Source organism: Somniosus microcephalus, chromosome 3 (genome assembly GCF_052327205.1).
Source record: "Somniosus microcephalus isolate GS21.2 chromosome 3, FLI_Smic_1.0, whole genome shotgun sequence".
NCBI classification, from domain to species: Eukaryota; Metazoa; Chordata; class Chondrichthyes; order Squaliformes; family Somniosidae; genus Somniosus; species Somniosus microcephalus.
Window position 1 is genome coordinate 80000840 of NC_140989.1, and position 286009 is coordinate 80286848.

General features: G+C 45.5%; 1 protein-coding gene and 1 long non-coding RNA gene across 4 annotated transcripts; both read right to left on the bottom strand.

Moving 5' to 3' along the window:
* Nucleotides 1–69815: 69815 nt before the first annotated feature.
* lpgat1 (lysophosphatidylglycerol acyltransferase 1) lies at nt 69816–221475 on the bottom strand. Of its 3 annotated transcripts, none has more exons than XM_085981274.1 (9): nt 221279–221475; nt 220609–220812; nt 218455–218715; nt 183174–183292; nt 174204–174299; nt 162509–162776; nt 145845–145971; nt 84543–84649; nt 69816–74667 (listed from the first exon to the last, which is right to left on the bottom strand). In XM_085981274.1, exons 3-9 carry the CDS (start codon nt 218690–218692, stop codon nt 74513–74515), a joined length of 1110 nt encoding a protein of 369 aa, XP_085837400.1. In that variant the 5' UTR covers nt 218693–218715; nt 220609–220812; nt 221279–221475; the 3' UTR covers nt 69816–74512. The 3 variants fall into 3 exon arrangements, with proteins under 3 accessions (XP_085837400.1, XP_085837399.1, XP_085837398.1); XM_085981273.1 differs by having other exon boundaries at nt 221267–221475; XM_085981272.1 differs by having other exon boundaries at nt 220609–221475.
* Nucleotides 221476–236145: 14670 nt separating this feature from the next.
* On the bottom strand, nt 236146–246410 carry LOC147121173 (uncharacterized). The gene is made up of 2 exons (XR_015075387.1): nt 246037–246410; nt 236146–236602 (listed from the first exon to the last, which is right to left on the bottom strand). It is a non-coding gene; the product is annotated as an uncharacterized LOC147121173 (long non-coding RNA).
* Nucleotides 246411–286009: the final 39599 nt, after the last annotated feature.

The window sequence follows — 286009 nt, forward strand, 5'->3', positions numbered from 1 at the left end:
AGAAGGACAGCCAGTATGCAGACCATGGCACTTTGGAGCAGGAGGCTGTCCAAAGGGGGGGAGGAGGAGAGGAAGCACAATGTGGTAGTTGTAGGGGATTCTATAATTAGGGGGACAGATAGCATCCTTTAGAAGCAGGATCGAGAGTCCCACGTGATATGTTGCCTACCTGGTGCCACAGTGAGTGACATCTCGAACTGGCTTGAAATGATATTGGAGAGGGAGGGGGAGGATCCAGTTGTTGTTGTCCATGTTGGGACCAACAACATAGGGAAGAGTAGGCAAGAGGTCCTTTTTGGGGAGTACCAGGAACTAGGAGCTAAATTAAAGAACAGGACCTCAAGGGTTATAATCTCTGGATTATTACCTGAGCCACGTGCAAATTGGTGTAGGGATAAGCTGATTAGGGAAGCGAACACGTGGCTAAAGGAGTGGTGTAGGAAAGAAGGGTTCCACTTCATGGGACACTGGCACCAGTATTGTGACAGGAAGGAACCGTATCACTGGGACGGGCTCCACCTGGGACCAGGGTCCTCGCAGAAAGGATAAATAGGGTGGTCACAAGGACTTTAAACTAATAAATGGGGGGGGGGGAGGGCTCAAGTGGAAATTGTAGTAAAAATAATAGTTCAAAAACAAACGAAAGGGAAGAGAGTAGAGTAACAGTCAGAAATTGTGCTTTAGCCACTACATGTAAAGGGAAAACTAAAATATGTAAAGTGATTAAACCAGGTGAGAGAAATAAGAAACAAGTGTGAAAAACATTAGAGCTGAAGGAAAGGCTAGGGTGTGTGGCCCAAATAAGCGTTCTTTAAACAAACGTACTGTGGCGGAGACCACATAGGGACAATAACACAATGCATAACCAATGCTGTTATATGTACCTAAACACAATTCACTATGTATAGCAATGTTGTGATATGTACATGCTGGGTTGGGTTATTGGTGCAGTGTCCCTTTAAGAGCATCGGTAGCGTCATGACGTCGGTTGCGTGATGACGTCATAGCCCCTGCACAGGGCTGAGCCCTTCAGACCTCGTGGAGAGTGATTAAAGTAAGACACGTTTTGTTTTGGCTTAAACAAAAGTCTCTGCCTGTTGTTTTCTACCGATCCCAACAGCACAAAATATAAGGAATAAATTGAATGAACTGCAGGCACAGATTCAAATTGGAGGGCATGACATGGTAGCCATTACTGAAACATGGCTGTAAGACGGTCAGGACTGGGAACTAAATATACCAGGTTATAAGGTCTACAGGAAAGATAGGGAAAATGGCAGAGGGGGAGGAGCAGCCTTAGTGATTAAGGATGAAATCACTTCAATGATAAGAGAGGATATAACGAGAGGTAAGCAGGGAGTGGAGACTTTGAGTAGAATTAAGAAATAGGAAAGGATTTAAGACTGTAGTGGGAGTTGTGTTCAGGCCCCTGGTAGCAGCTGTGAAGTGCTAGATTGTATAAATGCAGAGATTAGACAAGCGCATAGCAAAGGCAGAGTGGTTTAATGGGGGATTTTAACTTTCATATAGATTGGAATAAGCAGTCTAGCACCTGTCAGAAAGGTAGTGAATTTCTTGTGTGTCCGGGATAATTTTCTGCAACAATATATCCTAGAGGCAACAAGGGGGAAAGCCATGTTAGATTTAGTAATGTGTAATGAGCCAGATTTAGTTAACAGCCTAACTGGGCATGAAGATTTATCCAATAACGATCATAACATGATCGAGTTCAACATAGCGTTTGAAAGGGAGAAACACGAACCAGCTACTCAGATTCTAGATTTAGGTACGGCCCAAAGGGATGAGACAGAGACTGTCCACCGTAAACTGGGCAAATCTGTTAATGGGTAAAATGACAGAACATCAGTGGGAAATGTTCAAAAAATAATTTAATGAGATACCGAACCAGTTTATACCCCTGAGGGGCATGAGCTCTACTTGCCAAAAGAAAAGCCATGGATGACTAAAGAGGTAAGAGACAACATAAAAGTAAAAGTAAAAGCATACAAAAATGCAAAAAATAGCACAGATCCTGGTGAATGGGAAAGATGCAAAGAACAGCAAAGGGTCACAAAACAGATAGTAAGAGCTACAAGAAGGGATTATGAAAGGAAACTTGCAAGGGATATCAAAACCAACACAAAATTATTTTACAATTATATTAGGAAGAGAGGGTGGTCAGGAGCAATGTTGGCTCCTTAGAAACTGAAAGTGGTGATATTATCAATGATAATAAGGAAATGGCGGACATGTTGAATAATTACTTTGCATCAGTATTTACAGTAGAGGAAGAGGATAGCATGCCAGAAATCCCAAGGAAACTAAATCAGGGACTCAATAAAATTAATGTAAGTAAAATAACAGTAATAAAGAAAATAATGGCACTAAAGAGTGACAAATCCCCAGGGCCAGATGGTTTCCATCCCAAGGTTTTAAAGGAAGTAGGTGAGTGCATTGCAGATGCCCTAACTATAATATTCCAAAGTTCTCTCGATTCAGGAACCATTCCCTTAGATTGGAAAATTACGCATGTCACTCCGCTATTAAAAAATAGTGAGAGTGAAATCAGGGAATTATAGATCAGTTAGCCTAACATCTGTTGTTGGGAAATTGCTGGAGTCTATAATTAAGGATAGGGTGACTAAACACCTCAAAAATTTTCAGTTGATCAGAGAGAGCTAGCATGGATTTGTGAAAGGTAGGTCATGCCTGACAAACCTGAATGAATTTTTTGAAGAGGTGACTAAAGTAGTGGACAGGGGAATGTCTATGGATGTTATTTATATGGACTTCCAGAAGGCATTTGATAAAGTCCCACATAAGAGACTGTTAACTAAGGTAGAAGCCCACGGAAATGAGGGGAAATTATTGACCTGGTTAGGAAATTGGTTGAGCGTCAGGAGTCAGGCAGTAGGGATAATGGGTAGGTTCTCAAATTGGCAGGAGGTGACTAGTGGTGTCTCGCAGGGATCTGTGTTGGGGCCTCAACTATTCACAGTATTTATTAACGACTTTGATGATGGCATAGAAAGTCATATATCCAAATTTGCCAACGATACAAAGATAGGTGGAATTGTAGGCAGTGTAGATGGAAGCATAACATTACAAAGGGATATCAACAGATTAAGTGAATGGGCAAAACTGTGGCAAATGGATTTCAATGTAGGCAAATGTGAGGTCATCCACTTTGGACTTAAAAAGGATAGAACAGGGTACTTTCTAAATGGTGAAAGGCTAAAAACAGTGGCGGTCCAAAGAGACCTTGGGGGTCCAGTTACATAGATCATTAAAATGTCATGAACGGGCACAGAAAATAATCAAAAAGGTTAATGGGAAGCTGGCCTTTATGTCTAGAGGACTAGAATACAAGGGGGTAGAAGTTATGCTGTAGCTGTACAAAACCCTGGTTAGACCACACCTGGAGTACTGTGAGCAGGTCTGGGCACCACACTGTAGGAAGGATATATTGGCTTTGGAGGGAGTGCAGCATAGGTTTACCAGAATGATAGCGGGACTTCAAGGGTTAAGTTATGAGAAGAGATTACACAAATTAGGGTTGTATTCCCTGTAATTTAGAAGGTTAAGGGGTGATTTGATCGAAGTTTTCAAGGTATTAAGGGTAGGGTAGATAGAGAGAAACTATTTTCACTGGTTGTGGATTCTAGGCCTAGGGAGCATAGTCTAAAAATTGGAGCCAGACCTTTCAGGAGTGAAATTAGGAAACACTTCTACACACAAAGGGTGATAGAAGTTTGGAACTCTCTTCCGCAAACGGCAATTGATGCTAGATCAATTGTTAATTTTAAATCGGAGATTGATAGCTTTCTGTTAACCAAAGGTATTAAGGGATATGAGCCAAAGGCGGGTATATGGAGTTAGGTCGCAGATCAGCCATGATCTCATTGAATGGCAGAGCAGGCTCAAGGGACTGAATGGCCTACTCCTGTTCCTAGGCAAGTGGAGAGTATTTCATCACACTCCTGACTTACAGATGATGGAAAGGCTTTGGGGAGTCAGGAGTTGAGTCACTTGCCGCAGAATACCCAGCCTCTGACCTGCTCTTGTAGCCATAGTGTTTATGTGGCTGGTCCAGTTAAGTTTCTGGTCAATGGTGACCCCTCAGGATGTTAATGGTGGGGTAGAGCTCTTGCCCCTTAGGGGTATAAATTGGTTCTGTATCACATTAAATTCTGGATGAGTGCAGCTCCAACAACACTCAAGAAGCTCGACACCATCCAGGACAAAGCAGCCCGCTTGATTGGCACCCCATCCACCATCTTAAACATTCACTCCCTCCACCACCAGTGCACCGTGTACCATCTACAAGATGCACTGCAGCAACTCGCCAAGGCTTCTTCGGCAACCCCGTGACCTCTACTGCCTAGAAGGACAAGAGCAGCATGCGCATGGGAACGCCATCACTTGAAAGTTCCCCTTCAAGTCGCACACCATCCTGACTTGGAAATAAATCGCTGTTGTTTCATTGTCGCTGGGTCAAAATCCTGGAACTCCCTCCCTAACAGCACTATGGAAGTACCTTCACCACACAGACTGCAGCGGTTCAAGAAGATGGCTCACCATCACCTTCTCAAGGGCTAATGGGGATGGGCAATAAATGCTGGCCTTGTCAGTGACACCCACATCCCAGAAACGAATAAAAAAACTCTAGAAAACTAACAAGATAACAACTCAAAAATACCCTAAATATAGGCCTAAAACATGTAATTGTACTGAAAGTGCCGTGAAGGGCTTGTCGTAACTTAAGCTACAGATACACCCAACATTGCATCACTGGTATGGTAGAAAATTGTGACAAAAATTGCGAAGATTTTCTCTTATTTCTTGCAAACATACAGTGGGCTCTTCTGGATATGTATTGCTAATCTCTTGTCGTTAAATCATATTGGTAAATTGTTTGTTACAGTGATGTGGAGAAACTCTTCTCCCCGTTCATTGAAGCATTCTTGAGCTTCCCCCTCATTCACCGCTTGCCTTGTTGGGTTTTCATTTTTTTAAATCACTTAGGGTTTCTACTATATATTTGTACAGTATAATTATTTAAAATGTTTGAAAATGGTTAGTGTTGGGTGGCAGTATCTGCCTTCACCAAGGAAGAAGATACTGCAAAAGGAGGTAGTAGAGATAATAGATGAGATAAAAATTGATAAAGAGGAGGCACTAGAAAGGTTGTCTGAACTTAAAGTTCATAAGTCACCAGGACCGGATGGGATGCATCCTAGGACACTGAGGGAAGTGAAGGAAGAAATCGCAAAGGTACTGGCCATAATCTTCCAATCCTCCTTAGATACAGGGGTGGTGCCAGAGGACTGGAGAACTGCAAATGTTACACTCTTGTTCAAAAAATGGTGTAAAGAGAAATTACAGGCTAGCCAGTTTAACCTTGGTAGTGGGGAAGTTTTTAGAAACAATAATCAGGGACAAAGTTAACAGTCACTTGGACAAGTGCGGATTAATTAAGGAAAACCAGCACGGATTTGTTAAAGGCAAATTGTGTTTAACTAACTTGATTGAGTTTTTTGCTGAGGGAATGGAGAGGGTTAATGAGGGCAATGTGGTTGACATGGTGTACATGGACTTCCAAAAAGCGTTTGCTAAAGTGCCACGTAATAGGCTTACCAGCAAAGTTGAAGCCCGTGGAGTAAAAGGGACAGTGGCAGCATGGATATGAAATTGGCTAAGTGACAGGAAACAAAGAGTAGCGGTGAACGGTTGTTTTTCGGACTGGAGGAAGGTATACAGTGGTGTTCCCCAGGGGTCACTACTCGGACTACTGCTTTTCTTGATTTATATTAATGACTTGGACTTGGGTGTACAGGGCACTATTTCAAAATTTGCAGATGACACAAAACTTGGAAGTATAGTGAACAGTGAGGAGGATAGTGATAGACTTCAAGAAGACATAGACAGGCTGGTGAAATGGGCGGACATGTGGCAGATGAAATTTAAAGCAGAAAAGTGTGAAGTGATACACTTTGATAGGAAGAATGAGGAGAGGCAATATAAACTAATGGGTACAACCCTAAAGGGGATGCATGAACAGAGAGACCTGGGGGTATATGTGCACAAATCGTTGAAGGTGGCAGGGCAGGTTGAGAAAGCTGCTAAAAAAGCTTACGGGGTACCTGGGCTTCATAAATAGAGGTCTAGAGTACAAAAGCAAGGAAGTTATGATGAACCTTTAGAAAACACTGGTTCAGCCGCAATTGGAGTATTGTGTCCAATTCTGGGCACTGCACTTTAGGAAGGATGTGAAGACCTTAGAGAGGGTGCAGAAAAGATTTACGAGAATGATTCCAGGGATGAGGGACTTCAGTTATGTGGCTAGACTAGAGAAGCTGGGGTTGTTCTCCTTAGAGTAGAGAAGGTTGAGAAGAGATTTGATTCAAAATCATGAGGGGTCTAGACAGAGTAGATAGAGAGAAACTGTTCCCATTGGCAGAAGGGTCGAGAACCAGAGGACACAGATTCAAGGTGATTGGCAAAAGAACCAAAGGGGACATGAGGAAAATCTTTTTTATGCAGCAAGTGGTTAGGATCTGGAATGCACTGCCTGAAAGGATGGTGGAGGCAGATTCAATCGTGGCTTTCAAAAGGGAATTGGATAAGTAACTGAAGGAAAAAAAATTGCAGGGCTACGGGGAAAGGGCGGGGGAGCAGCTGAAGTGCTCTTGCAGAGAGCTGGCACGGGCTTGATGGGCCGAATGGCCTCCTCCTGTGCTGTAACCATTCTATGATTCTATGGTTTCTTAGCTGAGTTCTGGGAAACTGCCGAGAAGAGAGTGTGCAATGACTGGGAGATCTGACGATCAGGAGGGTCTGAGGGCTAGCTGTGGTGGTGAGGGTGTAATGTTGAGTGGATGATGTGAGTAGGTGAGGTTGGCCACATCCTGAGCAGCGCCCAGCCCGATACCATCTGACAGATCTGGGAGTTGTGGCTGGAAAGACCAAGGGGTCGATTTTCAGTGTGCCGTGAGGCGGGCTTTTAGGCGTGCGGGGGGCAAAAATCCTGAATTCGGGGGTCCCGCCTCCGCGTAAGTTTCAAAGGAGGTGGGTACCCACCCCGCACTGCGACCCGCCGACCTGAGGCGGGAAGGGATTAGTGCCAATTAACTGCCTGTTAACAGGTAGTTAACAGGCAGTTTTTAGCCTAATCCCTATTTTGAGGGGTGTCGTGTGGGATTCCCGATGGCTCCAAACCACGCCAGGTTAGAGCAGGCGGGCCGTCGGGTTGAAGGACTTGGAGGGGTCGCGATGTCGGTGTTCAGGTGAGTGATGGGTGCATGAGTGCAAAGGTAAGTGTGTTTGGTGTGTCTAAAGTGTGTAAAGAAGTTTAAATTACCTGTACTTACCTTAACAGCCTTTCTTCCTCTAGGTTTCGGGAGTCCATCACTCAGCCGGCACTGAAAGCAAAATGGCTGCGAGCTGTCAAAAGTGACAGCCTTCAGCTTTCATTGCCGGTGAGAGTTCTAACTGAGTCTGCGTAGAAGAACTCAGGTTAGAAGTCAGACTGTCAGTGTTTGACAGCTTCAAACAGATGTGAAACACTGATATTTCATCTGTCAAGACCTCCTGACAGATGAAATTTCAGTCTGTGACGTCACCTGTTGCCGGGTGGCCCTTAATTGGCCTGCTGAGCCCGCTGGGCGGGCTCAACAAGGTCAATCAAGGGAAAATAGCGTGGATTGGCCGGACTTCGATGTAGGCGGGACTAAAACCCGAAAGTTGTAGTCCCGCCTCCTTCCCGACTGCTGAATGAAAATCGACCCCCAAGTCACTATCAACTCCAGCCAATCACAAGTATATGCAATAAATTATTGCCACACCGTGTGGCCCGGTGGCTCAGCTAGGAGGACTGAATCATTACTCTACCACCGCTCAGTATAATGAATAGGAACATTAAAGCAGGATTAACATTCTTGACGTAAATCATGATGGAAAAATTGTTACAGAATGATATGTTAGAGGAATTAAGTGGGACACTAACAAAAAGTGCATACCAGACACAGGGCTTTTAAGGTATTGTAGATAGATGTAGATGTAACACACAAAATCATTAAACTGCCATTCGAAAAAAGATCTGGTTATTTAGTGTGCCACAGCAAAGTAGGTCATCCCCATGCCACTGAGTTCCCAATTTCTGCTGTGTTGCCATCGGCAGGTGCTTACTAGAGGCAAGTGCACTCCCATCAAAGTATGGGGAAGAAAGAAAATCAAAAGGTCTGTTTTTGTTCAGTGTTTAGCAGTGAGGTCAGAGCATTATGGCAGAAGCCCAATAGTAGCTGACCTGACGAAGGGTTTCGACCTGAAACATTGACTCAATTTCTCTCTCCACGGATGTTGCCTGGCCTGCTGAGTTTTTCCAGCATTTTCTGTTGTTATTTCGGATTTCCAGCATCCGCAGTATTTTGCTATTGCAGCTGACCATCATTTATCTTTAATGTAATTTTAAAATAATGAAGTTTCCCCCCTCCTCCCCCTTCAGTTAACCCAATCCTGCCATGGGTAGTGAGATAAACAACAACAGAGATGACATTGAGTCCAAAGTCTGCCTTGTAGTGAATTGGGATCTGGCTGCAGGCAGTGCCTTATACCCAGCATCAGTGTTCTGAACTTTAAACCAACATGGACCTAGACATCGAGTTCAACAATTTCAGATCATAACCTTGGCCTCTATTACATTTTTATATATTTTTTATCCACACCTTTGGTTTGTGCCTTTTCCCTTTTTTTCCTCTCCCACATGGCAGCTGTCTCTCAATCTGCCAGCGCATTTCATAAGAACATAAGAACATAAGAAATAGGAGCAGGAGTAGGCCAATCGGCCCCTCGAGCCTGCTCCGCCATTCAATAAGATCATGGCTGATCTGATCCTAACCGCCAATCTACTATCACAGAACCATCTCCTGAATCTAACAGAATTAGACACACAAAATAGGAGCAGGATCAGGCTACACGGCCCCTGGGCCCGCTCCGCTACCCGCAGGGCCATGTCTGCTCCGAACCTAGACTCATGTCCAAATTCCTGCCCGCTCCCCGTAACCCTTAATTCCCTTTACTTCTAGGAAACTGTCTATTTCTGTTTTAAATTTATGTAATGATGTAGCTTCTACAGCTTTTTGGGGCAGCATATTCCATGGACCTACCACCCTCTGAGTGAAGTAGTTCCTTCCTCATCTCAGTTTTGAAAGAGCAGCCCCTTATTCTAAGACTATGCCCCCTAGTTCTAGTTTCACCCATCATCGGGAACATCCTCCCCGCATCCACCCGATCCAACCCCTTCACAATCTTATATGTTTCAATAAGATCGCCTCTCATTCTTCTGAACTCCAATGAGCAGAGTCCCAATCTACTCAACCTCTCCTCATATGTCCATCCCCTCATCCCCGGGATTAACCGAGTGAACCTTCTTTGTACTGACTCGAGAGCAAGTATGTCTTTTCTTAAGTATGGACACCAAAACTGTATGCAGTATTCCAGGTGCGGTCTCACCAATACCTTGTACAACTGAAGCAATACCTCCCTATTTTTATATTCTATCCCCCTAGCAATGAAAGCCAACATTCCATTGGCCTCCTTAATCACTTGCTGCACCTGCATACTAACCTTTTGAGTTTCGTGCACCAGGACCCCCAGATCCCTTTGTACTTCAGTACTTTCCAGTTTCTTGCCATTAAGATAATAACTTGCTCTACGATTTTTCCTGCCAATGTGCATAACCTCACACTTTCCAGTATTGTATTCCATCTGCCAAATCTCTGCCCACTTACTTAGCCTGTCTATGTCCCCTTGCAGGTTTTTTATGTCCTCCTCACTCACTACTTTCCCTCCCATCTTAGTATCATCTGCAAACTTTGATATGTTACACTCGGTCTCCTCCTCCAAATCGTTAATATAGATTGTAAAGAGTTGGGGACCCAGCACTGACCCCTGCGGAACACCACTAGTTACTGATTGCCAGTCTGAGAATGAACCATTTATCCCAATTCACTGCCTTCTGTTAGATAGCCAATCCTCTATCCATGCCAGAATATTACCCCCAATCCCGTGATTTTTTATCTTAAGCAATAATCTTTTGTGTGGCACCTTGTCAAATGCCTTTTGGAAGTCTAAATACACTACGTCCACTGGTTCCCCTTTATCCACCCTATATGTTACTTCCTCAAAGAACTCCAGCAAATTTGTCAAACATGACTTCCCCTTCATAAAACCATGCTGACTTTGTCCTATTAAATTATGATTATCCAAATGTCCTGTTACTGTCTCCTTAATAATGGACTCCAAAATTTTACCAACCACAGATGTTAGGCTAACCGATCTATAGTTTCCAGCCTTCTGTCTACTGCCCTTTTTAAATAAGGGTGTTACATTAGCAGTTTTCCAGTCTGCCGGGACCTTTGCTGAGTCCAGGGAGTTTTGGAAAATTATTACTAATGCATCCACAATCCCTACCGCCACTTCCCTCAAGACCCTAGGATGTAAGCCATCAGATCCAGGTGATTTATCTGCCTTGAGTCCCATTATTTTACCGAGTACCACTTCCTTAGTGATTTTGATCGTGTTTATCTCCTCCCCCCCCTATAGCCCCCTGCTTGTCCAGTGTTGGGATATTCTTGGTGTCCTCTACTGTAAAGACTGATACAAAATATTCATTCAGTGTTTTTGCCATCTCCATATTTCCCACCATTAATTTCCCGGTCTCATCCTCTAAGGGACCAACATTTACTTTAGCCACCCTTTTTCTTTTTATATAACTATAAAAACTCTTACTATCTGTTTTTATATTTTTTGCTAATTTACTTTCATAATCTATCTTCCCTTTCTTAATCAATCTTTTTGTTATTTTTTGCTGTCTTTTAAAGTTTTCCCAATCCTCTATCCTCCCACTAGATTTGGCTACCTTATATACCCTTGTTTTTAGTCGAATACTATCCTTAATTTATTTACTTAGCCACGGATGGCTGTCTTCTTTTACACCCTTTTCTTCTCAGTGGAATATATATTTTTTGGAAGTTGTAAAATAACTCCTTAAATGTACACCACTGATCATGTATCGTCTTACCCTTTAATCTATTTTCCCAATCCACTCTACTCAATTCCGCTCTCATACCTTCATAGTCTCCTTTATTCAAGCTTAGCACACTTGTTTGAGATCCAACCTTCTCACCCTCTAATTGAATATGGAATACAACCATGTAATGGTCACTCATTCCAAGGGGATCCTTTACTAGGACATTTTTAATTAATCCTGTCTCGTTACACAGGACCAGATCTAAGGTTGCTTGCCCCCTGGTCGGTTCAGTTACATACTGCTCAAGAAACCCATCCCTAATACACTCAATGAACTCTTCCTCAAGGCTGCTCTGCCCAATTTGATTTGTCCAATTAATATGATAGTTAAAATCCCCCATAATTATAGATGTTCCCTTATTACAAGCCTCAACTATTTCCTGATTGATACTCCGTCCAACAGAGTTGCAACTGTTCGGAGGCCTATAGACTACGCTCACTAGTGTTTTTTTCCCCTTATTATTCCTTATCTCCACCCAAACTGTTTCATTATCCTGATCTTTTGACCCAATATCATTTCTCTGTATTACAGTGATTCCTTCCTTTATTAACATAGCCACCCCACCTCCCCTTCCTTCCTGCCTGTCCTTCCTGATCGTTAAATAACCTGGTATGTTTAATTCCCAGGCATTGTCACCCTGCAGCCATGTTTCTGTAATGGCCACAAGATCATACCCATATGTAGTTATTTGTGCCATTAACTCATCTATTTTGTTACGAATGCTACATGCATTCAGATAGAGAACTTTCAAATATGTTTTGTGACACTTAGTTCCTGCTTTTGCCCTTTTTATTACTTTACCTTTTACTCCATACCTTCTGCCCCTTCCTGACACGCTCTGGTTTTTAATTTCCCCACTGCTACCTAAGTCTATGACCTTCTCTGTTGTCATTTTTATTATTTGCTCTCTAGGAACCTCCCCCCCCCCCCCCCACTAGTTAGTTTAAAACCCTCTCTACAGCCCTAGTTATATGATCTGCCAGGACTCTAGTCCCAGCACTGGCCAAGTGAAGCCTGTCCCAACTGAACAGCTCCCTCCTGCCCCAGTACTGCTGCCAGTGTCCCAGGAAGCAAAACCCATTTCTCCCACACCAGTCTTTGAGCCACGCATTTAACTCTCTAATTTTATTTGTCCTAGCCAAATTCGCTCGTGGCTCAGGTAATAATCCAGAGATTATTACCCTTGAGGTTCTGTTTTTTAATTTGACCCCTAGCTGCTCATACTCCTTTAACAGAACCGGCTTCCTAGTCCTATCTACGTCGTTTGTACCAACATGGACCACGACAACTGGATCCACCCCCTCCCACTGCAAGTTTCTTTCCAGCCCAGAGGAGATGTCCTTAACCCTGGCACCGGGTAGGCAGCACAGCCTTCGGGACTCTCGCTCTCGGCTGCAGAGAACTCTATCTATCCCCCTAATAATACTATCCTCTACCACTACAACATTTCTATTTACTCCCCCCCTCTTGAATGGCCCCCCATTCCACGGTGCTGTGGCCAGGTTGCTCATCCTCCCTGCAGTCCCTGCTCCTGTCCCCACAGGGAGTAAGAACCTCGAACCTGTTGGACAAGAGCAAGGGCTGCGGCTCCTCCAACACTACCTCCTGGATCCCCGTACCTGCCTCACTCGTAGTCACACCGTCCTGTCCCTAACCATGGGCTACATCTGAATTAATTAACTTCATAGGTGTGACCACCTCCTGAAACACAGAGTCCAGGTACTTCTCCCCCTCCCTGATGTGTCGCAGTGTCTGAAGCTCAGACTCCAGCTCATCAACACGGAGCTGCAGTTCCTGTAGCAGCAGACGCTTGTCACAGACATAATCACCGTGAGCCTCAATGGGGTCCACCGGCTCCCACGTCTCGCAACAGTAACACATCACCTGCTCCATTCTATGTAATTAATTAAATTTTTTATTGTTAGTTATGGACACCCTCTGCCCGATTTTAAATGCTAGTATCCCCTTTAATTAATTGGATTTAAATTAAATCAATCCCTCTAATTACACCAGTTAAATGGTTTACCAACAGTCACTCTGCACCAGAAAGGCCTTATTAACTACAACCCACAGAGTTAAAGTTTGAAAAGAGCACCTAAGACCACACTTACCCTATCTCACACTTACCCAAACTCACAGCACTCTCTGCTGACTCGCACTCAGTGCTTGCTCGCACTAGCACTGGTCTTTTAATACTGTTTGTTTGTTTACAGCCAAATGAGTCACCCCTGCTGATTGGTTAGAAAACTGGTTTCCACTACCTGCTGTGCCAGTTTACTCCTACTGCAGTGTAACCTTGTTTTACTCTTCTTAAACCAACAGAATCCCAAATATTTAACTTTTCCCCTTTACTTAAACTGCTTAAGTAATCTTATCAAGAATGATTTAAAGAGAAATAACATGCCGTCCGCATGTCAGCCGTTTGAGAAATCAGCGTTTTCATTTGCTGCTTGATGAGCTCTCGCAGTATCTACAGCCTCTGTTATTCCGAGCTTTTCTTTTCATCTAGAGCCATCTTTTGTCTCTTTACTTGTCCTATTACTATCTCGTCTCGTCTTGAATACCTCTTAATGTCTCTTCACTTCCCTTTTGTTCGTTCATCCCCTCCCCCATTTCCCAGCCCCCAAACTGGCCTTTTAACCTGTTTCATTTCCTGCCTTTTTTCACAGTTCTGATGAAGGGTCATCGACCTGAAACGTTGACTCTATTTATCTCTCCACGGATGTTGCCTGGCCTACAGAACATAAGAAATAGGAGCAGGAGTAGGCCATACGGCCCCTCGGGCTTGCTCCGCCATTCAATAGGATCATGGCTGATCTGAACCTAGACTCACGTCCACTTCCCTGCCCTCTCCCCGTAACCCCTAATTCCCTTATCTGCTAGGAAAATGTCTATCTCCATTTTAAATTTATTTAATGTTGCAGCTTCCGCAGCTCTCTGGGGTAGCAAGTTCCATAGATTTACTACCCTCTGAGTGAAGAAGTTTCTCCTCATCTCAGTTTTGAAAGGGCAGCCCCTTATTCTAAGATTATGCCCCCTAGTTCTAATCTCACCCATCAGTGGAAACATCCTCACCGCATCCACCCGATCAAGCCCCCTCACAATCTTATATGTTTCGATAAGATCGCCTCTCATTCTTCTGAACTCCAATGAGTAGAGTCCTGTTACATTGTTATCGTATCACATCGTTAAATGGAATTACTTTGGTATGGTGTAGTTATATTGCTATGTGGCACACTGTGCATGGGCAGTGCACAGTGCAGCGTCGGACATCTTGTATCACTCTGCACCATGCGGCAGCACAGAAACAAAGCAGAAATACAGCTAGTAAAAGCAGTAACTAAAATGAGCTAAAAGTGTCTGTATTGTGCTATACGAACTGCGAATAAGACGAAAAGTGATTTTATGCGGTGATTGAGAGTGAATCGTACGGGAAACTAAAATGACTGCACTGACTGTGCAAATGCAACCCCTCATGAACTGGGAAGCCAACGATATAGTAGAAGCATTCCGCAAGTTCAAACAGAAATGTGATCTTACATTCAAAAGCTTCCTGAAGGGCGCTACCAACGAGGAAAAGGTTAGTTACATTCTGTTGTGGACAGGAGAAAAAGGTCTAGATTTGTATAATAGCTGGAGTTTGACTGAAGATGAAAATGAAAACCCTGTGACAATTTTTGATAAATTCAGCAACCATCTAGAGCCTAAATCCAATCACCGTATACACAGATACAAATTCCAGAGTCTAAGACAGGAACCCGGTGAAACAGCTGACAATTTCCTAACAAGGCTGAGAAATGAAGCCAGCAAGTGTAAATTTAAGGAAATGGAAGAAAAGCTTGTGGACCAGCTAATATGGGGGTCAGCGCATGTAGAGGTACAAAAAGCCCTGATAGGAAAAGAAAAGCTCGGAATAACAGAGGCTGTAGATACTGCGAGAGCTCATGAAGCAGCAAATGAAAACGCTGATTTCTCAAACGGCTGACATGCGGACAGCTTCTGAGACGGACAACAGAGTGGATGCAGTGAGAGAAAAGTACAACACACAAAGACATACACATGACAACGGGGGAAACGTGCAGAAACTGTGGAAGACCGCACGATTACACAGACAAGAGGAAATGTCCAGCATATGGAACAAGCTGCAATGCATGTGGCAAACTAAACCACTGGGAAAAGAGGTGTAGAACGAAGAAAGAAGGAACATACATCAAAAACAAAGGCGGACAGCAGAACCAGAGAAAGAAACACAATATCCATGCCATGGATGAGCAGGATGATGATGATGATCACGACAATGCACTAAACATCGAAACCATAAAGATACAGCTTCATGAGATGTCCAGAGCGGAAAATACTCCGAGGAGAGAATTGCACACCATCATCCAAATCAAAAAAAAGAACAAAGGTCGGCCCAAAACCATCAACTTAAAGTTGAAGCTGGACACAGGGGCTCAGAGCAACATTCTCCCATTGAGACTGTACCAGCAGATCTTTCCCGAAAACCTGATAGAAGATGGCTACCCGAAAAATGGTTGTTTAAAGGCAAGTAATGTCACGCTGACAGCATATGGGGGGAGTGAGATTAAACAACTCAGAATAACCTTTATCAAAGGGACACATAAAAGAAAGAACATCAACTGCATGTTCTATGTCACCGACACTGAGGGGCCAGCGATCCTGGGATTAAACAGCTGCGAGAAGTTGAGATTGATCTCAGTGCATCACGAGCTGACGGAAACGCCACTGAAGATAGACAGCAACACCCCACTGGAGAACCGCCCACAAATCAAGAGTAAAAAAGACTTGATAGACATGTATCCGGAATGTTTCGATGATACAGTGGGATGTTTCGGAGATTTCCAATCTCCACATCACCATCGATCCAGAGGTAAAGCCCGTTATCCATGCTCCACGAAAAGTACCCATCAAGCTGAAGACAAAGCTTGAAAGAGAGCTAAAGGAGATGGAAGAAAAGGGAGTGATCATAAAGGTCACTGAACCCACAGACTGGGTAAACTCAATTGTGGTACGAGAAAAGCCAAACGGGTGTCTCAGAATATGTTTGGACCCCAAAGATCTAAACCAGGTGATAAAGAGAGACCACTATCCCACCCCAACGCTAGAGGAGATTACGCCATCACTGGCAGGAGCCAAGGTTTTTTCAAAACTAGATGCCAGAAATGGATATTTGAATGTGAAGTTGGATGAGGAATCAACAACACTGACAACATTCAACACACCATTTGGGCGTTACAAATTCCTGCGGCTACCATTCGGGCTAAAGGTCAGTCAAGATATCTTTCAACAGAAAATAGACGAGACATACAGAGGCTGTGAAGGAGCTATAGGAATAGCTGATGATATTCAGATCTATGGAGCAGATGAAAGAGACCATGACATGCACCTACATGAGGCCATGGAGAGTACCAGGAAGGCTGGCATCAAGTTAAATGCAGATAAGTGCATAGTTAAAGTCAAGGAATGCCAATTCTTCGGTATGATTTATACAACAGAAGGAGTCAAGCCAAATCCAGAGAAGATTGCAGCGATTGCTGAAATGAAACCACCCAAAGACAAGAAAGAGCTGAGGAGTTACCTTGGCTTGGTCCAATACATGAGTTCTTTCATCCCACACATGTCAGAACATACAACAAATCTCAGAGAGCTGTTGAAAGAAGACGCCGAATACCAGTGGTCTAAATCACACGAAAGGAATTTCAAACAACTTAAAGAACTGTTGTGCAAAGAAACAAGTCTGTCATATTATGACAGAAGAAAACCAGTCACTCTGCAAGTAGACGCTTCTACCAGAGGACTAGGGGCAGCTCTGGTGCAGGAAGGAAAGCCGATAGCTTTCACATCAAAGGCCTTGACATCAGCCGAGACGAGATATGCCAACATAGAAAGAGAACTATTAGCAGTAGTGTACGGATGCGAGAAATTCCATACATACCTATATGGCAGGCGATTTACAATAGAGAGTGACCATCGTCCACTAGAACAGATCTATAAGAAGAATCTGTGCAAAGCGCCTGCAAGACTGCAAAGACTACTTCTAAGGATCCAAAGCTATGACTTCACGCTTAAATATAAGCCAGAAAAGGAAATGGTGCTAGCAGATGCGTTGTCTCGATTGTCACCATATGAGAAACACGAGGTGGAGGGCCTAACAGTAAAAATCCACCACCTAGTGAATGTTACCCCTACAAAGCTCAGTCAAATCAGAGATGAGACTAGCAAAGATGAGGAGTTGCAACTATTCACACAAGAAGTAATACAGGGGTGGCCGGAGAGAATCCAGCAGGTACAGGCGACAATTTGTCAATACTGGACGATTAAAGACGATATTGCAGTAGAAGACGGTATTCTCCTTGCTGGATCGAGGATCATCGTGCCAAAGACGATGCAGACACAACTTCTCCATCTCATACATGAAGGCCACATGGGAATGGAAAAATGCAAGCTGAGAGCCAGATCAGCTGTATACTGGATAGGCATGTACAAAAATATCAAACAGATGGTCTCTGCATGTGGTATATGCCAGAAATACAGAAATGCACAACAGAAAGAGGAGATGATACCTAGTGAAATACCGTCAAGACCATGGCACACTGTTGGGGCAGATCTCTGCATGTGCAATCAAGAATGGTATCTCATAGTGGCAGATTACTATTCCAAGTTTCCTTTTGTGAGAAGGATGAAAGACTTGAGAGCCACAACTACCACCAGGATTGCAAAGAGCTTGTTTGCTGAACAAGGAATCCCGGAAAAGGTAATCTGTGACAATGGAACCCAGTTCACATCGAGTGAATTCAGAGCTCTGGCAGAAAAGTATGGGTTCAAAATAGTAACCTCATCCCCACATTTCCCAAGGGGACACAGGTTCATCGAAAGACAGATCCAGACTGCCAAGAGAACTCTCATCAAAAGTAGTGAGATGGGGGAAGACCATGACCTTGCCCTCCTATCACTCAGATCAACACCACTGAAAGCAGACATGAAATCACCTGCGGAATTGCTGAATGGGAGGAAGTTTAAGACTACACTACCAGCAAAAATACATCCTCCCCAGGACCAGGAGGACTTCAGACAAAAGCTGGCAGAAGCACAAATCGTAGGAAGCAAACATTACGATAAACATGCAAACACGCTACCAGAATTGCTGAATGGACAATCAGTGCATGTGCAAGACCCGGTGTTGAAAACCTGGAATCCAGCCAAGGTCATTGGAAAAGCTGATACTCCAAGATCCTACTTCGTAGAGACTGAACCTGGTAACCAATACAGACGGAACAGACTCCACATCAGACCTTCACCTGAACTGGATAAGCAGCAGACAACATCAGCTACCACAAGCAGCACAACACAAGAAATAAGCGCTACAAATCAAACAACCACGAGCATGCACACTCCAACTCCAAAGGCGACAGCAACAACAACAACAAGAGCGGCACACACCAAAACACCGCAGAGAGGAATGGTCACCACCAAATCCACAAGATGGAGGGACAACATCCAACCACCTGAGCGATATCGCGAATAAAAAAAAACTCACGATTCTTTGCAGTTGATAATAATAGTTTTGATATAATATTTGTTAATTTAAATTGTTAAATTTCATGTTTTAATTTTTTGAGAAAGAGGGATGTTACATTGTTATATAGTATCACATCGTTAAATGGAATTACTTTGGTATGGAACTACTTTGGTATGGTGTAGTTATATTACTATGTGGCACACTGTGCATGGGCAGTGCACAGTGCAGTGTCGGACATCTTGTATCACTCCGCACCATGCGGCAGCACAGAAACAAAGCAGAAATACAGCTAGTAAAAGCAGTAACTAAAATGAGCTAAAAGTGTCTATTATTTATAGTAAAAGAACACAAGGAGACACAACAGTCCCAACCTACTCAACCTTTCCTCATACGTCAACCCCCTCATCTCTGGAATCAACCGAGTGAACCTTCTCTGAACCGCCTCGAGAGCAAGTATATCTTTTCTTAAATATGGAAACCAAAACTGCACGCAGTATTCCAGGTGTGGCCTCACCAATACCCTGTATAACTGCAGCAAGACTTCCCTGTTTTTATACACCATCCCCCTTGCAATAAAAGCCAAGATTCCATTGGCCTTCCTGATCACCTGCTGCACCTGCATACTAACTTTTTGTCTTTCATGCACCAGGACCCCCAGATCCCTTTGTACTGTAGCACTTTGCAGTTTCTCTCCATTTAGATAATAACTTGCTCTTTGATTTTTTCTGCCAAAGTGCATAACCTCACACTTTCCAACATTATATTGCATCTGCCAAATCTCTGCCCACTCACTTAGCCTGTCTATGTCCTTTTGCAGGTTTTTTATGTCCTCACTCACTGCTTTCCCTCCCATCTTTGTATCGTCGGCAAACTTGGATATGTTGCACTCGGTCCCTTCCTCCAAATCGTTAATATAGATTGTAAAGAGTTGGGGTCCCAGCACTGACCCCTGCGGAACACCACTAGTTACTGATTGCCAGCCCGAGAACGAACCATTTATCCCAACTCTTTGTTTTCTGTTAGATAGCCAATCTTCCACCCATGCCAGTATATTACCCCCAATCCCGTGATTTTTTATCTTGATCAGTAATCTTTTGTGTGGAACCTTGTCAAATGCCTTTTGGAAGTCCAAATACACTACATCCACTGGTTCCCCTTTATCCACCCTGTATGTTACATCCTCAAAGAATTCGAGCAAATTTGTCAAACATGACTTCCCCTTTGTAAAACCATGCTGACTCTGTCCTATTAAATTATGTTTATCCAAATGCTCTGTTACTGTATCCGTAATAATGGACTCCAACATTTTGCCAACCACAGATGTTAGGCTAACTGGTCTATAGTTTCCAGCTTTTTGTCTACTTCCCTTCTTAAATAAGGGTGTTACATTAGCAGTTTTCCAATCTGCCGGGACCTTTCCTGAGTCCAGGGAGTTCTGGAAACTGATCACCAATGCATCCACAATCCCTACCGCCACTTCTCTCAAGATCCTAGGATGTAGGTCATCAGGTCCGGGGGATTTATCCGCCTTAAGTCCCATTATTTTACTGAGTACCATCTCCTTAGTGATTTTAATCGTGTTTAGCTCCTCCCCCCCCCCCCCCCCATTGCCCCCTGTTTGTCCAGTGTTGGGATATTTTTAGTGTCCTCTACTGTAAAAACTGATACAAAATATTTGTTCAGCGTCTTTGCCATCTCCATGTTCCCCACCACTAGTTTCCCAGTCCCATCCTCTAAGGGACCAACATTCACTTTAGCCACCCTTTTTCTTTTTATATAGCTGTATAAACTCTTGCTATCTGTTTTTATATTTTTTGCTAGGTTACTTTCATAATCTATCTTCCCTTTCTTAATTAATCTTTTAGTTATTCTTTGCTGGCTTTTAAATGCTTCCCAATCTTCTATCCTCCCACTAGATTTGGTTACTTTATATGCCCTTGTTTTCAGTCGAATACTATCCTTTATTACTTTACTAAGCCACGGATGGCTGTCTTTTCTTTTACTCCCCTTTTTCCTCAGTGGAATATATTTATCTTGAAAGATGTGAAATATCTCCTTGAATGTAGACCACTGCTCTTGTACCGTCTTACACTTTAATCTGTTTTCCCAGTCCACTTTAGTCAATTCTACTCTCATACTTTCAGTCTCCTTTATTTAAGCTTAGTACGCTGGTTTGAGATCCAACTCTCTCACCCTCAAACTGAATTTGGAATTCAACCATATTATGGTCACTCATTCTAAGGGGATCCTTTACTAGGACATTTTTTATTAATCCTGTCTCATTACACAGGACCAGATCTAAGATTGCCTGCCCCCTGGTTGGTTCAGTTACATACTGCTCAAGGAACCCATCCCTAATACACTCTATGAACTCTTCCTCAATGCTGCCATGCCCAATTTGATTAGTCCAGTCAATATGAAAGTTAAAATCCCCCATGATTATAGCTGTTCCCTTATTACAAGCCCCAACTATTTCCTGATTTATACTCCGACCAACAGAGTTGCAACTGTTAGGAGGCCTATAGACTACGCCCACTAGTGACTTTTTCCCCTTATTATTCTTTTTCTCCACCCAAACTGTTTCACTATCCTGATCCTTTGACCCAATATCATTTCTGACTATTGCAGTGATTCCATCCTTGATTAACATAGCAACCCCACCTCCCTTTCCTTCCTGTCTGTCCTTCCTAATTGTCAAATACCCTTGTATGTTTAGTTCCCATTCATGATTATCTTGCAGCCATGTTTCCATAATGGCCACCAGATCATACCCATGTGTAGTTATTTGCACCGTTAACTCGTCAATTTTGTTACGAATGCTGCGTGCATTCAGATAAAGAACTTTCAAATATGTTTTCTGACAATTTATTCCTGCTTTTACCCCTTTTACTACTTTACCTTTATCATTATACATTCTGTCCCTGACATGCTCTGGTTTTTAATTCCCCCACTGCTACCTTGCTCTATTGCCTTCTCCGCTGTCATTTTTATTTTTTGCTCTCTTCAAACCTCCCCCCAACTAATTAGTTTAAAGCCCTCTCTACAGCCCTAGTTATTCGATTCGCCAGGATTCTAGTCCCAGCACTGGCCAAGTGAAGTCCATCCCAACGGAACAGCTCTCGCCTGTCCCAGTACTGATGCCAGTGTCCCAGGAAGCAAAACCCATTTCTCCCACACCAGTCTTTGAGCCACGCATTTAACTCTCTCATTTTATTTACCCTAGCCAAATTTGCATGTGGCTCAGGTAGTAATCCAGAGATTATTACCCTTGCGGTTCTGCTTTTTAATTTGGCCCCTAGCTGCTCAAACTCCCTCAGCAGAACCTCCTTCCTTGTCCTATCTATGTCGTAGGTACCAACATGGACCACGACAACTGGATCCTCCCCCTCCCACTCCAAGTTTCTCTCCAGCCCAGAGGAGATGTCCTTAACCCTGGCACCGGGCAGGCAACACAGCCTTTGGGACTCTCGCTCTCGGCTGCAAAGAACTCTATCTATCCCCCTAACGATACTATACCCTACCACTACAACATTTCTTTTAACTCCCCCCACTTGAATGGCCCCCCGCTCCACGGTGATGTGGCCAGGTTGCTCATCCTCCCCGCAGTCCCTGTTCTCATCCTCACAGGGAGTAAGAGCCTCAAACCTGTTGGACAAGAGCAAGGGCTGCGGCTCCTCCAACACTACCTCCTGGATCCCCGTACCTGCCTCACTTCTAGTCACACCATCCTGACCCTGGCCACGGACTACATCTGAATTAATTAATCTAATTGGTGTGACTACCTCCTGATACACGGAGTCCAGGTAACTCTCCCCCTCCCTGATGTGTCTCAGTGTTTGAAGCTCGGACTCCAGCTCTTCAACACGGAGCCGAAATTCCTCGAGCAGCCAACACTTACTGCAAATGTGATCACTGTGAGCATCAATGGTGTCCACCAGCTCCCACATATTGCAGCAGCAACACATCACCTGATCTCCCATTCTATGTAATTAATTAAATCTATTAATATTATTTTTAAATACCCTCTGCCCCGATTCTAGATGATGAATATCGCACCTTAGAAACTATAAACCACAGAGTTTAAGCTTAAAAAGAGAGAAATACTTACCAACCAATCACTTACCCGCTTTCTGGTGACGTCACACTTGGATTACTTTTTACCTCTCTCCTTCCCTCTGACTTTGGAGACTGGAGATTGGTAAGCCTTACCTGGGTCTCTGAAGCCTTTTTAAGCTTCCTGCTTGCGCCTCCCGCCGACACCCGCGGTCTGAGGCCTTACCTGGGTCTCTGAAGCCTTTTTAAGCTTCCCGCTCGCGCCTCCCGCCGACATCCGCGGTTTTTCCAGCATTTTCTGTTGTTATTATGGACCTAGACAAGGTTCACACAATTTTATTTAAATGATATAGGAATATTTTTACTTTTCAAATTGAAAATTACGTGGTAACATCATCATAATAGGGAACCTTCTGCCAATGCAATATTGTGCCATTCTGCTCGTCTGAAAATACCACGAGTCTTCCTTTTGGGCTTAGATATCCTCGAAATTACAGAAATCTTATAATTTCTCAAGATGTTCTAGGCCCAGTCATTTCTACTGATTCAAATTTGCAAAAATCTTTTCCTCCCTTCAAATAGGCCTTTGTTCATTTCTTTACTGGTCCGATTCATATTGATCCCCTCTCTCTGGATATTTCAGTTCATGCGTCACATAAGAGGAATTCCCCGCTTCTCTCATTCATGTGGGTGTAAATTATTCATTGCTAATATCATTCTCTCCCTAACTGACCTTTCTCCTGTCTACCTCTGAGAAAAGAGTGATATTGAAAAAAGGAGGTGGGTACAAAGAAGAAGTTGTGCAGATAGAAAAAGACTAAGGGCAATTCCACCGCCCCCACCCCCCCCCCCCCCCCCCCCCCCACCAACTCCCTACCTAGCTCTTCCCTTATACTTCAGAGTACTATTTAAATTTTATTAGTTTAAACTTTGGAACAATAGTATGCAATATAATGTGTCTTGCTTGATATCACGTCCTTTTATTGCATTTATCTTGATTGAGATATGGTAAATGTCATGCAAATAACCTGTTTATCTGTTCTATCTATGATGAGTATGACTTAGATATTTCGGTTCACTGCATTAGTCTGAGCAGGATTTCCCCCCACATGGGGCCGGACTTTGCTAAGAGCGCTCACCATTATTTATGTGCAAATCGAACAGCAACTTTTGGCGACCACAGTTAAGCGCAGAAATCCGGAAGTTGTTGTCCGAGGTGCGACATTCCTCCATAAGAATCCCAAAAACAGCATCTATCCGTCTGACTCTCCATTCAAATACATTGAACACTGTGAAGGTCCTGTACTTACCTTATCGATACGGACTAAATTCGCCAAAAAACGTTAGGGCTTGTCCATTCCAGTCCAAATACCCTTTTAACAGTGTGGTAAGTCTTCATTACTGCCATACAACCTCTCTGGCACTAAAAATTAACTTATACAAGTGGGGAGTCTCATCCCTTCAGCTTTTAATTATTGTTGGAGATTTTAAAAATAAAAAAAATTAAATACATTTTTAAAAACTTTTATTTCTGTCTCTTTTATCTCTCTCAATCTCATCTTTCTTTCCCTCTCCATTTCACTTTCTATAGCTGATTTGATATTGAGTTCACTATTCTAACTGACACTCCCTGGTTCAGACTCTGCGCTGATCATTAACATTCTTCAATCTGATTGGTTAAGGAGATACCCAGTTGCTTTCCCTGTTCACACAGGTCTCAGCAGCCCTGTAGAGTGCGCTGCGCTGTTTGGACATCCCTCTGACAGCAACCTCCCATGTAAAACTCCATAGAAAATCTATCCCCCTTAATGTGGCCCTTATCACCAAATCATACCTTGATCTGTTCCCCAACTCCTCTGGCACATTCCCCTCCTTTGAGCATCTCACCTTGTTCCAACCCCTCACCTCCATTAAAATCCTTGTTCTTCTATCACCCACCCAAGTACAATGTCAAGTTTCTCACTGAGATATCTTCACTGCTTTCGTCCCTCAGCCTCTGCACCAATTGACTTCCCATCCTTGGTGATTTCAACCTCCATCTCAACTCATCATGCCCTCTCTCCTCTGAGTTCACTGCCCTCCTATCCTCCATTAATCTAGCCCTCGATATAGACTCCCCGACCCATATTCATGGCCACCCCCTCGACCTTGCCATCTCATGTGGCCGCTCTACTCCCATCGTGTCAATCACAGATAAGGCCATCTTGGATCCCTTCCTTCTATCCCTCTCCACTCATATCCCCCTTCGCCCTCCCAACCTCACTTCCTTCTGTGTCCACCCCTGGAAAAAACTTCCCCCCAGGTCACTTACAATGGTACTTTCAATTTCATCCTGGAATGCAAAGATAACCTCTGACTTCTCTTCTCCACTACAAACCGTCTTCTGAAATCACTTTCCACTGCCTCCTCTATCCTCACCTCCAATAAATGCGAGGAGCTCATGGACCTCTTTGTCATTAAGATTGAGACCATCTGTTCAGCTGCTTCCCTCCCTTCTCCTAGCCCAACAGCCAAGCTTCCCCTAACTTCCCTGCCCTAGCTCTGATTGCAGTGCTGGAGCTGTGAATGGATACATACTGGAGCATTTGCGATGCTCAGGACATCGTGGATAGCACGTTTAGGGAGTTGGTCACACCGCAGGTAAAGGTTGCACAGGCAGGAAGGGAATGGGTGACCACCAGGCAGAGTAGTAGGCGCAGGCAGGTAGTACAGGGGTCCCCTGTGGCCATCCCCCTTTCAAACAGATATACCACTTTGGATATTGTTGAGGGAGATGGCTTATCAGGGGAAGGCAGCAGTAGCCAACTTCCTGGCACCATGGGTGGTCCTGCTGCACAGGACGGGAGGAAAAAGAGTGGGAGAGCTATAGTGATAGGGGATTCTATTGTAAAGGGAATAGATAGGCATTTCTGCGGCCGCAAACAAGACTCCAGGATGGTATGTTGCCTCCCTGGTGCAAGGATCAAGGATGTCTTGGGGCGGCTGCAGGGCATTTTGGAGGGGGAGGGTGAAAAGCCAGTTGTCATGGTGCATATAGGTACCAACAATATAGGTAAAAAACGGGATGAGGTCCTAAAAGCTGAATATCGGGAGTTAGGAGGTAAATTAAAAAATAGGACCTCAAAGGTAGTAATCTCAGGATTGTTACCCATGCCACGTGCTAGTCAGAGTAGAAATAGAAGGATATTTCAGATGAATACGTGGCGAGAGGAATGGTACAAGGGGGAGGGATTCAAATTCCTGGGACATTGGAACCGGTTCTGGGGGAGGTGGGACCAGTACAAACTGGATGGTTTGCACCTGGGCGGGACCGGAACCGATGTCCTAGGGGAAGTGTTTGCAAGTGCTATTGGGGAGGGTTTAAACTAAAATGGCAGGGGGTTGGGAACCTGTGCAAGGAGACAGAGGAAAGGGAAGCAAGGATAGAAACAAAAGACAGGAAGGAGAAAAGCAAAAGTGGAAGGCAGAGAAATCAATGGTGTAAATCAAACAGGGCCACAGTAAATAAGAATTCTAAAAGGACTAAGAGCGTTAAAAAATCAAGTCTGAAGGCTTTGTGTCTTAATGCAAGGAGCCTTCGTAATAAGGTGGATGAATTAGCTGCGCAAATAGATGTAAACGGATATGATATAATTGGGATTAAGGAGACATGGCTCCAGGGTGACCAAGACTGGGAATTCAACATCCAGGGGTATTCAATATTCAGGAAGGACAGGAAAAAAGGAAAAGGAGGTGGGGTAGCATTGCTGGTTAAAGAGGAGATTAACACAATAGTAAGGAAGGATGATGTGGAATCTGTATGGGCAGAGCTGAGAAATACCATGGGGCAGAAAACGTTAGTGGGAGTTATATACAGACCCCCAAACAGTAATGCTGAGGTTGGGGATGGCATTAAACGGGAAATTAGAGATGCGTGCAATAAGGACACAGCAGTCAGCATGAGTGACTTTAATCTACATATAGATTGGGCTAACCAAATTAGTAACAATATTGTGCAGGGGGAATTCCTAGAGTGTATACAGGATGGTTTCCTGGACCAATATGTCGAGGAACCAACTAGAGATCAGGCCATCTTAGACTGGGTATTATGTAATGAGAAATGATTAATTAGCAATCTTGTTGTGCGAGGCCCCTTGGGGAGAAGCGATCATAATATGATAGAATTCTTCATTAAAATGGAGAGTGAAGTAGTTGACTCAGAGACTAGGGTCCTAAATTTAAATAAAGCAAACTATGATGGTATGAGGCGCGAGTTAGCTAGGATGGATTGGGGAATGTTACTTAAAGGGTTGGCGGTGGATAGGCAATGGCAAACATTTAAAGATCGCATGGATGAACTACAGAATTTGTTCATCCCTGTTTGGCATAAAAATAAAACAAAAAAGGTGACTCAACCGTGGCTAACAAGGGAAATTAGGGATAGCATAAGATCCAAGGAGAGGGCATATAATTTGGCCAGAAAAAGCAGCAAACCTGAGGACTGGGAGCAGTTTACGATTCAGCAAAGGAGGACAAAGGGATTAATTAAGAGGGGGAAAATAGATTGAGAGTAAGCTTGCAGGGAACATAAAAACTGACTGCAAAAGCGTCTATAGATATGTGAAGAGAAAAAGATTGGTGAAGTCAAGCATAGGTCCCTTGCAGGCAGAATCAGGGGAATTTATAATGGGGAACAAAGAAATGGCAGACCAATTAAATACATACTTTGGTTCTGTCTTCACAAAAGAGGACACAAATAACCTCCCAGAGATGTCGGGGAACATAGGGTCTAATGAGAGGGAGGAATTGAATGAAATCAGTATTTGTAGGGAAATGGTGTTAGGGAAATTGATGGGATTAAAGGCTGATAAATCCCCAGGACCTGATAATCTACATCCTAGGGTACTTAAGGAAATGGCCCTAGAAATAGTAGATGCATTGCTGGTCACCTTCCAAAATTCTATAGACTCTGGAACAGTTCCCATGAATTGGAGGATAGCTAATGTAACCCCACTATTTAAAAAGGGTGGTAGAGAAAAAACGGGGAATTATGGACCGGTAAGCCTGACATCGGTAGTGGGGAAAATGCTAGAGTCCATTATAAAAGATGTAATAGCAGAGCACTTGGAAAACAGTGACAGGATCGGACAAAGTCAACATGGATTTACAAAAGGTAAATCATGCTTGACTAATCTACTGGAATGTTTTGAGGATGTAACTTGTAGAATAGATAAGGGAGAACCAGTGGATGTGGTGTATTTGGACTTTCAGAAGGCTTTCGATAAGGTCCCGCATAAGAGATTAGCGTGTAAAGTTAAAGCACATGGGATTGGGGATAAGGTACTGTCTTGGATAGAGAACTGGTTGGCAGACAGGATGCAAAGTGTTGGAATAAACGGGTCTTTTTCCGAGTGGCAGGCAGTGACTAGTGGGGCACCGCAGGGATCGGTGCTAGGATCCCAGCTATTCACAATATATATAAATGATCTAGACAAGGGAACTAGATGTAATATCTCCAAGTTTGCAGATGACAAAGCTGGGTGGGCGTGTGTGCTGTGAGGAGGATGCAGAGAAACTCCAGTACCATTTGGACATGTTGGGTGATTGGGCAGATGTATGGCAAATGCAGTATAATGTGAATAAAGGCGAGGTTATCCACTTCGGTGGCAAAAACAGGAAGACAGATTATTGTCTGAACGGCAATAGATTGGGAAAAGGGGAAGTGCAACGAGACCTGGGTGTCCTTGTACACCAGTCGCTGAAGGTAAGCATGCAGGTGCAGTAGGCGGTTAAGGCGGCAAATGGCATGTTGGCCTTCATAGCGAGAGGATTTGAGTACAGGAACAAGGATGTCTTGCTGCAGTTGTACAGGGCCTTGGTGAGACCACACCTTGAGTATTGTGTGCAGTTTCGGTCGCCTTATCTGAGGAAGGATGTTCTTGCCATGGAGTGCAGCGAAGATTCACCAGATCGATACCTGGGATGGCAGGAATGACGTATGAGGAGAGATTGTGTCGATTAGGCTTATATTCGCTAGAGTTTAGAAGAATGAGAGGGGATCTTATTGAAACTTATAGGGGTCGATTTTAGCTCAGGTGCGGGGAATTGTCGGGTTCCCCGAATTTGGTGTTTCCCACACGAATCTAAATGGGTATGTGAGATTGATGCAATTTTAACTCCATTGGCCAATTGATTTCCAATGTGTGGGAAGCCTTGGCAACTGAGTATTTCCAGTCAGAAAGTCGCAGAATATGACATCATCATTGCTGCTGCTTTTAGGGCCCACAGCAAGCTTTGCTTCTTCTGCAGGCTTCCAAACTTCACCATTGAGATGGCACAGGAGCCTGCAGGAGCAACGGCTAGCGGGAGGGCAAGAGCTGCCGCCAAATTTGATGAGGCTTCACTCCAGGCATTGCTGGATGGTGCTAGGGCCCACAGGGAGGTCCTGTTCCATTCTTCAGGGAGGAAGAGGCCTCCCAGTCAGACCAAGGCTGTGTGGCTACAGGTGGCAGGTCAAGTCAACTCCTTGGGGCTCACACGGCGCACCTGGATGCAGTGCAGGAAAAGATTCCATGACCTTCATCGCACTGGAAAAGTAAGTACTGTATGAAGTTTCCATCGCCCTCAATCTGATCCCCATTGCCTTTCCTCACCAGCACTCAGCTTTAGCAATCTCTTCCTCCACATCCCACTTGACACTCACATCCATGCACCCTTACCCATTCCCTCTCTCTCTATGCTCACATTCACATAACTATTCCACCATGCAGCCCTCACACTCCCTCTCACTCTGATGCTTCGAACACAACTGACAACACACAGGGAGGGCCCTTGGTCTTGCAACCTCACTCCATCTTTGTCTCCTTCTAAGTATCTATGCTATGCAATCTCTGCACTCACTCATTCATTCTCACTCAACCTCCACTTGTCTCCCTCATTGCAGAAAAACAGCGCTCACAACAGGAGAGAGCGAGCCAGGACAGGAGGAGGGCCACCCTCATTAGCCCAGCTCACCCCCTGGGAGGAAGGCGTCCTGGAGATTGTCGGGGCTGACATAAATGCGGAAGTTGGGGAAGGAGAGACAGGTGCATCCCCGTAAGCTGGTGACAGAATAGTTTTCCATCTCTCTCATTGGCATTGCATGAGTCGCTGATAATGATTCTGAAGCTACATCATATGGACTTATGATCATCTGCAAAATGCAGTGTGCATGTAACCTTGGCATCACATCTCTAACTTTTTCCTTGACTCCCCCACAGGACCATCGAGAGCCCCCGTCCCCAGTGTGCAGGAGGAAGAGCCTGAGATGCCAGACTCCTCAGAGGAATCTGCAACCTCTGAGGGCGCAGCGTCAGCAGAAATAAGCGCACCCAGCACCAGTGCAGACACTCACACCTCGGTGGGACTTTCGGGACATAGAGTAGAGTTGTCACCTGGTGTATCACAGCTCACAAGTGAGCATCAGTAGATTGTGGAGACAGGGACAGCAGTGGAGAGTCCTCGTCGGAGGGCGCAGGACTCTGCCAGCTCGGCTCAGCTGCATGTCGACCCTCTGCCGCTGGGTCCATCCGTAAGATCAGAGGTGATGGAACTCCAGGCACAGATGCAGGAGTCTCTGGCAGGTTTTGTCTCTAGGGTCGCTGCGAGTGTGGAGCGAATGGAGGAGTCCATAGCGAACATGAGCAGAGCCTTTGTGGAGTCATTGGAGCATGAACGCATCAACACAGAAAGGATGGCTACCTACGTGGAAATGATTGCTGCCTCCGTGGTAAGGCTGGCTACGGTGGAGGAGAGGAGGGCTACGGCCATGGAGGAGGTTAGTCACCAGGGTATGGAAAACATGGTGAGCGTTCAGAATAGAATGACATCTCTTGATGAGCGATGGGCATCTATTGAACAGAGAAGCCAGACCTTCATGGAAGTCCTTCTGAGTAGGACTGCCATTGCAGATACGGATCCCCATGGCCCCCCTGATGTGCAGCAAGGTGCTCACAAGCCACTTGCAGGCACTGAAGGGGACCTGACCCATGAGAGGGAGGTTGGTGGCAGACCTCAAGGAAGTGGGGGTTCCTCTCCAAGCGCTCACACTTCCATGCCACTGCAGAGCCTTCGGTCAGAGCCCCGCCGGAGTCCACACCCAAGTGAGATAGACGTCTCAATCCCTGCACAGCCACAGGAGCAGCAGACTGCTGACGAGCCCTCACAGGCTCGCCACCCCAGAGGACGCCCGCCAAAGGTATCAAGACAGGAGCAGCAGGAAAGTGAGCAAGGGGCCTCCACATCTGCTGAAGCCACAGGGGAACCACTACGTAGGAGCACGCGTAAGAGGAAAATAAAGCACCAATAGTCACAAGGGTAGTCACTTGGGTGAAATGTTGTGTATTCTGTAAAAATGCCAGCAGTTGTTTGTTTTGCATAAAAATTCTGATGGCAACTTCTGCAGTTGTGGCGTGTGTCATTTCGCGAATGGGGCTGGAGGTCCTCTAATGCCAAGAAGGGAAGGAAAAAAAGGCCTCCCATGCTTCTGGTAGATGCCTCAGTTGAGGAAGCGCTGAGTGAGGCTGGCGAGAGGGGTTTCGCAGGAGGTCACACTGGAGAAGAGTGTGAGGCTCCAACCTTCCACAGTTGTGATTAATGTAATGTCCATGTGTAATTGAGACACGGACTGCAGAAGTTGGTTATAACAGGTGTTTACTGAATGGAGACAAAACTGGAACTACTATACAAAGTTACTACACAGGCTTATATACAGTGGTGGTCACTACTGGTACTGCAGTATACAGGGGCTGCAGAATATAGTTCCTTCTTCAAGGTATATACACTACAATTCCTCCCCTTTTAGCTAAACAGTACATAACATTCGATTAATAATTAAATAACATATTTACAATTACAGTTGCTAAATACATTAGCTGAAGTTAATCAATTATAAATTCAGTCTTTGAGGAGGCTTCCTGATTCTGTCCGGATAACGCCTCTTTGGGGTATCAGGTTCTTCTGGCAAAGTTGATTAGGGATCAACGTCGTTGTTTGGTTCGTCTGCTTCCAATATCACCGATTCTGAGGTAGATGCAATTGTACTTCGGTTTCATCACCAGGTGTATAGGATCGTGGTGTAGATTTGATGTTTTCCAGTGACTCTAGAATCTGGTCAGCATGGCATCTTACAATGCTCTCTCCAACGTCCACGGTATACATTAGAGGTCCTTGCCATGTGCAGATCGTTCCTGGCTGCCATTTCTCTGTGCGGTAGTCCCGGGCCAAAACTGGTTGACCTATCTTGAAACTCCTGGTTGGCCTTTCATTCATATTCTGAAACTGCCTGTTCTCCACATCTCTTCTGACGTTTGGCTTAACCAAATCCAAGCGGCATCTTAGTCTTCGATTGAAGAACATCATGGCTGGAGTTTGGTTGGTAACCGCATGTGTCGCATTCCGGTAGGCAAACAAGAAGTTATCCACCTTGTGTTGTAGGGGTATGTCTTCGTTACACATTGCCTTGATAGCCTTCTTGAATGCTTGAACGAACCTCTCAGCCAATCCATTGGTGGCTGGATGATATGGGGCGGATGTGTAATGCTTAACACCATTGTTCTTTAAGAACCTCCGGAACTCTTCAGACACAAACTGTGGTCCATTGTCGGAGCAAATCTGTTCAGGCAGCCCAATTCTGGCGAATATGGTTTGTAAGACTGTGATAGTTTTTTCTGTAGTGGTTGAGGACATTTTTATTACCTCTGGCCACTTTGAATGTGCATCCACCGCAATTAAAAACATCAAGTCCATAAATGGACCAGCAAAATCAATGTGTACCCTTTGCCATGGAGATGAGGGCCACTCCCATGGATGTAGAGGGGCTTGTGGTGGGGCGTTTTGGACCTTCTGGCATCCTGTACAGCTCTTGGTCATCTCTTCGATTTCTCTATCGATTCCCGGCCACCACACAAACGCTCTGGCTAAGTTCTTCATTTTTACCCCTCCCAGATGACCCTCATGAAGCTCATTGAGCACTCTATCCTTCAATTTGGGTGGAATTACTACTCTGGATCCACACATCAAGGTACCTCTGCACACTGACAGCTGTTCTCTTCTCGGCGAGAATGCTGGCAACAGTGGTTTGCCATGTGCTGGCCATCCCTTCACCGTTAAATCATAGACCCTGGAGAGTGTCGGGTCATTTCGTGTTTCCTTTTCTATGTTTGCATTCGTCACAGGTAGACATTCGAATATGGTCGAGTGGAATATCTCCACAGGATCCACTGCAGGTGCTTCTTCCACCGTCGGCAATGGTAGGCGTGACAATCCATCAGCATACCCATGCTGTTTAGTTCCTTTGTACTCGATGTCATATTGGTGTGCCCCTAGGAAAAGGGACCACCTCTGTAGCCGTTGTGCTGTCATTATCGGGACGCCCTCCTTAGGGTTGAAAATGGAGACAAGAGGTTGATGATCAGTTAGTAGAGTAAATTTCTGTCTGTGCAGGTAGTGATTGAACTTCTTCACCCCCCACACCAGGCTGAGGGCCTCTCTGTCAATCTGGGCGTAGTTACGCTCGGCTGCAGTTAACAAGCGTGACGCAAAAGCTATCGGCCTCTCTGAACCATCAAGGGATTTATGTGACAGTACCACTCCAACGCCGTAGGGAGACGCATCACACGCCAGTCTTATCGGTAGTGATGGGTTGTAGTGAGCCAATACTTCTCTTGAAGTGATCAGGCCTTTACAATTCTGAAAGGCCCGCTTACATTCATCGCTCCATTTCCATGCTACTCCAGTTTGTAGCAGGGTGTTCAGTGGATGCAGAATTGTGGACAAATTCGGCAAAAACTTATGGTAGTAATTCACCAATCCGAAGAATGACCTCAGTTGTGACACATTTTCAGGCGCTGGAGCCTTAACTACCGCTTCAATTTTGTCAGGGGACTTATGTAACCCCTCTTCATCAATCACGTGGCCACAATACGATATTTGTTTCTTAAAAAACTCGCACTTGGGGCGATTGGCTCGTAGCCCATGTTCTCTTAGTCTAGTGAATGTGGTAAACCACTGTTAACTCTGTACAGGTCCGGGCATGTCTCCGCCCCTGGCTCCACCCCTAAGCCTGGGTATAAAGGTGACTCGCCACCCTTCCCCCGGGAGCTCTTAGGATGGATCCACTAGCAGAGGCATGCTCCAGTTCTTAGTCAATAAAAGCCTACTTCGTATAAGTTCAACTCGTAGTCTTTGGTGTTGTTGATAGTGCATCAATTTTATTGACTAAATTTTCGACATGGAGCAAATCTTGAAGCCGGAACGTTTAGACCTGGATCCTCAAGCAGCAGATGCAGCCAATAACTGAACACTGGCTGAGCTGTTTCGAAGCCTTCCTGGAGGCCTCCAGCACTACCGTCACTACAGATGACGCGAAACGGCTTGTCTTGAACTCACGGGTGAGCCACCGAGTCTACTCGATCATCCGAGACGCCACAACTTACGCGGCCGCCATCGCAACGCTAAAGGAACAATACGTGAGGCCTGTTAACGAGGTCTACGCCAGACACCTCCTGGCTACCCGAAAACAGCGCCCCGGGGAATCGGGCGCCGAATATTTACTGGCACTGAGAGTCCTCGGCCGGGCCTGTAATTGCAAAGCGGTGACGGCCAAGGAATGCATGGAAGACCTGATCCGAGACGCCTACGTAGCCGGCATCAGGTCCAACTATACTCGGCAGAGGCTGCTGGAACAGAGGGGGCTCGACCTGCAGAAGACGGTGGCCCTCGCTAACTCGTTAGACGTGGCCCTCCAGAACATGGACACCTACCCCCCTGACCGGATGGCCACGTGGATGTCACGGGAGCAGCCATCTTGGGACCCGGTAAGGCCACAAGCCGCCAGCAGCCCAACTACAGCTGCAATGACCAGAGGCCAGAAATGCTACTTCTGCGGCCAGGCCAAGCACCCCAGACAGCAATGCCCGGCAAAGGACGCGACCTGCTCCAAATGCGGCAAGAAAGGCCACTACGCGAGAGTGTGCAGGGCGAAATCGACCCCCAATTCCAGCAGCGCCGCGTGTGAACCGTGCAGGCCGCCATTTTGGACCCCACCAACCACGTGTGAGCCGTGCGGGCCGCCATTTTGGGCACCACCAGCCGCGGGGGAGCCGCCATCTTGGACACCATTTCGAGACCAGGCTCCCGGCACGGGCGAATATTACAGCGACCCACCGACCTCGACGATGGCCTCCATCACCCTGGACCAATCTAGGCCCCATCAACTAGCCAGGTCCATGATGAACGTAAAGGTAAATGGCCATGCCACAAATTGCCTTTTCGACTGCGGAAGCACGGAGAGCTTCATCCACCCCGACACGGTGCGACGCTACTCCCTATCGGTTATGCCCACACGCCACCAGGTCTTTATGGCCTCAAAGCCCCATACGGCGGACGTCAGCGGCTACTGTGTAGCGACTCTGACAGTGAACGGCGTGGAGTACAGAGATTTTAAATTCCTCGTCCTGCCACAGCTCTGCGCTCCCGTACTGCTAGGATTAGACTTCCAGTGCCATCTGGAGAGCGTCACGATGGCATATGGCGGGCCCCTGCCCCCACTTACAGTCTGCAGCCGGCAGAATTTAAACACGGCGCCGCGCAAAGTATGCAGCCTGTCCACCCTGAAGGTCAAACCCCCCCCGTTGTTCGCTAACCTCGCCAAAGACTGCAAGCCAATTGCTACTAAAAGCAGGCGGTACAGTGCCGGGGATAGGAGCTTTATTAAATCAGAAGTAGAAAGACTCCTGAGGGAAGGGATTATCGAGGGCAGCACCAGCCCATGGCGAGCCCAAGTGGTGGTAGTGAAGACCGGCGAAAAACAGCGCCTGGTTATTGATTACAGCCAGACGATCAATTGATACACGCAATTTGACGCATACCCACTTCCCCGCATATCTGACATGGTCAACCAGATAGCACAATACCGGGTATTCTCGACGATTGATCTGAAGTCGGCATACTACCAGCTCCCCATCAGGCCCGAGGACCGCCAGTACACGGCCTTCGAGGCCGACGGTCGCCTCTACCACTTCCTCCGAGTCCCCTTCGGCGTCACCAACGGGGTCTCGGTCTTCCAAAGGGAGATGGACCGGATGGTTAACCAGAACGCGCTGCAGGCCACCTTCCCCTATCTAGACAACGTCACCATCTGCGGCCATGACCAGCATGACCACGACGCCAACCTAGAAAAATTCCTCCGTACGGCCCAACGGCTGAATCTGACATACAACAGAGAAAAATGTATGTTCCGCACCACGCGCCTCGCTATTCTTGGCTGCGTGGTGGAAAACGGAGTCATCGGCCCTGACCCCGACCGAATGCACCCCCTCCTGGAACTACCCCTCCCCCACTGCCTAAAAGCCCTGAAGAGATGCCTAGGGTTCTTCTCTTACTACGCCCAGTGGGTGCCCAACTATGTGGACAAAGCCCGGCCCCTCATCAAGTCAACCTCCTTCCCCCTGACGGCAGAGGCCCGTGCGGCCTTCACCCTCATAAAAGAGGACATTGCGAAGGCCACAATGCATGCAGTGGATGAGTCCATCCCTTTCCAAGTGGAGAGCGATGCATCCGACTTCGCCCTAGCCGCAACCCTTAACCAGGCGGGGAGACCCGTGGCCTTCTTTTCACGGACCCTCCAGGGCCCCGAAATTCGACACTCCTCAGTCGAGAAGGAGGCCCAGGCGATAGTGGAGGCTGTACGGCACTGGAGGCATTACCTGGCCGGTAAACGTTTCACCCTGCTCACTGACCAACGGTCAGTAGCATTTATGTTTAACAACAGACAAAGGGGGAAAATCAAAAATGATAAGATATTGCGGTGGAGGATCGAGTTATCCACCTACAACTACGATATCTTATATCGGCCTGGGAAACTTAATGAGCCCCCAGACGCCCTATCCCGTGGGACATGTGCCAACGCACAAGTCGATAGGCTACGGACCCTCCACAATGATCTCGGCCACCCGGGGGTCACCAGGTTCTTCCATTTTATTAAAGCTCGCAACCTGCCTTACTCCATCGAGGAGGTCAGGACCATGACCAGGAACTGCCAGGTCTGCGCCGAATGCAAACCGCATTTTTATAGGCCAGACAGGGCACACCTGATTAAAGCCACCCGCCCCTTCGAACATCTCAGCGTCGATTTCAAGGGGCCCCTTCCCTCCTCTGACCGCAACACGTACTTCCTCAATATTATTGACGAGTACTCCCGTTTCCCCTTCACCATCCCCTGCCCGGACATGACCAGCGCCACGGTCATCAGGTGCCTCAATGACCTGTTCGCCATATTTGGCTTCCCCAATTACATCCACAGCGACAGGGGCTCGTCGTTCATGAGCGACGAGCTGCGCCAGTACCTGCTCGAGAAGGGCATAGCCACGAGCAGGACTACCAGCTACAACCCCCGGGGTAACGGACAGGTAGAGAGGGAGAACGCAACGGTGTGGAAGACCGCCATGCTCGTCCTAAAATCCAAGGGCCTCCCAATCTCCCGCTGGCAAGATGTCCTCCCCGATGCGCTCCACTCCATACGATCACTGCTCTGTACTGCCACAAACGCCACCCCTCACGAGAAGATGTTCGTCTTCCCCAGGAAATCCACCTCGGGGACATCACTACCGCCATGGCTGACGTCTCCGGGACCCGTCCTGCTCAGGAAACACGTGAGGAGCCATAAGACGGACCCCCTGGTCAAAAAGGTTCACCTCCTCCACGCCAACCCACAGTACGCCTACGTGGCGTATCCTGACAGGCGGGAGGACACAGTCTCAATTCGAGACCTTGCACTCGTACCACCCGAAACACCATCGATCACCATCCACTACCTCCACCCACCACCACTACCCACGACGCACCACCGGGGTGTCTACCACGAACTGACGACATGCCAGTGCCATCCCTACCCCGAGAGGACGACACGCCAGTGCTCCGTCCCACGCGAGAAGCGGCCGCGGGCAAAGAACCGCCGCAACCGGCACCACGAAGATCATTACGGCAGACAAGACCCCCGGAGAGACTTTCGGATATGAACTTTTGAAACACTTCACCCCGCCGGACTCTTTTTTAAACGAGGGGCGAATGTGGTAAACCACTGTTAACTCTGTACAGGTCCGGGCATGTCTCCGCCCCTGGCTCCACCCCTAAGCCCGGGTATAAAGGTGACTCACCACCCTTCCCCCGGGAGCTCTTTGGATGGATCCACTAGCAGAGGCATGCTCCAGTTCTTAGTCAATAAAAGCTTACTTCGTATAAGTTCAACTCGTAGTCTTTGGTGTTGTTGATAGTGCATCAGTAAGCACCTGCTCTAGGTTGGCAAGGTATTCACTGTCATTTTCGCCTGTCACTAGGATGTCGTCCAAGTAACACCGAGTCCCCGGGATCCCTTGCAGAACTTGTTCCATCGCTCTTTGCCATACAGCCGGAGCTGATGCTACTCCGAATACCAGTCGATTATACTGGTAAAGACCTTTGTGAGTGTTTATCGTGAGATATTTCCTAGAGGATTCTTCAACCTCCATCTGCAAATATGCTTGCGCTAGGTCAATTTTTGTAAAACATTTCCCTCCAGATAGTGAGGCGAAAATATCTTCTATCCTCGGAAGAGGATACTGTACTGTGTGAGGACTGGGTTCACAGTCACCTTGAAGTCCCCACAGATGCGAACCTTCCTTGGCTCCTCAGACTTATTGTTTAACGTTTTCTTCATGACAGGAACGATGGGTGTTGCCCACTCGCTCCAGTCTACCTTAGATAACACGCCTGCATTCTCCAGATTCTCCAGCTCTGCCTCGACGGCTGGGCGAATTGCATACGGTACCGGTCTTGCTTTGAAAAACTTGGGAATTGCATTCTCTTCTATTTTTATCGAGGCGGTTATGCCTTTAAGAGTTCCCAGTCCTTGTTGAAATACCTCTTTAGCGTTAGCTAAGATTTTTGACAATCGTCCAGGTGTGACGTCGTCATCCTTTTTACCAGCCACAGTCAGTGCCTGAATGGAGCGCCAGTCTAAACTTATCTTTCTGATCCATTCACGTCCCAATAACGGTGGTCCACCACCTTGCAGTATGTACAGATACAATTTCTGTATTTCCTTGCCGTTGTATTCGACAGGCACCCTTATTTTCCCTCTGGGGTATACTTTCTGCCCCGTATATGTCTTCAAGACAATGGATGTGTCTTTCAAGGGTATGTGTGAGAATAGCCGCTCGTAGTCTCGTCGATTCATGACGGTCAGTGCTGATCCTGTATCCAATTCCATTTTGACTTGGGACCCTGCTATCGTGAGGGTGACCCAAATGGTTCGGTGATCCTCTTTTGCGATTACGTTGTGTAGTTTGAGACAGCTTAGTCTCTTGTTCCCGGATTCACTATCGCTCTTCTGGTCTTCGGAACTACTGTCCGTCATCTTTTGTACTTTCCTGTACTGTTCCTTAGTAGTCTTTTTGTTGTCGTTAGTCTTCTTCCCGGACCTGCAAACTCGTGCAATGTGTCCCATCTTTCCGCATTGCCTGCATGTTTTGTCCTTGGACCAGCAGTCCTTCTGGTCATGGGTTGTTCTGCCGCAGCGATAACATTTTGCAAATCCCCGTGTCATTTCATGGGTGCCGTATTCCTGTGGCTCTTGCTGTATTTCCGCAGCTCCCCTTGCTGCTGCTTCGTACGATGCTGCCATGCTGAAAGCCTTATCTAGCGTCAGCTCTTTCTCTGAGAGTAACCTCTTCTGGGTTCCTTCACTCAGGAGTCCACAGACAAATTTGTCCCATAGGGTATCTGCCAGTCCTGCTCCGAACTGGCAGTGCTTTGATAGCTTGCGTAGTTCCGTAAGGTAATCAGCATTGCTCTCATCTTTATGCTGATTTCTCTTCTGGAATTTAAATCTTTCTGCTATCAGCAGCGGTGTAGGATTTAGGTGTTCCTGTAGGATATCAACAATTTTGTTAAAACTCTTCGCCATTGATTTGACTGGAGTGATCAGGTTCCGCAATAGGCCGTACGTTCTTGCGCCCATTAAGTTTAGTAGTACCGATGCCTTTTTCTCATCGGCTACTTCATTTGCCTTGCAATATACTTCGACTCTTTCCACATACGTGGTCCAGTCTTCTATTGCATTATTGAAGGCAGTGATATTGCCAGTCTTCGGCATCTTGGAGATCTAAGATGGCGCCTCCCATGCTTTGCCTTCTTCCCCGATTGAACAAAATGGCGCCTCCCGCGCTTTGCCTTCTTCCCCGCTGGATTGAGATGGCGCCTCCTGCGCTTTCTGCCTTTTCCGCTGCTGCCAGCGCTGTTGCTGGCGTTTTTATGCCTTGATGGCGACGCCCTATGGTCTTCACGCACTTCCCCCCACGCTGCTGCCAACGCCGCTCTCCGCGGTCCCCGTGGCAAACTGCAGCTCCTCGCGGCTTTCTGCGCTTCTAATTTCTTTTTCTTTTATTTTAATTACTGTTCCCGTCGTCAGAGCAGACCCTATGGGACACTTCCCTCCCTCTTCTCGGGTCTGTACGCTGCCCGGCTTCGTAGCACCGGCCGCGCCCTGTGTGCTCCACCCTCTCTCTCTCCTCTTCCCGACAACGCTGCTCGGCCCCGTTGAAAAGCCACCCGATCAAGCTCTAGCCCGCCGCAGCCCAGGAAGGATCAGTGTACTACCTGCCACCAGCCCGATTAGCTGGAACACCATAGACTGGATAACCAAGCCCAGCTCTCGACAGCCTCTCCTGCAAGTCTTCGAATTCGATGAATCAGAGGGCGGTTGCCCACGGTCGACGCCCGTCTCTTCTGTTTGTTTTGGGTTTTTTGGGATTTCTTCCTTCTGGCTTCGACCTCTAATAACTTTGCTTCAGGGATGGATCCCCGTGAGGTGGTGCAGAACTGTAGGTAAGTTCGGATCTGTTCGTCGCCAATGTAATATCCGTGTGTAATTGAGACACGGACTGCAGAAGTTGGTTATAACAGGTGTTTACTGAATGGAGACAAAACTGGAACTACTATACAAAGTTACTACACAGGCTTATATACAGGGGTGGTCACTACTGGTACTGCAGTATACAGGGGCTGCAGAATATAGTTCCTTCTTCAAGGTACATACACTGCAGTTAAGTCTGGTAAAAGTTGCCCCAGGCCTGAAACAACAAAGTCCTGCCACCTGCAAATGATGACTGCTCAAATCTCCTCTTTAATGATTGACCTGCAGCTGATAGTCAGCAAGCCAATAGTGTTCACGCCAGGTTTCACAGGCATGATCCCCACCAGGCGTGTTTTATGTGGGAAAAGGGTTAAACAGGCAAGGGCCTATTAAAATGGGATTATAAAGGCCAATCAGTGCTGTTTAAGGGCCCTAAAGACCAGTCCCGCCTGTTGCAGGCCCCTCACACGCCTCAAAGCCCGCCTGACGGCTGAGTTAAAATCAAGCCCATAAAATTCTAACAGGACGAGACAGACTTGATGCAGGTTGGATGTTCCCACTGGCAGGGGAGTCCAGAACCAGGGGTCACAGTCTAAAGATAAGGGGTAAGCCATTTAGGACTGAGATGAGGAATTTCTTCACCCAGAGAGTGGTGAACCTGTGGAATTCTCTGCCACACAGGGCAGTTGAGGCCAATTCATTAAATATATTCAAGAAGGAGTTGGATATATTTCTTGAGGCTAAAGGGATCAAGGGACATGGGGAGAAAGCAGGGACAGGGTACTGAATTTGGATGATCAGCCATGATCTCATTAAATGGCGGAGCGGGCTCGAGGGGCCGAATGGCCTACTCCTGCTCCTATCTTCTATGTTTCTATCTTGCATCTTTCTCTAGTTTCTCTCCTATCTACCTTCATGTCCTCTCTGAGCTCATCTTGTCCATGAGATCCACCTCCTGCTCCCTCAACCCTATTCCCACCAAACTGTTGGCCACCCAATTTCCCTTCCTGGCCCCATGCCAGCTGATATTGTAAACGGTTCTTTCTCCTCTGCTACTGTCCCCCTCCCCTTCAAATCTGCTGTCATCACCCCCTCCTCAAAAAACCCACCTTGACCCCATTGTCCTTGCAAACTACCGCCCCATCTCCAATCTCCCTTTCCTCTCAAGTCCTTGAACGTGTTGTCACCTCCCAAATCCGTGCCCATCTTTCCCGCAACTCCATGTTTGAACTCCTCCAATTAGGTTTCCGCCCCTGCCACAGTACTGAAATGGCTCTCATCAAAGTCACAAATGACATCCTATGTGACTGGTAAACTATCTCTTTCATCCTTCTCAAACTGTCTGCAGCCTTTGACACGGTTGACTACACCATCCTCCTCCAAGGCCTCTCCTCCGTCGTCCAGCTGGGTGGAACTGCCCTCACCTGGTTCCATTCTTAACAATCCAGTCGTAGCCAGAGAATCACCTGCAATGGCTTTTCTTCCCGCTCCCGCATCGTTACCTCTGGAGTCCCTCAAGGGTCTACCCTTGGCCCCCTCCTATTTCTCATCGACATGCTGCCCCTCGGTGACATCATCCAAAAACACAATGTCAGGTTCCACATGTACGCTGATGACACGAGATGAGCTTCGATCACATAGCCACTCCATCACCAAGGCCGCCTACTTCCACCTCTGTAATATTGTCTGTCTCCACCCCTGCCTCAGCTCATCTGCTGCCAAAATCCTCCTCCATGCCTTTGTTACCTCACTTGACTATTTCAATGCTCTCCAGGCTAGCCTCCCATCTTCCACCCTCCATAAACTTGAATTCACCCAAAACTCTGCTGTCCATAGCCTAACTCACACTAAGTCTCATTCACCCATCGCCCCGTGCTAGTTGACCTACATTGGCTCCCGGTCCGACACCCCTCTATTTTAAAATTCTTATCCTTGTTTTCAAATAATATCATGGCCTCGCCCCTCCCCATCACTGTAACCGCCTCCAGCCCTACAACACTCCGAGATCTCTGCATCCTCCAATTTTGGCCTCTTGCACATCCCTGATTTTAATCGCTCCACCATTGGTGGCCGTACCTTCAGCTGCCTGGGCCCTAAGCTCTGGAATTCCCTCCCTAAACCTCTCTGCCTCTCGACTGCTCCTCCTTTAAGACTCTCCTTAAAACCTACCTCTTTGACCAAGTTTAGGTCACCTGTCCTAATATCTCTTTGTGTTTCGGTGTTTGATAACGCTCCTGTGAAGTGCCTTGGGAAGTTTTACTATGTTAAAGGTTCTATATAAATGCAAGTTGTTGTTATAAGAGCAAGTGCCAAAATCCAGCCCATGATGATAATTTGCAGTAAGGAAGGATGAAACGTTGGAATAATTTATACAACCTGCCATTTTATATAATCGGTCTGCCATTTTGTTCTGATTATCCACTACAGTATATTCATTCACCAGCTATGCCTTTTTTCCCCCTTTCCAGTATGTCATCCAAGTTGTCATTCTTCATGCTTGAGACTAAATACTGAGTTGTCAGCTGGCGTAACAGCTGAGTTCAATTCGTTCTTCACATGTCATATACGCACACAGACTCACACGCACACACTCTTGCACTTACTTTCCAGCATTGGATAGCAATTAGGAGTGAGCGCCCTTTCGGACTGTCCCTTCTCTGTTCCTGGGTCACAGACTGTATTGCTCATTATAAAGAGCAGTCTTCAACAAAAAGTATTTGACAATTATTTTTCCTGACAGTGCCTTTTTAGTTGCTTTTGTATTGCTGCTCTTTTTATTCTGATTTCAGGAGATGGGTATCCAGGAGTCTCCTCCTAGCTTCTATACTACTAAATCTGGCTGCCTTATCCTGGTTGTGGATCTGTAGATCCACAAATATCATGGGCCTACAATTCTGCCACTGGGATAAGGGAGCCAGATTTAACAATGTAAATGCCAGAAGTGGATCCTGGATGCTGGTCTCCTGGAATCCAAATTAAAATATTGCCAATAGCAGTTTTTCTTTCACTTCATGTGACTAATTACATAAGTATTGAGGTTCTAACTGGTATTATTAAATGGGATCCCTGCAAATGTAAATATTTGAAGAAGCTCTGTGCCAGAATTGAATTGTTAGCTGTAGCACGCCTGCAATTACAATTTCACCATAAACAATTTGAATTATAATTAATGTCTTTGAATCTGGTTTGCTTGTATTCACATTCTAAGTTCTTTATCATAGATTAAGGTTACACATTCTAAACCTCTAGCCCTGCCACGTCTGACTCCAGAGCAGTCAGCAATGGAAGAAATAGGAGTGAAAGTTATATAATCAAAGAATGAGAGGAATTGCAATCCCTTTTAAACTGATTATGTTGTGTTCATTGTTAAGAGTGAATTACTTGAGCAAAAGTGACACTTTTTAAATCATAAAATTGAATGAGCCTCATTCCAAGTGACTGTGAATTATGAGTAGCACGTTGTACAGAGACAGACATGACATTATCACCACCATATTTACTGCTGAAGGTGAGCAGAGATGACCATAGGAATTATCATTTGAGGATGCAATACACAATTCATTTTTTAAATTAAGAAAGGAAGTTAAGTTGCAGATAAAAATGTGGTTTTGAAAAAAACCTAATTGAATGTGTTATCATTCGTCACAAAGGTATGGTTTAATTAGTTGCTATGGGGAATCAATCCCTTAATCCAGCTAATCCCAACTGTCTGTGGTCAGCTGGAGTGACCTGTTAATATTGGTGGTAAACTTGCAAATCTAAGGAGAGCAAATCTGCCACAAGACTGCCACTGGTGGAGTTAGAGGACACACTATTTAGACCTAAATTCTGTAAGACTTCACTTTTAAACCGGCAGGGATGTGGTCCAGTTTGAGCAGGCTCCAATGTGTCAATGGTGGAAAGGCCAGCATGCAAAGATAGGATAATTGAGACAGCTAGGAGCCACAGTTTTGAGTGGCATATGCAATACCCTTAAACTGCAGACATGCTGTAGGAGATCAGAACCGGTTAAGAGCACGCTTATACTGTACAGAATCAGTTCCAGCTAGCAAGCATGTCATTTATACTTTCAGTCTTTGAATCAAATTCTCCCAGCAATAAGAGAGCTTCAAGTGTGTGTGTCTACATGTTTTGAGAGCATAATTGGGATTGTCTGCTTTCTAAAAACCTTTAAAACTCTGTAAATTTAGAAAGTGCTAAGTTTAAACTTAATTTTACACCACACTGGAAGGTAATTCAGACGGTCTCTCCAAAGGCCGACTCCAGATTTATACTGTCACTTTTGTGTTGCACAATTGGCAGTTTTAACCGTAACCTTACGGATTTGAGAGGATCGGTGTTGAAGGGCTCAGAACATTCAGAGAAAGGACAGCGAGAGATGGGTAGTTAGAAGGATGAAGGGAACAGGTGAGAAGTCTCAGTTAGTTAGAGGAAAACTGAAGTAACTTCCTAAGTATGCAAACAGAAAATAGAGATAGTCAAAAAACTGATGGGGAAAGAAAAGTCGAAAGAGAGGACTGTGAAACGAATAAAACGTCAGTCAGTTTACAAGAAAATAAATAATAGTGCTAGAAAATCATGCAGCGTGTCTTTAAATATAATCTGGCATGCTGGCTTTTCCATCTCCCTGTCTCATAGTTTTGTTTCAAATTAGACACAATTACATATTACAAAAAATCTATTTAACCTTTATTTATGACAGACTTCATGTATACCAGCAAAACAGTAAAAAGACATTGGACTACATTAACTTATAGGATACCGTAGTTACCTTTATCGTGGGAGCACGGCCGACCAATGCCTTTCTTCTCTGGAGGATTCACTGCAGCTCCCACTCTAGGTGAAGACCCTCTCTCTTTATACCTTTTATCACTGTTCACGACACTCGGCATCCTGCTCCAGCAGCAACTTCCCGTTGTCTCCCAGGCTTCACATAAAATTTATTACATGAAGAAAGGATGTCATATTTAAGGAACTGGCTCCCTTTTGCTGAATTAACACCTCGATAGCCTTGCAATTTATATATCAATATAAGCACCAGTTACCCTCCCACACAGCACATTCTCCCAATTGTCATTTAACCATGTGGATCTGTTGACCATAATTCTGCTTACTATTCATTCTTAGATACCTGTCCCCTTCCAAGTCTGCCTATCTCATCCTATGGTGCAATATTTCATTGCGAAGGCATACCCTACTTATTTTTCAAACTTCAACACTCTTGTCACCTCCTAACCACAGACTCCACTTTCTTATTCATTCACTTGCTCAAAACACATCTGTTTAAACCATTTCCTTACATACAACTATAACACAGTAATTAGGCACTGATTAGTTACTTTAAGACATTGTGGCTTAAGGGTCATATTATCATGTATGACAAATAAAAGTTAGAATTTACACTTGTATAAAATAAAGCCTAGCAATGCTAAACCAGGAGATTCCCTAATCAATCAAGTCAGCCACATGATTCTTGCGACTGCCCTGATTAACCCTTTCCATACTGGTCTATTACAGCCTCCACATCTATTGTCTATCAACCATGGTTTGTTTCATTCTGTAAAAGTGGGTCGACAAAGCTGTGTATAAAAAGAAAAAGTATATGGGATCCTAAGTTTTACAAATAGGGGCATGGAGTACAAAGCAAAAAGGTAATGCTAAACCTACACAAACCTTTGGGTAGGCTGCAGCTAGATTATGTCCAGTTTTGAATGCCCTACTTTAGACCATGGAGAGATTACGGAAGATATTTACTAAGATGATACCAGGGATGAGAGGCTTCAATTATGAGGGGAGACGAGTGAAAAGTTTAATAGTTAATCTGATAGAAGGGTTCAAAATATGAGGATGTTTCATAAAATAAATAGAAATGATTTCCACTGGTGGTTGGGTCAGTAACTAGCTGGCATAAATTTAAGATCATCAAATGTACGAAGGAAGAAGTTAGAATAATTTGTTTCAAGAGTTGTTGGGGCATGGAATTGCCCATCAGAAACAATGGTGGAAACAGAATCTGTAACAGCTTTTAAAAGTGAAGTGGATAAATATTTTTAAAAGAAAGAATTAAGAATATGGAGAAGAGCAAGGGAACAGGCTTAAGTGGATAGCTCTTTCAGAGAGTTGGCACAGGGGCAATAGGCTGAATGTCCTCTCTTTTACTGTAAAATTCTATGATTCGATAGGCATCTGACTGAAGTGGATCTTGAACCTTCTGATTCAGAGGTGAGAGTACTACCACTGGGTCAAGCTGGTACTTAATGGGTGAACATCCATATCTTGTACAGACGCCTATCAGCCTTTGTGCTTGCTGCCTGCATTGGAGCATACTGAGATTTTCCGGGCAACGGATGCTGTTGCACTGCAGCACGGTGGGTGCCCACCTTCACATTATCCACCCCTGAAGTTCAGCATAGATCACCAGCAAGAGCAAAAGCAGCTTGGCTTTTACCAGTTGGTCTATTTTCCCAAACTTTTGGAGATGCTCCTAGAAGCCAATTTTACAGGGTTAGCATTGGCATTAGGGTCATGCTGACATCTGTCACATGGCTGTGCTTGTGCTTCTGCTGAAGGACATCATTGCCTGCATTATTTCAGAGGATCTTCCAAATGTTTGATAGATGTGTTTTTTCCAAAAGGAATGTTTTTATAATCTCAAAAGTTGCACATTTTTTCCTCGTTATAAGCAGTTGAAAATGTTAATGCTGCATATGCTGAAAGTGAAGTCATTCTACTGACATTTTCTGTGAATAGCGGTGAACCAGCGCATTTTTTGTGCTTGGTCTCATCCATGTCTGGTCCCCAAGTGGATCTGTATTACCTGTTCAACATATTTTCCTACTTTGACTCGTGGACTGCTACTTATGTCAAGTTGTGATCTGCTTCCTTGCACTCCCCCCTACCTCCCCCAGCTCTGTTGGCTCTTGTTGCTGAGACTCAACATGCCCTCTGACTGAAGTGACAACTACTCCAAGGTACATTCACCAATGGCATAAAGCATCTGTGTTCCCACTGTCAGACATGACCCTTGAAGCTACTTGTGCAGGGTCTGATTTAGCCACAGGCCCCATGTTGTATTTCTGTCACTTAGTTGCTCCTGTGCCTCTGCTGGGAGGCATATCCTCTGTGGTTGCACATTCAACTGCTGGAGGTTAGAAGAGTGCACATCTATGACATTCCCAAATCTCTTCCTGCTAGATGTCTATAGTACATTTTGAGAGCTTGAGTAGATATTTCTCTTGTGCTCAATGCCAAAGGTCACTCCCGTAAGCAAACCCTGCTCTCTGTGAATTAGAGTGCGCAAAGCATTCGCAACAAAATGGATGAATTAATAGCGCAGATGGAAATTAACAGGTTTGATCTAATAGCCATACCCGAGACGTGGTTGCAAAGTGGCCAAGATTGGGAACTAAATATTCCAGGATACATAACTTTTAGAAGGATAGGCAAAATGGAAAAGGAGGAGGGGTAGCCCTGATAATAAAGGATGGAATAAAGACAGTAGAGAGAAAGGATCTTCGCTCCGAAAATCAAGAAGTAAAATCAGTTTGGGTGGAGCTAAGAAACAGCAAGGGACAGAAAATATTGGTGGGAGTTGTTTATAGGCCCCCAAACAGTAGTTGTAATGTAGGGCAAAGTATAAATCAGGAAATTAGAGGTGCTTATAACAAGGGTAATACAGTAATCATGGGGGACTTGTAATCTATATATAGACTGGACGAACCAAATTTGCAGTAATAGTGTGGAGGACGAATTCATGGAATGTATGCAAGATAGTTTTCTAGATCAGTATGTTGAGGAACCAACTAGGGAACAGGCTATTTTAGGTCTAGTATTGTGCAACAAGAAAGTGTTAATTAATAACCTTGTAGTAAAGGGGCCTTTAGGGAAGAGTGACCATAATATGTTAGAATTTTATATTGAGATTGAAAGTGATTTCGTTAAATCCAAAACTAGGGTCTTAAATCTAAACAAAGCAAACTACATAGGTATGAGGAGCAAGTTGTCTAAGGTAGATTGGGAAACTACATTAAAAGGTATGACAGTGGATGGGCAATGGCTAGCATTTAAAGAATTAATACATAATTTACAACAAATACACATTTCTTTAAGGCACAAAAGTCCCACAGGAAAAGTGGTCCAACTGTGGCTAACAAGAGAAGTTAAAGATAGTATTAAATCAAAGGAAGAGGCTTATAATGCTGCCAAAAAGAGTAGTAAGCCTGAGGATTGGGAAGATTTTAGAATGCAGCAAAGGAGGACCAAGAAATTGATAAAGAAAGGGAAAATAGAATGAGAGTAAACTAGCGAGAGACATAAAAACAGACTGTAAAAGCTTCTATAGGTATGTAAAAAGGAAAAGATTAGCGAAAGTAAATGTGGGTCCCTTACAGGCTGAGACAGGAGGAATCATAATGGGGAATAACAAAATCGCAGAGAAATTAAACAAATACTTTGGCCGTGATTTTATCATCGGTGTCGGGAGAGCTGGTTTCCGGGTTCCAGTCACGATCCTGGCTGCAGCCACTCTGTGAAAGGCATTGTCCCTTGATTGGCCTTGTTAAGCCTGCCCTGCGGGCTTCCCAGCCAATTAACAGGAGGCGGGTCTGATGACGTCATTTGATGACGCGTCATCAGCCAGTTTCCTTAAAGTGACCACGGCCACATAGAGGTTGACAGTTGTTCAGTCAGTGTTTGACAGCATTGAGGTGCTGCAAACAATGACGAGCACTGCACAAAGGTGGAAGCTTGCACCCAGGCTCTCAAATGACTCCCTCCATATGCTTATGGAGGGAGTCACAGCACACAGGGAGGTTCTCTTCCCTTCCAAGGGGAGAAGAGACCTCCCCAGGACACCAACACAGCCTGGTTGCACATTGCACAGGAGGGTGAAAGCAGAGATGTCGTCAGGGGTCCCTGGCTGCAGTGGCGCCAGCCTTTCAATGATCTCAGTGGCTCACGACACATTACTGCAAAGCCACACTCAAACTCACCCTGCTGTGCCACTCAACACATCTCCATCACTTTGCCTTCCCTATCCTACTCCTGCACATCCTTACTCACACCAACTTATCTTGCACCTCCACCCAACCCTCTCTATCTACTTTATCACTTCCCCATCTCACGAGCCACCCCTCACACTCACCCTCATCCTACTGTAAGCATACCAACTAACAGCACACAAGGGTAGGTACTTGAGAGGTTTAGCCAATATCCATGTCAAGTTTCTGGTAATGTGTTGTCATAGTGACATCTATTTTTCCAAAACTGCCCCTTATTGGACAGATCTGAGCGCACCTTAAGAAGTGTCTTATGAGTTCCAGTGAATGTTCAGACATAACTTCCCCCCCACCCGGCTATAATGATGAGTGTGCATGGAATGGCTTGGACATTAAAGGGATGCTTCACGGTGCTGGTGTGGGATGGTGTCAACCTGGCGCATCATGTGGCAGCCAGGATTAACAGCATCAAGTGAAGTAAATCTGGCCATGGTGATGCTATCGCTGGTCTCCCGGGCAGCAATGTTGTCAGGGGCTGATGCCCTATGTAGCATCAGGTGATGGCGGAGAAGGTTGGTGTGCCTGGTGATGTTGGTGTTGGGGCTTATCGTGGAAGGATTCAGAGGACCAAGGTCTGATTTTTTTCAAGGGCACCGTTGTTGCTGGAATAGATGGCAGCTGCAGGTGAGATGTCAGAAGCGATCTGTCAATGGTGAGAGAGGTTGTTCCAATGAGGTGGTACTGGACATATGGTTGCCTCAACACTTGCAAGCTAAAGAAATCTCTATATGTATTACAAATGAAGTAACCAACAGTTTTTGCACTCTGAAACTGACCATCTTCAACACGGCATCCTTTACACCACTTCTGCAGCTGTCAGCTTATCAGAAACATCAGACTCAAATCACGCCAGGTTGAGCTGGCGTGTTCCCTGAGCAGCGGGTAACCCATGGGGGAGAACGTAAAATTGGAAGGAAGTTTCAAAATAGTATTAAATTGGCTCTTAAGCCATTTAAAGAGTTGAATTGTACTCCCTGCCGCTTGGTGTTGTGTTAGTTCTCCGCTGACAGACCCGATACCTGGGAGACTCGCTTGAAGGCAGGTTGACAACGAATTTCCTACCAGCTGTCAATCTTTGCAACTTTGGCACTCTGTACGCCGGTAAATTTCCGGCCTGTGTCTGAATTCACGGAAGAAGACACAAAAAACTGCCCGGCAATAATGGACAACCAAGAGTCGAGCGAGAATGAAGAACTGAAAGAAATTAGTATTAGTAAAAAAGTAGTACTGGAGAAATTAATGGGATTGAAAGCCGATAAAGCCCATGGACCTGATGGCCTACATCCTAGGGTTTTGAAAGAATTGGCTATATAGTGGATGCATTGGTTGTCATTTTGCAAAATTCCATAGATTCTAGAACGGTTCCCACGGATTGGAAGGTAGCAAATGTAACCCCACTATTTAAGAAAGGAGGGAGAGAGAAAACGGGAAACCACAGACCTGTTAGCCTGACATCAGCAGTAGGGAAACTGCTAGAATCTATTATTAAGGACCTGGTAACAGGGCACTTAGAAAATAATAATAGGATTGGGCAGAGCCAACACGGATTAAGAAAGGAAAATAGTGTTTGACAAATCTGTTAGTTTTCTGAGGTTGTAACTAGCAGGATAAGGGGGAGCCAGTGGATGTGGTATATTTGGATTTTCAGAAGGCATTCGATAAGGTGCCACACAAAAGGTTATTAAACTAAATTAGGGCTCATGGGATTGGGGGTAATATACTAGCATGGATTCAGGATTGGTTAACGGACAGAAAACAGAGTGTAGGAATAAACGGGTCATTTTCGGGTTGGCAGGCTGTAACTAGTGGGGTACCGCAAGGATCAGTGCTTGGGCCTCAGCTATTCATAATCAATATCAATGATTTGGATGAGGGGACCAAATGTAATATATCCAAGTTTGCTGATGATACAAAGCTGGGGGGGGAATCTAAGTTGTGAGGAGGATGCAAGGAGGTTTCAAGCAGATATAGACAGGCTAAGTAAGTGGGCAAGTACATGGCAAATGGAACATAAAGTGGAGAAATGTGAAGTTATCCACTTTGGTCAGAAAAATAGAAAAGCAGAGTATTTTTTAAATGGTGAGAGATTGGGAAATGTTGGTGTTCAGAGGAACCTGGGTGTCCTTGTACACACATCACTGAAAGTTAACATGCAGGTACAGCAAGCAATTAGGAAAGCAAATGGTATGTTGGCCTTTATTACAAGAGGATTTGAGTATAAGAGTAAAGACATCTTACTGCAATTATATAGGGCCCTGGTGAGACCACACCTGGAGTATTGTATACAGTTTTGGTCTCCTTACCTAAGGAAGGATATACTTGCCATAGAGGGAGTGCAACGAAGGTTCACCAGACTGGTTCCTGGGATGGGGGGGGATTGTCCTATGAGGAGAGATTGAGTAGACTAGGCCTATATTCTCTAGAGTTTAGAAGAATGAGAGGTGATCTCATTGAAACATACAAAATTCTTACAGGGCTTGACAGGGTAGATGCAGGGAGGATGTTTCCCCTGGCTGGGGAGCCTAGAACTAGGGGTCACAGTCTCAGAATAAGGGGTCGGCCATTTAGGACTGAGATGAGGAGAAATTTCTTCACTCAGAGGGTGGTGAATCTTTGAAATTCTCTACCCCAGAGGACTGTGGAGGCTCAGTTGTTGAATATATTCAAGACAGAGATCGATAGATTTTTGAATATTAAGGGAATCAAGGGATATGGGGAAAGTGGAGATGAGGTAGAAGATCAGCCATGATCTTATTGAATGACGGAGCAGGCTTGAAGGGCCAAATGGCCTACTCCTGCTCCTATTTCTTATGCATTTCATCTCTGTAGGTGAAAGTAAACAAACATATGGTGCCTCTGCAGAGAGTAGTTAAGATGTTCCCTTGTTCCTACAAGTCCAGTTTTAATCCTCGTAGCAGCTAACATTGAATCAAAGCAATTTGCGCCAGACGACTTCCATTTGTTCTTATATTGGCTTAGTAAAAAGAAAGTGAGCAGGTTGGGGTGGGGGTATAAAACAGACACTTCCAACAGAAACATAGCTCATCAAAGGAAATCTACTGAAGCTAACTTGTTCCTATGGAAATCATACATCTGCTCATTGCAAATCTAAACTGTTTAATCAGGGATATGGGGATAGGGTGGGAAAGTGGAGATGAGGTGGAAGATCCGCCATGATCTTATTGAATGGTGGAGCAGGCTCGAAGGGCCAAATGGCCTACTCCTGCTCCTAATTCTTATGTTCTTATTATATGCATAATACTTGGTAATGTGGCATTGCCCTTGTTACTGTAAATAGCAGAATGGAATTGACACAAGCACTCCTCCATTATCCTAGACTGCAGCTAGCAGAAAAATAAGCACTCCATCTAGCTTTATGACTCATGCTATAAACTAATCAGTCAAGTTTACTGAAAGTAAATGTTAAGCAGTAGCAGAAAATCAGTACCTTGCAGATTTCACTTGATTATACAATGTTTGAGTTAGAGAATGATAAAAGATGCAATATTTGGTTTAATCTCTTAATAATATCCTGACTACAGAGCTGACTGTTAATCAGACTTCAAAGGATCAGGGACCTCTTCCCATCAGAATTGCTCCGCCACCTATTTTTTTTTTTTTTTTAAATAAACGGTGAAGATTGGACTGGGGCGAAAGAACTGATAAAGGTGTTTTCACACAACCAAATCCAGCTGTCACTCACTAAGATTCGAAAACAAAATAAACTGACACTGACAGATTCAATAAACTGGTAACTTTGGAGATAATTATCAGGAAGTGCTTCTGGTGACATCAACACTAATGGCTTTGCAATTAATAAGTTTTAAAATATTACAGCCAAATTGGTCATTCAGCTCAATGGTTATGGGATCATGCAGTGTGGAAAATGGATGCTGTATTTGCCTACATAACAATGACTGCATTCCAACACTTCCTCAGAGACACGATAAGGTGAGATATAAATGCTGTGGAACTGGTATCTTCACAATGTAATTTCCAGTCACAAATGTGAATGTAATTCGATTCTGTCACATTTCAGGATCTTTGACTATTTGGCTCAGGAGCAAATGTGGGTAAATTTATATTATGATGCCACTAGTAAATTAAATGTAGCTCACAACGGGTTAAATCCACAAAACACACAAGCCATCCTGGAAAGTGTTACGTCCGTGTATAATAAGACACAGACTGCGGAGAACGGTACAACAGGTGTTTACTCAACGTGGCTCACACTGCAACTGATCTGTACAGATTACTACTCAGTGTTATATACAGGTGTGGTCACTGCCAGTACTGCAGTATACATGAGCTGTAAAAAATAGTTCCCTCCTTAAAAGGTATATACATTACAATTCCTCCCCTTTTAGATTAACAGTACCATAACACTCATTTAACAATTAAATATCAAACTAATTACAATTAACACTTTTAACATGCAACATTAGCTGAAAATAGTCTATTTATATATTCAGTCTTTGGGGAGGCTTCCTGATCCTTTCTGGATAGCGCCTTTCCCGAGTGTCTTGCTCTTGGTGCGGAGGCGATTCTGGCCCCCTGTCGTCGGTTGGTTCATCAGCTTCCGATGCTACTGTTTCTGGGGTAGATGCGACCTGTACGTCGGCTTCATCACCAGGTACGTATGGGCGAGGCATGGGGTTGACTTGTTCCTGTGACTCTAGGATCTGGTCAGCATGGCGTCTCACGATGCTCTCCCCAACGTCCACTGTGTACATTAGTGGGCCCTGCCGTGTGCATATCGTTCCTGGCTGCCATTTTTCTGTTCGGTAGTCATGGGCCAAGACTGGTTGCCCTACATTGAAGCTCCTTGTTGGCTTCTCATGGATGTGCTGGAATTGCTTACTCTCAACATCTCTTCGTACGTTTCGTCTGAGCAAATCCAGGCGAGATCTTAACCTTCGGTTAAAGAACATCATGGCTGGGGCCTGGTTGGTGACTGCATATGTCGCATTCCGGTAGGCGAACAGGAAATTGTTCCCCTTGTGCTGCAGCGGAATGTTGTCCTTGTACATAGCCTTTATTGCCTTCTTAAGGGTTTGTACGAACCTCTCAGCCAATCCATTTGTGGCTGGATGATACGGGGCGGATGTGTAATGCCTTACCCCATTCTTTTTCAAGAACCTCCGGAACTCTTTGGACACAAACTGTGGTCCGTTGTCGGAGCAAACTCTGTTCTGGCAAGCCATTCTTGGCAAAAATGGTCCATAGGACTGCAATAGTTTTCTCCGTGGTGGTGGAGGACATTTTGATGACCTCAGGCCATTTCGAGTGCGCATCCACGGCTATTAAAAACATTGAGTCCATGAATGGACCAGCAAAATCAATATGCACCCGTTGCCATGGAGATGAGGGCCACTCCCATGGGTGTAGAGGGGCCTGTTGTGGTGCATTTTGGACTTTCTGGCATCCTGAGCAGCTCTTGGTCAGGTCCTCGATTTGTTTATCGATTCCCAGCCACCACACATAAGCCCTGGCTAGGCTTTTCATTTTTACCCCTCCCAGATGCCCCTCATGAAGCTCATTGAGCACTCTATCCCTTAACTTGGGTGGAATTACCACTCGGGATCCAAACATCAAGGTCCCCCGGCACACTGACAGCTGTTCTCTCCTTGTCGAGAATGCGGGCAACAGTGAGCCGCCATGTGCTGGCCATCCCTTCACCGTCAAATCATATACCCGAGACAGTGCCGGGTCATTTCGGGTTTCCTTTTCGATACAAGCGTTAGTTACCGGTAGGTATTCAACTATAGTCGAATGGAATATTTCGACAGGATCCACTGCTGGTGCTTCCTCCGCAGTAGGCAGGTGTGATAGCCCATCAGCAGTTCCATGCTGTTTCGTGCCCTTATATTCAATCTCATAGTGGTGCGCCCCTAGAAAAAGTGACCATCTTTGTAGTCGTTGTGCAGTCATCACCGGAACGCCCTTCTTCGGATTAAAAATGGAGACAAGAGGCTGGTGATCAGTCAGCAAGGTGAATTTCTGCCCGTGCAGATAGTGATTGAACTTTTTCACTCCCCCCACTAGGCTGAGGGCCTCCCTGTCAATCTGGGTGTAGTTACGCTCGACTGAGGTTAGTGATCATGACGCAAAGGCTATTGGCCTCTCTAGGCCGTCCGAGAATTTGTGCAATAGCACCGCTCCAATGCCATAGGGTGACGCATCACATGCCAACCGAATTGGTAATGCCGGGTTGTAATGTACCAATACCTCTTTCGATGTGATTAGTGTTTTGCTCTTCTGGAAAGCTCATCTACATTCGTCACTCCACTTCCATGGCACCCCAGTTTGCAGTAGGGTGTTCAGTGGGTGTAGTATTGTAGACAAATTTGGCAAGAACTTATGGTAGTAGTTTACCAGCCCGAGGAACGGCCTCAGTTGTGACACATTTTCCAGTGCTGGAGCCTTGACTACTGCCTCAATCTTCTCTGGGGACTTATGTAACCCCTCTTTATCGATAACGTGGCCACAATACGAGATCTGTTTTCTAAAAAACTCGCATTTGGGGCGGTTAGCTCGGAGCCCATATTCCTGCAATCTAGCGAGCACCTGCTCCAGGTTACATAGATACATAGAAGATAGGAGCAGGAGTAGGCCATTCGGCCCTTCGTGCCTGCTCCGCCATTCGATGAGATCATGGCTGATCCTTTAATTCAGTATCCCGTCCCCGCCTTCTCTCCGTAACCCTTAACCCCTTTTGCCCGTAGAAATATATCTAATTCCCTCTTAAATATATTTAATGAGCTGGCGTACACTGCCCTCTGTGGCAATGAGTTCCACAGGTTCACCACTCTCTGAGTGAAGAAATTCCCCCTCATCTCTGTCCTAAATGGTTTAGCCCTTATCCTTAAATTATGTCCTCTAGTTCTGTTCTCACCCGCCAAGGGAAACATTCCTTCTGCATCCAGTCTGTCTAGACCTGTCAGAATTTTATACACTTCTATGAGGTCCCCTCTCAATCTTCTAAACTCCAGTGTGTACATCCCTAAACTACATAGTCTCTCCTCATAGGTCATTCCCGCCATTCCTGGTATCAGCCTGGTGAATCGCCGCTGCACCCCCTCCATGGCAAGAACATCCTTCCTCAGATGAGGCGACCAAAACTGTACACAGTACTCGAGGTGTGGTCTCACCAGTGCCCTGTACAGCTGCAGCAAGGTATCCCTGTTCCTGTATTCTAACCCTTTTGCTATGAAGGCCAGCATACCGTTTGCCTTCTTGACCGCCTGTTGCACCTGCATGCTCGCCTTCAGTGACTGGTGTACAAGAACACCCAGGTCTCTCTGTACTTCCCCCTCTCCCAATCTATTGCCATTTAAATAATAATTTGCCCTCCCGTTCCTGCACCCAAGGTGGATAACTTCGCACTTGTCCACATTATAGTGCATCTGCCATTTATCCGCCCAATCGCCCAGTCTGTCCAAATCGCTCTGGAGCTTCCTGGTCTCTTCCTCTGAGCCCACCCCACCTCCTAGTTTAGTGTCGTCTGCAAATTTGGAAATGCTGCATCCGACTCCCTGATCCAGGTCATTAATGTAAATTGTGAACAGCTGGGGGCCCAGGACAGATCCCTGTGGTACCCCACTTGTTACTGCCTGCCATTCAGAAAATGAGCCGTTTATTCCAACTCTCTGTTTTCTATCTGACAGCCAGTTCCCTATCCACGCCAAAACTTTCCCCTTTATCCCATGAGCCTCAATTTTCCATGCTAATCTTTTATGTGGGACCTTATCGAAGGCCTTTTGGAAGTCCAGGTACACCACATCTACTGGCTCTCCCCCATCTATTCTACCAGTTACTCCCTCAAAAAATTCCAATAGATTAGTCAAGCACGATTTACCCTTTGTAAATCCATGTTGACTCTGTCCTATCCTGTCCCCATTTGCTAAGTGCTCCGCTATTTCATCCTTAATGATGGACTCCAGCATTTTGCCCACAACTGATGTAAGGCTTACAGGTCTGTAATTACCTGCTTTTTCCCTACCCCCCTTTTTGAATAGTGGGGTAACGTTAGCTACCCTCCAATCCATCGGTACTGTTCCCGAGTCTAATGAATTCTGAAAAATCATCCTTAGTGCATCCGCTATCTCTAGGGCCACCTCCTTCAGTACCCTAGGATGCATGTTATCAGGCCCTGGGGATTTGTCCACCTTCAATCCCTTTAGCTTCCTTAACACCATATCCTTAGAGATATTGATTTGCGTCAGTTCCTCCTTTGCCAATGTCCCTATTTTTCCCGATATCCCAGGGAGGTTTTTTGTGTCTTCCTTCGTAAAGACTGACCCAAAGTATGCATTTAGTTGATCTGCCATTTCCTTATTTCCCATTATATATTCCCCCGTATCTGACTGCAATGGACCAACTTTGGTTTTCACCAGTCTTTTCCTTTTGATATACTTATAAAAGCTTTTGGAGTTAGTTTTTATATTTTCCGCCAGCTTGTTTTCGTAAGCTATTTTGCCCCTCTTGATTATGCCCTTTGCCCTCCTTTGCTCTATCTTAAACTGTTCCCAATCTTCCGCTCTGGCGCTTTTTTTGGCTACTTTATACGCCCTATCTTTGGATTTTATGCTGTCTCTAATTTCCCCTGTTATCCACGGTTGAGTCACCTTTTTAGATTTCCTTTTATGCCAGATTGGTATAAACAATTTTTGCAATTTTGTCATTCTATCTTTAAATGTTTGCCATTGTTTATCTACCTCCAGTCCTCCCAGGAACGTTGTCCACTCAGACCTACTCAGTTCCCGTCTCATGGCATCATAATTCCCCTTGTTTAAATTCAGGACCTTAGTCTCTGAGTCAATTTCTTCGCTCTCCATTTCGAGTGATCACTGTCATTTTCGCCCGTGACCAGGATGTCGTCCAAATAACACTGGGTCCCTGGGATCCCTTGCAGGACTTGTTCCATTGCCCTCTGCCAAATAGCCAGAGCTGATGCTACCCCGAATACCAGCCGGTTGTATTGGTAGAGACCTTTATGGGTGTTGATTGTGAGGTATTTTTTTGATGCTTCTTCTACCTCCATTTGCAGATATGCCTGGGCCAGATCAATCTTAGTGAAGCGTTTCCCTCCAGATAGCGAGGCGAAAATATCTTCAATCCGCGGAAGTGGATATTGTACGGTGTGAAGGACCGGGTTGACTGTTACCTTAAAGTCCCCACAGATGCGAACCTTCCTTGGTTACCCAGGCGTGCTGCTCAATGACTTTTTCATCACAGGGATGATGGGTGTAGCCCACTTGCTCCAGTCTGCCTTGGACAGTACACCTGAACGTTCCAGACTCTCCAGCTCTGCTTCGACTGCTGGGCGGATCGCATAAGGTACCGGTCTGGCCTTAAAAAATTTTGGGCTTGCGTTTTCTTCAATTTTAAGCGTCGCTGTCATGCCTTTTAGTGTTCCGAGTCCTTGCTGGAACACTTCTTTCACGTCAGTTAGGATCTTTGACAGTCGCCCAGGTGTGACGTCGTCATCCTTTTTGTCAGCCACAGTCAGTGCCTGTATGGAATGCCAATCCAGTTGTATTTTCCGGATCCATTCACGTCCCAGTAATGGTGGTCCTCCATCTTGCAATACATACAGGTCTAGTTTTGGTGTTTCCTTACCGTTATATATAACGGTCACCCTTATTTTTCCTTTGGGGTAACTTTTTGCCCCGTGTACGTCTTCAAAATAATTTTTGTGTCTCTCAAGGGTATGTGTGAGAATAGCCGCTCATAGTCCCATTGGTTTATGACTGTTAGGGCTGATCCGGTGTCCAATTCCATCTTTACCTGGACTCCTGCTAACTTGAGAGTGACCCAAATGGTTCGGTGATCCTCCGTTGTGATCACATTATGTAGTTTCAGACAACTCAGTTCCCTGCTTTCAGAGTCGTTATCACTCTTTTGTTCGTCTGAACTATTCTCCGTCATCTTATGTACCACCTTGTACTTTCCTTTGGTAGGTTTCTTATTGCTGGTTTTCTTTCCCGACCTGCAGACTCGTGCTATGTGTCCTACTTTTCCACACTGTCTGCACACTTTGTCTTTGAACCAGCAATCATTCTGGTCATGTGTTGTTCTGCCGCAGCGATAGCACTTCTCTGTTCCATATGACATTTCGTTTGTGCCATATTCTTGCGGTCTCTGTTGTATCTCTGCAGCGCCCCGTGCTGCTGCTTCATATGATACACTGGAAAAGGCTTTCAGCATTGCGGTAAGGTCCTTTTCAGATAAAAGCCGTTTCTGGGTTCCTTCACTTTGAAGCGCACACACAAACTTGTCCCTTAAGGTATCTGCCAGTCCCTGCTCCAAACTGGCAGTGTTTCGATAGATTGCGCAGTTCTGTTAAATAATCAGCATTGCTTTCATCCTTATGCTGGTTCCGTTTGTGAAACTTGAATCTTTCTGCTATCAGCAGCGGTGTGGGGTTTAAATGTTCCTTCAGTATCGTTACTGTGGTAAACCACTGTTTGTATTCCACTGTGTACATGCCTGTACATGTCTCGGCTGACTCCTCCGAGTCCAGGTATAAAGGTGACTGCTCCACACTCCCTCTGTATTCTGGACCGGTCGACCACTCGAGGCACACCTTCATTCTCTTGTTAATAAAAGCCTGTTAATTACTCGCTTAATCTCAGTCTTTTGAGTTATTGATAGCGCATCAATTTTATTAACAAGATTTTTATAATGGAGAAGATCCTCACACCAGCATGCCTGGACTTAGATCATCGGGAGGCGGACTCATCCACCAAGTTTACTCACTGGCTTAGGTGTTTTGAAAAATTTCTGATCGCCTCCGCTGAAACGGTCAAATTGGACGAGGACAAACTGGATGTCCTGACCTCCAAAGTGAACCACCGAGTGTACTCGGTCATCCAGGACGCGACCTCGTACGCGGATGCTATCAAGCTCCTCAAGGACCAGTACACGCGCCCAGTGAACGAGGTGTACGCTAGGCACCTCCTGGGGAGTCGTAAACAACAACCTGGGGAATCGACCGAGGAATACCTTCAGGCACTGTCTGTGCTTGGCCGGGCCTGTGGTTGTAAGGATGTAAAGGCCGCTGTGTACACAGAGGAACTTATCCGGGACGCTTTTGTAGCGGGCCACAGGTCCAATTACACCCGACAGCGACTGTTGGAGCAGAGTGACCTCGATCTCAACAAGGCCTCTGAACTCGCACTATCATTGGACGCAGCCTACCGGGGCATGGACGCCTACTCCTCTGCACCGTGGACGCCGTGGGGAACAACAGCCTGGGACACGGTAGGACCGTCTCATAGCGCCGCGCCACCCCAGCCACATCCCAGCAATGGCCCAACTACCGCAGCAGTGTCCCAAGGCCAGACAGCAGTGCCCCACGGCCAGAAATGCTACTTCTGTGGCCAGGCCAAACACCCCAGAGCGCGCTGCCCGGCGAAAAATGCGATCTGCTCGGGCTGCGGGAAGAAAGGACACTACGCCAGCGTCTGCAGGGCCAAAGCCACCCCGAACCCCAGCAGCGCCGCGTGTGGGCCGTGCGGGCCGCCATCTTGGGCCTCCCCAGCCATGTGCGAACCACCGGAACAGCAGCCATTTTGGACGCCTCCAGCCACATGGGGATCATGGACGCCACCATCTTGGACGACAGCCGGGATGCAGCAGGCCCCCAACACCGCCTCATCTGATACCCGCAGCGACACACCGACCCCTACGTTGGCCTCCGTTACGCTGGACCAAGCGAGACCGCACCAGCTGGCCCGGTCCACAATGGACATTAAGGTAAATGGTCACGAAACAATCTGCCTTTTTGACTCTGGGAGCACGGAGAGCTTCATCCACCCTGACACGGTGCGGCGTTGCTCTCTCCCAGTCCTGCCTGCGCACCAGCGGATTTCTATGGCCTCCGAGTCCCAGTCGGCGGACATTGGCGGCTACTGCGTGGTGACACTCGTAGTAGACGGGACTGTGTATGATAATTTTAAACTTCTGGTCCTGCCCCACCTCTGCGCTGCCGTTCTACTGGGGTTAGATTTTCAGTGCCACCTTAAAAGTGTTACGATGGCGTACGGTGGACCCCTCCCCCCACTCACAGTCCGCAGCCAGCAGCTTCCAAATTGCCCACCGCGCACCAGGTGCAACCTCCCCACACTCAGAGTCACCCCCCCCCCACCCCCACTGTTTGCTAACCTCACCCCCGACTGTAAGCCCATCGCCACAAAGAGCAGGCGATACAGTGCCGGGGACAGGGTTTTCATTAAAACCGAAGTGGAGCGGCTCCTGAAGGAGGGGATTATTGAGGGCAGCACCAGCCCCTGGCGAGCCCAGGTTGTGGTCGTTAAGACCGGCGAGAAGCAGCGCCTGGTCATCGACTACAGCCAGACAATAAATCGCTACACCCTGCTGGACGCTTACCCACTCCCCCGTATAGCTGATATGGTCAACCAGATCGCGCAGTACCACGTCTTCTCGACCATTGACCTGAAATCAGCGTACCACCAGCTCCCTATCCGCCCTGAGGACCGCCAGTATACTGCCTTTGAGGCAAACGGCCGCCTCAATCACTTCCTTAGGGTTCCCTTTGGCGTCACCAACGGGGTCTCCGTCTTCCAAAGGGAGATGGACCGGATGGTCGATCAAAATGCGTTGCAGGCCACCTTCCCATATCTGGACAATGTGACCATCTGCGGCCATGACTTGCAGGACCATGACGCAAACCTCGAAAAATTCCTCTGCACCGCCAAACTCCTCAACCTGATGTATAACAAGGAGAAGTGCATATTCCGCACAACCCGCCTCGCCATCCTTGGCTGTGTTGTGGAACACGGAGTCATCGGTCCCGACCGGATGCGTCCCCTTATGGAACTCCCACTGCCCCACTGCCTCAAGGCCCTGAAGAGGTGCCTTGGGTTTTTCTCCTATTACGCCCAGTGGGTCCCCTACTATGCGGACAAGGCCCGTCCGCTGATCAAGTCCACCTCTTTTCCCGTGACGGCAGAGGCCCGCTTAGCCTTCCACCGTATCAAGGAAGACATTGCCAAAGCCACCATGCACGCAGTGGACGAATCCATCCCCTTCCAGGTGGAAAGCGACGCGTCCGACTTTGCCCTGGCCGCTACCCTCAATCAGGCGGGGAGACCCGTGGCCTTCTTTTCACGAACCTTCCAGGGCCCGGAGACCAGACACTCCGCCGTTGAGAAGGAGGCCCAGGCTATTGTGGAGGCTGTGCGTCATTGGAGGCACTACCTGGCCGGAAAACGATTTACCCTGCTCACTGACCAGCGTTCAGTTGCGTTTATGTTTAACAACAAGCAGAGGGGCAAAATCAAAAACGACAAGATCTTGAGGTGGAGAATCGAACTTTCCACCTACAATTACGAGATCTTGTACCGGCCCGGGAAGCTCAATGAACCCCCGGATGCTCTATCGCGTGGCACCTGCGCCAGCGCGCAGATTGATAGACTGCGGGCCCTCCACAATGACCTCTGCCACGCGGGAGTCACCAGGTTCTTCCACTTCATCAAGGCCCGCAACCTGCCTTACTCCATTGAGGAGGTCAGGACCATGACCAGGAACTGCCAAGTCTGCGCTAAGTGCAAACAGCACTTTTATAGACCAGACAGGGCTCACCTGATAAAAGCCACTCGCCCCTTCGAGCGCCTGAGCGTTGATTTTAAAGGGCCTCTCCCCTCCTCCGACCGCAATGTGTACTTCCTCAACATTATTGATGAGTACTCCCGTTTCCCGTTCGCCATCCCCTGCCCGGACATGACCAGTGCCACGGTCATTAAATGTCTGAACGACCTCTTCACCCTGTTCGGTTTCCCCAGCTATATCCATAGCGACCGGGCTCATCGTTTATGAGCGACGAACTCCGTCAGTACCTGCTCGCTAGGGGTATTGCCACAAGCAGGACCACCAGTTACAACCCCCGGGGGAACGGACAGGTGGAAAGAGAGAATGCGAGAGTTTGGAAGGCCGCCCTGCTAGCCTTAAAGTCTAGGGGGCCTTCCGACCTCCCGCTGGCAGGATGTGCTCCCCGATGCGCTCCACTCTATTCGGTCACTGCTCTGCACTGCCACTAACGCCACCCCTCATGAGAAAATGTTTGTCTTCCCAAGGAAGTCCACATCGGGGACATCGCTACCGCCATGGCTGACGTCCCCAGGGCCGGTCCTACTGAGAAGACACGTGAGGACCCATAAAACGGACCTCCTCCACGCCAACCCCCAGTATGCTTACATTGCGTACCCGGACGGGCGGGAGTACACAGTCTCCATACGAGACCTCGCAGCCGCGGGGGCCGCAGTAACCCACTTACCCACCACCCCCCCCCCAACGACCCGATATCCAGCCACAGCAGACGGCAGGCCTGGGCTCTGCGACCCGCTCGACACCTACGAGGACTACACACCAGTGCCCCAGCCTATGCGGGACTCGACGCCGGAAGCTTCACTACCCCTGCCGTCGCCACGTCGATCACAGCAGCAGACAAGACCTCCGGAGAGACTCCAATACACTAACTTTTAATGCACTTCACCCCGCCGGACTCATTTTTAAACAAGGGGTGAATGTGGTAAACCACTGTTTGTATTCCACTGTGTACATGCCTGTACAGGTCTCGGCTGACTCCTCCCACGAGTCCAGGTATAAAGGTGACTGCTCCACAGTCCCTCTGTATTCTGGACCGGTCGACCACTCGAGGCACACCTTCATTCTCTTGTTAATAAAAGCCTGTTAATTACTCGCTTAATCTCAGTCTTTTGAGTTATTGATAGCGCATCAGTTACTATGTCTTCAAAACTCTTTTCCATTGGCTTCGTTGGGGTTACTAGATTTTGTAATAAACCATACGTCTTTGCACCCATTAAATTTAACAATACCGACGCTTTCTTGTCATCTGACACCTCATTTGCCTTGTAGTACACCTCTATTCGTTCAACATATGTAGTCCAATCTTCGACTTCATTGTCAAATGTGGTGAGACTGCCACTCTGGCATTTTGGGTGTGGTTTAAAATGGCATCTCCCGCGCTTTCCTTCCTCCCCCGCTGCTGCCAACGCCGCTCCCGGCGGTTCTCGTGGCAATGGCGGCGCCCTGTAGGTTTCGCGTGCTTCTCCTGCGCTGCTGCCAACGCCGCTCTCGGCGGTCCTCGTGGCAATGGCGGCGCCTCGCGGGTTTCTGCGCGTCTCTCTCTCCGACGCTGCTCGGCCCCTGAACACCAGCTGCACCCTGTGCGCTCTGCCCCCTCTCTCTCTCTCCCCCGTCGCCGCTGCTCGGCCCTTTGCTGTGCCGCTCGGTCGGGCTCTAGCCCGCCGCTGTCCGGGAAGGGTCTGCGCACTACCTGTTGCCAGCCCGTTTCGCTGGACCGCCTCGACTGGAAAGCCAAGCCTGGCTCTCGACAGCCTCCCCCGCAATTCTCGAGTCTCTGCTGGATGACTGGGTGGTTGCCCGTGGTCGACGCCCGGGTCTTTGGCCTTGACCTCCAATCCACTGATCTCCAGGAACAAATCCCCGGGAGGTGATGCAGAGTTGCAGGTAGGTTCGAACCTGCCTCATCGCCAATGTTACGTCCGTGTATAATAAGACACAGACTGCGGAGAACGGTACAACAGGTGTTTACTCAACGTGGCTCACACTGCAACTGATCTGTACAGATTACTACTCAGTGTTATATACAGGTGTGGTCACTGCCGGTACTACAGTATACATGAGTTGTAAAAAATAGTTCCCTCCTTAAAGGTATATACATTACAGAAAGTGTATTTGACCCAGTAGACAAAACTATCTGACAGAAGCCTGCTTGTATTCCATATCAATTTGAAACATTTAATTAATGCATTGTAGTGACATTTACAATGTGTTGGAATAGCCTCACCTCAGCAGGGGATAGTCAGCAGGGTACCCCCACCAAGGCGAGCAGTAGTGGGTTCGACTTGCCAATCCCCAACATGGAGAGCCGGGGGCTTCAGAAGTCACATTTTTGGCTTTCTATTGAACCGAAACACAAGTTAGTCTGCAGCAATTTGGAGCAGAGACACTCATCAGGAGATCTCTCCCTCCCTATGGTTACAGCCAATCAGTACAGTTAATAATGACTTGGAAATGTGAAGCTAGACCTGTATTAGGGACTAAATAAGCATAATGTTATTTTTGATATTGCAAGGAATAGAAAATAATTTAAATTTCACTGAAAACAGTATTCCATTTGTTCAAGTACTACATGTAAAATAAACCAGCTTGTGTATTTACAATTGGCCTTATCTCACTAGCCTGTTCAGTTCACCTTCAGATAGGAGAAATGCACGAGAGCATGAGAGAGATTACAGTATCCCGTACACACAAGGTGTTTCATTGTTGCAGCCCAAGAACACACCATTTGGTAGTAAAGGTAAACTCCTGATCGCAAAGGACACGGGGTCCACTTATGGGAGAGACCAGTGACGCTGAAGCTAAGGGAATACCAGTACAGATCTGAAATTTGTAACATGTCCCAACCAAAGACACGAAGACTGTAGTAAAACAAATTTAGAGCAACCATGAACAGATGTTAAATACGTAAGCTATCTTATTTGAAATGCCATGGATTTCCCCATATATCACAGCTTGTATTCCTTCTTTGAAGGATTCCATGCTGCAGATGACTGGGGTGGCCATTGATGTTGCAACTGGTGTTTGTACCTTGCCAGCAGCATATTTCTTATAAAGCAACCAATAATTTGCATTTATATATTTATAAAAAGCGCCTTTAACAGAGTGTGGGGCCTGGGCTAAAATTTGGGCAGGTTCTACAATAGGCGGGTGCTCTGCTTAGCCAGATTACCAAACGGGCGATGAAGGTGAACATTATCCCCAAGGAAGTGGTTGGAGATGGTCTGTGATCAAGACCATAAGAACATAAGAAATAGGAGCAGGAGTAGGTCCTTCGAGCCTGCTCCACCATTCAATGAGATCATGGCTGATCTTCTGCCTCAATTCCATTCACCGGCCCTATCGCCATATCCCTTGATGCCTTTACTAGTCAGAAATCTATCGGCTTCTGTTTTGAATATACCCAATGACTGAGCCTCTACAGCCCTCGGGTAGAGAATTCCAAAGATTCACCACCCTCTGTGTAAAGAAATTTCTTCTCATCTCGGTCCTGAATAGACTACCCTTTATCCTGAGGCTGTGGCCCCTGGTTCTAGACTCCCCAGCCAAGGAAAACATTCTCCCAGCATCCACCCTATCACGCCCTGTAATAATTTTGTATGCTTCAATGAGATCCCCTCTCATTCTTCTGAATTCAAGAGAATACAGGCCTAGTTTACTCCATCTCTTCTCATACAACAGTCCCGCCATCCCAGGAATCAATCTCGTGAACCTTTGTTGCCATAGCGGGAGTGCAAGTGTATCTTTCCTTAGGTGAGGAGACCAAAATTGTACACAGTACTCCAGGTGTGGTCTCACCAAGGCCCTATATAATTGGAGTAAGACTTCTTTACTCCTGTACTCAAATCCTCTTATAATGAAGGCCAGCAGGCACATTGGGCAGAAAGATCAGCAAGAGAAGAGGATGGTGCAATTGGCATGCTGCTTGTATGGGGGCAGTGACAGGTGCCTTGATGGTCCATTTGGAGAATGCCCAGACTGGCTGTGACCTTACTGAAAGGGGATTCAAGCCTGGACAACAGTAGGAAAGTAGTGATGGATTGGGGTGCGGGAGAAATGAAAGCTTGCATGACTGGGTGACAGGAAGGGGAGGAGACAGGAGACTAGAATCCTAGGGGGACCAAGAGAAAAAAAGATAGACGTGATGGGTTAGTTTCCAGAGCAGCAGCCAAAATGCGCACATGAATGGACAGAGGAAATTCTGGTTACACAGGTATAGCACCGATTAGGAGAGACATATCTTGGGCATAAACAGAGGACAGGGAGGAGTCGTTATGAGAGTGTCCAGTTAAAGTCTGAGGTCCTGTGGTGGGATGAAGTTGATTTGTAGACAGGATAAAGTCAGCTTGGAGAATCGATGAATCAATGTCCAAGGTTAGAGACAGTCGTGGAGAGTGTGTGAATCCAGCTGTTCATGGCACAGAGTATCAGTGGGCATATAGCTGGAGATTATCCGGTGAAGAGGGTGAGGAGGAGTGGAAAGTTGACTACGAGCCAGCAGCGGTTGATCCAGGGATCCAGCGGACTGGCCTAATCAATTCTTTCCATTACCACAGATATGCTGTCAAAATACGATGTTAAATAAGCCTGTGCCAAAATTCAAAAATATTAAACGCTCTAGTTTAAGGACGCCAAGTTGGGACAACCTACTGATGATCTGATGTACTATGCTACTCTGGTTCCCCATCCATCATCTGTGAAGAAAGCAGAACGTACATTTATAGATTCATTAGCACACTTCAATTCACCAGTGCCTTTGAAAGTAATGGATTGCTTAAGTGAGAACATAAAAACTGTTTCTATGTACAGCATTGTGCTATAGAACAAGGGTGACAATTTTCAAGATTTTAGACTATGTCACCACAGGGGATTGTAGTGCAATATATTAAAAATTCTCCTATTAAGCTAAACATAGGTCTCAAAGGGTTAAATTCACAGGCCAGCATTGGCAGGCATAGATAAGGTTTCAGACAGGACATCTGGCTCAGTATTCTGGAGTCAATGAAAGATAGTTTAACATTCCAGTGATTGTTCACTCATTGCTCCTGTAATAATGCTCTTCACTTGAACTCAGCAGGGGTCACTGCCAAATTAGACTGGTAGATTCCATTTGAGGGGTAGGGGTGTTTGATTAACAGATGAGACTGGAGTCAAGCATTTTAAGATACAGAGCTGTGAAAGCAGGAGACAGGCTGGCAAAAGTTCTGCAAAAACGTTGAAAAGACTACAAGGGAGGAGATTCTGCCTTGGTCTATCCAACAGGATGGAGCGGAGTTAATTCACTGAAATGGGGTGGCAGAGTGTTCATTAATTTTATATCATTACGCAAAGTTTTACTGATTGAACTAAGTGAATCTGATCTTAACGGTTGCTCTGTATGTTCACCTTACCGTGAAATAAAGCAACTTAATGATCCATATCAAGTCTCGTGGCGGTAACTCAATCTGCCATTGGAAAAATTAAAGAAATACACGTGCAAAGGACGTGAGTATCCGGTCCAGATCACATGGGGATGCTATTGTTACATCGCCAGATAAGCTATCGTACACGTAAATATAGGACAGTGTTGGTCAACTCGCATAAAGGCAAGATGCTCCGACTGCCTAAACGATTGATGCTACTGAACCAGGGTATCAATGGTAGACATGAATCTGGGATGATTAACCTGTGGCCCTAGGGCCCCATGCAGCCCCAAGCCCATGTAATTCGACAATCAAAGTCCAGGCAACACAAGCCTATTTTTTTTTGTGCTGGTTTATCTGTATTTTATGACCTAGAAATTTCTTAGTGCTGTTGCGTCATTGGTGGATAATTCTTAAATTGGTAAACCAGTATCTGTGAACATCTGCAGTTAGTGGCGGGTGGGAGCGGGGGGAATGATTTCCTACACCATTATGGAATTTAGAGTCAAAAGCTTCCATTTGGCAACCTAATATACTAAAACTCAAAAAAGGCACATTGGACAGTCGCAAAAACATCCTTCAAGAGCCATGTATCTCTGTAATTGTCCAATTGCACACATGAACTTATGTAATACAAAGAAAAGTTAATTTAAAAAAAGGTCTTCTTGTTCATTCCTTATTAATAATCATTGGCCTAAGCAAGTTGAGATGGTCTCCCAGACCATCTCCTTATTTTGCTGTTTACTGAAGTTACATCTGTATCTTTTACCATATAACAAATGTTGGGACTCAATTATAAGATAGGTTAATACATAACCAGACAATGAACTACAACTGTCTTTTGTCCTGAGAAGTAAAAAATTTATTGATTTTGATCAAACTAGCAAGTATGGATATGGCTACATTGATTCATTCTACATTTCTTTCCCCTGAATAGTGGAGCCAGAGAGAAAATAACATTTAAAAATACCAATCTCTGCATTGAAGTGACCGACATTCTGTCACACACACATCACTGTACACAGCAACATGCAACCTGGAAATGAAATTATCTCCCCATTGGTGTAGATAAACAACATGGCAGGCTTGAAAAGAAAAGTTCTCGTCTTTAGAAATGGTGAAGTAGTATTCATATCAGTACATTTTTAATGTATTATTTTATTAATATCCCTTCTGTGCATATTTTAGTATACAATAGTTGTAAAACAATGAACACAATTAGGTACAAAGATTATCAAGAATTTTTGCAATTTGACATCGACAGTAACCTGGTCGAGGACTTGTGTAGCAGTTGAGATTAAAAACATTGTAAACAGCATGTTTTAAAAGAAAATGGCAGGAGTAAAATGCAGACAGATGTCAACTATATTTATGCAGGGCTCATCAAAAACAGCAATATTTAAAATGTATTTGTTTCAGATTTGTAGCATTAACTCTTTTACAAACTTCTCCATTAGACTCTGGAAAACAAACAGATTTGGATTTAGCAAGCCAGCTCAAGAAGTATTCCCATCTGTGGTTTTGAAAGCTTCCTGTTGAATTGCTACATGCCTGGATATGGAGTGCTACTTTAATTCATCCATTAATATGGGACTTTTACATGGATATTTAGTTTCTTCACACAGAGATTAACATTCATAACATGAAATATCTTACAAGAAAAATATTGTGAAACAGCAGCATTACTTCAGCAAAAACAGATATATCCAGAAACATAGATTTCACAGGTTGCTGGGGGGGCGGGTGGCGGGGAGTAAATATTCATCAAGGAAAATGGGAGGCTGTTAAATCCAATACTTTGTTTTTCTCTACCACTTCCCTGACCCCAGTTGAATAAATCTTTACCTCCATGAGTATAAATGTGGAGTAATGGGATGCTCCACAGTTCTGTGGGAGATCAATGTCGCTGTATAAAGTCAAAATTGGAAAAAGCACTTTCATAAATAACACATTAGAAGAACCCATCATCATAAGATACAAGACTAATTTAGTCTTAATTTCTTACAACCCCTCCATAAAAGAAAACATTAACTGGTCTGGCTCATCTCCTAGCTAAACGAGTCTCTGCCCTTCCAATCTCTTTCAGCTATACACCCTACCTCTATATTTTAACCCAGGCCAGATGAGAAAACAGATAGATTGGTGAGTGACTGATATTCAGTCAAATTTGGAAGTTAAGTGTTAACATTTATCTGTGTAGATGGAGATATGTATAATTTTTATTTTAAATGCAGGCTTCCAAATGATTCTTTTCTGAAATACTACTGTCAGATTTGTTTAAATAACAGGTCCCATTACTTTACATTTTAACCCATTTATATACATTTGTGTTGGTTATATATACTTCCAGGTTGCATGTTTTGAGAAACTTTACACAAGAGTTCATATTGAGGCAGTTACAGTCATCCTGGTATAGGTGTTGTGGGGAGGGACAGAGTTACAGTTATGAGTTGCAAGGCACCCAGAAGCTAGGCATGAAGAGGGACTCAAGAGAGCTGCTGCAGTGTGCAAACTGACTCAGGACAGGAACCCCAGCAGTTGAAAAACCTGAAAGATGAGCTCAAAGCCCAAGTGTTCAGCCACGCTATAGAATGTGATATAGATTTTTGTTGGTTTATTTTTGTTCCAGGATTAGCCCAGGGGAGACAACTGTATAGATTTGGGGGTGGGGTGGGAAAGGGCAGAAATGTGTAATCCACTTATAGTAATTCATGTTTACTTAAACCTAAGTTTATTTTTGTTGTTTCAGTGCTTTTAGTTTTAAGTTGAACAGCAGTAGATATAGGATCTGCATTAGCCAGCATAGGATGAGTGCAACTTTGAAGGATGAAGTAAGCTGAGCTGAATGATTGGTGTGCAAGTGATGTGCGATTGGCATACGAAAATTAAAGTAAAAGGGAAGAATAGGCCAGGGGGTGATCTAGGCGAGCTGTCAGGCTGGTTTCTGCCCTCCATAGCCATTGTTTCTATCCATAAGAACTGTACTGTTGTTTTGTGTTACACCAGTCTCGTTGCTGAGAAATAGTCCTGTCTAAGATTATATCTAATTCAACTCCATTAAGGATTCCCATAGTAAATCTTAAAAATGGCAAAAATGTAGTTATATTTATTTCTAAAATAAAACCCATATATGCCAACAATTGGTACACTGCTGATGTATAAAAAAACCAATTTAAACTATTTTTCTATTTCTTAAAGCAGAAATACTGACATTTTAAAGCAATTTCAAGTCATGTAATATTAAATGCAATTCAAAAACAAAAGCTGAATGTGTTGGAGCCTCACAACATATATACAACGACCCAAAATATAAAGAAAATTATTCAGCAAGTTAGACTCCCTGAAATTACTATTTTAACATTTCTGAGTTGACATTCCCAAAATTACAAAAGCAAAAATACAGTACTGCCTTGTGGTATGTAGCAGGTCTCAGCAACTATTTCATCATTACTTGGATATTTGCAGTCTCCTGCTATATAATTGAAAGAAATAAGGATTTCAGACTAGTCAAAGTAACAATTTACACTGAAACTGAAGTACATGAGAAAGTCACTCTTTATAAGGGTCCAATACAGTCAGATCAGACAATTCAGTAATTCAATACTAATGTTGCTTTTTTTCAGTCTTTAAATTTTTTAAATATAACCAAGAGCCAACTGGTGTATGTCAGTGCTTAAACTAAAGGTTTTGAAGTTAAGAGCGGTCTCCTTATGGAGGGCAAGGGGGGGGGGTGGGGGGGGGGGGTGGCTGGAGGAGAGAAAGAGTGATATCACATTTTTCCATTTACAGATTTTTATGCATTTCTGCAAAAAAAGTCAACAGATCACCGTCTGCTGTATGCAGATTCTATAATTTCTCTAATCGTTTAACTATTCTATATCATGCTTAATTGGCTAACTCACCCTTCCTCCCATCCTTTTGTATTTTAAGTTGTTGTAATTTCTGGTTTCAAAGTAAAGCTGTTTGAATAGCTTCCATTCATGGTTCCGAACTCCTGTATTAAATAGTATGCTTCATGATCCATTCTCAGTTACAATCCACCTGCTGACTGGTTACCAAATAGTACTTTGAAATTGCTGGCTGATCAGAATAGGACATTTGTCTCTTGATGGTTGTCACCTCCATGGTATCTATTTCTGCAGTAAAGAATGGAGAGCGCCATCAACTGCTCCACAACCTTTCTGCCAATGCTTAACCAACTGCAGGCACACTTGCTGCAGGGAAAGGGGTAGATATACGAAAACATAGTGCAACAGTCCACCACATATGCTCCCAGCAACATACATGAGCACAGACAGCTCCCAGCTTCCTAAACCACCAAGCCAGGAGGGAGGACTTCTGCATATGCATTTCCTTTATTTTCAATGGGAGGAAAAAAAACACCAATTTAAGATTCTTTTGCCAAAGTTGTACCTCAGATAATTAAAAAAAATTAACATGGTAAACCAGTGTGTCTACCTTAAGTCCCCAAACACGAGGATACATAGTAATGCATTTTCCCTTTTGCCAAGGTGAACCATTTTGCTCATCTCAATGGCCCAAAGAACAATGAAACTGATCTTGAAGTGGGTGGCAGAATCCAGTGTCAGGCAGTGAAATGTTCATCTTAACGTCTAGGCTACCAGCCCATTAATTGAAAATGAAATGCTGAAGTTTAAGAGATAAATCTGGACACAAAGTTTCTTTATCTTTTGAAAATTAAGTCATGACTTCTAAGCATCAACTTGGAACAATCACAAATGTTCCTGCTGAAACTTCTTCAGACTCAACAGATTTGTGGACCAAGATTAAACATGATCTGCATCAATTCACACAATCCATCAGTAACATCTACACAATTCGACTGAACAGTAGAATGTGTACAATAAAAGATGCAGCCAGAATCACTGAGTTTAATAAAGGAGCAGAGTAAAAGTTACTCAGATAACCTGTACTTTCAACTATTTTGTAAACTTTTTTTTGTTGCTGTTTCTAGTCCATTGTGTGAAGTCTTTTATAACAAATAGTTTCAATGCTAGCTGACAGCCTGGCTATTCTGCAACATTAGTGCTGTAATTGTCCTGAACTAACTACAACTAGCAGCTTCTTACTCACTGTAAGATACTACATGATTGGCTGCATCACTGTATTTGGTCATTTCAACTAAACCATACTCAGATTTAATGCATCATACATACTAGAACTAGAACGAAGCATGTTTTTTCAGATTTCCTAACTATTTTACCTGCAACTATTTAAGTGTCAAAGTGACACAATTAATGACCTGTGATCACTAGAATTTTAGATGCTTTAGACCAGTAGCCTTTTAATGAATCACAAAACGAAGTATATTGAATAACTGCTAAGGGAAACAAACACTTCTCACTGCCAATAACATATAAAACAGTGGCAGCTCTGACGAGTTTCTCATCAGGATCATTTTAACATGGGAAAGGTAGGAGATGTGGGCTTCCTCGTGACAGTCTTGTCTGTTGGCAGTTTTGCCTCCTGAAGCAATGGGAAGTGATGGTATGGTTTTTACTGCAATAATTTGAAGTATTCTCCAACGTTTTTTTCTCTCAAAGAGGACATCTGTAGATATGCAGCATAATTAAACAGTGAGGGTGCTTACGGACCACGTAAACATGTCAGAACTCTTAACACCAGGTTGTAGACTTGATGATCTGGATTAATATTTTAAATTTGAGTCTAAAAATCTTGACGAAAAATGACAGGCAACCAATCCATCCTTCTCTTTTTTTTATCATCCTTCAAGAAACATTTACAGTCACACATGGACACTGACACACGTGCTTGGATTCAAGTCCTAATTCAATGTTTTAGTTCTCAAAACTCCTAGAGCCCCAGGCAGTGATACAAATACTGCAGAACGTTATACCACATGTAGCCAGAAAGAAATCCCACTAGTTGTACTAGGAAGAGCCACAATGGGTCAAGGGTCATAGCTCTGGAAGTCGCTGTTGTTTGACCTTTGGGAGGTGGGAAAGCTCCTGCAAAAAAAAAAAAAAATGGTTTTTCAGTTTTCTTAGCATTTGGTAAAAGGAAGCATGTTCTGTTTAATTGTTATCCAACGAATAATCCATGTCAACAAATCAACATTCCTTTCCCCTCTGACTTTTATTCCTTCATCTGAGGGAGTAACATGTCTACTGAGGGCTGCAGGCCTATGGTTATTACTGATGCTACTGTCACAGGTGGACAGGGTGTAAACTTCCTAAGGGCAGGACTGACTTCCTCCCTCTCCTAGATGGAACACACTCCATCATTCAACACTCCATTCAGCAGATCGGCCAAGAGTTAGCAAATCTTACCAACTGGGAACTTGGGTTGGTTGTAGCCACAAATGCTACTAGATCTACCAGACGGCACATAAACAATGCGCTCTCATTAATAAACTTGTACATCACAATAATTGTTCAGGGATATTACCAGAATGTCCACATACAACTTACTGGAACACCAACATGAGGCATTAAGGAGTGGCAAAATGTTGGTTTACATCCATGATTTTCCCCATCTGTCAAATTTGCATTCTTAGCCATGTCACATCGAGAAGAGCAGGGAACAGAACAGATGTTTTCCCAAAGAAGGGGTGGGGGAGGCGAAAGAAACAACACGCAAGGGAAGTAACCAGGTTGGCCTTATACAAAAAAGATTCAATGTAAATGAGAAGATTTCCAGTCCTCTTTGCCTCCTATATTGATTCATATTGGAGTCAGATGTTTTGTGTTACAGTACCACAAAAATAAAAAGGAAATGACAGAGCAACAAAATATAACAAAATGAGCAAGCAATTAGTGTCACAATTACATCACAATTTGTTTACAGATTAATGTAATCCAGAGTATTTTCTCTCTGGAAGACTAATGTAAAAGTCAACTCCCGAGACACTGCATCTCAAGATCACACAGCTTCCACAAACTCCAAAAGATAGTGATGGACAGGGTCCATGAACAGTACATACATTTGTCCTATATGCCACAACCTTCATCAGTTACAAAATATTTTTAAATTACTTAAACAGACATTGCTTAAAATTCCACCCGCCCTTAAATTTTCCTGAAGACAGCAATGCAGCACTTCACCCAAGTGGTCATTGTTCATGTACAAGAACACACACAGTTGGCAGGTGATTTTATCATGGGAGGCACCACAGCTGGCCCCCAATCCCTTCCTCATCCATTATCTATGCATATGCTCTTTCCAGCAGAGATCACTGAAGTTATTTTGATTGTGGGTTTTTTTGGACTGAAAGATTTTTTATTCCTCCTCTGGACCTTATTGCTCAGTACACTTACCCATTGAGCCACAGCTGTTGTCATCTCTATGCTTTCCCAGGAGGCCAGCTGAGCACCACCATAATGAGGTCCATTGTGCCCCCAGAGTCATCATAAAGTATATTATACAAATTCTGAAGGCATGCTTCAGATGCCTGGATTGGTCTGGGGTTTGTCTGCAATATAGGTTGACTAGGTTGCAACGTTCCCTTTGCTCCAGGAGTCCAGTGCAGATGCTGAGTGGACTTTTGAATGAGCCACACAGCCCTTTAAAGGAGCTGCATGGCCCAAAAAAAAAATTACGGGCAATATTGACTAGGTGGTTAAGGATAGTAGTGGTGCTGCATAACTTTGCCATACAAAGAGGTCACCTCATGGAGGCCCTGGAAGAGAAAGGCTCCAAAAGGCAGTAAGGGATCAGGAATACAAGTAGAAGTAGCATGAAATGGATGCAGAGCACAATTGTATTTGACTCCAAGCTGAGCTTACGACCCCATACACTCTCCATCAAAAAGACTGCCTACTTACATCTCCGTAACATTGCCCATCTGCTGTTGAAACACTCATGCCATTCCTTGGTCACCTCCTGACCTGGTCCTCCAACACTTCCAATTTAAAATTCTTATCCTCGTGTTTAAATCCCTATAGCCCCTTGTTGGCTATCCTAAAGAGATGTATGTTGCGCATCTTGGAGAGTTAAGGGTTAACAGTCGAACTTCTTTGTGCCTTAAAGCAACAGGCTTTCCAATATAAACAGGATGACTTTGAAGTGTCTTGAGGAGAAAACATGGCTTATCTTCTGATATGTAAAGTGCTTGTGTAAGGAAATAAGTGTTAGTAACAAAATGTAACTTTAGTTTTAGGGTAATAAAACGGGTAGCGAATCCATTAGCTATAGATAGCAGTTGGTAAAGTTGTTTCTTAAAAGGGTGTGGGGACTGTTATGTCATGAAATCTTATTATGGGGAAGTAGTTTTGAAGTAAACAACTGCAAACTGTTTACATGAATAGTCTGTTTTCAAAGATTTTAGGAATAGATATGTCACAGTCTTACCTCTGACATTTTCCTTTGATGTAGTCAAAATATGGTGTATAAAAGGAGCCTAGTTTTCAGCAGTATCTCAGAGGGCTCGAAAGATACAGAAACCGAAAAGCCACTCTCTCTATACAGTTAAGACTGATCATCTTTACTGTGCATCAATAAAGTCTGTTCCGTATACTCTACTACGAAGTCTCATGCTAACTCAAAATGTGGTGTTGTGAACACCCCTCCCTATCTCTGTAACCTCCTCCAGCCCTATAAACAACCTGCTCCCAAGAACTCTGCATTCCTCCAACTCTGGCCTCTCCCTTCGCCCTCCATTGGTGGCAGTACCTTCAGTGGTCTAGGCCCTATGCTTTGGAATTCCCTCCCTAACCCCTCTGCCTCACCATCTCCCTCTCCTCCTTCAAGATCCCCCCCTTAAAACCCACCTCTTTGACCAAGCTTTAGGTCATCCCTCCTAATATCTCCTTATTTGGCTGGGTGCCTATTTCTGTTTGATTATGCCTCTGTGAAGCACCTTGGTACGCTTTTCTAGGTTATAGGTGCTATATAAAATGAAAGTTGTTGTAGAAAAAGGAAAACTATAAAGGATATGGGGAAATGGCAGAGAAATAGGATTAGAAGAAAAGTCCAGTTGAAGACCAAGCGGTAGCACTGGTTCAGTTGTCAAGTGGCCTCCATCGGGTTTTAACTTCTATGAGTTGACATATTTAGTGCCCTTTGTTTAAAGATACTTGTCAGGATATGTTTGAAACAAGGCTGGTTATGTCCAACGTGATCCACAATGGCCTGGAGTTGCAGGGCAGAACTAATTAAATGTTATCATGTTTTTCAGGAAATTCTAGTGAAAAATTCTGGTTATTAGATTGGCCAAAGTCACCGTGAACATCATTCATCCAGATCAGGTGGGGTTCACCATCACCAATCTCGACAGCACAAGTGACTTACTAACCGCCTGTATTCGGCATGCAACCAGGGCAGTCATGTAGCTAAATTGCCCTTTGATGCAAGTTGAATTATGTGCCAACTTGAAGTCTCTTATTTTGGTCTTGACCATCTCCCTCTCCTCCTTCAAGATGGATATAGCAGTATCTCCCCAGCATTTAGTTTACACTGGGGTACATAATATGGATTCTCTAACATCTTTCCCCCTTGTTCTGGTACAGGAACTATGACTGGGAGGCACTAAGATCTCACACAAATACAGAAGCTATTATCGTGCTGAACAATATGCATGATACTGTACCAGATATCCTGCTTGCTTAACCCATGTACTGCTGAATCCTCTGCATGACAAGCTATGAGATTAACAGGAGCAACTCAAAATGCATGACTCTGAACTACAAGTATAATCGGGTAACAGGGAGGGCGAAGACTGCTAGAATGACTGTTATACAATTTGAAGAAAATGGCAGGGTAGAATCTCAAGTGAGAGAAAACATGACCAGATGGCTTGCCTCGCTGCTGGCATTAGATTGGTTTTGTGCAGATGGCATTGGTTTCCAAGGTCAACTAAATGATTAGCATGTTGCCACTTGCTATTCTGGGGATATGCTTTTCAACAATACAAATTATCTGTTTGCAAAAGCTACAGTTTGAGAACCAAAGGAGAGAAAAAGTTTAGTATTAGCCAATATGGGTTGGGAAACACAACAGTGGCATCGATCAAGTGACAATCTCCCACCACAGCTGCTACTGCAGCTGGAAGTGGCAATATTTATTCCTTCCATCTTTATCCATTTCAGTGCTGTTAGCCTAGATTAAAAACACTCTTATTTACATTCAGACTGAAAGACACATCAACCTAGAAATTGGCCCACTTACCACCACAATCCGGTTGGCGGCCGCCATTCCAGCGCCCTTCTCTGGTACGGGACTCAGCGGCCGCCATTTTGGTGAGGGCCTTAGCGATGTCAATAGCAGCGCTAGCCCTGGAGATGTAAATTAAGAGAGGGTGATGTCAGCCAAGTTCAGCGCTGGGTTCCAAGCTCGCCATGAAAACCCAGTGTTCAGCAGACTGACAGAGACACTGTCAGCACCTCTTAAAAGGGACACACACATCTTCAGGAAGTTTGCATTTAAGCTTTTGGACTGGATTTTTTAAATTTTATTGAAATGGTGGCTTGGTGCAATACATGTTAAAAGTTTTTTTTTTTTTTAAAGTGTGTAGGGAGTGCTGCCGATAATCCTCAGCAGGTCAGGCAACATCCGTGGAGAGAGAAACAGAGTTCACGTCTCAGGTCGAGATGCTGCCGGACCTGCTGAGTATTTCCAGCATTTTATGTTTTTATTTCAGATTTACAGCATCCACTCACAGAGGGAAGAGGAAGAAGAAGGAGGACGCAGAAGAGAAATTAACAACCCAGACTGCCCCTTTTTGGCCGGGATATTCGGGATGAAATCATCCGCCTGGGGTACCAGTGACCACAACCCCAATTCCCATTTCAACATTTGTCCTGCACCTTAACTTCCCTGTGTTACTGACCATCACAGCGTCCTCTTGGCCACAATGCTGAAATAAAAGCCACCACAAAGCAAACTTTTCAATACAACTTTATACATCTATCCATCCAATATAACATCAAGAGATCAACTCATCACCCATATGCATTCTCTTAGTGATTGTCTTGTGTATGCCTTTGTCTATCCTACTGATGTCATGCAGCATGGCTGATGGAAGGCTGCTGACTTTCAGTGGGGGACACTGCAAATGGTCTTGCTGGTCGACCTTGAGGAGCTGGCGGCTGGGAGTGTGAAATCGAGTGACAGTGTTTCTTCTTCACTCTCCTCTCCCTCTTCTTGTTCAATCACTGGCTGGGCAGGCTACATTTCTTCAGCGTGCGAAACATAGAAGATAGGAGGAGGAGTAGGCCATTCGGCCCCTCGAGCCTGCTCCGCCATTCAATGAGATCATGGCTGATCATCCAAATTCAGTACCCTGTCCCTGCCTTCTCCCCATATCCCTTGATCCCTTTAGCCTTAAGAAATATATCCAACTCCTTCTGGTATATATTTAATGAATTGGCCTCCACTGCCTTCTGTGGTAGGGAATTCCACAGGTTCACCACTCTCTGGGTGAAGAAATTCCTCCTCATCTCTGTCCTAAATGGCTTACCCCTTATCCTTAGACTGTGACCCCTGGTTCTGGACTTCCCGGCCATTGGGAACATCCTTCCTGCATCCAGTCTGTCCAGTCCTGTTAGAATTTTATAAGTTTCAATGAGATCCCCTCTCATTCTTCTAAACTCCAGCGAGTATAAGCCCAATTGACCCAATCTCTCCTCATACGTCATTCCTGCCATCCCAGGTATCAGTCTGGTGAATCTTCGCTGCACTCCCTCCATGGCAAGAACATCCTTCCTCAGATAAGGCGGCCAAAACTGCACACAATACTCAAGGTGTGGTCTCACCGAGGCCCTGTACAACTGCAGCAAGATATCCTTGTTCTTGTACTCGAACCCTCTCGCTACGAAGGCCAACATACCATTTGCCTTCTTAACCGCTTGCTGCACCTGCATGCTTACCTTCAGCGACTGGTGCACAAGGACACCCAGGTCTCGTTGCACTTCCCCTTCTCCCAATCTATTGCCGTTCAGATAATAATCTGCCTTCCTGTTTTTGCCACCAAAGTGGATAACCTCGCATTTATCCACATTATACTGCATCTGCCATGCTTCTGCCCAATCACCCAACCTGTCCAAATCATACTGGAGTTTCTCGGCATCCTCCTCACAGCACACACGCCCACCCAGCTTTGTGTCGTCTGCAAACTTGGAGATATTACATCTAGTTCCCTCGTCTAGATCGTTCTTTATCCAAGTCAGTACCTTGGCCCCCAATCCCATGTGCTTTAACTTTACATGCTACTCTCAAATGCGGGACCTTATCGAAAGCCTTCTGAAAGTCCAAATACACCACATCCACTGGTTCTCCCTTATCTATTCTACCAGTTACATCCTCAAAAAATTCCAGTAGATTAGTCAAGCAAGATTTACCTTTTGTAAATCCATGTTGACTTTGTCCGATCCTGTCACTGTTTTCCAAGTGCTCTGCTATTACATCTTTTATAATGGACTCTAGCATTTTCCCCACTACCGATGTCAGGCTTACCGGTCTATAATTCCCCGTTTTCTCTCTACCACCTTTTTTGAATAGTGGGGTAACATTAGCTACCCTCCAATCCATGGGAACTGTTCCAGAGTCTATCGAATTTTGGAAGATGATCAGCAAAGCATCAACTATTTCTAGGGCCACTTCCTTAAGTACCCTAGGACGTAGATTATCAGGCCCTGGGGATTTATCGGCCTTCAATCCCGTCCATTTCCCTAACGCCATTTCCCTACAAGTACTGATTTCTTTCAGTTCCTCTCTCTCATTAGACCCTATGTTCCCCGACATCTCTGGGAGGTTATTTGTGTCCTCCTCTGTGAAGACAGAACCAAAGTATGTATTTAATTGGTCTGCCATTTCTTTGTTCCCCATTATAAATTCCCCTGATTCTGACTGCAAGGGACCTACGCTTGACTTCACCAATCTTTTTCTCTTCACATATCTATAAAAGCATTTAGTCAGTTTTTAATGTTCCCTGCAAGCTTACTCTCATACTCTATTTTCCCCCTCTTAATTAATCCCTTTGTCCTCCTTTGCTGAATCCTAAACTGCTCCCAATCCTCAGGTTTACTGCTTTTTCTGGCCAATTTATATGTCCTCTCCTTGGATCTTATGCTATCCCTAATTTCCCTTGTTAGCCACGGTTGAGTCACCTTTTTTGTTTTATTTTTATGCCAAACAGGGATGAACAAATTCTGTAGTTCATCCATGCGATCTTTGAATGTTTGCCATTGCCTATCCACCGTCAACCCTTTGAGTAACATTCCCCAATGAAATGACGAAGGCACAAGGGTGGAGTTGTAGTGAGGGGAGGGCGGGAAAGCAAGAGGTGCATGCAAGGAGGAGGATAACGTATGAGGATACCAGTATCTCGTATCCTTTCAACTCCGCCGCTGGCCAAGGGCTCAGCCATGACCTTGCCAAGAATGGCCAGCACCGTCTCCTCCAAGGGGGAGAGGTGAAGCTAGGAATGGGAGGTGTGCATTGAGAAGTGTGTGAGGCTTTTGAAGATGCATTCACTGACCTTGATCACTGGTCTGAGGTCATGAAGCTTCTTTGGGCACTGGAGCCAGGTGGTGGGGGCAACATTGCTGGCAGTGACGGCGTTGGTGAAGTGGTCCCACATCATTCTTTCTGGAGGACCTCTCTTGCAGTGTTGACCCCTTGTACAAAGCTGGAGTACTGCGTGGGTGACCCTTCTCTGGCTTGCTGAGCAATTTGTGTTAGTGCTGAAGCACTTTTCCCATTTTATTTTAGGTGCGGAAGGGAATTCTGCTTTAAGAACTGAAAACGCCCATTTGGGAATTCTTTTTAATGTTAATTTTTTTTCAGAAGGCAGTTGAGCTGTAAGGGCTAAAAACTACATATTTTTACATTTTTCTTTTTTATTTCAGAACGCATTGCCCTTTTAAGAAAACGACAATGCATTGCCCTTTTAAGAATCCCACAATGCTGTGTGAAATCACAGCCTCGCTTTCAGAGGCTGTTCTACTAGCAACGTCACTTGGGCACACCACATTGGAGCATCCTGACAGGACCGTCACCAGGACGGCATTCCACGATGAGTTAGCGCTGGGCTAATGATAATTAAACCTCAGCGACAATTTCTCAGTCCTGCCAGTGCCACCCTTTTCGGTGGCCATTAACCCCCGGCCTCGGTGGCCACGAATTTCTAGGCCTTTATTTCAGAAATGTGATTGAGTAAAATTTTGATTCAATCTTCAATAGCCTCACTGCATCAGGCAGTGGTTAGCTTTACCAGAATAAAGAGTAGTTACAAAGAATAAAGACTTATGAAGAGGTCAGCCTTAAGGGGATTTGCCCAGATATGGAATTTTTATGAACATTTATTAATAAAGTTAATTTTTTACAGTGTGGTGGATTCACATACTCAGCAAGATATTTTGAATGGTTCCTTCAAGACTGCACAAATAAGTGTAGCCTTTCTTCTAGGTCTCCTTCTTCTAGGTCTAAGGCACTTGCAGTCTGAGAATATTCCCAAAATCTCCTTCCACAAGTAAATATTTCATTCGAGTAAGAATTGCAGAATGCTGCAGCACAAAAACAGGACATTCAGCCCTTCAAGTCTGTGCTGCTGTTTTTCTCCATGGGCCATCTAGTCTAATCAAGTCTCCATGCATTTTAATATTACTCTTTTTCAAGTAACTGTTTAATTCTCTTAAATTTATAGACTACTTCAACCAGATTGCGACAGCAAATTCTAAATATTAACCATCTGTGTAAAATAAATAATTCTAAACGCCCCCTTTAATTTTTTATGATTATTTTAAATTTGTGCCCTCATTACTATTTCGCTCTTGGCCTTGGGATTTGTAACTCACTTTGACCTGTGTCGGAAACTTCTACTCAATTATAGTATCCAATCCTCTAGTGGTTTTATTGTAAGAAAAGTACTTTGGATGACTTTCACATTTCAATAAATTGGTCTTGGCTTCAATAATCAGACAATACTGGTAGATAAATAAAATTCCAGCCAGAGGATGAACCAACATCATGACAAGAGATGGAAGTTCCTTCTCACTCTTTGCAAGCCTTCAAAAGAATTACATTTACAAATACGAGATGACGCACAAGACTTTTCCACAATGCAAAAACAGTTATGAAAGTGTTAGTTTCACTAGAATTTAGTCTGCAGCCACTGTGTTGCTAGATGCCATCCATAGTCAAGGGGTAGAATCCGATTCAATTATCACAAAAGCCAAAATTCTCAGGAACTAGCCATAAAAATAATCAAATGGAGCACGCAGAATGGGAATTTTGCTCGTTTAAAAAGGCTTTTTGTTCGAGTAGGACTAAAGATGTATTCAAAACAATTTGAAAAGTAGAATTATTTGAAACTTTCGTATTTAAAGTAGTGCTGAAGTTACAAATTCCAAATTGGAAGCTGTCGGCTAACTTCCTTCTCGCAAATAACAGCAACTCAGGTAACAGTATTCAGTGGGCAGCTGAACCCTCCAGGCCAAGAAGCTCCCAGGTGGAGTGGATCAGTCTGTTGTAGATGTCCTTTAATGTGGATAAGTACAGTGTTTGGGTCTGGTCAACTCCAGACAATGTATGCAATGCAATGGTGTTTGCTAAAGGTTACAGGACCTGGGAGTCATAGCTTGTAGACTTTGATTTATCAGCAGTGTGCCAAGACAAATAGGGCTTTGGGTTGTATTGCTAGGACAAAACAATATAAAAGTAGTAACACTACACTTAGACTGTACAAGGCCTTTGTACAGCCACATTTGGAGTTTTGTGTCCAGTTCTAATTCCCACACAAGGGATATCATGGCATTGGAAGAGGGCAACTAAATTAATACCCAGTCTTGGGACTCTCAGTTACAAGGAGAGTCTCGGTTACCATGCCTCAGAAAAAAATGTCAGATTTAAGCCTTTTTCACATCCGGAGCAGCTAAGCAGAACTCACCTGTTTCATAAAAATGTGCCAAGAGTTCCTCTTTTTCTACAAACCGCTGGTAGAGCCATCTGGTGAGTGCCTCAGTCTCTATAGGAACGTCCTTAATGGGATAGATCCTGCAGGACAAAAACAAGGAAAGTACTCTTTAGCTAATCAGAGGCAAACTTAGTGCTAGAGGATATTCGTTTTATTACTGCAATTTTTTAAAACCTAAAAATTTTATTCCCCCTGTGCAGTAGACAATTGACAGGTTCCCAGAATATTTGTGCCACATAAATGCCAGGCCATGACTTTCTCAAATAAGATAAAGCCCAACCACTTCCCACTGACCTGACCCCAATCATGCCCCCACCATCAACATCCTGGTTGGGTGGGGGTGGGGTGGTCACCCAGTTAAGCTTCTGGTCAGTGATCAGCCAAATCAACATCAAGGCCCCAAAAGCAGGGTACTCTGCGCCAAGTTGTTTGCCTGATCCCTCAAAGCCTCGCCGCCATCTACTAGGCTCAAGTTAGGAGTATGATGGAATACTGACCACTTGCTCAGTTAAGGTGTAGACGCAACACCACTCGAAGAGCTCAGTGTTCTGCTTGATGAACCAGACTCGATATCTAACTGCTTCATTACCAGTGCACTGTGGCAACAGCACTTCCCAGCCTTTACCACAAAGAAGAACAAGAGCCGCAAACGTCATGGGAACAGCATCACCTCCAAGTCACACGCCATCCAGACTTAGACATACATCGCTGTTCCTTCATCATCATTGGGTCAAAATCCTGGAATTACCGACCCGACACTATTGTTATAGCACTGTCCCTACAAGGACTGCAGCGATTCAAGAGGAAAGCCAACGCAACCGTCCCAAGAATAAACGAGGAATATCCAGAGTATTTGCAAATTTTAGTTTCACTGTTGCAAGGTATTGATTTATCATCTAATAAAGGAAATCAAATAACATGTCCTGCTCAAGGTTTTTATTTTTTTAATGGAGGTTTGGGGGGAGGAAGAAAGTTGAATTAATATAGCGCCTTTTACAACTCAGGATGTCCCAAAACACTTCACAACCAATGAAGTGCTTTTGAAGTGTAGTCACTGTTGTAATGTAAGGAAGCACAGCAGCTAGTTCGCACACAGCAAGGCCCTCCAAACAGCAATGAGACAAATAACCAGATAATCTTTTTTGGTGGTGTTGGTTGAGGAATAAATGTTGGCAACAACACCGGGAGAACCCTCCTCTCCTGCTCTTCTTTAAATAGTGCCATGGGACCTTTTACGTCCACCTGAGGGGGCAGACAGGGCCTTGGCTTGATGTTCCATTTGAAAAATGGCACTTCCAACAGTGCAAAATTCCCTCAGTACTACATCGAAGTGTCAGCCTGGATTAAGTGCTCAAAAGTCCTGGAATGGGGCTTGAACCCACAACCTTCCAACTCAGATGACACTTGGAAGGAAAGAAATTCTAGGGTAAATACTCTTTTTTATGGAAATTAATACTGACTGCAAATTTCTTCAACATTTTTTAAAATAACAATTTTATCATCAGTATGGTGATTGTCGAGTAGTGTCTCGCAATGACTAGGCTGTTTTGGTGATGTTAATTATGCAGATGTCCTAGCTGCCTCAGATTGGCGCCGTTCCAAACAGTAGGGTGGTGATTACAACGATTTGTATTTATGTAGTGCCTTTAATGAAGAGAAAACATCCCAAGGCCCTTCACAGAAGCTCAAGTCAAACAAAGATCAGCACTGAGCTGAAGGAAGAGATATTAGGAGGGGTGATCAAAAGCTTGGTTTTAAGGAGGGTCTTAAGGGGGAGTGGGAGCTGGAAATGCGGCGAAGTTTAGGGAGGGAATTCCTGAGCTTAGGGCTTAGATGGCTGAAGGCACGGCTGCCAATGGTGTGGTGAAAGGAGTGGCACTGCACAAGAGGCTAGAGTCGGAGAAATGGAGAGTTCCAGGCAAGTTTATAGAGCTGGAGGAGGATGCATATATAGGGAGGGGTAAGACTATGAAGGGATTTCATTCTGAGGATAAGAATTTTAAATTGGAGTCAATGTAGATCAGCGAGCACAAGGGTGATTGGCGAGCAGGACTTGGTGCAGGATAGGACATAGGCAGCAGAGATTTGGATGAGCTGAAGTTTATCAAAGGTGAAGAATGGGAGACCAACCAGGAGAGTATTGGAATAGTTGAGTCTGGAGGCGACAAGGGTTTCTGCAATAGTTAGGCTGAGATGGGGGTGGTGATGCAATATGGGCCCGGAATTTGCAGTGGGTAGCAACAACAAACAAACAGTGTTTGCTGTTATTACCCCTTTGAAACTGACTGCAACTTCAGGCGAATCCTAACACGGAAATCCTGAAGTTGGGGTCAGTCATTCACTGCTCTGACACTGGCTGCGCTGTGGTGTTCCCCCCACCCATAGCCGGCAATCAGTGTAATCAGGGAAATCAGTAAAACTGACGAAAACTTGGGGTTTTCTGCTGTTAAATACACTATTAAAAGTTAGACCTTGTTGGATTAGGTGTAATTGGAGTTTAAACAAATGTTATGGCCATGAAAAACTAATTTTAATTTTGTGGAGTGTCACATTTCTCCATTATAATAAAAATTACAAATTTTAAGAAACTTAAAAAAAAGATTTTTTAAAAGTTTGTTCATATTTATTTCAGGTTTACCTTTTCCCCATGTGAGAGCCCCAATCTTTGTTTTGCTCTCTAACATTTTTAAAAAGTCAGAATAAAAGTAGCTCCTTCACTTCCTGCTTCCCTGGCTGTGAGAATTCTGCACTGTGATTGGTTGCTTAGACAGCTTGTTGACGTCACAACAGCTGTGATTCCCACTACACTGATCTCCATTGCACGTTGAGAAAGACAAACTTCTCACCACGGAGATCGTGAGAACTTTGTGGGCAGCTTTTTTCGGGGCCAGCGGCGAACACCTTTGCTCCGCCGCTGGCTGCAAATTCCAGGCCAAAATGGAGGTGGAAGTAGGCGGTTGTTGTGATGGAGAGGATATGGGATAGGAAGCTCAGCTCGGGGTCAAATATGCCACAGAGAGGTCGAGAATGATGAAGAGGGATAGTACACCAACGTCAGAGTCACAGAGGATGTCATTTGTGACTTTGGTTAGGACCATTTCAGTGCTTTAGAATGGTCAGAGAACCACTTGACCTCTGGAAACCACACTACTGGCAGAGGATGGAGATTTACCAGCCACAGAAAGATTTCCTGGGTCAGGTACCATCAGGCTGGTTTGAACTTGTGTCTGTGTACAACGTAACACTCAAGATACTTTTTAACTGAAGTCACCAGAGATGGAAGAAGACCCAACTCCAGGGTCTCCATAACTGCAATAAAATAGATGTTATCAAAGAAAACAAATTCTATTATTTTCTTCTATTATTCCCTAGACTTTTCTGTCCCTTTAATAGAAATGTCTATCAAAGTCTCTGCTTCCCCACAGACTGTACTCTTCAAAACCAGTTAAACAAGAATGTGTGGAGACAGATACAGTAGAAGATTGTGAAGGTTAATTAAATTATTAATCACCCACTTAAAAAATAGTCTCCAGTTGCCGATGACCCTTAATTTCAGTTCATATTGTTCTGGTTACAGTAGGAAATGAACATACACAGTTCTTTGGTGTAACGAGAAAAGCTCATCCTTTGAGCAGCTGCAATGGTATGAGTCATTCTGAACTCATCAGTCTGGACTGTGATGTGGCTGCACAAAGTCCATTTTGTGAATACTTTATTCATAACCAACTGTTTCTTTAACCACAAAACTGCATGCTGCAAGTACAAAACTAGATTCTCTCTTAAATATATGCAAGTTATAATGCCAAACAGTAAAACCTGCTGAGTAGGCTAAAGGTATTTAACTCAAGCTTCACAAAAATCTCATCATTTGCTGTCGAGTGAGCCTTTTGCAGCAAATTCAGGAACCAATCCCTGCACTCTTGCGATGACAAACCCGCTAAGATCGCTTCCTACCCTTGTATTATAAGTCCTAATATATGAAGCTGCAGACCTCGTCATTCCTTCAGCGTACCCTCTAAACGGAATGCAATTTATCCATGAAGATCTCATACATGTTCAGCATTTCAGTGAATGTTAAGGCATTGAAACTCCAATTGAACGTTGAGCTCCTGTTGGGGAAATCACAGGTACAGAAGCCGACATTCCATTAGCATGCTGTTACACTAGGCCGCAGAATAATTTGTTTTGCAATTGCAGAGACAATAAAAAAAGGGACGTAGTGCTAGGAGCAAGATATTGGAGAATATTTTAGATACAAGTTGATTGCAATCTGGAGTAGTCCTTCAAGCGCTTGTGTGCTAATATGATATTGATTGTTGTTGTGGGACATATACAGAGGTCATAATGATTTTGAGACATTTAAACAGATCCAAACTGGCAGGCAGTTAGGTTGCAAACATGGCTAAGTGTTTGCTACACAAACTAAAATGAGGAATTATAAACAATGCAATACTCAAAAACAACATGGACGGAATTTCGAGCTCGGCACGATGTTGAGCTCTTTTTCCGCCGCCTTCGTCTCCGTGCCCACTTCTCTGGCCAGGAGTCTTCCCCCCGCACGACTGACCCTTTCTCCCGCTTGCAGAATTCCCGTTCTACCTGGGCCCCTCCCCCTCTATATCTTTTCATCGCTAACTGCTGCCGTGACATCGGCCGTCTCCATTTCTCGGCTCCCCTCACTCACTCCAACCTACCTCCCTCTGAACTTGCAGCACTCCATTCTCTTAGATCCAACCCCGACAAGGGTGGTGCTGTTGTTGTTTGGCAAACTGACCTCTACCAAGTGGAAGCTGAACGCCAACTCTCCGACACCTCCTCCTACCTCCAGCTGGACCATGACCCCACTACCGAACATCAAACCACCGTTTCCAAGACTGTCACTGACCTCATCTCCTCTGGAGATCTTCCCCCCGCGGCCACCAACCTCATAGTTCCCCAACCCCGCACAGCCCGCTTCGACCTCCTTCCCAAGATCCACAAACAGGACTGCCCTGGTAGACCCATCGTTTCAGCCTGTTCTTGCCCCACGGAACTTATCTCTTCCTATCTTAACTCTATCTTTTCTCCCCTTGTCCAGTCTCTTCCCACCTACATCCGCGACTCTTCGGACGCCCTCCGCCACTTTAACAGTTTCCAGTTTCCTGGCCCCAACCGCTTCCTTTTCACCATGGACGTACAATCCCGCTACACCTCCATCCCCCACCAGGATGGCCTGAGGGCGCTCCGCTTCTTCCTTGAACAGAGGCCCGACTAGTCCCCATCCGCCACCACCCTCCTCCGCCTGGCTGAACTTGTTCTCACATTGAACAACTTCTCCTTTAACTTCACTCATTTCCTCCAAATCAAAGGTGTTGCTATGGGTACCCGCATGGGTCCTAGCTATGCCTGCCTTTTCGTGGGATATGTGGAACACTCTTTGTTCCAGTCCTACTCAGGTCCCCTCCCTCACCTCTTTTTCCGATACATTGATGACTGTATTGGTGCCGTTTCCTGCTCTCGCCCCGAACTAGACAATTTAATTCACTTTTAGGGTTGCAAAGGGGTGGAAAGTTTCCGGTAAATTTCCGGAAATTTTCCACGGGAAGTTTAGCTTGGGAATTTTGCCCAAAAAAGCATATGCTAGCATAATATTGTTTTTTTTGTACTTTTCTTTTTTTTCCCCCCACAGGTCCTCTCTTAAAATTACTAACAGAGATGGAATCTTAATTATTAAGGAATTTCTTAATCAATATATGTTTATCTTCTTACTTGGCTTGTTTTAATAATTAAAAGTTTTGTGTGTGACTGTGAACAAATGTGTCCTGATTGGTTGGATGAGTGGATGAGCGATTAGCTCCCTCTATTTGTAATATTTGCATATCGAATTGTGATTGGCCTGCAGGCATCTGTAAGACTGCTATAGTTTTTTTAAGATCCAGGTTAGGGGTCCTGAGGGAAGTCATTTTGTTTTCTGCTGATGTTGTGATGATGCAGTAAGTAAATCAGACTTTATACCAAATAAACCAGTTACTTGTTGAACTCTGTTGTCCTTCAATTTAAAATATACAAAATAATACACTATTGGTGATGTAGCGTCGTGTGTGTACAGGTCATGCTTCCATCACATGGAGCATCAGCAAAAATGTACTCACCCTGTTGCAATTGTGCTGATCGACCGCAGTTCGACACAGAGATGAATGCCCTTTATTTCTCTGCATAGAACAATGCCACGTTTACCGTCGGATGTGTGGAAGCATTTTACCCCAGGCATTAAAGATGGAGAGACTGTGTACATGTGCAAACACTGCAGAAAACCATATGTAAAGAATGCCACAAAGATGCAGCAGCATTTATCCAAATGCAACAACTTCACTCAAAGCTCACAGCAGTCAGCCCAGAGTTCCTCTGCTTCCATTCAAGAAGATGATGGTTCTCATTCAGCATCAGGCTCCTTATCATCAGCAACTCCTGGCCCACTTGGAAGGTTCTTTGATACAATGGATAACCATAGCCAGAAGAATGCAGATGAGTGCCTTGCTCGAGCTGTATATGCAACAGGCTCACCCCTCATGCTCACAGCCAATGTGTACTGGAAGATATTTTTCAATGTTATTCGCCCTGCATACTGTCCTCCCACCAGACATGCTTTGTCTACTTATTTGCTGGAGGCTGAGTATAACAGAGTCCAAGGAAAGCTCAAAGAAACGATAGCGATGGCAGACTGTGGTGCAGTTATCTCAGATGGGTGGTCAAATGTACGAGGGGAGGGCATCATAAAATACATTGTCTCCACTCCTCTCCCAGTGTTCTTCAAGAGCACAGACACGAAGGACACCAGACACATACATTGCTGATGAGCTGAAAGCGGTCATCAACGATCTTGGATCACAAAAGGTCTTTGCAGTAGTTACTGACAATGCTGCGAATATGAAGGCTGCTTGGGCTCAAGTGGAGGAGGCCTACCCTCATATTAAGTCTATTGGGTGCGCAGCTCATGGGCTTAACCTGCTCCTCAAGGACATCATGGGTTTGAGAACCATGGAAACACTGTACAAGAGAGCCAAGAAAGTTGTTAAGTATGTCAGGGGAAAACAGGTAGTTGCAGCAACCTACAACTCCAAGCAAATGACAAAGAACAAGAACACCACACTGAAGCTGCCCAACAACACTAGATGGGGTGGTGTTGTCATAATGTACAACAGCCTTCTGGAGGGTAAGGAGTCGCTGCAAGAAATGGCAATATCCCAGTCTGGGGATATGGAAACCACCATCAAGAAAATACTGCTGGATGATGTGTTTTGGGAGAGAGTGGTTAGCAGCCTTAAACTACTCTCACCAGTAGCATCTGCAATTGCTCAGATTGAAGGAGATGACGCTGTCTTGTCAGATGTTCTCAGGCTTTTTACTGATTTAAAAGAACAAATCAGCATTGCCCTACCCACATCCCTGCTGCTCAAAGCAGAGGAGAAGGCAATTGTTCAATTCATACAGACGCGTCAAGAATTGTGTGTCAAGCCGATTCATGCTGCAGCATACATGCTGGACCCAAAGCATGTTGGGAGACCAATACTTTCTGGAGAACAGATCAACAACGCTTAGTGTGATTTCTACCCTCTCACACCAGAAAACAGGTAGGTGACTGGTTGGTGAGTACTTTCACAAACTTATTCTAAGTAGAATTCAATAATTAAGCTAAATCGTAGTAAATAAAAGGGTCTTGTAAGGGTTAAGTCATGGAAGGGCAGCTCAGACCCGTGTCATGCTCCTCCTGTGCCATGTGGGAAATCAGGGACACTGTCCCTGACAACTATGTGTGCAGGAAGTGTGTCCAGCTGCAGCTCCTAGCGGACCGCATGGCGGCGCTGGAGCTGCGAATGGACTCACTCTGGAGCATACGCGATGCTGAGGATCTTGTGGATAGCACATTCAGTGAGTTGGTCACACCGCAGGTAAAGGCTAGCTCAGACAGTAAATGGGTGACCAAAAGGCAGGGTAAAGGCAGGAAGGTAGTGCAGGAGTCACCTGCGGTCATCTCCCTCCAAAACAGGTTTACCGTTTTGGGTACTGTTGGGGGAGATGACTTATCAGGGGAAGGCACCAGCAGCCAGGTTCAGGGCACCATGACTGGCTCTGCTGCACAGAAGGGCGGGAAAAAGAGGGATAGGGCTACAGTGATAGGGGATTCAATTGTAAGGGGGATAGACAGGAGTTTCTGTGGCCGAGACCGAGACTCCAAGATGGTATGTTGCCTCCCTGGTGCAAGGGTCAAGGATGTCTCGGAGCGGGTGCAGAGCATTCTGAAGGGGGAGGGGGATCAGCCAGTTGTCGTGGTACATGTAGGTACCAACGATGTAGGTAAAAAGAGGGAGGAGGTCCTACAAGCTGAATTTAGGGAGTTAGGAGCTAAATTGAAAAGTAGGACCTCAAAAGGTAGTAATCTCTGGATTGCTACCAGTGCCACGAGCTAATAAGTTTAGAGAGAGTAAGATAGATAAGCTAAATACGTGGCTTGAGCAGTGGTGCAAGGGAGAGGGATTTAAATTCTTGAGGCATTGGAACCAGTTCTTGGGGAGGAGGGACCTGTACCAAGGGGACGGTCTACACCTGAACTGTGAGGGAGCCGATGTCCTCGGGGTAATATTTTCTAGGGCGGTTCGGGAGGATTTAAACTAATTTGGCAGGGGGATGGGAACCTGGGTAGTGGAAAAGAGGGAAGTCATATGAAGTCAGAAATAGATGGTAGAAAGGTGAGAAGCAATAAGCAAAGGAGAGAAACACAAAGGGCCAAACTAATTCATAATGAGAGTGTGAAAAAAGCAAGCCTGAAGGCTTTGTATCTTAATGCTAGAAGCATTAGGAACAAGGTGGATGAATTAGTTGTGGAAATAGAGGTAAACAAGTATGATTTGATTGGGATTACAGAAACGTGGCTGCAGGGTGGGCAAGGCTGGGAACTTAACATCCAGGGATATACAATATTTAGGAAGGATCGGCAAAAAGGTAGGGGAGGTGGGGTAGCATTGCTGGTAAAGGAGGGGATTAATGCAATGGAAAGGAAGGATATTAACTCGGATGAAACGGAATCTGTATGGGTAGAAATGAGAAATAGCAAGGGGAGGAAAACGTTAGTGGGTGTGATATATAGGCCTCCAAATAGTAATATGGAGGTGAGGGAAGGCATAAAAAGGGAAATTAGAGAAGCGTGCGATAAGAGCACAGCTGTCATCATGGGTGACTTTAATTTACACATTGATTGGACTACCCAAATTAGTAAAAATTCTGAGGAGGAGGAATTCCTGGAATGTTTTCGGGACGGTTATCTGGACCAATATGTCGAGGAGCCGACTCGAGATCAGGCCATTTTAGACTGGGTATTGTGCAATGAAAAGGGACTTATCAGCAATCTTCTTGTACGAGGCCCCTTGGGTCAGAGCGATCATAATATGATCGAGCTCTCAGTCGAGATGGAGAGTGAGGAAATTGAATCAGAGACTAAGGTCCAGAACTTAAATAAAGGGAATTACGAGGGTCTGAGACGGGAATTGGGTAAGATTGATTGGGTGGTGTTTCTGGGGGGATTGACAGTAGAGAAACAATGGCAAGCATTCAAAGATAGAATGGAAGAATTCCAGAACATGTTTATACCGGTTTGGCATAAAAATAAACCTAAAAAGGTGGCTCAACCGTGGATAACGAGGGAAATTAGGGACAGCATAAAATCAAAAAAAAGGGCATATCAACTGGCAAAAAAAAGCACCAGACCGGAAGATTGGGGGCAGTACAGGATACAGCAAAAGAGGACAAAGGGATTAATCAGGAAGGGGAAAATAGAATACGAAAGTAAACTTGCAGCAAACATAAAGACAGACTGCAAAAGCTTTTATCGGTATATCAGGAGGAAAAGACTGGTAAAATCCCAAGTCGGTCCCTTGCAGTCCGATTCGGGAGAATATATAATGGAGAATAAGGAAATGGCAGACCAATTAAACTCATACTTTGGTTCTGTATTCACAAAGGAGGACACAAATAACCTCCCAGGAATATCGGCAAACATAGGGACTAATGAGAGGGAGGAGCTGACAGAAATTAGTATCTCTAGGGATATGGTGTTGGGTAAGTTGAGGGGACTGAAGGCCGACAAATCCCCGGGGCCTGATAAACTACATCCTAGGGTACTTAAGGAGGTGGCCCTGGAGATAGCAGATGCTCTAAGGATCATCTTCCGGAACTCCATTGACTCGGGAACAGTACCCGTGGATTGGAGGGTAGCTAATGTTACCCCAATATTTAAAAAGGGGGGTAGAGAGAAAGCAGGGAATTATAGACCAGTAAGCCTTACATCGGTTGTGGGCAAAATGCTAGAGTCCATTATTAAGGATAAAATAGCGGAGCACTTGACAAATGGGGAAAGGATCGGACAGAGTCAACATGGATTTACAAAGGGTAAATCGTGTTTGACTAATCTGCTGGAATTTTTTGAGGAAGTAACTGGTAAAATAGATGGGGGAGAGCCAGTGGATGTGGTGTACCTTGACTTCCAGAAAGCCTTCGATAAGGTTCCACACAAAAGATTATCATGCAAAATTAAGGCTCATGGAATTGGGGGCAAAGTATTAACGTGGATAGAGAACTGGCTGGCGGATAGAAAACAGAGAGTTGGAATAAACGGCTCGTTTTCGGAGTGGCAGGCAGTGACCAGCGGGGTGCCGCAAGGATCTGTCCTGGGACCCCAGCTGTTCACAATATATATATAAATGATCTGGATCAGGGAATTGGATGCAATATTTCCAAATTCGCTGACGACACTAAACTAGGAGGAGGGGTGGGCTCTGATGAGGATGTCAGGAGGCTACAGTGCGATTTGGACAGGTTGGGGGAATGGGCGGATACGTGGCAGATGCACTATAATGTGGATAAATGCGAGGTTATCCACTTTGGGGGTAAAAACAGGAGGGTAGATTATTATCTAAATGGCAATAGATTGGGAGATGGGGAAGTGCAGAGGGACCTGGGTGTTCTTGTGCACCAGTCACTGAAGGAGAGCATGCAGGTGCAACAGGCGATTAAGAAGGCAAATGGTATGTTGGCCTTCATATCAAGGGGGTTCGAGTATAGGAATAGGGATACCTTACTACAGCTGTACAAGGTGCTGGTGAGACCGCATCTGGAGTATTGTGTACAGTTTTGGTCGCCCCATCTGCAGAAGGATGTTCTTGCCATGGAAAGAGTGCAACGGCGATTCACCAGGCTGATACCTGGAATGGCGGGAATGACCTACGAAGAGAGATTAAATAGTTTGGGCTTGTACTCACTGGAGTTTAGAAGATTGAGAGGGGATCTCATCGAAACATATAAAATTATGGCAGGCCTGGACAGGCTGAATTCAGAGAGAATGTTTCCAATGGCCGGGGAGCACAGAACCAGGGGCCACAGTCTAAAAATAGCGGGCAAATCATTTAAAACAGAGATGAGGAAGAATTTCTTCACTCAAAGAGTGGTGAGCCTGTGGAATTCCCTGCCACAGAGGGCTGTGAAGGCTAATTCAATAAATATTTTCAAGAGAGAATTGGATATATTTCTGAAGGCTAAGGGGATTAAGGGTTACGGAGAAAAGGCGGGGACGGGGTACTGAACTGGTAAGATCAGCCATGATCTCATTGAATGGCGGAGCAGGCTCGAAGGGCCGAATGGCCTACTCCTGTTCCTATCTCTATGTATCTATGTATCTATGTATCTCAATCTGGATGTGGGCAAAGTTCTGGGAAGTCTGGCAAAGTTCTCTACCAAGCAAGGTCTTTGGAATGGGGATGGGATATGGGAATCATGCAAGCATATCAGTGTACATACCTGGTGGAAGGGACTTTGTGCATCTGAGGCCCTGTCACCTATTGCATCGGTGATACTCCAAATCCCACCTTCATCAGCGGCCTCTGAACGAAACTGGTCACTTTTTGGGAATACGCATACAAAGGTGCGCAACAGGCCGACTAACAAGAGAGTGGAGAAACTGGTGGCTATCTGGGCAAACCTACAACTTATTGAGCCAGATACAGAAGAGTTCACCACACAGCTAGACACTGACACAGAGGAGGAAATGGACACGTCAGAGCCAGAGTCAGAGAATCAGGAGGAGCAATGAGGAGTAGAAGACTCATGAGTAGAAGACTCAAAGGGACAAAATAAGGACAAATTACAGGCTAAATAAGCTGACGCTCTCTTTATTTTAGATGGGTCTTTTTTGTGGGGGTTCAATAAAGTTCAAAATTATAACCTAAATAAAGTTTTGAAAGCCTGTTTTTATTTGTATGGAACAGTATGTCTATTTTGACGACAAAGATAATATAAGGGTCAGAGACAGAAACCAACAGGTGCAAAAAAACTCAAAATTCCCATAAATTCCCATGGAAAGTTTCCTCTTAAAAATTCCCAGAATTTTGCAACCCTATTCACTTTGCCTCCAATTTCCACCCTTCCCTCACCTTCACATGGTCCATCTCTGACTCTTCCCTTCCCTGACTTCTCCGTCCCCATCTCTGGGGATAGGTTATCGACCAATATTCACTACAAGCCCACTGACTCCCACAACTACCTGGACTATACTTCCTCCCACTCCGCCTCCTGTAAGGACTCTATTCCATTCTCCCAGTTTCTCCGTCTCCGCCGCATCTGCTCCGACGATGCCACCTTCCACACCAGTGCTTCTGACATGTCTTCCTTTATCCTCAACCGAGGATTCCCCTCTACCGTGGTCGACATGGCCTCGACTGTGTCCGTTCTATCTCCCGCACTTCTGCCCTCACCCCTGTCCCTCCCTCTCGGAACCACGATAGGGTTCCCCTTGTCCTCACCTTTCACCCCACCAGCCTCCACATTCAACGGATCACCCTCCACCATTTCCGCTACCTCCAAAGTGATCCCACCACCAAATGCATCTTCCCCTTCCCTCCCCTTTCAGCATTCCGTAGGGACCGCTCCCTCCGAGACACCCTAGTCCACTCCTCTATCACCCCCAACAGCCCTTCCCCTGGCACCTTCTCGTGCAAGCGCAGGAGATGTAACACCTGCCCCTATACCTCCCCCCTTCCCACTGTCCAGGGCCCCAAACACCCCTTCCAGGTGAAACAGCGATTTACTTGTACTTCTTGTAATCTAGTATACTGTATTCGCTGCTCACGATGCGGTCTCCTCTACATTGGGGAGATCAAACGCAGATTGGGTGACCGCTTTGTGGAACACCTCCGTTCAGTCCGTAAGGGTGACCCCGAGCTTCCGGTCGCCTGTCATTTTAATTCACCGCTCCATTCCCACTTGGACCTCACCGTCCTTGGCCTCTTGCATTGTTCCACGGAAGCTCAACGAACAGCACCTCATCTTCCGATTAGGCACTTTGCAGCCTTCCGGACTCAATATTGAGTTCAACAATTTCAGATCATAACCTCGGCCCCTATTACATTTTTACTTATATTTTTTTCCCACCCCTGTGTTTTGGGTTTGCCCTTCGCCCCCCCCCCTTCCCTTTTTTTTTCCCTCTCTCCCACATGGCAGCTGTCTCTCATTCTGCCAGTACACTTGACACCTAATCGGAGCAGTCTTTTGTCTCCACTAGTCCTATCACCATCCCGTCTGGTTTTGAATACCTCTTTAATGTCTCTTTACTTCTTTTGTTCTATTGCAGCCCTGCCTTCAATCTATTTCATTTCCTTTCCAGTTTTGAAAAAGGGTTCACCTGAAACGTCGACTCTAATTTCTCTCCACGGATGTTGCCTGGCCTGCTGAGTTTTTCCAGCATTTTCTGTTGTTATTACGGACAGGATAGAGTTCATAGCACTTGGAAATCATTTGTAGGTTAGAATGCCAGTTAGGATCAGGATACCCTGACCTGAATGTAAATAGTGAGAGCACACTCTCTGAAAATAATACAACTCACAACCTGAATCATCAAAACTTTTGCTTCCACTAAGTTTTCCTTAAGCATAGAGATCTAGATGAAACTGTAAATACTGAACAAAGGGTTCAAACAGATTCCAGAGCCGTGTTTTTATTCTTCACCCCCCGAAGTGCTTAGAATAAAATGATCACTGCCAGGAATACAAACCAAAACACTGCTGTGACGCGCCCAACTCTTAGACCACGCAGAGTAGGTACCACCCACCACTTCCCCTGGCACACAGAGCCTCACCGCTTCCTTCTAGCACTTCATGCACACAGTAAACACTAGCACCTCTTGACAACTTCACAGAATACTAACCCTACTTCCCCTGAGCGCTTGCAGTAAACACCACAATCACCATTTCCTAAACAATGCACTGCAAACCATCAGCATATTAAATGAAAATATGCAGCTGCTAAGTACACAGGCTAAAGACCACAACCAGAGGGATCAAGCACCTCAAACAATACGATAGCAAATACAATATCTCCCTCTCGGTCACCAAATCCTCTTACAGCATCGGCGGCAGTTCAAACCGGTGGCAGTGAGTCAGGAGCAGCCCGACCAGAGCGGGCCTGTGTGGGAACACAGCATCGGCGGCAGTTCAAACCGGTGGCAGTGAGTCAGGAGCAGCCCGACCAGAGCGGGCCTGTGTGGGAACACAGCATCGGCGGCAGTTCAAACCGGTGGCAGTGAGTCAGGAGCAGCCCGACCAGAGCGGGCCTGTGTGGGAACACAGCATCGGCGGCAGTTCAAACCGGTGGCAGTGAGTCAGGAGCAGCCCGACCAGAGCGGGCCTGTGTGGGAACACAGCATCGGCGGCAGTTCAAACCGGTGGCAGTGAGTCAGGAGCAGCCCGACCAGAGCGGGCCTGTGTGGGAACACAGCATCGGTGGCAGTTCAAACCAGTGGCAGTGAGTCAGGAGCAGCCCGACCAGAGCGGGCCTGTGTGGGAACACAGCATCGGCGGGCAGTTCAAACCGGTGGCAGTGAGTCAGGAGCAGCCCGACCAATTCAACAGCAGGGGAGAGAGGTAAAAAGTAATCAAAGTGTGACGTCACCAGGAAGCAGGTAAGTGATTGGTTGGTGAGTATTTCTCTTTTTTTAAAAACTTTAACTCTGGTTTATAATTTCTAAGGTCTCTCTGGTGTAGCAGGGACTGTTGGTAAACCAGTTAACTGTAGTGTAATTAGTGGGATTGATCGATTTAATTTAAATTCAATTAATTAAAGGGTAAGTCGTGGCAGGACAGCCGGGCCCAGTGATCTGCTCCTCCTGCGATATGTGGGAACTCAGGGACACTTCCTGTGTCCCTGACAACATTGGCAGGAAGTGCATCCAGCTGCAGCTACTAACAGACCGCATTGCGGCGCTGGAGCTGCAGCTGCGATTGGACACATACTGGAGCGTTCACGATGCTCAGGACAACGTGAATAGCACATTTACGGAGTTGGACACACCGCAGGTAGAGGTTGGACAGGAAGAAAGGGAACAGGTGACCAACAGGCAGAGTACTAGGCGCAGGCAGGTAGTGCAGGGGTCCCCTGTGGCCATCCCCCTCTCCAACAGATACACCACTTTGAGTACTGTTGGGGGGGGGATGGCTTATCAGAGGAAGGCAGCAGCAGCCAACTTCCTGGCACCAGGGGTGGCTCTGCTGCACAGAATGGGAGGAAAGAGGGGTAGAGCTATAGTAATAGGGGATTCAATTGTAAGGGGAATAGATAGGCTTTTCTGCGGCCGCAAACGAGACTCCAGGATGGTGTGTTGCCTCCCTGGTGCAAGGGTCAAGGATGTCTCCGAGCGACTCCAGAACATCTTGGAAGGGGAGGGTGAACAGCCAGTTGTCGTGGTGCATATAGGCACCAACGATATAGGAAAAAGCGGGATTAGGTCCTAAAAGCGGAGTAGAGGGAGTTAGGAGATAAATTAAAAAACAGGACCTCAAAGGTAGTAATCTCAGGATTGCTACCAGTGCCACGTGCTAGTCAGAGTAGAAATAGAAGGATACTTCAGATGAATACGTGGCTAGAGGAATGGTGCCAGGGGGAGGGATTCAAGTTCCTGGGACATTGGAACCGGTTCTGGGGGAGGTGGGACCAGTTCAAACCGGACGGTTTGCACCTGGGCAGGGCTGGAACCAATGTCCTAGGGGGAGTGTTTGCTAGTGCTGTGGGGGAGGGTTTAAACTAAAATGGCAGGGGGTTGGGAACTTGAGCAGGGAGACAGAGGAAAGGGAAACAAGGATAAAAGCAAAAGATAGGAAGAAGAAAAACAAAAGTGGCAGTCAGAGAAATCAACAGTTTAAATCAAACATGGCCACAGTAAATAATAATTCTAATAGGTCTAAGAGCGTTAAAAAAACAAGCCTGAAGGCTTTGTGTCTTAATGCGAGGAGCATTTGTAATAAGGTGGATGAATTGGCTGCGCAAATAGAAGTAAACAAATACGATTTGGTTGGGATTACGGAAACGTGGCTCAAGGAAGGCCAGGACTGGGAACTCGACATCCAGGGGTATTCGATATTCAGGAAAGATAGGCAAAAAGGAAAGGGAGGTGGGGTAGCATTACTGGTTAAAGAAGGGATTAACACAATTGTAATGAAGGATATTAGCTCTGATGAGGTGGAATCTGTATGGGTAGAATTGAGAAATACTAAGGGGAAAAAAACGTTAGTGGGAGTGGTTTATAGACCTCCAAACAGTAAGGCGGAGGTTGGGGATGGCATTAAAAGAGAAATTAAAGAAGCGTGCAATAAGGGCACAGCAGTCATCATGGGTGACTTTAATCTACATATAGATTGGGCCAACCAAATGAGTAACAATACTGTGGAGGAGGAATTCCTGGAGTGTTTACGGGATGGTTTCCTGGACCAATATGTCGAGGAACCAACCAGACATCAGGCCATCTTAGACTGGGTATTATGTAACGAGAAAGGATTAATTAGCAATCTTGTTGTAAGAGGCCCCTTGGGTCGGAGCGATCATAATATGATCGAATTCTTCATTAAGATGGAGAATGAAGTAGTTGACTCGGAGACTAGGGTCCTCAATTTAAATAAAAGGAAACTATGATGGTCTGAGGAGCGAGTTGGGTAGGATTGATTGGGGAATGGCACTCAAAGGGTTGACGGTGGATAGGCAATGGCAAACATTCAAAGACCGAATGGATGAACTACAGAATTTGTTCATCCCAGTTTGGCATAAAAATAAAACAAAAAAGGTGACCCAACCGTGGCTAACAAGGGAAATTAGGGATAGCATAAGGTCCAAGGAGAGGGCATATAAATTAGCCAGAAAAAGCAATAATCTGAGGATTGGGAGCAGTTTAGCATTCAACAAAGGAGGACAAAGGGATTAATTAAGAAAGGGAAAATAGAATATGAGAGTAAGCTTGCAGAGAACATAAAAACTGACTGTAAAAGCTTTTATAGATATGTGAAGAGAAAAAGATTGGTGAAGTCAAGCATAGGTCCCTTGCAGTCAGAATCGGGGGAATTTATAATGGGGAACAAAGAAATGGCAGACCAACTAAATACATATTTTGATTCTGTCTTCACAAAGGAGGACACAAATAACCTCCCAGAGATGCCGGGGAACATAGGGTCTGATGAAAGGGTGGAACTGAAAGAAATCAGTATTTGTAGGGAAATGGTGTTAGGAAAATTGATGGGACTGAAGGCTGATAAATCCCCATGGCCTGATAATCTACATCCCAGGGTACTTAAGGAAGTGGCCCTAGAAATAGTAGATGCATTGCTGGTCATCTTCCAGAACTCGATAGACTCTGGAACGGTACCCATGGATTGGCGGGTCGCTAATGTTACCCCACTATTCAAAAAAGGTGGTAGAGAAAAGGCGGGGAATTATAGACCGGTAAGCCTGACATCGGTAGTGGGGAAAATGCTAGAGTCCATTATAAAAGATGTAATAGCAGAGCACTTGGAAAGCAGTGACTGGATCGGACAAAGTCAACATGGATTTACAAAAGGTAAATCATGCTCGACTAATCTACTGGAATTTTTTGAGGATGTAACTGGTAAAATAGATAAGGGAGAACCAGTGGATGTGGTGTATTTGGACTTTCAGAAGGCTTTCGATAAGGTCCCGCATAAGAGGTTAGCGTGCAAAATTAAGGCACATGGGATTGGGGGCAAGGTATTGACTTGGATAGAGAACTGGTTGGCGGACAGAAAGCAAAGAGTTGGAATAAACGGGTTGTTTTCCGAGTGGCAGGCAGTGACTAGTGGGGTACCGCAAGGATCGGTCCTAGGACCCCAGCTGTTCACAATATATATTAATGATCTGGACGAGGGAATTGGATATATCTCCAAATTTGCAGACGACACAAAGCTGGGGGGGGGGGGGGGGGGGGGGGCGGCGGGTATGCTGTGAGGAGGATGTCGGGAAACTCCAGCACGATTTGGACAGGTTGGGTGATTGGGCAGAAACATGGCAAATGCACTATAAATGTGGATAAATGTGAGGTTATCCACTTTGGTGGCAAAAACAGGAAGGCAGATTATTATTTGAATGGTAATAGATTGGGAGAGGGGGAAGTGCAAAGAGACCTGGGTGTTCTTGTACACCAGTCGCTGAAGGTAAGCATGCAGGTGCAGCAGGCGGTTAAGGCGGCAAATGGTATGTTGGCCTTCGTAGCAAGAGGGTTCAAGTACAAGAACAAGGATGTCTTGCTGCAGTTGTACAGGGCCTTGGTGAGACCACACCATGAGTATTGTGTGCAGTTTTGGTCACCTTATCTGAGGAAGGACGTTCTTGCCATGGAAGGAGTGCAGCGAAGATTCACCAGGCTGATACCTGGGATGGCAGGAATGACGTATGAGGAGAGATTGGGTCGATTGGGCTTGTAGTTGCTGGAGTTTAGAAGAATGAGAGGGGATCTCATTGAAATTTATAAAATTCTGACAGGACTGGAAAGACTAGATGCAGGAAGGATGTTCCCGATGGTCAGGGAGTCCAGAACCAGGGGTCACAGTCTAAGGATAAAGGGGTAGGCCATTTAGGACAGAAATGAGGAGGAATTTCTTCACCCAGAGAGTGGTGAACCTGTGGAATTCTCTACCACAGAAGGCAGTAGAGGCCAATACATTAAATATTCAAGAAGGAGTTGGATATATTTCTTAAGGCTAAAGGGATCAAGGGGGTATGGGGAGAAAGCAGGGACCGGGTACTGAATTTGGATGATCAGCCATGATCGCATTGAATGGTGGAGCAGGCTCGAGGGGCCGAATGGCCTACTCCTGCTCCTATCTTCTATGTTCTATGTTTCTATGATTTACCTTTTGTAAATGCATGTTGACTTTGTCTGATCCTGTCACTGTTTTCCGAGTTACATCTTTTATAATGGACTCTGGCATTTTCCCCACTACCGATGTCAGGCTTACCGGTCTATAATTCCCTGTTTTCTCTCTGCCACCGTGGCATATCCCTTGACATCCAGTGTTCCCTGGACTTGTTGGTCCCACCCTTGACCTTTACGGGAACATGTTGGCGTTGTACTCTCTCTATTTCTTTTCTGAAAGACTCCCGCTGCTCTGATGTGGATTTTCCTACAAGTAGCTGATCCCAGTCCACTTTGGCCAGATCCTTCCTTATCATATTAAAATCGGCCTTCCCCCAATTTAGAACCTTTATTTCCGGTCCATCTTTGTCCTTTTCCATGACTACCTTAAATCTCTCCGAATTATGGTCATTGTCACCAAAATGCTCTCCTACTGACACTTCTACCTACCACTTGCCCGGCTACATTCCGTAGTGTTTTTAGACTTCCAAAAGGCATTTGACAAGGTGCCACACAGAAGATTATTGCTTAAGATAAAGAATCACGGGATTGGGGGTAATATTCTGGCATGGATAGAGGATTGGCTATCTAACAGAAGGCAGAGAGTTGGGATAAATGGTTCATTCTCAGACTGGCAATCAGTAACTAGTGGTGTTCCGCAGGGGTCAGTGCTGGGTCCCCAACTCTTTACAATCTATATTAACGATTTGGAGGAGGGGACCGAGTGTAACATATCAAAGTTTGCAGATGATACTAAGATGGGAGGGAAAGTAGTGAGTGAGGAGGACATAAAAAACCTGCAAGGGGACATAGACAGGCTAAGTAAGTGGGCAGAGATATGGCAGATGGAATACAATACTGGAAAGTGTGAGGTTATGCACTTTGGCAGGAAAAATCGTAGAGCAAGTTATTATCTTAATGGCAAGAAACTGGAAAGTACTGAAGTACAAAGGGATCTGGGGGTCCTGGTGCACGAAACTCAAAAGGTTAGTATGATGGTGCAGCAAGTGATTAAGAAGGCCAATGGAATGTTGGCTTTCATTGCTAGGGGGATAGAATATAAAAATAGGGAGGTATTGCTTCAGTTGTACAAGGTATTGGTGAGACCGCACCTGGAATACTGCGTACAGTTTTGGTGTCCATACTTAAGAAAAGACATACTTGCTCTCGAGTCAGTACAAAGAAGGTTCACTCGGTTAATCCCGGGGATGAGGGGATGGACATATGAGGAGAGGTTGAGTAGATTGGGACTCTACTCATTGGAGTTCAGAAGAATGAGAGGCGATCTTATTGAAACATATAAGATTGTGAAGGGGTTGGATCGGGTGGATGCGGGGAGGATGTTCCCGATGATGGGTGAAACTAGAACTAGGGGGCATAGTCTTAGAATAAGGGGCTGCTCTTTCAAAACTGAGATGAGGAGGAACTACTTCACTCAGAGGGTGGTAGGTCCATGGAATATGCTGCCCCAAAAAGCTGTAGAAGCTACATCATTACAAAAATTTAAAAACAGAAATAGACAGTTTCCTAGAAGTAAAGGGAATTAAGGGTTACGGGGAGCGGGCAGGAATTTGGACATGAGTCTAGGTTCGGATCGGTCATGGCCCTGTGGGTAGCGGAGCGGGCCCAGGGGCCGTGTAGCCTGATCCTGCTCCTATTTCGTGTGTCTAATTCTGTTAGATTCAGGAGATGGTTCTGTGATAGTGGATTGGCGGTTAGGATCAGATCAGCCATGATCCTATTGAATGGCGGAGCAGGCTCGAGGGGCCGATTGGCCTACTCCTGCTCCTATTTCTTATGTTTTTATGTTCTTATTCCCGAGAAGTCACCCTCAAGCACCTCTTTGCACTCCTATAAAGCGACCCTTCATCCTGGTCTCTTGGCCAAGGAAGATGCATAGCCAGGCAGATGGAGAGAGTGTGGCTAAATGGGGGCAAACTAAACCGTTAACCGATTCTCTTTAATCGACTAATAGCTAGTTTTGGAGGTAACCTGGGAAGAGAGATTTGGGGTACAGCTCCCTTGATATAACGGGAAGTAATATTTGGTGATTCCTCAGCATTAGTGCACAAGCTGAAATATTTTTAAGAGCCAACCAGAGAGTACAGAATACCTTGGAGTTGCTCGCAGTGTAGGATTACACTGCCAGTTCACATCGGTGACTGCACACAAAGTAAACTCTTGCACAGTATGCAATCCAGCAGATTTTGTTGGATGTCCCATTTGCTGATGTCACTACAAAAAATATTTGGAGGAAATATTAATTACTCATTAATTTACACTTTGATTTTGATCATAACAATGCAGCCAATAGCATGCCTTTCCTAGAAAGTCCCTAGTTAGAATGGAAGTCAGACTGAAGGGATTCAAACAAGTGGTTGTGCAATTGAGTAACAATGATGTGATAGAATGCTTTAAAGAGGAAGGGACGTTAGAAATAAGTGAGAGAATTGAGAGATCAAGATGGGCTTTTAAGGAGGACAAGAGTTTTAAAGCTTTGTGTGGGGGGGGGGGGGGGTGAGGTTAATACCTGAGCACAGGGAGCAGTTGGTGATGTCTGCAAGTAGTTGCCAAAGGCGAGTAATTTGCATGTTCAGGAGCTGAATCAAGAAGGGATCAAAAGGAACAACTGATCGTTTGCCTGGAAGAAATCAGTCTGATGAGGGATTGGGCAGGATAGTGGAGAAAATAGGAAGTATTCTGGGGTCAGGACTCGATAGGGAAGCTCAGGGTTGGGAGAGGCCAAGTGGATGATCTCAATTTTGGAGACAAAGAAATAATTAATTTCTTGTACTAGACATCAGGGGTGAGGATAGAGGATGCAGTTAATGATGAAGAGGAGGAGTTTGTAGTTAACCTTGCCCTCAATAATGATCCTATAGTAGTATAGATACATACATAGAAGATAGGAGCAGGAGTAGGCCATTCGGCCCTTCGAGCCTGCTCCGCCATTCAATGAGATCATGGCTGATCATCCAAATTCAGTACCCGGTCCCTGCCTTCTCCCCATATCCCTTGATCCCTTTAGCCTTAAGAAATATATCCAACTCCTTCTTGAATATACTTAATGAACTGGCCTCCACCGCCCTCTGTGACAGAGAATTCCACAGGTTCACCACTCTCTGGGTGAAGAAATTCCTCCTCATTTCAGTCCTAAATGGCTTACCCCTTATCCTTAGACTATGACCCCTGGTTCTGGACTCCCCGGCCATCAGAAACATCCTTCCTGCATCTAGTCTGTCCAGGCCTGACAGAATTTTATAGGTTTCGATGAGATCCCCTCTCAATCTTCTAAACTCCAGTGAGTATAAGCCCAATCGACACAATCTCTCCTCATACGTCATTCCTGCCATCCCAGGTATCAGCCTGGTGAATCTTCGCTGCACTCCTTCCATGGCAAGAACGTCCTTCCTCAGGTAAGGCGACCAAAACTGCACACAATACTCATGGTGTGGTCTCACCAAGGCCCTGTACAACTGCAGCAAGACATCCTTGTTCTTGTACTTGAACCCTCTTGCTACGAAGGCCAACATACCATTTGCCTTCTTAACCGCCTGCTGCACCTGCATGCTTACCTTCAGCGACTGGTGTACAAGAACACCCAGGTCTCTTTGCACTTCCCCTTCTCCCAATCTTGAAGATGTACACGGGGCAAAAAGTCTACCCCAAAGGAAAAATAAGGGTGAACGTTATATAGAACGGCAAGGAAACACCAAAAATGGACCTATATTGCCAGATGGAGGACCACCACTACTAGGACGTGAATGGATCCGGAAGATACAGCTAGATTGGCATTCCATACAAGCACTGACTGTAGATGCCAAAAAGGATGACGACGTCACACCTGGACGACTGTCAAAAATGCTAACTGACGCACAAGAAGTGTTCCAGCAGGGACTCGGAACACTAAAAGGCATAACAGCGATGATCAAAATAGAGGAAAATGCAAGCCCAAAGTTGTTTTTTTTTTTTTTTTAATGTCCAGACCGGTACCTTATGCGATCCGCCCAGCCGTCGAAGCAAAGCTGGAAGGTTTGGAACGTTCAGGAGTACTGTCCAAAGTGGACTGGAGCGAATGGGCTACACCCATCGTTCCTGTAATGAAGAGGTCGTTGAGTAATACGCCTGGGGAACCAAAGAAGGTTTGCATCTGTGGGGACTTTAAGGTGACAGTGAACCCAGTCCTTCACACTGTACAATATCCACTTCCGCTGATTGAAGATATTTTCGCCTCGCTATCTGGAGGGAAACGCTTCACGAAGATTGATCTGGCCCAGGCGTACCTGCAAATGGAGGTAGAAGAAGCCTCGAAACAGTACCTCACGATCAACACTCAAAGGTCTCTACCAATACGACCGGCTGGTGTTCGGGGTAGCATCAGCTCCGGCTATTTGGCAAAGGGCAATGGAACAAGTCCTGCAAGGGATTCCAGGGACCCAGTGTTATTTGGACGACATCCTGGTCATGGGCGAAAATGACAGTGATCACCTCGCCAACCTGGAGCTGGTGCTCACTAGATTGAAGGAATATGGGTTCCAAGCTAATCGCCACCAATGCGAGTTTTTCCAGAAGCAGATCTCGTATTGTGGCCACGTTATTGATAAAGAGGGGTTACATAAGTCCCCTGAAAAGATTGAGGCAGTAGTCAAGGCTCCAGCACCGGAAAATGTGTCACAACTGAGGTCGTTCCTCGGGCTGGTGAACTACTACCATAAGTTCTTGCCGAATTTGTCTACCGTACTACACCCACTGAACGGGGGTACCATGGAAGTAGAGTGACGAATGTAAACGAGCTTTCCAGAAGAGCAAAGCATTGATCACATCAAAAGGGGTGTTGGCTCATTTCAACCCAGCACTACCAATTCGGTTGGCGTGTGATGCATCACCCTATGGCATTGGAGCGGTGCTGTCGCACAAATTCCCGGACGGCTCGGAGAGGCCAGTCGCCTTTGCGTCTCGGTCACTAACCTCAGCCGAGCGTAACTACGCCCAGATTGACAGGGAGGCCCTCAGCCTAGTGTGGGGAGTGAAAAAGTTCAATCACTATCTGCACGGGCAGAAGTTCACCTTGCTGACTGACCACCAACCACTTGTCTCCATCTTTAATCCAAAGAAGGGCGTTCCGGTGATGACTGCACAACAGCTACAAAGATGGTCCCTTTTTCTAGGGGTGCACCAATATGAAATCAAGTATAAGGGCACGAAACAGCATGGAAACGCTGATGGGCTATCATGCCTGCCACTGCCTACTGAGGAGGAAGCACCAGCAGTGGATCCTGTCGAAATATTTCATTCGACTATAATTGAATGCTTGCCAGTAACTAACGGTGGAATAGAGAAGGAGACCCGAAATGACCCGACGCTGTCTCGGGTATATGATTTGACGGTGAAGGGATGGCCAGCACATGGCGACTCACTGTTGCCAGCATTCTCATCCAGAAGAGAACAGCTGTCAGTATGCCAGGGGACCTTGATGTGTGGATCCCGAGTGGTAATTCCACCCAAGTTAAGGGAGAGAGTGCTCAATGAGCTTCACGAAGGTCATCTGGGAGGGGTGAAAATGAAAAGCCTTGCTATGGCTTATGTGTGGTGGCCGGGGATCGATCAGCAAATCGAGGACCTGAAAGAGCTGCTCAGGATGCCAGAAGGTCCAAAATGCACCACCACAGGCCCCTCTACACCCATGGGAGTGGCCCTCATCTCCATGGCAACGGCCCTCATCTCCATGGCAACGGGTGCATATTGATTTTGCTGGTCCATTCATGGACTCAATGTTTTTAATAGCCGTGGATGCGCGCTCGAAATGGCCTGATCAAAATGTCCTCCACCAGCACGGAGAAAACTATTGCAGTCCTACGGACCATCTTTGCCAGGAACGGCTTGCCAGAGCAGATTTGCTCTGATAACGGACCACAGTTTGTGTCCGAAGAGTTTCGAAGATTTATGAAAAGGAATGGGGTAAGGCATTACACATCCGCCCCGTGTCATCCAGCCACAAATGGATTGGCTGAGAGGTTCGTACAAACCTTTAAAAAAAAGCAGTAAAGGCCATGTGCGATGACGACATTCCACTGCAGCACAAGGTGGACAATTTCCTGTTAGCCTACAGAAATGCGACACATGCAGTCACCAACCAGGCCCCGGCCATGATGTTCTTTAACCGAAGGCTGAGATCTCGTCTGGATTTGCTCAGACCAAATGTACGAAGAGATGTTGAGAGTAAGCAATTCCAGCACATCAATGAGAAGCTGACAAGGAGATACAATGTAGGGCAACCAGTCTGGGCCCGCGACTACCGAACAGAGAAATGGCAACCAGGAACGATATGCACGCGGCAGGGGCCACTAATGTACACAGTGGACGTTGGGGAGAGCATCGTGAGACGCCATGCTGACCAGATCCTAGAGTCACAGGAACGAGTCAACCCCATGTCTCGGCCATACGTACCTGGTGAGGAACCCGACGTACAGGTCGCATCTACCTCAGAAACAGTAGCATCGGAAGCTGATGAACCAACCGACGACAGGGGGCCAGAATCGCCTCCGCACCAAGAGCAAGACACTCGGGAAAGGCGCTATCCAGAAAGGATCAGGAAGCCTCCCCAAAGACTGAATTTATAAATAGACTATTTTCAGCTAATGTTGCATGTTAAAAGTGTTACTTGTAATTAGTTTGATATTTAATTGTTAAATGAGTGTTATGGTACTGTTAATCTAAAAGGGGAGGAATTGTAATGTATGTACCTTTAAGGGGAGAACTACTTTTTACAGCTCCTGTATACTGTAGTACCGACAGTGACCACACCTGTATATAAACCCTGAGTAGGGATCTGTATAGTTAGTTCTAGAGTAACCCTCCTTCAGTAAACACCTGTTGATCGTTCCCTGCAGTCTTTTGTCTGATTATTGAAGGACACAACATTAAGATACATGGATCTAACACGATCTTCTATATGTTTCTATACAAGAACGGATTAGGAAAAAAAGGGAGGCTTTTGGCAGATACAAAGGACTAAAAACAGTGGAAGTCCTAGAGGAGTATAGAAAGTGGAGGGGGGTACTTAAAGAAATTAGGAGCGCGAAGATGGGGCATGAAAAAACATTGGCGGGCAAAATAAAGGAAAATCCCAATGTGTTTTATAAGTATATTAAGGGCAAGAGGATAACCAGGGAAAGAGTAGGGCTCATTAGGGACCAAAGTGGCAATCTGTGTGTAGAGCCGGAAGGTGTGGGTGAGGCTTTAAATATTTTGCATCTGTGTTCACTATGGAGAAGGATGATGTAGGCATAGAAATCAGGCAGGGGGATTGAGATATACTTGAACAAATTAGTATTGAGAGGGAGGAGGTACTAGCGGTTTTAGCGGGCTTAAAATTAGATAAATCCCCAGGCCCTGACGGGATGTATCCCAGGCTGCTGTGTGAAGCAAGGGAGGAGATTGCAGGGGCTCTGACACAAATTTTCAGATCCTCTCTTGCCACAGGGGAGGTGCCAGAGGACTGGAGAACAGGTAACGTAGTACCATTGTTCAAGGGTAGGAGGGATAAACCAGGGAATTACAGGCCAGTGAGCCTAACATCAGTGGTAGGGAAATTATTGGAAAAAATTCTGAGGGACAGAATTAGTCTCCACTTGGAGAGGCAGGGATTAATCAGGGAGTCAGCATGGCTTTGTCAAGGGGAGATCATGTCTGACCAATTTGATTGAATTTTTCGAGGGGGTGACTAGGTGTGTGGATAAGGGTAGTGCAGTTGATGTAGTCTACATGGACTTCAGTAAGGCTTTTGACAAAGTCCCACATGGGAGACTGGTCAAGAAGGTAAGATCCCATGGGATCCATGGCAATTTGGCACATTGGATCCAAAATTGGCTTAGTGGCAGGAGGCAGAGGGTGATGGTTCAAGGTTGTTTTTGTGACTGGAAGCCTGTGTTCAGTGGTGTACCACAGGGATCGGTGCTGGGTCCTTTGCTGTTTGTAGTGTACATTAATGATTTAGATATGAAATTAGGAGGTATGATCAGTAAGTTCGCAGATGACACGAAAATTGGTGGAGTGGTAAATAGCGAGGAGGGAAGCCTCAGGCTACAGGACGATAGACAGGATGGTTAGGTGGGCAGAACAGTGGCAAATGAAATTTAACCCTGAAAAAAGTGTGAGGTGATGCATTTTGGGAGGACTAACAAGGCAAGGGAATACACAATGAATGGTAGGACCCTAGGAAGGACAGAGGATCAGAGGGAACTTGGTGTGCATGTAAATAGATCCCTGAAGGCAGCAGGACAGGTAGATAAGGTGGTTAAAAAGGCAGATGGGAGACTTGCCTTCATTAGCCGAGGCATAGAATATAAGAGCAGAGAAGTTATGATGGAGCTGTACGAAACGCTAGTTAGGCCACAGCTGGAATACTGTGTGCAGTTCTGGTCGCCACATTATAGGAGGGATGTGATTGCATTGGAGAGGGTGCAGAGGAGATTCACCAGAATGTTACCTGGGCTGGAGCGCTTCAGCTTTGAAGAGAGTCTGGACAGGCTGGGGTTGTTTTTCTTAGAGGAGAGAAGGCTGAGGGGGGACCTGATTGAGGTGCAGAGATAGGGTAGATAGAAAGGAACTTTTCTCCTTAGTAGAGGGGTCAATAACCAGGGGGCATACTTTCAAGGTAAGGGGCAAGAGGTTTAGAGGGGATTTGAGGAAAAACATTTTCACCCAGAGGGTGGTTGGAATCTGGAACTCATTGCCTGAAAGGGTGGTAGAGGCAGGAACCCTCAACATTCAAGAAGCATTTAGATGAGCACTTGAAACGCCATAGCATACAAGGCTATGGCCCAAGTGCTGGAAAATGGGATTAGAATAGACAGGGCTTGATGGCCGGTGCGGACACGATGGGCCTCTTTCTGTGCTGTATAACTCTGACTATAACTGACTTGACGTGGCTGAGTTTCTCTCCCTTCATGTGAGGAAGCATCTGGCTTCGGCTAAGCACCTCCCTATTGCTGCACAGCCAAGATAAGCAAGCCAAGTGTGAAAGCAATGCAGATGGTCTGGTGTGTAGTAGTCACCCACATAATAATTCATTATAACACATGTCCCCTTTTAAAATCATTATTTGTAAGTGCACCCCAATCCCCTACGGTGAAATCATAATAATACTGCTAGATAAATAGTTGGGGGTGGAAGAGGTGCTTGGCAGTAGCAAAGACCGCTGCCTATCCCCCGGATCCTTTAATGAATATAAAAATGCTCAGTTCCCTTTGGTGGCTCAGATTAGTAACTCAGCACTGAGGGAAATTAAACCTGCCTCCATCCGTTCATGCTGTTGTGCTCATTGCTCCAATGCACAGCACCATCCTATTGCCTTACAAACCAAATACTTTATTTCAACAAACTGAACCCAAGTTGTTCCTAAAAAATAAAATTCCAAGAGTTTCACAGTATGTATGATAGTGCAGGCTTGCTGGCAAAAAGAACAATTTCCAGATAGCGAGTGTAACAGACATGGATCAGATCTGAACCTCTGACATTACCACTGTGGTTTACTCAGCTAACGCAAAATTCAGAAGGGAACAATGTCACCTTTAAGACAAAATCACAATTTGATGGGCTTGTATACAGCAAGATACTCAGTAGGTAATTACCCACTAGTTGCAGCATTCACTAACTCCCGCCCTAAAATGTACTCACATGCATTCGATTTCTATATGTGCCTCAGAATCCATCCAAATAAATACTATGGTACAAAAAACACACTAAGAATTAAAGAATTTATATCTCCCATTAACAGGATAGCTAGTTCTGCTTAAAGAGCCTAGATTGATCTTTACTCTGGTTTACTTGGAGTAGGTAGATGAACAGGTTTACTCAGGCAGGTGAGAGTTATTCGTTTTTTGCAGTGCTGAAATCGGGAGTAACAGTGCACTTTAAAGAAATCAATATTCATTAATGGAATAGAGAATCCAAGATTAATAGGGGTGTTAAGCAGTCGACCTCCTTTCTCCTCTGGTTCACAACAACACGTTTCGAGTAAGCACGAGAACTTTGTAGTTGAGTATACGGAACAGACTATTGATGCACAGTAAAGGTGATCAGTCTTAACTGTATAGAGAGAGTGGCTTTTCGGTTTCTGTATCTTTTGAGCCCTTAGATACTGCTGAAAACTAGGCTCCTTTTATACACCATATTTTGACATCATCAAAGAAAAATGTCATAAATAAGATTTTATGACTATCTATTCCCAAATCCTTTGAACACATACTATTCATGTCAACAGTTTGCAGCTGTTTACTTCAAAACTACTTCCCCTAAACAGGACTTCCTGAATTAAGTCCCTAAACCGTTTTAAGAAAAAGCTTTACCAACTGTTGTGTGGCTAATAGATTTGCTACCCCTATTTTATTACCCTAAAACTGAAGTTACATTTTATAACTTAAAACTAAAACCTCAATCACTCATAGGTGACGTCATTACGAACACTTATTTCCTTACACAAGCACTTTACATCTCAGAAAACAAGCAATGCATTCTTTTTACGACACTTCAAAGTCATCCTGTTTATATCGGAAAGCCTGTTATTCCAAGATAAAGAAGTTCGACTGTTATAAACTTTTAACTCTCACAATGTCCAACAAGGAGCACCACTGGCTTTTGTCAAAATGCTGCACACCCAAGAGGTCAATGGTCTTGGAAGCACCAATCACAATATTAGGTGAATTGAAGAAACACATGCCATTATTGTTGATTTTTCTGGAGTTTACACAGCTAAACTGAAAAGAGGGAGTCGCAATGCAACAGTGGACCACTTCTAGACTAAAAAAAAGTCGCAAACTGCTGCTTTTTAACTCATTAATTATTTGGTCACATTCTGTTCCAAAGACTGACGAGAAGATGGGGAAAACTGGAAAACAACAACTGCAGCACGTACAACCTGCTTACAATTTCATCGCCACCTCTCAGGAAGGTGGTCCAAAGGAGATGGTAAGATTCAGATACAACACCTTGCTGAGGTAGATGCAATTTCAAGCACCAAATGCACTACTCACCTGGGATAAATGAAAACTTAACAGGAATAAGTTGCCTTTCAGCCCAAACAGAATAGTCAGCAATCAGGCTTAATTACCCATCAAACACAATTCCTCCAACACAGCATAAACAAATACTCGAGGCTTGCATTGCCAGCAGCCATTGCGTTAGCATGGATATTCACAGCTATGCAACATTTGTGAAAGTTCTGAATGACTTCCAACTCACTTTTTTTAAGGCTATTTTTCTTTTCTTTTTAGGTCTTTCTCTGCTATGTCTTATTTGAAAGGGTGGACATGCAACTGCATCAGAGGCCTGTAAAAAAAAAAAGCAGCTCGGCCTACCCACTAGGGTAGCACAAAAACAGCCCAGGGTGACGGTTTATATTTTTTTCTCTCTGTTAGGAAGTTCCTAACCGTTGTTTCTCATCTCTTCCTACTGGAATAGGCAACATTGGAACTCGCTTGGCATTTTCAGGCATAACCTCATTTCCTACCAGAGTATTCTGCTGCATCATCTTCCCGAAGTTAAATAATTCAATCTGAGTACACCATAATCTTTTTCATCTATTTTAATACATTTCTAAAATATCCCCCAAATCTTTTTGGGGGGCAGTGGGGTGTGTGGGGAGAACGTCAAATTCCATTAGTTACGGAGATGCAGTGGCATGAAATTGTTTTTGCTCATATTCCTAGCAGACTGCAATGGAGGCAGTGCTCAGTCATGCCTCAAACAGTTAAAAGTTTGTTTTTGTCGCTGTGGCTTAGAAAGACAGCCTGATGTATTTTAAAAATAAATCTTCTGTCTTGATATCTGGGGTAAACAGATTAAGCTGTCTGGAGATATCTGCTTGTGCATGATGGGGGGTGGGATGAGAAGGGAACTATCTAGTTGGCTTCCCTTAGAAATACTGGTAAAAATGTCACTAAGTTAATTGCATCAGAAACTACCCCAGGTCCTTGAAATGCTAATGAACAACTCAATAGATAGCAAAGGGGCTGGTGTACAGATACTATATTTGAGTGGTACAACTGATTATCATGACTGTCTGTCTACTAAGGGTGCATGCACAGGGCTCTTAACATGTTCAATGAGGGCAACACTGCCTTTCAATGTGTAATTGGGGTAGGTTAGTTAATATTCATGCTATTAAGGTAATTTGCCTACAATCCAGTCATCAGATATCATTACGTGTGTTCTGTTAGCTAGAAGGTGACTCATTTGGTCAGGTGTCTAGATAGGTCTGAGGGCTCCCTGTGATATGTCCCACACAAAGTCTGTCACATCATTGCAGTGTGTTGCATGTTGCGCAACATGGCAATACAGAGGGGCCTGCATTTGGAGGAGGCAGAATGACCACAACAGTCATCATCCAATGAGTAAGACGTGGGTGAAGGCCAGGAAGCAGAAGGAGGGAGAGCACAATGTCTTGCAGCCAGAGATCTGTTGATAGCACAACGCCTCCGGTGACCTACTCATTCCCCTCTCCTGAAGTTACACAAAGTCCCTCTGTATTAACAGCCCTCGTTACCTCGTTCACCACTCCCTTAATCTTGCATTAAAAAACACTGAAGCCATTCAGCCAACTTTTATATTGTAGTGGTACCACCGAGTGTCCCTTACTTGTTATACATAATTCCCTTTAACTTTAACTATGTTGATATACAGTTTGCATGTACGGGATGTTGCCCCTTTAAGAACGCGACCTAACGCAATGACGTCACGTCGCACATCACGTGACTCACCTAAACGCGAGCCAGCCTAGCTCGGCCTCCCGCTCCTGCGACTTCGGCCGCAACGGCCGGCTGCAGTGCCAGGAGAACGCGATGACGTCATCGCACCATTCACGTGACTGCCCAAGTGCGGGAAAACGCGATGACGTCATCACGCAGTCCACGGGACTGCCGAGTCAGTCCTCGTGGCTTCCCCACTGGGGAAAGACCTGTTCCACGACTCTCCTGCATCGTTCTACGTTGTTTGCTGTACTTCATCGAATTCAACATTAAAATCCCGTTTGTTGTTCTTCCGAGTCAAGCTCCGTTATGTGTTAGGAATACGCCTATTCCTACATTGGTGACCCAACGACGTGAGGACGGGAATTAATCGAAACCTACAATTGGTGACCCCGTTTTCCCGTGAACATTTTTCACGGAAGCAGCGCACAGCCTGAACCCCATCTCTGTGAACGATTTCACAGAGGAAGAGCACGGCGAACAACATCCGACAAGCAACAACCGACGAATACCAATTCCTACAATTGCTGACCAATGACGGATGGCGACCCCGTCTTTGCGAACGTATTCGCAAAGGAAGCGTAGCCTGGAGGTGATCCCGTTTTTCACAAACGTAACGCAGCCGGACCCCGATTTTTGTGAACGATTTTCACAAAAGAAGCACGCCATGGAAGCATCAGCCATTCGCTGTTGCTACCGCAATTCAGGGAGCAGCAACCGCCCTCGTGCTTTCTTCAGGTAGAAGCCCCATTCGCCAAGAACATCGATGCGGCGCAGACCAACGAGGTCTCCGTATTCGTCAGCTCTACCGCCTTACGGATCGTCCGCCTCCACGACATCTCCCAACGCAACAGCAAGTATGCATCCCTCCAAGCGCGGGTTCCGCAGGTTTTCGGGCCCACAAGATCGGAGCGCACCCCCGTGGAGATGCCACGAGGACTCGCTCATCAACCACGAGGACACACTCCTTGCGACCCATCCCTCGCGAACCACGAGGACCCATCCCTCGCGAACCACGAGGACCCTTCCCTCGCGAACCACGAGGACCCTTCCCTCGCGAACCACGAGGACCCTTCCCTCGCGAACCACGAGGACCCTTCCCTCGCGAACCACGAGGACCCTTCCCTCGCGAACCACGAGGACCCTTCCCTCGCGAACCACGAGGACCTATCCCTCGTGAAACACGAAGACTCATTCCCCGCCGACGACGCACCAGCCCGTCAGCCTGCTGGTTGTGTTTTCTACCATGCTTTTTGGCGCGAAAGCGAAGTGTTGCCGCCCTCCAGGCAGTTTGCCCCCTAAATCAACAATAACTCGAAGCGTTGCCGCCCTCTCTACAGTGTTCCCCTCAACAAACGCGAACCTCTACTGATGCTGCAAACATCGACGACGGGTCCAACGGGCAGCCCGCAGCCGCGATCGGCCACACAAAAGTTGCTGTCATCACCGATCACTGATCAACGCAGCAACGGTTCACTCTCTTTTGTGTTACCATCGTAGCACTACGGCACGCACCGTTCCGTGCGTTCCAGACTGCCAAAGAGTTCGCTCACTTGTCGGCGAGTTCACCGACCTCGCCCGCCAAGTCCTCCTCGATCGCCCGTTCGGCGTTCCTGCAGATTCTGTCAGACTGGGGACTTTTTCCAACATCAACAGAGCCATGGTCCGCGTCTGCCCAACCTGCCCGTCACTATGACGCGGCCAGCTGTTTCGCCCCGGTGCCCGCTTCGAACCACGGGCTGCAGAGGTCACACGTCTCCACGGCTCTTCGCATGGTTGGATACGTTTTATCCGCCATGACGCACGCAAGGATCCGCTCACGACCAGCACCTTTAGACCTCGCCCGCCAAGACGAGACAGCACGACCACGGAGACCTTCGGACATCCATCGTCGTTACGGCAGGCCAAGCACGATCGCCCACCAGCAGTACCCGTCTCGAGGCTGCAGGCGTCGTTCGGACAGGCTCGTCAGACCACCTCATCTTTTGTCATTCATTAAAGCAAATTCTTGGGGGGGGGGGGGGGGGGGGGGGGTCGCATGTAGCGGTACCACCGAGTGTCCCTTACTTGTTACACATAATTCCCTTTAACTTTAACTATGTTTATATACAGTTTGCATGTACGGGGCGTTGCCCCTTTAAGAACACGACCTAACGCAATGACGTCACGTATCACGTGACTCACCTAAACGCGAGCTGGCCCAGCTCGGCCTCCCCTCCCATCGCCGGCCTAACTCGGCCTCCCGCTCCTGCAGCAATCGCCGGCTCAGCTCGGCCTCCCGCGACTTCGGTCGCAGTGTCAGGTGCCGGGAAAACGCGATGACGTCATCACGCAATCCACGGGACTGCCGAGTCAGTCCTCGTGGCGTCCCCACTGGGGAAAGACCTGTTCCACGACTCTCCTGCATCGTTCTACGTTGTTTGCTGTACTTCATCTAATTCAACATTAAAATCCTGTTTGTTGTTTTTCCGAGTCAAGCTCCGTTATTTGTTAGGAATACGCCTATTCCTACAATATCACTAATATACTTACAATACAGACTCAGATGCTGCTATGAAAATATACTGCCGATCCAAGTGCCATAAGATCGTGATTAGTTTAATGCCAAACATGATTAATTGCCTTGAATTCATTTCACAGCCAAGTGTCAACCCATGATGCCTTTCTTAAAAGGTTTACCAACTCCAATGAGGTGCTTACCCAGTGGCTTCAGCAAAGCTGGTGGAAGGCTGGTGTAGCTCATGTGGGGACCTCCCTCCTTCTGCTTCCTGGCCTTCACCCAAGTCTTACTTATTCAGGGAGCTCGAGTCTGAGGGCCCAGCTGCAGACTGCTGCATCTTGGCTGCTGCCAGGGCAATCTGGCCCAACTGGCTTTCTAGCATCATAGCGGGTATTGGTTGAGGGGGTGGCAAGGGAGCAGATCTACAGACATCCTGAGAGGGGGCAACACGTGCTACTCCCATGGGGCTGCGACTCAGTACTGCAATTGCTTTGGGGGATAGAAGACTGTAGGAGATGAGTGACACCTTCAAATCCTCCATCAGTCTCTCCAAGGTGGAGCACATGCTTTAATCCAGAGCTTCCTTCAAAGACAGAAAGGCTGGTAACGAAGTCTCCTGTTGCGAGGGCCCAGCTGCATCGTCCCTGGTGGTGGTCACACTCTCCAAGGTAGACTGCAGAGTGCTAATGCAGTGCAAGAAGACGCTACACAAGCTGGTGTGGCAACTTCTCAGCAGACCTTCCAATATCTGGCATAGCTGCTCATGTGAGGGAAGTAGTTTTCTTTTCAAAACTGGGCCCCTAAAATCCACATCTCTGTCCTCCTCAGCAGAGCGGAGGATAATCTCGCTCTCTGGCGAGCCACCTCCTGGGCTGTCCCTGTGGCCACTATCTGCTCCCTCATGCTGGGTGCTTTACCAAGTGTTAATTCCTATAACTCAGTCCCTAAGCCAATCTCTGTGCTGGAGCATGTGACGGTGCATCCTCATGAGGATTGTCCTCCTCCGAGGGGTCTTTTGCGACTGGGTGCAAAGCCTGCCAATCAAATATTATTAAGGCCTATAAGTTAAAATACCCTGTGCCTGAAATTTATGACAGCGGGTGCATTTCGCACTCGTCCTGCGCACGCCCCCCTTCCCCCCCCTGCCTGAAACCCGTTCCGAGTTAAAATCCACTTCATGTTTCAATATGTGTGAGGGGGGTAGGTTATGGAATATTTAAGCTATCACAGGTATATGACTCATCCTTGACAATAGTCTAAGGCACAAAGACAAATAAGCCACAACAATAATATTATATGAATATTTAGGTGGCTCCAAGCAAACTCCCAAGACTATATAGAGGGCAGTGTCCTTGTCTGGCTGGAACCTCCATCTCCTAACCAAGAATCTATGCAAAATAATCACCAATATATAGCAAGTGTAATCATTTAAGTGGGGTAAGCCACGGCACACACTATGGAATGCTGCGTGGCATTCAGCCAAATAAATTAGCAAGAAGTCAAGAAATAATAAAGCTGCTTACAGTGCTCAACACCCTCAAAATTATTTCTATTAAAGAAACCACAAATCCATTGAAATCTGCCCACCACACTCTGATACACAATAACAATGCAATACTGCAGAATTGGCAATCAAACAAGATTGGTCATAAGATGGCAGGATTCACTGTATACAACGGCTACTGATATATGTTCCTAGTGAAAATCACTTGCATTTTTGGCATTGCTGGCAAGAACCCGCCGAGACAAAACATGTCTAATGTCATCTTGATTACAGGTCACAGCCAGAAGGTCACAGCACTGGGATGAGCAATGTGTGTAAATGAATGTCGAAAGTATGCCAGAGTCCATTCAGATTGGAATTTTCTGGTTGATTTTAAACAGAAGCTTCATGCAAATTCCTGTCTCACTGTGAAAGAGTGAAGAATATATCCCTTAAGGCAGCTTTCTCTGTTAGAAGATTCTATTTTCATTGGGGGGGAAAAATTAGGGAAAGCTTTGTCAGTTATTTTAACAAGTGGACAGAAAATGAGCAGAAGTGGTATACTTATCTCGAACATACCCATTTCCATATAGCTGGCACTGGAAGCATCATAAAATCCTGTAGTGGTATTTCTGTAAGATGCATTTCATTTTTACCCATGCCTCAAACAATTTGGGAGTGGGGAGAGCTCTGCAAAGCTGCCCTAATCTATCATCACAGTCCAAAGCATGATGTCGAGCACTAACTGGGGAGGGGAAGAAAATCTCTGTCATACAAACACATGAGCAAAATATACCTCAGCTAGGATGTAAATCACAGGAAATCCAATTAAAGCCACCGTCAAGGGTAAAATCCTACTTTAGTCCCGTATTGCAATTCAAGTTCATAAGGCGATGACACCACGCAGGTACCAGTGTGATGCAACATAAACGAGTGGGCCCAACATCACCACTCTTCTCGTCAAATGTCTACTTTGCAGGAAGCCCAGTTCAATTTCACAGCAGTTCTTTCCAGACTCTCACAAACCCCAGAAAATGGAAAGGATCGATCATTAGCAACAATCTAACACTGCCAGATTTCATCCACACAGGAGATATTATGATTGTATGTCCCAGCTACACAGACTTGTGACATGTCCTCAGGGCTTCTTTAAAAGAAAAATTGTTTGGAGATGGGGGCGGAAGATTAAAAAAAAAAAATTCTTGCATTAGTGTGGTTTCTCATTCTACTTCAGGATCAGACTGTAAAAAAAGGCTTCTACATCAATGAATGTAATATGGTTAATGTTCAATGCCTGCAAGGAGGAATTCAAATATTAAAAAATATTCTTTAAGCACCAAAATGTTCAATCATTATAGTCGGAGTAAATTAATATTTTAAAAACTGCTTATAACATTTATACCATTTTTCACACATGCTGCAGTGTTAGCCTCACCGGTTTCTTTTCCTCAACCACAAATGAGAGTTTGCACAGAGTTCAAATGTGTGTGCTCGGATTCATTATATACACAGATCCACTGCACTAATACTGGGAAACAATCACTAACACCACACAGGAAGGGACAGTTTATATTAAAAACTGGGTTCTGCAAGAGTTTCTCTGCAAGTAAGCAGTGTTAGTTTAACCATTGAAAAAATACTCCGAGTACTCAAGGACAAGATCATTAAATGGCATAATATCATTGCACTAAAACTCAACCTCTTCCCTCTTCTCAACTAATTTTTTTAATTTTTTTAAATCAATGCCTCTTTAATTATCCTGAAAAACAGGGCCCACAGTTGTGCCAGCTTGACTGCCCACAATCCCTGCTCTAATGGTACTACATGTACCTGTCAATATTCTTGTATCGAGGTGAGTTACTAATTTAAGTTTTTTTCATATGTGCACTTCAACACACCTGTTTAACTGAAACGTGTTCCTTTTCCTCATTGGGACTTTAAAAAAAAAGGTTTTTTGAGCCATTATTTGTCATCAATTTTGGTAAATAAAGGTGCTAGGTTATTAAACTATTGAGCAAATTCAACATTCTGATAACAGATTATCTTTCACAATTTGTAGAGATAAAAATAAACCCTTTGAATGCTGAAAGCCCTAAATAAAAACCACACCACAGCCTAACAAAGCTATTAACACGACAGTATTAGTCATATGATGAAATAAACATTCAGCTCCTACATCAGTCGCCATGATTACCCCATTACTTAAATTAGTTGAACAGGTTCATTCAGCAACCAGTGCACCAATGTGAAGGAACAGATTACAAAATATTAAATTCTGCTATAATGCGGACTGTAATACCTAAACTAAGATCACGTCACAAGTACAGAAAAACATTTTAGAGATGGCACGACACAATAGTGACACTAAAGCTGCACCATGGGGCTATAGCAAATGGGATATTTTCCTGACTTATATAATGATCAATTGTGTTGTCGAGGTGAGAACCTGAGCAGAGGACAAGCTCCACAAATAGGAGGAAAGAATAACACAAAAAAAAAAACTACAAGTTGTATGAGATTTAAAAGTCCTCAGCAAAGCCAAGGAAGTAATTCAAGGCTGGGTCTGCATGATTTTCAGAAACTGTTGGAACACTGCCTGTGTAGTTTTATCATAAGCAGAGTTCCCGTGAGTGAATCGGTGCCTTGTAACTCATGAGCATCTCTGAGGTAACAAATGATTGAGAGAGTCAGTTTACTATACTATTTTGTTGTAGGTTGATGATATGGGATTACTTCCCAAAGAAATTACAACATGGAGACAGGCCTTTCAGCCCAACCAGTCCATGTTGGTGTTCATTCAAGACCCGTCTTTCGGATGAGACGTTAAATTGAGTCAGCTCTCTCAGGTGGACGTAAAAGAGCTCGTGGCACTATTTCGAAGAGGAGCAGGGGAGTTATCCCCGGTGTCCTGGTCAATATTTATCCCTCAATCAACATCACAAAAACAGATTATCTGGTCATTATCACATTGCTGTTAGTGGGACCTTGCTGTGTGCAAATTGGCTGCCACGTTTCCTACATTGCTACATTGGCTGTAAAGCGCTTTGGGGCATCCGGTGGTTGTGAAAGGCACTATATAAATGCAAGTGCTTCTTTCTTTCAACCACTGGAAGCAGCCTGTTTCTATTTGCTCTGCTCTGTCCCTTCACAATTTTAAACACCTTTCATTATCTCCTTTGTTTAACTAAAACAGCCCCAATTTGTCTGTCTTCATATTTGTATTGCCTTATACCAGGCAGCATCCTCATGACTTTGTGTTGTACTCTTTCTATTGCCTCAAAATCCTTCCAATAGTGTGGAGCCCCAAACTGCAGATAGCACTCCAATTGTGGTCTTACTAAGGTTTTATAAATATTACATCTCAATATTTATATTCTATACGTCTTGCCGTAAAACCCAATACTCCATTAACTTTTTTGATGGACTTAATCCACTTAAAGTCCTTCTTTCAATGTTTTGAGAACTGGATCCCCCAGATCCCTCTCCTCTTCCGCATTATTCAGCCTTTCATTATTACTTTAACCAAAAATGTACCGCCTCACATTTACTGACATTGAATTTCATCTGCCACTTTTTGCCCATTCCATCGTCTTATCAATATCAGAATTATTTACCATGTCTATCTTAGTATTGTGCGCAAATTTGCACACTGCCCCCTCTAGCTCCATCATTGATGCACACAGTGAATAGAAGCGGTCCCAGAACAGAACACTGTGGTACACTGCTATCCACTTCCAACCACTCAGAAATAACTCTCAACTTCTACGTCGTTCCTCCCTTCTAACCAGTTTTTAATCCAAGCCTCTGGAGTGGGACTTGAACCCACAACCTTCTGACTCAGACAAATGCTACCACTGAGCCACAGCAGATTCCACTGAATAGATTCATGTGTGGTGCTTTGTCAAGGGACTGAGATTGAAGTGCGATTTTGCACTGAGTGCGGTTTAAACAGAGCGCTGAGAGTCAGGAAGTTAGGTGAGGAGTGGAAGGAGGAGTTCCCTTGCTTCGCCTTTGTTTTTCCTAACTTTTCACCCTGTAGGAATTGGTTCTTACTTTACACCAAGGAAAGAGTCCGAGAGCGAGAGCAGTCAAACAACAACAACTGCGAAACCGCTAAAGTGACGTCACAACCAGGGAAGGAGCTGATTGGTAAGTAGGACCTGGAGTATTTCTACAGTCCAGTCGTTAAAGTCAAAGTAAGGTCTCTAGTTTAGAGTAAGTAGTGTTTAAAGGGAAGTAAGGTCCCTAGTGTATTTCATATTCTTTAATTTAAAGGAAGTAAAGGGAGTAAATTAAGGATAGGACATGACAAGGCAGCTCGGCTGCGAGGAGTGCTCCTCCTGTGTTATGTGGGAAGTCAGGGACACTTTAGGTGTCCAGGGTGAACACACGTGCAGAAAGTGTCTCCAGCTGCAGCTACTTAAAATCCGTGTTTCAGAGCTGGAGTTGCGGCTGGAGTCACTGTGGAGCATCTGCGAAGCGGAAATCTTCGTGGATAGCACGTTTAACGAGGTGGTCACACCGCAGGTAAAGAGTGCACAGGCAGACAGGAAATGGGTGACCCGCCAGACAGAGTAAAAGAACTAGGAAGGTAGTGCAGGAGTCCCCTGGGTCCATCTCCCTCTCCAACAGATTTTCCATTTTGGATACTGCTAGGGGAGATGGTTTCTCAGGGGAATGCAGCAAGAGCCAAGTCCGTGGCACTAAGAGTGGATCAGCTAAACAGGAGGGGAGGAAAAAGAGTGGGAGAGCAATAGTGATAGGGGATTCTATCGTAAGAGGAACAGATAGATGTTTCTGTGGCCATAGACGTGACTCCGGAATGGTATGTTGCCTCCCTGGTGCCGGGGTCAAGGATGTCACTGAACGGTTGAAGGGCATTCTGAAGGGGGAGGGCGAACAGTTAGAGGTCGTGGTTCACATTGGTACCAATGACATGGGTAGAAAGAGGGATGAGGTCCTGCAACAATAATTTAGGGGGCTAGGTTGCAGATTAAAAAGCAGGACCTCAAAGGTTGTAATCTCTGGATTACTCCCAGTGCCTCGTGCTGGTGAGTATAGGAATAGGATAGAGCAGATGAATACGTGGCTAAAGAGTCGGTGCAGGAGGGAGGGCTTTCGTTTCCAGGATCACTGGGTCTGCTTCTGGGGAAGGTGGGACCTGTACAAGTTGGACGGGTTGCACCTGAACCGGAACGGGACCAACATCCTTGCGGGGAGGTTTGCTTGTACTGTTGGGGGAGGGGGGATGGGATACGGAGTGGAGCTATAGTAGAGGGTGATGCACAGCCAAATATAGAGGAAAAAACAAGTCAGCCTGGAAGGCAGAGCAAATATGTAACGGCACAAGGGAGTATGGCAAGGCTGGATGGCATTTATTTTAATGCAAGGAGTCTTGTGAGTAAGGCAGATGAATTGAAGGTGTTGATGAACACATGGGAGTATGATATTGTTGCTATCACAGAGACATGGTTGAGGAAGGGGCAGGACTGGCAGCTTAATATTCCAGGGTATAGAATCTTCAGGCGACACAGAGGGGGGTGTAAAAGAGGGGGTGTTGCAATATTAAGCAAGGAGTCAATTACTGCTGTAAGGAGGGATGATATCTTAGCAGGTTCCTCTAATGAGCCCATATGGGTAGAACTTGAAAACAAAAAGGGGGCAAGCAATTTGCCAAGAGTGTACTATAGGCCCCCAAACATTCGGGGGGAGATAGAGGAACAGATATGCAGGCAAATCTCAAAGAAGTGCAGAAATAATAGGGTAATAATAGTAGGGGATTTCAACTTCCCCAATATTAACTGGGATAGTCAGAGTGTGAAAGGCTTAGAGGGTGCGGAATTCATAAAGTGCATCCAGGAGAGCTTTTTGAGCCAGCATGTAGAAAGTCCTCCACGAGAGGGGGCGGTACTGGACCTAATTCTAGGGAATGTAGCCGGGAAAGTGGTAAAAGTGTCAGTAGGAGGGCATTTTGGTGACAGTGACCATAATTCGGTGAGATTTAAGGTAGTCATGGAAAAGGACAAAGATGGACCGGAAATAAAGGTTCTAAATTGGGGGAAGGCCGATTTTAATATGATAAGGAAGGATCTGGCCAAAGTGGACTGGGATCAGCTACTTGTAGGAAAATCCACATCAGAGCAGTGGGAGTCTTTTAGAAAGGAAGTAGAGAGTACAACGCCAACATGTTCCCGTAAAGGTCAAGGGTGGGACCAACAAGCCCAGGGAACCCTGGATGTCAAGAGATATACAAGAATGGATTAGAAAAAAAGGGAGGCTTTTGGCAGATACAAAGGACTATAAACAGTGGAAGCCCTAGAGGAGTATAGAAAGTGCAGGGGGGGTACTTAAAAACTAAATTAGGAGAGCGAAGAGGGGGCATGAAAAAACATTGGCAGGCAAAATAAAGGAAAATCCAAAGGTGTTTTATAAGTATATTAAGGGCAAAAGGATAACCAGGGAAACAGCAGGGCCCATTAAGGACCAAAGTGGCAATTGTGTGTAGAGCCGGAAGATGTAGGTAAGGTTTAAAATGAATATTTTGCATCTGTGTTCACTATGGAGAAAGATGATGTAGGCATAGAAATCAGGCAGGGGGATTGTGATATGCTTGAACAAATTAGTATTGAGAGGGGGGAGGTACTAGTGGTTTTAGTGGGCTTAAAAGTGGATAAATCCCCAGGCTGCTGTGTGAGGCAAGGGAGGAGATTGCAGGGGCTCTGACACAAATTTTCAGATCCTCTCTGGCCATAGGAGAGGTGACAGAGGACTAGAGGACAGCTAACGTAGTACCATTATTAAAGAAGGGTAGTAGGTATAAACCAGGGAATTACAGGCCAGTGAGCCTAACATCAGTGGTAGGGAAATTATTGGAAAAAATTCTGAGGGACAGAATTAGTCTCCACTTGGAGAGGCAGGGATTAATCAGGGAGTCAGCATGGCTTTGTCAAGGGGAGATCATGTCTGACCAATTTGATTGAATTTTTCAAGGGGGTGACTAGGTGTGTGGATCAGGGTAGTACAGTTGATATAGTCCACATGGACTTCAGTAAGGCTTTTGACAAAGTTCCACATGGGAGACTGGTCAAGAAGGTAAGAGCTCATGGGATCCAGGGCAATTTGGCACACTGGATCCAAAATTGGCTTAGTGGCAGGAGGCAGAGGGTGATGGTCGAAGGTTGTTTGTGTGACTGGAAGCCTATGTCCAGTGGTGTACCACAGGGATCGGTGCTGGGTCCTTTGCTGTTTGTAGTGTACATTAATGATTTAGAAATGAATGTAGGAGGTATGATCAGTAAGTTCGTAGATGACACGAAAATTGGTGGAGTGGTAAACAGCGAGGAGGGAAGCCTCAGGCTACAGGACAATATAGACGGGTTGGTTAGATGGGCAAAACAATGGCAAATGGAATTTGTTGTGTGTGTGTGTTGACAGAGACACTGAAGACAGGAGTTGGTTTCATCGGTGTTTACTAAACAAAGTCTGGAGGGGAACTAACTGATACAACACAATATACAGGCTTATATAGCCCGAGTGGCCATTACCGGCATTACAGCACACATGGGGCTCTTAAAAGGGACATACACTACAATTCCTCCCCTTTTAGCTAACCAGTACATAATATTTTAAGTAATTATTAATTACAGGTTATAAGAAAAATAATATACACATTGCTGCAGTTAATTAATTATAAGTCAGTCTCTCTCGAGGCTTCCTGACTCGGTCCGGATAACGCCTCGGTGGTGTAGTAGTTTCTGGTGGTGTAGTAGGTTCTTTTGGCAGGGCTGATTCGGCTTGAATGCCAGTGTCGGGTTTATCGGGTTCCAGTATCACCGGATCGGAGGTAGATATGGGTATCTCTACTTCATCGTTAGGCGTATAGAGTTGTGGTGTAGGTTGTCCCTTTTCGGATGACTATGATTTGGTCAGCATGGCGCCTTATTATGATTTCTCCGATGTCCACGGTATACATCAGCGGTCCTAGTCGTGTGCAGATAGTTCCAGGCTGCCATTTCTCGGTACGGTAGTCTCGGGCCAAAACTTGTTGACCTATCTGGAAGGTTCTAGTTGGCCTTTCATTCATGCCTTGAAATTGCCGGTTCTCCACGTCCCTTCTGATGTTGGGCTTGATCAAATCCAGCCGGCATCTTAGGCTTCTATTGAAGAACATCATGGCGGGAGTTTGGTTTGTAACCATATGTGTTGCATTCCTGTATGCGAACAAGAAGTTATCCACCTTGTGCTGAAGTTTTATGTCTTCATTACCCATGGCCTTTATGGCCTTCTTGAAGGTCTGGACAAACCTTTCAGCCAATCCATTGGTGGCGGGATGGTATGGGGCGGACGTGTAGTGCTTAACCCCATTGTTTTTTTTTTAAGAACTTCCTGAATTCTTCGGACACAAATTGCGGTCCATTATCAGAACAGATCTGTTCCGGCAGCCCATTCCTGGCAAATATGGTCCTTAATACTGTGATGGTTTTTTCCGTGGTGGTGGAGGACATCTTTATTACCTCCAGCCACTTGGAGTGTGCATCAACCGCGATTAAGAACATTGAGTCCATAAATGGACCAGCAAAGTCGATGTGTACCCTTTGCCAGGGAGATGAGGGCCACTCCCATGGATGTAGAGGGGCTTGTGGTGGAGCGTTTTGGACCTTCTGGCATCCTAGGCAGCTCTTGATCATTTCTTCGATGTCTCCATCGATACCTGGCCACCATACAAACGCCCTGGCTAGGTTATTCATTTTCACTCCACCCAGATGCCCCTCGTGAAGCTCCTTTAGCACTTTATCCTGGAGTTTGGGTGGAATCACCACTCTGGATCCACACATCAAGGTTCCTCGGCATACTGACAGCTGTTCTCCTCTTTGCGAGAATGCTGGCAACAGTGGTTCGCCATGTGCTGGCCACCCCTTCACCGTTAAGTCGTAGACTCGAGAGAGAGTCGGGTCATTTCTCGTTTCCTTTTCAATGGCAGAATTTGTTACTGGTAGACATTCCACTATGGTTGAGTGGAACATCTCCACTGGGTCCACTGTAGGTGCCTCTTCTACCGTTGGCAACGGTAGGCGCGATAAACCGTCAGCATTCCCATGCTGTTTTGATCCTTTGTATTCTATGTCGTATTGGTGTGCCCCTAGAAAAAGGGACCACCTCTGTCGCCTTTGCGCTGTCACAATGGGAACACCCTTTTTAGGGTTGAATATGGAGATGAGGGGTTGATGGTCAGTCAACAAGGTAAATTTTTGTCCGTGTAGGTAATGGTTGAATTTCTTCACTTCCCATACCAGGCTGAGTGCTTCCCTGTCGATTTGGGCATAGTTACGCTCAGCTGAGTTCAATGAGCGTGACGCAAAAGCTATCGGCCATTCCGAGCCATCAGGGAACTTATGCGATAATACTGCTCCTATGCCGTAAGGGGATGCATCGCACGTCAGTCTGATTGGCAGTGATGGGTTGTAATGAGCCAAAACTTCTTTGGACGTGATTAAGTCTTTGCATTTATGGAAGGCACGTTTACAGTCTTCGCTCCATTTCCAAATTACTCCTGTTTGTAGCAGTTCATTAAGAGGGTGTAGAAGAGTTGATAGGTTCGGTAAAAATTTATGATAGTAATTTATTAATCCCAGGAACGACCTTAATTGTGAAACATTTTCAGGTGCTGGGGCTTTTATGACCGCTTCAATTTTTTCAGGTGACTTATGCAACCCTTCCTTATTAATTATGTGGCCACAATATGATTTGATTTTGGAAAAATTCGCACTTGGGGCGATTTGCTCGTAGGCCCCGTTCTCTCAACCTAGTGAGCACCTGCTCCAAATTGGCATGGTGTTCGTTGTCGTTTTCTCCTGTTACAAGGATGTCGTCTAGGTAGCATTGAGTCCCCGGAATCCCTTGGAGGACTTGCTCCATAGCTCTTTGCCAGATAGCTGGAGCGGATGCTACTCCGAAAACCAGTCGATTGTACTGGTACAGACCTTTGTGTGTATTTATCGTGAGATATTTTTTTTTTTACCTCCATCTGTAGATATGCCTGTGCCAAGTCAATTTTGGTGAAACGTTTCCCTCCGGATAGTGAGCGAAAATATCTTCTATCCTCGGAAGAGGATACTGTACCGTGTGAAGGACCGGGTTTACCGTCACCTTGAAGTCTCCACAGATGTGAATTTTTCTCTGTTCTTCAGATTTATCATTATTCAATGCTTTCTTCATGACTGGAACGATGGGTGTTGCCCACTCGTTCCAATCTATTTTGGATAATACGCCTGCATTTTCCAAATTCTCCAGCTCTGCCTCGACTGCTGGACGAATTGCGTATGGCACCGGTCTTGCTTTAAAAAACTTGGGAATTGCTGCATCTTCCACTTTTATTGAGGCGGTGATGCCTTTCAAGGTTCCTAGTTTCTTTTGAAACACTTCTTTGGCGTTAGCCAAGATTTCTTTTAATCGTCCAGGTATGACGTCATCGTTTTTTTTCTTACTGGTCACCGTCAGTGCCTGAATGGAGTGCCAGTCTAAACGTATTTTCCTGATCCATTCACATCCCAACAGCGGTGGGCCACCATCTTGTAGAATGTATAAATACAACTTTTGTATTTCCTTGCTGTTGTATACAACAGGCACCCTTATTTTTCCTTTGGGGTATACTTTCTGCCCCGTATATGTTTTCAAGATAATGGATGTGTCTTTTAAAGGTATATGCGGAAATAGCCTCTCGTAATCCCGTCGATTTATTACGGTCAGAGCTGATCCTGTATCTAGCTCCATTTTAACTGGGGACCCTGCTATCGTGAGGGTAACCCAAATGGTCTGGTAATCATCTTTGGCAAGTACATCATGTAATTTGAGACAGCTTAGTCTCTTGTTTTCGGAGTCGCTATCGCTCTTCTGGTCTTCGGAGCTACTGTCCGTCATCATTTGTACCTTTCTGTAGTTTTCTTTATTGATTTTTTTTTTTTCCTGTCTGTGGATTTATTTTGTCCAGATCGGCATACCCGTGCAATGTGTCCAATCTTTCCGCATTGCCTGCATGCTTTGTCCTTGAACCAGCAGTCCCTCTGGTCATGGGTGGATCTGCCGCAGCGATAACATCTCTCGAAACCCTGTGTCATTTCATGGGTGCCGAAGTCCTGTGTCTTTTGTTGTATCTCTGCAGCTCCTCTTGCGGCTGCTTCGTATGATACAGCCATACTGAAAGCCTTGTCCAGTGTTAAATCTTTTTCAGAAAGCAGCCTTTTCTGTGTTCCTTCACTTAAGAGACCGCAGATGAATTTGTCTCGAAGATAATCTGCTAGTCCTGCCCCGAATTGGCAGTGTTTTGATAGCTTTCTTAATTCGGTGAGGTAATCAGCGTTACTTTCATTCTTGTGTTGATTCCTCTTGAAGAATTTGAATCGTTCCGCTATCAGCAGCGGTGTTGGGTTTAAGTGTAGGGTATCAACAATTTCTTTAAAATCCTTGTCCTTTGGTTTGGCTGGAGTGATTAAATTTCGTAACAGCCTGTATGTCTTTGCGCCCATTAGATTTAGCAGTACTGAAGCTTTTTTTTCATCTTCTATTCCATTTGCAGTGCAATATACCGCCACTCTTTCCACATATGTGGTCCAATCCTCTATCCCGCTATCAAAAGCATCAATATTGCCAGACTTAGGCATCTTAGAAAAGATATGGCGCTTCCCGCGCTTTTCTTTCTTTTCTGCAGAAAAGATATGGTGCTTCCCGCGCTTTCCCGCCGCTGCTGCCGATGACAACGCTGTTTCCTGCAGTTTCCGTTCTTTTTTTATTTATTTATTTACAGTTGGAGACTCGTTCCCGCCGGACTTTCTCGCTAGGTCTGAACGCCGACCTGTTTGCAGCGCCGGCCGTCTCCCGAGTGCTCCCTCCCCGTCTGTTACTGCTTGCCTCTGCTTGGCCCAGCTGTAGAACTAGCCGCTGGAGCCCCAGCCTGACGCCCAGGAAGGATTAGTGCAGTACCTGCCACCAGCTTGGCCAGCTGGTGAAACCACAGCTTTTTTTCACTTTCTTGATTCTTCTGGACGCCAGAGGAATCGATGTCCTTGAGGTGCTGCCGAATTGCAGGGAAGTCCGTTTCCACTTCGTCGCCACTGTTGTGTCTGTGTGTTGATAGAGACATTGAAGACAGGAGTTGGTTTCATAGGTGTTTACTAAACAAAGTCTGGAGGGGAACTAACGGATATAACACAATATACAGGCTTATATAGCCCGAGTGGCCATTACCGGCATTACAGCACACATGGGGCTCTTAAAGGCACATACACTACAGAATTTAACCCTGACAAGTGTGAGGTGATGCATTTTGGGAGGACTAACAAGGCAAGGGAATACACAATGAATGGTAGGACCCTAGGAAGGACAGAGGAACCTTGGTATGCATGTACATAGATCCCTGAAGGCAACAGGACAGGTAGATAAGGTGGTTAAAAAGGCATATGGGATACTTGCCTTCATTAGCCAAGGCATAGAATATAAGAGCAGGGAGGTTATGATGGAGCTGTACAAAACGCTAGTTAGGCCACAGCTGGAATACTGTGTGCAGTTCTGGTCACCACACTATAGGAAGGATGTGATTGCATTGGAGAGGGTGCAGAGGAGATTCACCAGGATGTTACCTGGGCTGGAGCACTTCAGCTATGAAGAGAGACTGGACAGGCTGGGGTTGTTTTCCTTGGAGCAGAGAAGGCTGAGGGAGGACCTGATTGAGGTGTACAAAATTATATGGGGCATAGATAGGGTAGATAGAAAGGAACTTTTCCCCTTAGAGGGGTCAATAACCAGGGGGCATAGATTCAAGGTAAGGGGCAGGAGGTTTAGAGGGGATTCGAGGAAAAACTTTTTCACCCAGAGGGTGGTTGGAATCTGGAACTGACTGCCTGAAAGGGTGGTAGAGGCAGGAACCCTCAACATTCAAGAAGCATTTGGATGAGCACTTGAAACGCCATAGCATACAAGGCTACGGACCAAGTGCTGGAAAATGGGATTAGAATAGACAGGGCTTGATGGCCGGCGCGGACACGATGGGCCTCTTTCTGTGCTGTATAACTCTATGACTGTGACTCTATGACGAAGGAGTTGAACACTCTGAATCCCAAAGAATGAGTTAAAAAGTTTAGAACACTCCCCTAATCTGCCATTCCTAGCACCAGTTTATTTGTCACTTTAGATATACATTACAGCAAAGTTTTCAATTGGATTTTTCATCCACTTACTCAGTAACAGCCATTCACAATGCTGGAAAGATTGCCAATAGGATTTTGTTACTAAATGCGGTGATGGTAGCTAAAAAGGACATGCTCTGTGCTTTTTAAATATCTGTTTTTCCTTTTATGTGTGCAGTTACACAGAAAACATAAAAAATGTTGAATTGCTGACAAAACCTTTTTTTCTGAAATTTCCCAATTTTATGAACAGACCAATAACCAATGCCAATAGCAGACATCATTTTGTGACAAAACGTTGCTACTGGTCTCTCTAAAAGCAGTAAGATGGCTGTTATGAGATCACTGAAAAATATCCACCTTCAAATTGGTTTTAATGCATTCATGAAATTAACAATGGAACTGTTAGTAACCAGATACGGAGGTGTGTTAAATGCATTAAAAATAAACTACCTGCAGACAAATTACAGCCTGGAGTTCCACTTGACAATGGGTCAAAAACATTAAAAGCACATACCAACTACAACCTCAATAAACACTTTCTATAAACAAAACTTTGAGACCCAATATTCCACAGTACGGAAAATACAAATACAATTTTTCATATTACCTCGTACAATAATCACATCAGTGACCTGCCGTAACCTCAGCAGAAACTCCCTTAAAACGGCACTGACCACTTCTGGGAGTGATCAACTTAACTCATCATGGGGGAAGGGAGCCAGGGGTGGGACTGAGGAATTCCTGCTCCACCGGATCAGTGGGGATCTGATGTACCTCTGGATGCCGGTACACCAAGCGAGTTGAGCCTCAGATTGGGGAAAAAGTGGACCACGAAAGCGGTTTGGACCACCAAAGATGTGACAATTTAAAAACAGTTAAACCCCCTTACACAGGGGGCCAAAGAAGTCATTAACGAGGTTGGGGTGAGGTGGGGCTTTGAGCACCACTGCCTCGCCTCACCTTCCCCCCCCACCTTGATGGCAGGCTCCTGTAATGGCGTTTGCACTTGCTTGCCCTATGCAAATTAGTTCCCCTCCCACTGATCCTGCAAACTTCAACAAGGTCAATAATGGAGGCTACTGGTGGGCGCGATCCTGGCGTCACTACTGGGACCGTGTCCCAAGGAAATTCAGTGCCTCATGGTTAATGAAGTTGAGAAATGGTGCTTTTTATTAGACTTCCCAGATCTAAACCAATCCAACTCAAAATGTTTGAAGCTTCTGAGATGCATTAGAGCCACGATCAAACAATAAAGTTGAATAATTAGATAGTAAATATTGCACAATTCAGGAAAAAAATAGCTGCCAGCCTGGGGAAGCAAAAGGTCTGCCGGGAGATTTTCAGGCTGATTCTTCAATCAGAATTGCCTGTATTTCAGTGCATGGGTTTCAATGTGTTGACAATTTCCAAACCAAGCATTCTGACATGCTTCAAATTCAGGTGCTTTGACACCAGCTGCTCCTGATGATTGTCGCAATGAAATTCTGGAAAGCTATTATCAGCTTTACAAAGTCCCTCTAACCTACGTACCGATGCTAACATTGCTAGGGCCCATCCATAGCAATTACAGTAAGTGTCTTTAATAGTATATTGGCTTTCTGAATAACAGAAATCACGACTTTTTTGATAGTCGTGCACTGGATTCAAATCTTTTAGTGACACAATGTCAGTCAGTTCTTTATTCACAGTGCAGTTATAAGACTCAAGTGCTGCTAGCTGAGGCTCGTCCTTAATCATGTGACTCATCCACTGCAAGATTTCAACATACACATTTCTGGATGTCAAAATGTAATTCTGATTCAACATCACTACTTGGATTTGAGATCCTACTGTGTCATTACACAGTTGAAGATCTGAAGTTTGCTTCTACAGTTGATCGTTACCTGGGCATAGGATGTCTTAATACACATTCACATCACCCTCACAGTAAGGCTTTTTTTTTTTTTGAGCACAACTTGGTACGAAGCGGAGTCACAGTTCGGCTTGTTTAGTAGATTTACTGAAAACTTGTGGTTTTTAAGGTGACTTGACAGGGTCTTCACTTTCAAAGAACAAACCACAGAACTTTTTGGAAAATCCTAATCATTGTCCCTTTTCTCTTTTTATTTATTATTGAAGGAATGTTATCTGATCTAACTCAAGGATACAGATGATCCACTCCAAGTGTCGTTCTTCTGTTTGGAGTTAGGTTTCGGTGGTTAAAGCTCAGACAGTGGTTTTGAGAAATTTGGGAAAGTTTAATTAGAATCTCAGTTGCCAAGCTATTACCTGTAGTACCAAAAAAACATCAGCACTGGCCCACTCTGTAGAATCAAGAGAAGCTAGACAGCTAAATGATGAAGAGGAAATAAAGCAAGTCTATAATCACCTTTTATAGGTACATAGGATCAGGAGTAGGCTATTCAGCCCCTCAAGCCTGTCCCGCCGTTCAATTAGATTATGGCTGATCTGTATCTTAACTCCATCTACTCGCCTTGGTTTTGCAACCCTTAATACCCATGCCTAACAAAATTCTATCAATCTTGGTTTTGAACATTTCAACTGGCCTAGCCTCAACAGCTTTTTGGGGGAAGAGAGTTCTAGATAGCCACTACCTTTTGTGTGAAGATGTGCATCCTGACTTCACCCCTGAACAGCCTAGCTCTAATTTTAAGGTTATGCCCCCTTGTTCTGAACTCCCTGTAATTCCCTGTAATCTCCAGTCTTTTTGCTCAATCTCAGGGATGGTGCATTAGAAGATCGACATCTCAACCGGCAAACAAATTATATTGAAACAAATGACAGTTTGGAGCAAATACTCCATGTAGATTACAAGCAAAATACCTAAAATCATAGAATGATACAGCACAGGAGGAGGCCATTCGGCCCATCGTGCCTGTGCCAGCTCTTTGAAAGAGCTAGCCAATTAGTCCCACTCCCCTGCTCTTTCCCCACAACTCTGCATTTTTCCCCTTCAAGTAGTTATCCAATTCCCTTTTGAAAGTTATTGAATCTGCTTCCACCACCCTTTCAGGCCGTGCATTCCAGATAACAACTGGCTGCTTAATTTCATTTCCTCAACACACCTCTGGTTCTTTTGCCAATCAGCTTAAATCTGTGCCCTCTGGTTACCGACCCTCCTGCCACTGGAAACAGTTTCTCCTTATTTACTCTCAAAACCAGTCATGATTTTGAGCACCTCTATCTCCCCTTAACCTTCTCTGCTCGAAGGAGAATCATCCCAGTTTTTCTGGTCTCTCCACATAACTGAAGTTCCTCATCACTGGTACCAATCTAGTAAATCTCCTCTGCACCCTCTCCAAGGCCGTGACATCCTTCCTAAAGTATGGTACCCAGAATTGGACACAATACTCCAGCTGAGGCCTAACCAGTGTTTTATAACGGTTTAGCATAACCTCCTTGCTTTTGTGCTCTATTCCTCTATTAATAAAGCCAAGGCTCCCACATGCCTTTTTAAACAGTCTTCTCAACTTGTCCTGCCACCTTCAAAGATTTGTGTATATACAACCCCAGTTCTCTCTCTGTTCCTGCACCCCCTTTAAAATTGTACCATTTAGAATATATTGCCTCTCCTCACTTCCTACCAAAATGTATCATTTCACACTTCTCTACGTTAATTTTCATCTGCCATGTGTCTGCCCATTTCAACAGTCTGCCTATGTCCCCATGAAGCCTGTTACTATCCTCCTCATTGTTTACATTTCCGAGTTTTGTGTCCTCTGCAAACTGTGAAATTATGCCCTGGATACCCAAGTCCAGGTCATTAATATATATCAAAAAGAGCAGTGGTCCCAACACCGACCCGTGGGGACACCACTGCACACTTCCCTCCAGTTTGAAAAACAACCGTTCACCACTCTCTGCATTCTGTCTCTTAGCTAATTTTGAATCCACGCAGCCACTGCCTCTTTAATCCTATGGGCTTCAATTCTGCTAACAAGTCTATTATGTAGTACTTTATCAAATGCCTTTTGAAAGTCCATATACACAACATCAACCGCACTACCCTCATCAACCCTCTCAGTTACTTTATCGAAGAACTCAATCAAGTTAGTCAAACATGATTTTCCTTTAACAAATCCGTGCTGGCTTTCATTTATTAACCAATATTTTTTCCAAGTGCCAATTAATTTTGTCCCAGATTAATGTCTCAAAGTTTCCCCACCACCGACGTTAGGCTGACTGGCCTGTAGTTGTCGGGTTTATCCCCCTCCCTCTGCTTCATTTCCTCTCGAGGAATGTCTTAAAGAAGGAAAAAGAAGTAGAGAGGCGGAGAGATTTAGGGAGGGAATTCCAGAGCTTAGGGCCTAGGCAACAGAAGGCACGGCCACCAATGGTTGAGCGATTATAATCAGGGATGCTCAAGAGGGCAGAATTAGAGTGCAGATATTTCAGGGGGGGTTGTGGGGCTGGAGGAAATTACAGAGATAGGGAGGGGCAAGGCCATGCAGGGATTTGAAAACAAGGTCGAGAATTTTGAAATCAAGGCATTGCTTAACCGGGAGTCAATTTAGGTCAGCGAGCACAAGGAAAAAGAGTGGGAGAGCAATAGTGGTAGGGGATTCTATCGCAAGGGGAACAGATAGGCGTTTCTGTGGCCGCAAACGTGACTCCAGGATGGTTTGTTGCCTCCCTGGGGCCAGGGTCATGGATGTCACTGAGCAGCTACAGGGCATTCTTAAGGGGGAGGGTGAGCAGGCTGAGGTCGTGGTCCACATTGGGACCAACGACATAGGTAGGAAGGGGGATGAGGTCCTGCATCAAGAATTTAGGGAGCTAGGTAGCAGATTAAAAAACAGGACCTCAAAAGGTTGTAATCTCTGGATTGCTCCCAGTGCCACGTGCTAGTGAGTATAGGAATAGGAGGATAGAACAGGTGAATGCGTGGCTAAAGAGTTGGTGCAGGAGGGAGGGTTTTAGTTTCCTGGATCACTGGGCCTGCTTCTGGGAAAGGTGGGACTTGTACAAGTCGGACGGGTTGCACCTGAACCAGAGCGGGACAAATATCCTTGCGGGGAGGTTTGCTAGCATTGTTTGGGGGGGGGGGGGGGGGGGGGGGGGGGAGGGTTTAAACTAACTTGGCAGGGGGATGGGATACAGAGGGGAGCTGAAATAGGGGGTGATCTGCTGCCAATTATAGAGAAAAAAACAAGTCAGCTTGGTAGACAGGGCAAATATACAAGGGCAAGGCTGGATGGCATCTATTTTAATGCAAGGAGTCTTGCGAATAAGGTGGATGAACTGAAGGTGTTGATAAACACATGGGAGTATGATATTGTTGCTATCACGGAGACATGGTTGAGGGAGGGGCAAGACTGGCAGCTCAATATTTCGGGGTACAGAATCTTCAGGCGAGACAGAGGGAGAGGTATAAGAGGAGGGGGTGTCGCAATATTAATTAAGGAGTCAATTACTGCAGTAAGGAGAGATGACATATTAGCAGGTTCCTCGAATGAGGCCATATGGGTGGAGCTTAAAAACAAAAAGGGGGCAAGCACTTTGCTGGGAGTGTACTATAGGCCTCCAAACAGTCAGGGGGAGATAGAGGAACAGATATGTAGGCAAATCTCAGAGGAATGTGCAAATAATAGGGTAATAATAATGGGGGATTTCAACTTCCCCAATATTAACTGGGATAGTCAGAGTGTGAAAGGCACAGAGGGTGTAGAATTCTTAAAGTGCATCCAGGAGAGCTTTTTGAGCCAGCATGTAGAAGGTCCTACAAGAGAGGGGGCGGTACTGGACCTAATTCTAGGGAATGTGGCCGGCCAAGTGGAAGAAGTGCTAGTAGGTGAGCACTTTGGTGACAGTGACCATAATATGGTGAGATTTAAGGTGGTCATGGAAAAGGGCAGGGATGGGCCGGAAATAAAGGTTCTAAATTGGGGGAAGGCCGATTTTAATAGGATAAGGCAGGATCTGGCCAAAATGGACTGGGATCAGCTACTTGTAGGAAAATCCGCATCGGAGCAATGGGAGGCTTTCAGAAGGGAGACTGAGATCATACAATGGCAACATGTTCCCGTAAAGGTCAAGGGTGGTTCCAAAAACCACAGGGAACCTTGGATGTCAGGGGATATACGAGAATGGATTAGAAAAAAAAAGGAGGGCTTTTGGCAGAAACAAAAGGCTAAAGACGGAGGAAGCCCTAGAGGAGTACAAAAAGTGCAGGGGGATACTTAAAAAAGAAATTAGGAGATCAAGGAGGGGCCATGAAATAACACTGGCGAGCAAAATAAAGGAAAATCCTAAGATGTTTTATAAGTATATTAAGGGTAAGAGGATAATTGGGGAAAAAATAGGGCCCATTAAGGACAAAAGTGGCAATCTGTGTGTGGAGCCGGAAGATGTAGGAGGGGTTCTAAATGAATTTTTTGCATCTGCTTTCACTATGGAGAGGGACGATGTAGACATAGAAATAGGGTGGGGGGACTGAGATATGCTCGAACATATTAACATCGAGAGGGAGGAGGTATTGGCGGTTTTAGCAGGCCTAAAAATGGATAAATCCCCAGGCCCGGACGAAATGTATCCCAGGCTGCTGTGTGAGGCAAAGGAAGAGATTGCGGGGGCTCTAACACATATATTCAGAACCTCTCTGGCCACAGGGGATGTGCCAGAGGACTGGAGAACCGCTAATGTAGTACCATTATTCAAGAAGGGGAGTAGGGAAAAACCGGGGAACTACAGGCCAGTGAGCCTAACATCAGTGGTAGGAAAATTATTGGAAAAAATTCTGAGGGACAAAATTAGTCTCCACTTGGAGAGGCAGGGATTAATCAGGAATAGTCAACATGGCTGTGTCAAGGGAAGATCATGTCTGACTAATTTGATTGAATTTTTTTTTGAGGGGGTGACTAGGTGTGTGGATGAGGGTAACGCAGTGGATGTGGTATACATGGATTTCAGCAAGGCCTTCGATAAAGTCCCGCACAGGAGACTGGTCAAGAAGGTAAGAGCCCATGGAATCCAGGGTGCCTTGGCACATTGGATACAAAACTGGCTTAGTGGCAGAAGGCAGAGGGTGATGGTCAAAGGTTGTTTTTGTGACTGGAAGCCTGTGGCCAGTGGGGTACCACAGGGATCGGTGCTGGGTCCCTTGCTGTTTGTGGTCTACATTAATGACTTGGATATGAATGTAAAAGGTATGATCAGTAAGTTCGCGGATGATACAAAAATTGGTAGGGTGGTAAATAGCGAGGAGGGTAGCCTCAGTCTGCAGGACGATATAGATGGGTTGGTCAGATGGGCGGAACAGTGGCAAATGGAATTTAACCCGGAAAAGTGCGAGGTGATGCACTTTGGGGGGGACTAACAAGGCAAGGGAATACACAATGAATGGTAAGACCCTAGGCAAGACGGAGGGTCAGAGGGATCTGGGTGTGCAAGTACACAGATCCCTGAAGGCGGCGGAACAGGTGGATAAGGTGGTAAAAAAGGCATATGGGATACTTGCCTTCATTAGCCGAGGCATTGAATATAAGAGCAAGGAGGTTATGATGGAACTGTATAAAACACTGGTTAGGCCACAGCTGGAATACTGTGTGCAGTTCTGGTCGCCACACTACAGGAAGGATGTGATAGCTTTGGAGAGGGTGCAGAGGAGATTCACCAGGATGTTACCAGGGCTGGAGCGCTTCAGCTATGAAGAGAGACTGGGCAGATTGGGTTTGTTTTCCTTGGAGCAGAGGAGGCTGAGGGGGGAAATGATTGAGGTGTACAAAATTATGAGGGGCATAGATAGGATGGATACTAAGGAGCTTTTTCCCTTAGTAGAAGGGTCAATAACTAGGGGGCATAGATTCAAGGTAATGGGCGGGAGGTTTAGAGGGGATTTGAGAAAGAACTTTTTCACCGAGGGTGGTTGGAGTCTGGAACTCACTGCCTGAAAGGGTTGTGGAGGCAGGAACCCTCACAACATTCAAGAAGCATTTGGATGAGCACTTGAAATGCCATAGCATACAAGGCTACGGACCAAATGCTGGAATATGGGATTAGATTAGACAGGGCTTGATGGCCGGCACGGACACGATGGGCCGAAGGGCCTCTATCCGTGCTGTATAACTATGACTCTAAGGGTGATGGGTGAACAGGACTTAGATGACTTCAAATTTACGTAGGGTAGAACGTGGGAGGCTAGCCAGGAGTGCATTGGAATAGTCAAGTCTAGAAGTAACAAAGGCATGGATGAGGGTTTCAACAGTGGATGAGCTGATGCAGGGGCGGAGATGGGCGATGTTATGGAGGTGGCAATAGGCGGCCTTAATTATGCCGCGAATGTGTGGTCGGAAGCTCACTTCAGGTTCAAATATGATACCAAGGTTGTGAACAATGTGGTTCAACCTCAGACAGATGTTAAGGAGAAGGATGGAGTCAGTGGCTAGGGAACAGAGTTCGTGGCGGGGACCGAAAACAATGGCTTCAATCTTCCCAATATCTAATTTAAGAAAATTTCTGCTCATCTGTACTGGATGTCGGACAAGCAGTCTGACAATTTAGAGACCGCGGAGGGGTCGAGAGAAGTGGTGGTGAGGTAGAGCTGGGTGTCATCAGCATACATGTAGAAACTGACTGTGTTTTCAGATGATGTCACCAAGGGGCAGCATGTAGATTTGAAATAGGAGGGGGCCAAGGATCGATCTTTGGAGGACACCAGAGGTAACAATGATGGACCAGGAAGAGAAGCCATTGCAGGTGATTCTCTGGCTACGATTAGACAGATAAGAATGGAACCAGGCGAGTGCAGTCCCACCCAGCTGGACGCCAGTGGAGAGGCGTTGGAGGAGGATGGAGTGGTCAACTGTGTCAAAGACTGCAGACAAGTCAAGAAGGACGAGGAGGGAGAGTTTACCTTTGTCACAGTCACAAAGGATGTTATTTGTGATTTTGAGGAAAGCTGTTTCGGTACTGTGGCAGGGGCGGAAACCCGATTGGAGGGATTCAAAACATGGAGTTGTGGGAAAGATGGGCACGGATTTGGGAGGCAACAACACGTTCAAGGATTTGAGGGGAAAGGGAGGTTGGAGATGGGGTGGTAGTTTGCAAGGACAGTGGGGTCAAGGTTTTTTTTGGGAGGAGAGGGGTTACGACGGCAGATTTGAAGGGGAGGGGCACAGTATCAGAGAGAACGAACTGTTAACAATATCAGCTTACATGGGGGCCAGGAAGGGAAGTTGGGTGGTCAGCAGTTCAGTAGAAATAGGGTCGAGGGAGCAGAAAAGTGGGTCTCATGGACAAGATGAACATGGAGAGGGCATGAGGGGAGATCGGAGAGAAACTGGACAAAGATGTGAGTTCAGGACTAGGTCAGGGGGGAACCTTAGAGGAAGTTTGGTCCGGTGGGCTAAGCGAAGGAAGGGAAGTGGCAGAGGCAGCTGAACGGATAGTCGCAAACTTAAGAGACAAAAGGAGTCCATGAGCTCCTCATACTTGTTGTTGGAGGCGAGGGTGGAGGAGACAGGGGAGAGGGGTTTAAGAAGACGGCTAGCAGTAGAGAATAGAAGCCGGGGTTTATCTTTGCATTCCAGAATGATTCTAGAACAGTGAGCAGTTTTGGCAGATAAGAGCAGGACCCGATAATGCTTTATGTGGTTCAGCCAGATCTGGCGGTGAATGGCTAAACCAGTTGTCCACCATATTCGTTCAAGTCTGGACTTGAGGGAGCGAAGATGAGAGCCGTACCAGGGGGAACGGCCAGGGTGAGAGAGAGTAATTGTTTTAATAGGGACCAGGGCATCAAAGGTGGTGATGAGGGTGTGGTTGAGCAGATTGGTAGCTGCAGAAATGTCATGGTGAATGGAGAACCAAAGGCTGGACAGTTGGGATTTCATAAGTGCAGTTGTGAGAGAGTTGGGAGCGAGTATTTTCCAGGGGCAGACACAGAAGAAAGTAGGGTTGGGGTGGGGTGGGGGGGGGGGGAGGGAAGGGGGATGTGGGGGGAGTGTGAAACGAGGAAGTGGTCAGAGATGGCCTTATTTGCGATTGACACAATCGGAGTAGCGAGGCCACGACAGATGGCAAGGTCGAGGGGGTGGCCGTGAACATGGGTTGGGGAGTTTACATGGAGGGAGAGAGTAAGGGAGGATAGTAGGGTAGTAAACTCAGAGGAGAGAGAGCATGATGAATTGAAATGGAGGTTGCAATCACCGAGGATATTAAGTCGCTCAGTGCAGAGGCTGAGGGAGGAAAGCAGTGAAGATATCTTGGTGATAAAAGTTTTATGGTTCTTGGGTGGGCAGTAGAGAACGAAAATTTTAAATGAGAGGTGAAAGGGGTGGAATAAGGTGAGATGCTCAAAAGGAGGAGAAAGTGCCGGAGGAGGAGAGACCAAGGTGTGATTTGGTGACGAGAGCCACACCGCCACCACGGCGGTCTGAGCAGAGTAAGTGGTGGAAGGTATAGCCAGGTGGGGAAGCTTCATCTCAGGGTAAGGTGTCATCACCCCTCAGCCAAATTTCCGTCAGGGCCACAATGTCGATGCAATCATCCACGCTAAGCTCATGGATGGCAAGAGCCTTGTGCGCAAGAGAGCAGACATTCTGGAGGGAGATGCAGAGAGGCTCGGTGATGGCTGGGAGGGGTGAGTTGGATGGGGCGCGCTGGGTGGGAAGGTTGGCGAGAGAGTAGGATGGGACAGTGGGGGGTTGCTGCTTATGAGGAGGCAGTGACGAGTGCCATGGTGGGTCTTTTGGAGGATGCCAAGAGAGGCACAGATTGAAGCTCTCGGCTTATCTAAGAGGGAGTCAAGCCTGGGACAGTGGCAGGAGAGTACGATGGTTGAAGAGTAATGAAGGATTGGGGTAAGGATTTGGGAGGGCAGAGTATCCAAGAGAGGAGAGATGAAAAGAGGCATGACGACAGGAGAGAGCAGTCAGGGAGGGCTAGAGAGAAAAGGAAAAGGGGGGAGAAAAACGTGGAAGTAGAAGTGAATGGCTTGGATCCGGGGCGGCAGCCAAAATGCGCACGCGAATGGACACAGGGAAAAGCTCAGGTTACATAGACCTGGTTATGTAGTAATTAATGGGATTCATATTTTCTGGTAGTAGCAGGGAATAGGTTGGAGACAATAGTAGGGAGACCAGAGTTAAAGTCAGAGGTCCCGTGGAGGTATAAAGTTGACGTCAGTAGGATGGAGTTGCCTATATAAACAGAAATGCAAGTTGCTGTTGATACTTATCACATAGACCTACATACTGATCAGAATGGTCAGTAAAATACTGAGAAAAAAATTCCATGTACCAAACCGAATGTGTGTCACTGAGGCCAACCAATATTACACCTACCACGGAACAACAAAGATGATGGATTTAGATCTGAATTGTCAGTAAAATCCTAGCAATCTTGACATCTGTGAGATTACTTCAGACAGTAACTTCTCCAATCCTACAATCTCAATCACAATGTACTTTATCAACATATGCCTCATCAGAAACAATTCACATATTCTTGTGTTTGTAAAGCACAATCGTAACCTGGGATGCTTTTTTAAACAACTGAACTGTGGTTATTGCTCACATTCTGGTATGTGTGCTCACTCAGTACTGAAACAATACTGTGTCAAGTAACTACTGCAGTTATTACTGAGGCAAACTCTTTATTGACGAAGGCTATTGTTAACTTGTGAAGCTCAAAGTTCTAGCAAATATCTTCTGATTACACTAACCTAATATACTTGTGGATTTGAGTTATCTACAGCAGAAATAAAATCAGTCGCTTATCGCTACCAACAGCTACATAGGTATCAATTAACGCTCCAAAAAAAGGCAAACCAAAGCATTCCACATTCTGGGATAAAGGAGGCAAAAGCAGCCATCAGCTCTATTGTCCCAGACAAATCTGAAATCTGTATATACTTTAGAAAGACTTTGTGGTCAGCTTTCTACAAACCACGATGAACAGCAGAATAACAGCTATTGACTGACCAGCAATCCTTGCATTGAGCTTGGTTCCTGATGACAACTACCAACTTTTAGGAAAAGGTGGATGTAGGGTGAAGACAACTTTTTACAGTGACAAGGCAATGAGATCATAACAAATAAGTGCCCTCTTGCATCCCAGGAAATAAGCACATATAGCAGTCCATAGTTCCCCAATTGGCCAGTTGTAAAATGCTGCAAGAAATTGGATTAAAGATTTAAAAGAATAACAGGACTTACCTGTAGTGCACATGTGTGACTGTTGGATCTCTGTAACCAATGATCCAAGTCTGAATGTCTATTGGCTTTGCTTTATGATACGCGATGGTAATATCTATAACCCACTGGAGACCTTGGTGTTTGGCCACTACATAGTAGAGATAACAAAAAAGAGAATGGTAAGCAAACACATATCTCGGCCTTGATGAAATCACCGAGTTAGTAGTGACGCTCATGCACCATGGATATTTTGTACTGACCAAAAATAGTCAGGTCTTTATCAAAGCAGTCAAGAGTTGGTTGCATTCAAATACTAAGTTGTGTATACAGAGTCCCAACTTGTCCATAATTTAGTACAATTAACACCAATGTTACCATTTCACTCAATCTGGAATAAAACAAGATCATACTAGGCAGTAGGCAGTGCGAGTCTAGGATTGACACGCGGGTAAAGCAATGTAGGAGCAAGTTGCCCAGTCTATCTAGGTTATGTTGCATACAGGGAGCACCTGCAGAAGTCACTTTTATTCAGAAAATTAAGTTTCTGGATGTGGGTATTGCTGGCAAGGCTGGCATTTATTGCCTATCCCTAGTTGCCCTTGAGAAGGTGGTGGGATTTTGATACAACTGATTGGCTTGCTAAGCCACTGGCCACTTCAGAGGGCAGTTAAGAGTCAACCACATTCACGTGGGACTGGAATCACATATAGGCCAGACCAGGTAGGGAAGGAAACTTGCTTTCCTTAAAGGACATTAGCGAACCAGGTGGGTTCTTGCACATGAACAGATGAAATATGATGGACAGGAAAAGACCTATTGGTTGATGCCCCATACAGTTGTGATGCCAATATATACATACACTATTTTACAACAATCCAACAGCTTTATGTTCACTTTTACTGATACTAGCTTTTTATTTCCAGATTTCCTAAACTAAATTCAAATTCTCAAACTACCATGGTGGAATTTCTACTCATTCTCTGGATTATTAGTCCAGGATTACCAGTCTACGAATATAACCTCTACTCTACCGTACCCTGTCTACATGCAAGGGGAAGAAAAATGAAAATCAATTGCAATTATACATCATCGTGTTGCACTTAAAGAAAATGCAACTTTCTTTTTTAAATAGTGAAGTTAGCAAAACTAGATCATTTGTTCATGTCATGGGAAGACTGAAATAGTGAACAAATGTGTTCTTCTGCCCCACACCCACCATGTCATTCGTGGAGCAATGGGAGTTGTCTCATGAAACAACTTGAAAATACCCAGCCTGCTTTCTTATTGCCTTCAAACAAAATGGTTTGTAGTAAGTGTGGAAAAAAAAGGGGCGAGTGGCAGTCCTCAAGTCATCTTAATTTTTAAAAGAAATAATTTCACACTTAAATCTACCTCACCCGTTTCTATTAAAAGCTCATTTCTAACGCTCCAATTGTGGAAAGTTCGGACTTAGTGGCTTTAAAAGAACCAGGCCAGGCACATCAGAAATGGACAGAATTCATTAGATCTGCCGAGTACTTTAGTTTGATCAGTAAGGCTCTGTAAATAGAAGGTCCCAGATTCAGTGCCTAAAATATGCCAAATTAGTTGATCTCAGCCAGTGCAACAGGTGAAGTGCTAAAATTGGCCTCAGCCTCCCGCACATTCCCTCCAAAGATTCCAGATTACTACGCGTTGAATCCTGGTAGAAAGCAGATGGCAGGTGAGGACAGAATCATGCTTGGCTATGACACCATCTGTATAGCTTGCCAACATTTACTGTCTAACATGAAGAATGGCCACAAGTTGTCTGTGCTATGGAAACATACCCTGGGAAGATGCAGCACCCCAGGAGTATAGTGGAGGAAATGGTAGCAAAAACAGATCCGCAGTACATCAGAATGTTGAAATATATTCCTAAGTTTAGGAATTTATGGATGAATGGGGAGCCAGAGTAATTGGAGAGCTCATTCAGAGTTTAGATTATCAACTAAGGGGGCAGAGAAACAGTTGTGTGTGGTGGTTGCATGTGGCTTAATAACTTCTAAGATTCTGATGTTAGTGCAATAGCGTGAGATTGCCAGCCTCTGACTTCAGCACTCATTGCTCCATCATCCACAAGTTATCCCATCTACTGTAACAAATAGGCAGCTGTGGACAGAACTCAGGAGTTTATGGGATGATGCTCATTCAGTGCTCCTGCAAATGTTACAGAAATCTTTTAATATTAGTGGATATAATTCTTGACCGCATCGCTCTTGGAGCCAGTCGCTCACCCACCAATAGTGGCATGTATCTCACCATCAGGGATGTCATGAAAGGATACGCTCTTTTATTTGGGCCTTCCTCTGTTACATAAATGCATGCTCACTTGTCACCAGGATGCTGATCAGTGCACTATATTATGGTGCTTTTTATCTGGTACACCTATAAAAGGGACAATTTCCTCTTCAGACCTCAGTTAAGCAAGGGTATGAACGGAACATTTCTGTCCACACCCTCAGAACAACAACTTGTATTTATATAACACCTTTAACATAGTAAAACATCCCAAGGTGCTGCACAGGAGTATTTTAAGACAAAAAAAATGACACCGATCCACATAAGGATAAATTAGGGCAGGTGACCAAAGGCTTGGTCAAAGAGGTAGGTTTTAAGGAGCACCTTAAAAGAGGAAAGATAAGCAGGAAATTCCAGAGCTTAGAGCCCAGGCAACAGAAAGCACGGCCACCAAAGGTTGAGCGATTATAATCAGGGATGCTCAAGAAGGCAGAATTAGAGGAGCACAGATATCGCGGGGGGTTGTGGGGCTGAAGGAGATTAAAGAGATAGGAAGGGGCGAGGCCATGGAGGGATTTGAAAACAAGGATGAGAATTTTGAAATCGAGGCGCTGCTTAACCGGGCACAGGGGAAATGGACGAACGGGACTTGGTGCGAGTTAAGACACGGGCAACCGAGTTTTGGATGACGTCAAGTTTACGTAGGGTGGAATGTGGGAGGCCAGCCAGGAGTGTGTTGGAATAGTCAAGTCTAGAGGTAACAAAGGCATGGATGAGGGTTTCAGCAGCGGATAAGCTGAGGCAAGGGCGGAGACGGGCAATGTTACGGAGGTGGAAGTAGGCGGTCTTTGTTATGCTGCATCAGTAATCTCAAGATGTAATCTTCAAACAGATCATAATAGTAAAATACTGTGAACGCACAATTCAGTGTGCAATCAATAACAAACAGATTTTTTAAAAAAGCTTTGTTTCAATTTTATAAAGAGACAAGTTTCAAACACATTAGCAAGCTTGTTTGTTCTTTAACAGAAAGCAGTGAAGCCAACCAAACACCTAACTCAATGATGTTGTCATGGGTCTGCTAAGCTCTCTACACCATTTACCTCCCACTTTTGCAAACCAAAGCAATCAACTTGAGAACAATGGGCTGCAGTTTCCTCTTAAAAATGAACCAGTTGCTACTGATTTATTGCGTTACTTTTTTGTATGTACAATACTCTACTACATCTGCCTGTACAGACTGTGTTGTTGGTCATCACAAAATGCATGTTTGGTTCAAAATGTGTGCTTTCCTCAGGACTAGAGCTCTATGGAACTGGATCTGTCCACACTGTTCATTCAGCTACAATCCCCACGTGCACTGCTCTCTGGAAAAGTGACCACATGCAAATGCAGGTCCAAAACCCGATCACCAGCAAGTATGTGCCAATTTGCTCACATTGTGCTGTTCTCTCCAATTTCACCACAAAGTTCCATGCAGGTGTACTCAAACACTGGCATGAGCTGCAGGCCAGTGACCTCCCACCACCAGAGCCTATCTTTACCATGTGAGATCACTTCTTCCAGATAGTTTTTACAATATTGTACCAATGTATACTGCACTTTTAGTATGAGGCCTATGGCGAGGATACGGTATTAATGCCAAAAGCACAGTATGAAAGCAGCATAACTGGTGACACCAATTCTCTGCAAGAGCAACAGCTTTAAAATATGCAATTATAATACACAGGTATGTGAAATTGGGACTGATGACAGGCTTGAAGAGTTAAGCAATAAGCAAGGAAGTCAATAACAAGTATCTATGATTTTGGTCATCTGTCCCCAATATTTGTAGGCTTCGTCATTGATTAGCAGGTTCAGAGGTTGAAAAGATCTCCAGAAAAAGTTTTTATTATTTTACCAAATTTTCATTATTAATTCTTTAACTCTTCCAGCAAAGTCCTTCAGCTCTGCAGAACATTTAAAAATAATGAAAACATATGACCATTCCCCAGGGAAAAATACCAAGTCAAAACATTTGAAATTGTGGTTTGGTTTCAGAATATTGGAGTTTGTAATTTATTTAACAGGAGAAGTTGTGTGCGAATTATTTGAGACTCAGCTAACAGTGTAAACTTTATTCGGGATAAGCCACATTTAAACTTGAAACTCATAACCAGCTCTGTCTATGTAAATATTTGATAACTTGTTTCCCTATTTCTGCGCTTAAGAAGCAAGAATTTTTAAACTACACTAATTCAGTCCCATTACAGACATAAACATAGATGTTTTCTCATCAGTGAACTCCTCTGACCTGTGACTGAAAGGCATTCACAACATATTTTAACTGGACCAAATTGGGATGATTTTCAAAGGGCCAGTAAACTCAGGTGAAAGTTACTCTTAGGAAGGACAATCAACTCTTATCTTTGCCTAATTTCAAATTCCTGTGCTCATTTATTTGACCCTCCTGATTCTCAGGACATCTTGTTGTCACTTAGAATTAAGGTCAAAGGAGATCAGAGAGGGGACTGCTGCTTCCCCAGGAATTTTATTTTTAAAATCAGTCATCCATGTACATCTCGCACTGTTCCAGGAGCTTGGCTGTCCATTCAGCAGAAGCAGAAGAAAGAAATTGGTCCCATAATTCTCTCCCTCTACAAAAATAGTGCAAATGACACACGAACTGTTCAACCATTGGGAAAGGAAGTTCCAAATCTATTTCACCAAGTTTTGAAATGCTTTGTCCATTAGTCTTATTTGAAAAATGCATTAATATCTTTCAAGTTTATCTTAAATGTAGTGATTGCCTCTGCTTCAGTGGGACTGTGGTAAAGCTTTCCATATCCTAATAACTCTAATTGCATGAAAAAAATCCTTCCAGTTTATACCCCTTCACCAATTCATTAACGAGTGGAAATAATCTTTCACTATTTGTTCTCAAAGCATTTCAGAATTTTAAGCACTGCTATTAAATCCCTTTTAACCTTGTATGCTCCAGTGAATGCAGCCTGAATTGCTTGAAGTCGCTCAGCATAATTGTATCTCTTCTTCCCTGGCATCATCCTAGTGAATCTAAGTTGAAATTTTCCATGGTTCCAATACTGCACAGAACACTGCAACTGTCTTATTATTTCTCAATTAACTCCACAGACACCACCTTTAATGATATCCTTTCTTTCTAACACTCTATTCAAGCCCTTAATGATGTCACCCCTCCTCCATTTTTGATTGCTCCATCTCTTCTGTAAATTGTATGGCCAAAAATGTTTTTCCCAGTCTTGAAGCCAAGTTTCTTTCAAAGTCACATTGTATTGCTGCCCTATACAAAATAGTACTTTCAGTTCCCCAATTTCATTCTGCATGTTACACACATTTGTATAAAATCATTGTTACGCCATGGTACATTTCGCCTGTCTATTTTTTTCCTCCATTATAATTTTTAATTTCTCACCCATCTGCTCTAAGGCAAGTTTCTCCAGCTGAACCCCAAGCTTACTCATTTAACCTCACAGCCATAACTATTTATTCTTGCGGTCAGGACATTGGAATGGAAGGTGGTTCTACCTGAACCAATCAGCATAGGAATTTACAGCACAGGAGACCATTTGGCCCATCTTGCCCGTGCCAGCCGACAAAGAGCTATCCAGCCTAATCCCACTTTCCAGCACTTGGTCCGTAGCCTTGTAGGTTACGGCACTTTAAGTGCATATCCAAGTACTTTTTAAATGTGATGAGGGTTTCTGCCTCTACCACCCTTTCAGGCAGGGAGTTCCAGACCCCCACCACCCTATGGGTGAAAAAATTTCTCCTCAAATCCCCTCTAAACCTCCTACCAATTACTTTAAATCTATGCCCCCACCCGGTTATCGACCCCCCTCTGCTAAAGGAAATAGGTCCTTCCTATCCCCCCCTGGTTATCGATCTCTCTGCTAAGGGAAATAGGTCCTTCCTATCCACTCTATCTAGGCCCCTCAATTTTATACACCTCAATTAGGTCTCCCCTCAGCCCCATCTGTTCCAAAGAAAACAACCCCAGCCTATCCAATCTTTCCTCAAAGCTAAAATTCTCCAGTCCTGGCAACATCCTCACAAATCTCCTCTGCCCTCAGATCTGAAATCATCTATACCATGCTTTAAACCATATGTCCAGTTACCAAATCGTGCTCTGCCCATTAGGATTAGCATAGGCTACAGTAATACCCCCAAAAATACTAGTCTTGATGTCTTGCTACTCATAAATCCTATGCAAGAACCCTTCTTCACTCCTAACCATGTCATTGGCTCCTATATAAACTATGATCAGTAGCTGCTCAACAAACCCTCCAAAAATTCTGTCTGCATGTTCCTAGATGTCCTTCACCCTGGCACGAGGGAGGTAACACATGTTTATGGACTCCCAACTCTTGGCCAGATATGCGCCTCCCTTCATTATGCAGTTACTCACTATTAGCACCTTTCCCCCCCCCCCCCCCGCCCCTATGTTCATTGCATACATGCCAACCTAAAACTGCTGACTAAAAGTTTCAAAAAAAAGCCAACACAGTGCCCACCCCCCAAAAAAAATTCCAACTCAAAAAGAACCAAGTATAGCTAACATGTGAAAACAGGTGGTTATTCCTGAAAGTGGAATGTTCACAGGCTTATGATGGTTTAATCTGAAACTATACCCAACATTCCATTGCTGGTATTGTAGGAAGAAAAATGAAAGTACGCATTCATTCATGTTGCTGAGATGATGGATTTAGAAGTTTGAAAGGGGGTGGATTTGAGCACTGAACACCACAAGATTTATTCTCTGCAGCCCAAACGGCATTGCCCCCACCCCCCCTGCCCCGTCCATGTAGAAAATTTAATTTAAAAAAAGCAAACTTTATTCCTTGCATTTCCCAGCATTTTGGAATCTACTCTTGGATGAACTTGGTACAATAGTAGCATTCTTGGCTCTGAATCAAAAGAGAGAGTTTATATGCTGCACTAGAACTTCAGTTCGTAATCTAGATTGATCTCCTGTGCAGAACTGAGGGAATGTTGCATTGTCGGCGGTTCCATCATTTTGCACCAAAGCGCCATGTACCAGTTCAGGTGGTTGCTAAAAGATTCCCTGGTGGTATTTGAAGAGGAGATGGGAATCCTCCTGATTCACCAAAAACAGAATAACTGGTCATGCATGCAACAGAAATTAAGCTTTTTTGTTTAGTTTTAGCTCCTTTAATTCAGTCATGGTACATAAAAAGTTAAAAACAGCAGCACTCAGAAATTGTGTCCCAACTTAAAATCAATAAATTCTTCACTCAGAGGGTGATGAACCTGTGGAGTTCTCTACCACAGAAGGCTGTGGAGGCCAAGTCACTGAATATATTTAAGAAGGAGATAGATAGATTTCTAGACACAAAAGGCATCAAGGGGTATGGGGAGAGAGTGGGAATATGGTAGAGATAGAGGATCAGCCATGATCATATTGAATGGTGGAGCAGGCTCGAAGGGCCGAACGGCCTACTCCTGCTCCTATTTTTCTATGTTTCTATGGAGGCCTATTCGACTATCTTCAGACAAGCTGCTTGAGGGGGTGAACAAACTACACAATTCATATATAAATATAATACTGTGTGCCTGTTCATGTATGTATGTAGCTGTCAGCTCCTTTTACAGGTAGAAGAGTTATTTACATTTCACATAGCCCGATTATTGATTAGTCGAGAGTTTTTCAATGATCTTTGAGTTTAATCTGGAGTCTGTGAAGAAATCGGAATAATGAGCGACATGAAAAAGTTAAGCAGATACTTCTACAGTGTCAGCCGTGGCTCAATGGGTAGCACTCTCGCCAAGGCCGTGGGTTCAAGTCCCACTCCAGGGATTTGAGCACGAAAATCTAGGCCGACACTCGTGCAATACTGAGAGTGCTGCACACTTGGAAGTGCTGTCTCTCAGATGAGACATTAAACCAAGGCCCCGTCTGCTCTCTCAGGTGGACGTAAAAGATCCCACGGCACTATTTCAAAGAAGAGCAGGGGAGTTATCCCCGGTGTCCTGGGCAATAGTTATCCCTCAATCAACATCACTAAAAACAGATTATCTGGTCATTATCATATTACAGGAAACTTTGTGTTATCCAGAGGCTAAATGTCCGGCAAGCTCGAGCCACCGGCAAAAATCAGGAGCCGTTTTTTTTCTTTGTTTCTTTTCGTTGCTTTTTTCTCAACAGTCAAGCTCTGCAAGGTCTGCAGCTAAGCAACAGCTTCAGCTAGAGACGCTTGCCGACTGTTTAGAAGCTGTTGCCAAGCAACAGGGTTTGTTGATTCACACGGAGCTGAAAATCTCCGTATGCTTCAACATTAGCGCTGGAGTGTCCGGCAGTTTTGAGGGAACGGCAACAGCTCGGTCCCGTCAGTGCCGGATAGCACAAAGTTTCCTGTACTGTTTGTGGGAGCTTGCCGTGTGCAAATTGGCTGCTGTGTTTCCTACATTACTACAGTGACTACACTTCAAAAAAACACTTAATTGGCTGTAAAGCACTTTAGGACATCCTGAGGTGGTGAAAGGCATGATATAAAGCAAGTTTTTCTTTTTTTTTTCCCCCCTTGGTAAGCATATAAAAAGGACAGATACAGGTACTTAAAAACTAAATAACCATTCTGTTAAGAGTCTTACTACTTAGGGTATATTTCCCTTTACTGTTTCCCCCTCCCCCCCCAAAAAAATGTACTTTAGGACACCGAGACCATGAAAGGCATTATACAAAGGCAAGTCCTTTCCTTTTATATGCTGCCTCTTTAATCTATTTTTTCCATTTTATTCAGAGAACTCCTGCCTTTGACACAGCCCCTTTTATCCTGGCGCTAATGTAGATAACCCACACCTGTTCCATTATTTAAATATCTTACATTGCTGGCCCACTATTATCTGCCAATTAATCTGGGCTAGGTTTTTCATCCCACAGAAATTAATTAATTATTTTTATTTTGTGTTCTTGGGATGTGGGTGCTGTGGGAAAGGCCACATTTATTGCCCATCCCGAGATGTCTTGGTACGGTGGTGATGGACATTCTCCTTGAATTGCTGCAGTCCTTATAGCAATGGTGCTCCCACAATGGTGTTAAGTAAGGAATTCTTGGATATTGATCCAGCAATGATGAAGGAATAGTAATATATATATATATCCAAGTCAGAATGGTGTATGACGTAGGGAACATGCAATGGTGTTCCCACAACATTGTTGCTCTTGGCTTCTTGGTGGTAGAGGTCATAGGGGAAGAAGGTACTACAGTAAATCCTGTAGATTATATTTATTCGTTAATGACCTTCCCTCTGTCATTAGATCAGAAGCGAGGGTCTTTGCTGACAATTCCAGTGTTTAGCGTCATTGTCATCTGATAATGGTCTCATGGCGCTAATGTAGATAACCCACACCTGTTCCATTATTTAAATATCTTACATTGCTGGCCCACTATTATCTGCCAATTAATCTGGGCTAGGTCTTTCATCCCACGTTATCAGATGACAATGGCGCTGAACACTGGAATTGTCAGCAAAGACCCTCGCTTCTGATCTAATGACAGAGGGAAGGTCATTCACAAAGCAGCTGAAGATAGTTGGGCTGAGGGCGTTTCCTTGAGGAACTCCTGCAGTGATGCACTGGAGTTGTGATGACTGACCTCTTACAACCACGCGATCATCCTTTGTATTAGGTATGACTCCAGCCATTGGAAGGTTTTCCCTTTGACTCCCATTGATTGCAGTTTTGCCTGGGGCCCTTGGTACCATACTCAAGGGAATGCTGCCTTGATGTGGATTTTAAACTATTTTTCTTTATCTAGTTTCACTACCTTCAGGTCATTTACTTGTCCTGCTTTGTCACGTAGAACTAGATCCAGCACCGCTGCACAAGCAACATACTAATTAAGGAAATAACAGAAAACGCTGGAAAAACTCAGCAGGCCAGGCAGCATCCGTGGAAAGAGAAACAGAGTTAACGTTTCAGGTTGAAGACCTTCCGTCAGAAAAACCATCCTGGACACATTCAAACACCTTCCTCATTTTGACCACAAACCTCTGACAAATCTCCTCCAAATCGTATTCTCATTTCTTTTGCACTATTTGGTGGTCTAAATGTATTCCCAATATGGCAACAGGTCTACTCTTAGGTACATCTCTCTATACTCCCCGTGTTTACTATTTTAAGCTATTTTGCTCCTTCTCTCTACTTACTCTAGAACAGATGGGGGAGTAAAACTCCCTTTGCAAGATCACCACCCTGTTCTTCCTTATATCAATGGTTCATAAGTTATATCAATGGTTCATAAGTGTTAGCTTGGCTTTGTTGCAGCATCTCCCCTCTAAGTCAGAGGGTTGTAGGTTCAAGCCTCAAGCACAGATCTGGTTACCAGTTGCATTAAGGGATGGCACCTGGTATATGCTCATTATTGCCACCTCCCGAGTAGCTTCACAGGCTTTACCATTCCCATTACATCCCCTGCCTTATATCCAACTTAATCTTCTTGGCTTCCCTCCACAACCATTTACTGCAATTTGTTTGTACCAGTCCCCACCCTTGGTCTCCAATGACCTGCCCTCAAGTTCCAGTGCTGGCTCATCTACTTCACTGACCTGTGGTGACCGATTTACTAAGTCTAGTGCTATCTGCTTGTTCTCCATAATCCCTTCATATTTATCTGCCCCCGTAAGTTCGTGTGCCCTCTTTTCTAAGACCAGAACCCTTTTTCTTTAGCTGAACTAAGAATAGAAAATGCCAGAAACACACAGGTCAGTCAGCATCTAAGGAGAGAACAGACAAGTTTAAGCTTTGGGTGCAAGCCTTCTTCAGAAGAGATGGCATATTAATACAATTAGAAAAAGAGGGGGAAACAAAGAGGAATCATGAATGAAATGAGGTAACAGATCATCCCAGTTAAGTAATGGCAGAAGCATTAATACATTAAAGAAAGAAAAAAAGGTGCATAAATAGCTAAATGGATCACCTGGGGAATAAGCGAAAATGGGAGACGGAAAGCATGGATCCTGGAACTTCAGCTATATCCTCATTAACAAACCGGTTTTAATTTCATACCTGACTCTCCAGATTGTCACCTCACTCATTTTCTCATATTTCTCCAAGCTTCTCACTTCCTTAGCTATTACACAATCTTTGTTCCTTTAATGGGCCAGAAATTCGGGTCCCCACAGGCAAGTACGCGCTGTGTACTCACGCGTTGAGCCAACGAAAGTGCCGGTTTCGTGCATGCACTACGCATGCGCTGGAAACCGGAACTTCCGTTCCCTTGAAGGAAGGGATACACAGGTCAAACACGTGTGCCAGAGAGGCAGCGCGTACGCCTGGAACTTCCGATATACAGGTAGACTATCCTTTATCCGAAAACCTCGGGACCAGCCGTGCTTCGGTTTTCGGAAAATTTCGGATGGTGGGTCGGCGGGGGTGGGGGGGTCCGCAGTCGTGGCTTGTCCGTCGCTGCTAGCCTGGAATGCAATGAAGTTCCGCATTTCCACCAACAGGTCGTCGTGCTCGGTCGGAACAGGGGCCGGCACCGCCGCGGGCTCAGAGCTCTCATTGCTTTCGAGCCTTTGGAAGAGAGTCAGGTGGTTCCGCGGGGGGTCGTGTGCACGACTTACGCTGACCCTCTGCTCAGCGTAAGTCGGCGGGGGTCGGGGTCGGTCCGCGGGGAGTCGTGCGCCACTCTGGTCATGTCGTGCGCACGACTTACGCTGAATGATTTTTTAGAGGGTTTCGGTTTTCGGAAGTTCGGATAAAAGGTAGTCTACCTGTATCCCTATATAAATATTTTTTTTTCAGGTTTCTCTGTGCGGGTAAGTCCCTAGCAGCTGCGCATGAAAAAGCAGTCACAAGGCCTGCTTTTAACAAGGTAAGAGGTTAATTAAAGTAAAATTAAAACTTTATTCCACAGGTTTATCATTTTTAAATACTTTAAAGAAACGTATTTATTTTTAGCCCTGTCAAAAACTTTAATTTTTTCAAAAATTTAAATTTGTGTTTAAAATAGTTAATATGTAATTTATAGTTATTTTAAAAATGTGATTTTTTTTTACATTTATTTGAAGTTTTACTTAGGTTTTGGGGCCGATCTCGGGGCCGATCTCCATTCATAGATTTGACAGGTCCTGTCAAATCTATAAATGGAGATTCCCTGCTCCGATTGGCTCCCCATGGCCCACGTGATCCCAGGGGACACTGCAAATTAACTTCGCCGCTGGGATACACAAGCACTGCACACCAGCAGCTGGAGGCGGCCCCGGATCAGAATCCCACGCGGCCCCACAGCACAACGGCAGGCGCGCTATGTAAGTGCAGGTCAGGAGCTTGTGCTCGCGGGAAGCCTCTGACCCGAATTTCTGGCCCAATGTCTTAATGTTTCTGTCCATTACTTGACTGAGCTGATCTGCTACATCATTCTACTCACAATTCTTCTCTGGGTTTGTTCGTTTTCCCCCTCCCGGTTTTCTAATTGTATTAATATGCATATTCACCTCTATATTTCAGTTCTGAACAACAGTCTACACCCAAAATGTAAACTTGTCTGTTCTGTTCACAGATGCTGACTGACCTGTTGTAGGCTTCTAGAATTTTCTGTTTGTTTCATATTTGCAGCATTTTGCTTTTTCCTTTTATTTTAACTTTTAGTAGACAATTTTCAGTTTTTCCCCCCAAATACTGTAAATGACCCAAAGAAAACACACCTTATTACCTGCATCCTAACTAGAGACCTATCCTACTGATGATTTTAAATTTTGGGAAATTCTCTGATCAAAAAGTAAACTTCCCTTTTTATGTGCAGAAACGTACCACACTTCGAAATTTTTATCTATTATTTACCTCACCAGGCTTCCTATATACAATCTCCTTCTTGCTGTTACCATATCAGTTTGGTAGGTACACTCCTCTTTCACCTCTCTTCTCTGTTAGTTTTGATTCCTTCCAACCTTTCTTCTCTTAGCTTCCCATTTAACTTTCACTGCTGCCTCACACCACAAAGTTCTGGAGCGAGGGACTCTCCCAGGACAGTTTGCAGCAACTTGCATTTATACAGAACCTTTAATGTAGTAAAACAACCCAAGGCGCTTCACAGAAGTGTAATCAGATAAAAATTGAGAGCCAAGGAAGGAGATATTAGAACAGGTAACAAAAACTTGCTCAATGTGGTAGGTTTTAAGTAGCATCTTAAAAGGAGGAAAGTGAGGTGGAGACACGGAGAGATTTAGGGAAGGAATTCCTGAGCTTAGGGCCTAGATGGTTAAAGGCTCACCTATGGTGAAGCAGAGAGAGTTGGGACACACAAGAAGCCAGAGGTGGGCAGAGATCTCAGAGGATTGTAGGGCTAGAGGTGGTTAGAGACATAGGGAGGGGGCGAGGCCATGGAGGGATTTTTTTTTATTTTAATTTTTTTTATATAAAATCGAGGTGTTGGTGGACCGGGAGCCAATGTAGGTCAGCAAGCACTGGGGTGATGGGTGAATGGGACTTGGTGCGGGTTAGGATACGGTCAGAGCTTTGGATGTGCTCAAGTTTATGAAGGGTGGAAGGTGGGAGGCTGGCCGGCCAGCAGAGCATTGCAATATTTAAGTCTCGAGGTAACAAAAGCACAGATGAGGGTTTCAATCAGCAGATAAGCAGAGCCAGGAGTGGAAACAGGCAATGTTACAAAGGTAAAAGTAGGGTCCCTCCACAGTACAAAATATTCTCATTTTTGTATATAAAAATGTATAAATTTTAAAATAGAAATTAAACTATCCTTAAACACTTAACCCACAAGAGAAAAATGATAAAGTCTCAGCTCCTGACAAAACAAAAAAAATTCTGTTCTTCCTACCAAAAGAAGGCTGCCAAACCATTCTCCTGAACCACCACACCTAAAGCACAAGCTATACAAGGAGAAAAATAAAGAGATAAATAATCTAAAAATACATCTACCACAGACAGCTGGCCTCTCTTCTGAACCATGACCGTTGATCCTGTGATCTTCCCCACAAGCTTGGCTAGTACACTCTACTGGTTAACTCAGCTCCCCTTGTCTACTCTAAACCAACCAGGTTCTAAACCAGACACTTCAAGCTGCCTGCCTCAGCTCCCGTCAGAAACCTTCAGAACTGCAGCCACCTCCACTGACACTAAAAACTGGTGCTACTGATATACAGTTCTTCTGGTGAGTTTTAAACTCCCGTCTATAATTTGATTGGTTAACTCTGCTAATATTCAAACTAACCAATATTTTCTTACAGGACAGTTATTTGCTTCAGCCCTCAAATTTGAGCAATGTTCCTTTTTAAAAATTAAACTCTCTCTCTCCTCCCCCCCCCCCCCCCAAAGAATATGGACAGAAAAGACTGTCAAAAATTATATACTTCACCTGGATTTTCCAACATTGCCATTATTTACACCTATTTGGCATTTAGACAAACTGAAATGGAAGCGGGCTGTTTACATCCAATTTCCAGAGGTCAGCTTATTGACAGTTACAGGCACAGATTTGGTGTATAATGGTGGAACAGTAAATTGCATGCAAGCCAAATGTAAAGGGATGAGGACAATTGAAGGGGGGTTTCCACAATGGTGGGACAAAAATTATGCAATAAATTTAGACTCCCTCAAAAGGCATCTAAAACCATTTGACAAGGCTGAAGGGGAGGGGATAAAGAGAGAGATGCAAAAATAAAAGGAACAGGAAACCCAAGGTGCAAGCATTAGTCTGGTGGAGCGGTCGAGCACCTGACCCATTTTATGACTGTTGGGATCAGCTGTAGTGCTGCATGAGGTGGATATACTCTGTCATTCCACAATGGGTAGTATTACAGCATGCCTGCAAGAAGGTACACCCAAATTTGAGGACACAGCAGACTGTTACAGTCACTGGATGTGCCAGTCCTATGCTGCACGTCAGCTGCAGGTGTTCTTGTAGCTGATGGCAGCACACTCCATCTGCCTCTCTGATGTAGACACTGAAAAGACTTTCCCAGAGTCAATTACAGGCAAGTGTGCCAGGGTTTTTGGCGTCTTGGAAGCTGTGGCTAATCAAGCAGCGCCGGCTCCCAATTCCCCACATGTGGCTAGTGCCCAATATATTGGACAACACTGATTTAGCAACATTGGCACCTATTTCAAATGGGCATTCTTTCTGTCTGGCATCCTGCCGTCAGAACATCGTGCAGGGCTGACACACAAATTAATATTTAAATAAAATGGCCACTCCAAGGCAGGTGCCTCTACTTGCTGCTAGTCCCATCCAAAGAAAAATCCATCAGGATGGAAGAACTACGAGCATTTCCAACAGAGTGGGACTTCCATACACTTTCACATACCAGCTGCCCAATTTATAACACTTCGAAAAATCCAGGTTTTAGTTTTACATACTGCCAAAATACAAACCAAGCATCTTTCACAGAGCTCCTTCATGAACTGACTCAAACAAGAAACTAGGCCAAAGGATGGCAGTAGTTCAAGGTGGCTCACCGCCATCTTATTGAGGGGCAATCATGCAGTCTTTTCAGTATTACCGACATCACAAGAACAAATTTTTTTTTTTTTTTTTTTTTTTTATTATAAACAAAAGGCACAACTCATTTCAAAAATGATTCTTACAACCAGCAGAAAAGACGACTTTGACCCATCAGCCTGAATTGAAACTCAGGTCCCAGAAGTGAAAGGATGGTGTGAAAATGCAATGTTCCACCAGTTTTTATAATTGATGAACTTCCTCTGTGACTGGTAGCAGGAAAAAAAAGATAATTGCTTGTGCATTGTAAAAAAAGTCATTACAACTTTGAAGACCACATAGCCTCAGTTTTCTCGCTCGTGACTCCTGCCTTGGATTTGCATCGCTACCAAGAGAGCTAAAGACAATCTTTCTATAACTCGGTCCACAATTTTTGTTTGGCTACCAGGACGCATGTAATAACCCTGTAATGCTATCCCTACTTAATTCTTCCTGCCACCCTGCATAGAGTGTTGCAGTCTGCATTCGACACGGCTCAGTTTGGGAACAGAGTGGAATGGGAGGATCGGAGCCTGCATCCTCACACTCTTTGGTATGGCCTCGGAGACACAACACCTCCCTATCCAGGCTGCCTCACGTACAAAACTGTAGTAGTAGGATCAATCCCATCTCCTCTTGCTCCATTTAACTGTGCATAGAAGCACTACTATACCGTCACCCAAGAAATTTATAGAAAGACATTCCTACACGGGTTATATAATAGGACTGAAACTACCCTTATTTTGAAAAGGGCCTTTGACACTCAAAGGATTAACACCCACACTCCATCTATGCACCATTTCTAAATGCCAGACCAGAGATTTCGTTTCACCAACAAGATAGTTCTATTTTTGCAAAGCCTGCAAATAATGCCATATAACGCAGCCACCGGTCAAAGAGGAGATTTGTCCATCAAATGGCTATTGTCATCATCAGATTGACACTTACCTGCTCCATTAGCATCACCAACTGCTCCATTTTCATGCTGTGCACACAGGGTCTGCAGGATGACTTCAGTGGCTCCCTGTCGGGGCAGAGTTACGTGTTTTAGAAATGGTAAGTCGTTCTTTTTTGCAAATGACTGGCTGGTTTCCCGCCTCTTTCTCAGGAAACCTCCTTCAGGAAACAAAACAATCCACTTCCGGTCCCGGCTCCTGTAGTATTTTACTAAGTGTTGTCGGAGAAGAATCAGCTGCTGGTCACGGTGAGCTTTACCCTGGAAATTACAGCATAGAAAGCAAGTTTATAGATGAAAGTGTTAATGCATCTTAGAAAAGAGGCAATTTGGCTCTGCTACACACAATACCAGAAAAGTACACATACTGACAAAAATCGCTATCAGATATGGATGACAAAGCCCAGAAAAAAACCTAAAAGTTCCATACCATTCAAATGGGTCTTAAATAATTCCAGGGTTTTAACCCTAACCTTCAACTACAAAACCCAAAGGCCCATTCTGTGCAGGAAACTCTTTCGTATCTGGCACCGATGGGACCGGGATGGTGCCGGTTGATTAAAAATTTCGGATAACCAAATTAGCGCCAGCCAGTTAGCGTCCTGCACGGGAGTACCGCCCTGTCCGCTAAATTGGGCTTAACACCCCGGCGAGGAAGCAGAGCGCTATCTCGGGCGGTCCACGGAGCACAAAGTGCAGTAGCGCCGGATCACTACGTGGCCACTCCATATAACGCTGATGCGCTTCATCGCCCCATCCCTTCCGTTAAAGGGGAGGGATGCTGCGCACTCTGCAGGCCACTTGACGGCCCCCAATAGCCCCCACTGACTAACTCGGCCACCGCGGGAGACTCGGCAACATTTCCGGTTATTGAGGTGTTGTTTTCGGAGTATGAATTTTGCCGGTTATTAGAGAATTCCAATATTTAGGTGCCGTTTAAATGAGAGTTTCCTGTATCAAGAACTTCCTGACATCAGTCTTAAATTTAACTGTCACTTGTTTGAACCAATGCCTTGTCCTACTGTTCTAGTTTAACTTGGAGTGTTCCCGATTTACTTTTTCTATACAGTTGCACTTATATTCCATCTAGGAGATCCCTTATTAGTTGTTTCCTTTCCAGTCTGCAAAGCCCAAGTTTCTTGAATCTTTCCTCAAAGCTCAGTGCTCCGGAAGTAGGGATTAGCCTCATGATTCTTCTGCGCACCACCTCCATGGTTCAAATGTCCTTCTCCATCTGCTTGACCAAAACTGGAAACACTCAAAACTGTGGCCTGACCAGAGCACTGTACAGTTATAGCATGGCATCTCCAATCTGTACTCAACTGATGTAGCTACTTAATTCAGTAATCAGTTTGGTGACTGCTGTTCCAGTGACTGAACATGTTGAGTGCTGGGTCGATTGAAATCTCTTAATTTCAACTATTTTAATACCATTCATGGAATTCTTATGCCAGCCATTTTTTTCTTCCCACGTGCAATACTTTACACTTGTTCGAGTGAATTTCATCTGCTAGCTTATTTTGTAGGTCCTTGATTACTATTCAGATTTGACTACTCCCCTTTGATTTGGTATCGTCAGTGAATTTGATCCATTTGCACTGAGCTACTTTAATATAAATTAATTCGAACCAGCAGTCTTAACATTGATCCTGGAGACAGTTCACTTCACAAGCCTCGTTCTCCCCCCACAACAAAACATGACTCTCCTAACAAATAGCCGCTGCTTCCTACTCTTAAACCAATTTCTTATCCATTCCCAGATTTTACCATGAATCCCTAGGATTTTAACAACTTCAATTTATATAATGCCTTTAATGTAGAGGAATGTTGCAAGTTGCTTCACAGAGACGTAAAGAAGAAATAAGTGGATGCTAAGCCAAAAGAGGTGATATTAGGAGGGGTGACAGGTGGTCGGTTTCAAGGAGGGTCTTGAAGGAGGATGACAGCAGAGAGGTTTAGAAGCAATTCCAGAACATGGGGCCTAGACAGCTGAAATTGGAGATGTTGGGAGATCAGGAGCCAATGTAGGTCAACAAGGACAGAGCTAATAGGTGGGTAGGATGGTGCAAGATGGGATACAGGCAGCAGTGTTTTGGATGTGCTGAAGAATGAGACGCTGGCCATAGGTGGACAATGTTACAAAGGGGGAGGTAGGGGAAAGGCCTATCTGTAACCGGCAGGATGTGAAGTCAGGCACTCAACTTGGGATCAAATAGAAGGCCGAGGTTGTGAACAATCAGTTCAGATTAAGACAGCGGCTGGGGAGGGGGATGGAATTATGGTCTGGAGCTTGTGACAGGGGCTAAAGATGATCGTTTTGATCTTCCTGATGTTTAACTGGAAAGAATTGCACCAGAGCGGCGGAGCGGACCAGGGTGTGAGGAGTGCGGCGAGCCCTGACCAGAGCGGCGGAGCATAAAAGGAGCAGCGAGGCCCGACCAGAGCGGCGGTGCAGACCTGGGTGTGAGGAGCGCGGCGAGGCGGAGCATAAAAGGAGCAGCGAGGCTTACCAATTCAGCAGCGGGAGAGGTAAAAAGTAATCAAAGTGTGACGTCACCAGGAAGCAGGCAAGTGATTGGTTGGTGAGTATTTCTCTCTTTTTAAACTTAAACTCTGTGGTTTATAGTTGCTAAGGTGTCTTTGGTGTAGCGGGGACTGTTAGTAAACCATTTAACTGTAGTGCAATTAGTGGGATTGATTGATTTAATTTAATTTCAATTAATTAAAGCGTAAGACATGGCAGGACAGCCCGGCCACGTGGTATGCTCCTCCTGCGCTGTGTGGGAACTCAGGGACACTTCCCGTGTCCCCGACAACGGGTGCAGGAAGTGCATCCAGCTGCAGCTACCGACAGACCGCATTGCGGTGCTGGAGCTGCGATTGGATGCATACTAGAGCGTTCACGATGCTCGGGACGTCGTGAATAGCAAGTTTATGGAGTTGGACACACCGCAGGTAGGGGTTGGACAGGCAGAAAGAGAAGGGGTGACCAACAGGCAGAGTACTAGGCGCAGGCAGGGGTTCCCTGTGGACATCCCCCTCTCAAACAGATACACCACTGAGTACTGTTGGGGGGGGAGATGGCGTATCAGAGGAAAGCAGGAGGACGCAAGGTGGGAAAGGAGAAGGAAAGAAAACAATCATCTACCTAGCTCAAGACTGGCATAGGGAGACGGATAGGAGCCAGTTGGTTACCTATCCTTTGATCAGTGAGGGGTGGAGACTGGGGAGAACAAGAAACATGGGGGAAAAAAAGAGGAAAAACACAAAATACAAGGATATCTAAAGTTATAGATTCTGGTGTTTGAGAGACTTTGCAACAACTTACAGTTCTGAAGGTTCTCAAATTAAAATACTTAATGATGCACACTGTTCCCAGATCATTATCAGATTTCCCTGTAGGCTAGACATTTTTCTCTTGCATTCCCTAGTGCACCTGTGTTTTTCTCTGTCTGACAAAACTGAAGACACAAGTATGGAAATGTTTTTGCCAAAGTAAAAAGTACAACAGCTACATCTGGTTGAGACAAGTCTACTTCATTAACTCAAGTGCCACCTCCACAATGAACCCCATCCACTGAAAATTGCCAGCACCAATTGTAGTGTATGTACCTTTAAGAGCCCCTGTGTACTGTAATACCGGTAGTGACCACTCGGGTATATAAGCCTGTATAGTGTCTTATACCTTTTAGTTCACCTCCAGACTTTGTTCAGCAAACACCTGTTAAACCAACTCCTGCATTCCGTGTCTCCATTAACACACGGATACAACAGTGGCGACGAATTCGAAACGGACTTACCTGCAATTCGGCAGCACCTCAAGGAGATCGATTCCTCAGACGAAGGTCGAAGAAAAAAAAACTGTGGTTTCACCAGCTAGCCGGGCTGGTGGCAGGTACTGCACTAATCCTTCCTGGGCGGCGGGCTGGGGCTCGATCGGGTGGCTCTGCAGCGGGGTCGAGCAGCGAGTCGGAAGGCGGAGGCAAACAGAGATGGAGGGTGGAGCACTCGGGAGACGGCCGGCGCTGCAAAGCAGGTCGGCGTTCGGACCAAGCAGAGGGAGGGAAAAGTCCCAGAGAGTCCGGCGGGAACGAATCTCCAACTATTAAAAATGTGTAAATAAAAACCGCGGAGAACAGCGTTGTCAGCAGCGGCGGGAAAGCGCGGGAGGCGCCATTTTATTCTCGGCAGGGAAGAAAGGAAAGCGCGGGAGGCGCCATTTTTGATTTTCAGGATGCCTGAGACTGGCAATATTACTGCTTTCGATAGTGATAGAGGATTGGACCACATATGTGGAAAGAGTGCAGGTATATTGCACAGCGAATGAAGTTGAGGATGATAAAAAGGCATCGGTACTTCTAAATCTGATGGGCGCAAGGACATACGGGCTGTTACGAAACTTAATCACTCCAGCCAAACCGATGGACAAGAATTTTAAGGAGATTGTTGATACCCTACAGGAGCACTTAAACCCAACACCGCTGCTGATAGCGGAACGATTCAAATTCTTCAGGAGGAATCAGCACAAGAATGAAAGTAACGCTGATTACCTCACCGAATTAAGAAAGCTGTCAAAGCACTGCCAATTCGGGGCAGGACTGGCAGATTCTCTACGAGACAAATTCGTCTGCGGTCTCCTAAGCGAAGGAACACAGAAAAGATTACTTTCTGAGAAAGATTTGACACTGGACAAGGCTTTCAGTGTGGCTGTATCATACGAAGCAGCAGCAAGAGGAGCTGCAGAGATACAGCAAAAGCCACAGGACTTCGGCACCCATGAAATGACACGGGGTTTCGAGAGATGTTATCGCTGCGGCAGATCCACCCATGACCAGAAGGACTGCTGGTTCAAGGACAAAGCATGCAGGCAATGCGGAAAGATGGGACACATTGCACGTGTATGCTGATCTGGAAACAAAAAAATCCACTGACAGAAAAAAAAATCAATAAGGAAAAGTACAGAAAGGTACAAATGATGACGGACAGTAGCTCCAAAGACCAGAAGAGCGATAGCGACTCCAGAAACAAGAGACTAAGCTGTCTCAAATTACATAATGTAATTGCCAAAGATGATTACCAAACCATTTGGGTTACCCTCATGATAGCGGGGTCCCCAGTTAAAATGGAGCTAGATACAGGATCAGCTCTAACCGTCATAAGTCGACGGGATTACGAGCGGCTATTTCCGCATATACCTTTGAAAGACGCATCCATTATCTTGAAGACATATACGGGGCAGAAAGTATACCCCAGAGGGAAAATAAGGGTGCCTGTTGTATACAACGGCAAGGAAATACAGAAGTTGTATTTATACGTTCTGCAAGATGGTGGTCCACCGCTGTTGGGACGTGAATGGATCAGGAAGATACGTTTAGACTGGCACTCCATTCAGGCACTGACGGTGACCAGTAAGAAAAAAAATGATGACGACATCATACCTGAACGATTAAAAGACATCTTGGCCAACGCCAAAGAAGTGTTTCAACAGGAACTAGGAACCTTGAAGGGCGTCACCGCCTCAATAAAAGTGGAAGATGCGGCAATTCCCAAGTTTTTTAAGGCAAGGCCGGTGCCATACGCAATTCGTCCAGCAGTCGAGGCAGAGCTGGAGAATTTGGAAAAGGCAGGCGTGTTATCCAAGGTAGATTGGAGCGAGTGGGCAACACCCATCGTCCCGGTCATGAAGAAAACGTTGAATAATGATAAATCTGAAGAACAGAGAAAAATTCGCATCGGTGGGGACTTCAAGGTGACTGTAAACCCGGTCCTTCACACGGTACAGTATCCTCTTCCGAGGACATAAGATATTTTCGCCTCACTATCCGGAGGGAAACGTTTCACCAAAATTGACTTGGCACAGGCATATCTACAGATGGAGGTTGATGAGGCCTCTAAAAAATCTCACGATAAACGCACACAAAGGCCTGTACCAGTACAATCGACTGGTTTTCGGAGTAGCATCAGCTCCAGCTATCTGGCAAAGAGCTATGGAGTAAGTCCTCCAAGTGATTCCAGGGACTCAATGCTACCTAGACGACATCCTTGTAACAGGAGAAAACGACAACGAGCACCTTGCCAATTTGGAGCAGGTGCTCACTAGACTGAGAGAACGGGGCCTATGAGCAAATCGCCCCAAGTGCGAATTTTTCCAGAAACAAATATCATATTGTGGCCATATAATTAACGAAGAAGGGTTGCATAAGTCACCTGAAAAAATTGAAGCGGTCATAAAAGCCCCAGCACCTGAAAATGTCTCACAATTAAGGTCGTTCCTGGGATTGATAAATTACTATCATAAATTTTTACTGAACTTGTCAACTGTTCTGCACCCTCTTAACACACTGCTACAAACGGGAGTAATTTGGAAATGGAGCGAAGACTGTAAACGTGCCTTCCATAAATGCAAAGGCTTGATCACGTCCAAGGAAGTGTTGGCTCATTACAACCCATCACTGCCAATCAGACTGGCGTGCGATGCATCCCCTTACGGCGTAGGAGCGGTATTATCACATAGATTCCCTGATGGCTCGGAGCGGCCGATAGCTTTTGCGTCACGCTCATTGAACTCAGCTGAGCGTAACTACGCCCAGATCGACAGGGAAGCACTCAGCCTGGTGTGGGGAGTGAAGAAATTCAACCATTACCTACATGGACAAAAATTTACCTTGTTGACTGACCATCAACCCATCGTCTCCATATTCAACCCTAAAAAGGGCGTTCCCATTATGACAGCGCAAAGGCTACAGAGGTGGTCCCTTTTCCTAGGGGCACACCAATATGACATAGAATACAAAGGATCAAAACAGCATGGGAATGCTGACGGTTTATCGCGCCTACCGTTGCCAACGGTAGAAGAGGCACCTACAGTGGACCCAGTGGAGATGTTCCACTCAACCATAGTGGAATGTCTACCAGTAACAAATTCTACCATTGAAAAGGAAACGAGAAATGACCCGACTCTCTCACGAGTCTACGATTTAACGGTGAAGGGATGGCCAGCACATGGCGAACCACTGTTGCCAGCATTCTCGCAAAGAAGAGAACAGCTGTCAGTGTGCCGAGGAACCTTGATGTGTGGATCCAGAGTGGTGATTCCACCCAAACTCCAGGATAAAGTGCTAAAGGAGCTTCACGAGGGGCATCTGGGTGGAGTGAAAATGAAGAACCTAGCCAGAGCGTTTGTGTGGTGGCCAGGTATCGATGGAGACATCGAAGAAATGATCAAGAGCTGTCTAGGATGCCAGAAGGTCCAAAACGCCCCACCACAAGCCCCTCTACATCCATGGGAGTGGCCCTCATCTCCATGGCAAAGGGTACACATAGACTTTGCTGGTTCATTTATGGACTCAATGTTCTTAATCGCAGTTGATGCACACTCCAAGTGGCCGGAGGTAATAAAGATGTCCTCCACGACCACGGAAAAAACCATCACAGTATTAAGGACCATATTTGCCAGGAATGGGCTGCCTGAACAGATCTGTTCTGATAATGGACTGCAATTTGTGTCCGAAGAATTCAGGAAGTTCTTAAAAAACAATGGGGTTAAGCACTACACGTCCGTCCCATACCATCCCACCACTAATGGATTAGCTGAAAGGTTTGTCCAGACCTTCAAGAAGGCCATAAAGGCCATGGGTAATGAAGACATAAATCTACAACATAAGGCAGATAACTTCTGGTTTGCGTACAGGAATGCAACACATGTGGTTACAAACCAAACTCCCGCCATGATGTTTTTCAATAGAAGACTAAGATGCCGGCTGGATTTGATCAAGCCAAACATCAGAAGGGACGTAGAGAACCGGCAATTTCAAGGCATGAATGAAAGGCCAACTAGAACCTTCCAGATAGGTCAAGTTTTGGCCCGGGACTACCGTACCGAGAAATGGCAGCCTGGAACTATTTGCACATGACTAGGACCGTTGATGTATACCGTGGACATTGGAGAAAGCATAATAAGGCGCCATGCTGACCAGATCATAGAGTCATCCGAAAAGGGACAACCTAACACCACAACTCTATACGCCTAATGATGAAGCAGAGATACCCATAGTATCTACCTCCGATCCGGTGATACTGGAACCAGATGAACCCGACACTGGCATTCAAGCCGAATCGACCTTGCCAAAAGAACCTACTACACCACCGAAAACTACTACACCACTGAGGCGTTATCCGGACCGAGTCAGGAAGCCTCCAGAGAGACTGACTTATAATTGATTAACTGCAGCAAATGTGTAGATTATTGTTCTTGTAAACATGTTAATTAATGATTACTTAAAATGTTATGTACTAATTATCTAAAAGGGGAGGAATTGTAGTGTATGTACCTTTAAGAGCCCCTGTGTACTGTAATACCGGTAGTGACCACTCGGGCTATATAAGCCTGTATAGTGTCTTGTATCTTTTAGTTCACCTCCAGACTTTGTTCAGTAAACACCTGTTAAACCAACTCCTGCATTCCGTGTCTCCATTAACACACGGATACAACACCTATCTGCTTAGATCATCATGCAGGATGCACATAACCTGGCTGTTCTGGTTCAGATTGCTAAAATCACAATTGTACTATTACTAGCCCATTAACACCAGGATCTATATTGTTGCAAAATATAGGATCTTCCATAGATGAGACGCAGGGATCTTGTTTCTTTGCTATCTTAGAGAAAAAAAAGAGGGAATTAAAAAGATCCTTGAGGACTCAAATTCATATTAATACTTTGCCACCATCTGTTTTGACAAACTGTTTAATTTACCATTTTCCACAAACATGCCCCCAAAGGAAATCTTTATCCAAGATGATCTCACCACAAGCATAAATACATTCAACAAAATACTATTTCCATTCAGTGTTGGGGCCTCAACTACTCACTGGATTTATTAACGAGATGATGGGGTAGAGAGCTACATATCCAAGTTTGCCAAAGACACAAAGATAGGCAGCATTGTAAACTGTGTAGATGGAAGCATAAAATTACAAAGGGATATTAATAGATGAAGCAAATGGGCAAAACTGTGGCAAATGGCTTTCAATATAGGCAAGTGTGAGGTCATCCACTTTGGTCCTAAAAGGAAACAACAGGGTACTTTCTAAATGCTGAAAAGCTAAAAACAGTAGCGTTCCAAAGAGACTTAGGGGTCCATGTACATAGATGAATAAAATGTCATGGACAGGTACAAAAAATAATCTAAAAGGCCAATGGAATACTAGCCTTTATATCTAGAGGACTAAAATACAAGGGGGTAGAAGTTATGTTACGGCTATACAAAGCCCTGGTTAGACCACACCTGGAGTACTGGGAGCAGCTCTGGGCACCACACCTTAGGAAGGATATACAGGAAACTTTGTGATATCCAGCACCGACGGGACCGGCGTGTTGCCGATCTATCAAAACTGCCGGACATACAAAGTTAATGTTGAAGCATACGGAGGTTTTCATCTCCGTATCTGACAACAAACACTGTTGCTTAGCAACAGCTTCTAAAGAGTCGGCTGCAGCTGCAAGCGTCTCTAGCTGAAGCTGTTGCTATAGCTACAGACCTTGCAGTGCCTGACTGGGGAAAAAAAAAGAACAAGAACTAAAAAAAGCGTATAGAAAACGGCTCCTGATTTTTGCCGTTAGATCGAGTATTCCGGACATACAACCTCCGGATAAACCAAAGTTTCCTGTATTGGCCTTGGAGTGAGTGCAGCGTAGGTTTACCAGAATGATACCTGGACTCCAAGGATTAAATTATGAGGAGAGATTACACAAACTCGGGTTGTATACCCTGGAATTTAGAAGATTAAGGGGTGATTTGATCGAAGTTTTCAAGATATTAAGGGGAACTGATAAGGTAGATACAGAAACTATTTCCACTGGTTGGGGAATCTAGGACGGGGGGGGGGGGGGGGGGGGGACCCAGTCTAAAAATTAGAGCCAGGCCTTTCAGGAGCGACGTTAGGAAACACTTCTACACACAAAGGGTGATAGAAGTTTGGAACTCTCTTCCGCAAACGGCAGTTGATGCTAGATCAATTGCTAATTTTAAATCCGAGACTGATAGATTTCTGTTAACCAAAGGTATTAAGGGATACAGGACAAAGGCAGGTCTATGGAGTTGGGTCACAGATCAGCCATGATCTCACTGAATGGCGGAACAGGCTTGAGGGGCTAAATGGCCTACTCTGTTCCTAATTAGTATTTTAAAGATCTATTTACACAAAATCAAAACTGTTATTCTTTGTTCAATCCCTCCAGTGACCACTCTATGGCTGTCCCTTTAAAACAATAGAATGTTTAATGGCAGTCACTAACTTCCTTTATTTTACGGTCATGCCCATCAAGTCTGCGCCAGCTCTTTCAAAGTACAATCCAGTTAGTCCCACTGCCCCGCTCTTTCCCCATATCCCTGCAATTTTTTCTCCTTCAAATATTTATCCAATTCCCTTTTGAAGGCTACTATTGAATCTGTATCTACCACCCTATCAGGCACGTCTCTCATCTCTGGAATCTGCTAACAGCATTGACCAAAAGGGACAGCATTAATACATCCCTATTTACTAAATGCATCACAGGATGAAAATGCTGAAAAAAGTGATAATTGACATTCTTTCAGCCAATTTCATTTCGATCAATGTATGTAAACTGTAGTACAGGAAAAGTCTTGAAACAATTTGCATCTTTGCTTCAGTAAATCCTGTTCAAGACCATCCAAGCTCCACTTTGCAACAGTAAAGTAGAAATATATGAAAAGAAATAAAAGATATTTTTGAAAATGTTCCCAGTTATAAAAGGGAAACTAAGCCCGCACCCAGCAAGCCAATCATCCTGGAAGTGAACTAACATTTCAACATCCAGCTGGTGGCCCAACAGTTTACTCAAAACACGAGCATCACCAAATACAACATGCTCACTACCCAGCTCTGTACTGTACACAAGAACTAACAAATGGCAGCATTTCTGGGTTTTTTTGTTAAAAAAATGAACTGACTGCAAGCATGAAACCCAAATCAGGTCTTCAGGTACGGTTTACAATGAATGAAGTAAACATATGTTCTTTAGGAGTTGAAACTATCCAGGCTTGCTTATTATCATAAATACACTTTATTTCGACGCAAACAAAAACTGCTAATGTAGAAGTAGAAATACTAGAATCAAAAACAGAAATTGCTGGAAACACTCAGGTGGTCAGGCAGGAGAGAACAGACAAGTTATGTTTGTGGTGTGGACAGATTTTCAGAATCTGTCATTTTAACAGAAAAATATTAAGTACAAAGACTAGTTTGGGTAGCTGCAATTCAATTTTACAAAGCTGTCCTTTATGTCAACATTAACTGACGCAAATACATTAATTCACAGAAGGCTCAAGTGTAAAATGGTAAAATCCACCATGATGCAGTAAGAAATACAAGGGGACCTTTCGGAGTGTGGGAAAGAGGTGTTCACATTGCATTAGAAGTGGTTTGCGACTCAATACAAGAGCGCTTAAATCAATCAGTTATTTGGTGTAGAGAGTATTTACCAACATGGGAATAATATGCCCCGCTTTATTTCCTTTTCCCCTGACATACAAACCCCAGAACTGTTTGGAAACTGTGCAAGCAATATGCACCACAGTAAACAGTAGCAACTTCATTTGTTTGTGTGGTTGTTCCTATAAACACATGCGGCTAATTAGCAACGCAGACATCATCATTTCCCTCACCTGTCGAATGAAGAAATCCCCATGGATGAGAGAGACAATACCGAAGTTTGTAAACTTGAAAATGTATTCCATCAGCCACATCATGTGGCAAACTACCTGTTAGAGCAACAAAAACAAAACAAATGTTTCAATAGGCATGCAAACTACCAGCACCAGAAAACAGTTGACGGATTGAGGCCAATTACTGGAAATATTCAGTAAATAAGAGTACACTGTGATAAAGGGCTTGAAATTCCCAGAGGAAGCTACTTTGAAAGGGTAAACTAATTATTAATCCTTTGAGGATGAAAGCAACAGAATCTACTTATGTACCTTGAAAAACAGTTTACTCTGTTCACCACAAAGCCATTGCCTAGTCACATCTATATATTCTAATCAGCTTAATTATAATGTTTTAGCTACAGCAACAAAACTGAATTCCAAGTTAAATGTAAAATCTTGGTCTAGCGATCTATTATTTTGTCTGCACGTGTACATTAGCCCTTCATTCTATCACATCAATCCTCCATCCACCCTCTCTTTCTGTTCTTATTGCTTATAAAATATTTCCATTTGATACTCAGTCCTTTTTGTTCTTTTGCCGTACCTACCCTTCTTTATTGTTGTCGGTCTATTTAATACAACAAATGAAACTGGCAAGCTGAGGACAAGAGGCATATCCTGCTCAAACAAGACTGACTTTTTAAACGTTATTTTTTTTTAAAAAGTGCAGCTAAAGCAATGCTCTGGCTTACTTAGATTTCTGTTGTTCTCCAGAATATTCAAAAATCTGAGTTTGCAGCAAGTCCTTTAATGGCGCACTTTTACTCCATCGCTGGAAGTTGGGAACAAATCGCCCCGAGCTCTCACTATTCACGCAAACACCTCAAATCTCAACCGAACTGATATTAACTCCTTTGTTGGCAAATTTGTGATGGTCATGGGGTCACAACACATGCAAACAAAACAACTTATAATTTTTAGAATTACAAGTCATTTTATCCCCGGGGGGGGGGGACACTAATTGGGGCAATGATTTTTGACATTGAAGAAAGTTTCTTCTTAGCACTGCTAAACTTTTCCCTTTGGGGTGTGAATTGCAGAAGACCATGTTTATGTTGCAGTCCGAGATATGCAGTTTGGGTCTGAAACCATCGGGTGCTGGCTTTAGATAATCGGCTCCGGAGATTGCTTCTATAGCATCGTGAAGTGGAAATTGCTCAACAGCAACGCTAAAGATGGTGTATGAATGACAGAAACATAAATGAATTAAAAATCTTCAGTGGATATAATCGCAGAAACAGCTGACCTAATAACTCCCTGGTTTGTCAATTAATAAAAATGAAAACTTATGGTGAAGGGCTCAGGCATATGGTGCAAAATACCATGGGTTGAAGAGAATTAAAAAAAGGATGACAAGGCGTCTAAAACTAGCAAATAAATAATACCACAGATGTTTAAAGACCGTGGATGGCAAGAGGAAGGGGAAGACTGAGGAAGCCAAGGAAAGAATGAGTTATAGTAGGAACTTGTCCACACCAGAATGAATAAACAGGCCATCTGGGTACACTCATGGATAGACGCTTCAACATCCATCACCAAAAGCAGCTTGGTAGTCACACCACTGACCAAGCTGGCCAGTCCTGAAAGACATAGCTGCCAGACTGAGTTTGACAGGTGGCGAGAGGAAACACAAGGGAATAACCTACTTGACCTCATCCTCCCCAATCTAGACATCGTAGATGCATCTGTCCATGACAGCATTGGTAGGAGTGACCACCGCACAGTCCTCGTGGAGACCAAGCCCTTTCTTCAGACTGAGGACACCCTCCATTGGGTCGTGTGGCACTGCACCTGTGCTGGGTGGGATATATTAACAGATCTAGCAGCTCAAAACTGGGCATCCGTGAGGTGCTTATTCCATCAGATGCAGCAGAATTGTATACCACCACATTCTGTAATCTCATGGTCCATAATCTTGCTCAGTCCTTCATAACCATCAAGCCAAATGGCCAACCCTGGTTCAATGAAGAGTGTTGAAGAGCATGCCGGGAGCAGCTGAAAATAAGGTGTCAATCTGGTGAAGCTACAACACAGGACTATGTGCATGCTAAACAGCAAAGGAAGCATGTTATAGACAGAGCTAAATGATTCCACAAACAACAGATCAGGTCGAAGTTCTGAACCCTGCTAGATCAAGTCGTGAATTGTGGATAATTAAGCAACTAACAGGAGGAGGAGGATCTATGAACAACCCCATCCCCAACGATAGAAGAGCCCGGGACATGAATGAAAAAGACAAGGCTGATGCAGTTGCAAATATATTCAGGCAGAAGTGCAAGTGGACGATCCTTCACAGCCTGCTGCCGAGGTCCCCACCATCACAAATGCCAGTCTTCCGCTAATTTGATTTACTCCACATGACATCAAGAAACAACTGACTGCAAAGGCTACGGGCCCCGACAACATCCTGGCTGTAGTGCTGAAGACCTCAGTTCCAGAATTAGCTGTGCCTATAGTCAGGCTGTTCCAGTACAGCTACAACAGTGGCATTTATCCGACAATGTATAAAATTGCCGAGGTATGTTCTGTCCTCAGGACAAATCCAACCCAGCCAATTGCCACATCAGCCTACTCCCAATCATTAGCAAAGTGATGGTAGCACAGTTGACGACTCCTTCAAAGAGGCGCTTACTCACCAATAACCTGCTCACTGATGCTCACTTTGGGTTCCACCAAGGCCACTTGGCTCCAGGCCTCATTATAGCCTTAAATAAACCGTAAAAGTTTACAGCACAGGAGGAGGCCATTTGGGCTATGGCATCTGTGCTGGCTTTATGGTAGAGCATCTAATACTAATCCCCTGTCTAAAACTCTTCCTATAGTCCCGTATCTTCCTCTGCTTCAAATATTTCCTTAAATGAAGCAATGATTTCTGCCTCAACCGATCCCTGTGGCAAAGCATTCCAACAATCCAGTGTAAAGAATTTTCTTCTAACCGCTTTCCTCACTCTCAGTGATACTTTTAAATTGATGACCCCCTTTTTACTCTCACCCCAACCAGAGGAAGTTTTCTTTCCCTATTCATTCTATCCAAATGTTTAATCATTTTAATCCAAACATGAATACTTAGGAGCTGAATACCAGAAGCGAGGTGAGAGTGACTGCCCTTGACATCAAGGCAGCAGTCGATCGAGTGTGGCACCAAGGAAGAGTGCGGCATCAATGGGGATCAGGGGCACCACCAGTGGCTGGTGTCATACCTAGTACAAAGGAAAATGGTTGTGATTGTTGGAGGTCAATCATCCAAGCCCCAGGACATTGCTGCAGGAGTTCCTGAGGGCTGCATCCTAGACCCAACTATCTTCACGTGCTTCTGACCTTCCCTCCATCAACGTCAGAAGTGGGGGTGTTGGCTGATGATTGCAGTTTTCAGCTCCATTTGCAATTCTTCAGATAATGAAACAGTCCATGCCCACATACAGCAAGACCGGGACGAAATCCAGGCTTGGACTGATGTGTGGAGCGAATGTTACTTACCACCCAAGTGTCACATAATTACTATTTCCAACAAGAGCGCCTAACTAGCTTCTCTTGACATTCAATGGCATTACCATCATTGAGTTCCCCCACCATCATAGCATTCACTATTGACCAGAAACTCAACTGGACCAGCCACATAAATGCCGTGGCTACTACAGCAGGTCAGTGGCTGGGTATTCTGCAGCGAGTGGCTTACCTCCTGACACCATAAAGCCTCTCCAGCACTTACCAGGCACAGGTCAGGAGTGTGACGGCATACTAGCCACTTGCCTGAATGGGTGCAGCTCCAACAACACAAGAAGCTTGACACCATCCAGGACAAAGCAGCCTGCTTGATCGGCACTTCACCATCAGCCTAAATAGCCATCCCATCAATCAACAGCGTGCTATCTACAAGAGGCATTACAGTAACTTGCCAAGGCTTCTTCCGCAGCATCTCCCAAACCCGCAACCTCCACGAACTAGAAGGATAAGGGGAGATGGAGCATGAGAACACTGCCAAGCTACACATCATTTTGACTTGGACATATATCGCCATTCCTTCACGCAGCTCTGTACTGCAGGCTGGGATATGCAGGAGATGTCCCCTATAGCAGACGGGAAGGAGCCAGTGGAAAAGAAGTTCAGGCCTGTGGTGACCAATAGCCAAAGCATGGCCCCCCTGGTCCAGCAGGTCCTGTTGCAAGAAGCTGCAGAGGTCTGCAATAGTTTACCAGGAGAAACACAGCCTCCTAATACATTGGTCCAGATAGATCCAAAAAACAGACTCTTGGCCTGTACACCGTGTGGTGGGTATGGCCTCCTACAAACAGCCCCCTTCACCCATGGTCTTCGAATAGGCCCAGCTGCTGCTCATGCTGGTTGCTGACGCTGTTACTCTTCCTCCATCCGAATGAAACTGACAGTAAGAGCACCCATGATAAGCAAATAGATCTTCTTCCAGGTAAGCAAGGCAAAAAAAATGTAGAAACTGGAGACTCTTCTGGTAATCCTAAACAGCACAATGGCATACAGATTTTATGATTCAATTACCTGCAGGCGAGTGCCTCTTTAAATACTGCTTCAGTGATTCTGAGAACTATTCCGCTAAGCTTTACTGGTGAGTTGGGGCTTCTGTGATGGCATTGGGGTCCTAATTGCGTAATTGGGCCCCAATTTGCATGCATTAATGAGGCCCCCCTCCTGTCCCTGAGCGCACCTCGGACAACTAAAAAAGCAGCGTGGTTAAAATGGCGATTGGCAGGAACGACAGGAACACAGCAGAAAGGACTGTACAGCGGTTTCAACCGCCCACCTGCCCCGTTCCCACCAGGGCATGGTCAAAATAGTCCCTAAAAATGCTTATAGCACCGGAGACGACCATTTGGCCCATCATGAAAATGCCAGCTCTTTCGAAAACTAATACTTGCTCTCTCCCTATAGCCCTGCATCAATTACTCCTTCCATTGTTGGAGGTGCCTTCCTTTGAATGAGATGTTAAACGGAGGCCCATCTGCCTGGCCAGATGAACATCATCTTATCGTGTCCACGGACAGTCTATACATAGCCCAGCCAGAACTGGACACATTTTTGCGCCTTGTTGTTGAATTCGGCAAGATCTGCAACAGTGCAGGGTTCCTCTAATGATGGACATTGCAGGAGATGTTGCATAGTCTGTGCCTCAGTTCCACATTCACAAGTTGTCGGGCTGGTTGAATATCCCCATTTGCTTAGTGACACCTTTGAGCAACCTACACCGGTCCTAAGTCTGTTAAGGCACTTCCAGGTTGCCCAGTTGCAATTAGCTCCTGGGGGAAGGCTTTCATCAAGTAAAATTTCCATCGCTGGGGGGTTGTTCAAGACTGGCGAGCCGGTCTTTCCACAAGGCGATGCGGGCTTCAGATGAACATGAATCCCAATGACACAATTCGAAGAGCAGGCTTCCCAGTCTCCTGGTCATTATTCCTCCACCAAGAAAATAAATGAACTGGTCATTAATCTCATTTGCTGTTTGAGATCTTGCAGTGTGTAAACTGGCTTATGTTCACCTACATAAGTGACACTTCAAAAGTAATTAATTGGATATGAAGTGCTCGAGACGTGGCTGAAAACAGAAGGTGCTATACAACTGCAAGTTCTTAATGCTTTTATGAAAAGGGAAGTAACAAACATGAATCTGTAAAGGAAAAACTTTTCCTTTAAAAATTAATTACAATCACCCTAGCTAAAAGGAAATGTAAATATTTGCTTCACCATATAAATATCCTCCCCGCTAATCCAAGATGAGTAGAAACTACACTAATGAATCTGCTCAGTCAGTCAATGACCCCAAGTGCCAAAAACTCTGCATGACCATTTACTGAACTGTTGAAACTTCAGAATAAGCAGATGTTAGCTGCAGAAAAGGACTCTAAGTGAACTGCACTAAAAGGTCTGTAATATTAAGTTAGTTTAAAGAGCAGATTCATGTTTTTAAGAAATAAAGCACCATTTAAAAAAGATTTTAAATATACTGCTATTAAGTGTTCAGATTGATCTTAGACTTCCATTAAATAATATTTTATTTCATTCATCAACGATTAATAGGATCTCATATTGTGCAGGCGAGATGAAGAAAATCAATGTATTCACTTATAAATACTGATAACATTTGCTGGAAATGTTATGTTCATGGACAATGCAGGCTGCCACAAGTATCTGATGAAAGTTAGACACAGCTTGGAATGTAAGCATCAACAGGAAATAATTTAAACTGAAATTGCAAAAATGTGATGAATTGGTCAATCCAGTAGCCATTAAAAAAATCCCACGGACATTAACTTGAAAAAGAAACCATCAGTGCTGCAAGCTCCTTAGACAGTCATTCTAACATTCATTGTTGATATGACAGCAAAGCAGCTAAATAGATCAGAGGAGAGACAGTATCAAGTTAAGCACACATCTTTCACCTGGCAGCCCGTTGAGGGGTACAAAGCCCGGGACCATCTGGTCTGTAACTCAGCAGCTCACTGGATAAACTTACTAAGCTACTAGCTACCTATAAATAAATGTTATTAAATGATAAAGTTCAAATCTTGAGATAAACTGACAAAGCAGCCCTTTAAAATAGTAAATTTAATATAAAGCTACAAAAATTGTATTTATATTATGCCTTTGATGTAGAAAAAGGTGCTCAGGAGCTTTACAGAGAAAAATATAAAAAAGGAAAGATAGTATTAGATCAAAGGCTTATAATGTTATCAAAAAGAGTAGTAAACCTGAGGATTGGGAGGATATTAGAATTCAGTAAAGGAGGACCAAGAAATTGATAAAGGGAAAAAAGAATTTGAGAGTAAACTAGCGAGAGACAAAGACAGTGGAAGCTTCTATAGATATGTAAAATGGAAAAGATTAGCGAAAGTAAATGTGGGTCCCTTATAGGCTGAGACAGGAGAAATTATAAATGGGGAATAAGGAACTGGCAGAGAAATTAAACAAATACTTGTCTTCACAGAAGATGCGAAAAACATCCAAAATAGTGGAGAACCAAGGGTCTAGTGAGAATGAGGAACTGAAAGAAATTAGTATTAATTTAAAAAATAGTACCGGAGAAATTAATGGGACTGAAAGCCGAAAAATCCCCTGGACCCGATGGCCTACATCCTAGGGTTTTGAAAGAGGTGGCTACTGAGATAGTGAATACATTGGTTGTCATTTTCCAAAATTCCATAGATTCTAGAACGGTTCCTGCAGATTGGAAGGTAGCAAATGTAACCTCACTATTTAAGAAAGGAGGAAGAGAGAAAACAGGGAACTACAGACTATTAAGGATGTGGTAACAGGGCACTTAGAAAATAATAATAGGACTGGGCAGAGTCAATACGGATTTATGAAAGGGAAATCGTGCTTGACGAATCTGTTGAGAGTTTTCTGAGGTTGTAACTAGCAGAATAGATAAGGGGGAAACCAGTGGATGTGGTGTATTTGGATTTTCAGAAGGCATTTCGATAAGGTGTCAGACAAGAGGTTATTAAATAAAATTAGGGCTCATGGGATTGAGGGTAATATACTAGCACAGATTGAGGATTGGTTAATGGACAGAAAACAGAGTGTAGGAATAAACAGGTCATTTTCAGGTTGGCAGGCTGTAACTAGTGAGGTACCACAAGGATCAGTGCTTGGGCCTCAGCTATTCACAATCTACATCCATGAGGAGACCAAATGTAACATATCCAAGTTTGCTGATGATACAAAGTTGGGTGGGAATGTAAGTTGTGAGGAGGATGCAAAGAGGCTTCAAGGAGATAGACAAGCTAAGTGAGTGGGCAAGCACATGGCAAATGAAATATAATGTGAAGTTATCCACTTTGGTAGGAAAAATAGAAAAGCAGAGTATATTTTAAATGGCGAGAGATTGGGAAATGTTGGTGTTCAGAGGGACCTGGGTGCCCTTGCACAAGAATCACTGAAAGTTAACATGCAGATACAGCAAGCAATTAGGAAAGCAAATGGTATGTTGGCCTTTATTACAAGAGGATTTGAGTACAAGAGTAAAGACGTCTTACTGCAATTATACAGGGCCCTGGCGAGACCGCACCTGGAGTATTGTGTACATTTTTGGTCTCCTTACCTAAGGAAGGATATACTTGTCATAGAGGGAGTGCAACGAGGGTTCACCAGACTGATTCCTGGGATGAGGGGATTGTCCTATGAGGAGAGATTGAGTAGACTAGGCCTATATTCTCGAGAGTTTAGAAGAATAAGAGGCGGTCTCATTGAAACATACAAAATTCTTTCAGGGCTTGACAGGGTAGATGCAGGGAGGATGCTTCCCTTGGCTGGGGAGCCATGAGGGAAAGTAAGTGATGCATTATCAACAACACCAAAGATTACGAGTTGAACTTATACGAAGTAGGCTTTTATTGACTAAGAACTGGAGCATGCCTCTGCTAGTGGATCCATCCTAAGAGCTCCCGGGGGAAGGGTGGAGAGTCACCTTTATACCCGGGCTTAGGGGTGGAGCCAGGGGCGGAGACATGCCCGGACCTGTACAGAGTTAACAGTGGTTTACCACAGTAAGTTCATGGAGCAAGGCATTCACACACTTGGCAGAAAGATTTGCTTGTATATTTTCAGTAGTATAAACCATTTTAAAATTTAACCTTTGACCTTCAGAATAAGCCAGCAATACTACCGTATATGGTGAGCACACCAAATGCAAGGATGCGCGCTTTAATTAGTGTTCTCCATATGTCTTAGTATAGAGGACAACACAGAAATTGTGTGTGTACATATCCCTTCAAATAGCATATGCAATACTGGAGCTGGAATAGTATATTCTGGGAAGCAGTGAAGCCATATTGGCAGGACACAGGGAACACATTCCTCGTCAACTAGAATCACTAGCAATACTCAAAGAATGGCCAATGCGTCTGGTTCAGACTTAAAACACAAAGAAGACACAAACTGCCAGAAGGTTGCAGACCCTACCGTTCCTTTGTCCTGGAGACACATCATGAGGGTGCAGACATCACCTGTTGCCTGATGATTCACCAAGACCATGGTTTCGTCTTCGGTAATTGGTTTCACGTCATCTCCCCATTCAACCACTAGGAAATAAAAAACACGTTTGTAGAAAGATACCAGTTCATAGTAAAAACCACTCCCTTCATACCCATAGCAGCAGCAACTTGTATTTGTATAGCGCCTTTAACGTAGTAAAACATCCCAAGGCACTTCACAGGAGCGTTAACAAAATTTGACACTGAGCCACAAGGAGATATTAGGGCAGATGACCAAAAGCTTGGTTAAAGAGGTAGGAACGTCTTAAAGGAGGAAAGGAGAGTCAGAAAGGTTTAGGGAGGGAATTCCAGAGCTTAGGGCATTAGCAGCTGAAGGCACAGCCGCTTAAAATCAGGGATGCTTAAGAGGGCAGAATTAGAGGAGCGCAAATATCTTGGAGGAGATTACAGAGATAGGGACGGGCGAAGCCATGGAGGGATTTGAAAACAAGGATGAGAATTTTAAATTCGAGGCGTTGCCTAACCGGGAGCCAATGTAGGTCAGTGAGCACAGGGGCGATGGGTGAACGGGACTTGGTGGAAGTTAGGACACGGGCAGCATAGTTTTGGATGACCTCAAGTTTACAGAGGGTAGAAAGTGTGAGCTCGGCCAGGAGTGCGTTGGAATAATCAAGTCTAGGGTCAACAAAGGCATGAATGAGGGTTTCAGCAGCAGATGAGCTGAGGGAGGGGCGGAGTCTGGTGATGTTACAGAGGTGAAAAAAGGTGGACTTAGTGATGGTACGGAAACTCATCTTGGGGTCAAGGTTGCGAACAGTCTGGTTCAGCCTCAGACAGTTGCCAGGGAGAGGGATAGAATCGGTGACTAGGGAACAAAGTTTGTGGTGGGGACCGAAGACAATGCGTTTGGTCTTCCCAATATTTAGTTGGAAGAAATTTCAGCTCATCCAGGACTGGATGTCGGACAAGCAGTGACAATTTAGAAACAGCGGAGAGGTTGCGGTGAGGTAGAGCTGGGTGTCATCAGCATACATGTAGAAACTGACGCTGTGCTTTCGGATGATGTCACTGAGGGGCAGCATGTACATATAGCAGATATGTTATAGATCACCATCAGCTAGAAAACACACAATACACAAACGAGAAGAATGTTTTCATGGGACAAAAGGGAAGCAGAACCACAACTCAAAACAAAAAAGTTGAAATGAAATTCAAGCATCTAGGATACCAACCATGCAATGGTCTAGCTCTATGTTCTGAAGTTAGAAATTCCGTTTTCTGTTAACTGAACCACCATTGTTCTTTGCATTACCTTTACTAAGTTCCTCTTCCCCATTCCAATATTATTTCCTCCAACCTTGAACGTAATGATTCTTGCTAGGGCAGAGACTCTCGGGCGTTGCCAGACCACTGGTTCCTCCTCCAATCACCATTCTTATGAACCTACACAGCGATTTTTTACAGCACCGGGTGAGGGGGGAATCACATCAGAGTCAGATCCTGTCCTTACCCACGGCCACATGTGCACCTTGCAATAAGGGTCACTCTATGGCAGTCAGGAGTGATCGACTCTTGCTCCCTAGTCGATAAATGTTGAGCAATTACCGCGTCTCTACTGCTGCTCTGGCATAAATCACAGGCTGAACCAAAAGCTACATTAAAGTTCACTGTGTGCTTTCACACAAAGTCAGTCAAATTTCTGAACTGTGTATGACAAGCAGATTCCATTTCACTACAATTAACAAGATGACTTCAATATTAGTCATAATATAATAAAAGAGAACTTCAACCCAAACAAAACTTTACTACTTTTATAAAACACTGGGAGGAACTGACCCAGAGGCAAGGATCCTTTTTCATATCTGTCTCCAGGTTCATTGATCAACTGAAGGGCAGTACAATTTGTCAGCCATGCATGGCTCAGAGGCAGCATTCTCAGTTCCGAGTCAGGTCATAGGATCAAGCCCCACTCCAGAGACTTCAGCACATAATCTAGGTTAACACTTCAGTGTAGTACGGAGGGAATGCTGCATTGATGGCGACAGTGTCTTCCAGGGGAGACCGATACCCTGTCTGCCCCCTCAGGTGGATGTAAAAGATCATATGTGGCTATTTGAAAAGCAGGAAAGTTTTCTGGGTGCCCTGGCCAACATTTATCCCTCAACCAACATTACTAAAAAGAGATTATCTGGTCACTATCTCAATGCTGTTTGTGGGACCTTGCTGTGTGCATACTGGCTGCCACGTTTCCCTATATTACAACAGTAACTACAATTCGTAAGTGCTTCATTGGCTGTGAAGCACTTTGGGACGACCCGAGGTCATGAAAGGTGCTATATAAATGCAAGTTGGTTCTTTCTCCCAATAACTGAGGATTAAATGGATGGAAGTGGAAATGGGTTGGGAGGTATTTTTGTCATCATCATTTAGGCAGTAAATGTTGGGGCGGATCCCCCATCTTTTATAGAAACTGCTCGATTTTCACTTCCATTGGGGGAATGTAAATCAGGTGATTTTTGCAACGGGTGAGTGATCTATTCCGTCAGTTTACCATCCAAGCGGCAAAGACAAAAATTACCCTGAAGGTGTTTAAAAAAAGATTAAAATGTATTAGCAAGATTCAACTGGCAATCCCTTAAATGCCACAATGAACTGCTTAATCAAATGAAAGCATATTTTGTTTCTAAAGACAAATATTGCCTCAGGAATTGGAGAGTGAGCCAAGCAATCCCTGTGTTGTCAAGTTGGAGGTTTGCTCCTCTCATTCTTGGATGATCCGACTCTTTGAAATAAAACTTTTATTTCACACTATTTGCTTGTTTAAGACCCAGTTACACTGCACTTGTTCTCTGCACAACACAGTTGATGTCACATCAACCACTAATATAAACAGCTTTTACTAGAATTTTAATATTACTTTTTCCTCCCCAATCTAATTCAAAACCAACAAAACATGGAAAATATTCACAAACCGATCCAAAATAATTATTGCACTGTGTTACACTGAGCCCTGGGTTACAGAAAATACATTCTCCAAACTTTTCTACATAACTAACATGCTCCAAGTTGAAGGCCATGGTTTATCAGAGCATCAGTGAGGAGTAACTATTGTGAAACAAAGGAATACTTCAGACTGAAACCTTATGGCCTTATCAAGAATTTGTCTGAAAATTATCTTGACAGAGTTCCTCCCCCGCCCCTCCTCAAAGTGAATTAAAAAGACACCATTGCTGACCTCCTAATCAGTGCAACCATCCTGCTATGCAGTGGAACAGGATGTTTTTTTGCTTAATCTCTGCTTCCTGTCAGCTCTTGTCTGATTACGCTCGTGAACCGCCTTGGCATGTTTTATTATATTTAAAAAGGCGCTATATAAATGCAAATTGTTGATGCTCCAGAAATTCCACTGCTCCACAGAAAACAACAATCAGCAGTGGAAAGTGCTGGGAGCCGGAGCTAAACTTAGAATAAGGTTTCATGGTGAATTTCTTCTAAATTGGATAGAGTCTTAACTTTTGATCCTATACTCTACTCTTTTTAAGCAGAGGCCTTGGGTTTACTTGAAGAAAGTAGTAAGAAACAAGGGGAGCACTCTTGCACATTTCTTGGCAGGTCATCTGCTGATCCTCACGCAACAGTACACCAAAAAAATACTTTTCAAGTAAATTAATGTTAAGATGAGTGAAGGAAACACTGGAATGGTTTTGGGCCCTACATAACAAATGTATTATAAAAGATACTTTAGAGTTAGATAGACAGAATATATGAAGGTGATTCAAGGCCCAGAGAAAGTCAAGCATTACAAGTGAGCTAGAAGAACAGAATCAAAAAACAGAGGCCATGCATACTATAAATTAAATGAAGGAAAAGCAGGTGGGAAAGTTGGTGTACCAACAGATGCTGCAACATATGGGAGGTCTTGGTGTAAAAACTGTAATACGATCGAAAGCTGAGGAATCCGACCATGGACTTGGCCACAACCACATTCACAACACTCTTCTCCCCCCCCCACCGCCCCGCACCCCCCAACCCCCGCCCCCCTATCCCCACCCCACCCCCCACGTCCCGCCCCCCCACGTCCCGCCCCGCCCACGTCCCGCCCCGCCCACGTCCCGCCCCCCCCACGTCCTGCCGCGCCCCCCCGTGCCCGCGCCACCCCCCCGACCCGCCACCCCCCTGGGGGAAAAAAATGACTGAATGTGGAGAAAGTAGAACCATTGGTCTTGTGCACTATTTTGTGAAAATATACCTAAAAACTAAAAAGAATGAAAAAGCTGGATTGGAATTTGAAAGACAGTTTGGTTTTTGATGCAGGAAAGGAACTCAAGGAACAAATTGGTTTGACAATTTGTGCACGGAGAACAGAAATGAGAGAAGCATATGTATGCGTAATAGATGACAAGAAAGCAAAGGAAAGGGTGAAGCACAACAGATAAACAGACGTTCTGCATTATTGGAATTGATGAGAAAGACAAGACTTATTAAGAATCGTTACTGGGAACAAGAAGCAACATTAGAGTTAATAATGGGTTAATAAAAGTTAAAGCGCTAGATCGCCAAATCTTTTCACCATCTATTATGCATTAAATACAGCACATGGCACAAGCATTTAGTTGAAAATTCATAAGTACCTGCAATATCCGTTGTAAGTGGCGCTGTGATAGATATTTTCAGAGTTAAAAAGATGTCACACTGTGACACACAATAGCTACGAGTTTATACTGAGAAGTACATCACCCTGTGACTGCACAACCTGGCCACTGGGTTCCCACAGTTCTCCCAAAATGCTTTCTGAAATTTCTTTTTCAGCCACCATTTACCTCACGAACTAACATTTCTAATGTCCAAAATGAAAGTTTAAACAAAATTATAAATGCCAAAAATTATATATTCCACAACACTGAGGATTTTAAGAGAGGCAAGGGGGGTGGAACAAAGCGAGATGCTCAAAGGAGAAGGTGCAAGTGACCAAGGTGTGACTTGGTGTTAAAGGCCACACCACCATAACAGCAGTTTGGACAGGGCAGGTGATGGAAAGTACTTGTATAACCAGGTGGGGAGGCTATGTGAGGGAGCAAGATCTCACTATGCAAAACATAGAAGATAGGAGCAGGAGTAGGCCAGTCGGCCCCTCGAGCCTGCTCCGCCATTCAATGCGATCATGGCTGATCATCCAAGTTCAGTACCCAGTCCCTGCTTTCTCCCCATACCTCTTGATCCCTTTAGCCTTAAGAAATATATCCAACTCCTTCTTGAATATATTTAATGTATTGGCCTCTACTGCCTTCTGTGGTAGAGAATTCCACAGGTTCACCACTCTCTGGGTGAAGAAATTCCTCCTCATTTCTGTCCTAAATGGCCTACCCCTTATCCTTAGACTGTGACCCCTGGTTCTGGACTCCCCGACCATCAGCACATCCTCCCTGCATCTAGTCTGTCCAGTCCTGCCAGAATTTTATAAGTTTCAATGAGATCCCCTCTCATTCTTCTAAACTTCAGCGAGTACAAGCCCAATCGTCCCAATCTCTCTTCATACGTCATTCCTGCCATCCCAGGTATCAGCTTAGTGAATCTTCGCTGAACTCCTTCCATGGCAAGAATATCCTTCCGCAGATAAGGCGACCAAAACTGCACACAATACTCAGATGTGGTCTCACCAAGGCCCTGTACAACTGCAGCAAGACATCCTTATTCCTGTACTCGAATCCTCTCGCTACGAAGGCCAACATACCATTTGCCTTCTTAACCGCCTGCTGCACCTGCATGCTTACCTTCAGCAACTGGTGCACAAGGACACCCAGGTCTCGTTGCACTTCCCCTTCTCCCAATCTATTGCCATTCAGATAATAAACTGCCTTCCTGTTTTTGCCACCAAAGTGCATAACCTCACATTTATCCACGTTATATTGCATCTGCCATGCTTCTGCCCAATCACCCAACCTGTCCAAATCATCCTGTAGTTTCTCGGCATTCTCCTCACAGCACACACGCCCACCCAGCTTTGTCTCGTCTGCAAATTTGGAGATATTACATCTAGTTCCCTTGTCTAGATCATTGATATATATTGTGAATAGCTGGGGTCCAAGGACCGATCCCTGCTGTACCCCACTAGTCACTGCCTGCCACTCGGAAAAAGACCCGTTTATTCCAACTCTTTGCTTTCTATCTGCCAACCAGTTCGCTATCCAAGTCAATACCTTGCCCCCAATCCCATGTGCCTTAACTTTACACGCTAATCTCTTACGCGGGACCTTATCAAAAGCCTTCTGAAAGTCCAAATACACCACATCCACTGGTTCTCCCTTATCTATTTTACGAGTTACATCCTCAAAAAATTCCAGTAGATTAGTCAAGCACTGTAATGTATATACCTTTAAGTGGGGAACTATCTTTTACAGCTCATGTATACTGCAGTACCGGCAGTGACCACACCTGTATATAGCACTGAGTAGTAATCTGCACAGATCAGTTCCCGGGTGAGCCACGTTGAGTAAACACCTGCTATACCGTTCTCCTGCAGTCTGTGTCTTATTATACACAGACACAACGTGGGCGACGAGGCAAGTCGAACCTACCTGCAACTCTGCATCACCTCCCGGGGATTCATAAGAACATAAGAAATAGGAGCAGGAGTAGGCCAATCGGCCCCTCGAGCCTGCTCCGCCATTCAATAAGATCATGGCTGATCTGATCCTAACCGCCAATCCACTATCACAGAACCATCTCCTGAATCTAACAGAATTAGACACACTAAATAGGAGCAGGATCAGGCTACACGGCCCCTGGGCCCGCTCCGCTACCCACAGGGCCATGACCGATCCGAACCTAGACTCATGTCCAAATTCCTGCCCGCTCCCCGTAACCCTTAATTCCCTTTACTTCTAGGAAACTGTCTATTTCTGTTTTAAATTTATGTAATGATGTAGCTTCTACAGCTTTTTGGGGCAGCATATTTCATGGACCTACCACCCTCTGAGTGAAGTAGTTCCTTCTCATCTCAGTTTTGAAAGAGCAGCCCCTTATTCTAAGACTATGCCCCCTAGTTCTAGTTTCACCCATCGGGAACATCCTCCCCGCATCCACCCGATCAAGCCCCTTCACAATCTTATATGTTTCAATAAGATCGCCTCTCATTCTTCTGAACTCCAATGAGTAGAGTCCCAATCTACTCAACCTCTCCTCATATGTCCATCCCCTCATCCCCGGGATTAACCGAGTGAACCTTCTTTGTACTGACTCGAGAGCAAGTATGTCCTTTCTTAAGTATGGACACCAAAACTGTACGCAGTATTCCAGGTGCGGTCTCACCAATACCTTGTACAACTGAAGCAATACCTCCCTATTTTTATATTGTATCCCCCTAGCAATGAAAGCCAACATTCCATTGGCCTTCTTAATCACTTGCTGCACCATCATACTAACCTTTTGAGTTTCGTGCACCAGGACCCCCAGATCCCTTTGTACTTCAGTACTTTCCAGTTTCTTGCCATTAAGAAAATAACTTGCTCTACGATTTTTCCTGCCAAAGTGCATAACCTCACACTTTCCAGTATTGTATTCCATCTGCCAAATCTCTGCCCACTTACTTAGCCTGTCTATGTCCCCTTGCAGGTTTTTTATGTCCTCCTCACTCACTACTTTCCCTCCCATCTTAATATCATCTGCAAACTTTGATATGTTACACTCGGTCCCCTCCTCCAAATCGTTAATATAGATTGTAAAGAGTTGGGGACCCAGCACTGACCCCTGCGGAACACCACTAGTTACTGATTGCCAGTCTGAGAATGAACCATTTATCCCAACTCTCTGCCTTCTGTTAGATAGCCAATCCTCTATCCATGCCAAAATATTACCCCCAATCCCATGATTTTTTTTTATCTTAAGCAATAATCTTGTGTGGCACCTTGTCAAATGCCTTTTGGAAGTCTAAATACACTACGTCCACTGGTTCCCCCTTTATCCACCCTATATGTTACTTCCTCAAAGAACTCCAGCAAATTTGTCAAACATGACTTCCCCTTCATAAAACCATGCTGACTTTGTCCTATTAAATTATGATTATCCAAATGTCCTGTTACTGTCTCCTTAATAATGGACTCCAAAATTTTACCTACCACAGATGTTAGGCTAACCGGTCTATAGTTTCCAGCCTTCTGTCTACTGCCCTTCTTAAATAAGGATGTTACATTAGCAGTTTTCCAGTCTGCCGGGACCATTGCCGAGTCCAGGGAGTTTTGGAAAATTACCAATGCATCCACAATCCCTACCGCCACTTCCCTCAAGACCCTAGGATGTAAGCCATCAGGTCCAGGTGATTTATCCGCCTTGAGTCCCATTATTTTACCAAGCACCACTTCCTTAGTGATTTTGATCGTGTTTAGCTCCTCCCCCCCTTTAGCCCCCTGTTTGTCCAGTGTTGGGATATTCTTAGTGTCTTCTACTGTAAAGACAGATATAAAATATTCAGTGTTTTTGCCATCTCCATATTTCCCACCATTAATTTCCCGGTCTCATCCTCTAAGGGACCAATATTTACTTTAGCCACCCTTTTTCTTTTTATATAACTATAAAAACTCTTACTATCTGTTTTTATATTTTTTGCTAATTTACTTTCATAATCTATCTTCCCTTTCTTAATCAATCTTTTTGTTATTTTTTGCTGTCTTTTAAAGTTTTCCCAATCCTCTATCCTCCCACTAGATTTGGCTACCTTATATGCCCTTGTTTTTAGTCGAATACTATCCTTAATTTCTTTACTTAGCCACGGATGGCTGTCTTTTCTTTTACACCCTTTTCTTCTCCGTGGAATATATTTTTTTTGGAAGTTGTAAAATAACTCCTTAAATGTACACCACTGATCATGTATTGTCTTACCCTTTAATCTATTTTCCCAATCCACTCTACTCAATTCTGCTCTCATACCTTCATAGTCTCCTTTATTCAAGCTTAGCACACTTGTTTGAGATCCAACCTTCTCACCCTCTAATTGAATACAACCATGTAATGGTCACTCATTCCAAGGGGATCCTTTACTAGGAAATTTTTTATTAATCCTGTCTCGTTACACAGGACCAGATCTAAGGTTGCTTGCCCCCTGGTCGCTTCAGTTACATACTGCTCAAGAAACCCATCCCTAATACACTCAATGAACTCATCCTCAAGGCAGCCCTGCCCAATTTGATATGTCCAATTAATATGATAGTTAAAATCCCCCATAATTATAGATGTTCCCTTATTACAAGCCTCAACTATTTCCCGATTGATACTCCGTCCAACAGAGTTGTCACTGTTCGGAGGCCTATAGACTACGCCCACTAGCGTTTTTTTCCCCCTTATTATTCCTTACCTCCACCCAAACTGTTTCATTATCCTGATCTTTTGACCCAATATCATTTCTCTGTATTACAGTGATTCCTTCCTTTATTAACATAGCCACCCCACCTCCCCTTCCTTCCTGCCCGTCCTTCCTGATCGTTAAATAACCTGGTATGTTTAATTCCCAGGCATTGTCACCCTGCAGCCATGTTTCTGTAATGGCCACAAGATCATACCCATATGTAGTTATTTGTGCCATTAACTCGTCTATTTTGTTACGAATGCTACATGCATTCAGATAGAGAACTTTCAAAGATGTTTTGTGACACTTAGTTCCTGCTTTTGCCCTTTTTATTACTTTACCTTTTACCCCTTCCTGACACGCTCTGGTTTTTAATTTCCCCACTGCTACCTAAGTCTATGACCTTCTCTGTTGTCATTTTTATTATTTGCTCTCTAGGAACCTCCCCCCCACTAGTTAGTTTAAAGCCCTCTCTACAGCCCTAGTTATATGATCCGCCAGGACTCTAGTCCCAGCACTGGCCAAGTGAAGCCCGTCCCAACGGAACAGCTCCCTCCTGCCCCAGTACTGGTGCCAGTGTCCCAGAAAGCAAAACCCATTTCTCCCACACCAGTCTTTGAGCCACGCATTTAACACACTCATTTTATTTGTCCTAGCCAAATTCGCTTGTGGCTCAGGTAATAATCCATTATTACCCTTGTGGTTCTGCTTCTTAATTTGGCCCCTAGCTGCTCAAACTCCCTCAGCAGAACCTCCTTCCTTGTCCTATCTATGTCATTGGTACCAACATGGACCACAACAACTGGATCCTCCCCCTCCCACTCCAAGTTTCTCTCCAGTCCAGAGGAGATATCCTTAACCCTGGCACCGGGCAGGCAACACAGCCTTCGGGACTCTCACTCTCGGCTGCAAAGAACTCTATCTATCCCCCTAACGATACTATCCCCTACCACTACAACATTTCTTTTAACTGCCCCCACTTGAATGGCCCCCTGCTCCACGGTGCTATGGCCAGGTTGCTCATCCTCCCCGCAGTCCCTGTTCCCATCCTCACAGGGAGTAAGAGCCTCAAACCTGTTGGACAAGTGCAAGGGCTGCGGCTCCTCCAACACTACCTCCTGGATCCCCGTACCTGCCTCACTTCTAGTCACACCATCCTGACCCTGGCCACGGACTACATCTGAATTAATTAATCTAATTGGTGTGAATACCTCGTGATACACGGAGTCCAGGTAACTCTCCCCCTCCCTGATGTGTCTCAGTGTTTGAAGCTCGGACTCCAGCTCTTCAACACGGAGCCGGAATTCTTCGAGCAGCCATGAAGTAAAGAACAGATTTGCCTTCTAAAGCTAGGCTTTATTAACTTTAAAATCTGCAGCACATCTTCCCACATCCAGTCCCAACCAAAGCTGGAAAAGAACTGAATTTAAGGTGGCCACAACACATCATGTGATCATCAACTACCAATGAGATTACAACATATATCCCAAGGCAGTTAACAAACAACCAATCACAATACTTTTACTAAACAAGGAATAATCACCACAAGCCAACACTTACTGCAAATGTGGTCACCGTGAGCATCAATGGTGTCCACCAGCTCCCACATATTGCAGCAGCAACACATCACCTGATCTCCCATTCTATGTAATTAATTAAATTTATTAATATTCTTAAATACCCTCTGCCCCGATTCTAGATGGTGAATATCACGCCTTAGAAACTATAAAAGGTTGGAGGTCAAGGCCAGAGACTCGGGCGTCGACCACAGGCAACTGCCCAGTCATCCAGCAGAGACTCGAGAATTGCAGGGGAGGCTGTCGAGAGCCAGGCTTGGCTTTCCAGTCGAGGTGGTCCAGCGAAACGGGCTGGCAACAGTTAGTGCGCAGACCCTTCCCGGACAGCGGCGGGCTAGAGCCCGACCGAGCGGCACAGCAAAGGGCCGAGCAGCGTCGTCGGGGGAGAGAGCGAGAGAGAGAGGGCAGAGCGCAGCCGGTGTTCAGGGGCCGAGCAGCGTCGACGGAGAGAGAGAGAGAGAGAGAGAGAGAGAGAGAGAGAGAGAGAGAGAGAGAGAGAGAGAGAGAGGGCAGAGCGCACAGGGCGCAGCTGGTGTTCAAGGGCCGAGCAGCGTCGAAGAGAGGGAGAGAGAGAGACGCGCAGAAACCCACGAAGCGCCGCCATTGCCAGGAGGGCTGCCGAGAGCGGCGTTGGCAGCAGCGCAGGAGAAGCGCGCAAAACCTACAGGGCACCGCCATTGCCACGAGAACCGCCGGGAGCGGCGTTGGCAGCAGCGGGGGAGGAAGGAAAGCGCAGGAGACGCCATTTTAAACCACACCCGAAATGCCGAAGAGTGGCAGTATCACCGCATTTGACAATGAAGTCGAAGATTGGACTACATATGTTGAACCAATAGAGATATACTGCAAGGCAAATGAGGTGTCAGATGACAAGCGTCGGTATTGTTAAATTTAATGGGTGCAAAGACGTATGGTTTATTACGAAATCTAGTAACCCCAACGAAGCCAATGGAAAAGAGTTTTGAAGACATAGTAACGATACTACAGGAACATTTAAACCCCACACCGCTGCTGATAGCAGAAAGATTCAAGTTTCACAAACGGAACCAGCATAAGGATGAAAGCAATGCTGATTATTTAACAGAACTGCGCAAACTATCGAAACACCGCCAGTTTGGAGCGGGACTGGCAGATACCTTCAGAGACAAGTTTGTGTGTGGGCTTCAAAGTGAAGGAACCCAGAAACGGCTTTTATCTGAAAAGGACTGTATGCTGGAAAAGGCTTTCAGCATTGCGGTATCATATGAAGCAGCAGCAAGGGGCGCTGCAGAGATACAACAGAGACCGCAAGAATATGGCACAAACGAAATGTCATATGGAACAGAGAAGTGCTATCGCTGCGGCAGAACAACACACGACCAGAATGATTGCTGGTTCAAAGACAAAGAGTGCAGACAGTGTGGAAAAGTAGGACACATAGCACGAGTCTGCAGGTCGGGAAAGAAAACCAGCAATAAGAAACTTAGCAAAGAAAAGTACAAGAAGGTACATAAGATGACGGAGAATAGTTCAGACGAACAAAAGAGTGACAACGACTCCGAAAGCAGGGAACTGAGTTGTCTGAAATTACATAATGTGATTACAACGGAGGATCACCAAACCATTTGGGTCACTCTCAAGATAGGAGTCCAGGTAAAGATGGAATTGGACACAGGATCAGCCCTAACAGTCATAAACCGACGGAACTACGAGCGGCTATTCTCACACATACCCTCGAGAGACACAAAAATTATTTTGAAGACGTACACGGGGCAAAAAGTCTACCCCAAAGGAAAAATAAGGGTGACCGTTATATATAACGGTAAGGAAACACCAAAACTAGACCTGTATGTATTGCAAGATGGAGGACCACCATTACTGGGACGTGAATGGATCCGGAAAATACAACTGGATTGGTATTCCATACAGGCACTGACTGTGGCTGACAAAAAGGATGACGACGTCACACCTGGGCGACTGTCAAAGATCCTAACTGATGCGAAAGAAGTGTTCCAGCAAGGACTCTGAACACTAAAAGGCATGACAGCGACGATTAAAATTGAAGAAAACACAAGCCCAAAATTTTTTACGGCCAGACCGGTACCTTATGCGATCCGCCCAGCCGTCGAAGCAGAGCTGGAGAGTCTGGAACGTTCAGGTGTACTGTCCAAGGTAGACTGGAGCGAGTGGGCTACACCCAGTGTCCCGGTGATGAAAAAGTCGTTGAGCAGCACGCCTGGGGAACCAAGGAAGGTTCGCATCTGTGGGGACTTTAAGGTGACAGTGAACCCGGTCCTTCACACCGTACAATATCCACTTCCGCGGATTGAAGATATTTTCGCCTCGCTATCTGGAGGGAAACGCTTCACTAAGATTGATCTGGCCCAGGCGTATCTGCAAATGGAGGTAGAAGAAGCATCAAAAAAATACCTCACAATCAACACCCATAAAGGTCTCTACCAATACAACCGGCTGGTATTCCGGGTAGCATCAGCTCCGGCTATTTGGCAGAGGGCAATGGAACAAGTCCTGCAAGGGATCCCAGGGACCCAGTGTTATTTGGACGACATCCTGGTCACAGGCGAAAATGACAGTGATCACCTTGCCAACCTGAAGCAGGTGCTCACTAGATTGCAGGAATATGGGCTCCGAGCTAACCGCCCCAAATGCGAGTTTTTTAGAAAACAGATCTCGTATTGTGGCCACGTTATCGATAAAGAGGGGTTACATAAGTCCCCAGAGAAGATTGAGGCAGTAGTCAAGGCTCCAGCACCGGAAAATGTGTCACAACTGAGGTCGTTCCTCGGGCTGGTAAACTACTACCATAAGTTCTTGCCAAATTTGTCTACAATACTACACCCACTGAACACCCTACTGCAAACTGGGGTGCCATGGAAGTGGAGTGACGAATGTAGACGAGCTTTCCAGAAGAGCAAAACACTAATCACATCGAAAGAGGTATTGGCCCATTACAACCCGGCATTACCAATTCGGTTGGCATGTGATGAGTCACCCTACGGCATTGGAACGGTGCTGTCGCACAAATTCTCGGACGGCTCAGAGAGGCCAATAGCCTTTGCGTCACGATCACTAACCTCAGCCGAGCGTAACTACGCCCAGATTGACAGGGAGGCCCTCAGCCTAGTGTGGGGAGTGAAAAAGTTCAATCACTATCTGCACGGGCAGAAATTCACCAGCCTCTTGTCTCCATTTTTAATCCGAAGAAGGGCGTTCCGGTGATGACTGCGCAACGACTACAAAGATGGTCACTTTTTCTAGGGGTGCACCACTATGAGATTGAATATAACGGCACGAAACAGCATGGAAATGCTGATGGGCTATCACGCCTGCCACTGCCTACTGCGGAGGAAGCACCAGCAGTGGATCCTGTCGAAATATTCCATTCGATTATAGTTGAATACCTACCGGTAACTAACGCTTGTATCGAAAAGGAAACCCGAAATGACCAGACACTGTCTCGGGTATATGATTTGACGGTGAAGGGATGGCCAGCACATGGCGACTCACTGTTGCCAGCATTCTCGACAAGGAGAGAACAGCTGTCAGTGTGCCGGGGGACCTTGATGTGTGGATCCCGAGTGGTAATTCCACCCAAGTTAAGGGATAGAGTGCTCAATGAGCTTCATGAGGGTCATCTGGGAGGGGTAAAAATGAAAAGCCTAGCCAGGGCTTGTGTGGTGGCCGGGAATCGATAAACAAATCGAGGACCTGACCAAGAGCTGCTCAGGATGCCAGAAAGTCCAAAATGCACCACCACAGGCCCCTCTACACCCATGGCAACGGGTGCATATTGATTTTGCTGGTCCATTCATGGACTCAATGTTTTTAATAGCCATGGATGCGCACTCGAAATGGCCTGAGGTCATCAAAATGTCATCCACCACCACGGAGAAAACTATTGCAGTCCTACGGACCATTTTTGCCAGGAATGGCTTGCCAGAACAGATTTGCTCCGACAACGGACCACAGTTTGTGTCCGAAGAGTTCCGGAGGTCCTTGAAAAAGAATGGGGTAAGGCATTACACATCCGCCCCGTATCATCCAGTCACAAATGGATTGGCTGAGAGGTTCGTACAAACCTTTAAGAAGGCAATAAAGGCTATGTACAATAACATTCCGCTGCAGCACAAGGTGGACAATTTCCTGTTCGCCTACTGGAATGTAACACATGTAGTCACCAACCAGGCCCCAGCCATGATGTTCATAACCAAAGGTTAATATCTCGCCTGGATTTGCTCAGACCAAACGTACGAAGAGATGTTGAGTGTAAGCAATTCCAGCACATCCATGAGAAGCCAACAAGGAGCTTCAATGTAGGGCAACCAGTCTTGGCCTGCGACTACCGAACAGAAAAATGGCAACCAGGAACGATATGCACAGGCAGGGCCCACTAATGTACACAGTGGACGTTGGGGAGAGCATCGTGAGACACCATGCTGACCAGGTCCTAGAGTCACAGGAACAAGTCAACCCCATGCCTCGCCCATACGTACCTGGTGATGAACCCGACATACAGGTCGCACCTACCCCAGAAACAGTAGCATCGGAAGCTGATGAACCAACCGACGACAGGGGGCCAGAATCGCCTCCGCACCAAGAGCAAGACACTCGGGAAAGGCGCTATCCAGAAAGGATCAGGAAGCCTCCCCAAAGACTGAATATATAAATAGACTATTTTCAGCTAATGTTGCATGTTAAAAGTGTTAATTGTAATTAGTTTGATATTTAATTGTTAAATGAGTGTTATGGTACTGTTAATCTAAAAGGGGAGGAATTGTAATGTATATACCTTTAAGGGGGGGAACTACTTTTTACAGCTCATGTATACTGTAGTACCGGCGGTGACCACACCTGTATATAGCACCGAGTAGTAATCTGTACAGATCAGTTCCCGTGTGAGCCACGTTGAGTAAACACCTGCTATACCGTTCTCCTGCAGTCTGTCTTATTATACACAGACACAACAAGCACGATTTACCTTTTGTAAATCCATGTCGACTGTGTCCAATCCTGTCACTGTTTTCCAAGTGCTCTGCTATTACATCTTTTATAATGTATATAAAAGTTACAAGAGATCCGTTGTTAAAATGCCAATCTACACTTTGTAACAAGAGATGAGAATATGCATCAAGGTTTCTTATAATCCTTAAATCACAGCTTTACCCGTTGATACTCCTAGCATATATTTAGAAAAAATTGATCATAGGCACTTGCCTCTTAATCAAATCTTCTAACTAAAAAGGTAATAACAAGAAACTAACCCATAAAGGGGGCACAATATCCTGTAGAAGTGGCAAATCTCCCCCCCCCCCCAAACAAGTGAGCAAGAAGATCTGTATGACATTTATCAGGTGCAAATGACAGTAACATATACAAAACACAATTTACATCATGGTTCATGCTTGCAAACAAAACAAAAATTCCACGGGAAAAGTGATCCAACCGTGGCTAACGAATGAAGTTAGGGATAGCATCAGATTGAAAGAAGCAGCTTATAATGTTGCAAAGAATAATAGTAAATCTGAGGATTGGGAGAGTTTCAGAAACCAGCAAAGGATGGCCCAAAAAATTGATAAAGGGAAAAAAAATAGAAAGAGAAAACTAGCAAGAAATATAAACACAGATTGTAAGAGCGTCTACAAGTATGTAAAAAGGGTAGCAAAAGTAAACGTTGGTCCCTTAGAGGCTGACAGGAGAAATTATGGGGAATAAGGAAATGGCAGAAATGTTAAACAAATATTTTGTAACTGTCTTCACAGTAGAAGACACAAAAAGCATACCAAAAGTGGTGGGGAACCAAGGGTCTGAGGGTGAGGAACTTAACATAATTAATATAAGTAGAGAAAAAGTACTAGAGAAACTAATGGGACTAAAAGCTGACAAATCCCCATGACCCGACAGCCTACATCCTCGGGTTCTAAAAGAGGTGGCTGCAGAGATAGTGGATGCATTCGTTTTGGTCTTCCAAAATTCCCTAGATCCTAGAACGGTCCCAGCGGATTGGAAGGTAGCAAATGTAACAGCTATTCAAGAAAGGAGGGAGAAAAAACAGGGAACTACAGACCAGTTAACCTGACATCAGTAGTTGGGAAAATGCTGGAATCCATTGTTAAGGAAGTGGTATCAGGGCACTTAGAAAATCATAACATGATTAGGCAGAGTCAACATGGTTTTATGAAAGGGAAATTGTGTTTGACAAGTTTATTCGAGTTTTTATGAGGATGTAAACTAGTAGATAAAGGGGAACCAGTGGATGTAGTATATTTGGATTTCCAAAAGGCATTCGATAAGGTGCCACATAAAAAGGTAATTACACAAGATTAGGGCTCATGGGGTTGGAGGTAATATAGCAGCATGGATAGGGGATTGGTTAACGGACAGAAAACAGAGTAGGGATAAACAGATCTTTTTCAGGTTGGCAGGGCTGTAACTAGTGGGGTGCTACAAGGATCAGTGTTGGTGCCTCAGCTATTTACAATCTATTTTAATGACCTAGATGAAGGGACCGAGTGCAATATATCCAAGTTGACGATACAAAGCTAGGTGGGACAGTAAGCTGTGAGGAGAACATAGAGTCTGCAAAGGGATATAGATTAAGTGAGTGGGCAGTAAGGTGGCAGATGGAGTATAATATAGGGAAATGTGAGGTTATTCACTTTGCTAGGAAGAATAGAAACACAGAATTTTTTTTAAATGCTGAGAAACTTTCAAATGTTGATGTTCAGGAGAGATTTGGTGTCCTCATGCAAGAAACACAGAAAGCTAGCATGCAGGTACAGCAAGCAATAAGGAAGGCAAATGGCATGTTGGCCTTTATTGCAAGGGGTTGAGTACAAGAGTAAGGAAGTCTTATTACAATTGTATAGGGCCTTGGTGAGACCACACCTGGAGTACGGTGCACAGTTTTGGTTTCCTTATCTAAGGAAGGATATACTTGCCTTGGAGGCGGTGCAACGAAGGTTCACTAGATTGATTCCTGGGATGAGAGGGTTGTCCCATGATGAGAGATTGTGTAGATTGGGCCAAAACTCTCTGGAGTCTAGAGGAATGAGAGGTGATCTCATTGAAACATACAAGATTCTGAAGGGGATTGACAGGGTAGATGCCGAGAGGTTGTTTCTCCTGGCTGGAGCGTCGAGAACTAGGGGTAGGCCATTTAAGACTGAGATGGAGGAGGAATTTCTTCACTCAGAAGGTTATGAATCTTTGTAATTCTCTGCCCCAGAGGGCTGTTGATGCCGAGTCGTGTTCATTCAAGACTGAGATAGATAGATTTTTGGACTCTAGGGGAATCAAGGGATATGGAGATCAGGCAGGAAAGTGGAGTTGAGGTCGAAGATCAGCCATGATTTTATTGAATGGCGGAGCAGGCTCGAGAGGCCGTATGGCCTATTCCTGCTCCTAATTCTTAGGTTATGTGCCGCACTTTGCCAGCTCAAAAGCCTGCAAGCTGCCATTTTGCAAGTAATTAGTATATACATTTATTAGCATCCCAGGCCACATATAACACACGTCAAATACTGAGTACAACACTCCATTGCAATTTCTCTCTTCCCTCTCCCTCCATTGTTCATGCAAGCAATTTGAGGCTTGAGCCTCAGGAAATTGGCAATTTATGATTAGTTTTGTGATGCAGCCCCACACTCAAAGAACTGACCTAGGAACTGTCTCAAATTCATTTCATGGGATACCCTTACAATCAGAGAGGGGAACCATCCAGGTCACCAACCTCCATTTGATTTGAAGCCAGGTTCCTGTTGAAAGGACAATACGCCAACCCACTTTATCATCCAATCTCCCAACGCGAATGGTAATCAAAGATTATTTTGATAAAGTGAAACTCTCTTTTTAATCTTAAGAGGTCTACAAAAGCAACATGACAATTTGTAACAAGGAGACATCTGAAACAGCTAACACAAGGAATCTTGATATATCAGGTTACTCCTAGTGACCTGTAACGCATTCCGCGCAAATACATTATTCACACCCGAATTACTGCAGTGTTTTTATTTTATTTTTTAAAAAAGATTAAGAACTGCAATGTGCCCCTGTAGCAAGCCAGCTCTGTGAAGCATCTATTACAAGTGCTTCACCTTTATTTGCATTGCTGTATAGTTCAGCTCCTAAATGCAATTCTTGAAAGGGCTGCCATGGTGCCTCTCATGGTGGACAGTGGCCAGTGCTGGAATGTTTATCAAGTAGACATAGGAGAAACGAAAGCACGTAACCCAAGCTGGGGACTATGGCAAGATTAGAGAGTCAATCCGCATCATAGGAGGCAAAGTGCACAGTTTTCCAGTAGAGCTGTTGTGGCTCTCTGGCTAGACCAAAGAAAAATACAAATGGTGATGGGGGTCTTGCAATTATCTTACTACTTAGATATATCACAATTTTTTTAAGTTTATTATAAAATATGCAAAAAACATGACATGCACAGCACAACCCAACAGAAGCAATCTAACATCAGAGTCTTTTGCTTTCACGGTTTGAAGCTCATCTGATTGCCACAAGCTGTCAGGTTACTGCTGTAGGCTGTATTAAAAAAAAGATTTAATTAAGGGAGATAGGATCCACTGATCAGATGTTGAGGAAATGATATCAAGAATACAGCACCACCAGAATTAAGAAACTTGTATTTTGAGAATTTAAGGAGAGCTCCTTAAAAAAGACAATTTTTTTTCTCGAAGGTAAAACACTTTTTTTTTTATTTTTTATAAATGTACACTATTGCAATACTCTGTTCCCAATGCTCCTCCTTCCTTTTCACGACATTCGGAGTAGACTAACTAGGTTTTGTGCCGGAGCTCTGCAGTAACATGCTCCACAGAACTAAATTTCATTATCTAATGTGATTTAATGTAATGCCTCTCAACAGGTGCCCCATGTCTCCACACTTTCACCAACTTGTAGGCAGAAAGCGCCAATGTATCACCTTGCAATTTCTTTACTGTGACCCTCAATGCTGCTCTGCAGTTGGCTGATAATAGTAATGCAGTGCTGTTAATAGATGTATTTAGTTTATTGATATCAATACACTACAACAAAAATTGCACTTAATCCAGTATGTTTCGTGTGATACTCAAATTATTACCTCAAGTTGCCTCACCACTACCACTGACAAGCCTGTAGCAGTGAGATATCAAAATACTCTCTCCCGACAAAAAGAGTTTGGAGGGACAAAATTTTATAATTGTACTGCTGTGTGCTTTTGGCAGTTAACTGCGAGCATTTCAGACACCTAACATATGGCTTTACTGAAATCCTAGTGACAACAGAATACTGGTCAGAGGAGCCAGCTGGAGAAATAATGAAGTAAGAAAAGTTCACAAAGTGTCAAGAATCCATACAGTAAAACCACACATGAAGCACTAGACAAGGTCGTAACCACAAATTAGAACAAAAACAAATCGGATTTAGGAACCAGGATCTTTAGTACACAGAGTGAAAGCTGTCCAACTACATCGCTTTCCTTTGTTCCCTGAAGGCAGTAACAATTGCTGGGGTACAGTTCCACCACAGGTACCAGCTGCACTTTGAGCCAAGCTGATGTATTTACCAGTCTTTGAGCTAGAAGATTGTAGATTTAAGATTCATTGTTGTACTTGAAAAGATAATCTAGGTTGACATTCCAGTTCAGTAGTTGCTGTAGGTGGTATCCATTAAATGGGATGTTCAACCTGTTCAGCGAGATAGCCCATAGCACTATTTGAAGGAGGCCAGGGAGCCTGGCCAATATTCCTCCCTCAACCATAATAAAGATCATCCATCTGATTGCGATTAGTGCGGCTTTGCTGTGTGAAAAATGCTACAGCAGTTTGCTTATATGACAACAGTCACTGCACATCAAAGTAATTGACTGTATGTGGTACACTGATGCTTCGGAACGATACAACAAAGCCCTATATAAAAGGCGAGTCTTTCTTTCACTACCTTACGGAGATGATCCTCCTTCTCACGGGCACAGTGAATGCTAGCAAGCTATTGGGGCGTATCACAATCAAGCCTGATCCTAGTACAGGTAGACTACCCTTTATCCGAACTTCCGAAAACCGAAACCCTCTAAAAACCGAAGGTTTTTTCGTTCAGCGTAAGTCTAGCGTAAGTCGTGCGCACGACCCCCCGCCGGCCCCGACCCCCGCCGATCCCCCCCCCCCGCCGGCCCCGACCCCCCCGCCGACCGTCAGCGTAAGTCGTGCGCACGACCCCCCCGCCGGCCCCGACCCCCGCCGACCCCGACCGTAAGTCGGCGGGGGGGGGGGGGTGTGTCAGCGGGGGTCGGGGTTGGGGGGTGGGGGGGGGGGGGGGGTGGTCGCGCGCACGACTTACGTTGCGCGTCAGCTTAAGTCGTGCGCACGACCCCCCGCCGACCCACCTTCCGAAATCCGAAATTCTCCGAAAACCGAAACACGGCTGGTCCCGAGGTTTTCGGATAAAGGATAGTCTACCTGTACCCCAACATTCATATTTGCACTTTCCACCTAGTCGAGGGTACTAATGCCCCCTATAATGCTCCTACTGCAGCCCAGTTGAGGTCATCTAACTCAGCACAGCCTGGGAATTGACCAGTACAGACTAGTCTGTGGGGCTCAGTACTAAATGAGTATTTTTTGTTTCCACTGCAGGAGTTCCAGCCACAATTCCAAGACAAGAATGCCGTGCAGGAAAGACAAAAGCAGCAACATTCCCCGTTTCCATGATGCAGCCATAAAATTTGCAACTTAGCTGCAAAGTTTCTTCTCTTCATCACCCAACAAAATGTGTCAGATTTGTTCTTCCTGCATGGATAAGTTTCCTGGTTTGAAACAAACACACAGGCCCTATCCATTTTTATTGGCAGCCAAATTTATTTAGGAGTCCATAATCAGGGCAAGAACAGGGACCTGGCCTTACAAAAGCATCACAGTGACAAAGTTTCTCTAGAAGAAACATTTAATGACAAAATACTTGGAGCAAATTATTAAATGATCATGTTAAAACAAGGTTTCATTTTCTTCCACCGCTGTATTTCTCAAAAAATATTACGTACACACTTAACTGCTGTACATTCTGGAATATTTAGGAGATTATGGGGAAGGCAAGCTTCAACTTAGTGAGGTGGCGGGAGGGGGGGGGGGCAGTAAAAGAGATCCAATTTGTGCTCAGTGGGGTGGCGGGAGAGGCTTAATTTGTCCTCAAGTTTGGGAGGGAGACTGAATTTGTCCTTGGTGGGGGGTGGGTGGGGGACCTAGTTTGTCTTCAGCGAGCAGTGGGGGGCTTTCAGATCCTCTGCTAAGTGAGAGGTGGATTTGGTAGCCAGCTTTCTGTTTATTGTTAAAGAGTACTACTATGTTTATGTGGGGTGGTTCAGACACCCTTGTTCTTTGCTTACCGGGCAGGGGCACAAGGGCATGCAGTCTACAGTTTGGGTCCATACGTTTTACACTCTGACCATTCCAGTTTTTCTCACTCACTACATTATACCAGTACAGGTGTTTTTGTGGCGATTTCTGCTCTCTTGGATTGGTGGCGATCCAGAAGGCAGATCATACTTAACTGTTGGTCATCACATTCAGACTCCACAAGTTGCTTTACACTATTGTTGGTTTGTATTGATGGATCCTGGGATGCTGCATTCATGTTTTTTAACAAAGGAGTACATGAGGATTACTGGGGGTACGGTTTGGATCTGTCACATAACGTTGGCTGCTGTGCCTCTGTAATCAATTAGTCAAGTGTAGGAACTGGGGTTCCTAGCCAAAGAATTGAGATCGACTCAGAAAATCAAAAACAATAAAATTTAATGAACAAATGAAGCTGTACAGGAAACTGTAGGATACAATGCAAATAGGTCTGGTCTGCTTGAAAGCCTCTCTGGAACTGCTGGAAGGTTCTGAGCTCTCACGTTCTTCCCGCCGTTGAGATCATGTGACTGACGGCATGACGTCATCACATGGAGTACAGGAAAGAAGCCCTAGTACAGTTAACAGATACATTAAAAGGTGCAGCCCCCAGCTGTACTACATTGCTGTAAAAGGAATTATATACAATTGTCCGTAATCCTCTGGTGGTTCCGCTACATGCGCCCCCCCCAGAATTGCTTTTAACAGAGAAGGTGAGAAGGGGGTCTGACGAATCTGTCCGACCAACTGCGATACCCCAGCAGCTGGAACGGAGCGCTAGACGACGAACTGGCCGTTGGCTGTGGTTGGGATGACGCCGCAGGCGGAGAAGAGGCCGGCCGGCTGCGGTCGACCTGGTGAGGCGGGCACTGGCGACTCGGCGGATGACTGTGGCTGTACTGGACCGGCAGTCGACCACGACGAGGCGGCTGAGCGGTGACGACTGGTTCGCTCAGATCCAGATGCGCCAGTTTCAACCGGTCAATGGAGATGTGGTCAGGCTTACCGCCGACGTCGACTGTGAAGGACTTGTCACCTGACGAGATGACGCGGAACAGACCTGTGTAAGGCGGTTTGAGCGGGTTTTTGCGAGCATCCTGCCGAATGAACACGTATTCTACGCTCTTAAGATCCACCGGGACATGGGAGCGCTGCAGGTCATGATGCGATGTAGGCACTGGGATGAAATGCCTAGCCGCTTCCTGGTGGCCGACGAGCTGCTGAGCTGGGGACCAGGGTTCCGTGTGAGGAGGAAGAAAATCGCCAGGCACTCCGAGTGGTTGGCCATAAACCAGCTCTGCTGAAGAAGAATGCAGGTCGTCCTTAGGCGCCGTGCGAAGACCTAGCAGCACCCAAGGGAGCCTGTTCACCCAACTAGGCCCACGGAGACTAGCACGCTGTGCGGCTTTAAGGGACCTGTGGAATCTTCACACAGACCGTTCGCCTGTGGATGGTAGGCGGTGGTACGATGAAGCTTGCTGCCCAAACCTTGAGCTACGGCGTTCCAAAGCTCAGGTAAATTGAGGCCCCCGGTCGGAGGAGATGTCAGCCGGTACCCCGAACCGAGCTACCCACGACGAGATGAAGGCTCTGGAGACGTCTGCCGCTGTGGTGGCAACCAAAGGAATTGCCTCTGGCCACCTGGTGGTGCGGTCTACCACGCTGAGGTGGTGAGTGTACCCGCGAGCGGAAGGGAGAGGACCAACCAGGTCCACGTGCACATGGTCGAATCGACGCTCCGGAACCGGAAAAGTGGCGACGGGGGCCTTAACATGGCATTGTGTCTTGGACTTCTGGCAACTCACGCAGGTATTGGTCCAGTCACGGACGTCGAGATGCATGCCCTTCCAGACGAATTTCTTTGCCATGAGTCGTTGTGACGCTCTCATGCCAGGGTGTGACAACCCATGGATAGTGTCAAAAATTCTCCTGCGTCATTCGAATGGAACAATTGGACGTGGGACGCCCATAGAGATGTCACACAGGAGTGTGGTCCCTGCGGCCTGGAAACTGACATCAGCCACTTGTAAGCTGGAAGGTGCAGTCTGGTATGCCTGCACTTCAGGGTCTGCCTTCTGTTCTTTTGCCAAACCAACATAGTCGACTCCCAGGTGTACTGCGTGGAGCAGGGCGCGGGAGAGACAATCCGCCACCAGGTTGTCTTTGCCCGAGACATGTTGTATGTCGGTTGTAAATTCAGATATGTACGTAAGATGACGACGTTGCCGTGCCGACCATGGTTCCGCTGTCTTGGTCATCGCAAAAGTAAGTGGCTTGTGGTCTACAAAAGCCGTGAATGGGCGTCCTTCCAGTAGGAAGCAAAAATGGCGGATGGCCAGAAACAATGCCAACAACTCCCTATCAAAAGTACTATGCTTGCGTTCGTTCTTCCGCAATTGGCGGCTGAAGATAACCAGTAGTTGCCATGTGCCGTCGACCCACTGCTCCTGTACTGCCCCGATGGCATAATCAGATGCGTCGGTGGTAAGGGCAATGGTTGCGCCCGGAAGGGGATGTGCCAACATGGTCGCAGCAGCCAAAGCGTTCTTAGTGTCGAGGAAAGCCTGGTCCATCTGGGGTGTCCAATCGATCGGGTCTTTGCCCGATTTACCTCTGAGGGCCTCGTACAAAGGTTGCATCAACAATGCCGCCTTGGGGACGAACCGATGATAAAAGTTGACCATTCCCAGAAATTCCTGGAGGGCCCTGACGGTCTGTGGAAGAGGGAACGAGGTGACTGCTTTCACCTTCGTGGCCAACGGGACGGCGCCTTCCGAGGTGATTCTGTGTCCCAGGAAATCAATGCTGTGCAACCCAAACTGGCACTTGGCCGGGTTGATAATAAGGCCATGTTGGCCGAGATGAGGAAAAAAAGGTACGCAAATGCGTAATGTGTTCTTTCGTGCTGTTACTGGCAATAAGGATGTCGTCCAGGTAGACAAAGATGAACAGCAGATCGCGCAACACGGAATCCATGAGACGTTGGAAGGCTTGTGCTGCATTCTTCAGCCCAAACGGCATACGAAGGAACTCAAAGAACCCGAAAGGTGTGATGACGGCAGTTTTGGGGACATCCAGAGGATGCACGGGCACTTGATAGCCTCGGACGAGGTCTACTTTGGAAAAGATGGAATTCCCTGCCAGATGGGCCGAAAAATCCAGAATGTGAGGAATTGGGTACCAATCCGGTGTGGTAGCCTCATTCAGGCATCTGTAGTCACCGCATGGTCACCATCCGCCGCCCGGCTTAGGAACAATGTGTAATGGCGAGGACCAAGGACGATTCGAACGTTGAATAATACCCAGGCGTTCCGTTGTATGGAACTCCGCCTTGGCGGCCATGAGTTTACCAGGTTCCAGCCTTCGAGCTCACATAAACGGGGGATCCTGACGTGGTAATGTGGTGCGCCACACCGTGCCTCGCAACTGAAGAAGAAAATGTGGGCCTGGTGAGCTCAGGGAACTCACTGAGAAGACGAGAGAACTCATTTGGAGATGGGACTGCACAGGCAACTGACCAAGACATTGCGGTGCTTCAGTGGCAGGGGACCGAGTGAAAAGTGGAGGCACTGATTAGCCGGCAGTGTCGGACGTCGATGAGAAACCCGTTTGCGCAGAAGAAATCTGCCCCCAGGATGGCCTGAGACTTTCGCCGTGATGAACTCCCAAACAAAACGTTGGCCGCCAAAACTCAACTGGACCCTACGCTTTCCGAACGTGCGAATGGCCGCACCATTGGCTGCTTCGAGGGGGGGACCTTGACCGCCGGATTGAAGATCTAGCTTCGACGCTGGTAGGATACTGCACTGGGAGCCAGTATCACAGAGAAAACGTCGCCCTGACAGGGAGTCTGTAATGTATAGAAGTTTCCCTGCGGACCCGATGGCCGTCGCAACCATGGCGCATCCCTTAGGCCTTATTGATCTTCTCAGAAACCGCTGGTTTGAGGTAGGTTTTTTTTTGGGTGAGAAACTGCAGGGTGGACAGCAATTTCTGGCCTTCGCGCCGAAACGAGCGTGGTATGCACACCAGCCTGCAGGAGTCGTCGGATTCGCTCTTGTGGGGGGTTGGGGATGGGTGCCTCGTGGCTACACAAGATTGTTGTGAGACGGTGAATATTTTATCCGCTTCCGCGGCGAGTTCAGCACAATCCGTGATCGCGGAATTGGCCAAGGCCGTCTGTACTGGCTCTGGTAGTTGACAGAGAAACAGCTCGCGGAACAGAAAACATTGCGATTCCGAGCCCAAAAGCATGAGCATTTGGCTCATGAGCTTTGTGGGTTTTGAGTCCCCGAGGCCTTGCATGGAGATAAGTCTGCGAGCGCGCTCCGACTTGGACAGACCAAAAATCTGCAGTAAACGTGCTTTTAAAGCTTCGTACTTGCCATCGTTCGGTGGACTCTCGAGGAGGCTGACGACCCGCGAGGCCGTGGCGCTGTCGAGGGCGGAGACCACATAATAATAACAGGTCGAATCCGCTGCTACTCCCCGGATTGCAAATTGGGCTTCCGCCTGGAAAAACCACGCGGCCGGTTGTTGCTCCCAAAATTGCGGCAGTTAGAGGGTGACGGCGTTCGTGTCCATGATGTAACTTCAACAAAAATTGTTCGAAGAAATCGGGGTCACCAATGTAGGAACTGGGGTTCCTAGCCGAAGAATTGAGATCGACGCAGAAAATCAAAAACAATAAAATTTAATGAACAAACGAAGCTGTACAGGAAACTGTAGGATACAATGCAAATAGGTCTGGTCTGCTTGAAAGCCTCTCTGGAAACTGCTAGCAGGTTCCGAGCTCAACTGCTAACAGGTTCCGAGCTCAACTGCTAGAAGGCTCCGAGCTATGACGTCATCACGTTCTTCCTGCCATCGAGAGATCACGTGACGGATGGCATGACGTCATCACGCGGAGTACAGGAAAGAAGCCCTAGTACAGTTAACAGATACATTAATGGTGCAGCCCCCCCGCTGTACTACATTGCTGTAAAAGGAATTATATACAATTGTCCGTAATCCTCTGGTGGTTCCGCCACACAGGTAACATTACTCCGTATAAAAAGTATATTTATAGTAATTATAAACTTTACTAATGTTCTTCAAATGTCAAAAGTCCTTCCAATGTCAAAAATAACAAAGGTGTTTCTCCTGTGCCAACCCTCAACATTAGTGACCCTTGAATCATGGTTCCTTTACTTCTCACGCTATGGTACAGAATCACTGACTCTCCCCTCATCTCAGCTGACTTCAGAGTGACTGCTGTCTTGGTGTGAAGCATAAAAGGCTTGTGTGGAGCATAAACACCAGCATGGACCAGTTGGGCCGAATGGCCTGTTTCTGTGCTATGTAATTCTATGCAATACTGCCCAAGACACAGCTCCAGATTCATTTTAGAATATCCCAGGGCAATGGACATTAAAACTGTACTTCTCATAGCTAACATTAGGTTGTCAGACATTCACAGGATTCAAAATGTAGTTTTACCACAAAAATTCAGCCCCACAGGATGTAACTGAATGTTTTGACCCACTGATCGGTTCCAAATACTTTCAATGATCTGAGAGGTGGGTCCCCACCCAAAAACAATGACAGAAATCGGTCCATCATATGAAGGCCTTCCTGAACTAAGCGCGAGACAATGGGAGTCCTGAGGTGTATACATCAGCCAGTTTGGGCTATATATTCTCTACAGGCTGCAGAAGGAGCACGCAGTAACAAATTTTAACCAAGTGTGTGCTGTGACCAGCAACAAAGAATACAATATACAATCTGTCATTGACAAAATGATGTCACACCTACCGTCGGAAAGCAGAGTAAAAGAAAGAAATGAGCAATGCGGGCAACAATGAAAGTAATGCTAGAATAAGAAGGGGGGCGGGCGGGAAGAGAGACTGTTCCTAAAGTATAAAGCTACAGGTTTCACAGTGGACGGAGATAAACATAATAAAAACAAAATAAAGGAGGTTAAGAAACTGGACAGCAGAGATAAAATAGAAAATGAGGTTAGGATAGCAGGGAATATTAAAATAAATGTCAAGCATATATTCACAGCAAGCAAGTGAATGAAACTACTGAAATGTCAGAAAGGCAATGATGCCAAGTGACAAAATATACCAAATTAATTATTTTATTGTGTGTTCACAGAGATGACCAGCAAGGAAGTTGAATATCCAGGGTAACCAAGGAAGTACTAAAGAAGCTGAAATTTCAGAGAAGGTGATTACCGAGAGGCTATGGAAGTAAAGGGACACAAGGCGCCAGGCCAAGTGGAACTTCACACAAGTGGCCCATGAAACTGGTCATGTGCCTGCCACCATCGTTAAGGAATCATTAGAAATGGGAGTAGTACCGGAGTCATATCTAGCACAAAGGAAGATGGTTGTGGTGGTTGGAGGTCAATCATCACAGCCTCAGGACATCACTGCAGGAGTTCTTCAGGGCAGTGTCCTAGGCCCAACCATCTTCAGCTGCTTCATCAATGACCTTTCCTCCATCATAAGGTCAGAAGTGGGGATGTTCACTGATGACTGCACAGCGTTCAGTGCCATTCGCAACTCCTCAGATAATGAAGCAGTCCGTGCCCGCATGCAGCAAGATCTGGACGACATTCAGGCTTAGGCTGATAAGTGGCAGGTAACATTCATGCCACACAAGTGCCAGGCAATGACTATCTCCAACAAGCGAGCATCTAACCACTGCCCCTTGACATTCAACGGCATTACCATCACTGAATCTCCCATCAATATCCTGTGGGGGGGGGGGGGGTCACCACTGACCAGAAACTTAACTGGACCAGCCATATAAATACTGTGGCAACAAGAGCAGGTCAGAGGCTGGGTATTCTGCGGCAAGTGTCTCACCTGCTGACTCCCCAAAGCCTTTCCACCATCTACAAAGGCACAAGTCAGGATTGTGATGGAATACTCTCCACTTGCCTGGATGAGTACAGCTTCAACAACTCAAGAAGCTCGACACCATCCAGGACAAAGCAGCCTGCTTGATTGGCACCCCATCCACCACCTGAAACATTCACTCCCTCCACCACCGGCGTACCGTGGCTGCAGAGTGTACCATCTACAAGCTGCACTGCAGCAACTCGCCAAGGCTTCTTCAGCAGCATCTCCCAAACCCACGACCTCTACCACCTAGAAGGACAAGGGGAGCAGGCACATGGGAACACCACCACCTCCAAGTTCCCCATCAAGTTACACACCATCCTGACTTGGAAATATATCACTGTTCCTTCATCGTTGCTAGGTCAAAATCCTGGAACTCCCTCCCTAACAGCACTGTGGGAGCACCTTCACCATACGGACTGCAGCGGTTCAAGGCGGCGGCTCTAGGGCAACTAGGCTTGGGCAATAAATGCTGGCATCATCAGCGATGCCCACATCCCATGAACAAATTTTTTTTTTTTTTTTTTTTTTAAATTGTAAAGTAGTTGACATAACACTAATCTTAAAAAAAAAAGCATATGGATGACCAAGGAAACCATAAACCAGTGAGCCTAACATGTTCTGTGGGCAATGTATTAGAAGGTATACTGAAGGAGGAGCTAATCAAACATCTAAATAAGTGTGGGATGGTAAGGAGTCAGTATGGAATTATGGGAGGGAGTCTTATTTAACAAATTTACTGGAGCTGTGAGGAAAATGATGGACCGGTTGACAATGGAAATTCAGCAGATGTGATATAGTCCTTAAATTCCACTTCACCTCAGCACCAGTAGCCTCTACCACTATCAGACTATTATGATGACAGCACGGTGGCATAGTGGTTAGCACTGTTGCCTCACAGCGCCAGGGACCCGGGTTCGAATCCGGCCTCGGGCGACTGTCTGTGTGGAGTTTGCACATTCTCCCCGTGTTTGCGTGGGTTTCCTCCGGGTGCTCCGGTTTCCTCCCACAGTCCAAAGATGTGCGGGTTAGGTTGATTGGCTATGATAAATTGACCCTTAGTGTTAGGGGGATTAAATACGTGGGGTTACGGGGATAGGGTGGGATATGTGTTGGTGTAGGGGTTACAGGGATCGGGTGGGATATGTGTCGGTGCAGGCTCGATGGGCCGAAATGGCCTCTATCTGCACTGTGGGGTTTCTGTGATTTCTGTGATAATACTGTTGCCAGTTTATACAACTTGTACACTGTGTTGCATTATCTGTTAATCTTTTGATATTATTTTGGAATTTTCCTCAACCATAGTTTATTTTTAAAACAAATAAGTATTCTGTTCATCGAACTGGTCGGTGCTCAGCAAGCAGCCAAGAGATTATGGGTTCAACGCCAGTGGTTTCTGCACTCTCGAGGTCAGTAAAAGGCTCACCATTAACGTGGGAGGCAAACAGGAAGTCCACATATTGTACTTGCCAGGACATCATGGAAAATTGCCAAGTAGCACTCCCACAGCAAAGCCATGGAAACAGAGTGGAGTGCTGCCCCCAGCAGTATGTTACTGTGCAAGAACAAAATCTACTAGGAAATCCTGAAAAGGATCAATTGTAGCAAACAAATCTGAAAGAAGCCACACCCAATGTTTGCAATTAACCACTTATCTACTCCTATTCCAATTATTCATTGTTTTGAATTTAACAAAAATTTTATATCGCCACCTATTCTAGTAATAAAACATCTTTGGGAGCAGCAATATAGGATCACATTTTGTATCAAACACAGTAGCTACCTGATCACGTCGACAGAGTCACAGGCTGTTCAAATAAGAGAATATATTTGTTCAGATAAAATACCTAAATGGTTTGATATGAATAGGCACCATTTCTACATTAATGCATATTGCCAATATATTCCATTCAACCAGTTAAGCTAAAATGTCTTTAAAAATTAAGCATTTCTCAGCCTTGTTCTCTGGAATACATGATTTCTGTCCTCTCATTTCAGAATTTTATTTTCTCTCCTTTTTTCTCCCTTAAATCCCATTCCTATTGGAGGTGCTAGCAGGTGCCCAACATCCAATGGCCTATGAAATGGCCACGAGAAAGTTGCCAATTGACTCAGAGCAAATTGTCTTTTTTTTGGAAACTTGCCTAGTATCATCGATATCTTGCATTTATATAGGCTTTTAACCTAGAAAATGTCCCACGGTGCTTCAGAGACATAAGTGAAAAGAAATGGACACTGAGTCAATGAACAGATTAGGAGGTGTGGCCAAAAGCTTGGTCAAATAAGTGGGTCTTAAAGGAGGAGAGGGAGGTGGTGAGACAAAGGGGTTTAGGGAGGGAATTCCAGAGCATGGGGCCTAGGCGACTGAATACAAGGTTACCAATGGTGGGGAGAAATGCAAGAGGTTGGAGTGAAAGGAACAGAGAGTTGGCGGTGGTGGGGGGAGAAACGGGATGAGGTGTACCATTGGAATAGGTTACAGAGATCAGAAGGGACAAGGCAATGAAGGTATTTAAAACTGTAGGCATTGGGGAACTGAAAGCCAATGCAGGTCGGCAAAGACAGGAGTAATTGGTGAGCAGGATTGGATACAGACAGAAGTTTTCAATGAGCTGAAGTATACAGGATGTGGAGCATGGGAGGTCAGCCAGAAGAGCAGTGAAATAGTGGAGTTTGGAGGTGGCAAATACTGGGGCACACAGGCTGAAACAGGGACAAAGGTGGGCAATGTTACCAAGGTGGAAGTAGGCAGTCTTTGTGATGGAGGAGATATCATGTCAAGAGCTCAGTTTGGGATCAAATAAGATACTGAAGTTGCAAATCATCTGGTTCAATTTGAGAGTGGTTGGGGAAGGAGATATACAGGAAACTCTTTTTTATCCAGCACCGACAGGACCGGCGTGGTGCCAGTTTATCAAAAAGTCCGGATTACAGAGAGGTATAGTAAAAGGTACGAGAGCCCGATACACAGCAACAGATCCAGGCGTCCCTGTTGCTTAGCAACAGGTGCAGGAATCCCGCCACAAGATCCAGGCGTCCCTGTTGCTTAGCAACAGGTGCAGGAACCCTGGTTACACAGCCACAGATCCAGGAGCGGCCACTAATATGAAGTAAAACTTACCTGAACCTACTCCTGAATTTTGCCGGTTAACAGATTTCCGGTTATCTAGGTGCCGGTAAATCGAGAGTTTCCTGTAGTTGATGGTGAGGGCACAGAGTTGATGGTGGGAGCCGAAGATAATGGCTTTGGTCTTCCTAATATTTAGCTGGAATTGCGGCTCATCCAAGACTGGATGTTGGACAAGCAGTCTGACAGCAGAGAGGCAGTGGAGGGATCAAGAGAGGTGGCGGAGAGGCAGTATACATGTGGAAGATGATTCAATTTTTGTAAATGGCATCACCAAAGGACAACATCCAGAAGAGGAGAGGGCCAAGGATAGATCTTCGGAGATGACAATGCAAGGCAAGAAGAAAAGCCATTGGTAGAAATGCTCTGGCTACGATCGCAAAAGAGTGGGACCAAGCAAGGGCAGTCCTATTGAGCTGCACAACGGAGGAGAGGTGTTAGAGGAGGTCGATCGTGTCAAAGACTGCAAAGAGACAGAGATAATGCACCATAATCACAGCCACAGAAAATCTTACTTGGGTTAGGGTCTTTTCAGTAATGCGAGGGGTGAAAATCTGACTGCAGGGAGTTGAAGGAGACAGATGAGCATGGATCTGGGACGCAACACATTCAAGGACATTGGGTGGAAAGGGAGGTTCGAAATAAGGCAATAGCTTGCAAGGACAGAGGAGTCAAGGGTGGGTTTTTTGAGGAGGGAAGTGATGGAGGTTTTGAAAGAAAGAGGACCACTTACAATGTCTGCTAGCATTGGGGCCAGGAAGGGATGTTAGGTGGTCAGCAGTCTTGTAGGAACAGGGTCAAGGGAGCACGAGATGGGCCTCATGAAGGATATGAACTTGGAGAGGGGCGCGATAGGGCTTCACAGCTAGTGGCGAGAATTGGTTTGGTGGGCAAGAAGGTGCGGGGAGCAGCAGAGGCAGCTGAACAGATGGTCTCTACTTTGGTGACAAAGAAATTCACAAGCTCCTCACATTTGTGGTTAGAAGCGAGGTTGGAGGGGTCTGGGATTTAAGGAGGCTGTTGGTCGTGGCGAGAAGACTCAGAGGGTTATCTTTGCTCTTCAGGATAATCCTAGAGTAGTGGCCGTTTTTGGAAGAGGAGAGTGAGGCCCAGTAGAGCAGGATGTGGTCCCGCCAGATCTAGCAATAGATAGGTAAGCCGATTGTGCACCAGATACACTGTAGTTTATGGCTCTTGAGGACTGAAGGGAACAAAGATGGGTGTGTTACCAAGGAATCAGCTGGGATGGGAGACAGTGAAGGTTTTGCTGGGGACAAAGGCATCAAAAATAGAGGCGAGGGAGTAGTTGAGCAAACCAGCAACTGCTCAGGTATCATGACGAATGGAAGGCCAAAGGCTAGGCAGTTGCAAGCAACTTGGAGGATTTTTTTCCCCAGGGACAGACACAGAAGGAAGTGGGTAGAAGGACGAGAGTAGTGATGTATACATGTAAGTGTCAAAGATGGCCTGGTCAATTAGAGACTATAGGAGTAGAGAGGCCACAGGAGATGGTGATGTCGATGAGAGTGTCATGAGCACAGGTAGAAAAGCAGGTCTCTCCTTCAAGATGCAACAAGCAAGATTGGGAACTGTGAGCAGAAATTAGGAGAACAAATTATTGTATAACACTGTGGCATATCACAAGTCAAATAACGTAATTAAGCCTTGTTGAACTCTCTTGATATCCAAGCAGTGTCATCTCAGTCCTTTTTTTTTTTTTTTTTAAGCTCTTCAACATCTTACATTTCTATAGCATTAATGATGTACAGAATGACTCAGAACACATTCTTTACTAATACTGTTACGTGTATCAATTTACTGTTTAGAATTGTTTCCTAAGCCTCTGATGTACTGCTGAGCAAAATGTTTGAATCTTCAGTTCTCTGCACAGTGTACTGATTTCAACAATTTCAAATCAATTTAGCACTTCCGCCACACCCATGGGGAACTGGGGAGATGAAGGGTCATGCAGGATCACAGTCTCACACCTTCTAGTGGCTAATTTCAGAGTATCGGGGCAGACGTCTTGGATTAAACCACTTGCCAACGGAAAGGGGAGTCATAGGGAACAAAGAAAGGATAAGGAGAGAGAGGGGAAGAAAAAGGTAGAATCACTCAACAAAACTTCAAGGAACAGAAATTCTTAGCAGCAGCATTATCCCCACATAATTATGTATTTTCCTCCACTCGCTAATTTTAGCAAAAAAAAAATAGCAACTTGTGGTGCCTTTAACATAGCAAAAAGTCCCGTGGTACTTCACAGAAACAAAGGCAGCGAGCAGTAGATGACTGAAAACATGGTCAAAGAGGTAGATTTTGAATAGACTTTCTACTTCAATTAATAAAAACATATTTCACAATTCCAACAGAATTAAATTCCAAGGAGAAATCACTGTAGGTAAACTAGTGTTCCTCAGTACTAAATAGTGGCAAGAATAGTTTCCCAAATTACTCTTTGGGACTTATCTTTTTACAAAAACAAATCTTTTTAAAAAAAAAGGCAATGAAAGTTTGCTTGTTGCAGGCACCAGACGTTTCTCCACAAGTTCCTTATTTCATTCAGAAGTGACAGGACAAGGTGCGAAGTGGAGCTGGATACTGTCCAGAGGGAGGGAGGGAGGAATATTTTTTTTTTTTTTTTTTTTTTTAAATAGTCAGTGGACAAGTCCTACGTAAATATTCTCCCTGCTCCTCACAGATAGTGTAAAAGCAACATTAAAATTGCTGGGTCAGGTTACCCACCAACCTTCTTCACAACAGAATAGCTATGGGACAAGTGTTTGAGAAGTGGAAAATATTAGATATTTGTTGGTCATTTATTGATTTCTACTCCCAAGATTAGCACATGTACACAAATACTATCACTGCACAAATATATCAAATTGTACTTCATTTAGTGATGCAAAAATCTATACACACACGCTTCTCTTAAATTCTTACCTGTGTAGCCTGCTGTCCAACCCCACGAAGACACCATAGCCAGCAGCCATTTGAACATTATTCCTTCCACGTGCCAGAACAGTTTATTATTAAGTAATTTCAATGGCTGGAGGACTATGAGATACAAAACATAGGATGGAATCGCAACCAGGTTGTTGAGGATCATAAAAGCAAATCGGATTGTCCCCTTCACCAATATCCAGCTCCCACGTTGTATTTCTTTTCTGTTGATTGCCATGCCTCTACCTCCTCGGCCTGGTCCTGTAGAAACAATGAAAGACGTTTGTACATAATGCAAAAAAATCAATACACAATTACAAATTATATGTTCTACAGTAAAGACATAAAATGGGCAGAGTTATTTATTGCGGTCACTTTACTGAATTTCGAAACGAACATCTGTGATAACCTTACAGATCATAGTGCAAAACTACTGGTGACATTAGCCAAAGGAACCTCCAAGAGTATTGGTATCCATCATATGTAAAAGCTGGTCACATAAAAAGGCACATTGTGCTGTGCAATTGGTCCAAAAATAATTGTTTAACCTTGCAACGCTGAACATTATGAAATAGAATTCAGCAGTTGCAAAGCTTGAAATGAAGGCTGAGAAATATCTAGGGAGCAGAACAGCTACTGCCCATAGTAGCAGTGGCTGTCAAGGTCACTATGTACAATAAAAACAGGTCCACATCACAACTAAACAATGTACTGTACAAAACTGGCTCAAACACAAGTTGGACACCTTTATCACACAAACCTATGTGAAAGTGTGGTATATGCACAATATTCAGCCTTGCTTAGGCTGTGGTTATATTCCATTACCGGAGTGGGATTTGCAGCTAGCAACATGGAGTTATACTGCTGGCTGTGAATTACATGGCAGCTGCCAGGAGAATGCTCCGTGAATACTGCAAAAACATTTTATGTTTTGAGCACAGACAGGATTAAAAAAAACTAAAGTTTATAAAATACCTTGGAATAGACCACCTAAGCACTTTTTAAACTGACACGGCACTGGACTGGAATTATCCACTCAGTGGCATACCCAAATGGGTGTGAAGGCCTCCTGAGTCTCACACCACTGCATACTGGAGCCAGGCTGGGATTGGACAGCAGAGTTTGGACATTTCTGCTGTCGTGAAGCAAAAGTGAAAGTGCAACTGTACACTTATTCTACATTATCTGCAACTAATTTTCAAAGCAGCATCCTGCATTTTGGGAGCACAACACAATAAACATACATAAACCACCAAGATGCATTCACTGAGTTACTACTAAGTTAGTCTAAAAGGCTAAAGTTACTTGAGAACTGCAACCATAAAATCCATTTCCCTTTTTGGAAGCTTTGCTAGAGCAATTCAGAATTAATTTGCGAAAGTACAAATATCTCTTCTCATTGAACCCTTCTTCCCCAAATTAAATATGAAACATGGAATATTAAACTCCTCCACTCATCATACATTTCATACTTAGGAAAATGGTAATGATAAACCATCGCCTACAACCGCCAAAATGAGGGAAATAGGATTTAAAGTAAATACATTAAATTTAACAAATAAATGAACAATTAACAGATCCCCATTGACAATAATGAGAATTGAGCTGTGAAGGTCAATTAGAAGGAAAATGAACCTCAACATATATTTAACAGAAAAAGTTTCAAATGTTAACTTCTGAAAACTTCGGCTGTGAGAGGCAGGCACTTACAATGTACGCACCAGTGGAGTAGACACTGGAGTAGTGCACGCCCCAGTTGCGTCACTGCTTTGTATTTCTATTTCCTTTAATAATCGGTTTAAAAGGAGAAAAAAATGTCTCTGGATTACGAAAGACAAAACCAAAAGATAGTCCCGGATTAAATTTACAATTCCAGGCTAAATGCAGATTATTTAAATTTGGGAACCCTGGGCAATGAATCTAGCCGATTACACGCGCAAGGGTGCACTTTATCCCTCGAAACGTTCCCGTCCTTGTACTTAAGTTTACTTTTGTCACGACTGCCAAAAAAGCAGACGACTGGCTTTCTCTATCGCTTCGATAATGTCCGATAGATTTACTCCTGACTTCCACGCCCACGTTTTTGTAAATGCAGAATTAAAACTAGAATATCTGAACCCTCATGCAAACAGAAGTATTAAAACACAGCCTTACCTATGTTGTTTGTGACCCAGTATCTATAAATGGAAAGAAGACCGAGATGCAGTGAACAGCGAGGGGACGCTGGACGGTTACTATAGTGGTAGCGGAGAGGTCATGGACTGATCGCCTGGGCACTTACTCACACATATAACGGGGATGAACATCAGCTGCCTGAAGCCACTGGGCCAAGAAGAAGCTGGTTTCCTTACTGATCTCCTGACAAGAATGATAAGACACGAAACGAATACAAATAAACCAATCGGTGATTATTCTGTTCACAATACCCCGCCCGCCCCACCTGACAAGTGCTAGCTAGCCCTTCCCTTACTCAGTGCCATGTCCATCTTAGGAGGAAAAAACCCACTTCAAACCTACGATATTCACTTTCAAACCGATCAACTACATTACACGTTCTCTCCTTCCTCCTTGTCCCCCTCCCTATGCATAAATAAAAAAATACAAATAATCTCGCGATGGTAATCCAATGTAAACGGCTTAGTTCATTTTCAATGCGAAGAAACGGACAAGCAAGGATCCCCCCTTTCGGAAAATGACCCGGTTGCTTCACTGTCTAGAGGTTTCCGCCTGCCCTCTCCACCACCTCCCTAAAACCAAAGCCCCCTCCATATTGCGAGCAGTAGCAGCCCAGCGGAACAATTGCCACACATACTGTGGCTCTCACATGGCTCGTAAAGTCTGGGCGCTGCAGCGGGCTGGGCGGGCGCGCGGGGCGGGGCCGGGCCGGGCCGGGCTGGGCGTTCCAGAACCCCGAACCCTGGCAGCTCTCACTCAGAACGTTCGCCCTGTGTCTCCGCTACAATCTCCGGCCTTCACGTAACCAGCCAAACCCGCACACCTTCCTCCACTCCACCCCATCCCCCCCCCCCCAACACACACGCACTACGCGCGACGTCAGACGTCGCCGCCCAGGCACGCTCCGGAACAAAGGAAGAGAACGCGCGAGGAAAGAGGGGAAGCTGTGTGTTTTTTTTAGATACATATATACATGACGCGCCAGAGCGACTGCCGTCTGAAGCCGCGCCCCCTGCCTTTGCTCATGGTAAACTACAGCTTTGTGTGTGTCGGTGGCAACATCAACTTGCACCTACTCAGACTTTAACTTGCTCAATTTTCCAGAATGCTCCGACCAGGCATGACAGAAGATGGATCTATTATGTAAAAGTGTGGAATCTAAGAAACTTCTGCTGATATTTTTTGGGTTTGACTGTGAATGGTCTCTGAGTACAAGTTCGGCGGATTTGTAACTTGGTTTGAGATTTGTTCTTCAAGCTGGATCACTGAAAGGTTGTACAAAACTATCCTGATCCTGATACATCAACTCCTTGAAGTGTGATCTTACTTGGACAGATTGGTGATTGGGCAGTAGCATAGCAGATGCAGTATAATGTGGATAAATGTGAGGTTATCCACTTTGGTGGCAAAAACAGGAAGGCAGATTATTATCTGAATGGCAATAGATTGGGAAAAGGGGAAGTGCTACTAGACCTGGGTGTCCTTGTGCACCAGTCGCTTAAGGTAAGCATGCAGGTGCAGCAGGCGGTTAAGAAGGTAAATGGTATGTTGGCCTTCGTAGCGAGAGGGTTCGAGTACAGGAACAAGGATGTCTTGCTGCAGTTGTACAGGGCCTTGGTGAGACCACACCTTGAGTATTGTGTGCAGTTTTGGTCGCCTTATCTGAGGAAGGATGTTCTTGCCATGGAGGGAATGCAGCAAAGATCCACCAGGCTGATACCTGGGATGGCAGGAATGACGTATGAGGAGAGATTGGGTCGATTGGGCTTATACTCGCTGGAGTTTAGAAGAATGAGAGGGGATCTCATTGAAACCTATAAAATTCTAACAGGACTGGACAGACTAGATGCTGGAAGGATGTTCCCGATGGCCGGGGAGTCCAGAACCAGGGGTCACAGTCTAAGGATAAGGGGTAAGCCATTTCGGACAGAAAGGAGGAATTTCTTCACCCAGAGAGTGGTGAACCTGTGGAATTCTCTCCCACAGAGGGCGGTGGAGGCCAATTCATTAAATATATTCAAGAAGGAGTTGGATATATTTCTTAAGGCTAAAGGGATCAAGGGATATGGGGAGAAGGCAGGGACAGGGTACTCATTGAATGGCGGAGCAGGCTCAAGTGGCCGAATGGCCTACTCCTGCTCCTATCTTCTATGTTTTTATGTCTATATACCCTTGTATAGTTTCTGGTGCTAGAATAAAAGATGATTAATTTAGAAAAAAAAACAACTTGCATTGATACAGCGCCTTTAACATAGAAACAGAATCCAAGACATTTCACTAGTAAATGACAAGAATGACTTAAGGACCATTGAGTCGGTTTTTACTGCTCCTTTAAATTAAAAACAAGTGATATCCAGTTTTTATCTTGTGAGCCAGAAGGTTGTGGGTTCAAATCACACTCCGGAGACTAAGGGGAGCGATTTTCGCCGAATACTTTAGGCGTTAAAGTGCCTCCGAGGTGGCCAAGGTGGGTTCTTAAGCCGAAACGCTGGTTTAGCGCAAGATGCCATCTTGGTAAAGGAGTTAAAGCGCACACCAGGAACGGCTGTCTGGAGGCTCGTTAAACAGCTGAGTCCCACTTAAAATGCCTGCTAGCACTATTCAAAGAGGCTGCACGGCATTTTGGTGGCTAGTGCTTCAACTATTGCCCTCTCCTAACAGCGACCAGATGTCGATTTCAAGGGCTACATAAGAATTAGGAGCAGGAGTAGGCCATAGGGCCCCTCGAGCCTGCTCCACCATTCAATAAGATCATGGCTGATCTTCAACCTCAACTCCACTTTCCCACCTCATCCCCATATCCCTTGATTTGCCTAGAGTCCAAATATCTACTTATCTCAGTCTTGGAATACACTGAACGACTCAGCATCCACAGCCCTTTGGGGTAGAGAATTCCAAAGATTCACAACCCTTTGAGTGAAGAAATTCCTCCTCAACTCAATCTTAAATGGCCGACCCCTTATCCTGAGACTATGCCCCCTAGTTCTAGACTGCAGTATGTGGGAGTATGTGGACAGAGAGACGGTCCCGAGCAAACATGTCTGCTGTAGATGTCTCCGTCTCGAATCTCTCCATCTCAGAGTCACTGAGCTGAAAGAAGAGCAGGAATGGCAGCTCAACATTCCTGGTTACAGGGTTTTCAGACAAAATAGAGAGGGGGATAAAAAAGGAGGGGTCGCAATATTGATTAAAGAAACAATTACAGCTGTGAGGGGGGAAGGATCATCCAACGAGGCCATATGGTTTGAACTGAAAAGCAAAAAAGGGGCAATCACACTGCTGGGAACATCTTTGAAAGTGGATAAATCCCCAGGCCCGGATGAAATGTATCCCAGACTGTTAAGAGAAGTAAGAGAGGAAATAGCAAAGGCTCTGACCATCATTTTCCAATCCTCTCTGACTACAGGGGTAGTGCCGGAGGACTGTTAATGTGGTACCATTGTTTTAAAAGGGAGAAAGGGATAGACTTAGTCAGCCTAACCTCGGTGGTGGGAAAATTATTGGAAAAAATTCTGAGGGACAGTATAAATCAGGAACATGGATTTGTTAAGGGAAGGTCGTGTCTGACTAACTTGATTGAATTTTTTGAGGAGGTGTAAGATTCGCAAAATTCCCACATTTCCCCAAGGTTATTAATAAAAGGGACCCTGTATGGACAATTTAAAAAGGGTACCCAAAAAGATGGCGTCCGCACCTCGTGACCAAAAGCCTGTAAGATTTTAAAAGATTGGACTCTGCAGCACAGAACAAGCAGTTTTGGGAAATCGAAACTTAAAATGCATTTCTGTGAAAAGGACTGTGTGTTTGAAAAGCCAGACAGCTAGGCAAACATTGAATATGCATTGCGTCAGATCGAAACAGATCAAACCCAGTTAGGCCTAAACATAAGGCCATTAGTTTGTCCGCATAAATAATCGGAAACAGCTCAAGGAAGCCACCAAGGCTGGACAGACCGATTAAAATGCATTAATGACAATACAACTCGGACATCGGGCCATCAGGTGCGATAAACGGCCATCTAAAGCCAGTTAGTTTAGATTGGTATAATCATTTAAAACAGCCCGCCAAAAGTTAAACAATGGACTGACCTGATTTGGCGCGCAGATAAGGGCCATCGGAAGGAGTATAATTGTAGGCCCATCAGTAGCAATCGCTCTTCTTACTCTTGCTCTCTTGACTCTGACCTCTTGTCTGGCCTTGGGCTGCTGCCATTCGTACTCGTGCCCTGGCCTCGTGGCGGGTTTTCTTCTCGCTCCCCACATTAATTTGCAACCAAGGACATCCATACCAATCGCGGGAGGGGAACGAGACCCGAGTCCAAAGTCACACAGGACACATGGGCCACGAAACGAAACGAGACGAAGAAGAGGGTAAAGACCCGACAAGAGCAGAGAAGGGCAGCAAAAGACGCATTGATAGAAGCCAAACGCCTAGTTATAAGCTGGCGTTTGGGGAAGAATTCAGACGAATATGCTGGCATTTGACGCTTGGGTAGTAAAATCAAACCAGCTGTAAAACCACCAACCGCCCCACAATCGCAACATTACCGCCGACGACCGCCCGAGGGAGAAGAAGAAGAGAACCCATCGCGACGAGTCGATGACGGTAGCTGAGGAGAGGGAAGGTGTGTCGCAGCAACAGCTCCAGCACCGCGCCCTGAGACCACGTGGCGATGGAGTACCCCAAAGGACAGGAGACCAAAACTCGCAACTGTTAAAGCAACAGGCTTTGGATTGGTGAGCATGAATTCCTGGCCCCATATAGCTTAATCTAGTTAGGTATAGGGGGTGGGATAAGGATAGGGGGTGGGATAAGGATAAGGGGATTGTTAATGTAGTTTGTTTTCCCTCGATGTGCCGTGTGTTCCCTATTCCCATGTAAGTGTAATTATTGTTTATGCCTGTAATTTTTATCAGTAGCTTCTCATCAGACTTTTTAAATTCTGTTTTAATAAAATCTTGGTTTTCTTACACCAAACCACTTGTCTACTCGATTTTCTGTATCGCCGCCTGCACCTAAGTCCGGTGGTCTAGAACCCAGGGGGGTGGGAGCGATTCGAACCGCTCACAGGCAGTCAGGGGCATAACTGACTGGCCATACGCCAAACCCCCTACAGAAGTAACAAGGAGGGTCGATGAGGGTTGTACGTTTGATGTAGTCTATATGGATTTTAGCAAGGCTTTTGATAAGGTCCTGCATGGCAGACTGGTCACGAAAGTAAAAGCCCATGGGATCCAAGGCAAAGTGGCAAGTTGGATCCAAAATTGGCACAGAGGCAGGAAACAAAGGATAATGGTCGAAGGGTGTTTTTGTGACTGAAAGGCTGTTTCCAGTGGGGTTCCACAGGGCTCAGTACTGGGTCCTTTGCTTTTTATTATAGTTATATATCAATAATTTGGACTTGAATGTAGGAAGTATGATTAAGAAGTTTGCAGATGATAAAAAAATTGGCTGTGTGGTTGATAATGAAGAAAAAAGCTGGAGACCGCAGGAAGATATCAATGGATTGGTCAGGTGGGCAGAACAGTGGCAAATGGAATTCAATCCGGAGAAGTGTGAGGTAATGCATTTGGGGAGGGCTAACAAGGCAAGGGAATACACAATAAATGGTCGGACACTGAGAACTGCAGAGGATCAGAGGGACCTAGGAGTGCATGTCCACAGATCCCTGAAGGTAGCAGGACAGGTAGATAAGGTGGTTAAGAAGGCATACGGGATACTTGCCTTTATTAGCCAAGGCATAGAATATAAGAGCAGGGATAAGACGGTCAGAACTGGGAACTAAATATACCAGGTTATACGGTCTACAGGAAAGATTGGGAAAATGGCAGAGGGGGAGGAGTAGTCTTAGTGATTAAGGATGAAATCACTTCAATGATAAGGGAGGATATAACGAGAGGTAAGCAGGCAGTGGAGACTTTATGGATAGAATTAAGAAATAGGAAAGGATTTAAGACTGGAGTTGTGTATATGCCCCCAGGTTGCAGCTGTGAAGTGCTAGATTGTATAAATGCAGAGATTAGACAAGTGTGTAGCAAAGGCAGAGTGGTTTTAATGGGGGATTTTAACTTTCATATAGATTGGGATAAGCAGACTAGCACCTGTCAGAAAGGTAGTGAATTTCTTGAGTGTGTCCAGGATAGTTTTTTACAACAATATGTCCTTGAGGCAACAAGGGGGCATGCCACATTAGATTTAGTAATGAGTAATGAGCCAGATTTAGTTAACAGCCTAACTGTGCATGAACATTTATTCAATAGCGATCATAACATGATCAAGTTCAACGTAGCATTTGAAAGGGAGAAACACGAAACAGCTACTAAGATTCTAGATTTGGGTAAGGCCGACTTGAAGGAAATGGCGGACATGTTGAATAATTACTTTGCGTCAGTATTTGCAGTAAAGGAAGAGGATAGCATGCCAGAAATCCCAAGGAAACTAATATTAAATCAGGGACAGGGACTCAATAAAATTAACGTAAGTAAAATAACAGTAATGAAGAAAATAATGTCACTAAAGAGTGAGGCGTGAGGTCATCGAGCCGGAGGCTTCTCTGCGGCAGCAGCCGGTGATGTCATGGAACTGGGGGTGGGGTTGCTGCTATGGTGGGTGTTACGTCCATGTATAATAAGACACAGACTGCGGAGAACGGTACAACAGGTGTTTACTCAACGTGGCTCACACTGCAACTGGCTGCACAGATTACTACTCAGTGCTATATACAGGTGTGGTCACTGCCGGTACTACAGTATACATGAGCTGTAAAAAGTAGTTCCCCCCCCTTAAAGGTATATACATTACAATTCCTCCCCTTTTAGATTAACAGTACCATAACACTCATTTAACAATTAAATATCAAACTAATTACAATTAACACTTTTAACATGCAACATTAGCTGAAAATAGTCTATTTATATATTCAGTCTTTGGGGAGGCTTCCTGATCCTTTCTGGATAGCGCCTTTCCCGAGTGTCTTGCTCTTGGTGCGGAGGCGATTCTGGCCCCCTGTCGTCGGTTGGTTCATCAGCTTCCGATGCTACTGTTTCTGGGGTAGGTGCGACCTGTATGTCGGGTTCATCACCAGGTACGTATGGGCGAGGCATGGGGTTGACTTGTTCCTGTGACTCTAGGATCTGGTCAGCATGGCGTCTCACGATGCTCTCCCCAACGTCCACTGTGTACATTAGTAGGCCCTGCCATGTGCATATCGTTCCTGGCTGCCATTTTTCTGTTCGATAGTCGCGGGCCAAGACTGGTTGCCCTACATTGAAGCTCCTTGTTGGCTTCTCGTGGATGTGCTGGAATTGCTTACTCTCAACATCTCTTCGCACGTTTGGTCTGAGCAAATCCAGGCGAGATCTTAACCTTTGGTTAAAGAACATCATGACTGGGGCCTGGTTGGTGACTGCATGTGTCGCATTCAGGTAGGCGAACAGGAAATTGTCCACCTTGTGCTGCAGCGGAATGTTGTCATTGTACATAGCCTTTATTGCCTTCTTAAAGGTTTGTACGAACCTCTCAGCCAATCCATTTGTGGCTGGATGATACGGGGCGGATGTGTAATGCCTTACCCCATTCTTTTTCAAGAACCTCCGGAACTCTTCGGACACAAACTGTGGTCCGTTGTCGGAGCAAATCTGTTCTGGCAAGCCATTCCTGGCAAAAATGGTCCGTAGGATTGCAATAGTTTTCTCCGTGGTGGTGGAGGACATTTTGATGACCTCAGGCCATTTCGAGTGCGCATCCACGGCTATTAAAAACATTGAGTCCATGAATGGACCAGCAAAATCAATATGCACCCGTTGCCATGGAGATGAGGGCCACTCCCATGGATGTAGAGGGGCCTGTGGTGGTGCATTTTGGACTTTCTGGCATCCTGAGCAGCTCTTGGTCAGGTCCTCGATTTGTTTATCGATTCCCAGCCACCACACATAAGCCCTGGCTAGGCTTTTCATTTTTACCCCTCCCAGATGACCCTCATGAAGCTCATTGAGCACTCTATCCCTTAACTTGGGTGGAATTACCACTCGGGATCCACACATCAAGGTCCCCCGGCACACTGACAGCTGTTCTCTCCTTGTCGAGAATGCTGGCAACAGTGAGTCGCCATGTGCTGGCCATCCCTTCACCGTCAACTCATATACCCGAGACAGTGTCGGGTCATTTCGGGTTTCCTTTTCGATACAAGCGTTAGTTACCGGTAGGTATTCAACTGTAGTCGAATGGAATATTTCGACAGGATCCACTGCTGGTGCTTCCTCCGCAGTAGCCAGTGGCAGGCGTGATAGCCCATCAGCATTTCCATGCTGTTTCGTGCCCTTATATTCAATCTCATAGTGGTGCGCCCCTAGAAAAAGTGACCATCTTTGTAGTCGTTGCGCAGTCATCACCGGAACGCCCTTCTTCGGATTAAAAATGGAGACAAGAGGCTGGTGATCAGTCAGCAAGGTGAATTTCTGCCCGTGCAGATAGTGATTGAACTTTTTCACTCCCCACACTAGGCCGAGGGCCTCCCTGTCAATCTGGGCGTAGTTACGCTCGGCTGAGGTTAGTGATCGTGACGCAAAGGCTATTGGCCTCTCTGAGCCGTCCGAGAATTTGTGCGACAGCACCGCTCCAATGCCGTAGGGTGACGCATCACATGCCAACCGAATTGGTAATGCCGGGTTGTAATGGGCCAATACCTCTTTCGATGTGATTAGTGTTTTGCTCTTCTGGAAAGCTCGTCTACATTCGTCACTCCACTTCCATGGCACCCCAGTTTGCAGTAGGGTGTTCAGTGGGTGTAGTATTGTAGACAAATTTGGCAAGAACTAATGGTAGTAGTTTACCAGCCCGAGGAACGACCTCAGTTGTGACACATTTTCCAGTGCTGGAGCCTTGACTACTGCCTCAATCTTCTCTGGGGACTTATGTAACCCCTCTTTATCGATAAGGTGGCCACAATACGAGATCTGTTTTCTAAAAAACTCGCAGTTGGGGCGGTTGGCTCGGAGCCCATATTCCTGCAATCTAGTGAGCACCTGCTCCAGGTTGGCAAGGTGATCACTGTCATTTTCGCCCGTGACCAGGATATCGTCCAAATAACACTGGGTCCCTGGGATCCCTTGCAGGACTTGTTCCATTGCCCTCTGCCAAATAGCCGGAGCTGATGCTACCCCGAATACCAGCCAGTTGTATTGGTAGAGACCTTTATGGGTGTTGATTGTGAGGTATTTTTTTGATGCTTCTTCTACCTCCATTTGCAGATACGCCTGGGCCAGATCAATTTAGTAAAGCGTTTCCCTCCAGATAGCGAGGCGAAAATATCTTCAATCCGCGGAAGTGGATATTGTATGGTGTGAAGGACCGGGTTCACTGTTACCTTAAAGTCCCCACAGATGCGAACCTTCCTTGGTTACCCAGGCGTGCTGCTCAACAACTTTTTCATCACAGGGACGATGGGTGTAGCCCACTCGCTCCAGTCTACCTTGGACAGTACACCTGAACGTTCCAGACTCTCCAGCTCTGCTTCGACGGCTGGGCGGATTGCATAAGGTACCGGTCTGGCCTTAAAAAATTTTGGGCTTGTGTTTTCTTCAATTTTAATCGTCGCTGTCATGCCTTTTAGTGTTCCGAGTCCTTGCTGGAACACTTCTTTCGCGTCAGTTAGGATCTTTGACAGTCGCCCAGGTGTGACATCGTCATCCTTTTTGTCAGCCACAGTCAGTGCCTGTATGGAATGCCAATCCAGTTGTATTTTCCGGATCCATTCACGTCCCAGTAATGGTGCTCCTCCATCTTGCAATACATACAGGTCTAGTTTTGGTGTTTCCTTACCGTTATATATAACGGTCACCCTTATTTTTCCTTTGGGGTAGACTTTTTGCCCCGTGTACGTCCTCAAAATAATTTTTGTGTCTCTCAAGGGTATGTGTGAGAATAGCCGCTCGTAGTCCTGTCGGTTTATAACTGTTAGGGCTGATCCTGTGTCCAATTCCATCTTTACCTGGACTCCTGCTAACTTGAGAGTGACCCAAATGGTTCGGTGATCCTATAAGAACATAAGAAATAGGAGCAGGAGTAGGCCAATCGGCCCCTCGAGCCTGCCCCGCCATTCAACAAGATCATGGCTGATCTGATCCTAACCACCAATCCACTATCACAGAACCATCTCCTGAATCTAACAGAATTAGACACACGAAATAGGAGCAGGATCAGGCTACACGGCCCCTGGGCCCGCTCCGCTACCCACAGGGCCATGACCGATCCGAACCTAGACTCATGTCCAAATTCCTGCCCGCTCCCCGTAACCCTTAATTCCCTTTACTTCTAGGAAACTGTCTATTTCTGTTTTAAATTTATGTAATGATGTAGCTTCTACAGCTTTTTGGGGCAGCATATTCCATGGACCTACCACCCTCTGAGTGAAGTAGTTCCTCCTCATCTCAGTTTTGAAAGAGCAGCCCCTTATTCTAAGCCTATGCCCCCTAGTTCTAGTTTCACCCATCATCGGGAACATCCTCCCCGCATCCACCCGATCCAACCCCTTCACAATCTTATATGTTTCAATAAGATCGCCTCTCATTCTTCTGAACTCCAATGAGTAGAGTCCCAATCTACTCAAACTCTACTCATATGTCCATCCCCTCATCCCCGGGATTAACCGAGTGAACCTTCTTTGTACTGACTCGAGAGCAAGTATGTCCTTTCTTAAGTATGGACACCAAATCTGTACGCAGTATTCCAGGTGCGGTCTCACCAATACCTTGTACAACTGAAGCAATACCTCCCTATTTTTATATTCTATCCCCCTAGCAATGAAAGCCAACATTCCATTGGCCTTCTTAATCACTTGCTGCACCTGCATACTAACCTTTTGAGTTTCGTGCACCAGGACCCCCAGATCCCTTTGTACTTCAGTACTTTCCAGTTCCTTGCCATTAAGATAATAACTTGCTCTACGATTTTTCCTGCCAAAGTGCATAACCTCACACTTTCCAGTATTGTATTCCATCTGCCAAATCTCTGCCCACTTACTTAGCCTGTCTATGTCCCCTTGCAGGTTTTTTATGTCCTCCTCACTCACTACTTTCCCTCCCATCTTAGTATCATCTGCAAACTTTGATATGTTACACTCGGTCCCTGTAATGATATCAGCAAATAGAGATGGTATTTGCCTGTTCGATTATGATGCCTTAATAGCATGTTTGTATGTATTGATTGCTTGTGCCTGACCAGCAGAGGGCATGTGACCGAGAGAAGCAAGGCAGTTAGTTTAGTTTCGGTTCCGTTCTAGATGCATCACAGCATCGTGTCTCCTGTAAAAGCTGTATAAAAGAGTTGAACAGACTTTAGATTAAAACTCATTCTCTTTCATAAATGGCTCGTCATTGAACCCACAAAGAAATCAATACAGTCCCCTCCTCCAAATCGTTAATATAGATTGTAAAGAGTTGGGGACCCAGCACTGACCCCTGCGGAACACCACTAGTTACTGATTGCCAGTCTGAGAATGAACCATTTATCCCAACTCTCTGCCTTCTGTTAGATAGCCAATCCTCTATCCATGCCAGAATATTACCCCCAATCCCGTGATTTTTTATCTTAAGCAATAATCTTTTGTGTGGCACCTTGTCAAATGCCTTTTGGAAGTCTAAATACACTACGTCCACTGGTTCCCCTTTATCCACCCTATATGTTACTTCCTCAAAGAACTCCAGCAAATTTGTCAAAAATGACTTCCTCTTCATAAAACCATGCTGACTTTGTCCGATTAAATTATGATTATCCAAATGTCCTGTTACTGTCTCCTTAATAATGGACTCCAAAATTTTACCTACCACAGATGTTAGGCTAACCGGTCTATAGTTTCCAGCCTTCTGTCTACTGCCCTTTTTAAATAAGGATGTTACATTAGCAGTTTTCCAGTCTGCCGGGACCATTGCCGAGCCCAGGGAGTTTTGGAAAATTATTACCAATGCATCCACAATCCCTACCGCCACTTCCCTCAAGACCCTAGGATGTAAGCCATCAGGTCCAGGTGATGTATCCGCCTTGAGTCCCATTATTTTACCGAGTACCACTTCCTTAGTGATTTTGATCGTGTTTAGCTCCTCCCCCCCCTTTAGCCCCCCTGTTTGTCCAGTGTTGGGATATTTTTAGTGTCTTCTACTGTAAAGACTGATATAAAATATTCATTCAGTGTTTTTGCCATCTCCATATTTCCCACCATTAATTTCCCGGTCTCATCCTCTAAGGGACCAACATTTACTTTAGCCACCCTTTTTCTTTTTATATAACTATAAAAACTCTTACTATCTGTTTTTATATTTTTTGCTAATTTACTTTCATAATCTATCTTCCCTTTCTTAATCAATCTTTTTGTTATTTTTTGCTGTCTTTTAAAGTTTTCCCAATCCTCTATCCTCCCACTAGATTTGGCTACCTTATATGCCCTTGTTTTTAGTCGAATACTATCCTTAATTTCTTTACTTAGCCACGGATGGCTGTCTTTTCTTTTACACCCTTTTCTTCTCAGTGGAATATATTTTTTTGGGAAGTTGTAAAATAACTCCTTAAATGTACACCACTGATCATGTATTGTCTTACCCTTTAATCTATTTTCCCAATCCACTCTACTCAATTCCGCTCTCATACCTTCATAGTCTCCTTTATTCAAGCTTAGCACGCTTGTTTGAGATCCAACCTTCTCACCCTCTAATTGAATATGGAATTCAACCATGTTATGGTCACTCATTCCAAGGGGATCCTTTACTAGGACATTTTTAATTAATCCTGTCTCGTTACACAGGACCAGATCTAAGGTTGCTTGCCCCCTGGTCGGTTCAGTTACATACTGCTCAAGAAACCCATCCCTAATACACTCAATGAACTCATCCTCAAGGCAGCCCTGCCCAATTTGATTTGTCCAATTAATATGATAGTTAAAATCCCCCATAATTATAGATGTTCCCTTATTACAAGCCTCAACTATTTCCTGATTGATACTCCGTCCAACAGAGTTGCCACTGTTCGGAGGCCTATAGACTACGCCCACTGTAATAATAATAAATAACTTCCGGTTGAAGTTACGTGCACATCATTTCCTGTGAACTGTGAACTCTGTGCATACCTCACTTCCTGTGCATACCTCACTTCCTGTGTTTGGACTAGTATAAATACTGAACTGCTCAGTATGTAAAAGGGCTTCTCCTAGAGGCATGGTGAAGACCGCTCTTGTATATAAGTATAATTATAAGTTGCTTAAAGCTTACTTTAAAGTTCCTTGATGTGTGAGACTTTTTATTACATCACCCACTAGTGTTTTTTTCCCCTTATTATTCCTTACCTCCACCCAAACTGTTTCATTATCCTGATCTTTTGACCCAATATCATTTCTCTGTATTACAGTGATTCCTTCCTTTATTAACATAGCCACCCCACCTCCCCTTCCTTCCTGCCTGTCCTTCCTGATCGTTAAATAACCTGGTATGTTTAATTCCCAGGCATTGTCACTCTGCAGCCATGTTTCTGTAATGGCCACAAGATCATACCCATATGTAGTTATTTGTGCCATTAACTCGTCTATTTTGTTACGAATGCTACGTGCATTCAGATAGAGAACTTTCAAAGATGTTTTGTGACACTTAGTTCCTGCTTTTGCCCTTTTTATTACTTTACCTTTTACTCCATACCTTCTGCCCCTTCCTGACACGCTCTGGTTTTTAATTTCCCCGCTGCTACCTAAGTCTATGACCTTCTCTGTTGTCATTTTTATTATTTGCTCTCTAGGAACCTCCCCCCACCTAGTTAGTTTAAAGCCCTCTCTGCAGCCCTAGTTATATGATCTGCCAGGACTCTAGTCCCAGCACTGGCCAAGTGAAGCCCGTCCCAACGGAACAGCTCCCTCCTGCCCCAGTACTGGTGCCAGTGTCCCAGGAAGCAAAACCCATTTCTCCCACACCAGTCTTCGAGCCACGCATTTAACTCTCTAATTTTATTTGTCCTAGCCAAATTCGCTCGTGGCTCAGGTAATAATCCAGAGATTATTACCCTTGTGGTTCTGCTTTTTAATTTGGCCCCTAGCTGCTCAAACTCCCTCAGCAGAACCTCCTTCCTTCTCTTATCTATGTCGCTGGTACCAACATGGACCACGACAACTGGATCCTCCCCCTCCCACTCCAAGTTTCTCTCCAGTCCAGAGGAGATCACATTATGTAGTTTCAGACAACTCAATTCCCTGCTTTCAGAGTCGTTATCACTCTTTTGTTCGTCTGAACTATTCTCCATCATCTTATGTACCTTCTTGTACTTTCCTTTGGTAGGTTTCTTATTGCTGGTTTTCTTTCCCGACCTGCAGACTCGTGCTATGTGTCCTACTTTTCCACACTGTCTGCACACTTTGTCTTTGAACCAGCAATCATTCTGGTCGTGTGTTGTTCTGCCGCAGCGATAGCACTTCTCTGTTCCATATGACATTTTGTTTGTGCCATATTCTTGCGGTCTCTGTTGTATCTCTGCAGCGCCCCGTGCTGCTGCTTCATATGATACCGCAATGCTGAAAGCCTTTTCCAGTGTAAGGTCCTTTTCAGATAAAAGCCGTTTCTGGGTTCCTTCACTTTGAAGCCAACACACAAACTTGTCCCTTAAGGTATCTGCCAGTCCCGCTCCAAACTGGCAGTGTTTCGATAGTTTGCGCAGTTCTGTTAAATAATCAGCATTGCTTTCATCCTTATGCTGGTTCCGTTTGTGAAACTTGAATCTTTCTGCTATGTTCCTTTAGTATCGTTACTATGTCTTCAAAACTCTTTTCCATTGGCTTCGTTGGGGTTACTAGATTTCGTAATAAACCATATGTCTTTGCACCCATTAAATTTAACAATACCGACGCGTTCTTGTCATCTGACACCTCATTTGCCTTGCAGTACACCTCTATTCGTTCGACATATGTAATCCAATCTTCGACTTCATTGTCAAATGCGGTGATACTGCCACTCTTCGGCATTTTGGGTGTGGCTTAAAATGGCGTCTCCCGCGCTTTCCTTCCTCCCCCGCTGCTGCCAACGCCGCTCCCGGCGATTCTCGTGGCAATGGCGGCGCCTCGCGGGTTTCTGCGCGTCTCTCTCTCCCTCTCTCCGACGCTGCTCGGCCCCTGAACACCGGCTGCGCCCTGTGCGCTCTGCCCTGTCTCTCCCCCGTCGATGCTGCTTGGCCCTTTGCTGTGCCGCTTGGTCGGGCTCTAGCCCGCCGCTGTCCGGGAAGGGTCTGCGCACTACCTGTTGCCAGCCCGTTTTGCTGGACCACCTCGACTGGAAAGCCAAGCCTGGCTCTCGACAGCCTCCCCCGCAATTCTCGAGTCTCTGCTGGATGACTGGGCGGTTGCCCGTGGTCGACGCCCGAGTCTCTGGCCTTGACCTCCAATCCACTGATCTCCAGGAACGAATCCCCGGGAGGTGATGCAGAGTTGCAGGTAGGTTCGAACGTGCCTCGTCGCCAATGTTACGTCCGTGTATAATAAGACACAGACTGCGGAGAACGGTACAACCGGTGTTTACTCAACGTGGCTCACACTGCAACTGGCTGTACAGATTACTACTCAGTGCTATATACAGGTGTGGTCACTGCCGGTACTACAGTATACATGAGCTGTAAAAAGTAGTTCCCCCCCTTAAAGGTATATACATTACAGTGGGAAATTTAAAGCAACAGCATCCAGGAGGGTTGGCAAAACTAGCATCACTAAACCTTAAAAAACAAGAAAGAGACCAAAAAAAAAGGCATGACCAAAAAATGATGACCCGCAATTATTTATACATTCACAGACACCACTTTTATGGGCCTTGATGACAGTTCCAGAAGTTGTGGCAAGGGTATGCTTGTGTTCAATTATGTTTGCCAAGCTTTCTTCTTCTGGAGTCTTAGATATGGCCGAGTCTGGAAAATGTTCAGTATCAGCTGAACCAGATAGGTCACTGAGGTAGTGGAACAGATTCTGGTAACAAAAAGAAACAGATTTTCAATTCTATATTTTTTTCCCCCAAAAAAATCCTTTAAGGTAGACAGTACTGTGGACAAGAAAAGGAGGTCTTCACAAAGCTTCACAATTTGATTTCATAATATATTTCCCCGTCATTCAAATTTTATCCAATAAAATACAGGCAGGAAATAATCACATATGGATAGTTGTTCCTAGCTATTAAACAATTACGATCCATCAAAATGAAAAAGCCCAGAAACTTCTTGGGGAAATCGTTAAATAATGATTTTAATTATCTTTATATACAGCTTGCACCCCAACTGTCACATCACTGCCTTGAGCAAAGGAGCAGGGAACAGCAGACGCCTGAGATTTCATTTGTACTTTTCTTTTGGCTTTCGGCTAGGTAGAAGTTATTTTCATCCCTGTGTCTCGACCTTTTTTTGGTGCTTTTTCCCCGTTACAGAAGGTGGCAAATTACATTCTATGTTGTGCATGAGGCTTGTAAATTTTGTACTCATTTATATCATTATGGTGTCAAGCTAAATAAGTTTACACTGGAGGGTAGAATTTTGTTTAAAGCCTATTTTCAGGTGAAGAATGGGCACTGTACTTGGAGTGCACACTTGATCACGTAGATCCAACTAAGGCCCCAAGTTGATCCCCCGATTAATTAAAACAAATTAGGAGGTTTGTCAGCGTTACTGTTTCATTGGCAACTCACCTAAAAGCAGGGGAGGACCGTGGGGAGGTGTCAATAATGCACTTTGCTGAGGCCATTTAAAGGCAGCCTGCAACTCTTAAAGAGGAGTGCACTTTGGCTGCAGACAACTATAACTGAAGGCTGTGGACAATGGCAGGGACAGGGGAATCTGCAAGCCCTGCCTCCTGTTTTTCTGATACTGCGTTGAAGGTATTAGTGAAAGTGGTCAGCAGGAGGAGGGGCATCTTCTATCCATCAAGTGGCTGGAAAATATCAAGGGAAAGCATTTCGGGCGCACTTCCTGCACCATTCCGGCGTGGAATGTCATGCCGCAGAATTCAACTTCACAGCGCCGTTTTGGCAAAATGCATACTAATTTCCACGCCTAGATTTTCATATGGAGCAAGCCCTTGTGGTTAGTTATAAAGGTTATATAATTGATTGATTTACTATTGCAAGATTTTGCTTCAATTTTTTGTTAAGTATTTGTTAAACTTTGTAAATAACTAGTTTGTGGCGGAGCCACCAGGGGGACTCTGTTCTAATGTACATAATCATCTTTAACAAATTATTAGCTACAGAATGAATCTGTATCTTGGTTCATATCATTGCATGTACATAGCGCGGTCCCTTTAAGAATGAGACCAAACGCAATGACGTCATCACGTTGATCCTCCAGCGGCGGGAAAATGTGATGACGTCATGACGTCAGGCTGGGGAGCCGCCCTAGCCAGTCCTCGTGTCATAGAGTCATAGAGTTATACAGCACAGAAAGAGGCCCTTCGGCCCATCACGTCCGCGCCGGCCATCAAGCCCTATCTAATTTAATCCCATTTTTCAGCATTTGGTCCGTAGCCTTGTATGCTATGGCATTTCAAGTGCTCATCCAAATGCTTCTTTAATGTTGTGAGGGTTCCTGCCTCTACCATCCTTTCAGGCAGTGAGTTCCAGATTCCAACCACCCTCTGGGTGAAAAAGTTTTTCCTCAAATCCCCTCTAAACCTCCTGCACCTTACCTTGAATCTATGCCCCCTTGTTATTGACCCCTCTACTAAGGGGAAAAGTTCCTTTCTATCCACCCTATCTATGCCCCTCACAATTTTGTATACCTCAATCAGGTCCCCCCTCAGCCTTCTCTGCTCCAAGGAAAACAAGCCCAGCCTGTCCAGTCTTTCTTCATAGCTGAAGCGCTCCAGCCCAGGTAACATCCTGGTAAATCTCCTCTGCACCCTCTCCAAAGCAATCACATCCTTCCTATAGTGTGGCGACCAGAACTGCACACAGTACTCCAGCTGTGGCCTTGCCAGCGTTTTGTACAGCTCCATCATAACCTCCCTGCTTTTATATTCTATGCCTCGGCTAATGAAGGCAAGTATCCCATATGCCTTTTTAACCACCTTATCCACCTGTTCTTCTGCCTTCAGGGATCTATGTACATGCACACCAAGGTCCCTCTGATCCTCTGTCTTTCCTAGGGTCTTACCATTCATTGTGTATTCCCTTGCCTTGTTAGTCCGTCCAAAATGCATCACCTCTCACTTTTCAGGGTTAAATTCCATTTGCCATTGTTCCGCCCATCTGACCAACCCATCTATATCGTCCTGTAGCCTGAGGCTTCCCGCCTCGCTATTGACCACCCCACCAATTTTCGTGTGATCTGCGAACTTACTGATCATACCTTTTACATTCAATTCCAAATCATTAATGTAGACCACAAACAGCAAGGGACCCAGCACCGATCCCTGCGGTACCCCACTGGACACAGGCTTCCAGTCACAAAAACAACCTTCCACCATCACCCTCTGCCTTCTGCCACTAAGCCAGTTTTGGATCCAATGTGCCAAGGCGGGACTTTATCAAAAGCCTTACTGAAATCCATGTAAACCACATCCACTGCACTACCCTCATCCACACACCTAGTCACCCCCTCGAAAAATTCAATCAAATTGGTCAGACATGATCTTCCCTTGACAAAGCCATGCTGGCTATCCCTAATTAATCCCTGCCTCTCCAAGTGGAGACCAATTCTGTCCCTCAGAATTTTTTCCAATAATTTCCCTACCACTGATGTTAGGCTCACTGGCCTGTAATTCCCTGGTTTATCCCTACTACCCTTCTTGAATAATGGTACTACGTTAGCTGTTCTCCAGTCATCTGGCACATCCCCTGTGGCCAGAGAGGTTCTGAAAATTTGTGTCAGAGCCCCTGCAATCTCCTCCTTTGCCTCACATAGTAGCCTGGGATACATCTCGTCCGGGCCTGGGGATTTATCCACTTTTAAGCCTGCTAAAACCGCTAGTACCTCCTCCCTCTCGATGCTAATATGTTCAAGTATATCACAGTCCCCCTGCCCGATTTCTATGTCCACATTCTCCTTCTCCATAGTGAACACAGATGCAAAAAATTCATTTAAAACCCCACCTACATCCTCTGGCTCTACACACAGTTTGCCACTTTGGTCCCTAATGGGCCCTACTCTTTCCCTAGTTATCCTCTTGCCCTTAATATACTTATAAAACACCTTAGGATTTTCCTTTATTTTGCTCGCCAGTGTTATTTCATGGCCCCTCCTCGCTCTCCTAATTTCTTTTTTAAGTATCCCCCTGCACTTTTTATACTCCTCTAGGGCTTCCTCTGTCTTTAGTCCTTTGTATCTGCCAAAAGCCCCCCTTTTTTTCCTAATCCATTCTCGTATGTCCCTTGACATCCAAGGTTCCCTGGGCTTGTTGGTCCCACCCTTGACCTTTGCGGGAACATGTTGCCATTGTACTCTCTCAATTTCCTTTCTGAAAGACTCCCATTGCTCCAATGTGGATTTTCCTTCAAGTAGCTGATCCCAGTCCACATTGGCCAGATCCTGCCGTATCATATTAAAATCGGCCTTCCCCCAATTTAGAACCTTTATTTCCGGTCCATCTTTGTCCTTTTCCATGACTACCTTAAATCTCACCAAATTATGGTCACTGTCACCAAAGTGCTCACCTACTAACACTTCTACCACTTGCCCGGCCACATTCCCTAGAATTAGGTCGAGTACCACCCCCTCTCTTGTAGGACTTTCTACATGCTGGCTCAAAAAGCTCTCCTGGATGCACTTTAAGAATTCTGCGCCCTCTGAGCCTTTCACACTCTGACTATCCCAGTTAATATTGGGGAAGTTGAAATCCCGCACTATAATTACCCTATTATTTGCACACTTCTCTGAGATTTGCCTACATATCTGTTCCTCTATCTCCCCCTGGCTGTTTGGGGACCTATAGTACACTCCCAGCAAAGTGCTCGCCCCCTTTTTGTTTTTAAGTTCAACCCATATGGCCTCATTAGAGGGACCTGTTAATATATCATCCCTCCTTACAGCAGTAATTGTCTCCTTAATTAATATTGCGACACCCCCTCCTCTTTTACCCCCCCTCTGTCTCGCCTGAAGATTCTATACCCCGGAATATTGAGCTGCCAGTCTTGCCCCTCCCTCAACCATGTCTCCGTGATAGCAACAATATCATACTCCCATGTGTTCATCAACACTTTCAGTTCATCCACCTTATTCGTAAGACTCCTTGCATTAAAATAAATGCCATTTAGCCTTGCCCTACTCCCTTGTGCCGTTACATATTTGCTCTGCCTTCCAAGCTGACTTATTTTTTCCTCTATATTTGGCTGTACATCACCCCCTATTATAGCTCCACTCTGTATCCCATCCCCCTGCCAAGCTAGTTTAAACCCCCCCAAACAGTGCTAGCAAACCTTCCCGCAAGGATATTTGTCCTGTTCTGGTTCAGGTGCAACCCGTCCGACTTGTACAAGTCCCACCTTCCCCAGAAGCAGGCACAGTGATCCAGGAAACTAAAGCCCTCCCTCCTGCACCAACTCTTTAGCCACGCATTCATCTGCTCTATCCTTCTATTCCTATACTCACTAGCACGTGGCACCGGGAGTAATCCAGAGATTACAACCTTTGAGGTCCTGCTCTTTAGTCTGCTGCCTAGCTCCCTAAATTCTTGCTGCAGGACCTCATCCCTCTTCCTACCCATATCATTGGTCCCAATGTGAACCACGACCTCTGACTGTTCACCCTCCCCCAGCAAAGAGTACAGACCTGTAATGTAGTTCTCCTGTGTTTTCGTTTTAAACTCTGTTGATTAGTATTAAACATCGTTTGTTTGATAGACTGACTCGACCTCAGTCCTTTAGTTAGGAATCTAGCCATTCCTACAGTGGTGACCCCGAATTTTCGTGAACAATTTTCGCGGAAGAAGCGAAGCGCGACGAAACATGGAAGCGAACTCCGTGGCTTTGAAGCTCCCACAGTTTTGGAAACAACAGGCGGCCTCCTGGTTCGTCCAAGCAGAAGCACAATTCGATCTCCGAAACATCATTGCGGATCAGACCCGTTACCTTTACGTGGTCTCCGCACTCGCCAGCTCCACGGCCTCACGGATCATCAGCCTGCTCGAAAACCCCCCGGTTGACTCTTAAAGCGCGGTTAATACAGGTCTTCGGGCTCACGAAGGCGGAGCGTGCCCGCCGGCTACTCGCTTTGCCCGAGCTTGGCGATTCCAAGCCATCTGAGTTAATGAGCCAGATGCTCACGCTCCTTGGCTCAGAACCACAATGTTTCCTCTTTCGGGAGTTATTCCTGAGTCAACAACCCAAGCAGGTTCAGGCTGCCCTCGCCAGATCGGAAGCCACAGATTGCGCAGCACTTGCTGCAGAAGCAGGTACGATTTATGTGGTCATGCAGCAAAACTGCGCCGCCACGAGGCACCCCTCCCCCGCGAACGTCGCCCCGATGCCTCCATCCCCCGGCTTGTGCTTTTACCACGCCCGTTTCGGCGCAAAAGCCAGAGGCTGCCGCCCTCCCTGCAGTTTTGCGCCGAAAAAAAAAAACGACATCAACACCAGCAGCAACTCCAGAAAAGGAGGACCAAGTCTGAGGGACGTTCCGTGGCCGCGATGGTGATTGGAAATTCCGGGAAGCTCCTCTACATTACAGATTCCCTCTCAGGCCGGCGCTTTTTATGCGACACCGGGGCGCAGTGTAGCATCCTTCCTGCCTCAGCACTCGATATTCAGTCTGGGATGCACGGCCTCTCCCTCGAGGCAGCTAATGGCGGGGCCATTCGTACCTTTGGCAAACGGCGGGTCCAGGTGTGCTTCGGCGGGCAACGGTTTCAGTGGGAATTTATTACAGCCAAGGTTTCGCAAGCCATCCTCAGCGCGGATTTCTTATGCGTCAACAGCTTCTTGGTGGATGTAAGAAATCGTCGATTGGTCAACGCGGCCACCTTCCACTCCATCCCTTGCTTCCGCAGTTCCGCAACGTCGCACACTGTCTCCTACGCGTTGTCCTTGCCGGACGAGTTCACTCGCCTATTAGGTGAATTCCCGGAGCTGACCAAGCCCACTTTCTCCTCCTCGGCCACTAAGCATGGTGTCGAACACCACATTACTACAACTGGCTCTTCGGTTTACGCGCGAGCTTGGCGCCTGGAACCCGGCAAGCTCGTGGCTGCGAAGGCAGAGTTTGCCACGATGGAAAGGCTGGGGATTATTCGCCGGTCGAATAGTCCCTGGTCCTCGCCTCTCCACATCGTCCCGAAGCCCGGCGGTGGATGGCGGCCATGCGGGGACTACCGACGCCTTAATGACGCCACTACTCCCGATCGGTACCCGATCCCGCATATACAGGATTTCTCCGCCCATTTGTCGGGAAACTCAATCTTCTCCAAGGTCGACCTCGTCCGTGGCTACCACCAAGTTCCCGTACACCCGCAGGACGTCCAGAAAACGGCTGTCATCATTCCCTTTGGACTGTTCGAGTTTCTACGGATGCCATTTGGGCTCAAGAACGCCGCACAGGCTTTTCAACGACGAATGGACTCGGTCCTGCGGGATCTTCCCTTTTTATTTGTCTACCTTGACGACATCCTGATAGCCAGTTCTACCAAAGAGGAACACGTCTGCTTCTCTGCACCCTCTTTTGGCGCCTCAGCCAACATGGCCTCATAATCAACCCGGCCAAGTGTCAGTTCGGCCTACAACAGATTGACTTCTTGGGCCACCGCATTACTTCGGAGGGTGCAATTCCGCTGCAGTCAAAGGTCAAAGCAATTACAGCATTCCCAAGGCCGCAGTCCACCAAGGTTCTTCAAGAATTCCTGGGCATGGTGAATTTCTACCACTGCTTTGTGCCCAAGGCAGCACGACTCATGCAGCCCCTCTACGAGGCCCTCAAAGGCAAGGCCGGAAAGGATACAATAGCCTGGACGGTCGAAATGGACAACGCTTTCGACAACACAATAACCGCTCTAGCCAATGCAACTATGTTGGCGCACCCTCTGCCAGGTGCCACCATCGCCCTTACCACCGACGCTTCCGACTATGCCATAGGCGCTGTGCAGGAACAGTGGGTCAACGGGACGTGGCAACCACTGGCATTTTTCAGCCGCCAACTCCGGCACAACGAACGCAAATACAGCACTTTCGACCGGGAGTTGCTGGCGCTGTTCCTGGTTATCCGCCATTTCTGTTTTTTGTTAGAAGGACGTCCCTTCACTGCATTTGTAGATCACAAACCACTGACCTTCGCCATGGCCAAGACCGGCAAACCGTGGTCGGCTCGACAGCAGCGACAGCTAACTTTCATTTCAGAATTCACAACAGACGTCCAACACGTAGCTGGCAAGGACAACTTGGTAGCTGATTGCCTTTCTCGCGCGATGGTACGGGCGGTCCAGCTGGGCATCGATTATGCTCTCATGGTTACCGATCAGGCATCCGACCCTGAAACACAGGCATATCGCACCGACACCTCTAGCCTCCAACCGACCGATGTGCAATTCCACGCTGCAGGCACCTCGTTACTCTGCGATATCTCCATGGGAGATCCCCGCCCGATCGTTCCAGTCGCCTGGCGCCGCAAAGTTTTCGACGCCATACATGGGCTTTCGCATCCTGGCGTGAAGGCATCTCAAAAGTTAATGTCGGCTAAGTTCGTCTGGAGAGGAATGCGTAAGGATATCCACGACTGGGCTAACACCTGCGTCGTCTGTCAAACGTCTAAGGTGCAACGTCACGTTAAGGCCCCACTGGCCATGTTCGCAGTACCAGAACGTCGATTCGACCATGTCAACGTGGACATAATCGGGCCGCTTCCACCATCGCAGGGGTTCACACACATCCTCACCATAGTCGATCGTACTACTAGATGGCCAGAGGCAGTTCCTGTGGCGTCTACTACGTCCACTGATGTCGCCAGAGCATTCCTCTCCTCGTGGATCGCACGTTTCGGCGGTCCGGCGGACATTTCTTCAGACCGCGGTCCACAGTTCTCTTCCGAGCTCTGGAACGCTGTGGCCCAGGGTCTCGGCACCAAGCTTCACCGCACCACGGCCTATCACCCGCAAGCAAACAGTTTGTACGAACGTTTCCACGGATCGTTAAAGGCATCGCTGAGGGCCAGCCTCCAAGGCGCCAGATGGGTAGATAAGCTTCCGTGGGTCATGTTGGGTCTCCGCACGGCACCCAAAGAGGACCTGCAATCGTCCACCGCGGAGCTCGTGTACGGCCAGCCACTCCGCGTACCGGGAGATTTCCTGCCACTTCCAACTGAGCCGTGGTCCGCAGCCGACCAACTCAGCAGCCACCGGGAAACAGCCAGGGCTTTTGCGCCTATCCCAATTTCGCATCACGGCCTTCCATCTTCACACGTACCAGCGGAGCTAAAGAATGCTGAATTTGTATTCATTCGTCATGATGCCCATAGGGATCCGCTCAAGGCCCCTTACACAGGCCCTTTTCGCATACTGGAGACAGGCGACAAGAGTTTCTCTGTAGACATCGGTGGTAAACCCGACCACATATCCATTGACCGTCTCAAACTGGCACACCTGGACATCGACCGGCCAGTAGAGACCGCACAGCCACCACGACGTGGTCGACCTCCCGCTGCATCCACGCCAGACCAAAGGCTTCCATCCGCCAGCCCGCCCGCTGTTCAACAACGTCCACTCCAAGAATACAGGAGTCGCTCTGACAGACTTGTCAGACCTCCTAGTCGATTGACTTTTACTGTTAAAGACAATTCTGGGGGGGCGCATGTGGCGGAGCCACCAGGGGGACTCTGATCTAATGTACATAATCATCTTTAACAAATTATTAGCTACAGAATGAATCTGTATCTTGGTTCATATCATTGCATGTACATAGCGCGGTCCCTTTAAGAATGAGACCAAACGCGATGACGTCATCACGTTGATCACGTGATCCTCCAGCGGCAGGAAAACGGGATGACGTGATGATGTCAGGCTGGGGAGCCGCCCTAGCCAGTCCTCGTGGAGCCAGCAAAGAGTACAGACCTGTAATGTAGTTCTCCTGTGTTTTCGTTTTAAACTCTGTTGATTAGTATTAAACATCGTTTGTTTGATAGACTGACTCGACCTCAGTCCTTTAGTTAGGAATCTAGCCATTCCTACAAGTTCATAACAACCTTGAGTGTGCTATGGAGAATAGTTCATGTCCTTTTCTCATGTAATGATGTACTTTCACACATTTTAAATGAAATTACCTCAGGTAAGTATTTCTACCATCTATTTAAAGCAGTGGTTCTCAAACTTTCTTGGTTGAAGGACCCCTTTTCAAATGGATTAGTAATCCAATTATAATACTATGTAATACTCATAATATGAAAGTGCTGCATGTAAAGAGTGTTTTAATAATGCTTTTAAGAAAACAGATATTTACTTACAGATATCAGTGAGATGGGTGTACCTGCTTCTCACTGCAGAGTCTGTCTATCCTTGACACTACCATCGATCAACTTTTTGGCGCCCACCACCAGCCTTGGTAACTGCAGTTCTACCTGACGATCTTCGTGCTGCTTGAGTCAAGAGTAAGCAAATGAGCGGCAGCCGGAGGCGGGCTTGGTGCGAGCCAGGAGGCGGGAGGGGAGTGCAGCTGCCACATGTCCCGTAAGGTCGGCCCTGCTTGGTACTCACATTATTTCGCGGACCCCCTGGAAAGTCTCTATGGACCCCCAGGGGTTTGCGGACCCCAATTTGAGAATCACTGGTTTAAAGAACTGCTTACTTATCTCGGGTTACCTCCCTGAAAAAATTTGGTATTCAACTGGTCCTTGTTAATCATGTTAGCATCACGGGCAGCTGCCTATATCAGGCAAAAGGTGCTAACTATTTGCCATTTCCATTGAAGTCAATTACAAAGGCGCTGCTTATAACACATTAAGTGCACCGGCTATTTCAGGCATATAGGGAGTGGAAGCTTTATCATCTTAATGTTCACAAGTTGCTACCAACCTTTCTTAATGATTTTGAATTGATTAACTCTATAACATAGAGAAGCAATACATATTAAATTACACCAATATGTTGCAGCAGCAGGAACTATAGGGAGAATCACAATGATTCCGAGATGGAGACCCGGAAAAATCCACTATTTTGCTTTTTGTACACATCGCGCAGCAGTTTTACCATCCACTTCTTATATCGAGCAAATCACATTAACACCAACGTGCCCGCTATAAGCGGTGGGATCTGCAATGTTATCATAACAACATCTTGCATTTATATAGTGCCTTTAACGTAGCAAAATGTCCCAAGGCTCTTCACAGAAGCATAAGGAAAAATTGGACCCTGAGCCAAAGGAGGATGACCAAAAACTTGATCAAGGAGGTGGGTTTTAAAGAAATGAGGAGGTGGTTTGGGGGGTGTTAGATTGTAGCATCGGAGATGGTTACAGAGATGGGGAGGGTCAAGGCCGTGAAGGGATTCAAACGCAAGGATTTGAGGCATTGGGAGACCAGGAGTCAAAGTACCTCAGTGAGGACATGGGTACTGTGCGAGGGGGCCTTGGTGCAGGATAGGATACATACATCAGATTTTTGAATGAGCTGAAGTTTACGGATGGTGGAGAATGGAAGGCTAACCAGGAAAGCATTTGAAAATTTGAGTCTGGAAGTGATAAAGGCTTGGATGAGGGTTTCAGCAGTAGACGAGCTGAAAGGAGGGGCACAGCTGGGCAATGATATAGAGGTGATGGAGAGCATATGGGGTTGTAATCTTAGCTCAGGTTCAAAAATGACACTAAAATTATGAACATTCTAGTTCAGCCTGAGGCAGTGGTTGGCAAGGTGGATGGAGTTAATGGTGAGTGTACAAAATTTGTGGCAGGGGCCAAAGACAATGGCTTCCATCTTCCCAATGTTTAACTGGAAGACATTGTGGCTCATCCAAGACTGGATGTGGGACAAACAGTCTGACAGCACAGAAGCGGTCGAGAGAGGTAGATCTGGGTATCATCAGCATACATGTCGAAGCTGATCATGGATGATGTAGTTGAGGAAGTGCAGAAGATAAGTGGTAGGAGTGAGATTTTTGATCACAGGAGAGACCCAGATTGTAAACCCTGTTCAATATGTATTTCTAATTTTATTTCTAAGAGTGACATGAATCAAAATATGCATTCTTAAACTAAACAGAGTTAGTCACTTCCATGAACCATCAACATTGGAGACACTTTATGATTAAGATTTTATGTTGAAGAAAAATCAAAATGCAGGCCAGTATAGTCATTTTTAAGTTTCAACTATCTGAAATATTTTCTGCCACAGACAAAGAACTAGTTGGAAGTGGCTGCACATTGCATTTGGATTTAGAATTACTGCTTGGTGGACATTAATGCAAAATTAGAATGTCTGCTGGACCAGGAGGGGGTTCTGTATTTTAAGGTTTATGACCTAGAAAACCAGTTCAAGTGGAACAACATTAGAATCTTCAAAGTTGTGGAAGTATCTATAAACAGACTGGTGTTTCCTTTGTGTATAAGTTTTTTTTTCAGACTTTGACCAGTAACCACTAATTTGAACTACTCATAACCCACTATGATTTGTTTTACCTTCTTTCAAGCATTGGGCCGATTCTGGATGAAGTTAGAAAAATGGCAGATTCTTGGCAAGAGAAGCAGATCTCGTACCAGAACTATTTAACAAGAACAACAATAACTTGTATTTATATAGCACTTTTAACATAGTAAAACAATCCCAAGGCGCTTCTCAGGAGTGTCATAAAACAAAATTTGACACCGAGCCACGTAAGGAGAAATTAGGGCAGATGACCAAAAGCTTGGTCAAAGAGGTACGTTTTAAAGAACATCTTAAAAGAGGAAAGAGAGGGATAGAGGTGGAGAGGTTTAGGGAGGGAATTCCAGAGCTTAGGGCCTAGGCAACAGAAGGCACAGCCAACAATGGTTGAGCAATTTAAAATCAGGGATGCTCAAGAGGCCAGAATTAGGGAGCGTAGATATCTCGGGGGTTTATGGGGCTGGAGGAGATTACAGAGAAAGGGAGGGGTGAGGCCATGGAGGGATTTGAAAATAAGGATGAGAATTTTGAAATCGAGGCGTTGCTTAACCAGGAGCCAATGTAGGTCAGCGAGCACAGGGGTGATGGGTGAACGGGACTTGGTGTGAGTTAGGCCACAGGCAGCCGAGTTTTGGATGATCTCAAGTTTATGTAGGGCAGAACGTGGGAGGCCAGCCAGGAGTGTGTTGGAATAGTCAAGTCTAGAGGTAGCAAAGGCATGGATGAAGGTTTCAGCAGCAATTGAGCTGAGGCAGGGGTGGAGACAGGCGATGTTACGGAGGTGGAAATAGGCAGTCTTAGTTATGCCACGGATATGTGGTCGGAAGCTCATTTCAGGGTCAAATATGACACCAAGTTTGCGAACCGTGTGTTTCATCCTCAAACAGATGCTAGGGAGAGGGATGGAGTCGGTGGTTAGGGAATGGAGTTTGTGGCTGGGATCGAAGACAATGGCTTCGGTCTTTCCAATATTTAATTTAACCACCAACGTGAATCTGAAGAAAACATTCTGAGATTAATCAAGTACAAAACACTGTCCCTGATGTGATTGAAGTTGCGTCTTCTGCATGCCCAGACTTATTTCCCTACTGCAGAAGTAATTGCAGTGTTTTCTATTCAGAAAAATATTATGACATTCCCTTCAGTGATCTACTCAATAAACCCTCAGAACCAGCAGCCCGCCACCCCCCCCCATCTCCCAGTCACTTTAGGACAACACACTTTCTGCACAGACTCCGAATAAACAACTTGTCTAAAATGCTTTGGGTGGAGACAAGTTGGATTAGTTTTGACATGTAACGGTGGTAACTAGCCTACATTACATTGTCTCATAAATACATGCAGCTACTACACTTGAACTTCCAAGACTTCCACCAACAGTATGAGCAGTGCTGCAGCTTGAGAAGAGAGCTCCTTCTGGCTGCCAGCCTTTTGTTCAAAATCTGCACCAGTTTGCCAACCCAGCAAAATCCTTCTTCTTCTTAGGCAGTCCCTTGGAACCGAGGATGACTTGTTTCCACATTAAAAATGAGTTTGCAGATGACTGATTAGTCCAATGCAGGACCGACAGTCTTTGTCACAGGTGGGGCAGATGGTGGTTGAAGGGGCGGGTGGGTGGGGTGCTTGGGTTGATGTGCGCTCCTTGCGCTGCCTGCGCTTGGCTTCCGCTTGCTCCCGGCGAAGAGACTCGAGGTGTTCGGCGCCTTCCCGGATGCTTCTCCTCCACTTTGTGCGGTCTTGGGCCAGGGATTCCCAGGTGTCGGTGGGGATGTTACACTTTTTCAAGGACGCTTTGAGGGTGTCCTTGAAGCGTTTCCTCTGCCCACCTGGGGCTCTCTTGCCGTGCCGGAGCTCCGAGTAGAGCGCTTGTTTTGGGAGTCTCGTATCGGGCATGCGGACAATGTGACCCGTCCATCATGGTCGAGCGTGGTCAAAGCTTCAATGCTGGGGATGTTGGCCTGAGCAAGAACACTGACGTTGGTGCGCCTATCCTGCCAATGGATTTGCAGGATCTTGCGAAGGCAGCGTTGGTGGTACCTCTCCAGTGCTTTGAGGTGCCTGCTGTACATGGTCCATGTCTCTGAGGCATACAGCAGGGCGGGTATCACTGCTGCTCTGTAGACCATGAGCTTAGTGCCGACAAAATAGTGTGAAATGGAAATACATGCAGCAATGGGAAGTACAATGGATGAGCCCACGGCCACCATCGTGGCAAACGACCCTTCTCTCCCCAAACATGCTCCCTTCTGCTCCCCTTCCCAGCTCTGGGAGAAGGAGAACTGAAGAAACCTTGCTTCTCTTCCCATCCTGGTCAAACAGACCCAGGCTCTCCCTCTACTGAAGCTGCAGCAAGCTCAAGCTGTTCCCCATACCTTCTCTTTGCAACTGCCATTATAAATTGCTGTCTCCCCTCCAAGACCCTCAGTTTATTTAAAAAAGCACCTACAACAGATGGCTCCCAAGAGGCAAGATCAGTGACATACCATTGAATGCAAAAGGATGGGGAAACATGACAATGCCGCCCCACGGTGGCTGCCATGTTTATCTAAATAACAGTCACTGCACAATGTATTTCAATTATGTGTGAAGCACTTTGGGATATTTTTGAGAAATATCTTAAGGAGCTATATAAGTGAAATTTCTTATTTTAAGTGGAGAAGATCTGAATCTCCCAATTGCAATGGATCTTTGACTTCCCGATAGAAGTCTCCAAGTACTAAATTGACCTGTTTGGCCTCTTAGGTCACCCAGTGTCAGCATCAAACACTTCCAAGTCAGATATAGCATGATTAGTTGCCTCAACAACCACAGGTAAGCACCTATAACTGCATCAGTATGACATTGTTATATTTCCAACACCATTTATCATGTGGCTTTTCTGAGTGAGAATATTAATCTAGTAGATTATTAATATTCTTCCAGTTAAGGGTAGTCACCCAATCTGCATTGGTCTCCCCAGTGTAGAGGAGACTGCATCATGAGCAGCGAATACAGTATACTAAATTGCAAGAAGTACAAGTAAATCGTTGTTTCACCTGGAAGGAATGTTTGGGGCCCTGGATGTTGGGAAGGGAGGAGGTAAAAGGGCATGTGTTGCATCTCCTGCGCTTGCATGGGAAGGTGCTGTGGGAAGGGGAAGGGGTGTTGGGGGTGATTGAGGAGTGGACCAGGATGTCACGGAGGGAACGGTCCCTTTGGAATGCTGAAAGGAGAGGGGAAGGGAAGATGTGTTTGGTGGTGGGATCACGCTGGAGGTGGCTGAAATGGCGGTGGATGATCTGTTGAATGTGGAGGCTAGTGGAGTGGAAGGTGAGGACATGGGTGTAGTGTATGTAACCGTTCCACCTTTAAGAGAACTACTTTAAGGGTTGCACTACTTTATCTTGGCTGCTGTATACTGTAATACCGGTGGTGACCACACCGGTATATAAGTGCTGTGTAATGATTTATTGGGCAGATCCGCCCTGACCTTCAACCAGTAAAGACCTGTTAAATTTTACTCTTGTGGTCTGTGTAGTAATTCTCAATATAACACACAGACTTAACAATGGCAACGAGTTCGATCTTACCCTGCGGCAGAGATACATCCAAGGCAGTTTAACGGGCGTCGAGAGGAGGCATCCGCCCTCATCATTCTGCTGAGAAAAGACTCGGGTCTGCAGAGCAAAGGAAGAAGGAAGAATTCTGACACGAAGCCTTCCATCAACAACAGGCAGTGATCATCCCTCTATCACGGTGGTGGTAAGCCGATCAGCGACGAGCAGCAAGTCGGCCACGTTGACTGTGAGTAGGGGAGAAAATAAAACAAAAAAAACAAAAAAACGGAGGATATAAGGGCGGAGAACTCGACCACGGCCGGGGAAAGGAGCCGGACAGAAGTCGGGGCCAGAGGCGCTGAGACTGGGGCAGCGTAAGGCACGGAAGCCGCGGTGCATGCAAACGCAGCCGGTGCGAAAGACCGGGCTGCAAGCGGGCTGGGAGACGCAACAGCGTCGAGAGAGAGCTCGACCGCGACCAGTGAAAAAGGCCGGGCAGCTACCGAGGCCGCGAGGCGCAGCGACCGGGTCAGCGTAAGGCGCGGGAGAAAAAAAAAACGCGGAGAACTCAGCCGCAGCCGGGGGGGGGGGGAAAGGACCGGACTGCAAGAGGGGCTGGGAGGCACGATTTGAAACCGCTGGGGGAGGGCGAACGCAGCAAATCGGCAATCGCCATTACAGCCAGCGGGGGAGGAAGGCAAACGCGGGAAGCCGCCATTTTCGGAGGCGGGGGAAGAAGACGAGCGCGGGAAACCGCCATTTTGTAAAAAAAAATAATAATTCTTTTGTTTCTCAAGAAGATCGCGAGGATGCCTAAGCGTGGTAACATCAACGATTTCGATCCCGATGTTGAAGATTGGGCCACGTATGTAGAACGCATAGAGATATATTGTAAGGCAAATAAAATATCAGATGAAGATAAAGCACTAACCTTACTAAACTCAATGGGTGCGAAGACATACGGGCTATTGAAGCATCTTCTATCACCAGCTAAACCGGCGGATCAGACTTTCGCTAATATTGTTGCTGTCCTGAAGAATCATTTGAACCCCACACCGCTGATGTTGGCGGAACAATTTAAATTTTATGCGAGAACGCAACTGAAAGAGGAAAGCAACGCAGAGTATTTAATTGAACTGCGCAAGCTAGCGAAATACTGTCAGTTTGGGGAAAGCCTGACAGAGGCACTGAGAGACAAATTCGTGTGTGGATTGTCGAAAGAAGGAACACAAAAGCGGTTGCTTGAGGAGAATGATCTTACACTTGATAAGGCTGTTACTATTGCAGCATCGCACGAAGCCGCAGCGAGAGGCACCGCGGAAATACAGCTGAAGGCAGCGGTACTCAATGTAGATCAAATGGCTTCGGGTACAACGAAATGTTATCGTTGTGGGAAGACAACACACGATCAGAACCAATGCCGGTTTAAAAACCAGGAATGTAGAAAATGTGGCAAGCTTGGTCACATAGCTAAAGTATGCCGGTCAGGAAAGAAGACCAGCAACAAAAAGTCACCACAGGAAAAGTGCAGAAAGGTACATAAGGTGGCTGAGAAGAGTTCGGATGAACAGAATTCGGATTCAGACTCCAACAGCAAGGAACTGGGTAGTCTGAGAATTCACAACGTGAGTAAGGAAGCTGACCGACAAACTATCTGGGTCACACTGCAGATAGCAGGAGTCCAAGTGAAGATGGAATTGGACACCGGATCGGCGTTGACGGTCATGAATAAGCAAGACTACAAAAAGTCATTCAAACATATTCCCCTACGGGATACGGAGATAGTATTGCAGACATACACGGGGCAAAAAGTATACCCCATCGGAAAGATAAACGTCAAGGTGAAACACAAGGGCAAAGAACACCAAGGAATGGACTTATATGTACTACCTGAGGGAGGTCCACCACTTCTGGGATGGGAGTGGATCAGGAAAATAAATATGGACTGGCACTCCCTAAACGCAATAACGGTAGATTCCGGAAAAAAAGATGTCAAACCTGAACGATTGTCCAGAATATTGGATGAGGCTAAAGAGGTGTTCCAACAGGGACTGGGAACACTGAGAGGAATTAAGGCAAAAATCAAGATTGCAGAACATGCAAACCCAAAATTTTTCAAAGCCAGACCGGTACCGTATGCAATACGACCTGCTGTGGAAGCTGAGCTGGAAGGGCTGGAACGTTCAGGAGTACTGTCTAAGGTGGACTGGAGTGAGTGGGCCACGCCCATTGTTCCCGTCATGAAGCGTTCATCGAGTAACAAGCCAGGGGAACCGGGGAAGGTCCGCATCCGTGGAGACTTCAAGATCACAGTTAATCCGGTGCTTCACACGGTGCAATATCCGCTTCCGCGGATTGAGGATATCTTTGCTTCATTGTCTGGCGGGAAACGCTTCACCAAGATAGACCTGGCGCAAGCGTACTTACAGATGGAAGTTGAGGAAGAGTCGCGCCAGTATCTCACAATCAGCACGCACAGAGGCTTGTATCGATATAATAGACTGGTTTTTGGAGTGGCTTCAGCTCCGGCAATTTGGCAGAGGGCCATGGAACAGGTATTACAGGGAATTCCAAGCACTCAATGTTACTTGGACGATATCCTGATTACAGGAGATGACGATGAGGAACACCTTGCAAATTTGAAACTGGTGCTCACCAGGTTGAAGGAATATGGCCTTCGAGTTAATCGCCAGAAATGTGAGTTCTTTCAGGAACGGATCTCGTACTGTGGTCATGTCATTGACCAGGAGGGGCTGCACAAGTCACCTGACAAGATCGAAGCTGTTGTGAAGGCTCCCGCTCCGGAAAATGTATCCCAGTTGAGATCGTTCCTAGGGTTGATCAACTATTACCATAAGTTTCTGCCAAATCTATCCACGGTGCTGCATCCGCTGAATGCTCTTTTGCAGAAAGAAGTACCATGGAAGTGGAGCGAGGACTGTAAGAAGGCCTTTCGCAAAAGCAAGGCATTGATCACCTCAGAGGAAGTGTTGGCTCACTTCAACCCAACGCTACCTATTCGTTTAGCTTGTGATGCTTCTCCTTATGGTATTGGAGCAGTACTCTCACACAAGTTGCCAAATGGCTCGGAAAGGCCAGTCGCATTTGCATCCAGATCATTGACCTCCGCTGAGCGCAACTATGCTCAGATAGATAGGGAGGCTCTCAGCCTGGTGTGGGGAGTAAAGAAGTTTCATCATTACCTGCAGGGCCAGAAGTTTACACTGCTGACAGACCACCAGCCGTTGGTATCCATATTCAACCCTAAAAAGGGCGTTTCCATTATGACAGCGCAAAGGCTACAGAGGTGGTCCCTTTTCCTAGGGGCACACCAATATGACATAGAATACAAAGGATCAAAACAGCATGGGAATGCTGACGGTTTATCACGCCTACCGTTGCCAACGGTAGAAGAGGCGCCTACAGTGGACCCAGTGGAGATGTTCCACTCAACCATAGTGGAATGTCTACCAGTAACAAATTCTACGATCGAAAAGGAAACAAGAAATGACCCGACTCTCTCACGAGTCTACGATTTAACGGTGAAGGGATGGCCAGCACATGGCGAACCACTGTTGCCAGCATTTTCGCAAAGAAGAGAACAGCTGTCAGTGTGCCGAGGAACTTTGATGTGTGGATCCAGAGTGGTGATTCCACCCAAACTCCAGCAAAAAGTGCTAAAGGAGCTTCACGAGGGGCATCTGGGTGGAGTGAAAATGAAGAACCTAGCCAGAGCGTTCGTGTGGTGGCCAGGTATCGATGGAGACATCGAAGAAATGACCAAGAGCTGTTTAGGATGCCAGAAGGTCCAAAACGCCCCACCACAAGCTCCTCTGCATCCATGGGAGTGGCCCTCATCTCCATGGCAAAGGGTACATATCGACTTTGCTGGTCCATTTATGGACTCAATGTTTTTAATCGCAGTGGATGCACACTCCAAGTGGCCGGAGGTAATAAAGATGTCCTCCACCACCACGGAAAAAACTATCACAGTATTAAGGACCATATTTGCCAGGAATGGCCTGCCGGAACAGATCTGTTCTGATAATGGACCGCAATTTGTGTCCGAAGAAGACAGGAAGTTCTTAAAAAACAATGGGGTTAAGCACTACACGTCCGCCCCATACCATCCCGCCACCAATGGATTAGCTGAAAGGTTTGTCCAGACCTTCAAGAAGGCCATAAAGGCCACGGGTAATGAAGACATAAATCTACAACATAAGGTAGATAACTTCTTGTTGGCATACAGGAATGCAACACATGCGGTCACAAACCAAACTCCCGCCATGATGTTTTTCAATAGAAGACTAAGATGCCGGCTGGATTTGATCAAGCCAAACATCAGAAGGGACGTAGAGAACCGGCAATTTCAAGGCATGAATGAAAGGCCAACTAGAACCTTCCAGATAGGTCAACAAGTTTTGGCCCGGGACTACCGTACCGAGAAATGGCAGCCTGGAACTATTTGCAGACGACTAGGACCGCTGATGTATACCGTGGACATTGGTGAAAGCATAATAAGGCGCCATGCTGACCAGATCACAGAGTCATCTGAAAAGGGACAACCTACACCACAACTCTATACGCCTAATGATGACGCAGAGATACCCATAGTATCTACCTCCGGTCCGGTGACACTGGAACCAGATGAACCCGACACTGACATTCAAGCCGAATCGACCTTACCAAAAGAACCTACTACACCACCGAAAACTACTACACCACCGAGGCGTTATCCGGACCGAGTCAGGAAGCCTCCAGAGAGACTGAATCTGTGAACTGTTTTTACATTAAGTTGTGTATATATTGTGGTAAACCACTGTCATACCTGTCTGTGTCTGTATGTGTATTCCACTAGGTACAGGTCTGGACATGCCTCGGCTGACTCCTCCCACTATTCCAGGTATATAAGTGACTACCTCCCAGTCCCTTAGTATTCTGGACGGGTCGACCACTCGAGACTAGACCTTCATTCTTTAGTTAATAAAAGCCTGATTGTTACTCGCTCAACTTCAGTCTTTTGAGTAATTGATGGCGCATCATATATGTTATGATGTTATGTTTAATGGGAAGATATACTGTTAACCTAAAAAGGGAGGATTGTAGTGTATGTAACCGTTCCACCTTTAAGAGAACTACTTTAAGGGTTGCACTACTTTATCTTGGCTGCTGTATACTGTAATACCGGTGGTGACCACACCGGTATATAAGTGCTGTGTAATGATTTATTGGGCCGATCCGCCCTGACCTTCAACCAGTAAAGACCTGTTAAATTTTACTCTTGTGGTCTGTGTAGTAATTCTCAATATAACACACAGACTTAACAATGGGGAACCCTCTCGAGGTTCTGGGAGGGAGGGGAAGGGGTGAGAGCAGAAGTGCGGGAAATGGAACGGACACAGTCAAGGGCCATGTCAATCTCGGTTGAGGAAAAAAGAAGACCTATCGGAAGCGCTAGTGTGGAAGATGGCATCATCAGAGCATTTGCAATGGAGGCGGAGAAACTGGGAGAATGGAATAGAGTCCTTACAAGAAGTGGGGTGGGAGGAAGGGTAGTGAAGGTAGCTGTGGGAGTCAGTGGGCTTTTTGTGGATGTTGGTCGATAGCCTATCCCCAGAAATGGAGACAGAGAAATCGAGGAAGGGAAAAATCGGACATGGACCAGGTGAAGGCGAGGGAAGAGTGGAAATTGGAAGCAAAGTGAATTAAATTTTCCAGTTCAGGGTGAAAGCAAGAAACGGCACTGCTACAGGATTCAATGTACCAGAAAAAGAGGTGAGGGAGGGGACTTGAGTAAGATTCAAGGAAAAAGCAGAGTGCCCTCAGGCCACCCTGTTGAGGGATGGAGGTGTAGAGGGATTGGACATCCATGGTGAAAAGGAGATGGTAGGGGCCAGGAAACGGGAAACTGTTAAAGTGGCGGAGGGCACCAGAAGAGTCGCGGATGTAGGTGGAAAGAGACTGGACAAGGAGAAAAAAATAGAGCCGAGATAGGAAGAAATCAGTTCTGTGGGCAAGAACAGGCTGAAACGATGGGTCTACCAGGGAAGTCTTGTTTGTGGATCTTGGGAAGGAGGTAGAAGCAGGTTGTGTGGGGTTGGGGTCTATGAGGTTGGAGGCTGTGGAGGGAAGATCTCCAGAGGAGTTGAGGTCAGTGACTGTCTTGGAAATGATGGCTTGATGTTCGGTAGTGGGGTCATGGTCCAGGGGGAGGTAGAAGGAGGTGTCAGAGAGTTGGCATTCAGCCTCCGCACAGTAGAGGTCAGTTTTCCAAACAACAACAGCACCACCCTTGTCAGCAGGTTTAATGACAATGTTAGGGTTGGATCTGAGAGAGCGGAGTGCTGCAAGTTCAGAGGGAGGTCATTTGGAGTGAGTGAGGGGAGCAGAGAAATTGAGGCAGCCAATGTCATGCCATCAGTTTGCAATGAAAAGATCTAGAGCAGGTAAGAGGCCAGAGGGAGGGGTCCAGGTAGAATGAGAATTCTGAAAACGGGAGAAAGAGTCCGCTGTGTGGGGGGAAGACACCTGGCCAAAGAAGTGGGCACGGAGGTGAAGGCGACAGAAAAAGAGTTCAGTGTCGTGCTGAGCTCGAAATTCATTGAAGTGGGGGCGTAAGAGGATGAAGCTTAGGCCTTTGCTGAGGACTGATTGTTCGGGGTCAGAGAGGGGAAGGTCAGAGGGGATAGTGAAAACATGTCAGGGGGTGAGATTGTAAGAAGGGACGGGGTCAGAGGAAAGTGATGGGGAAGAAGGTTCCGGAGGGGCGTTGGTAACCAAGAGTAGTTGAAGCTTGTGATCCTTGACACCTGAAAGGAAGAAACAAAGTTTTCTGTTAAAGCGCCGGATGAGGCGAAGGATGAAATGGAACTGCGGACCAGGACAGCTTTGAGTTAGAGTATTTCTGTGATATGTTTTGTTCAAGCTTTTCCAGACAATGTATAAATTTAAATGTTTCAAAAAGAACATTTTAAGTGTGCTTTCTGTTACGGTTTTGGGTTTTGTCTAACCTTCTTGCCCTAGATTATTATATCTTAGATCAGTCTAATTTCTGAGTCCCAACATCCCAAATCTTTTGAGAGGGCCTTTTATTGTCTTGATAGCTAGGCCAAGTTTCAGTCGTCCATCCAAAAATTGAACAGCAAACCCTGTCTGGCAATTTATTTGGCCATATGTTATGCCTTCATTATGTGTCAGCTTAGCCCAGCGGTAGCACTCTGAGTCAGAAGGTTGTGAGTTCAAACCGCCCTGTAGAGCTTGAGTGCATAACCTATGTTGAAACTTCACCAAGATTTTGATTTTGAGTGAATCATCAGAGGAAGGCACAAATTGGAAATTATACAGTTTTCCACAGACACAGGGAAAATTGGGACAGGAAGCCACCCTGGCACGTTTTGTACATCATTCCCCAATTAATTACAGAGTGCTATTGGCAAATTCCTGGAAACAAGTTGCCTTCCTGCTGTAGAATAGGGAATGTATAGTTGGAGTCCTGTCCAATTGACAAGAGGACTCCCAGACACAATCATGGCTGTAGAGCAGAGTAGCAATTTAGGTAAAATCAAGCAGAGTGTGTCAGGAAGGGACAGAAGCCGCAAAATTCGGCTCATTTGCTCCTGCCGTTAGCGCCTCCGGGGGGGCAAAGGGCCTATCGGCCAGGCAGGGGCGCTAATAGCACCTCCCAAGAAATTCGGCGGGGTGCTACTGAGGCGCTAGCCAATAGCGGCGTTCTCCCTGCTGGTAGCGCCCCAGGCTGCTGCGCCACCGGTGAAGACATCATCGTCATGCACCGTGACCCTTTAGCGCCCCACCTCGACCCCTTAGCGCCCCTCAGCAGAAATTCGTGAGCCAGGCCAATCTCTGCTCGTGGGGCGCTAATTAAAGGGCGGTGCGGCCGCGGCCTGCGCCACCATTTAATTTTTTTTGGCCAACCTCCAGGTTGGCCCTCTGTGGTGGCCCTTGGCATGGTCCGTGGTAGGCAAGTGTGGGCCATCGGAGGTCCTGCAGAGCTCACAGCGTCCCTCCTATTTAACGGAAGGGAAGGGGTGCTGAAACTCGTAAGCCATACGTGGAGTGGCCGCATTGCGCTCCGGCACTACGCGCCCCCGACACCACCACGAGAGGAAGTGGATCGCTCCGCTTCCTCGCTGGGGCAGTAAGCTGAATTTAGTGGCCAGGGTGGTACTTCCGCGCCGGGCGCTAAATCTCTGGCGATAATTCGGTTACCGAGGTTGGGAACTAAATATTTCAGGGTACTTTATTTTTAGAAAAGATAGGCAAAATGAAAAAGGAGGGGAAGGGGTAGCTCTGATAATAAAGAATGATAAAGACAGTGGTAAAAAAAGGACCTTTGCCCAGAAAATCAGGATGTAGAATCAGTATGGGTGGAGCTAAGAAATAGCAAAAGACAGAAAACACTGGTGGGAGTAGTTTATAGGCCTCCTAACAGTAGTTACAGTGTTGGACAAATCATAAATCAGCAAATTAGATGAGCATGTAACAAGGATAATGCAATAATCATGGAGGACTTTAATCTTCATATAGACTACGCAAACCAAATTGGCAAAAGTAGTTTGAAGGACGAGTTCATGGAACGCATTCGAGATAGTTTTCTAGAACAATATGTTGAGGAACTAGGGAACAGGCTATTTTATATTTAGTATTGTGTAATGAGGCAGGGTTAATTAGTAATCTTATAGTAAAGGATCCTCTGGTGTTAGGTTTTGATAAACCCCTGATATCCAATGATTCGACGTTGACCCGTATTGGTGGCAGTGATTAAACTTTATGCAGCACAAGCGAGACTTGATACATTACAGTATCTGAGCAGTAGTTTTCAAGGTATAATTGAGAATTATATTACCCCGTTTATGCCTTGGGTAGAAGCCACACGACAAATGCCTGCACCCCCTGGCTCATCCTGAGTGTCTCTCGAATTCCCTGAGTTCTCTCGGAAGTCTTCCCCACCCTCACCTCCGACAACAAGTGTGAAGAGCTCATGGACAGCTTTGTCTCTAAGATTGAGACCATCCATTCAGCTGCCTCTGCCACTTCTCTTCCTTCCCCTAGCCTACTGGGCTAAACTTCCTCTAAGGTTCCCCCTGCCCTAGCACTGAACTCACATCTTTTTTGAGTTTCTCTCCGATCTCCCCTCAAGACCTCTCCGCACTTATCTTGTCCATGAGACCCACTTCCTGTTCCCTCGACCCTATTCCCACCAAACTGCTGACTATCCAACTTCCTTTTATGGCTCCCATGTTAGCTGACATCGTTAACGGTTCTCTCTCCTCAGGTACTCTCCCCCTCTACCTCAAATCTGCCATCATCACACCTCTCCTCAAAAAACCAACCCTTGACCCCTCCATCCTTGCAAACTACCGTCCCATCTCCAACCTCCCATTCCTCTCCAAAGTCCTTGAACGTGCTTTCGCCTCCCAAATCCGTGCCCATCTTACCCGCAACTCCATGTTTGAGTCACTCCAATCAGGTTTCCGCCTCTGCCACAGTACCGAAACGGCTCTCATCAAAGTCACAAATGACATCCTTTGTGACAAAGGTAAACTATCCCGCCTCGTCCTTATTAACTTGTTTGCAGCCTTTGACACTGTTGAACACTCTATCCTTCTCCAATGCCTCTCCACCGTCATCCAGACTCCTGGCTGGCCTCCCACGTACTACCTTACATAAACTTGAGATCATCCAAAACTCGGCTGCCCGTGTCCTAATTCGCAACAAGTCCCGTTTACCCATCACCCCTGTGCTCGCTGACCTACATTGGCTCCCAGTTAAGCAACGCCTCAATTTCAAAATTCTCATCCTTGTTTTCAAATCCCTCCATGGCCTCACTCCTCCCGATCTCTGTAACCTCCTTCAGCCCCACAACCCCCCCGAGATATCTGCGCTCCTCTAATTCTGTCCTCTTGAGCATCCCTGATTATAATCACTCAACCATTGGTGGCCGTGCCGTCAGTTGCCTCGGCCCTAAGCTCTGAAATTCCTTGCCTAAACCTCTCCGCCTCTTTCCTCCTTTAAGATGTTCCTTAAAACCTACCTCTTTGACCAAGCTTTTGGTCATCTGCCCTCATTTTGCCTTATTTAGGAGTCACGCTCGATCACACCCCGTCGTATAGACAGCATCTCCAGAAACTTGGGAAGAAACTAAAGAGTAGGGTCAACCTGATCCAGAAACTCGCCGGATCCACATGGGGAACAGACGCTCAAACCCTCCATATGGCAGCACTCGCCCTGATGTACTCTACAGTGGAGTACTGCTCTCCGGCATGGCTATCAAATCCGCATGTCAAATCCGTTGATGTCCAGCTGAATTCTACTATTGTAGGTATTCGAGTTTACCAATGTAGGTATTGGACGAATTCCTACTTAATAATCGAGTTCGACTCCAGGAGAACAATCAAAGAGTTCTTTAATGCAGGAACAGAGGAATTCTAACAGGTTGCAGAGCTAGGTACAGGAGAGCCATAAAATCGGTCTTCACCAGACGGAGACGCCACGAGGACTGAGTAGGCAGTCCCGTGGATTGCGTGATGACATCATCACGTTCTTCTCGCGCTTGGGTAGTCACGTGACTTGCGTGATGACGTCATCGCGTTTGCCCGCGCTTGGGACGGTCACGTGATGTGCGACGTGACGTCATCGCGTTAACCCGCGTCATCGCGTCCGCCCGCGCTCCCAAAGGAGGAAAGCCCCGCACCGGCTACATCATTACGTTAAAGGGAATTATGTACGGTAAGTAAGGGACACTCGGTGGTACCGCTACATGCGCCCCCCCAGAATTCGCTTTAACGGTCGGCGTCAAACGATGAGATGGTCTGACGAGCCTGTCCGAGCGACTCCTGTAGTCTCGAGACGGAGACTGCTGGGTGGCTGACGGTCTGGCGGGCGGTCGTACTTGGTTTGGCATAACGACGATGGGTGGTCGGTGGTCTCGGCGGTTGTGCTGTCTTGACTTGGCGGGCGAGGTCCAAATATGTGCTGGTCGTGAGCGGATCCTTGCGTGCGTCGTGGCGGATAAAACGTATCCAGCCTTGCGAAGGACCGTGGCATCATGGCGAATAAAACGTATTCAGCCATGCGAAGGACCGTGGAAGCGTGTGACCTCTGTAGCCCGTGGTTCGAAGCGGGAGCCGGGGTGAAACAGCTGGCCGCGTCATGGTGACTGGCAGGTTGGGCAGACGCGGACCATGGCTCTGTCATTGTTGGGAAAAGGTCCCCAGTCTGACGAAATCTGCAGGAACGCCGAACGGGTGATCCAGGAGGAAAAAAACGTGGGTCTGGGCAGGTCGGTGAACTTGCCGACAGGCGAGCGAACGCTCCGGCAGACGGGAACACACGGAACAGTGTGTGCCGTAGTGCTACTACGGTAACACAGAAGAGAGTGAACCGTTGCTGCGTTGATCAGTGATCGGTGATCAGTGATGAAAGCAATTTTTGCGTGGCCGATCACGGCCGCGGGATGCCCGTTGGACCCGTCCTCGATGGTCGCAGCATCAGTAGATGTTTGCTTTTGTTTTCTCTACACAGATGCGGCCGGACCTGCTGTGATTTCCAGCAAAAAAAATGTTTTTTTGTCTGTTTTTTGTTTTTCATACAGACCCCAGCATCTGCAACATTTGACCCCTTGTGACCCCACCTCATTGTTCTTTGATGTAGTGTTTTCCTGACTGACCTGTTTGGACACCATTCACACCTTTGATTGCTGTGATTATCTCTCTGCCAAGGTGTGATAAATGGCAGTTAGAAAGATTACCTGTAATCATCTGGCATTATTCTCTGACTATATAAGCTGTGTCTTTATGCATCTCTCCACTTCACCTGACAAAGGAGCAGCGCTCCGAAAGCTTGTGATTTCCAATAAAGCTGTTGGACTATAACCTGGTGTTGTGTGACTTCTTACATTTGCTTTTGTTGAGGGGAAAACTGTAGAGAGGGCAGCGACGCTCCTAGTTGTTGTTGATTGCGGTAGGGGGAAAAACTGCCGGGAGGGCGGCAACGCTTCTAGTTGTTGTTGATTTCGGTAGGGGGAAAAACTGCCGGGAGGGCGGCAACGCTTCACCGTCGCGCTGGTGCGGCGTCGGCGGGGGATGGGTCCTCGTGGTTTGCGAGGGGCGGGTCCTCGTGGTTTGCGAGGGGCGAGTCCTCGTGGGTTGCGAGGGGCGAGTCCTCGTGGGTTGCGAGGGGCGAATCCTCGTGGATTGTGAGGGGCGAGTCCTCGTGGGTTGCGAGGGGTGGTTTGCGAGGACTGAGCCCTCGTGGCCTCTCCGCCGGGGCGCGCTCCAATCCTGTGAGCCCGTAAACGTGCTGTACCCGCGCTGTGAGGGTGTTATACTTGCTGTTCTGCCATGGGGTTGTTGAAGAGGCTGACGCTCCGAAAGTCGGTAGAGCTGTCAAAAACGGAGACCGTATCGATGTTGCACAGGGCGAACGGGGCTTCTACCTTTATAAAGCATGAGGGCGATTGTTGCTCCCAGTGTTGCGGTAGCTGAGCGAAACGGCTGTAGCTTCCAGGCGTGCTTCTTTCATGAAAAATGTTCACGAAAAATCGGGGTCCGGCTGCGCTGCTTTCGTGAAAAACGTTCACGAAAAACGGGGGTCATCAATGTAGGTATTGATGAGCTCCCATCCTCATGTCATTGGTCACCAATTGTAGGAATTGGTGTTCGTCGGTTGTTGTTCGTCGGTTGTTGTTCGTCGTGCCGTTCTTCTGTGAAAACGTTCACAGAGATGGGGTTCAGGCTGTGCGCTTCTTCCGTGAAAAACGTTCACGGAGACGGGGTCACCAATTGTAGGTATTCGAGTTTACCGATGTAGGTATTGGATGAATTCCTACTTAATAATCGAGTTCGACTCCAGGAGAACAATCAAAAAGGTTTTTAATGCAGGAACAGAGGAATTCTAACAGGTTGCAGAGCTAGGTACAGGAGAGCCATAAAATCGGTCTTCACCAGACGGAGACGCCATGAGGACTGAGTAGGCAGTCCCGTGGATTGCGTGATGTCGTCATTGTGTTCTTCCCGCGCTTGGGTAGTCACGTGACTTGCGTGATGATGTCATTGCGTTTGCCCGCGGTTGGGACGTTCACGTGATGTGCGATGTGACATCATCGCGTTAACCCGCGTCATCGCGTTCGCCCGCGCTCCCAAAGGAGGAAAGCCCCGCACCGGCTACATCGTTACGTTAAAGGGAATTATGTACGGTAAGTAAGGGACACTCGGTGGTACCGCTACACTATGAGAATTATCACCAATACACTTTTATCAACACCAACACCTTAGCCGCCCATGCTTGCAAACATCGCACCACCACACCTACACCGCAAATATGCAGTCTCCAGAGAATACAGCTGCTACACCAGCAAAGACATGCCAACCCAGGTCAACTTGAACAGCCTACCATCAAACCGTTTCAAATCTAGAAGGCCATTTTTGATTGTTGCCGAAGCCCTTCAGCAATCTCCCCTCAGCCTTGATGACCGATGTCTAAATGCTTGGAAGAACTGTGATATATGGAATGGAATCCTTATAGAGGACCCCACAGTACAACCTGAAGGATCAAACCTTACTCGGAAACAGTGGACAACCATCAACCGCCTCAGAACTGGTCATAGTAGATGCTGCCACCTTCTCCATAGATGGAAGATTAAAGCATCCCCATCATGCAACTGCGGAGCTCCTAATCAGACCCTGGAGCACGTCATTGAGCACTGCCCTCAGAGGAAATTCACAGGCAGCCGACACGATATCCACGCTGTTACACTGGAAGCTTTGGTCTGGATATCTGACTTAGATATTGATATTTGATTTGCTTTGCTACTACCATACGAAAGAAGAAGAATATTTCTCCTTATGTGGCTCGGTGTCAAATGTTTTTTGTCTTATAACACTCCTGTGAAGTGCCTTGGGACATTTTACTACGTTAAAGACGCTATATAAATACAAGTTGTTGTTGTTGTACACCTCCTGTCTGTTCGGGCCCCCTTCTTCTACCTTTTTCTATAATTGAAAACTATTGAATCTCACTAATTCAAACAGAGGCTTAAACCCATCATCTTATTGTCCAATTAAAGAAATGCCACGCACACAATGTCCCTTTTTGCTTGAGTTTCGATCTCCGACATCACTTATTTTGACTGATGGGGCTGTTATCAGTCCAGCTATTGTAACACAAAGAAGCGTGTCTCCACACTGAAGAGATTTGCCGTCCTTGATCACCTCCAAATTGATTAGGTTACCTGCCTATTCTTGGTTCCCATGGGAACATAGCTGCCTATGCTTGCTATCCTATTCTCTCTTACTTCTGCTGATAGCTGACTTTTTCACTTAATTTTAGTTAAGATTATTCATAATTGTCTTTTAATTGTCTCACCTCTCCTCCTATTCTTGTCAGCTTGCACCACTCCATAACTGTCATTTGCTGGAGCCAGTGGGCCTCAGATCACACAAGCAATAAAAAACGTTCGGACGGAAGGTGATTGACCTGAAACGTTAACTCTGTTTCTCGCTCCACAGATGCTGCGTGTCTTGCTGAGTATTTCCAGCATTTTCTGTTTTTATTTTAAGTAAAATGTAGCAATGGTGTAAGGCATCAGCACTCTAGCATATACATATTTTGATTAAACATTTATTCTTATTAAGCAATTAATAGACACTGGAAGATTCTCAGGTAATCCCATCACTGGAGAAGAGAGATCATACTGTAATATGATAGAATTTCATATTGAGTTTGAGAGTAATGTGGTTAAGTCCTAAACTAGGGTCTTAAATTTAAACAAAGCCAATTACATAGTATAAGGGGCAAGTTAGATAGATTAGGAAATTAGATTAAAAAATTAGATAACCAATGGTGAACATTTAAAGAAACAATTCATAATTCTCAACGAACATACATTTCATTGAGGAATAAAAACTCCACAGGAAAAGTGGTCCAACCGTGGTTAATTAGAGAAGTTAAGGATAGTGTTAGATTAAAAGAAGAGGTTTACAATGTTGCCAAAAAGAGTACTGGAAGGATTTTAGAAATCATCAAAGGATGACCACGAAATTGATAAAGAGGGAGATAATAGAATGAGAGTAAACTAGCAAGAAATATAAAAACCGATTGCAAGAGCTTCTACAAGTATGTAAAGGGAAGAGAGTAGCAAAAGTAAACGTGGGACCCTTAGAGGCAGAGAAAGGAGAAATTATAATGGGGAATAAGGAAATGGCAGGGACGTTAAACAAATATTCACAGTAGAAGACACAATAAACATAATGGGGAACCAAGGGTCTAATGAGAGTGAGAAACTTAAAGTAATTAATATTAGTAAAGGAAAAGTACTGGAGAAATTAATGGGACTAAAGACCAACAAATCCCCTGAACCTGATGGCCTGCATCCTAGGGTTTTAAAAGAGGTGGCTGCAGAGATATTGGATGCATTGGTTTTGATCTTCCAGAATTCCCTAGATTCGAGAACGGTCCCCAAGGATTAGAAGGTAGCAAATGTAACCCCGCTGTTCAAGAAAGGGGGGAGAGAGAAAACAGGGAACTATAGGCCAGTTAGCCTGACATCAGTAGTAGGCAAAATGCTAGAATCTATTGTTAGGGACGTGGTAACAGGACACTTAGGAAGGCAGAGTCAACATGGTTTTATGAAAGAGAAATCATATTTGACAAATCTAATAGAGTTTTTTGAGGGTGTATACCTTCTATCATTTGCCCCACCCAGATTGCCACGGTGGCGTTGTGGCTCTCATCACCAAATCACACCTCAGTCTGTCCCCCTGCTCCTCCTTCACTTTCTCCTCCTTTGAGCATCTCACCTTGTTCCACCCCTCTCACCACTCATTTAAAATTCTTGTTCTCCACTGCCCACTCAAGTACCATAAAAATGTTATCACCGAGATATCTTCATTGCTTTCCTCCCTCAGCCTCTGCACCGAGCGTCTTCTCATCCTCGGTGATTTCAAACTCCATCTCAATTCATCATGCCCTCTCTCCTCTGAGTTCACTACCTTCCTATCCTCCCTTAATCTCTCCCTCCATGTAAACTCCTGAACCCATATTCATGGCCAGCACCTTGACCTTGCCATCTCTCGCGACCTCGCTACTCCCATCATGTCATTCGCAGATAAAGTCATCTATGACCACTTCCTCGTATCAATCAATTCAATTCAATTCAATTCAAATGCTTTATTGGCATGAAAGTTTACAGAGAACCATATTGCCAAAGCTTACATATCAAAAAGGTACATTTTCAAACATTCTGTAGGTGTCAATCGATTTGACATTTGTTGGGTACATACAATATTACTTTTAAACAATATTAATTTTAAACAGTCTTTGTACTTCATTTGGTACGTTCAATATTAATTTTAAACAGTCTTAATTTTAAACAGTCCTCAGGTTGTGACATGTTGTTACATATTTGGCCCCAAGGTATGGTCTGTCTCCTTCTCCCAGGACTAATCTCAATTTTGACAGGTCATCCAATTCCTTGAAATCTGGGGTTGTTTGGCTTAGCTTGTTGAATAATATGTTTCTTGATGTGTTGAATTTTTCGCATTTTAGGAGGAAATGCATTTCTGTTTCAACCTCGCCGGCCAGACATTGATCGCATATTCTATTCTCTCTAGGCTGCCAGGATTTCTTGTATCTGCCTTTTTCAATTTCCAGTTGGTGGTCGCTTAGTCTGTACCTGGTGAGGGTCTGTCTCTGTTTTGTGTCTCTGATGGTCGTGAGGTAGTCTGCCAGTTTATATTCTCTTTTTAGGGCCCGGTAACATTCTAATCTACTTTGGCTTTCGGTTATTTTGTTCCAATGTTCCAGGTAGGTTTCTTTGCATTGTTTAATGATTTGGTTCACTCGGATTGGTGTTTGGACGGCTGTGTTGGTCTGGGGCTGGTCAGGGTCCGGCTGAGTACTTAGTTTCAGTAGCAGCTGACTCAGGGGACTCTTTTCTGGGTTTAGCTCTTGGGTCTGAAAGGCTTTGAAATGAAGGGTGTCTGGGGAGCTAGATTTGAGGTGATTTAGGAAGTTTAGTGCTCGTTTTTGGATGTTTATTATCAGTGGGTATCTGCCTAGTTCGGCTCTGCATGCATTTGTTGGCGTTTTTCTTTGGATGCGAAGGATGCTTCGGCAGAATTCTGCATGTAGGGCTTCTATTGTGTGTTTTTCCCATTTAGTGTAGCTTTGGTGATTTAGCGGGCCCCATACTTCACTACCGTACAGTGCAATGGGCAGGATTATGCTGTCAAATATTTTGAGCCAGATTTTGATTGGGATTTGGATGTTGTAGAATTTTCTTTTTATTGCATATAGGGCTCTTCGGGCTTTTTCTTTTAGTGCATTCACTGCTATGCTGAAGCTCCCTGATGCTGTAATAGTTAGACCAAGGTAGGTGTAGCTCATAGTGTGTCCTATAGTGGTATCACTGAGGGTAAACTGGTATTTGTTTTCCTGACATCTGGGCCTTTTTTGAAAAATCATGATGTTGGTTTTTTTTAGATTTACTGTTAGAGCCCAATTTTGGCAGTATTTGTCGAGTAGGTCTAGTTGTTGCTGTAATCCCTGTTCTGTGGGAGACAGCAGAACCAGGTCGTCCGCATAGAACAGGGATTTCACTTCTCCATCCAGGAGACGGAGACCTGGTGACTCGCTTTGCTCCAGCATGTCTGCTAATTCATTTATGTATATGTTGAACAGGGTCGGGCTCAAATTGCAGCCCTGCCGGACGCCTCTTCTCTGGGTGAAGAAATCGGTGCGTTTGTCTCCAATTTTGACCCCGCATTTGTTTTTCAGATACATTGATTTAATAAGGTCATAGACTTTGCCCCCTATTCCACACTGAAGAAGTTTATAATAGAGCCCTTCGTGCCATATAGAGTCAAAGGCTTTCTTGAAGTCGATGAAACAGGCGAATATTTTCCCATTTTTTGTTTGGTGTATATGTTTTTCAATGAGGGTGTGAAGGGTATAGATATGGTCGGCGGTGCGGTGTTTTGGAAGAAAGCCTATTTGGTTTTTTCTGAGGATATTATGTTTGTTAAGAAAATCAAGTAATCTACTATTTAGAATACTGCAGAATAACTTCCCTAGACAACTGTTGACACAGATGCCGCGGTAGTTATTTGGGTCTGATTTGTTTCCACTTTTATATATGGGGGAGATTAGTCCTTGGCACCAGATATCGGGAAAACAGCCTGAACGTAATATGATGTTGAATAATTTGAGTACCGCACCCTGCATCTCCATATTGCTGAACTTGAGCATTTCATTTTTGATGTTGTCTGGGCCACAGGCTTTCTTTAGGTGGAGAGATTTTGTTTTTGTGGCCAGTTCTTTCCATGTGATTGGGGAGTCTAGAGGGTTTTGGTTGTCTTTAATTGTTGCTTCTAATGTGTGGAGTTTTTCTGTGACCTGATGTTGACTTGGGTTTGTTTCGTTTATTGGGATGTCTTTGTAGAGGTTTTCAAAATGTGTTCTCCAGATGTCGCCATCTTGGATTGGTAATGCTTGCAATTGTGTTGTACTCAGGTTATTCCACATTTCCCAGAATTGTTTTGGATTGGTGGAGTTTTCAATTTCTTCGAGTGTTTTGTGGGTATAGTTTTGTGTTTTGTTCCTAATGGTGTGTTTATATCTTTTGAGGGTTTCATTGTATCTAGTACGTAGGTCCGGATTGTTTGGTTGGCGATGCTTTTGGTTTGATATTTTTCTCAGGTCTTTTCTGGCATTTTTGCATTCGTGGTCAAACCATTTCTTATTTTTATTTTGTCTTTTGTGACGCTTCCTCTTCTGTTTCACAAGGTCGGCTTTTACAGCTGCCTCATGGAAGATCATATTTATATCCTCTATGGCCATGTTTACACCATCTCTGGTGATCTCGTATGGGTTTTCTTTAAATTTTGATATTTTACTTGTGAGATTAGGTGACTTTAGTGCTGTGATGAATTTTTCTCCACTGTCTGGGGCCCATCTGTATGTCTGGTTTATTTTATGGAGCTTACTGGGTTCCTTTTTTGTGTCTGTAGTTTGGGCAGAAAGTTTAAGGTACATATTTATTTGGTTATGGTCTGAGAGGGGGGATTGCTGCCTGACAGTGAATGAGTTGATATCGCAGGGGTCCAGGTCAGTGATTGTATAGTCCACCACACTAGACCCAAGAGTTGAGGAGTATGTGAGTCTCCCTAGGGAGTCCCCTCTGAACCTACCGTTAACTATGTACAGGCCTAAGGCTCGGCAGAGTTGCACTACCTCCCTACCGCTTTTATTTATTTCACGATCAAGGTTGTTCCGATTTGCGATGGCTGGTGTGACATCTAAAGGGGTCTGGCCAAACACATGGTTGTTTCCCTGTGGGTCTATGAAGTCAGGTTCACAACCGGTCCTTGCATTTAGGTCCCCACATATTATCACCTTTCCTTGGGCCTGGAAATGGCTGATTTCCATGTGGAGAGTATCAAATAACTCCTCTTCGAAATATGGTGATTCTATTGGAGGTATGTAGATCGCACATAAGTAAACATCTTTTTTTGCTATTCCTATATTTTTATCTAGTTTTAGCCATACGTGTGATTTTCCCTGTTTTACCGGTGAGATGTGTTTGTCCAGTTCTCCCTTATACCACACCAATATTCCCCCGGAGGTTCTGCCCTTGCGTGTTTTAGTGTTCTTTACTGAGGGCACAATGATTTCATGGTACATTGGAGGACAGTGGGTCGGCACGTCCTTTTGGCACCATGTTTCTGTTAACACAATTATATCAATGTCTTTTATAGCTTTTAGGAATTCGGGGTCTGTACTCTTCATCCCAAAAGTTGAGGAGCGGAGGCCCTGGATATTCCAGCAGCTTATGTGGAAAGAACGCATTTATATAGTTCAAAAAAATGAAATAAAATGGACCTATTTTGTGGGATGAGTGTGGAAACACTATTTTCTATAATGCTAAATGATGATTTAGTATAAATTTCATGAGGCATGCACATATAGCTATCTAATAATAGTAATAATACTGATAAGATAACAATAATGATAATGATAAATAACAATATTAATAATTTAGTGCATTCCTCTCCGGCTTTCTATCAGGCTGTTCATCATCGTCATGATCTTTCTCAGTTCTTGGTCTACAGTCTGTGGTCTAGAGGGGGGTCTTGGGTCAGGTATAAAAGCACGGTTCTGTTGTTGGTTTTGTATAGGGGGGTGGGGTGCATTGGTGGTCCTGTTTGGGTTAGGGCTCCCAATGGTAGAGGGGGTGGGACGGCTGCGTCTTTTGGCAGTGTTTATGAGGTTTTTTGCGAAGACCCACATCCGCTGTTTGAGTAGATGTATTTCGTCATAGAGGTCCCTTGTGTTGATGTTTGGATGATGGGCCAGGTAGACGTTGGGGAGGACAGAACATCTCTTGTCGATTTCCCTGTTGGCGTTGTGGATTATATGGGCTGGGGTGTCCTTTCTGGGCAGTAGTGTGGAGATCACGATCTGTGTCTCGGGGAATTCCCTGCTGGCCTTTTCCGCCATCTTGCTCATTGCCCTAGCAGTGTCTCCCCGTAGTGTGCGTAGGTCGTTCGTGCCTGTGTGGATCACAATCCATTTGGGGCTACCAAGGGATTCTTTGTTCAGGATCTTCATTGCTTGGTCTGTGTTGCTGCACCATTTTTTCAGGACTTGATGGCCTGGGAACAGCCTCTGGGGATCCAGAAACTTTCCGTTGGAGTCGGTCAGCAGGACTGCCTGAGGGGCTGGTTTTTCAGACTGGGTAACAGTAGTCTTGGCAAGACTCGACTGATGGCTGGTTGTTGGCTGGGTTTCTGGGATATGTTGTGTGGCAGGAGGGTTTGAGGCTTTCGGTGTGTCCTCGTTTGGGGGGGTATCTGATGGTTTTTGTGTTCCTGTGTGTGAGGACTGGGTAGCCGTAGTCTTGGCATGGCTCGACTGAGGGCTGGTTGTTGGCTGGGTTTCTGGGATAGACTGTGTGGCAAGAGCGGGGTTTGGGGCTTTTGATGTGTTCTCGTGTGGGGTTGCATCCGACGGGTTCTGTGTCCTTGTGTGTGTTGTTTTTGTGTCATCAGGTTTTTGGACCTTAGGAGTTTTGTGTTGCCTGCTGAGCCTTTCTACGGCCTCCATAGTTTTGTTTAGTTGAGTATGGAGTTCTTTGATCTCATTTCTTTGTTCCTCTACGGTCTTTCTCAGCTTGTGGATGGTGGACTCGTTTTCCGTTTTCAGCTGTTTGAGTTCCTCCTTCAGATTCTTGGCCTGTGTTTCTCTGTATTCGTTGAAATCGAGTTCTAGTTTGGACAGACTCTCCTTCAGCATTGTGTTTGCGTTGAGAGGTGTGGGGGGGGTGGAGATGGGCAGGGAGGTGATTGCCTCTGCTGGTCTCTCTTCTTCTTCCTCCGCTTGGCTCTCCTCATCCTCTGTTCGAATCTCTATTGCCTCCTGTCCATTGGTCCTCTTTGTGGCTGCATTAGTTTTCAACTGGGGGAAATCTTTTTCGAAGGAGTTCAGATTTTCTGCATTCCCCTGTATCATGATCTTTCCTGTTTTGATGTAGTAGCTTATGGTTAACAGGGGGTCATCTTTATCTAGATTTCCATCTTTACATATTTTCAGTCTGCCTCCACTGCCAATACCTTCACTGGAGACGTATGCGTAGTGTTTTTTTAAAGTCTCCTTCCATGAGGGAGTGGAGTCGGTGTAGAATATGAGGCTGTTCTTCGTCTTAATCCCTCTGTGTGTGGTATAGTCAACGTAGAGGACCTCTGGGTTACTTTTTAGTGTTATGTCCTTGTATTTTTCCTTTGTTTTATTTTTTGTGTAATGCTCAGGATATGTCATTTCCCTGCTCATTGTAGTCGTTTGTTTTTGTCTCAGATATATAACTTTTTTTCTTTTTTTTTTTTTTTTCTTTTTTTTTTCGTGTTCCACTTTATCCCACTTTTAGGTCCAAAATTGAAAGTTTTTCAGGGGTTCATCTTTGATATAGTTGCTCTTAAAAGTTTCTCTTTCTCTTTCTTTCACAGGCTCTTGGTTCGGGTAGTTTATCTATTCTCTCGGGTTTCTATTCCTTTTTCTCGCGGGTTTGTTGTTCTTTTTTCAGGTTTTTTCTTTTTTTTGAAATAAATTTAGATAAGATTAAACTATTATTTTTTTTTCGAACTAAATTTGAATAAAATGAAACTTAGGTAGAATTATGTAAAACTTTTTTCTCCGGTGTTTTCCTCTTCCAACTCTCTCACTCGCTCTCCGGGTCTCGGACTCGCTCTCTCTCTCCTTGCTCCAAAATCGTCCACTCTCCGTTCCTCGGACTCGTTTGCTCTCCGCGCTCCGGGCGGATCTCCTCGCGTCGTCGTGTCAGTCTCAGGCCCCCGGGTTTTTTGACTCACCAGGCTATTTTCTGCCCTGGTCTCCCGGTCTCCGATCCCGCTGTCTCTGGGCCTCGTGGTCTTGGGTTCACCCTCGCCAGGCCTCTTATTCACTGTCCTGGTTCGGGCCGCTCCTCCCGTTCTCCTACCTCGCGGTCTCTGGGCCTCGTGGTCTCGGGTTCACCCTCCCCAGGTCTCTTACTCGCTTTCGACCCTACTTCCTTCTGAGTCCGCCCCGGAAAAATCTCTCTCCCAACTCTCTTACAGCTGCACTTACGAAATCCTAACTGTCCAGCCTTTGGTTCTCCATTCACCACGACATTTCTGCAACTACCAATCTGCTCAACCACACCCTCACCACCACCTTTGATGCCCTAGTCCTTATTAAAACCATTACCCTCTCTCTCTCTCACCCTGGCTGTTCCTCCGGTACGGCCCTCATCTCCGCTCCCTTATGTCCAAGGGATGCAGACGTGAACGGATATGGCGGACAACTGGTTTAGCCATTCACCGCCAGATCTGGCTGGACCACATAAAGCATTATCGGGTCCTGCTCTCATCAGCCAAAATTGCTCACTATTCCAGAATCATTGTGGAATGCAAAGATAAACCCCGGCTTCTATTCTCTACTGTTAACTGTCTTCTTAAACCCCTTTCCCTTGTCTCCTCCACCCTCACCTCCAACAACTAGTGTGAGGAGCTCACAGCCATCTTTGTGTCTAAGATTGAGACCATCCGTTCAGCTGCTCTGCCACTTCCCTTCCTTCCCCTAGCCCACTGGGCCAAACTTCCTCTAAGGTTCCCCCCGCCCTAACCCTGAACTCACATCTTTCTCCACTTTCTCTCTGATCTCCCCTCATGACCTCTCCATGCTCATCTTGTCCGTGAGACCCACTTCCTGCTCCCTCGACCCTATTCCCACTAAACTGCTGGCCAACCAACTTCCTTGCGTCCGTCTTTGCAAACGACTGCCCCATCTCCAACTTCCCTTTCCTCTCCAAAGTCCTTGAATGTGTTATTGCCTCCCAAATCTATGCCCATCTTTCCCGGAACTCCGAGTTTGAATCCCTGCAATCAGGTTTCCGCCCCTGCCACAGTACCGAAACAGCTCTCATCAAAGTCACAAATAACATCCTTTGTGACTATGACAAAGGTAAACTAACGCTCCTCGTCCTTCTCGACCTGTCTACAGCCTTTGACACGGTTGACCACTCCATCCACCAATGCCTCTCCACTGTCGTCCAGCTGGGTGGGACTGCACTCGCCTGGTTTCATTCTTATCTATCTAATCGTAACCAGAGAATCACCTACAATAGCTTTTCTTCCCGCTCCCGCATCGTACCTTTGGTGTCCCCCAAGGATCTATCCTTGGCCCCCCTCCTATTTCTCATCTACATGCTGCCCGTCGCCGACATCATCCAAAAACACAGCGTCAGTTTCCACATATATGCTGACGACACCCAGCTCTACCTCACTACCACTTCTCTCGACCCCTCCACTAAATTGTCAGACTGCTTGTCTGACATCCAGTACTGGATGAACAGAAATTTTCTCCAATTAAATATTGGGAAGACCAAAGCCATTGTCTTCGGTCCCTGCCACAAACTCCGTTCCCTAGCCACTGACTCCATCCCCCTCCCTAGCATCTGTCTGAGGCTGAACCAGACTGTTCACAACCTTGGTGTCATATCTGACCCTGAAATGAGCTTCCAACCACATATCCGCGCCATAAGACAGCCTATTTCCACCTCCGTAATATTGCCCATCTCCGCCCCTGCCTCAGCTCATCTCCTGCTGAAACCCTCATCCATGCCTTTATCAGTTTTACACTTGACTATTCCAATGATCTCCTGGCTGGCCTCCCACGATCTACCCTACGTAAACATGAGGTCATCCAAAACTTGGCTGCGTGTGTCCTAACTCACACCAAGTCCCGTTCACCCATCACCCCTGTGCTCGGTGACCTAAGTTAGCTCCCAGTTAAGAAAAGCTTTGATTTTAAAATTCTCATCCTTGTTTTCAAATCCCTCCATGGGCCTCGCCCCTCCCTATCTCTGTAATCTCCTCCAGCCCCACAAACCCCTGAGATATCTGCGCTCCTTTAATTCTGGCCTCTTGAGCATCCCTGATTTGAATTGTCCAACCATTGGTGGTCGTGCCTTCAGCTGCCAAGGCTCTAACCTCTGGAATTCCCTCCGTAAACCTCTCCGCCTCTCTTTCCTCTTTAAGACGCTCCTTAAAACCTACATCTTTGACCAAGCTTTTGGTCACCTGCCCTAAATTCTCCTTATGTGGCTTGGCGTCAAATTTTGTTTTGTAACACTCCTGTGAAGCGCCTTGGGACTACAGTAAAAGCGCTACATAAATAAAAGTTGTTGTTGTTATGTCAGAGGTGTTGTGCATTTTGCTCCATCACCAAGACCGATATTTCCACCTCTGTAACATCGCCCGATTTCGCCCCTGCCTCAGCTTATCTGTGGCTGAAACCCTCATCCATGCCTTTGTTATTCTGGTCTTGACTATTCCAACGCTCTCCTGGCCGACATCCCATCTTCCACCCTACATAAACTTGAATTATTCCAAAACTCTGCTGCCCGTATCCTAACTCACACCAAGTCCTGTTCACCTCTCATCGCTGTGCTCACTGACCTACATTGGCTCCTGGTTAAGCCTCAATTTAAAAATTCTCATTCTTGCTTTCGAATCCATGGCCTCGCCCTTACCTTTCTCTGTAGCCTCCTCCAGCCCTACAACCCTCTGAGTTCCTCCAATTCTGGCCTCTTTAAATCTCTCCACCATACAGTCATAGAGTTATACAGCACAGAAAGAGGCCCTTCGGCCCATCGTGTCCGCGCCGGCCATCAAGCCCTGTCTATTCTAATCCCATTTTCCAGCACTTGGTCCGTAGCCTTGTATGCTATGGCGTTTCAAGTGCTCATCCAAATGCTTCTTGAATGTTGTGAGGATTCCTGCCTCTACCACCCTTTCAGGTAGTCAGTTCCAGATTCCAACCACCCTCTGGGTGAAAACGTTTTTCCTCAAATCCCCTCTAAACCTCCTGCCCCTTACCTTGAAACTATGCCCCCTGGTTATTGACCCCTTTACTAAGGGGAAAAGTTCCTTTCTATCTACCCTATCTATGTCCCTCATAATTTTGTACACCTCAATCAGGTCCCCACTCAGCCTTCTCTGCTCTAAGGAAAACAACCCCAGCCTGTCCAGTCTCTCTTCATAGCTGAAGCGCTCCAGCCCAGGTAACATCCTGGTGAATCTCCTCTGCACCCTCTCCAATGCAATCACATCCCTCCTGTAGTGTGGTGACCAGAACTGCACACAGTATTCCAGCTGCGGCCTAACTAGCATTTTGTACAGCTCCATCATAACCTCCCTGCTCTTATAGTCTATGCCTCGGCTAATGAAGGCAAGTATCCTATATGCCTTTTTAACCACCTTATCTACCTGTCCTGCTGTCTTCAGGGATCTATGTACATGCACACCAAGGTCCCTCTGATCCTCTGTCCTTCCTAGGATCCTACTATTCATTGTGTATTCCCTTGCCTTGTTTGTCCTCTCAAAATGCATCACCTCACACTTTTCAGGGTTAAATTCCATTTGCCACTGTTCTGCCCATCTAACCATCCCGTCTATATCGTCCTGTAGCCTGAGGCTTCCCTCCTCGCTATTTACCACTCCACCAATTTTCGTGTCATCTGCGAACTTACTAATCATACCTCCTACATTCATATCTAAATCATTAATGTACACTACAAACAGCAAAGGACCTCGCACCGATCCCTCTAGTACACCACTGGACACAGGCTTCCAGTCACAAAAACAACCTTCGACCATCACCCTCTGCCACTAAGCCAATTTTGGATCCAATGTGCCAAATTGCCCTGGATCCCATGGGCTCTTACCTTCTTGACCAGTCTCCCATGTGGGACTTTGTCAAAAGCCTTACTGAAGTCCATGTAGACTACATCAACTGCACTACCCTTATCCACACACCTAGTCACCCCCTCGAAAAATTCAATCAAATTGGTCAGACATGATCTCCCCCTGACAAAGCCATGCTGACTATCCCTGATTAATCCCTGCCTCTCCAAGTGGAGACTAATTCTGCCACTGGCCTGTAATTCCCTGGTTTATCCCTACTACCCTTCTTGAACAATGGTACTACGTTAGCTGTTCTCCAGTCCTCTGGCACCTCCCCTGTGGCCAGAGAGGTTCTGAAAATTTGTGTCAGAACCCCTGCAATTTCCTCCCTTGCCTCACAGAGCAGCCTGGGATACATCCCAGACCATTGTCGGCCTTTTCTTTCAACTGCCTAGGCCCTAAGCTCTGGAATTCCCTCCCTAAACCTCTCTGACTATCTACCTCTCTCTCCTCCTTTAAGACACTCCTTAAAACCTACCTCTTTGACCAAGCTTTTGGTCATCTGTCCCAGTATCTCCTTATGTGGCTCAGTGTCAAATTTTGTTTGATAACGCTCCTGTGAAGCGCCTTGGGATATTTTACTAAGTTAAAGGCACTATATAAATGCAAGTTGTTGTTGTTGTTTCTATATGCCTCCATGTCAAACATACAGGTGCCAAATGATGTTCTTTTACAGCTTCTGCTGTTGAAGCTTTCTTGCTGCAAACCTACCAGAAATGTATTCACTCGAGGAAGGGCATTTCCTACAGTCCTTCAAAAATGAACTGGACAAGATTCTGACAGAAAAACATTTCCAATTACAGAATTAAATTTGCAGGTTGGCTGGAATTAGATGGATTTATGAGTTACCAGAGTCAGGTAAAGAGTAAAGTTCCACCTACACTGAACCATCAAACACATCCAGGTCAGGTGGAGCTGGCATCAGAAAACATTTGCCAACCTACTAACTTCTCTCAGCAACAGCAATTAGCCTCTTAGATTGAAAGATTAAAGCAAAAGAATCTTAGAACACAGAAACAGGCCAAGGAACCATAGAACCTTCCATTTGGCCCATCAAGTCTGTACCACTTTGTCTAATCACACTCTTTTGCTCACACCCATGCCCTTTCATATTTTCCTTTCCTACTCTTCAATTCTTTTCCAAGCAACTATCTAATTCTCTTTTTAAAGTATTTATGGACCCTGTTTCAACAAGGACTTGAGGTTGAGATTTCCACATTCTAACCATTCTCTGTGTAAATAATTTTTGATAACCTGCCCTTTAATTCTTTTTGTGATTATCTTAAATTTGTGTGTTTTTAATATTACCGTCTCTCTGAGCAATGGAAACAATCAATCACTATTTACCTCATCATAACCCTTCATAATCTTGCAAACCTCTATCAGGTCACCCCTTAATATCTTCCGCTCTACAACAACTTGTATTTATATAGCACATTTAATGTTGTAAAATGTCCCATGGTGCTTCACAGGTGCGTTAGCAAATAAAATTTGACACCAAGCCACATAAGGAGGTATTAGGACAGGAAAGCTTGGTCAAAGAGGTAGGTTTTAAGGAGCATCTTAAAGGAGGAGAGAGAGGTAGATAGGCTGAGAGGTTTAGGGAGGGAATTCCAGGGTAATAACAACAGAAAATGCTGGAAAACCTCAGCAGGTCAGGCAACATCCGTGGAGAGAAATTTGAGTTGACGTTTCGGGTCGAACCCTTCTTCAAAACTGGAAAGAAAAGAAGGCAGGGCTGCGATCGGACAAAAGAAGTGAAAGAAACAAAAGAAGTAAAAGAGCTAGACGAGATGGTAATAGGCTGAGATTAGGTGTAAAGTGTAAACATAGAAACATAGAAACATAGAGATAGGAACAGGAGTAGGCCATTCGGCCCTTCGAGCCTGCTCCGCCATTCAATGAGATCATGGCTGATCTTCGTCTGAGATCATAGCTGATCTTACCAGTTCAGTACCCCGTCCCCGCCTTTTCTCCGTAACCCTTAATCCCCTTAGCCTTCAGAAATATATCCAATTCTCTCTTGAAAATATTTATTGAATTAGCCTTCACAGCCCTCTGTGGCAGGGAATTCCACAGGCTCACCACTCTTTGAGTGAAGAAATTCTTCCTCATCTCTGTTTTAAATGATTTGCCTGCTATTTTTAGACTGTGGCCCCTGGTTCTGTGCTCCCCGGCCATTGGAAACATTCTCTCTGAATTCAGCCTGTCCAGGCCTGCCATAATTTTATATGTTTCGATGAGATCCCCTATCAATCTTCTAAACTCCAGTGAGTACAAGCCCAAACTATTTAATCTCTCTTCGTAGGTCATTCCCGCCATTCCAGGTATCAGCCTGGTGAATCGCCGTTGCACTCTTTCCATGGCAAGAACATCCTTCCGCAGATGGGGCGACCAAAACTGTACACAATACTCCAGATGCGGTCTCACCAGCACCTTGTACAGCTGTAGTAAGGTATCCCTATTCCTATACTCGAACCCCCTTGATATGAAGGCCAACATACCATTTGCCTTCTTAATCGCCTGTTGCACCTGCATGCTCTCCTTCAGTGACTGGTGCACAAGAACACCCAGGTCCCTCTGCACTTCCCCATCTCCCAATCTATTGCCATTTAGATAATAATCTACCCTCCTGTTTTTACCCCCAAAGTGGATAACCTCGCATTTATCCACATTATAGTGCATCTGCCACGTATCCGCCCATTCCCCCAACCTGTCCAAATCGCACTGTAGCCTCCTGACATCCTCATCAGAGCCCACCCCTCCTCCTAGTTTAGTGTCGTCAGCGAATTTGGAAATATTGCATCCAATTCCCTGATCCAGATCATTTATATATATTGTGAACAGCTGGGGTCCCAGGACAGATCCTTGCGGCACCCCGCTGGTCACTGCCTGCCACTCCGAAAACGAGCCGTTTATTCCAACTCTCTGTTTTCTATCCGCCAGCCAGTACTGGCAGGGCAAGAGATAGCTGCCAGGTGTGAGAGAGAAACAAAAGGAAAGGGGGGGGGGGGGAGAAAGGAGTGGAAAAATTACAAGAAAAAATGTGTAATAGGGGCCGAGGTTATGATCTGAAATTGTTGAACTCGAGATTGAGTCCGGAAGCCTGCAGAGTGCCTAATCGGAAGATGAGGTGCTGTTCCTCGAGTTTACGTTGCGCGTCTGTGGAACAATACAAGAGGCCAAGGACGGTGAGGTCCAAGTGGGAATGGAGCGGTGAATTAAAATGACAGGCGACCGGAAGCTCGGGGTCACCCTTACGGACTGAACGGAGTTGTTCCGCAAAGCGGTCACCCAATCTGCGTTTGGTCTCCCCAATGTAGAAGAGACCGCATCGTGAGCAGTGAATACAGTATACTAGGTTGCGAGAAGTACAAGTAAATCACTGTTTCACCTGGAAGGGGTGTTTGGAGCCCTGGACAGTGGGAAGGGGGGAGGTATAGGGGCAGGTGTTACATCTCCTCCGCTTGCACGGGAAGGTGCCAGGCGAAGGGGAAGGGCTGTTTGGGGTGATAGAGGAGTGGACTAGGGTGTCTCGGAGGGAGCGGTCCCTACGGAATGCTGAAAGGGGAGGGGAGGGGAAGATACGTTTGGTGGTGGGATCACTTTGGAGGTAGCGGAAATGCTGGAGGATGATCCGTTGAATGTGGAGGCTGGTGGGGTGAAAGGTGAGGACAAGGGGAACCCTATCATGGTTCCGGGAGGGAGAGGCAGGGGTGAGGGCAGAAGTGCGGGAGATAGAACTGACACGGTTGAGGGCAGTGTCAACCACGGTAGAGGGGAATCCTCGGTTGTGGAAAAAGGAAGACATGTCTGAAGCACTGGTGTGGAAGGTGGCATCGTCGGAGCAGATACGGCGGAGACGGAGAAACTGGGAGAATGGAATAGAGTCCTTACAGGAAGCGGGGTGGGAGGAAGTGTGGTCCAGGTAGCTGTGGGAGTCAGTGGGCTTGTAGTGAATATTGGTCGATAACCTATCCCCAGAGATGGAGACGGAGAAGTCGAGGAAGGGAAGGGAAGAGTCAGAGATGGACCATGCGAAGGTGAGGGAAGGGTGGAAATTGGAGGCAAAGTGAATGAAATTGTCAAGTTCGGGGCGAGAGCAGGAAACGGCACCGATAGTCATCAATGTATCGGAAAAAGAGGTGGGGGGGGGACCCAAGTAGGACTGGAACAAAGATTGTTCCACATAGCCCACAAAAAGGCAGGCATAGCTAGGACCCATGCGGGTACCCATGGCAACACCTTTGATTTGGAGGAAATGAGTGGAGTTAAAGGAGAAGTTGTTCAATGTGAGAACAAGTTCAGCCAGGTGGAGGAGGGTGGTGGTGGATGGGGACTGGTCGGGCCTCTGTTCAAGGAAGAAGCGGCGCGCCCTCAGGCCATCCGGGTGGGGGATGGAGGTGTAGAGTGATTGTATGTCCATGGTGAAAAGGAAGCGGTTGGGGCCAGGAATCTGGAAACTGTTAAAGTGGCGGAGGGCGTCCGAAGAGTCGCGGATGTAGGTGGGAAGAGACTGGACAAGGGGAGAAAAGATAGAGTTAAGATAGGAAGAGATAAGTTCCGTGGGGCAAGAACAGGCTGAAACGATGGGTCTACCAGGGCAGTCCTGTTTGTGGATCTTGGGAAGGAGGTAGAAGCGGGCTGTGCGGGGTTGGGGAACTATGAGGTTGGTGGCAGCGGGGGGAAGATCTCCAGAGGAGATGAGGTCAGTGACAGTCTTGGAAATGGTGGTTTGATGTTCGGTAGTGGGGTCATGGTCCAGGTGGAGGTAGGAGGAGGTGTCAGAGAGTTGGCGTTCAGCTTCCGCTAGGTAGAGGTCAGTACGCCAAACAACAACAGCACCACCCTTGTCAGTGGGTTTAATGACAATGTCAGGGTTGGATCTAAGAGAATGGAGTGCTGCAAGTTCAGAGGGAGGTAGGTTGGAGTGAGGGGAGCAGAGAAATGGAGACGGCTGATGTCACGGCGGCAGTTAGCGATGAAAAGATCTAGAGAGGGTAAGAGGCCAGGGGGAGGGGTCCAGGTAGAATGGGAATTCTGCAAGCGGGAGAAAGGGTCAGTTGTGCGGGGGGAAGACTCCTGGCCAGAGAAGTGGGCACGGAGACAAAGGCGGTGGAAAAAGAGCTCAACATCGTGCCGAGCTCGAAATTCATTGAGGTGGGGGCGTAAGGAGATGAAGCTCAGGCCTTTGCTGAGGACTGATCGTTCAGGGTCAGAGAGTGGAAGGTCAGAGGGGATAGTGAAAACGCGGCAGGGGGTGAGATTGGGTGAAGGGGGGTCAGAGGAAAGTGAAGGGGAAGAAGGTTCCGGAGGGGCGTTGGTGTCCAAGAGTTGATGAAGCTTGCTGATATCGGAAAGGAAGAAAAAAAGTTTTTTGTTGAAGCGTCGGATGAGTCGAAGGATGAAATGGAACTGTGGACCCGGACAGCTTTGAGATAGAGTGCGCCGGTGTTGCTGAAGAGAGAAGTCGAGAGTGTTCATGTGGCGCCGCATGGCGTTGAGCGTGGATCTCAGGATGCGGCGAGAGCAGTAGTTCGAGGAACGATGAATATCTTGGAGATATTTGTAATCCTGGGTGGATCCGAAGCACGAAGGGTGGAAGTTTAGTTGGAATCCACGTGGAATAAGTCGGAACCAGAGACAGTTGCTGAGGAAAATGATGTGGCTGTGAAACCGAGTCTTGGCAGATACCTGATCAAACACGAGAAGGGAAACTGAAAGTAATGAAGATGAACAAGGTTGAAGAGCCAAACGGAGATCCCGTCGAAGAGAAGAGCAGAACTTCTTCAAGGTAGGCATTCCTAGAAGAGGTGTGGCAGTGAACCAAACACTAGTATGATAGCAAAATACTGCAGATGTTGGAAATCCGAAATAACAACAGAAAATGCTGGAAAAACTCAGCAGGTCAGACAACATCCGTGGAGAGAAATTTGAGTTGACGTTTCGGGTCGAACCCTTCTTCAAAACTGGAAAGAAAAGAAAATAGATCGAAGGCAGGGCTGCGATCTAGGTGGCTGAAGGGACTGCCGCCAATGGTGGAGGAATGAAAATCAAGGATGCGCAAGAGACCACAATTGGAGGAACGCAGAGATCTCGGAGGGTTGTAGGGCTGGAGGTTACAGAGATAGGGAGGGGTGAGGCCATGGAGGGTTTTGACAACAAAGACAATGGGTTGGATTTTCTCAGCCCCAAGGAAGCGGGCATGGAGGCGGGACAGCCGGTAAAGTAGCAGAAAGTGGGGGCGGATGGCAAACCCGCCCCCATGCCCTTTTGCCAGAAGGCGGGAAGATATGCTACTTTGGGTCCCGTCTCCTGGAGACGGGAAAGGGATTAAATCCTTTTAACTGCCTGTTAACAGGGGGTTAACAGGCAGAAAAAAGGATTAGTGCCATTTTACCTTCTCGGGTGAAGGCTTCCCGACCTCGGAGGTCTGCGGGGGTCGGAAGCACCTGAAAGTAAGACGTAGCGGTGAGTGATGGGTGCGAGTGTGGAGTGGTAAGTATGGAAGGTGAGTGCTAAGTGTTCAAAAATGTTTACTTACCTTGTTTTCTGCCTACAGCCTTCATCCACCCTGGATCAGGAGACCCGACATCTTCCTTGTCCATTTCACAGACTGGCTGTTGGATCCTCTGACCCAACAGCCATCTGAAATCTACAAAGTTGAAAGGTTTGATGAGTCCTGAACACAAGGACTCATCAAACTACAGAGAATGTCAGTGTTTGACAGCTTCACAGAACTGTCAAATGCTGACATTTCTTCTTTCAAGAAGTCTTGACAGATAGCACGTCAGACGTTGACGTGCTCTGTCAGTGACTTCCCCTTAATTGGTCTGCTGAGCCCGCAGGGCAGGCTTAACAAGGTCAATCAGGGGAAAATCCCTCTGGTTGGCCAGAAGATGATGTAGGCAGAACATTGACCCGACAAGCAGCAGTCCCGCCTCCAACTCGTCTCCATTGAGAAAATCCAGCCCAATGGCTTCGGTCTTCCCAATATTTTATTGTGGAAATTTCTGCTCATCCAATACTGGCTGTCGAACAAGCAGTGTGACAAATAAGAGGCAGTGGAAGGGTCGAGAGAGGTAGTGGTGGAGCCTGACATTGTGTTTCTCGATAATTTCAACAAGGGGCAGGATTCAAATGAGAAATATTGTTGGAGATCTGTACTGTTTGAAGTGCTGTTAAACTGAGGCCGTGTTTGTCTGTTCAGGTGAATATGAAAATGATCATGGCACTGTTTGAAGTGGAGCAGATGTGTCCTGGCCAACATTTTCCTCAGCCAACACCAAAAAAAATCTTATTTACATTTGGGACCTTGCAGAATGCAATTAGTTGCCGTTTGTCTACATAACAAAGACTACACTTCAAAAGTAACTCATTGGAAATGAAGTGCTTTCGGACATCATGAGGATGTGATAAGGTGTTCTCACTCCATGCCTTTATTCTCCCTTAGATTGAGTAGAATGGGCCTGTATTCGCTGGAGTTTAGAAGAACGAGAGGTGATCTCATTGAAACATATAAAATTCTTAGAGGGTTTGATAGGGTAGATGCTGAGAGGCCGTTTTCCCTGGCTGGAGAGTCTAGAACTAGGGGTCATTGTCCCATTTAGAACTGAGATGAGGAGAAATTTCTTCACTCAGAGGGTTGTGAATCTTTGGACACGAAGGGAATCAAGGGATATGGGGATAGGATAGGAAAGTGGAGTTGATGTAGAAGATCTGTCATGATCTTATTTAATGGCGGAGCAGGCTCGAGGGGCTGTGCGGCCTACTCCTGCTCCTATTTCTTATGTTCTCATGTCTCAACGCACCACACCCCTGAAACAAATAATACTGGAAGTAGCGTCTCCCTAGTGTTTCCTTTTTATTTAAGTGTTATAGTTAAAGTTTTTTTTAAAATTCATCATTTCCAATAAATCACCGTTTTACCCAGAACTATTGTATACTGTTTGCTTAACTGTACTCTAAAATATGAATTTAGAAATCGAATCACCCAGTCTCCAGCAACAAACT

What these genes read in the sequence shown, in the direction of transcription:
- lpgat1 (XM_085981274.1), bottom strand. Translation starts at nt 218,692, where the DNA reads ATGGCAATCAACAGAAAAGAAATACAACGTGGGAGCTGGATATTGGTG. An exon ending in GTCTCCAGGACAAAGGAACG is followed by an intron (nt 174,300 to 183,173) that starts GTAGGGTCTGCA and finishes TTGCTCTAACAG; the next exon opens with GTAGTTTGCCACATGATGTG. An exon ending in GGGATTTCTTCATTCGACAG is followed by an intron (nt 162,777 to 174,203) that starts GTGAGGGAAATG and finishes TGTAATTTCCAG; the next exon opens with GGTAAAGCTCACCGTGACCA.